The sequence below is a fragment of the Myotis nattereri genome, assembly GCF_964212035.1.
Source record: "Myotis nattereri genome assembly, chromosome: 1".
Taxonomy (NCBI): domain Eukaryota; kingdom Metazoa; phylum Chordata; class Mammalia; order Chiroptera; family Vespertilionidae; genus Myotis; species Myotis nattereri.
The window spans coordinates 223,388,089-223,676,446 of record NC_138075.1 but is presented as its reverse complement, the minus strand read 5'-3'; the positions used below and the strand labels follow the sequence as shown (position 1 = coordinate 223,676,446).

The 288,358-nt window shown below is 42.1% G+C and overlaps 5 protein-coding genes and 2 pseudogenes across 8 annotated transcripts in view; 6 read left to right on the top strand and 1 right to left on the bottom strand.

Annotated features, from left to right (window-relative positions):
- Positions 1-9,630: 9,630 nt before the first annotated feature.
- LOC308535490 (large ribosomal subunit protein eL21-like) lies at positions 9,631-10,100 on the top strand (annotated as a pseudogene). The gene has a single exon. The product of its transcript is annotated as a large ribosomal subunit protein eL21-like (transcript).
- A 23,017-nt stretch (positions 10,101-33,117) lies between these two features.
- On the top strand, positions 33,118-55,473 carry C1QTNF7 (C1q and TNF related 7). Its single transcript, XM_081082645.1, has 3 exons — positions 33,118-34,116; positions 43,074-43,319; positions 54,217-55,473. Exons 2-3 carry the CDS (start codon positions 43,082-43,084, stop codon positions 54,846-54,848), a joined length of 870 nt encoding a protein of 289 aa, XP_080938771.1. The 5' UTR covers positions 33,118-34,116; positions 43,074-43,081; the 3' UTR covers positions 54,849-55,473.
- A 21,244-nt stretch (positions 55,474-76,717) lies between these two features.
- CC2D2A (coiled-coil and C2 domain containing 2A) lies at positions 76,718-155,396 on the top strand. The gene is made up of 38 exons (XM_081101255.1): positions 76,718-76,805; positions 82,416-82,474; positions 84,756-84,839; positions 86,672-86,801; positions 90,384-90,472; positions 90,804-90,905; positions 93,851-93,952; positions 94,677-94,850; positions 96,655-96,817; positions 98,246-98,382; positions 98,993-99,124; positions 102,208-102,417; positions 103,436-103,542; positions 105,308-105,448; positions 108,851-109,007; positions 110,288-110,526; positions 111,727-111,904; positions 113,381-113,537; positions 115,894-116,041; positions 116,985-117,123; positions 119,851-120,054; positions 122,001-122,093; positions 123,242-123,333; positions 126,778-126,945; positions 128,160-128,265; positions 128,462-128,571; positions 129,725-129,821; positions 130,274-130,372; positions 133,462-133,638; positions 136,050-136,070; positions 139,211-139,414; positions 145,065-145,154; positions 146,933-147,046; positions 148,492-148,626; positions 149,390-149,512; positions 150,708-150,766; positions 152,975-153,152; positions 154,701-155,396. The coding sequence occupies exons 2-38, from the start codon at positions 82,436-82,438 to the stop codon at positions 154,887-154,889; spliced, it is 4,887 nt and encodes a 1,628-aa protein (XP_080957381.1). The 5' UTR covers positions 76,718-76,805; positions 82,416-82,435; the 3' UTR covers positions 154,890-155,396.
- A 2,462-nt stretch (positions 155,397-157,858) lies between these two features.
- FBXL5 (F-box and leucine rich repeat protein 5) lies at positions 157,859-190,970 on the bottom strand. Of its 2 annotated transcripts, none has more exons than XM_081101230.1 (11): positions 190,798-190,970; positions 182,160-182,375; positions 180,587-180,682; positions 177,065-177,251; positions 175,091-175,273; positions 172,780-172,905; positions 169,711-169,859; positions 168,712-168,794; positions 166,833-167,552; positions 164,923-165,071; positions 157,859-158,650 (listed from the first exon to the last, which is right to left on the bottom strand). In XM_081101230.1, exons 1-11 carry the CDS (start codon positions 190,879-190,881, stop codon positions 158,574-158,576), a joined length of 2,070 nt encoding a protein of 689 aa, XP_080957356.1. In that variant the 5' UTR covers positions 190,882-190,970; the 3' UTR covers positions 157,859-158,573. The 2 variants fall into 2 exon arrangements, with proteins under 2 accessions (XP_080957356.1, XP_080957357.1); XM_081101231.1 differs by having other exon boundaries at positions 182,160-182,324; positions 190,798-190,957.
- Positions 190,971-229,945: 38,975 nt separating this feature from the next.
- On the top strand, positions 229,946-249,227 carry BST1 (bone marrow stromal cell antigen 1). Its single transcript, XM_081107686.1, has 9 exons — positions 229,946-230,217; positions 230,553-230,679; positions 235,388-235,523; positions 240,246-240,328; positions 241,784-241,860; positions 242,189-242,281; positions 243,598-243,684; positions 246,424-246,483; positions 248,846-249,227. Exons 1-9 carry the CDS (start codon positions 229,955-229,957, stop codon positions 248,859-248,861), a joined length of 942 nt encoding a protein of 313 aa, XP_080963812.1. The 5' UTR covers positions 229,946-229,954; the 3' UTR covers positions 248,862-249,227.
- An 8,482-nt stretch (positions 249,228-257,709) lies between these two features.
- Positions 257,710-258,272, top strand: LOC308530712 (large ribosomal subunit protein bL33m-like; annotated as a pseudogene). The gene has a single exon. The product of its transcript is annotated as a large ribosomal subunit protein bL33m-like (transcript).
- Positions 258,273-279,731: 21,459 nt separating this feature from the next.
- Positions 279,732-288,358, top strand: part of CD38 (CD38 molecule) — a 28,340-nt gene continuing 19,713 nt past the window's right edge. Inside the window, exon 1 of the mRNA XM_081102003.1 lies at positions 279,732-280,087. Coding sequence (XP_080958129.1) covers positions 279,831-280,087 — 257 coding nt within the window. The 5' untranslated portion in view covers positions 279,732-279,830. The remainder of the gene's footprint in view (positions 280,088-288,358) is intronic.

Genomic DNA, 288,358 nt, shown 5'->3' with positions numbered 1-288,358 from the left:
ACAGCCTTATTTGGAGCACCCAGAAAGCTCTGTTTTCATGCACTATCTTGAGAGACCCAGGTGCACTGATAATCCTGGCTGATAAAATGTGAGGAGGATGAGGAGGATGAGGTGGTCAGCGGGGGCAGGTTATGGAGAACTGTATTGAAGATGTCAGTCTTCACCCAACAGACCAGAGTTTTCAGTCTTTGGGCTATGACAGTGAACTAGAGAACCATGAAGATTGTGTTCTATTTCAACTCCCACATAACCCTACATATCCATTGTGTCTACAATTCAAGAAGTTTAGAAGTTGTCAGTTTAGATGTCAGTGTTCAACCCAGGAAACAGAACCAGTGGGAAGTAATACACATTAAGAGATGTACTATAGGTGGAGGAGTGGTGGGGGAGAGGTCCATGGGAGTAAAAAGAAGACTCATGTAATACTTTAAACAATAAAGAATTTAAAAAAAAAGAGAGATGTACTGTAAGGAATTGGACTGTGCAATTGTAAGGATTCTCTAGAGCAGTGGTCGCCAACCTTTCGGACCTCACAGACCACCAGTCGTCCGCAGACCACCAGTTGGCAAGCGCTGTTCTAGAGAGTCTGAAATCTATAGGGGAGAACTCCAGGAAGGATATACTGGAATGCTTAGGCATGGGCTAATGCCAAAGTGCATAGGTGGACTTTCTTCTATTTTAGGGAAGACTTAGCTACTACCTAAGACCTTTAAACTGATGAAATCATGCCCACTCCAAATATCTAGAAAAACCTCCTTACTTACAGTCTATAGTCAACTGGTTATAGACTGTAATCACAGCTAAAAAAATACCTTCTAGGCAAAACCTAGATGAGTGCTTGGTGAAAAACTGGGGATTGATAGATAAAAGTTAAGTTGATATATAAAAGTTAAGTTGATATATAAAACTGAACATGTCAGCATGTTCCCTAAAACCTAGTGATCCATTGCTGGCAAGAAGGAGTCGTGATGCTTTATAGGGAAAGGAGGAAGATTGACCACCTTGGGTTTCTGAAAGATCAGCTCATGCTTAAGTGGTAAAAAAAATTCACAGAAAATTCCAGTGAACAGTACTAAAAATAAAATATGACTTTTTCCAGTGCAAATCCATGTGAATTACAGTTGGTCTCAGTGGGAAGTAAAGCAAGTTGGAAATAACTGCAAAGAAAAGTTATTCCATACTTCCCTGCCTGTTTCAAGAAAGAAAATATTTGTCCAGTGTACAAGGATGGTTAAGTAATAGTTCAAAATTCCCAGTAACTCTCCCATCTTCCACTGAATTTGTGATTAATGAATTGGCAAATATTTACGGGCACCTAATTAGCACCCAGTATTCTCATAAAAATAGAAAAAAATAACTAGCCATAGTTCCTGCTCCTCCCCGGAAGCACTCAGGAGTCCATCTTTTCCATTCTTTTCATTGAAAGTGACAGAACACCCAACTCAAGATGCTTCAAAGAAAAACAAAACAAAAAAGGGGGGTGTGGGGGGAAGGGACCTATTAATGCATAGAACTAAAGTTGGGGTAGTTTGGCTTCAGTTTCTGTTGCATCTAGGGACTCTAAGAGTATAGTCAGGACTCTCGTCTCCCTACATCTTTCGGTTCTGCTTTTCTCTGAGTTGGCTTTGCTATGGGTCTGGTATCTCCTTGCATTGGCAAAGAAGGTCACCAACCTAATCAATGCAGGTGATCCTTCCTTTATTCAGAATTCTCATCTGTTAAGGATGAATTGAGCTCTGGCCGCTGTGGTTCTATTGGCTGAGTGTTGCCCTGTGCACTAAAGAGTTGCCGGTTTGATTCCTGGTCAGGTTACATGCCTAGCTTGTGTGTTTGGTCCCCAGTATGGGAGGTGGCTGATGTTTATTTCTCACATTGATATTTATCTCTCTCCCTCCATTTCCCTCCTCTCTTTTTAAAATCAAATTTTAAAAAATTTTTGAAGAATGAATTGAAATAAGAGTAGTGAGAGTTATAGATGTGTTCCTTACTAGCTGTGTAACTTTGGGCAAGTTCCTTAACCTCTCACTGTGCCAGTTTCCTCAACTGTAAAGGGGGATAATAATATGGTGCTTACCTCATAGGATTAAATGTCTTAATATAGATGAAGTGTTAGGCATACACTAAGTGTTCTATAAATAATGACTATTGTATTGGACTTCAAAATCATCTGGATTTGAAGGTATTCTTATCACCATGTTTTTTTTCTGGATTAAAAAACTGATGAATAAAGGAATTACATAGGTAAGAGAAGGTCTGATGGACTCCAAATCTCAGGTTCTTTGTTGCAGCACAGTGGGCAGGGAGGGAGGTCAGGAGACAGAGAAGGAAGGAGGCAGGAAAAAAGCATTCCTGAGTATTCAGGTCCTTAACCTGGATTTACTTTACACAGGAATCAATCATGTATTCTAAAATAGTCCTTTAGCATCGGATTCAGTGATAGTGATTTGAATGGATTTGTTAGAGGGGGTTTTAGCCAGCACTAAAAGAACTGAATATTTTTAAAATGTGCCATAGACACCATGCAGATTGTAAGTGCTCTTCCATCAGAATCCCTGAACTCTCCACCCCTCCAGACATCCAGAAACTTGACTCCAGTTTTTTTCCAGAAGAATGAGATAGCACATTCATCCCATCGTGGTCCATACCTGTGTACATCTAAAGGCCCTTACTTTAGGCTTAGATCATCTCATTTGCTCCTCACTGTGCCCGAGAGTGGAAAGGATCTTTCGCTCACCTCACAGCACAGACAAGATGGAATGGCAGAACCTGTATGTCAACCAAACCTTCTCACTCCAAACCCAGTGCACCATCCACTCCATCACAGGCCTTTGTTCAGCAAAGCAGAACCTGTTCAAGGGCATTAGCTCTACTTTACACACTCCCTAGCCCTGAGAAACAATCATGTTCATCTGGCCCCAGCTTGGCCTCTTCAGGGATGCTTCCCTACATCCTTCCTTCTCAGGGCTAGACTGATGCCAGGAGGCTCAAGGAGAGTGGAGTGTGTAACAGGCCAGGGCATTGAGCCAGGAATTCCCTGGGAATCCTCTTTGCCTCTCTGTAGGCTTATTTCCTTTATCTATCTTCAACAATAAACAGCAATAATTACCATAGAAGGAAGGAAGGAAGGAAGGAAGGAAGGAAGGAAGGAAGGAAGGAAGGAAGGAAGGAAGGAAGGAAGATCTCTCAAGAAATAGCAGTTGAATTGGCACAAAACTAAAGATCACTTACGGTAAATGCCCATTATTGGGAGAATGCCAAAAAACCTCATATCCACTCAACTACAGAAAACCCTGGGCAGAGACAGATATTCCCAAATATTGTTGAATGAAAAAAAGTATGCTGCAGAAAATAGTTATGTTTGGATCCCATTTTTAAAAGAAATTTATTTCCATATGTGTTTATACACGTTGTGTAAAGTAAAAAAGTATGAAAGAGTGTGCACACAGGATGGTGAGTGGAAATCTTTGAGGATTAGCATTCAAAGGAGGATATTTTCAGAGAGAGACTCATTTTACTTAATGCACGTCTATATCATTTTAATTTTTACAGCAAATACAAGGTGTCCCAAAAAATTTATACATATACATTTTTCATAGCTCAATTGATGTTCTTTCTTTTCAGATTTAACCCATGGGAATTAATAATTATTCAAAGTGAGTATACATTTTTGGAATACCCTAAATATATATTTTATAAATTTCAAAAAACACAAAATATGTGTTGATCCAAACTGAATTGTAATCTACTTTTCACAGTTCAGGGATGACAGGTGAGATCATGGGAAGGCTCATGGAACATGAGCCATAAAACATGGCTCTGGCATCTTTTTTTACCAAGGTGTCTTAGCTAAGAAATCTGCACCCAATCATATTAGACTCATGCTTAACATCAATCACTGTTCCAAGCTCCTTTATTTGACATCTAAGCCTCTTGATCAGACTCAGGTTTTGCCTCCAATGTTGCCCCTCACCGATGCTTGCAGTACTGTCTGGGCCAGGGGTGGGCAAACTTTTTGACTCGAGGGCCACAATGGGTTCTTAAACTGGACCGGAACTGGAACAAAAGCATGGATGGAGTGTTTGTGTGAACTAATATAAATTCAAAGTAAACATCATTACATAAAAGGGTACGGTCTTTTTTTTTTTTTTTTTAGTTTTATTCATTTCAAATGGGCCAGATCCGGCCCACAGGCCGTAGTTTGCCCACGGCTGGTCTGGGCCAATTGGTGTTCCTGTTCAGGTCTCCTCTGAGTGGGACCCCTATTCAGATGTCAGGGCTGAACTCAAACATTCTTTTTTCCAAATGGCCTTTTCAACCCTCCACCCTGAGGCAGCAGTCCACTCCTGGCCCCTGTGGCTACCTCTACAGGTGCTTTACCTAGGTGTTGTTCACATGCCTCTGATTCACACTGCCTGAAGTCCCAGTTTCAACTCTGCTCTGAGACCTGAGGCAGGTCACTCACAGCTTGAAGCCTGCTTCCTTGCAGGGGTAATGTTATAATATATGTAGAGTTGTTGTACGAAGTCAATGAGATGGCTCATGTCAACACTTAGCCCAGTGCTTGAGCATATAGTAGCTAACTCAAATGTTAGCTACTGTCATCTCGAAAGATGGATGACACTTCGTTACAGCTGTTGCCTTCATTTCACTGTCACCTCCTTATAGGGAGTGGGGAAGGAAGGAAGTTTTGACATGGGTTATCTCATTGAATTCATACAACTCTACATATATTATAGCATTATCCCCATAAGGAAATGGGCTTTCATAACTGTAGTAACTACATGGGTGTTGAGTACATAGATAAATGAAGTGATATGTCACTTGCAAGATTCACAAGGTGCTTGTGTATAACGTGTACTGAGCACTCTCATGGGACCAGGCACCACTCTGGAGGCTTTCCCATGTATTACCTCATCAGCTGGTCCCAATAGTTCTGTGAGATTAAAATGTCTACTGCTATTATCACATTTTCACAGATGAGAAAATGAGTTCCGAAAGTTTGTGCAATTTTTTCCGAGGCCATTGCCATTGAAGACTGGCAAGGCGGAGATTTGAGGCTGGGTTGTTAGGTTCTGGGAAAGAAACATCACTGGTGCTAACATGCATGCTGGATTTTAGGGAAACCAGACTAGAGTGATGATATTTTCAGTTGTAGCTAGGTAAATGGCAATTCAAAGATGCAAGATTTGATTTTGAGACAATGTCTAGGATTGTACACACATTTTTTTCCTAATTATAGAGAAGAGAAATAACAAACAAACAACCAAAAAGAAAAAACATTTCCAGGCTATAAACCACAAGAAGATCTGAAGGCAGCAGCTCCCATGGCTCTTTGAGGGAAGATGATCAGTGAAACTCATCAGAACTCCACCAAACTTGTTCAGAGGTAGTAAATAATGCTGTTGATAGCACTGAGTTCCATACAAAGGAAGAAATATGAAAGGAAGCAGAGAGAGGCAGAAAGGGATTAAGTTCTATTGTTTTGTTTCCTGGTGAACACAAGAAATCTGAAATCCTCTGCAACAAGACACCTTAACTTTGCAGATTCTATAAGATTTCCCCTACAACATTCAGGGAAGCCATTGAAGTTAGTCCGTTTCCTGGACAGGTGATGCATGATCTGCTCTGAGGCACATCTTCCAGCCAGCCCTCACCTGTTCACCTTAATGTCCATGCTTCCTTATCTTTGATGCAGATATAGGTGGCTTTTCTTGCCTTGTATTAGCCAAAGAAGCAAGGCTAGACAGGAGTAACAAGCAAATCTTGACTCTCAATGGCTTAAAACAGCAAATTTATGCATTTTTTAAAAAATTTATCTTTATTGTTGAAAATGTTACAGATGTGCCTTTTTTTTCCCTATTGACCCCCTCCACCTTGTACCCACCCCTCCCAGCCTTCACCATACTATTGTCTGTGTCCATTGGTTATGCATATATGCATATAAATTCTTCCATTAATCTCTTCCCACCCACCACCCAACCCCACCTTCCCTCAGATTTGTCAGTCTGTTCCATGTTTCTCTGTCATTGGACCTATTTTGTTCATCAGTTTATTGTTCATTAGAATCCACATATGAGTGAGATCTTATGATACTTGTCTTTCTCTGACTTACTTATTTACTTAACATGATACTCTCCAAGTCCCTCCATGCTGTCTCAAAGGGTAAGAGATCCTTCTTTTTTACAGCTGCATATTATTCCATGGTGTAAATTATGTTGCTATGAACATTGGGGTGCATATATTCTTTCTGATTGGTGTTTTGGGTTTCTTAGAATTTATTCTTAGAAGTGGGGTTACTGAGACAAATGGTAGTCCCATTTTTTTATTTTTTGAGGAAACTCCAACTGTTTTCCACAGTGGCTGCCCCAGTCTGTACTACCACCAGCAGTGTACTAGGATTCCCTTTTCTCTACATCCTTGCCAGCACTTGTCATTTGTTGATTTGTTGACGGTAGCCATTCTGACAGGTGTGAGGTGATACCTCATTGTCATTTATCATTATTACTGCTACATATTGTTGTTGCTACAATATTGTTATTACAACATGCTCAATGTGGCCAACTTTGCCAGCTTCCTATGCCACCATCATTACATGAGGCTTCCTTGTTCATCATGGAAAGGGAAGAGAGCATGTAGGTAACTCAGGTTACTTCCACTCACATTTGTTGTGGAAGGTGGGCAGGTTTCAGAAGAGGACAGAACCAGAAACACTGGTGTATATCAGGGCTGTGTACCTCACATAGGATGTCAGAATGTTTCCACATTGCAGATAGGTCGGGGGGAGAGGGGGGACCATGAATGACAAATAAATGAAGAGGAACCAGGAAGACACGCCATGTTTGCTGTTGAGGAAGAGTCTCTGGTTGGGAGAGCCTAACTGGTGGGAAAAGGGATGTATAGGGCTTGGGAGGGGCAACCCATAACTTCATGGATTGGAGCCAAGCTGACCTCCTGGAGACCAAATTCTGAGGGAGACATTTCATGGTTGATAGGATGGCAGAGACCACAACCTACTTTGGAGCCCAATTAAGCAAGCCTCTCTGCCTCCTCTGCACAGTTCTTGGTCAAGCAGCTGGATGCACCTGTTCATATTGAAATAATACCACGAAAGGAATCAGGCTGTGAGGGCCCCAGCATATTGCAAGAGGGGGGGAAATAGGAAGATAAACAAGTGCCTATGGCAGATTAAAAAAATATAGATCATAAATAATCCATTCCTGAGAACAAAGAGATTAGGCTCTTCAATCTTAAATGAATCAACAACATGGTTTTGCAGAAAAGTTCAAAGAAGAAATATGGGATCAAAAAAGAAATAAGAAGAAAACTCGTTAAAAAGTAAACTGGCAGAGCTCAGAAAATAAATAAAAGATAAAAAATAAAGCAATTATAGAGATGAAAGTCAACTCAGAAGCAACAGAAAATAGGTAAGTACTGTTGAAAGCACAAGCCAAGCTTAAGAAATCATACAAAATAGAAAGGAACAATGAGCTAAAAGTGATTACAGACAAGACAAAAATGAACTGAAGCAAAGGAAGCTGATATGCACAAATTCGTATCCTGAACAGAGGAACAAAAGGGAAAAGGAAAAAACTTAAGCAAATTCAGAAAAGTTTCTTGAAGTAAAGGAAGCTAGGTAACTCTAGATTGAAAGGGCACACCATATGCCAGGAAAAATAAGCAAAATTGGCAACATCAGTAAACGTACTGTGAAGAGACTGAAATTCAATGGCAATTGTCCAGTTTGTTTTGTGAGGGAGCACAGATTATATAATCCCTCTCTCTTAATACAATCCTCAGCACTACAACAACAGAATAACATTGACCAAGTTCCAAGGGAAAAAAATGGTGGCTGAAGAGTTTCCTACGCAGCCAAATTATACTGTGACTATGAAAGAAAGAGACAAACGTTCTTAAACACACAAAAAGTCAAGGACTATAATAACAAAGCTCTTCTTGAAAAATGTTTGATGATAAAATCCATCATAACAAGACATGAATCAAAATTAAACACCCAGCACTAGGGACATCACCATAAAGGACAATAGTCAGAATTGGAGCCATTTAAACATAGAACCAAGACTAAGTAACAGTGGAAATGAGTTGACAGAACAGAATATAAATATTACAGTTCCAGGCAATCCAAAAATAATAATGTAACTAAACAAAAATTGGGAGGCTGAGGGTGGAAGGGAAAAAGGAAGTGCATAAAATCTTCTTTCATGACAGAAAGTAAATGCATATCATATTAAGCAAAAGCATGCAGAGTTTTTAAAAAATGAAATACTGCCAAACTCTTAATATTTTTTTATAATTACCTTTTAACCTCAAATACATCTCTTCTGAACTAATATCTCTCATTCTGAACAAATATTTATCTGATGTTTAACAACTCTTTCAGTTTGATTCTCATTTATTTCAATTCTGGTAAACTCAAGTAGACTTATGTTTAATAGTTCTTATAAAAATAGCATGCATAATCTGAATCTATTTTTGTAAAATTATATCTACCAAGGCTTCTGGCTAAATATGTGCCTCGAGGGAAGTCTGGGGTAATGTTCATCAATGTTGGCAAAATCATTTCTGAGAGATGGAGGTTATGGTTTGCTTTGTTTTTCCTTTGCTCTTTTCTGAAATTCTTTGAAATTTTTATAACAAGCAGACACATTTTCACACAGATTACCCCAGTCTCAAACAAGTCAGCAGTCATCTACTTACCTACCTCCAGGAGTCCCCCAAACCCTATACAAGACTAGAAGTCCACTCAGCTCAGGGAGAATGCCTCGCCAGCATAGCTCTTCCTTACTGTAGTCAGCAACAACTTAGCTCTGTGGTCCTTATTTCAGACACTGAGTCTTGGTCTCATTCTGTCTCATCCTCTTATATTAGTAATGAGTAATGTGATATTTGTTTCCTATGGCTGCCATAACAAATGACCACATCCTTGGTGTTCAAAACAACACAAATTTATTCTATCACAGTTCTGTAGACCAGAAGTCTAAAACCAAGGTTTTGGCTTGATTTGGATCTTCCTTGAGCCTCTGAGGAAGAATCCATTCTATGCCTCTCTCCTAGCCTCTGGGAGCCACCACCAGTCTCTGGCCTACAAACACATCCCTCCAATCTCTACCTCCATCTTCAGGTTATCATCTACCCTTCTCTTCTAAGCACACATTGGGTTTTAGGGACACCCTAAACCAGGAAAATCTCATCTGAAGATTCTTAACTTAATTCTATTTGCAAAATCCCTTTTCCACACTCACAGACTTTGGGTGGATATGCCTTTTGGGAGCCACCATTCAACCCTCTACCAATGCTTTCTGAATGATGTGAAAACCAAGCTGTGTGCTGCTGCCTCTGTGGTTCATGGAAGCCACGAGCAATCCCCTAGATGAGAGTTTCACACAATGCACAAGGCCCAATGATCTCTAACAAGCACAAACATTGGTACCTGGTCTGAGTACAAGCTCCTTTTGTCCACTTAATTAGCTGTATGAGTTTGGGAAAAGTAACAACTTTTTTGAGTCTTGATTTTTACCAGGAAAATCATCTCTAGTCTACAAATTATGGTGAAGATTAAATGAGGGTTAGAGTCTTTCACCCAGAACCATCATCTTCCAGTAATTTGCCAAAATGACTAACACAAAGGGAAAAAGGAGAGGCACCCACTATATGTTCTCTAGGCCTTTAGAAAACATGGAGTTGTTTCTTTGGCCACATACATGCAAATGTAAAAGGAAGGTGACATTGTGGACATCAAGGGAATGGACACTGTTCAAACAGGAATGCCCCACAAATGTTAGCATGGCAAAACTGGAAGAGTCCACAATACCGTGGGCATTGTTATGAACAAGCAAGTTAAGGGCAAGATTCTTGCCAAGAGAATTAACATACATATTGAGCATATTAAGCACTCTAAGAGCCAAGATAGCTTCCTAAAACATCTGAAGGGAAATAATCAGAAAAAGAAGGAAGCCAGAGAGAAAGGTACTTGGGTTCAACTGAAGCGTCAGCCTGCTCTACCCAGAGAAGCACACTTTGTGAGAACCAATGGAAAGGATCCTGAGCTGCTGGAACCCATTACCTATGAATTCATGGCATGATAAGTGAATTTTTTTTTTTTAAAAAAAGAGCTCTGTGCTGATAAAAATGTTTCTCTTAATTGAGTGGATGTGTGGCGTTCCTTCCCCCCAAAAAAATAATTAAAGAAAATTTTGTGTCCTAAAAAAAAATGAGGTTTAGAAATGATGTTTATAAAATGCTTCATGAAGTGCCTAGAAGACAGTAGGTACTTCTGATGCTCATGTTGTAAATTCTACTTTAGAGGGATTACCCAGGGAGACCCACTTCAGTAATTGTACCAATGAAAAGGGGATGGCTCTGACTCAAAGGCATTGGAATGAATCAGCTCTGCGATCAGGATCAGTTAAAAGTGTGTTCTCTGGATCTGTTTTTGTTCATCAGTTTAGGTTGTTCATTATATTCCATAATGAGTGAGATCATGTGGTATTTATCTTTCTCTGACTGGCTTATTTCACTTAACATAATGCTCTCCAGTTCCATCCATGCTGTTGCAAATGGTAAGAACTCCTTCTTTTTTACCGCAGCGTAGTATTCCATTGTGTAGATGTACCACAGTTTTTTAATCCACTCATCTACTGATGGGCATTTAGGCTGTTTCCAGAGAAGCATCAATCAGACCATCAAACTTCAGAGGGAAGGTAGAGGAGGGTGGGGGTAAGGGGGAAAGGTCAACCAAAGACTTATATGCAAGCATATAGGCCTAACCAATGGACACAGACAACTGGGAGGTGAGGGCATGAGTGGCAGGGGGGGAAATAGGGGGTAACGTGGGGATAAGGACACATGTGTAATAACTTAATAAAAAAAATTAAAAATAATATAAAAAACAACAAAAAAGTGTGTTCTCTGATCTGAGATACACACTTGGGACTTTAAATGGCATAGTCAGGTCAGGCCTGCCTGGGGCAAGGGTGTTGTTTCATCTTTCATAAGAACTGAGATAATGGGAACCAAACAATCTGAGAGAGAAAGAAATCCCAACCATCTTTGCAGCAAAACCTTTGGCAGGAGTCACCTCTTAGGTAAAGGATGTGTACAGAGCATTACAGAAATCTTTCTTATATTGCATGACCATTGACTAGCACATTCCCATATCATCGAGATCATGAGCCCTAATCCACAACACCCAAGCTTCCCATGCCAGGTTCAGTAATCATTTCAATTTAAATATACACTGGGATTTTCAGAATTTTTATGATTTGCCTAATATTCTGTGGAATTACTAATGGAATCAGTTCCCACTTTCCCTCAACGATAAGCATTAGTTGGGAATGCTTTGGCTGCAATCAACAGAATGCCTGAGTAATAGCAGCTTGAACTAGTAGGGTTTCTTTATTTCTTCACAACAAAAGTCAGGGGGGTGCTGGCATTGGTTCAGCTGCTCACTAAAGCCATAGAGACCCAAGCTGCTTCTCTCTTCCCACTCTTTCATTCTTACTATGGTATCTTTCATCCTCACGCTTTTCATTGAAGGATAGCCAGATGGCTCTGTGCTTTGAGATATCACCTCTGTGTTAGTCAGTTGTGTCTGTGTCCTTCCATCAGGAAAGTAAGAACCTTTCCAGGATTCTTCACACCATATTTTCTTATACCTGATTGGCTATAATTATGTCACAGGCCTCCCAAGGCCACCCACAAAGGAGTCTGGAAAGTGGGCATATATTGCCACCTGACAAAACCAGAACTCTGGTAGCAAAGGTAAAGGGGGAATGGGAATCAATTTAATAACAGCATCTGCTGAATTGAGAAACCTGAAAATCTCAGGAAGCTAAAATTCCAAAACCCATGTTCCGTCTTCCTAGTCAGTATCTCTTGAGAAGCTATCGCTTTGAGTAGAGTGATTTTTTAAAAAATGAAAACCAGATCAAGTTCCTCTCTTGCTTCCTTCAGAGCTTCCTGCTGAACTTCAAATAACATCTAAACTCCTCCCCACAGCTCTTGAGATCCAGCATGATCTAGCCCCTCTCCAGCCCCTCAGGGCTCATCCTAACACCCTTGCTCCCTCCTGACCGACTCATCTCCTTCTTGCTGCTTTGGGAACAGCCTGGATTGTTCCTGCTGTAGGGTCCTCTGTGGAGACCTCTTGTCCCTCCATAGCCACACCTTCTTTGAGAAACCTCCTCTGATCTCCTCCCCAAGATTCACCATCTGCTAACTGTATTCCAGTCTTCTAGGCACTTACCTTTATTGGAAATGATCACTGCATTTGTCCCCTTGGTTGACGTCTGCCCATCACTCTACACTCCCAGGGGCAGGACTGCTTTCTGTCTTACTTGTTTTCTGTTTCCCCAGTGCCTGTATCTGGGCTTTGCACATCATAGGTACTGGATAGACCTCTGTTGAATGATTGAGAAATGGACCAGAGTTAGGAAATCAGACATCAAATATCCGAGAAGAACCATAAACAGGGATGCAAGTTCAGGGTTACAGGCTGAGAGTAGAAACACACAGAGGGCCCTCTACATATTGGAGAGGAGATGAAGGTAAATACTTCCCTCTAAGGAGCCCACAGTCCACCTAGGAACTAGTGCAAGCACAAATAATACAGGTTTTCTATAAGAAGGAAGAGGAAGAGAGGGTGTGGGCGGACTATGACAGCTGCCAGCTTCAAACTTCCAAACTGGAGAATGGTGCACAAAGATTTCAGCAGAGGGATGTGCATTGCAATGTTACTGGCAAAAGCAAAAATTAAAAGCAGCCCAACATCCTACAATAGGGAATTAGTTAAGATAACTTCAATACATCCATATAACTCAATTTAAAAGTTACATCACATAATTGTATTTTATTACATGGAAATATGATCCTATACATAGTAATGACAATAAGATTCAAAAAAGTAATGATAGAATAGTGCAATGGCAAAAAGGAGGAAGAGGGAGGATATGCATCTTTCCAATGTAGATCCCAAATGATAACAGGGTTATTTCTGGGTGGTCTGATTACAGCTGGTTTTTATTTTCTTTCTCTTGTCACCCATATAGTCTAATTTTTCTATGAATAGCATGCATTAATAGTGTAATTTTTTTTCAATTTGGAACAACTGAACTATGATGCATGTTTATAAATTCCATCTCAACATTATGATCAAGACGCTACATATCAGATGGTCTTTCCTTGGAGCAGAAGATCAGGCTGCTGTTAAATACCTCTTCAGGCACATGCAAATGCTTAAAAGGTTCAACGGGGCGTGGAACAAGAGTATTGGGAGACCAGTACCATTGATACAGTCATGGCATGGCCTACGAAGCTCTTTGCTTGAGGGCCAGTGACACCATATGGACCTGGGAAACAGCCACTATAGAACTCTCCTTCTGTCAAACATACTACATATTCAGAACATGCAAATTACATAGCCCTCTCCCATATTACAAATGAGAATCCTGAAGTTCAGGGAACCTCAGGTAATTTGTCTGATAACCTCCAGAAAGTAAAAGTTAGACCAGCCCTGCCTGAATCTGAAGACCTTGCTTATTCCCCTGCACCCCAGTTAATCCTCAAACATCATATCAGCCTCAAGCCCAAACAAGTGGAAGACATCTAGAAAGCAGTTAATCCAGAGGATATCAAACATATATTCTTGTTATTGTTCTGGAATCATTGTTTAGAACCAAATTTTAATCAGAGGCAAAATCAAGTAAGACACTAAATGCAATATGGTATACTGGATTGAGTTCTGGGACAGAGAAAGAGCATTAGTGGAAAAGCTGGTAAATCTGAACAGCCTGGAGTTAAATACTCAAAAGATGATGATAGATATATAAGTAGGTAGATAATTAGGTAGGTAGATAGATACATGATAAGTAGGTAGATAGGTAAATAGAGAGATAGATATATGATTGATTGATAGATAGATAGATGATAGATAGATAGATAGATAGATAGATAGATAGATAGATAGATAGATAAATTATGGATGGATGGATAGATAGATGATTTATAGATACATGATAGATAGATAGATAGATAGATAGATAGATAGATAGATAGATAGATGATAGATGATAGATAGATGATAGATAGATAGACAGATAGATAGATGATATATATATAGAGAGAGAGATGATAGATAGATAGATAGATAGATAGATAGATAGATAGATAGATAATGTATAGATAGGTAGATAGATAGATGATAGATAGATAGATAGATAGATAGATAGATAGATAGATAGATAATAGATAGATAGATAGAAGATTCTTGCAGAATTATGATGGTGAGGGGTGAGCTGATAACCTCCATAAAGTAAAGGTTAGACCAGCCCTATCTGAATCTGAAGGTAGAAACCTGCTAGCTCAGTCACCAACACTTCATTCCATCTCAGCCCCACAGAGACCTCTAGGTCCTCCTGGGGAACACTTTGGATACTTTAGAGTTGATCCAACCAGCTTCCTTTTAGATGGAGAAATTAAAGCCCAACAATTGGAGTAACTTACCCAAGAGCACCCAGCTGGACATTGGCAGAGTGGGCAAGAAGCCTAGCATTATGGATGGAATGTGTTCCCCCAAATTCATGTGTTGAAACTCTAAATTCCAACGTGATCGTATTTGAAGGTGGGGCCTTTAGGAGGTAATTAGGTTTAGATGACTCAAGAGGGTGGAGCCCCCACGATGGAATTAGTGGCTGTATCTCACCAGAGCTGTGTCTCTCCACCTGGGACAATATAACAAGAAGGCAGCCATCTGGGAGCCAGGAGGAGCACTCTCACTCACAACCCAGTTGTCTGCCACCATGATCTTAGACTTCCCAGCCTCCACACTGTGAGGAATAACTGTGTGTTGTTTACACCACCCAGTCTGTGGTGTTCTGTTATAGCAGCCCAAGCTGAGATACCTAGTCTCTCCAGGCCAGCGCTCTTTCCAGTCCACCAATTGAGGCCCAAGGACACATGACATTTTGAGATTGATTTTCAATTCCACTTAAGCTTACAAACATTTTCAACCAAAACATAACACTTTCCAAAATTGTCTGATTTTTCAAAACCAAAAAAATATAAACTTATTTTAATAAATGTTTCTATTCCAGAAAAGCTGCATGCATCAATATTTTGCTCACATCGATATTTCACTCTGTCTTTCCCTCTCCCACTCTCTCTAAAAATCAATGGAAAAATATCCTCCAAGTGAGAATTTTTTTTTAAAAAAAGAGTCCAGGTTCCTGGGAAAACCTTGGAGATTCTAAGTCATTAAAACTTGAGAATGGATCCCCATGTGCAGTGTTTTTCTCGGGGAAGACCAACTGGGGAATGAAGGATGGATGTGGAAGAAAGATTTAGATAGTATTATGCTTTTTATTATATGATGTTTTCAAACAACATTGTGTACTGCCTATTTAAAACTAAATTAAATTTAAAAATCCCCATGCACAGCCACAGTAGGGAGCTACATATATAGTGACACATTGTTGGATATCTTAAAAGGAGAATTGGCTGAGGGTCTCAGGGCAGCCTGGTGAGCTAGAGTTCCAGTTGAGGTAATGAGCAGTGGAGTCCGACAGCCCAGGGTCTGAGCTGCCTCTGCCCCAGTGACTTATGTTCACTTTTCTGAGCATCTCTCATATGTAACATTCTCACAATAGGACCTGCCTAACAGACCTGCTAGGACAATAAATGTAAAGCACTTAGCACAGATCTTGGCACCGAGCGAGCCCTCAATAAATAATAAATATTCTGCTGTTTTTTCCTCCATAGCCCCTGTGCTGGAAGGGAGGTTACTGATACAATCAGAACTGAATTATTTTGGAAAGCAAAACTCTTTTTTGTTTCATGAAGCCAAGAAAGTGTATGTGCTAAAAAGGTCTCCACATGTCCTGCTAAGTGCTATTGGCCAGGATTTCCCACTCTGTTTTTTTTGGCTTCAGCACGGATCTAGGAAATTAGAATTCCTTAGGCAGTTTCATTAAGTTGTAACTGTGTACATTCATAATTTTCTTGGACCTTTTCCACACTATTTGGAAACTTTGGCTTATTGCTTTATGTTTTTTAAACTATTTTTCCTTAGATATATAAATAACAATAGTATATCACAAAATATTTGGAGAATAAAGAGGAAAAAATTTCATAATTCCACCACCTTAACACAATGGATGTCAGTATTTTGGTATATTTTCTTCTGGGCTGTTAACATGTGAATGATAATCATTATAAACATTATGCTTACACCAAACACAATTTTGTCTCTCAGTTTTTCTCTTAAAAGTGTATTGCAAATATTTCCCTTATTATAGTAAAATAATTATAACCATTGAGTGACAGTTCCGTAATATATTTAACAATTCCTCTATTGTCTAACTTTTTGGTTTATTCCATTTTTTAAACATCTTTGAATGTAAATATTTTTATTAAATTAAAAACTATTTTATTAGGCAAAATTCATACAATTGCAAGCCTTCTGGTTTTCAAATGTAAAATTATATTAGAGAACAGAATTGCCCTAACCAGATAGACGGAGACGAGTCACAACAATTTCATGTGAACATGGCTTTTCCCGGGTTTTCAGAATTTATCAGAGGAATAACTCTTAGCAAAGCAGAAACAAGTTAGCTTGTGGTCTACCAGGGACAGAGTTGCAAAAAGTTCAGAGGATGCCATCTATTCGCCTGCTACAGCTTCAACGCCAATTATGAATTATAACCAAGAGACAAAGCAGAGTTTTGAGAAATATCCATGCCTGTCACCCAATTTGCATCTCTTTTCCCACATGTGAACAGGAAGGGAAAGAAACTGCCATGGGCCCCTATGGAAGGAAAGTCTCTGTGGAAATGAATATGTATACTAACTAAACTAATCCTTTGATATCCCTCCACCACTACCTGGTAAATTTCTACCAGTACATTGATGGCAACAATTCACTCATCTTGCATTATTCCAGGGAGACAGTAATTCATTTCAGCAAGAACTCATTTTTATTAATGACAATTTGCATTTCTTGATCACTTACCACATGTCAATTTTCTAATATATAGGGTGTCCCCAAAATATTTATATACCCACTTTGAATCATTATAAAAGCAGTGTTTATTGAAATACATTTCATTTTCAAACTTGAGCTATCAACTGTTACAGTATGTATACTTTTGGGGGGAACACCCTGTATATCCTAAATGTATGCTAACTTTCATCCCATTTTATAGAAGACACACACTGAGGCAAAGAGAGATTGTCATTTTCTCAAAATCAACAATTAGTAGGTGGGAGAGTGGAGCTGCAAACTCAGAAATCATTGAGGGTTTTGTTTGTTTGTTTGACTTTTTAATTTTTAAATCTTTCCTGTCTAAAGAATTACATATGTTCCCCCTACTTCCCCCATAAGAAATCACTGTTAATCAGCCCCAGAGATCCCCCTACCCTCATTCTTACTGTCACCTAGGGCTCAGGCAGGGTCTCCTGGTTTCACCTGTATTACTTTCTTATCACTGCTGTAACAAATAACCACAAATAACACAACACAGTTTTTATCCTACAGTTCTGGAGGTCCAAAGCATAAAATGGGTGCACAGGGCTGGGTTCCCTTGGGGAAGACGTTTCCTTGCCTTTTCTATCTTGTAGAGGCTGCCTACATTTCTTGCCTCATGGACCTCCATACAAAGTCATCAGATAGCATATTCTCTCTCTGGTTCTGTTTCCCTCTGCTTCTACCCTCACATCTGCTTTCTCCCTATAATCCTGACCCTCCTGTCTCCCTCTTATAAGATCAGTGTGCCACCTGGATAAGCCAGGACAGTCTCCCTGTCTCAAGATCTTTACCTTCATCACATTTGCAAAGCCCTATTGCCATGTAAGGTAACATATTCACAGATCCTGGCGGTTAGGTCGTGGACATTATTCAGCTTACTATGTCTCGGAAGTAAATAAAGCTAAAAGACAACTTGAAAAGACATAGTATACCTGCACAGCTACTTTTCCGGAGATAATTCAGGAGGAGGAGGAGACTATTATATTTAGAATCCCAGCAATCCCCACAGAGCCAACAATAGGAATCAGAGATAGCATTAAAAAAAAAAAATCATGCACCAACCCTCAGTTTTGAGTACCTAAAATGTTCCTCATACTTCACCCACCTGAACTCATTTCATCTTCACAACAAATCTGGCAGAGGGCATGCTTACCTGCAAAACAGAGATGAGAAAGCGGAGGTTCAGATTAGTGATGTGACTCTCTTGAGGTCACATAGCAGTGCTGGGGGGCACCAGGCCTGTGATAGGACCCAGGTAGCTCTGACTCCAAAGCCCAGGTGTCCACCCGACCCAGACAAACCAAAAAAAGGATCAAATGAACAGCAGCAGTGCTGGGCATTTACAATAAGAGGAGGCAGCCCAATGCATACTACCCCTCCATCACCATCGCTTTCACAGCATTTTAGCACTGATTTCCTTAGTTATTTATTTGTCTACATGTTTATTATCAATCTCTCCATGAAGGTAGAATCTTGCCTGCTGCTGACTGTTACCCCTCCAGCTCTGAGAACAGGCCAGGCACATAGTAGATACTAAATAAATGTTTGTGTAAGAAATGAAGAACACACCTTTAACCCGCAGATAACCCATGTGAGCAAACTCAACCACTTACAACATGGATGGAACACTGAAAATGAACAAACACCTCCAAAAGACATCTCAACAGCCAACATAAACAACTTTAAGTCCAAGCGAATGCACTATCTCTTTGAAAAACCCCTGGAGACCTAGTCTCTTTTCTCTTTTCTAACCAATTTGTTGAGCTCTTTATCACTCAACTTCCTGCTAAAATGGATACCTGACATCTATAGTTAAAATTATTGAGGAAGATTACCTAAAACACATGATCTGAGGCAGCGAGGTAATAACACATAAATATTATAGAACTCAAGGAATGTGTTGGTAAAGTTAGAGCTGCCATAAAGGGAGACAGGATTCAGAGAGACTGATTGGTTACCTTTCTAAAACTGACAAGTTGCAAAGCCCTAACTCCTGTGCTTCTCACTCAGCCCCTACAAAATGGGTCATCTTCAGTCTTAGGCCCCATCCTCGAATGAAATGAAACAGAACAACCTAGACTCTAAGAGATGATATTCTTTCAGGCACACAGGACCTTGGTATTGAGGTCATGTGTGCTTAATTATTTTTAAATTTTGACTCTGCACATAAAAATAATAGCCACTGCTTTTTTGATTCACACTCTGACCTCAAATGTACTTCCCCCATGGCAACCATTCACTTTCAACTATTTGTCACTCTCCCCAAGAATGCTAAAGGTTTTTTCATGGCAGATAAGTGGGTACATCATCTTTGAATCTTTAACCTTACTGATTGGCATCTGCATGTTGGATGAATGAATAAGTCTTTTATTATAAAACAAGTGCATGATTATTAAAATTTCATAAAATAGAGAAAGATAGAGAACAACAAATATTTTTATGACCATAAAAAAACATCCTATCTAATAAAAGAGTAATATGCAAATTGACCATCACTCCAACACACAAGATGGCCGCCCCCATGTGGACGCAAGATGGCCACCACAAGATGACTGGCAGGGGAGGGCAGTTGGGAGGGACCAGGCCTGCAGGGGAGGGCAGTTGTGGGGGACCAGGCCTGCAGGGAAGGGCAGTTGGGGGCAACCAGGCCTGCAGGGGAGGGCAGTTGGGCGTGACCAGGCCTGCAGGGGAGGGCAGTTGTGGGGGACCAGGCCTGCAGGGGAGGGAAGTTGGGGGGGACCAGGCCTGCAAGGGAGGGTAGTTGGGGTGGACCAGGCCTGTAGGGGAGGGTAGTTGGGGGGGGACCAGGCCTGCAGTGGAGGGCAGTTAGGGGAAATCAGGCTAGCAGGAGAGCAGTTAGGCATCGATCAGGCTGACAGGGGAGTGGTTCAGGGGTGATCAGGCTGGCAGGCAGAAGCGGTTAGGGGCAATCAGGCAGGCAAGTGACCAGTTGGGAGCCAGCAGTCCTGGATTGTGAGAGGGATGTCTGACTGCCTGTCTAGGATTAGAGACGGTGCAGGCTGGGCTGAGGAACACACACACACACACACACACACACACACACACACACAAACCATGCGTGAATTTTGTGCACCGGGCCTCTAGTTTAATTATATTTCTCTCTGTTCTTTTTTTTAAAATGTAGAATTTTCTTTTTCTTTTCTCCTTACAAAATCTTATGCCACATTTGTGTGTTGGGACATTTTCACTCAACATTATAACTTAGCTTTGCCCCATCTCCTAATTTTGAAGCTAATTGAAGATGAAGAAGTTTCTAACATGATTCTTGGAAGTACAAACAAATTTTATGCCCTTATGTGCATTATTAATCTCAACTTTGCTATAACCTGAAGAGAATTCCACCTGCATCTCAGCTATTATAAATCAGGCTTCAGTTCCCTGACACTACTAGAAAATCCCTTTGTTTTCCCTCCTTTACCTTTTAGAATCTGAGACCTCAGTGCGATAAACAGCAACAGGCATCCAAATCTATCCCTAACACCCTCCAGTGGGAGTCTTTTGGCAAAACATGATGTTGGACATTCTGGTTGTAGTGCTGTTCTATTGGGGATTTTGATTAAAATAAATGTTTTTATGAACTCACAAAATGTGTGAGTCATAACCATCACAGAGTTCCAGTTGGTGATTCAAAACCAAACCAGGTTTGGGGAAAAACAAGATGCCATCCATACTCCAAATTTGTTCCCCGTCAACAGAGAACAGGGGCCAATGCCTTGAAACCAAACATATTTGTATGAAATCAAACATCATAAAACATGAGCGAGCATACCCTGACTTCACTCAGACCACTAAGATTAATAGACACGCTGAAAGCATCTGTTTCACACTTGCTCAATTGACCAAATACATCTTTTCACAAAACAAATCCAAAGACTTGGCCATTCCCAGATGTCTAATATCCAAGACTGTTTGCTTTCAAATCCCTTAATGACAAGGTGGCGGAGAAGAAAATTTGGGACAGTAACCAAATGTTTAAATCTGGCACCAAGAATAGGAGCTAAAACTATACATTGACGAGCAAAAAAAAAAAAAGAAAAAGAAAAAAAAAGAAAGAGAGCAAAGCAAAAAAAACGAAAAAAGAAAGAAAGAAAGAAAGAAAGAAAGAAAGAAAGAAAGAAAGAAAGAAGAAAGAGGACATACACTGAGATAAATATCCACATACACTGAGATAAATATCCACAAATAATCTTTTATATTACCAATGTTTTATTCTTTGAATAAAAGTATTATTTTTTTCATTTACACAAGATATTTTTCATCGGGTGGGTAGAGTGACATTTTTGTTTGTTTGCTTTTATGTAGCATTTATTGATTTTTCCAAACCAAAAGAAATATGCTTATAGTCCCTTGCAGAAAATTAAAAAACAGTAGAAATGAAAATAGAAAATATAAATGATCCATCACCCTTCATATAGTGAAAGAGCCACATTAATATCTTGGTATTAAGGCTTCTCATCATTTTTTTAAAAAAATATATTTTTATTGAATTTTTACAGAGAGGAAAGGAGAGGGATAGAGAGTTAGAAACATCAATGGGAGAGAAACATCGATCAGCTGCCTCCTGCACGCTCCCTACTGAGGATGTGCCGCAACCAAGGTACATGCCCTTGACCGGAATCGAACCTGGGACCCTTGAGTCTGCAGGCTGACACTCTATCCACCAAGCCAAACCGGCTAGGGCAAGGCATCTCATCTTTTTGATACATATTATATTTAAGCCAGAATGAATGTTGCAACACTAGAAACCTTGTTTGATAGCCTACTTTTTTCTTTAATATATTGTAGACATTTGCCTTTGTCATTAAATATTCTTACAGAATATAAATTGTAATGGCTGCAAAGTAATCCTTTTGTTGATGTGCCATTGACTTAACCAATCTATAATTATAGAACAAATCATTTATAATGTCAAAAATGGTAGGTTATGCTGTGATCATCATCATTGTGCATATGGCTTTGCCTACATTTTTTTTTTTTTTTACTTCAAATTAAATTTTAAGAGTGGAATTGTTGAGACAAAGGGTAGTGCAATTTTCAGACTCTTCATACATATTTGTCAATATAAATTTTGCACTCCTAAAAGATCATGTCACTTTGTGTTTGCATAAATAGCCTGTGAACATGCCTGTCTCCTACCCAGTTTGAAATCTGTGCGTCTTTATCCAACTACTAAGCCATTAAAAAATATTTTTTATTTTGCTACATTCATTTATTCACTGAGCAAGTGCTTCCCCAGCACATTCTATGTGCCAGGTCCATTCTTGGGCTGGAGGCACTGCAGTGAACACAGGCTCTGGCACCAGGCAGACCAGGTTGGAATCCAAACTCTGTCTTAGTCCCTCTGTCATCTTGGGCATGTTCCTCACCTGAGCCTATATCTTCTCAGCTACAAAACATCCACCAGAAAGGTGATTCTGAGAGTTAGCCATGTTGATATGCACAGTGGTGGGACCCAGGGAGGGTTCAGGGCCTCTCAGTAAGTGCTGATACCTGAGCTCCACTTCCCTGTAAGCCTGAGCAATGACTCCATCAAGGCACCAGCTCGTTCCACGACATTAAATTCAACCTCAACTGAGAAGACTCAGCCCTCCACCCTGATGGGCCCTGGTGTCTCAGATGACTCCTTTTCCATCTGAGGGAAGAGAGACTAATTATGGAAAGCTGGTATCTGCAGCTTGTTAGAGGTCACATTGGCATGGCCTTATTCTAAGATAGGAAGTGTGGCCACAACACAACACACCTGGTCTCATGACTTTGATGTCCCTCCTTTTAATGCCACAGGCTTTACTGGAAACAGAATTTGGCTGAAATATGACCAACTTGGCCTTCACAGTCACTGATTACACCCTGTTCCTTTTTAGCTAGTTTTTTCTATACAAAAAATTTCTAGCGATAATCCAAGTAATGGTAGGTTTGGATATTTTTTCTTCCAATCTTTCATACATTTTTTAAATAGTTACTTTTATTTCTTTATTTATTTAGAAATAAAAAATATATATAGGTTTCCTTTCCTTTCTCCTCAGCCACTACTATGAACCTAGTGCATTTGATTTCAATGCTTTATTTTTTTATTCAGGTGAAACATAACAGAAAACTCACCACCTTAAAGTGAATACTCCAGAGGCATTTAGTACATTAACAATTTTGAACAACCACCACCTCCATCAAGTTCCAAAACATTTTCATCACCCCCAAAAGAAAATCCCATACCCATTAAGCAGTCACTCCCATTCCTTACGCCCACTGCCAAGCCTTGGCAACTACCAACCTGCTTTCTGTCGCTATAAATTTACCCGATGTGGATCTTTCACACACATGGACTCATTCAATATGTGGCCTTTTGTGTCTGGCTTCCTTTATACAGAACGATGTTTTCGAGGTTCATGCGTGCTGTAATTTGTATCAGTATCCTGTTTGTTTGTATGGCAGAACAGTATTCCATTGTATGTCTCTGCTGTCTGATACAGTTTGGTGGTGTTCCCTGAACACCTACTTACTGGCTGCCTGCATTGTGCCAGGATTTTAAATTCAGTGATAATCTACACCAATGCCCTTGTGCAAGCTGTTGGGAGGTGCAGACAGAACACTCAAGGTCTTTTGTCACCATCGGCAAGCAGGTTGCTGGTTGCCAAGGTTTGGCGGTCGGAGTGAGGAATGGGGAGTGACTGATTCATGGGTACAGGGTTTTCTTTGGGGATGATGAAAATGTTTGGAACTGGATTCAAGCCATGCCTTTCGCACTTTATAGTTACATGAGTGAGACAAAGGCAACTGGCCCTTCATGCCTTTGTTTCTTCATCTGTGAAATGAGGATCAAACCTCATATGAGGTTGCTGAGTGCAGTACACAAGAGGATGCACATAATACTTTGCACAGTGACTGGCACAATGACCAACTCAATAAAATTTAAAAACATCTATCAAGCACCTATCAAGGGGCAGATACTGTTCTAGTGATAGAGTACATCAGCAAGCAAAACAATGAACAACAGATAGCTCACAGTCCAGGAAGTTAGCAAATGAAATAAATGGAGATCGTCACCCATGAGATAATAGGGTGGGGGGCCACGGGAACAGAGAAAAGGTGCTATGGACCTGGCTGGTGTTGATGAGTGCAGAAGCAGCTTCCCGTAGGAAACTATGTCTGATCCATCAGAACTTAAACAAAAATATGTTCAGAATCTCTAGATGTCTCCTTTATCTCCTGACACCACAGTGGCCATGGCCAGCCATGATCATCTCTTGTCTGCTTGGCTGCCTCAGCCTCCCCAGCCCTCTCTAATCCACTCTCTGCACAGCAGCCAGAACACCATTTTAATCATAAGGAAAATGATGGTTTCCCTTCCCATTGCTCTTAAGATAAAAATCTACACTCTTCAAAGCCCTGAAATGACCCCACCTTGCCTATTTCTCTGACCACCTCTGCTATGTAGGTCACCTTGTCATATACACTGAATGGCCAGATTATTATGACCACCTGATTTTTGTAGGCAAATTAGCTATAATTTTGCGCTGAAGTTGCTAGAGGACCAGACCATTATAAATAGGGAAGCAGGTTGTTTACCATGACAGTAGAAGTGATTTTATTCTGAAGATATGGGTAAACAATGTGATTTAACAGCCTTTGAATGTAGATGATTGTTGGCCCTCGGAGCCATGGAGCGAGTATCAGCAAAACAGCCAAAGGCCTATTCGAACACCTTTGTTGTCTGCAGTAACCAAGATAAAACGTCTCCAATTTGCACAGGAACACGAGGACTGGACAATCGAGCATTGGAAAAAAGTCATGTGGTCTGATGAATTACATTTCCAGTTGCATCATGTAGATGGAGTGAGAATTTGGCAGAAACAGCATGAAAGCATGCACCCCACATGCATGAGTACAATCCTTCAAGCTGGTGGGGGCAGTGTTATGGTTTGGGGCATGTTTTCCTGGCATGATTTGGGTCCTTTAATTCATGTGGAACAACATCTGAATAGCACAACTTACCTAACTATCGTTGCTGATCAAGTTCATCCTATAATGTAGATGGCATATCCCAATGGAGATGGCTTCTTCCAACAAGACAATGCGCCATGCCATGGTGCTCGTATTGGGCAGGAGTGGTTTCAAGAACATGAGGGAGACTTTACCTTGCTTAGGTGGCCCCCACAATCACCAGATCTCTATCCAATTGAGCATTTGTGGGACAACATTACAAGAGCCATCAGGCAGCTGGTTCCACAACCATCAAATCTCACAGAACTGGACAGTGCTATCCATCAGGCATGGTGTCAGATCCCTCCCATCACCTTTCAACATCTCGTGGAGTCAATGCCAAGAAGAATCACCACAGTATTGAAGGCAAAAGGTGGCCCAACGAAGTACGATGGGGTGGTCATAATAATCTGGCCACTCAGTGTAAATGCCAACCCACCTTGCTTTCATTTTCTAGAATTCCCAAAGCCCTCTCCTGCCCCAGAACTTTACATGTCTCTTCTTCTGTCTTCACCTGGCTAAGTCATCCTCAGGAATCCTCTTAAATGCTCCTTCCTTTGAATGGCCTTCCCTAGTCCCTTGAATTAAATTAGGTCCCCTTTTTAGTCTGTCTCCAACCCCTCTTCTTTCTCACTGTAGCACTTGCTGTCCTTAATGTGTATAAAGTTACTGAAAAGAGGTCATAACATGTAGTGGTTAAGAGTCTAAGACTGTGTGGTCTCAGACAAGATACTACTTGTGCCTCAATTTTTTCCATGTATAAAACTAAACCAGTAATAGTGAAAATCCTGACTGTTGTGTAGCTCTCTAGCCCTTTCTAACTCTGAGGCCTCATCGAGTCTGCTCAAAGGTGTTGACCAATGCCTGTTGAAGATTAATGGTGATTTTTAAAATGAGTGTGGGATTGAACCAAGTGAAGAAACAGGAAGAAAGATCATGCAGGTTGAAAGAGAGCAACACCACCTAAAATCAGAGTGCTCCTAGTAAATGAAGTGTGTATGAGGACCAGAATGGTCTTGTTTAATGGATAGCCAGTGCCTGGGACAGGGGGATGCTGGATAAACCTGCGTGGGGTGAATAAACCACCTTGAGTTAACAGAGCTGGTGTTCAGCTGGACCTGGAAAGGTGGGAGGTTTTAGACAGCCTAAGAAGCAAAGGAAGTTCAGACTGCAGCAAATGACCAGGGCAAAGGTCACCAGTAGGTCTGGGCCAGTGCAGAGCCTTGAGGGGAGGACTAGCAGGGCTGACAGCTTGGGTGTGGAAGAGATATAAATGGATTCTCTACCTCCTCCCTGATCATGTGACTCTTTGATCCTTGAGCGAGGACTCTTAGAAAGCTTTATAAGGAAGTCCCACTCTTCAAAGACTCCTTAGAAGAAGAGCCTGGTGACTAAAGGCCTCTGATGTCCTTGAGCCCCAGCCACACCAGGGGGGGTGATAGTTCTGTTCCAACACAAAGCTGCCTCTCGTGTCCTCCTGAGCTATCTACCCAGGGAAATAATGAGATAACTTCAACCTAGGCAGTGTGTCTCACCACCTATACCCAATCTGACAAGGGGTTTGAGCATCTTAATGTTCCCAGCACAAAACTAGTTCTGTGAAATTACTAGTGAACAGGGCTTAACCCCTGGCTGAGGGTGCGTAGGGAATTTGGAACCATCCAACCCAGAGACAGTGCAATTGGCAATACTGCTGGGAACAAGCTTTGATGTTCTCTCCACAAAACACACATATATGGTCAAGCATCAGTGGAGGTCAGCTCTGCCAACCTCTGAAGTTACTTCCAAATCAGACATTCCATGGCAGTCTGTGTTCCAGAGACTAAAGGTGCCTGACCATTGTAGAGCTTACTTTCCCCTGGATTTTGTTGTCATACAATAGTGGGCATTGTAAATGCAACCCAAGAGGTTGTACACCTGAAACTAATGTAATATTATGTCAATTATATCTCAATTTAAAACACATACACACACACACACACACACACACACACACACACACACACAAAATAAAGCTATCTCTCAATGCCAAACATTTCTCAGGAAAATGTTGCTGTTAGCTTTCCAATTCCAAGACTCCAGGATTACCTAACATTTTAAAGACAGCCCCACTTCTCTAGTGTTTCCTAAAGAATCTTGATGGTATGGCAGATTTTGTCAGTGAGAGCCAGCAACTGGAACACCTGGTCCCAGCCCCACCCATCTCCATGCATGGCAACATTAAAGACCTCTCTGTAATCTTCTTTCCCAGAATCCAAGTCTTCTTGGAATTTCTGTAACAAGCCATTGGAGAACTCCCCCTGCTCTCTGAAAACTTCACTGAAAAATCTTGACAACTACATAAAATTACATTTAAAACATTTAGTTTAAAATATAGCAGTTTGTGTGCTAAAGTGCTTTTAAGACATCTTTTACTGATCTAAAGTATGCTCATTTTTGGTTAAAAGGCCTCAAGGGCTGATGGAGATGCATGGTGTCAATCTGTTATATTACCCAAGATGATAAAAATGTCTAGGTTTTCCCAAAATAGTTATGGAATAAATGATGCCATGTATGGGATTTGGGGGCAAAGTGAGGACAAGTGAACGGGTGTGTTCATGAAATAGGATTCCCCGTGGGTGATTGTTAAGCTGGGTGGTGGGTTCATGAGACCAAGGCATCCATTTGACCTCTATTTTCATATATGTTTGTAATTTTTTAAAATATATTTTATTGGTCTTTTACAGAGAGGAAGGGGGCGGGATAGAGAGTTAGAAATATCGACAAGAGAGAAACATCGATCAGCTGCCTCCTGCACACCCCCCACTGGGGATGTGCCCACAACCAAGGTACATGCCCTTGACCAGAATCGAACCTGGGACCCTTCAGTCTGCAGGCCGACGCTCTATCCACTCAGTCAAACCAGTTAGGGCTGTATGTTTGTAATTTTTAAAAATTTTCTTATGAGTTACAAGATTAGAAGTGATGTTTTGGGCACAAAGATGAGGATCAAGTATCATGATCTGTTATAATACTATACTGTTAATTCCCAATTATCCACAATAATGGATATTTTTGTCTTTAAAAAAATAGTGTATGTGTCTTCTCCATGTGAAGTTAGGAATCAGGTCTTGTGAGAGGCTCTGCTATACAGAAGAATACTACCTAATAAAGAAGAAATATGCAAATTAACCATCATGCTGTCACAAAGATGGTGGTGCCCATAGCCACAAGATGGTGGCACACAGTCCCCTTAGCCCTGCCAGAGTCCCCCAGTTCTATCAGCCCAGCCAGGGGGGTGGCAAGCACAAGGTGCAGCCGGACCCACCCTCAGCCCCCCAGATACCAGGGCCGGCCCAAGGTGCAGGTAAGCCTTGGATGTCGACTGCTCGACTGATGCCCAGGCACAGGCAAGCTCAAATGTCAGCTGCCCAGCTGCCTAGGGCTGACCTGAGGCACAGGCAAGCCTTGGATGTCTGCTGCCCAGACGCTCAGGGCAGGCCCAAGGTGCAGGCAAGCCTCAGATGTCAGATGCCCAGCTGCCCAGGGCCGCCCAAGGCTCAGGTAACCCAGGCCAGCCAAGGCTTGTGCTGCTGGCAGTGGCAGCAGCAGAGGTGTGATGGGGGCGTTGCCTTCCACTGATCGCCTGGTTGCCTCCTGCCCCTGAAGGCTCCCAGACTGTGAGAGAGGGCCAGGCCGGGCTGAGAAACGCCCCCTGAAGTGCATGAATTTTCATGCACTGGGCCTCTAGTCTTGGAAATAATAGAAGAGACCCAAGATCTAATTATGGTGTTGTTTATAAAAGTGGCCTTTAGGCAAATAGTTCTCACTGGAATCTGTTTTCCCATCTACAGAATGGAAAATCAGGCTGATGACTCTGAGATTTCCTCTTTCCCTAAGGATGTAAAATCCCCCTGGCATGGGAGCCCCAGGTGCCTGGGGAGACTGTCTTCCTCTTTGAACTCTTTATCTCCAGGGCCTAGGCAGGATCTGGCATATAGTAGGGAAATATGACATTTGTTCATGTGATGAATGGGTGAATTTTCTTTTTTAAAAAATACACCAACTACTTTTCTCATAAGGACTCACATCTTGCCCTAGGATGAAAGCAGATTCTGTTCAGAAACCAAATTGAGTCTTTATATCTTATTGAACTCACCTTGAAAAGCCAGGAAAGTGTAAACATGTATCACCTCTACTTATATCATCTTCATTATTGTAAGCGAACTAGGGTTGAGGGGGAGATGACAATATGACCCATAACGTCCCACTCACAGCCTTTCAGGGGGTCCTTCTGTTATTGAAGAATTGCACAGGTGGAATCTCTCTGTTGTTAGTGGGAATGGAGTTCTTACAATTACTTGAGGAAAATAATTTTCTTAGACTGGCATGGGAGACTAAGTGATTTTTATTTGTGTAGTTATGTTCCACCATTTATAAAGGCCCATTTCACTTAAGCCAGTCCTGGAAAAGGTGCAGCTGGGATACAGCATAGCTGAAAGTGAAGCCAGTGTCCAGAATTTCCATTCCATGGTGAAGCTGAGTCCAGCAGAGCACCAGGCTGTTTGTAATCCATTAGTACACCTCCTGCAACAAATGTCCCAAGAGATCAAGAAGGCCAAGAAAGGGAACTCCGTTTGTTTAGAAACTTATGTGTCTCCGATTTCACACCCTTGCAGTGGCTATGCCTATTCTGACCAATGACCTATTCCCAGGTATGACTGACAGACAAGCACCCTCTTTATGTCATTTAGACTTTTCTGGGCATGTGTCTGTTCTTTCTTTGTCCCGTCTCTTCCCCCAAGATCTTCAAGGGACAGACCTGAGGAGTGTTAAACTACAGCTTTCTGCCTATATTATTTGGGCTTTCCTTTGCTTCTTTCCTTTTAATTAATTAATAAGTTAATTAATTACAGTGGTATCACTACTACCCACAGGATCAAAATCAGAACCTCCCATGGCCAGAAGAGTCTTGCCAGCCTGGTTCAGGACATCTCCCTTCCAGGCATATGTTCTCTTTTGCTCCTTTCAATGAAAGACCTTCTTTCAAAATCATTCTACCAAAGGGCCTTTGCATATGGCGTTTCCTCAGCCTGAAGGTGTTTCCCACCCCTCTTCCTGGTTAATGCCTATTCCTGTTTTCCTATTTCAGGTCAGATGTCCTTTCTTTAGGCAAACTCGAATCATAGTCTCAACCAAGTCTCTCCACTAAACACTCTCATAACACCCTTTATTTTACACGAGAGGCCCGGTGCACAAAAATTTGTGTACTCGGAGGGGAGGGGAATCCCTCAGCCCGGCCTGTGCCCTCTCGCGCGCTCAGGGGATGACCACCTGCTGGCTTAGGCCCGCTCCCCGGGGGATTGGGCCTAAGATGGCAATCAGACATCCCTCTGGCAGCCCGGCAGCCCTCGGGGGATGTCCACTTGCCAGTGGGGACCAGGCCTAAACTGCAGTCGGACATCCTTAGCGCTGCTGAGGAGGCAGGAGAGGCTCCCACCACCACCGCTGCACTGGCAGCCATCAGCCTGGCTTCTGGCTGAGCAGAGCTCCTCCCATGTGAGAGCGCCCTGACCACCAGAGGGCAGCTCCTGCATTTAGCGTCTGCCCCCTGGTGGTCAGTGTGTGTCATAGTGACCAGTCATTCCCAGTCCTTCTGCTGTTAGGGTCAGTTTGCATATTACCCTTTTACTATATAGGATAGAGGCCTGGTGCATGGGTGGGGGCCTGCTGGTTTGCCCTGAAGAGTGTCCCAGATCAGGGTGGGGGTCCCACTTGGGTGCCTGGCCAGCCTGGATGAGGGGATGATGGCTGTTTTCAGCTGGTCACATCCCCTTCAGGGTGGGGGTCCCCACTGGGGTGCCTGGCCAGTCTGGGTGAGGGGCTGAGGGCTGTTTTCAGGCTGGCGGGTGACTGAAGGTCCCAACCTCTCCTTTTTTTCTTTTTTTTTTTATTCTGGGATTTATTTACCTTCTATGGCTGTCAATGGAGCTGAGAGCCGGCTTTAGCTCTGAGGCTCGGCTCCAGCTCTGAGACCTTGGCTGCTGAAAGCAGGTATCTGGGCTTTGTTTAGCTTCTATAATTGAAACACTGTTGCAACTCCAGCTCTGAGGCCCAGCTGGCTGAAAGCAGGTTTCTGGGGATTGTTTAGCTTCTATAATCGGAACATAGTTGCTTAGAGTGCAGCTCAGAGCTGGGCGGTGGCAGGTGGGGAACCTTGGCTTCCTCCTTCACTGAAGCAAGCAAGCCTCCGGTTCCCTTCAGCTGCCTGGCTGCTGGCCGCCATCTTGGTTGGCAGTTAATTTGCATATCGCCCTGATTAGCCAATGGGAAGTGTGTTGGAGGTATGGTTAATTACCATGTTTGTCTATTATTAGATAGGATTAGAACACTCTCCAGAGTTTACTGAATTTACCAAATGGTGTCTCATCTGTCCTTAATAGGATATAAATAAGAAACAACCTCATTTTTCTTCTATCAATTCTTCTAGTCAAATTCTGTTGGGTCTTCCTTGCCTGCCCTTTCATGACATCTCGGGCAAATTTCTTACCTTTCTGGTCATTTTCAGTTACATGAACCATCTTACTAGTCAATTGTGACTTATTTTCACATATTAAAAAAATTAAATATAAGTCAAAACTTCAATTTTACATCCAATATAAAGCATGTTTCCTTTGTACTTCTTTAGCTCAGGATATGCTATGCTTTTTCAATCTTCCCCCAATCCTACCCATCCTTCCACTTTAGGCATGTGTATAGTCAGATCAAGGAGTAGGAGAATTAGAAAAACATGACCAAAGTACTTTTACTTAATAGGTGCTCTTTTCATGGTTCTCTCCTGGTTGCCATGCCTGCTGTGTGCCCCAGATCTTTAAATGCTGGCTCTCTCTGGTTGAACATACTTCAGGGGTCAATAGAGGCTCTTCAGGTAGAAAGTGGAAAGCAAAACCTTTCATTGCCTACTCTCCCTGTTGCTTTAGCTGCCACCAAATGGTGGCACTACTCATGCACAACCCAGTAGATGCTTGTCCATTGCTAGGGGATGCTCTCAATGACCCCAGGATTAATCCCTTATTATCCCACTACTAATGTAATGACTTTCAATTCACTATCATGTGTTCAACCATCCTGCAAAGGATAGCTGCTATGATAGAAGATCTGAAAGCAGTTAGTTTCAGCCTCATTCATATATGTACCCAAGCTGGCCGTTCCAGATTCCTTTAGGTCTCTTTACCTCCTGGTCAGTTCCATCCTGTGCTCTATAGTGTTTTACTTCACAGTAGGCTTTGAAACAGGCCAATCCTACTGTCTATTACTAATTTCCCTACATTTACATCATGGAGAGAAAAAGTTGTACCCTGCTTTCTTTCTTTCCAAAGGTCCTAGATGCTTTAAGCAAATAATCTTAACCCCTCTCTAGCCGAGGGTACCTGAGAGGAAGAACCTTCACGGAGCCACTCCCAAGTTCCTCCTTTGATGTACAGCATGAAAAGCCATTGGTGTGACTTCTCTCAATAACAAAAATCTCCTTCCAGAAGACTTCTGTGACTATATGCATAGGAGTGGCTGAAACCATTTTCTTAAATTCTATCCCATCTGGCACAAGCACTTTGTTAGAGACTATTAAGAATTGTGAAGAAACCTAGAAGTAATAAAAAAAAAAAGCCAGTTTTATTTTGAGAATGAGGGGGAAAAAAGCAGAGATTAAGGTCCTACTCTGTAGCTTACCATGGGATGAGGACACAAGGATAAGGTGGATGGTGTTTAAGGGTACTAACTTGTAATGAGTAGTGATTAGCCACAGGGACCTAATGCACAGTATAATGAATATAGATAATAATATTATACTCTAATTGTGAAATGTGGTAAAAATGCTACAATGGCAATCATATTACAATATCTAAATTTTTTTCAAGGTGGTACTCTGTACAGCTTCAACTTATACGATGTTACAATGTCAATTTTACTTAATTAAGAAATAAAAAAGGTCTTACGTTAATTTAGTGAAAATCTGTGCCCCACTTCTTTGTTTATGCTTTTACCACCCTATGATGGCACTCAAATTTTGAACGGCCAACAAATTCAAAAGACAGTTTCCTCAGGATGGGAGGGTGGATAGCAAAGGCAAAATGAAGCTTATGGGAATGCAAAGTCCACTGAGCTTCTTGGTCAAATTCGTGGTCAGAGTGCACTTCCCTAACTATTAGAGTTTGCAGTTACTTGAGAAGAATGATGGAGAAAGTAAGATGAAAACAAGATTTTTCAGTCACTTCATTTCCATAAATGACATCATGGATTACATAGTGCTGTTGCTAAGGAGATATAAGTACCTATCAGAAGGAAACAAAGAAATTGATTGCATCAAAGACAAGTGGTCATAGGATCTGAAGAACCATTCTGCCCATTGAGTTGTTACTGTCAGTTCTCTACAAGAACAAAGACATATTAGTCTGCTAAGAATACCCAATTATTTGTCCATTTATCAGAAAACAAAGAAAACATCAGTGCCCTACTCATAACTCTGTTGCATTTTGCAGCATGTAGAATGAGGGGCCATTTTTCTGCCATGTTTATCAGAACGGGGACAAATCTCCTTGTTGTTCCCTGAGACACCACCCCATGTCCAGAATCTGAATGCTCTACCTTAAAAATTCTCAAATAGAAAGTGACTCTTTTTTCTAAGTTAACAACTAATTTCCAGTCAGTGAGTAATTTTTTTTCCCCTGAAACATCCCGTCAGTAGAAAACAAATGAAGAGGGGAAAAAATAAGTAAACAAATCTGGAAAAGAGGCCATTCCACACAGAGATGGAGGCGCCTGTAAACTTTGTCAACAAAAGCAGGCTCATAAGGTTTATGTCAAAACAAAACCATAGTTTTAACCAACCCCTGCTTGTGCCTCACTTGATGAATGACTTCCAGGGCCTCCGACTCTTTGGGACTAAAGGAGAACATTATTTTTAGCACAACTATTTGGAAATTTCTGAGAACTTGGATCTGTTTTTCTTTCTGGTACCAAAGCAAGTTTCTCACTGAGCTCTCATGAAAGATCCTCGGTCTCTTGTGGATTTAGAATCCTGGAGCAACCCACTATCCCAGAGCAAGGTATGGTGTTTACTCTTTCTTTGAGAATTTTTGCAAATGTTGGTATGATGCCCATATCATTATGGTAGCTTTTGAGTGTATTAAGCAGATAGCTCTCTAAGAGGATTCCATGAAACTGAAGACTTGGGTTCAAATCTCTGTTCTGACACTGGTGTGGTTGCCATGAAGAAGTTACCTGACTTCTCTGGACATCCGCTCCCTGTCCAACCTACCACAATAAGGGTCTTTGGGAAGACGATATGGACTTAACATTACAATATGTTTGACAGACGTCAATATTTATCACTGTTGTGCCATCATAGCACTTTACATAAGGCACCCAAAGCTGTAGATAAAAATAAATATTGATGAATGAATATTTTTCTTCTTCAATCTTAGTTGAGCCTCTATTATAGACCAGTCTTTGTCTTAAATGTTGGTGATACAGAGTTTATGTGTTGGTGGAGAAAAAACAAGTAAATAGCCATAACAACCGTACCCAGTTTTCTCAGTGGTTAGAGCATTGGCCATGAGGACTGAAGGGTCTCAGGTTTGATTCCCAGTCAAGGGTACATACCTCCCTGGCCCTGGTTGAGGTGCATGCGAGAGGCAACCAATCAATGTGTCTTTCTCACATAGATGTTTCTCTCTCTGTGCCTCTCCCCCTCCTTTCCACCCTCTCTAAAAATTAATGGAAAAAATAACCTTGGGGGAAGATTAACAACAACAACAAAAGTATCCATAACAGTGTGGTGTGTGGTCTTATAGGAGACTTGGTGATAGGACAAGGGAAGGTGATGCATGGCCAATAAAAGGAGCAGTTCTGGGAGGAAAACTGGAGTCTCACAGTAAGAGATGAGGAACCATAGAGCAGAAGTCACGAACACCTAAGGTCCCATCCTGTCTCACTCACAGGGCCACTCCTCGTGCAGCTAGAGAAGGAAAAGCCTGCTGTTGTGAAATCTCCCCTGTAGGCCAAGGATATGTCTCATTCTGGCAGCCCTGGTTACCTATCCTCTTCCTAATGATTTCCAGGCAAAACACATTTTCAACTTGACTTAATAATCAAGTCCAGCCCTTTGTCATGAAGCAATGTTACAGTTCACCTCACAGGATACAGGGGAGAACTCAAGTGTTTGGAAGCAAAAAGAGCTCGGTTCGAGTCTTGTCTGAGCCATTTTTATGGCTGTGTGGGCCTGAGCCCTCAGTCTCAATGTTCTTGTTTGTAAAATAAAAATTGTGTGGGGTTATGAATATGTTGTCTCTAAAACACCTAGCAGAGTAATAAGAAAACCACTATGTTTTCTCCATTTCAATATTTTTTATTATTTTTTATTATGGTAAAGTCTACATAACATAAAATTTACCATTTTAAGCATGCAGGTCTGTGGCATTAAGTACATCACAGTACTGTGCAACTATCACACCACCATCCATCTCCAGAACTTTCCATCTTCCCCAACTAACACTCTGTGCTCGTTAAACACTAACTCCTCTCTTCCTCCTCCCCTCAGCACTTGGCAATTGTTATTCCACTGTCTGTCTCTACAGTTTTGACTGTTCTAGTTACATCATGTAGGTAGGAACATACAACATTTGTCTTAGCATAAGGTCTTCAAGATTCTTTTGCAAAATAGAGACAGACTCATAGATAGAGCAGGCTGACAGCTGTCGTGGGGTGAATGGTGGGGGGAAGCTGAGAGTGGCTGAAGGGATTGAGCCAAAAGGAGAAAAGAAGAAAAAGAGCTAATGGACAGGGACAACAGTGTGGTGATTGCTGGGCGGAGAAGGGAGGTAGGAGCCAGTGGAAGAGGATATAAGGGGGATAAATGGTGATGGACAGAGACTTGTCTTGGGGTGGCAAACACGCAACATAGTGTACAGATGATGTGTTGTAGAACTGTACACCTGAAACCTGTATAATTTTGTTAACTGGTGTCACCTCAATAAATTCAATTTAAAAAAGATTCTTCAGTGTTGTAGTTTGTGTGAAAATTTTGTTCCTTTTGAAGGTGGAGTAATATCCCATTGCATGCATGTACCATGTTTTGTTTGTCCATTCATTTGTTGATAGACACTTGGGTTGCTTCAGCTTTTGGCTGTTGTGAATAACACTGCTGTGAACATGGGTGTTCAAATATCTTTTTTGAGTCCCAGTTTTCACTTCTTTTGGGTAAACACCCAGAAGTGGAATTTCTGGATGTTACGGTAATTCTGTGTGAAATTTTTGGAGGAATTGTCATACTGTTTTGCATAGCAGCTGCACCACTGTACATTTCTCACAACTACAGGTTTTTTCCCCAGTTTTAATGAGATATAATTGACATATAACATTGTGTAAGTGTAAGGGGTACAATGTGAAGATTTGATACACAGTCACATGTGGATTTATGATCCTGGTTCTTGTGAAATGATTACCACAATCAAATTAACACTTTCATCCACCCCCCTAATTATCATTTTGTGTATATAGTGACAACATTTAAGCTTTACTCTTAGTAATTTTCAAATATATACTACAGTATTGTTAATTATAGAGACCATGATGTACGTTAGATCCCCAAAACAGATTCATTTTATAACTGGAAGTTTGACCATTTGACCACTATCTCCCCCTTCCTCCCACTCTCCAGCCCCTGAAAACCACCATTTCACTCTCTGTGTTTATGAGTTCAACTTTTTAGATTCCACATATAAGTGATATCATACAGTATTTGTCTTTTTGTCTGATTCATTTCACTTAGTATAATGCTTTCAAGGTACATCTTGTCACAGATGACAGGATTTCCTTCTTTTTATGGCTGACTAGTATTCCTCTGTATGTATACACCACATTTTCTTTATCCATTCATCTGTCAATGGACACTTAGGTTGTTTCCACATCTGGGCTATTGTGAATAATGCTGCTATGAACATGGAAGTACAGATATCTCTTCAATATTTTGTTTTCATTTCCTTTGGACATATAACCAGAAGTGGAATGGCTGGATCATGTGGTGGTTCTATTTTTAATGTTTTGAGTTGTTTTTGAGTTGTTGTACTGTTTTCCATAGTGGCCGCACAAGTGCACAAGCTTTCCCGTGCCTCCACAGCCTCACCAGCACTCCTTACCTCTTTTTGATAATACCCATTCTGACAGGTGTGAGGATCTATCACACTGTGTTTTTTATCTGCATTTCCCTGATAATCAGTGATGCTGAGCATCTTTTCATGTGCTTGTTGGCAGTTTGTATATCTAATTTGGGACGATGTCTATTCAGATCTTTTGCCCACTTTCCATCAGATTATTTGTTGTTGTTTTTTGCTATCGAGTTATATGAGTTCCTTATATAGTTTGGATATTAATGCCCTGCCCGGTACATGGTTTGCAAATATTTTCTCCCATTATGTATGTTCCCTTTTCATTTTGTTGATTGTGCCTTTTGCTGTGCAGGAACCTTTTAGTATGCTGTAGTCCCACTTGTTTGTTTTTGCTTTGGTGGCTGTTTTTCATGCCATATTAAAAAGAAATTGTTGCCGAAACCGGTTTGGCTCAGTGGATAGAGCGACGGCCTGCGGACTGAGAGGTCCCAGGTTCGATTCCTGTCGAGGGCATGTACCTGGGTTGCGGGCATATCCCCAGTAGGAGATGTGCAGGAGGCAGCTGATCGATGATTCTCTCTCATCGATGTTTCTAACTCTCTGTCTCTCGCCCTTCCTCTCTGTAAAAAATCAATAAAATATATTTTTAAAAAAATAAAAATAAAATAAAAAAATAAATAGCCAAAACCTATTTCAATGATTTTTTTTTTCTGTTTTCATCTATAGGTTTTACAGTTTTGGGTCTTACATTTAAGTTTTTAATCCCTTTCTAGTTAATCTTTTAGTGGTGGTCCAATTTCATTCTTCTGCATGTGAATATTGCTTGCCCACCACTATTTACTGAAGAGACTACTCTTTTCCCATGGAGTATTCTTGGCTCCCTTGTCAAATATGGGTTGACTGTAGCTGCATGGATTTGTTTTATTTTTTAAATAAAGGGAAAAATACTATTTACAAAGGGGTCTCAATATGTGCATACATTTTCTAGAAGTTCAATTTTTACACTGAATTATTCAGTATTTCTTCAAGTGTTTTCCATGGCTAGTTTAGCAAGAATAAAGGATTCCATCACTAAAAATATACTTACAAAATACTGTATACTACATTTCTGCCTTACAGATTCAAAACACACATCAACATGAAGTTTCTTAAATCTACAGTTCCACAAAGTAATTTTTTTCAGTATGTGTTTGAAATCTAAAAACTTGTTATTTTGTAATCCCTACAGAAATATAGAATAGATGGTCATTTACAATTCACATCAAGGACAGATCTGCTCAAGAATACCAATATCTCCAGAGCTTTAATTCTAACTCCAAAGAAGCATAATGGTGGGGAAAATACATGTTAGCACATATTCTATAAATTTGCATAATTCAGTACAATGCTTCAAAGCATTTTGTATGAGAAGTGGCTGCTAATGTGTATAAGGATTCTTTTTGAGGTCTTGAAAATGTTCAAAAATTAGGCTGCGATGTACATTGAGCTGTATACTTTAAGTTGGTTAATTTTATGCTGTGTACATTAAATCTCAATAAAGCTTTTTAAAAATATTGTAATTTTTATAAAGCCATGACACACATAGGTCATTCCCAGCCAAAATAACCAATTCATTACAAACCAGTGGGGCTTTGGGTGAAGGATAATTATTTAATATAGAGTATCCCCCAAAAAAGTATACATGCACTTTGAATAATTATAAAGGCAGTGTTTATTAAAATACATTTCATTTTCAAGTTGTTAAAATATAAAATTGGATCCCTATCTTACACATTTTGTCAGAAAAATTCTGATGGGTCAAATGTTAAATGTGAACAAATGGAACAATATAAGAACTGAGAGAAAAGGGGAGGATTCTCTTTGTTATCTTGAAATAAAAACAGTCTTTTAAACACAATAAATTGAACCTCAAAAATGTGTTTTCATGGGAAAAAAAGTATTTTTAAAAATACATAAACAAAATAAAAAGGCAAACTGGGAAAAGCTTTTAACTGCCCCTGTCAAAAACCATGTACAAAAAATGTAAATATACAGAGATATTCTTTGCACTATCCTAATATGCAAATTGACCAAATGGCAGATGGACCAGTCTCTATGATGCGCACTGATGCTCAACACAAGAGCGGCCCCCTGGTAGTCAGTGCTCTCCCACAGGGGGAACGCCACTCAGCCAGAAGCCGGGCTCACGGCAGTGCTAAGGATGTCCGACTACCACCTTAGGCCTGTTCTTCACAGGCCTAAGCCATCAGTTGGACATCCCCTGAGGGTTCTTGGACTGTGAGAGTTTGCAGGCTGGGCTGAGGGAACTCCCCCCACCCCCAGAGTGCACAAATTTAGTGCACTGGGCCTCTAGTCTTCTCCTCTGCCCCCAGCCTGAGCTGAGATTTATGCCAAACACAGTTCTAAATGGTTGGAGACATCAATGACTCAAAGATCCTGCCCTCACAAAGCTTGCATTCTAGAAGAAAACAGATATCTACACTAATAAAAGAGTAATATGCTAATTAGACCAGATAGACCAAACGTCTTCTGGATGTCCTTCTGGACAAAGCTGCATTGGCTGCAAGGGTCAAGGAGGGCAGGTAGCTGACGCCTTCCCCGATCAGCCTGGTCGCATCCCACAGAGGGAGGCCAGAGGCAGCAGCTGCAGCGGGGTGATGGGGGCGGCGCCTTCCCCTAATCGGCTGGTTGCCTCCGCTGAGGGCTCCCAGACTGTGAAAGGGAGCAGGCCGGACTGAAGGACACCCCCCGCCCCCATGCATGAATTTTCATGCACCGGGCCTCTAGTATAATATAAAAGAGAACAATAGAGATAAGAATAATCTAGGGAGTTAGAGGGTAATAAATATCATACAAAAAAATCAGCAAAATGAGGGAAGATCAGGGAGTATCATGTTTCAATGTTCAATAAGGTGGTAAGAGTTGGCTTTCATGAGAGGGTGGTGTTTCAGCAAAAAACTGGAAGAAGGATATGAGAGAGTGAGACATGCCTGAACAGAGTTCTGGACAGAGAGAAAGGATAGTGTATAGACCCTAAGTCAGAACATCCCTAGTGTCTTTGAGGAACACCAAGATATTCAATGTGACTAGAGCTGAGAAAGTGGGAAGAAGAATAATAAAAGGTGAATCCAGGGAAGAAGGAGGCTTTGTGCCCAGCCAAGGAGGGCATTGTAGATCATCTTCCATGAGACTTTTGACTTTTAAGTGAAGTAAAGAACCATTACAGGGTGATGCCACTGTCATTTCCCATTATAATCCACACCCCTTTATCATCCTGAGGCACTGAGTTCCAAGACTTGACTGGCCACTCAAAACCAGACCATCATCACATATCAGGCACCACAACCCATTGTTCCTCAATTTTCTTGAGGACTGTTGGTGGATAATCATTTTGAGTGCCTTTCAAAACATCTAGCTGAGGATGCTTCCAGCATTTAGACTACTGTCCAGAAAATATTCCAGTGACTTGTCAGTGAAAGCAAACCATTTGTTCTATAAATGCATTTGTTTCCATTATTTTAATTCACTCCTCCTTTGAGCACCTTGTGGCCTGGCTGTTGGAAATAGTACATCTTTCAAGTACATCTAAAATGTCTGCTTTCTCTATCCACCATAACTGAGACCTTTACCACACATGTCTTCACTGACTGGCCCCTAACTTGTGTTTTCAGCCTCTTCATCAGAGTGTCTGAGATGCCATTGCCCAGAGCAACTTTCTCCAGATAATGTCAAGTTCCTCTTAGAAGCAGCTCCTGGCCTGAACTACAGAATCCCCCCATCGGATGTCTAATGGAGAGCCTTTTTATGACTATATTGTATAAGCATCTTTTCAAATCCCTTCCCAAAGCCTCCTCTGATCAGTTTTTTAGAAGAAAGAAGAACTAGCAATGTAATTATTGCATCTTGTTTTAATTGTGTCAGGGAGTGTGGTTAGAAGGCCCTTTTCATTTCCTTCATCTGAGGCACATTTGAAATGGCTGTATTTTTATCAGATCTACTAGGCTTTTCAGAAAATGCCTTAATCCCAGCTTAGCCACAGGATCACTAATTTTGAGTTTGTGCCATGTGACCAGTCAAGCAGACAGAACATGGCAAAGATGTTCTCCTTGAGTCTGGGAGGGTGGGCCCACTGGTAACATGGAGATTTGGTGAAGGATACAGAGCCTATATTTGGACACGTTGCTTCAGTTTTTCACTAATAAGATTTCTAAGAATCAGATCTGTTCCAAACCATATGTGCACACTGTTTTTCTCCATTTGTCATTCCTATGCTCTGGCAAATTTCTGGGTCTGATTCCAAGATGTTGCAATTTCCTCATGGGTACCATAAAAATGGTATAGTGTGCCTGGTTAATTTTCCGATGCCACGATCAAAAAAAACACAAACAAAGGAACTTTATCTGATTACTTTTCTCACATTGTATAATGTTTTACTTTGTGTAAGTATATATTAGGCATCCAAGACACTGCTGATGCTAAAGGCCATTTAGCCTAGCAAATCAGGTGTCCCCAGCCTACACCACCCACCCTTCAGCCCATATACCAAATGTCATGATCATAAATGATCCATCATTCTCAGCTGCCAGGCTTATGGAGGGCAAAACCAAGTTCTATCTGATCATAGCTACTGACCTATTGCCTGTTCCACTCTGAGCATGTGGCACTAGGCATGCTTTGGTTTCACTTGGCTCTTTAATTGTGTCTTTAATTGTGCTTGCTGCCAGCTTAAATGGGACACCATGGCATCATATCCTGCAGATTTTAAATTAAAGCTTGAGACCTCCTCTGAACAGGCAGAGTATCCAAATTAACACTAATTGGCATTACACATGATTATTTGGTGAAAAACATGGTTTTCCTGAAAAGAACACTTTCTTTCTCTTGCTTTACAAAGCCCAGAAATATTAAGAAAACAACTAGGGATGCATGCAAAGATTCTATATAAGGATCCTAGCATTGTGTTTACATTGGCAGAAACCTGGAAACAAACATTTTTAATGGGGAATTCTGTACATAAAGGGTAATAGAGACCAATCCAACAATTTATTTAATGTTATAAATAATTTTTCACATGGGAAGATGCTTGTGATAAATTGTTAAGTGGAAAAAGTTGAAGAATTGCAGGAATGATATAATATCACTTTTCTCTATGGCTTAGAAAAAAAGACTGGAAGGTTACCAATATCAAAATGTAAATAATTACCTTTGGGTGGTGAGAATAACATTCATGTTTATATTATTCATTTGTATCTCTAATTTTCAAAAAAATGCATTACTTTGGCAAAAAAAAAAAATCATTATTTAGCAAAGTCTATCATTGATCCCTGCAGAAAATATGCAACAAAGGGATTTATTTTGAAATTTTTATTTTTTATATATTTTTTTAATTTTTTAAGCAAATTTTCCCTTTCCTTTATGGAGGGTAGCTTATTTTATTTTTATGTTAATCCTCACCTGAGGATATTTTTCCATTGATTTTCAGAGAGAGTGGAAGGGAGGGGGAGAGACCGAGAGAAACATCCATCTGAGAGAGACACATCATTTGGTTGCCTCCCTCATGTGCCCTGACCCAAGATACGTGTCCTTGATCAGAATCAAATGTGGGAACCTTCAGTCTTTAGGCCAAGGCTCTATCCACTGAGCCAAACAAGCTAGGGCTATTTTGAAATTTTTAAATCAGTCCTTTATCTCCACCAACCCTGTGTGGTACACTGAGAATTCTCTATTAGTAATGAGTTGATAGTTTCTAATGGAATTATGAGGATGAACAGTGTGTTTTTATAGTCATGAGAAGTTGAGCACTGAAGTGACATATTGCAAATGCTCATTCTCATGTTCCATTACATCCAAAGTCCCACCTGAGAGGGTGCCTTTATATCTGTGTGTTTTTCTTGCAGAGTCAAAGATGTTTGTCTTGCTCTATGTTACAAGTTTTGCCATTTGTGTAAGTGGACAACCTCGAGGTAATCAGTTCAAAGGAGAGAGCTACGCCCCAAGATATATCTGCAGCATCCCTGGCTTACCTGGCCCTCCTGGCCCTCCTGGAGCAAGTGGCTCCCCTGGACCCCACGGTCGGATCGGCCTTCCAGGACGAGATGGGAGAGACGGCAGGAAAGGAGAGAAAGGCGAAAAGGGGGCTGCAGGTAATGAACGATGAGGCTCGAAAAGCCCCCCTCCTTCACCCTCCCTGGAAACTATTCCCTTTCTTTGTTGCTTTCTCTAAATCCCTCTTCTGCTTCACTTTCATCAAACATAACAATTTATTGCGTGTTGACTATGCTTCAGACACTGCTCTAGACTCTACATGCATTCTCGTTTTATTGTAATGACGACTCTTTCAGGGGGACGTCATCACATTTTATAGGTGGAACGGTGAGCAATGCCACAATCAAATGAGTTACTAGCGAAGGAAGAGCAGAGCTGGATTCCAACATCAGATGCCTATGACCACTGGGGCTGGTACATCCAGCAGGTAATGCCTGCATGCAAGAGGGCGTGATGGATGGACAGAGAGATGAACAGGAGGGGAGGTAAAGCAGAGGCAGAATTAGGAGCCAAAAGCCTGATTCTCCCTGCTCTGCACTAATATCCTGAACATAAAGGGGTTCCAGAGGGTTTTTTCCAAAGATGAAATGACAGTAGTAACGTGTAGCCTACATTTCCTGGTTCATCTCTCTGTCCTGTAAAAGCGAGAAAAGATAGGTTTCTTATAGCTCTTTCCAGCAACACAATGTCCCCTAGTCTTTCAGTAATTTTCACTTTTCCCCCCACAAATAAGTTTTCCCAGGAAGCTTACCAGATTTGCCAGCCCTTCAGAGTAAAATGGATTAAAATTCTAGAGAGACCGTGTTCACCCAAAAGTTGGGACAAAAGATGGGCACAAAATGTCAATAGATCTAAGAAGTGTGTCTCTAGTCATTGCACTTCACTTAGTGCTGTTATATGAAACAATATAATATATATGCAAATTACTGGCTACTTATTCATTTCTGAATTTGTCATGTAGAAAATATTTGGCAAATCAGTAGCTACCAAATGCATGAATATTGTCCAATATTAGATAAAGGATTTTAGGTGAACATTCAACATCAGATAAAGAACTGTTAATTGGGAGCTTCAATCTTATCTTTCAAACGTTTTCGTACAACAGCATAACACAACTTACTGTGTCATGATCAAGAATGTCCTTAGTAACACAAAGATCATAGTTGAGTATTACCAACACTTTTAGTTTGCTATGCCTGGAAGCAGTACTGTAGTGATTACACAAACATCCATTGGAGTCAGAAAAACTTACTAGGTATACCAGTTAATAATGCGGATTTTTTTCAATAGATGGAGTTACACATGTTGATATATACGCGATTTGATATGTATGCTATTTTGTTGTATTGACAAGCTTCAAAACTTCATATGTCAAATTTTCTGAAGGTGTTAACATCATAGATATTTTTACGCTTAAAAATGTTAAATTTATTATCCATAAATGAGTGAGATCATGTATTTTTCTTTCATTGACTGGCTTATTTCACTTAGCATAATGCTCTCCAGTTCCATCCATGCTGTTGAAATTGGTAAGAATTCCTTCTTTTAACTGATGAACAAAAATAGATACAGAGGCAAAGCAGCATTGAACAGACTGTCAAACTACAGTGGGAACCCCAGGGAGGGTTGCGGGGGTGGGTAAGAGATCAACCGGAGGACTTGTATGCATGCATATAAGCATAACCAATGGACACAAGACACTGGTGGGGTAGGGGAGGCCAGGGAAATGTCAAGGGGGTGGGGAAGGAGACATATGTAATACTCTTTGTAATACTTTAAGAAATAAAACAAAATTAAAAATTAAAAACCAAAACAAAACAAAACAAAAAATGTTGAATTTTGTGCCAAAAAGAAGAGCATTTGCAGAAAGTTTTAATTCATTACTTTATTGTGAAGAAAAAGTTATTGTATACTTCGGGAAGCTTGTGGTGAACATGTTCCATCTCAAGATACTTGTGAACGCTTGTTTAAATGCTTTAAAAGTGATGATTTTGATGTGAAAGACAAAGAACATCCATGTCAACCAGAAAAGTTTGAAGACCAACAATTACAAGCATGATTGGGTGAAGATGCGTGTCAAACTCAAAAACAACTTGCAGAAAGATTAAACGTTGCTCAGCAAACAATTTTCTACTATTTACAATCCATGGGAAAGATTTTAAAGGAAGGAAAATGGGTGCCACATCAACTGAACAAAAGACAAATGGAAAACTGAAAAGTCACCAGTAAAATGTTGCTTCAACAGCACGAAAGAAAGTCTTTTGTGCCTCGAATTGTGACTGGCGATGAAAAGTGGATTTATTTTGAGAATCCCAAACGCACAGAATCCAGGTCAACCACCAACATTGACTGTATGTAAGGCCAAATTGCTTCGGAAAGAAGACAATGCTCTGCATTTTGTGGGATCAGGAAAGTGTGGTGCATTATGAGCTTCTTAAACCAGATGAAACCGTTAATACTGGTCGCTACTGACAACAAATAATCAATTTGAACCGCACTTTGGTCGTGAAACAACCAGAATGGGCCAGAAGACACTGCAAAGTAACTTTGCTTCATGATAATGCACGATCACATACTTCAAAACCAGTTAAGGACACATTAAAAGATCTTGCCTGGGAAGTATCAACCCACCACCGTATTCACCAGACCTTGCTCCTTCAGATGACCACTTGTTCCAATCGATGGCACACGCACTTTCTGAGCAGCACTTCAAAATGTACGAAGAAGTGGAAAATTGGGTCTCTGAATGGTTTGCCTCAAAACAAAAAAAAGTTCTATTGAAACGGTATCCACAAATTACCTGAAAGAAGAGAGAAATGTGTAGCTAGCGATGGATATTACTTTGAATAAAGCACTTTTGATGTTTCTCTTGAAATTATTTTGTTTTCTTTGATTACAAAATCCGCATTATTAACTGGTACACCTAGTAGGCTGAAATCTTGGCTCCTTCGGTTACTGCCTAGTAACCATTGGGCAAATAGCCTCTTTGAGCCTCAATGTTCTCATGTGTAAATAGGGGGTAGTAAGGGTGATTGTGAAGATTAAGGACAATAATACATGTAAAACATTCAATAGAATAAGTGTCATGTGGAAAGCACTCAGGAAATGTTAGCTGCTATTACATGTGACATCGTGATCTGCAAATATGAGTCATAGCTAAGTTTATGATTATCCAAAGCTACATAATTAATTAGAAATGAGTGATCTGTCTTATAAGCTAGTTCTATTGTTATTTAAAGATGTTTATGAATATGCATTCAGATTAAATCAAATGCTCATGATTGCTCCAATTTTAAACATGCATGTGGCCAACTACACCCCCATATTCATCAATCCATTTATTCATCCATCCACTCATGCGTTATTCACTCCACAAGCTTTTTGCACATCTATTGCTACTCAGGATTGTTCTAGACCAGTGTTTCATAACTTCCACCCTAATGACATTTTGGGCTGAATAATTATTTACTGTGGATGACTATCCTGTGCACTGTATGACCTTCAGCAGGTTCCCACTGCATACGAGGGTCACCCCCACAATTGTGATAACCAAAAATGTCTCCAGACATTCCCAATGCTCCTTTGGTAGGTGATGTGAAATTGATCCTCATTGAAAACATGGTTCCAGACCCAGAGAACACAAACCTGAATATGACGTTGTCCTTGCCTCAATAAGCAAACATTTGTATATGGGAGTCTAATATGGAAAAACACAATCACAATACCAGGTGGGGCAAAAGTAGGTTTACAGTTGTTTGTATAGAAAATAATGCAATAATTTAAAAATAATAATACAAGAATAAGCCATGTTTTGCATACTCACAACTGTAAACCTACTTTTACCCCAACCTGTATGTAATCATCATCATCATTATCATCATAACCATTTACTATACCTATGTATCAGAAATTTTACATTTAATACTTACTATCCACCATAACCCTTTTAGCAATTATTGTAATCAGCAATAACAATAATGTTACAAATGGGAAAAATGGAGATTTAAAAATAAAAGTACTTTCCCAAACTGAGATTATTTCAATCCAATATCCACATGCCCATGCATAAGGATATATGACAGCTAAGACAGGAAAAGTAAGAACACCTTTGTGATCAATGAAGAGGAGCACACCACAATGACAAATAGCAGGAACAGAGCCCTGGGGCTTTGGGGACATGTTTTCAATGTGGCTGAACAGGTCACAGCTCAGCTGGAAGCTTCTCTTCCCTCTTCCCACTTAGTGACACTATGAAGGCCTTCTCATTTATGTGCTCTTGGTGATCATCCCCACAGCATTTACCCCAACCAAGTGCATGCAGAATCAAGCATAGTTTGGGTCCAATTTCCCCATCCTAAATTACAAGCACAGAGCTTATTATACTTAACTAGAGGCCCGTTGCACAAAAATTTGTGCACTGGCGGGGGAGTGTCCCTCAGCCCCACTTGTGCCCTCTCACAGTCTGGGACCCCTTGGGAGACAATGACCTGCTGGCTTAGGCCTGCCCCTGGGTGGCAGAGGGCAGGCCCAATCCTTAGGTGCAGCCCCTGGTCGGGCTCAGAGCAGGGCTGATTGGGGAGTTGGGGCGCTGCCCCTTATCATGCACAGAGCAGGGTGGATTGGGAGGTTGCAATGCCACCCCCAGTCACGCTCAGGGTAGGGCCGATTGGGGGGTTGGGGCGCCACCCCCTGTCACACTCAAGGCAGGGTCGATGGGGAGGTTGCAGCACCACCTGCTGTCATGCACAGAGCAGAGCTGATCAGGGGGTTAGGGCGCTGCCCCCTGTCATGCACAGAGCAGGGCCCATCAGGGGGGTTGGGGCTCTGTACCCTGTCATGCACAGAGCAGGGCCGATCTGGGAGTTGGGGAGCTCCCCCCTGTCACACTCAGGGCAGGGCCGATGGGGAGGTTGTGGCTCCACCTCGTCACACACAGAGCAGGGCCCATGGGGGGATTGGGGAGCTGCCCCCTGTCACACACAGAGCAGGGCCGATCAGGGGGTTGGGGCGCCTTCCCCTGTCAGGAACAGAGCAGGGCAGATAGGGAGGTTGTGGCCCCGCCCCCTGTCACACACAGAGCCACAGGGCGATTCGGGACTTTGGGTTCTGCCCCCTGTCACGCTGCTCCAGGGGCCAGGAAGCCTCGTGGCTCCGCTGATCCCGGTGCTGGGAGGCATATTACCCTTTTACTATATAGGATAGAGGCCTGGTGCATGGGTGGGGGCCGGCTGGTTTGCCCTGAAGGGTGTCCCGGATCAGGGTGGTGGTCCGGCTTGGGTGCCTGGTTAGTCTGGATGAGGGGATGATGGCTGTTTTCAGCTGGTCACACCCCTTTCAGGGTGGGGGTCCCCACTGGGGTGCCTGGCCAGTCTGGGTGAGGGGCTGAGGGCCGTTTTCAGGCTGGTGGGTGACTGAAGCTCCCAACCTCTCCTTTTTTTCTTTTTTTTAATTCTGGGATTTATTTACCTTCTATGGCTGTCACTGGAACTGAGAGCCAGCTTTAGCTCTGAGGCTCGGTTCCAGCTCTGAGACCTCAGCTGCTGCAAACAGGGATCTGGGTTTGTTTGGCTTCTATAATTGAAACACTGTTGCAACTCCAGCTTGGCCGGCTGGCTGAAAGCATGGGGTTTGTTTAGCTTCTATAATTGCAACATTGTTTCTTAGAGTGCAAGCTCAGAGCCCAGCAGCGGCAGGCGGGGAACTTTGTCTTCCTCCTTCACTGGAGCAAGCAAGCCTCCTGTTTGCTTCAACTGCCTGGTTGCTGGCCTCCATCTTGGTTGGCAGTTAATTTGCATATCGCCCTGATTAGCCAATGGGAAGCGTGTCAGAGGTATGGTTAATTGCCATGTTTGTCTATTATTAGATAGGATTATACATTTTCTGCTGAAATATTTTTCTCCTTCACTGGTCGATAGCAATTACTGTTGTCTCATATTATTAACATTTAATGTAATTTGAATGCACATCCACATAAATATCTTCAAATAACACTAGACACCCCTCATGAAATAGATAATTCTGGATTATTATATGGTTTTGGATATTTATGGACTTAGCTAAGACCCATATTTGCAGATCACAATATAATCTACTTATATAAAAAACATGGGTGCTATTCCTCACATACAGATGAACAGCGACCGAGCGGAAGGAAGTCAGTCCTAAAGGGGTTGTCTTGGCAAGAGCTGCGCCCTCCCCCAAGCTGTTTCCCGGAGCTGTTTCCTGTAAGGGCAGAGTTTGAGGCAGGAACCTGCCCTGGGATGGTGGAGGCAGATCTTTCTAAAGTGTGCCGCACCAGCACGGGGTTAACCTGAGTGGGGCGGCTGAAAGGCTTAGAAAAGACAGACAAGAGAATGAAAGCCAGGTCTTGGTGGGACACTGCTTCTCTGAGAGACAGCGACCACTCCCACAGCCATGCCTTTATTTTATAGCAGATGCTACGAGGCAAAGTAAGGGCGTGACCAAGATGTTTACAAACATTCTCCTGGGTTTCAATCCTGCTCAACTACGTGCACCTGAACTCTATCAAGCCCACATCACTCAGGCACATGGGGCCACGTGTTTGGACCATAGGTTCAAGCTTACAATTACAGCTGTTGGCTATCATTGTGCTGTGAGGGTCCTGCCCTCCAAGCTGGAACTTGCACGTGGCAATGAAAGGACTGTGCCCTCTCATCAGTCCAAGGCTTGAACCTGTCCAAAACACTGTAGCGGCTCCCCACAATAAAGTTTTAATTCTGTTTCTTTGTTACTAATGTTGTGGCCCCACCCCATAACAAAGAAACAAAGGGAAATTTCCCCATGGAATTTCTGAATAGTATTACTCCTTCGGGAATGCTGTGTCATAAATTAAAATTTAAAGTGGGTGCAATCATCATGCTATTGAGAAATCTCAATAGTAAATGGGTTCTTTGTAATGGTGCCAGATTTATTAGCAAAAGATTATGACCTAACATTATCGAAGCTAAAGTATTAACAGGATCTGCAGAGGGAGAGGCTGTTCTGATTCCAAGAATTAATTTGTCCCCCTCTGATGCTGGCCTCCCATTTAAATTGATTCGACGACGGTTTCCCGTGATGCCAGCATTTGTGATGACTATTAATAAATCACAAGGACAAACTCTAGACAAAGTAGGCATGTTCCTACCTGAACCTGTTTTTGCACATGGTCAGTTATATGTTGCTTTCTCTTGAGTTTGAAGACCATGTGATGTTACAGTTAAAATTCTAAGTACTTCATCACAAGGGAAATTAGTCAAGCACTCTGAAAGTGTTTTCACTCTTAATGTGGTGTACAGGGAGATATTAGAATAAGTTTAATCACTTTATCAGTCATTATTTGCATCATTGTCGTTTTTACATCATGCCTCTGTTGTTGTTATATCCTTTTGTTACTGTTTATTTATTAATAAATTTATATATGATTTTCATATGCATTTTACTAATTTCCTCTTATCTCTCACACTTCTATTTATAGAGAAAGGGCAAATAGCAATATTAAAATACCTCTGCTAATTAATTCCCTTTTTAAAAAATTATTTTTTTATTGATTTTTTACAGAGAGGAAGGGAGAGGAATAGAGAGTTAGAAACATTGATGAGAGAGAAACATCGATCAGCTGCCTCCTGCACACTCCCCACTGGGGATGTGTCCGCAACCAAGGTACATGCCCTTGACCAGAATCGAACCTGGGACCCTTGAGTCCGCAGGCTGATGCTCTATTCACTGAGCCAAATCAGTTAGGGCAATCAATTCCCTTTTAATGTGCACGAATTTCATGCACCAGGCTACTAGTATGTAATAATAGCTACCTTGAAGGTAGAGCAGGTGTCGTTCATGTCAAGGTCTCACTTAGCCCTAATACAGTGCCTGGCATGCAGTGATGGTCAATAAACATTAGATGGTTCAGGTGGATGCATGCATGCATAAATCCATGGATGGGTGGGTGGGTGGGTGGGTGGATGGATGGATGGATGGATGGATGGATGAAAGAAAGAAAGAAATGGAACTGACAAAAATATTTGTAAGCCCATATCATGGAGAGTTGAGAAGAAATCCTTTCTCTCCAAGCTTTAGTACTTAAGCATAGATAATAATTTCTCCATAATTCTCTTCTCTATACAGTCATAAATCTGCCTGAATAGGGAGATGGAGAATGATCTATCCCTTCTTTCTATTCTTCATTCATTGGTCCTTAGCACAGGGGCAAATCTGTGATGTGAACAGGAAGAATTACTATAAATTATTACAGCTAGTCCCTGATTATCTAACTTCCAGCAGTTGAAAATAGTAAACAACTACAGAAAATCCAAAAATTGAAATTGTGACAACCTTTTCATTGTAAAATTGCATCTTAGTATTTATGGTTTGATCTCAAAGAATTTTCAGTGGGATGAGACCTCAAGTGATCTAGTCCAACACCTTCATTTCAAGGTCTGGGAAACTAAAGTCAGAGAGATGAAGCCCCTTTGTCAAATTCACCTAATTCCTGGCTGAACTAGGGTTTTATCCCTGGTCTGCTTAGACACTGTTTACTGCTTTTCCCACCAGATTTGTAGTGGATTTGGATCTAGTTTCTTCGTAGTACAAATGGAGTATTTGGAACTCAGACAAGAATTGACTTGTTCAAAGGCAAAAGAGTCAAAAGGATTTGAGTACATAATGAAATTTAATGGTCACATAGTTACTGATGCCAAAATGTGTGGAGGGTTTTTTAATTAATGCACCAAAAGTCACTGATGAAGACAACAAAAGTTGAGCTTCTATTGAAGATAAAATAACAACTTAGAAGTTGTTGTCTTTGATTCCAAAGTTAATTTATTAACCAAATAATATTTATATTATACGTCTATCAAAAACAAGTAATCATTGAGAGGTCAAACTATTGTAGCCTTACTCAAGAAATAAATACCAGATTGTGTTCTGGCTGGAGTCAGTGGAATTTCAATTTAAAAACAAATGTCACCCTGGCCAGTGTGGCTCAATTGGTTGGAGCATCGCCTATACTGAAAGGTCACTGGTTTGATTCCTGGTCTGGCCACATGCCCAGGTTTCAGGTTTGATCCCTGGTTGGGGTGCAAACAATGACAACAAATTGATGTTTCTCTCTCTCTCTCCCTCCTTCCCTCCCTCTCCCTCTCCTCCTCCCTCTTCCTTCCTCTCTAAAATCAATAAAAACATATCCTTGGGTATGAATTTAAAAAGAAAGAAAGAAAGAAAGAAAGAAAGAAAGAAAGAAAGAAAGAAAGAAAGAAAGACAAGAAAGACAAGAAAAGAAAAGAAAAAAGAGAACACATGTCATCTATAGCTAGAGAACACTTCTATGATCAGTAATAATGCTGGTCTCAGACACCAAAAAAATGCATTCATTTTTAGCATCTTTTGTGCACCATAAATTGTCAAACAGTGTCTTTACAAAATTATAGAAACAAAACATTTGATGTTTTAAGAGTAAAGCTTTAATTCTTTTCAAATTCACATTATCCAGAACACTTTATTGCTAAATTGCCAAATAACTGAAAATGATCTAACTCGTACACCAGTGCATATGTAATATATTGAAAAAAAATGCTATCAAAGCACTATCTAGATAAAAAGGCTTAGCTTAATATAAGTTCCTGAAAATAAACTACACAGTATATCAACAATATATTTTCCCTGACTACAAAGTACATTACAAATATCCAAATAATTTGGATATTTTTGAGAATGTACCATTACATAAGCACTTTTTATGGAATGGATTTGGCTATAAAATTGAATGACCTTTTTTATGCTATTAAGTCATTGTTATTACACATACAATTTAAAAATTAAATAGATGCTGTTTATCACTTTCAAGCCATGATCACTATTTCTCTGCATTTAGCCGATGGTTGATCTGTAGACATAAAACATTGGGCAAACAGAAAATATTTCTCTATGGTGATTTTCAATTTGTTGAAATCTTTTCACAGCTGCTATGTCTTTTCTATATGTAAGGAGACCAGAGAAATTAAGGGACTTGCCTAAAATGATACAGCCCTTAGCTGTAGAGCCAAATCGAATTTAGGATTCTTGATTCCAGCCCCAAAGGTAAGAGGCATTTTGATGAAGGGGAAGCATCAGTAGACGGAGACTAGGATTCCAGTCCTGTCCTTGCTTCATCTCTCTTGGGTTCAGTTTTCTCCTCCATAAAAGGCTGGCTGCACAGTGTGGCAGTCACTGTTGTTGGGTTATTGTAGCATAGTGAGCCCTCACTATGCCTGGAGCCCTTTACAATTCACACTCTAGCCACAGAAATGCTCAGGCTTCCGAGTCAGGCAGGCATGAGTTCAGGTCATAGCTCCGTCATTCACTAGTTCTATCTCCTTGAGCAAATGAACTTCTCCATGGCTGGGTTTCTTCATCTACAATGGGAGTAATAATAATAATGCCTAGCTCATAAAACTGTTGCAAATCTTGAAGAAGATAATACATGTAAATAAAATGCTGTTCCTGATGTATAGCAAATGTTCAATAAATATGAGCTAATCTCATTCGATTAATTTTTTTTCATTTATTTTTTCTGATTAATTCTTTTATTATTAATACTAATAGTAGGATGAGGCATGAGAGAGAACTGCCTCTCAAGATCCACCTGGTTCTGTCTGCCCCCAAGACTTCACTATGAAGAATGATATCAACATCATTCTCCTTAAATTCCTTCTGTAGTAATGAGTACCTGTAGCGTAACTAATTTAGTGACAGGTAATCCATCATCAGAATGATAGTTAAATATTTTTAATTAGTCAGAATGAAATGATTTCCCACATAGAAAATTTACTTGAAATTATGATGAAATTTTTCTATTTCCATTGTAGTGATTCAGATTTTTTAAAAAATCATTGTTTAGTAGTACACAGTTGAAAGTTGTCTGAAAAGATTAATGTATGGTACGCTGGGACTATGTGAGCATGCTTTTTGTCACTCTGTATTTAGAGGAACCATTAATTAAAGTTTAAACTCTTTTTAAAGGTTTGAGAGGTAAGACTGGACCGCTGGGCCTTGCTGGAGAGAAAGGGGACCAAGGAGAAGTGGGGAAGAAGGGACCCATGGGACCAGAGGGTGAGAAAGGAGAAGTCGGTCCAGCTGGGCCTGCTGGACCAAAGGGAGACAGAGGAGAGCAAGGGGACCCAGGGCTGCCTGGAGTTTGTAGATGTGGAAGCATCGTGCTCAAATCTGCCTTTTCTGTTGGCATCACCACCAGCTACCCAGAAGAGAGGCTCCCGATCATATTTAACAAGGTCCTCTTCAATGAGGGAGAACACTACAACCCCGCCACAGGGAAGTTCATCTGTGCTTTCCCGGGAATCTACTACTTTTCTTACGATATCACATTGGCAAATAAGCATCTGGCAATCGGGCTGGTGCACAACGGGCAGTACCGGATAAAGACCTTCGACGCCAACACAGGGAACCATGATGTGGCTTCAGGGTCCACAGTCATCTATCTGCAGCCGGAAGATGAAGTCTGGCTGGAGATCTTCTTCAATGACCAGAATGGCCTCTTCTCAGACCCAGGTTGGGCAGACAGCTTGTTCTCTGGATTTCTCCTGTACGTTGACACAGATTACCTAGATTCCATATCAGAAGACGACGAGCTGTGACCAGGACTGCTGACCAGCAGATTCCAGATCCTTGTGGGAGACACTTTGATTTCATCGAGGGGCCCTGGAAGGTGGAACACACAGCAATGAGATCCAAAGACTCCCGCTCCGATTCCAGAGTATTTACAGACAGCTCTAGCGACATTTATTATTAAAACAAGATGATCCACCAAACTATTGAAACCATACCAAGATGAATGATATAAAACAATAACCCCAGATATGAATTCTCTTGAAAGTAGTGTTCATAAATATTTAAACAAATCCAAGACAATGTTAACAATTTTTTTTTATTAAATTCTTGAGTGATCAGACCAGACGGCAATGATAATGTCTCATTAAATCTTTATAAAATCACATTTTGGCCTGTTATTTAAGAGAATTATAACATCCCAGACAAAAATCTTTGATAATTCTCCAAACGCTATAGTTAGTCAGAAACCAAAGGTAAGTGATGCTGAGGAATGTCAAGCAATTTAAAGTGAAGTCATAATTTTCTTTTTTATTATTTCTTCCTTCGTGCTTGTACGTGAAACACAAAGTTTATTCTTGTATTATTATGTATTTATTAAGTATTGTATTCAAAAGTGGATACAACTATAAACCTACTTTTGCCCCACCCTGTATATTTACTCAACAACTCTTTTATTTTTATCTTTATTGTTGAGAGTATTACAGATGTCACCCTCTTCTCCCCCTGCCCCCGCCTCCCCCCTCCCCCCGCCAATACCTCCCTCCACTCAGTTCCCACCCCACCCCAGGCATTTACCACCCTATTGTCTATGTCCATAGGTAAAGCATATCTATCTATTTAAAGGCTAATATGTTAAGTGTCTTTCCCTCCATCCAGGTAATGACATCACGTAGCTACCTCCAGCTTCTTCTCCCTAGCAATGACTAGCCTCCTTGCAGTTTCTTCAGCCCAGGAACACTTTAGCCAGGTGGAAACACTTTTCACTGTAACCAAATGTCTGTGAAGCATTTTCCCTTCCTTCATCTCATTTGATCCTCACAGAAGTCCTGGAGTAGGTAGATAGGAGACTTGGTGGAATCCTATTTTCTTTTCATTAGCCAGAAAACAGAGATTTAGAAAGTTTAGAAACAAACTTACTGAAACGAAGTAAGAAATGGTGGACCTTGAAAATGACTTCAGGTTTTCTCACTGTGCAGAATACTAGTATAGTCAAACACTGCTGCAGTTACTAGTTAATATTTTGCCCTTTGTTCTCCCTGTGTGATCTACAATAATAATCTGCATTGGTTGATATTTACTGCTGTGTTGCTAACAATTACCTGAAAGAGAAGTTGGAGTGCTTCACTGGGCTGTAAAAAGTTTAGCTACATCAGAAAGCAGGTCTCATGAAGCAAGTTGGTTCTATATCCATAAAGGTAAGTTGACTCAAACATGCATGATACATATAAAGCTCTTGCTGGAGCCAATCACACACATGTGTTTCCATCTGTCATTGTTGATCATGACTTTGGCTGACACTTCTATTATAGAGAAAGGGCAAATAGTGATATTAAAATATTTCTTCTAATTAATTTTCTTTCAATGTGCATGAATTCGTGCACTGAGCCACTAGTATGAATATAAGATCTTTGGTTAATCTCTTCCCATACCCTCTTACCCCTTCCCTCTGAGATTAATCAGTCTGTTTCATGTTTCCATGGGTCTGATTTTATTTTATTCATCACTTTATTTTGTTCATTAGATTTCTTATTCATTTATTTTGATCTTTAGATTCAATTGTTGATAGATATGTATTTATTGCCATTTTATTGTTCATAATTTTTAGCTTTCTTCTTCTTCTTCCCCTTCTTCAATAACTCTTTAACTAAGCCTGTATAAACCAGACACTATGATGCTGGGTCAGATGTAATAACAAGTTCAGACAAAGTCCCTATCTTCATACAGGCTAGTGTGTGATGAATATACTGTCACAATTCAGTGTGATGAGCACTAATGCAAACAGACTGGTTCAATGGAAACCAGAAAACATAGAGAAACATTATGCATGTTAAGGTGTGTGTGTCTTTAAGTAGATGGGAGGTATGCAAAGAAAACAAGGACTTCAGTGGTGGCATTCTCCCCATTCCATCCTCAAAACACCATTGGTTTTTGCAATCAGGAAGGGGTGAAAAACCCGGAGACAGAGGAGGTCTGGGAGGCGTACTGGCAAAAAAGAGAAGCAAGTTACTGAGACCAGCCAGTAGGTCATTCTCCTAAATCTGTTAACTTGATAGTTTCCCAAGACAAATATTTGTCTTCCTAGCTTTCACAGATAGGGAAGCTACTTTACACAGTGGTGACAACATTGTGTCTCATGGATTTTCTAGGTACTGAATTCAGATAAAGCACAGGAAATGTCCACTTATTTATGAGTGAGTTGATGGGAGGAGGCAGCAAGAAGAGGGAGAGAGACCAGACATCTGAACAAACAGCTTTCCTTCTAAAGTCTCACACCTCCCTATCCCACACTTTCTTAGGGTCAACCCCTTGTTCTCCACTGAGCTGCAATCCCTCAGCTAATTTCACCCATAATTCTGCCATCTTCCACTCTCTCGACTAGTAGTAATAGCCCTCCCTTATTCTCTCCCTTTTGATATTCTCTAATCCTCCTTCCATGCATTCCTCTCTCTGATTATTCATTTAATAAAAAATTTTAATGCTTTCTATGTGTGAATCACCATGGTGGGCTCTTTGAAGATGAAAGAACACGAAGGTGAATGTGGCACAGCCCCAAGAAAGGAAGTGGCATACACAAACACACACACACACACACACAAACACACACACACACACACACACATATACATACACACACACACAATACCTAGAATTCTGAAAGCAAAGGTGCTAAAATATGGTAAGTGCTAAACTGGAGATAGAAACAAAATGCTGTGGAAGGAATTAATTCAGGGGGAGATGTTTACTTCCAAATTCAGAGATGAGAGAGGAGAGCTAAGGAAATCTCTGTTTCCTGAGCCTGAAGTGATGGATGGGACTTGGAGTAGCCAAATTGAGGGAAAGAGCACTTTAGACAGAGGTAATAATGGAACAAATAATAAAAGTGAGAATCCATGGGCCATATTTGCAAGATGGCCAACCTGTGGGTGGGGGACTTTATTCATGAGAAGATGTGGAGCCCCTGTGTGTTCCCAAGCTGGGCGCAATCATTATCCGAGGTGAAATACCTAATTACCAAGCAGCTGTGTGTGAGGGCAATGGTCCCATCTTCCAGATCTATCTTGATTTCATTTTCTTCTTCTGCCTCCCATCCTTTGTTCCCTGGTTCTTCTCTTTCTGAGTCAAGACATGGGTCAAGACAAAGTCAATAACCCTTAGACAAAGAAGACTGAGCAAAGGTGATCTGAGATAGTCACCTGCCTCTAGATAATACCTGAACCTGGGATTCCAGGCTAGAAAATGTTTAAGAAAACAGCCAATAGAAGAAGCTAATCTGGGGAACATGAAAACATGGGCCCTTTGAAGACTGAAATTTTCTGGAGAAACTGGAAATGGAGAAGTTATTGTTGATTGTCATGACCCACATGATTATTATGTAATTTAAATATTTTTAGCATGACCCATTAATGCATTCATTTTTTGGACATTGTTTAATTGTTTATCTTTTAAATGTTTCTTTCATTGTAAAGCCTATTTTGAGTAGCTTTTTAAACCAAAAATTCTTTAGCTGGTTCTAGGCCCAGAGATAAATTTAATTTTGAAATACCTGGTAGGATGGTAATGGGGATCAGAGAGCTACCATGGATAACGAAAGGTTATTTTAGTGTTGAACTGATAAACTTTTAAACAAATGCAGGTGTCTTTTACTCCTTAAAAAAAGACAAATGCAATGTATCCACATTTATGGATATTTATGAAAAGGAAGTACAAGAACAATTTTGGTTTAAAATATTCCAAGCCTCATTCCAATCATTCTTTGTAAGGGCTGACTTGGAATGAATATACATTAAGAATTATTTATTTACTAGATACCATCTCATTCCAGAATGATCTAAAGCCACTTACAAAGATAGACCGAAGACAAAAAGAGCATGTAGTCAGAACAAGTGAGAATAAAAGAGCAAAACAAACAAAAAAAAAGGAAAGAGTGAGGCTAATACAAACCTGCATGCACAAGAACATGTGTAACTGTCTTATACATTCATAGGACATGTGTATTTCTGTGTCTCTGTACATGCCAAGGACATATCCAGATAATTTATCATTATGAATAATGTTGTTTGTGGTGAAAAAAAATCCATAAGCTCTGAATATACTTTTTCTCTGCCACTCTGTGAAAGTTATCCTAGCCATAAATTCATTTTAGATGTCAGCTATTACCATGGTAGTTGTTTTATACCTTCCTCTCACCTTCTGTAGCTCCACTTTCCATAAAGGGTATCCCTATCCATATTGGCTCCAAAGCCAAAACCTAAAGCACATTCTGGAAGTCTCCCTTCCCTTCGCCACTGAATTCACTCAGCATAAAATTCTTATGGTTCTAGAGCTTACCTGTACATTTCTGAGTCATTGCACCTTTTCATTTCTAGTCCTGAGGTTTCACTCATACTCATCATCACTTCCCTGGACTAGTAAAAGCCTTTTTAGCTGGCCCTTTGCCTTCAGCCACAGACCTCTGATCCATATTCCACATTAGGTTGGTTCTCTTCTTAAATACTAATCTGGTCGTGTCACTCCATGGCTTAAAAGCCATTGGTGGCCCTCCAATCCCTACACTATAAAAGGTGTCTTGAACTTCTCTGGGTTTTTCTATCTGGTATGTATTCCATATCTTTCTTTTGGTATTCATACCCAACTCCCTTCTGAGGAACCACCCTCCTTCACATGCTAGGTCTTTGAGCTTCTAAGTGGAATTGACACTTGCAGTATATAAATCTCAAGCCCGATCTATCAGAGTATTCCACAAAATAACTGGTTCAGATGACTTGATCAGAGCCAGTGAAACTTTGCTGGGACTTCTATAGAAGAGAACCTCACTCTTTTGACTAGACTTGAGCCTGTGACCTTGGTCAGACATCCTACCATCACAAAGCATAATATCATTTGAGGATGGAGCCATGGACAGGTGAAGCAAAGAAACAGAGATAAAGGACTTGGAGTCATCATTTCAACCCTCATCTAGACATGTATGTGGCCATCTCTTCATTTAAATTTTTCAGTTATTGTAGCCATTAAGGGCCATTTTTACATTTTTTTACATAAGCTTTTTGGAGGTAGGTATTAGGTCACTTCCAAAGGATGTTATCCTACCTAATATTAACACAAGCACCCTTTGGGATCTAGCCTCTGCTTACTTTTATAGTCACATCTCCAAAAGTCACCCACATGCAACCTATAGTCCAAGCAAATTCAGATAACTACAGTTCTAGAACTAGAAATGGAATCATTCCTCTAAATCACATGGGCTGGGGGTGAGGAAGAGATTGTTCCCCAAAGGAAAATGCAGGTTTCAGGTCTAGAAAAAGATTGGTTGATGGGCTGTGAAAAGCAACAGGTGACCTCTGGTGATTGTTTCCATGTAACATCAAAACCACATTTAATTTTGTCTGCATGACACAAAATAAATGTGTTGCTAGGGTAACTTTTCTCTGAAACACCCTACTTCTTACAGTATTTGCTCAGAATTGATTGAATATTTTGTGCTACATGAACCTAGCATCTGTGAGAATCTCATGCTATAGTCTGTCATATGATAGCTCCCAATTGACACTTCTCATGCAAGAGCGTATGATTCTCAACTTAAAGGCTTCCTCTCCTCCAACTTTTTGATTTTTTACATCAGTACCCTAGAACATGCAACAACTCATGCAGCTGTATTTGATAATCACATAAAGGAGCATTCTTGGAGATTAGTCTCTTTGCAGAATCTATAAAGGGCCAGTAAATGCAATTCATTCCTTGGCCAACATAGTCACAGGTCTAAAAGGGGGGATTAGAAAACCATCTAGGCTATTGACTACACTGATGTCATGTTTTACTTCTGGTTTCCTGAGAGACCATCAGTCAGTGCCTAGGGATACCAGCAGCGACCATTTACACTGTGCCTTCTTAGTAATTGGCACCATGTTGAGCCCTTTTAGCATGGTGCCTTATCTCAGCCTCAGAAAAAGCAGTATCTCCTCCACCTCTCTGCCCTCTAGAAGGAGAAACATTCCTGTGGACCTGTCAGCTGCCCCAGGATATCAAGCATGACAAGAAGATCAAAGTAAAAGCCACATACCAAGGTCTGTCTCTATGTATTCTTCTCTTGGGAATGTGTCACTCAGCATCGAACCTCAAGGCACAATCAAAAGGAGAGTTGAATGGAAGAACTTGACATTCTGGTCATGGTGACAGAGTATGCTCAGTGCCCACAATCTACCTGTTGGTCAACAACCATTTTCCCATCTGATTTTTTCCCCCAGACATAACCACATGGCTGGTCATCATTTCACGCAGAATATCCATTCCCTTCTAAGAACCCCTAGTTGTACAGCACCCTTCTTTGGTAATGCACTCATCCAAACTCTCTCTTCCTAGAGCAAAAATGTTTCTAATGTGTTTTGTCAAAGATATGAAATCACGTCTTCAATTTCTAAGAATATATTCCAAGAAAATAATTAATAATGTGTGCAGAGGTTTAATTACAGAAAGAGCCTTGCAGCAAAGTTGTAAGATGGAAAATTGGGAAATAGCCTAGGTGTCTGATAATAGAATATTGGGTAAATGAGCTGTGACACATTCATCCAATGGTCATTAAAAGTGATGAGAATGAAAATGCATTGGCACTAGAAGATGTTCATGGCATAGTAGCAGAACAAAATCGATTACTGAAAAACACTTTCCGTAATTATCCCATATTTAAAGTGTGTTTGCATATGTGCATAAAAAATGTCTGGATAAAATTAATTTAGTAATTGGAATTTAAAAATTTCTACTCTTTGATCTTTGTTTTCACTTTTTAGAGTGAACATATTTTACATAAGCTCTTAGTCAGGGCAGTTGCACATCACTATGCTCCCAAAGGCTTGCAGAGAAAAAGTCTAAGAGGGGGGCTGGAAAAAACCCTATAAGTATAGGTTGAAGTGAGAAAAGACATCATCCTTAAAGTTGAAAGATATCTTTCTGGATGTCTCTTCCAGAGGATTCTTTAAGAGATCAACCGAAGGACTTGTATGCATGCATATAAGCATAACCAATGGACACAAGACACTGGGGGGTAGGGGAGGCCAGGGGAATGTCAAGGGGGGGGGGGAGGAGACATATGTAATATTCTTTGTAATACTTTAAGCAATAAATAAATAAAGTATTAAGAAAACCAAATACCATATATATATATATATATATATATATATATATATATATATATATATAATAAAAGCCTAATATGCTAAGTGTTCACTTGTCCTGGTCAGCCATTCAACCAATCAAAGTGTAATATGCTAATGATATCCGCTCAACCACTCGCTATGACATGCACTGACCACTAGGGGGTAGATGCTCCAACTGATAGGTTAGCTTGCTGCTAGGGTCCAGCCGATTAGGACTGAGCAAGATAAGCCAGACATGCCCTGGAGCCCTCTCGTGGTCCCTTCCTGGCTGGCCAACCTCCTGCATCCTTCTGTGACCTGGATTGTGCACCAGTGGGGTCCCTCGGCCTGGCCTGCATCTTCTCGGAATCCAGGACCCCTCAGGGGATGTCAGAGAGCCTGTTTCAGCCCAATCCCACAGGCCAGGCAGAGGGACCCCACTGGTGTATGAATTCGTGCACTAGGCCTCTAATACATATATACACTAGTATATATATATATACATATATACACTAGTATACATATACGTATATATACATACATATAATTATCCCACCCTCACTTACTAGTAAATAGGGAAAGAAATGAGTCTTGAATTTATATCATTTTATTGAGTTTTTATTAGTCCAGAACTCTGAACCCAATGGGTTCACCACAGGATGAAGTCATTCAGAACCAATGCATTTGTGGGATGGCAAAGGCGTTTATGAGCAGCGTGATGTTGAAGATTGAATCAGGGCTTCGCTCCAGTGCCATTGTGGAGGTGGCAGAATTTATTCAAGTTAAGGCTTGCCCAATCAGGTCAGAATTCCAGGAAATGGCCTGAAAGGAGGAAAATCATAACTGCTGAGACATTGCATAGATGCTTTTATATCACAACAGTGTCCTCTGTAACAAGAGGCCTATGAGATACTGCCTGGACTGAAATAAACAGGGAGGAGAGGTCTCTGTCATGTATCCCTTCTCAGCTTCAGATAACATGCTGGGCACTGCAGTGGATCCCTACTGTTACTGAAATTACTCTGGAACAAGGCTAGGGGGCTGCAAGGATTTTCTACAGAAAATACCCTGGTCTTACCACATCAGAATTCAAACTAAAGCCAAGCTACCAAGGTGTTCCAGATGGTCGGACCATTGGCAAAAAATAATTTGATGGTTGGTAGATGAGATGGTCAGGATTCAGTATGCCCATTGATATATCAAAATATTCACACAGCCCTCGTCATTTTGGCTCAGTGGATAGAGTGTCAGCCTGCACTGAAAGGTCCAGTGCCGGGGTCCAACCTCAGCGGGTCCAGGGGTCCCCAAAGGTGTGGACGGAGTCGGCGAAGAAGGAAGGACACGGAGACAGCGTTCAGTTGATCAGCAGCCTAGCCAGGATCTCTAGCCAAGTTCTGGTCTGGATCTCCAGAGAGGTTCTGCTTAGGATCTCCAGCCAGGTTCTTTGTCCATGTTCTCTTGCTAGGTTCTCCAGCCGGGTTCTGTAGCCATGTTCCCTCACTAGGTTCTCCAGCCAGGTTCTCCATGTTCTCCAGCCAGGTTCTGTAGCCATGTTCCCTCGCTAGGTTCTCCAGCCAGGTTCTGTCGAGGTTCTCCAGCCAGGTTCAGTCACCAGGTTCTAGCCAGGTTCTCTTGCCAATTTCTGTAGTCAGGTTCAGTCCAGGATCTTTTGCCATGTTCTCTCGCTAGGTTCTGTCTCTAGGTTCTGAGGCCAGTTTCTGTCCAGGATCTTTTGCCATGTTCTCTCCAGTGAAGTTCTTCTGTCTCTAGAGAACGTTCTGTGTAGGTTCTGTGCCTAGGTTCTCTCTCCTCTCTCTCTCTCTCTCTCTCTCTCTCTCTCTCTCTCTCTCTCTCTCTCTCTTGCTGTCTTGTTACATCTGTATTTATACTAGTTGATTCAATCCTATCAATCTCTATTACAAAGGTTAGGGCGTTTCTTATCTCCATTCCAGGGAGTAAAGATTATGTAGCTTAAGCATGATTGTTCATAGTTAAAGTGATTAATTACCCGCCTGGCACTTAGTTAAGAGGTTTTATTCCCTCCCTAACTTCAGGGGAAAATCCCTACCTGGGGAAACAACCTTTCTCAGAGACCTTGGTTAAAACATATAGTGCCAAGAAGGTGAGCAAACATATTAAGAACAGTATACCATATATGCCAGGTCCTTTGAAACAGCAAGGATGGACCGGCTCCCGGCAAATTCCCCCTTTTTTATTTTTTAAAAGCAGGCATTGAAAAGAAAAACCCGAAATGCTCTCTCGTATCCATTTTAAGAGTAGGATTGACGCTTTCCGCTATTACCTGAGTCCTGATCTATCACCCCAGGGAGAGCTTGCCAATCCTGCACTTTCCCAGGGTGGAAAGGCTGCAGTGGGGTTAAGGATAAGGCTCCTTGGGCCTACCTTCTCCCATGCCATTACATTTACCTTTCCTTCCTCAGAAAAGCATGGACATATTTCTTGTATAAAACGTTCTGTCTGACTGGGAGTAACCTTAATTCCTCTGCTAGCAAGCATATGTGTTAAAAGATCAATACAGAGTCTTTTTTCTTTAGACTCAGTATGGCACATCTTCTTAATCTAAAGATCAATACAGAGTCTTCTTTCTTTGGACTCAGTATGGCACATCTTCTCAACCTAAGTTCTGTACTATCCACCTTCTTACCCTACTTATCCTCTGTAGGGAGGTTTGCAGCACCCTGGTGGAGTCCTATCCGTCCCGAGTGTGGGGGTTTTCAAGGGGGGAGGCTTACCTAGGGGAATCCTGTTCCAGGAGTTCCCAAAGGTGAGGACGGAGTCGGCGAAGACTATCCACCCTCTTCCTATGGTGGAGTCCGATCCGTCCCGAGTGCGGGGCGCTTACCTAGGGGTCCCTGTTCGGGCGCCAGATGGCAGGGTCCCACCCCAGCAGGTCCAGGGGTCCCCAAAGGTGTGGACGGAGTCGGCGAAGAAGGAATGACATGGAGGCAGCATTCAGTTGATCAGCATGGTTGGGTTCTCTTGCCTGGTTCTATTGCCAGGTTCTGTAGGTTCTCCAGCCAGGTTCGGTTCTCCATTCCAGGTTCAGTCACCAGGTTCTAGTCAGGTTCTCTTGCCAATTTCTATAGTCAGGTTCAGTCCAGGATCTTTTGCCATGTTCTCTCGCTAGGTTCTGAGGCCAGTTTCTGTCCAGGATCTTTTGCCATGTTCTCTCCAGCGAAGTTCTTCTGTCTCTAGAGAACGTTCTGTGTAGGTTCTGTGCCAATTTCTGTCTCTCTCTCTGTCTCTTGCTGTCTTGTTACATCTGTATTTATACTAGTTGATTCAATCCTATCAATCTCTATTACAAAGGTTAGGGTGTTTCTTATCTCCATTCCAGGGAGTAAAGATTATGTAGCTTAAGCATGATTGTTCATAGTTAAAGTGATTAATTACCCACCTGGCACTTAGTTAAGAGGTTTTATTCCCTCCCTAACTTCAGGGGAAAATCCCTACCTGGGGAAACAACCTTTCTCAGAGACCTTGGTTAAAACACATAGTGCCAAGAAGGTGAGCAAACATATTAAGAACAGTATGCCATATATGCCAGGTCCCTTGAAACAGCAAGGATGGACCGGCTCCCGGCAGTCCAGGGTTCGATTCTGGTCAAGGGCACATGCCTGGGTTGCGGGCTCGATCCCCGGTGAGAGGTGTGCAGGAGGCACCCAATCAATGATTCTCTCTCATCATTGATGTTTCCCTCTCTCTCTCTCTCTCTCTCTCTCTCTCTCTCTCTCTCTCTCAATAAAAATCTTTTTAAAAAATGCACACATGAACTGGCCCATGTTGTTCAGTGGTTAAAGGTCCACCCATGTACCAAAGGGTCTCGGGTTCAATTCCTGGACAAGGGAATTAACTGGGTTGCAGGTTCACTCCCCACCTCCAGTCAATGTGTCTCTCTCACACTGATATTTCTCTCTCACACTCTTTCTCTTTTTCCCCATTCCTCCCTCCCTTTCCTTCCACTCCTGCTGAAAAGCAATGGAAAAAATATCTTCACGTGAAGATTAACAACAACAAAAAAGATATGCACAACAAAAAAGTCCTTACTCACTTGAGTCCTCCTAGGCATAAAATTCAGATTAAATTCAGGACATTTAATCAAATGTGAATTTCAGATAGCACAAGCAATCATTGTTTAGTATAAGGATATCCCAAATATTTAACTGAGTGCCTTGTGTTCTTATTTGCTAAATATGGCAACTCTACTCCCCTAGAATTCACCAGCGAAGACATAACGTGAATTCAGATGACCTTCCAAAGGGCTGTGCGTGTAATGTCTCATGTGAGAAGAAGCCATCTTTAATAGGACAATGCATTCTTAGCTTCCCAAAACAGCTTCAAAGAGTCCAATTTCACTGAATCAGAAAGACAAAAGAAAAGCTGAGTGGGAAGTTAGAAAACTTAAGGTCTAATCCCAGCAATTCCAGTAACCAGCCTTGTGTGGCTCTGGGACGAGTCACCCTATCCTGCACATCTGTGTCCACATTAGGTTTGTGGTGGGATATACCTGGTTGGAACTCACTGCAGACACTGCTAATGGGTCTCAGCATGTCCTCCCCCACTCTGCCCAGGGACAGCCTCAGGATTCTTTTCAACTAAAACTCCAGACAACTGACAATGAGATGAAATCTACGCACTTATCTTCCCTGAATTAAATGAGCCTTACGTTTCCCTTCCGACTCGACTCGAATGAAAGTTTGAAATCCTTTGGATTTCAATTCAACTCTAACAAGTAAGATCTTACCTAGCTTCACACCCTCTGTTAAATGCCTTCCCCGTCCCATGTTTACGAGAGGAGAGCTGCTCCGAAAACCTTTCCCCTGGAATCCTCGGGAACTGTGTGGGAGCAAGCCCACCACCCCATCTGCCACATCCCTTGCAGTTTCTCCTTCGTCCTGACACACAAGCATCGATGAGATGGGCCTGTCCGATGCTTCACTCGCTGGGGCTGTCTCTTCTGTTCATTCCATCTCTCCCACTAGGGTTGCTAGTAATCTCTGCAGGGAGTGTTTAGCAAAAGGAGTTTGGGGATGTCAAGACCGAGGCTCTAATATGTCAAAAGGAAAACTGTTTCCCTGGGAACGTTTCTTCCTTCTCAGAACCAAGCGAGAATATGGTCATTTTGCTTTTGCTTCAAGGCTCACTTTGTTAGCCCAATGGAAGGTGGCCAGCTTCCTTTTTAAGGTGCTGACCTCTAGTGGCCAGCAGCAGTAACTACTCTACTAGAGAACAAAGTTGGAGTGTGAGCTTGGGGAGGCTTTAGAGATCACCTTTCTGGACTCACTCAGGTCCCAAAAGAGGAAAGAGATCCATGCAAAACGAGGAACTTCTCAATGGTCACGAAGATGGGACTGGAGCCTGGAACTGGTTTGTTCTTTCAATCATTTAACACAAATGTACTGAGTGTTACCACGTGCCGATAATTTTTTTATTGGGGGGTGATGTCCTGTGCATTGTAGGAGGTTAGCAGCATCCTTCGTCTCTAACTACTAGGTGCCAGTAGCATGTCCTTCCACGTTGTGACAGCCAATAATGTCACCAATCTTTGCTAAATATCTCCCGGGAAGGCAAAATACACACTGGTTGAGAAGCACTGAAATAAACTGAAGAGTGTAACCTTAGAATCCCAAATAGGAGGGATCTGGGGTGAGCACGGGGACTCCTGGGCCCATCGAGGCGCCGTTTCCTCAGTAACCAGCCGGACGCCTGTCTCTCGCCATTGGCATTGGGACGCAGGATCACCGTGTGATCTGAGTAAGCCTCTCAAGACTTATGAACAACTCCAAGTGAAAATGAGCCCTCAAGGGGGAAACACCGGGTGCCCTGCTAATAAAAGCAAGCACGTTTTCAAGCAAGTAATTAGAAAATGAACGCATTGTGATGACATTTGTACTCTATGCTGCTGAAGCAGATCACCCAGTGAGAGACACTGACGGGAAGCAGCTGGAGAGAAGAGAATGAAAAGCTTGTAGAAGAAGAACCTTTTCAGCAAGAAAAATATGAGAATCCTCTCCTCAAACTAGAACAGCAGTTTCCTCTGCACAAGAGTGTCTCCAGATATTTCTAATGATGACACGAGTCTCTAAAGAAAATGAATCTTACAGCATGTTATTCTCAATAGCTCAGACAGCTCTCAGAAGGCGAAAACGCTGTGAAATGAAGCAAATGAGCACCGTTGTTGCAAATGCAAACAGGTTGAAAGTCATAGGCCTGGAGCAAGAAAACTAAATGCCTTAATATGTATCAGATAAAAATAGGCTACACAGCCAATATATCTGAGTCAGTAAGTGTTTCTCTCCATTTGCTATAGAAACAAGAGGTTCAAATTGGCTGGAGTTCGAGTTCCACTTCAGGGGAAGATGTATATAATTCAGTAAACTAGGAAGATATAAGTCAAGTATTGAAGAGCATGGTTTTATAAAATTTATGATTCAAAAGTGATTCCTCCGCTTCCAAGTTGAGCCTTATTTTAATGATGTGCTTTTCTTTGTGATATGTTTGTTTGTTTTTTATGGAGAATGAATCAGCTACAACAAAAAATATTACAAAATCCCAAGAACCGAGTAAGAAGAACACATTTATCTAAAGCTGCAATTGTGTTTCAAATGATCAGGTGTGAAAAGCATATTTAACATTTACTGCCCTAAATAACATACTATTGCAGCTTTCCTCTGAAGAGAATATAGCACGGAAGTCTCATTTCAGGTCATATGGTTGTTCCATGTTTATTCCAGAGTCTAAATCTCCCAACGAGGCTTCAAATACATAATGTTTTTGGAACATTGCCATTGAAGGCATTAAATGCATTTGCCTATTTTTTTTTTTTAGCAATACATGTAAAAATTAATACGCCTCAGAGTCCCATGTAAAAAAATAATGACTATATTTTATTCATTCACATATTTATTAATTTATTTAAAATGTGACTATTACAGTTATTATTGCTGCATAACAAATGACCCCAAAGTGCAGTGGCTTAACACAATCATTTTATTATTCACACGGATTATGTGAGTCAGGAATTTGAACAGAGCACAACTGGTTGACTGGTCTCTATTCTACTAGTACAATACCTGGGGCCTCAGCTGAGAAAACATGAACCCTGGGAGGTTCAATGCCTAGGGGCTGGAAGCATCCAAAGGTTTATTCCACACCTGTCTGGAGCCTTGGTTAGGACAACTCAAAGACAAGGACTGTGGAACAGAGCGTGTCCACCTAGCCTTTCTGAGTGGCCTGCCTCCCTCACAGTATGGCGTCCTTCAATAGGTAAGTGGATACACAAAGGTGGTATATCCATACAAGGAAATGATGTACCAGCACAGGCTGCAAAATGCATAAACCACAAAAACATGCTGAGTGAATTAAGTCAAATACAAAAGGAAAAATATTGTTTGAGTCCAGTTACATGAAATAAATAGAATAAACAAATTTATAGAGACAGAAAGTGGATTAGAGGTTGCCAGGAGCTGACCTGGGTTACCCGAGGGAAGAATGTAGAGTTACTGTTTAATGGATACAGAGTTTCTATCTGGAGTGATGAAAAAGTTATGGAAATAGGTAGTAGTATGGGTTGTACAACATCGTGAATGTTCTCAGCACAAAATAAATAATTTGTAACTATGTGAGGCGACAGAGGTACTAGTAACTAAACATATTGTGGTAATAATTTTGCAATATGTAGATACATTAATAACTAAATATCAAATCTTTGTTGTACACCTAAAACTAATACAATGTTATATATCAATTATATCTGAAAAATTACTAAAATAGAAAATTTTATATGTATACATATTTCATCACAATAAAAAAACTCATCAAATCCACAGTTTTATAGACAAGTTCACAGTACAGATAATGTGTGTGTGTGTGTGAGAGAGAGAGAGAGAGAGAGAGAGAGAGAGAGAGAGAGAAACAGAATGACAGAGAGACAGAGGGACAGAGACATAGAGAAGGATAGAGAGAGATTAGTCTGCTTTTTGAGACTGGAAATATCCTTTATGCAGTACTAAAATAAAATAAGAGCAATACAAGACAGGAAAAAACAATAGTACAATCTCAGTTACAAGCATAAAGGCAAAAAAAATCTAAATATTAATAACTAAATCCAACAATTATTTTTTAATATTTTGATCAAGTTTGGTATATTCCAGAAATGCTAGAAAAGTTTGGCATCAAGAAGCCTAATGTAATTCACCACATTAAAAGATGGAAAAAAGAAAAATCATATTTAATTCTCTCAAAGCTGCAGGGAAAAAACTTGCAGTATGTGATTCAACACTTGTTCTTCATTTAAAATTCTTTCACCAGCTAGACACACATACTATAAGAATGAGAATTTTGCATTTTGATTTAAAACAAACCTGCTAGATTTCATTTATTTTGCTAGCATAAGAATTTTCACAAGAAATGATGTTTTTGAATTACGCTTTTTAATAACTTCAGAACATTATGAGGCAATGTATAATTCTTATGAGCTGGTCTAGCAAAATGTTGAAAGATAAAGGAGGTTATAATCAGAAGGTTAATTAGCACAAGAGTGGTGAACAAATTCCACCTCTTAGGACAGTTGATCACTTCAAGTGACTGATCTCTTACAATAAACATCTACTATACACCGAACTGTGCCCCTGCCCCCTAAATATCACAGGTTGCTACTCTAACCCTCAATGTAACTATATTTTGAAGTAGGCATTTTTATGAGGTAATTAAGGTTAATGAGGTCATAAGAGTTGAGTCCTAATCCAATTGAGGATGCCCAATAGGAAGAGTGATCTCTCTCTCTCCATCTGAATGCATCAAGCAAAGGCCATGTGAGGACACAGCAAGACAGGAAGAAAGCCCTCACCAAAAACTGAATCAACTGGCACCTTGACCTTGGATTTCCAGCCCTGCAGAAATGTGAGAAAATCATTTTATATTGTTTAAGCCAGCCAGTCTATGGTATTTTATTAAAGGTGTCTGAGGTAAGACAACATTCACTTTTTTTTTTTTTTTTGTAAAACCTGCATTTGTTGTCTGCCAGGGCCTGATAAACATTAACTTAATAAATCAGCCTCTGTAGTAATTAGTATTTTGTTGTTGTTGTTGTTACTCTTCACCCAAGGATATTTTTTCCATTGTTTTTTGTTTTTAGAGAGAACGGAAAAGGGTAGAGGGAGAGAGAGCTAGAGAGAGTGAGAAACACCTATGTGAGAGAGACACATTGATTGGTTGCCTCCCACTGGGGCCAGGGATAGAACCTGCAACCCAGATACTACTACTAGTTCATGCTCTTGACCAGGAATAGAACAAGGGCAGTAATTACTATTATTAATCTCATTTTATAGGTGAGAAAATTGAGACCTAGGGGAGTTAAGGAAGTTGACAAAGATCCCTCCATTTTAAGATCCAGCATTTATCTTCTTTCACTCTTCTCTCCTCCTGAGACTCATAGATCTCCTGGATTTCTCCCCCAAGACCTTCATCCACTCTTTCCCATTTTCCATATCTGTGCCACATTTTAATTCTTTTTTTAAATATTTATTATTGAAAGTATTACATGTTCCCCTTTTCCCCCCATTGACCATCTCCAGCCCACCCCCATCCCCGCCCCAGCCCCAGGCCCTCGATGCCCCATTGTTTGTGTCCATGGGCCATGCCATGCATATATGCATGCAAGGTTCTTGGCTGATTACTTCCCTCCCACCCACCCACCCTCCCCTGCCTTCCCTCTGAGATTCCACACTCTTTTTTTTTTTTTTTATTAGTTAAGGTATTACAAATGTGTCCTCATCCCCCCCATTAACCCCCAACCTCCCCCTCCACACACACACACAAACTCATGCTCCTATCCCCCCATTGTCCATGTCCATTGGTTTGGCTTATATACATGTATACAAGTCCTTCGGTTGATCTCTTCCCCTTACCCCCGCCCTCCCCTACTTTCCTTCTGGGGATTGATAGCCTGATCGCTGTTTCTCAGTCTTTGGGTCTGTCCCTTTTCATCAGTCTATGTTGTTCTCTATAATCCACAAATGAGTGAGATTATGTGGTATTTATCTTTCTCTGACTGGCTTATTTCACTTAGCATAATGCTCTCCAGTTCCATCCATGCTGTTGCAAAAGGCAAGAGTTCCTTTTTTTTTTACCGCAGCACAGTATTCCATTGTGTATATGTACCACAGTTTTCTAATCCACTCATCTGCTGATGGGCACTTAGGCTGTTTCCAAATCTTAGCTATGGTGAATTGTGCTGCTATGAACATAGGGGTGCATATATCCTTTCTAATTGGCGTTTCTGGTTTCTTGGGATATATTCCTAGTAGTGGGATCACTGGGTCAAATGGGAGTTCCATTTTTAGTCTTCTGAGGTAGCTCCATACTGTTCTCCACAGTGGCTGCACCAGTCTGCATTCCCACCAGCAGTGCAGAAGGGTTCCTTTTTTTCCACATCCTCTCCAACACTTGTTGTTTGTTGATTTGTTGATGATAGCCATTCTGACAGGTGTGAGATGATAACGCATTGTCGTTTTGATTTGCATCTCTCGTATAATTAGTGACTTTGAGCAGGTTTTCATATGTCTTTCTGCCTTCTGTATGTCCTCTTTCAAAAAGTGTCTAAGAGGAATCCACAGGCAGCGAAATCGCAAACATATGCCGAAGAAATTTCTTCTCTGATAATGTTCCTAGGGCAATGGAAACTAAAGAGAAAATAAACAAATGGGACTACATCAAAATAAAAAGCTTTTGCACAGCAAAGGAAACCATCAAAAAAACAACAAGAAGACCCACTACATGGGAGAACATATTTACCAATGATATCACCGATAAGGGTTTAATTTCCAACATTTACAGGGATCTCATGAAACTTAACAAAAGGAAGATAAACAATCCAATAAAAAAATGGGCAACGGACCTAGATAGATTCCACACTCTTTTCCATGATTCCTTGTCTCTGGATCCACTCTTTTCAACAGTTTATTTTGTTACTTAGATTCCACATAAGAATAAGATCAGGAGATACTTGTCTTTCTCTGACTGACTTATTTCACTTAGCATGATACTCTCCAGGTCCCTCCATGCTGTATCAAAGGGTAAGAGATTCTTCTTTTTTACTGCAGCATAGTATTTCATGGTAAAATTTACCACAGCTTTTTTATCCACTCATATACAGATCTTAGCTATTGTAAATTATGCTGCTATTAACACAGGAGTGCATACATTCTTTCTGATTGGTGTTTTGGTTTTCTTAGGATATATTCCTAGAAGTGGGGTCACTGGGTCAAATGGCAGTTCCATATTTAATTTTTTGAGGAAACTCCATACTGTTTTCTATAATGGCTGCACCAGTCTGCATTCCCACCAGCAGTGTACTAAGGTTCCCCTTTCTCCACATCCTCCCCAGCACTTATCATTTGATTATTCGTTGATGGTTGCCATTCTGACAGTTGTGAGGTGATACCTCATTGTCATTTTAATTTGCATCTCTCTGATGATCAGTGACTTTGAGCATTTTTCATATATCTCTTGGCCATCTTTATGTCCACTTTGGAGAAGTGTCTGTGTAGGTCCTTTGCCCATATTTTAATTGGGTTGTTTGTCTTCCTTTTGTTAAGTTGTATGATTTCCTTATATATTTTGGATATTAACCCTTCATCAGATGTATCATTGCCAAATATATTCTCCCACACAGTGGGCTCCCTTTTCATTTTGTTGATAGTTTCTTTTGCTGTGCACATTTTAATTCTTTAAATCTCTTCTTTACATCATTAATTCTCTTTCTAGCTCTACCTTCAGAAATTTAACCTATGCTTTCCTTCAAAAAAAAAATCATAACTGTATTATTCATTTCTGAAAGCTTTAGCTGGTTCTTTCACATTTGCCTGCTCTCGCTGATGGTACCTCACTCTTCTTTCATATTTTCAAACCCTCCTTTTAAGTTCTTTTGTGTTCGTCAGTTTTGTTACATTCTCTCTCTGATCATTGTGTTATCAGAAGTTCTTGGGTATCTAGCAGTGCCCTCCTGTGGCCTGCAGATCTGATTGTTTCCTCCTGTGCTGTCTAATTTTGGATTGTGAGCTCATCTTCAGCAAGATTTATCTTCACCCTTCCTGAGCTGACTACTTGAATGTGTATCTCTCCGAAAATGTTTTGTGTCTACTCTTCCCCGGCACCCCATAGGGATACAATAACCTGAGTCCACTTTTTAAAATGTGTCACATAGGGTGTTCCTAAAAGATATAACATAAATAAGACAGTTAGACAGCGTAGTGCAAGCCATAGTTATGAATTCCCTGGAGAATATTTTTTCTCACCACATGCGGAGCACAAACTGAGACAGACAGAGATGTGTTTGTTGTCGCCTAGTGCCAGCTTTCAATCTAAAGACTTATTCTTTCACTTTTGAGACTTTTTCTTATCTTACCTCTTTTATAAATTCTACCTTTTCATTTTTTGGCTCTTTCTATACCTACAAGTATGGAATTTCTTCACCCGAAATCCCCTCGTTTTCTCTGGGATGTTCTTTTGCAAGGGTGATGCACTAGTTTCTTTCAGTGGAGGATCCAGAAATGTCAGTATCTGGAATCTGTTCTTTGTGAACATTTAGTTTCTCCAGAAAATAATTTCCCATGTGTTCTAATTTGACGCTGGTGGAGGTGGGACAAGGGAGCCAACGGGACATTTTTGGTTGTCTTAGTCCTGTGAGGAGAGCACCCTATCCACCTCTCCACTTAGTCTTCAGTTTTCAACCCTGAAACACACCCACCCTCTGCCATTCCTGGGGCCTGGAGACCAGAGTGTCTGTGGTTCACCTTCCCGAGAAGCCTTGACTCTCCTAGGTGCCAGAAGAAGAGGGGGTGGGAGGAGACTTACCGCAGGAGTGAGGGAGGGTCCTGAGGATCTAGCCCCTCAGTAAGTAGACTTTCAACTCTCCTTGCATTTCAGCCCCATTTCTCTCCACACTCCCCTTGGTATCTGACTGTATTCGTTTCCTGAGGCTGCTGTAACAAAGTACCACACACTGAGTGGCTTAAAGCAGCAGAAATGTAATGTCCCATGATTTAGGAGGCTAGAAGAAAACGGGCATTGGCTGGGTGGTTCCTTCTGAGGGCAGAGAGGGACACTCGGTTCCCTGCCTCTCTCCAGTTTCTGGTGGTCTCAGGTGCTCTCGACCTGTAGATGCTGCTCCCACCCCGTGTCTTCTCACGGTCCTCCCTCTGCATGTGTCTGTCTCTGTGCACTGACTCCCCTTTGCCATAAGAACACAGTCATATTGGATTTGGTCTAATGACCTCGTTTTAAATTGACTCCCTCTGTCAAGTCCCACCTCTAAGTAAGGTCACATTTTGAGGGACTGGGGTTAGGATGCCTGCATATCTTTTTAGAGGGACACATTCAGCCCATCACACGACTGAGGCCAATCCTGAACTTCTGGAGTTCTGCAGTGACCAACTCATTTCCTCATTCTTATGCCTACCTGTCCCCCACACAGAGGCACATGTATGTACACAAACACACACACAAAAATAAACACACATGCAGAGATATACACTCAGATACACAGAAACACCTAGAGAGACACGCATAGACAGAGACACACACAGACACAGCTACACATACAGAGATACACTCAAACACACGCGCACACACATGTATATACATGTACACATGTGGAGATATATACAGATACACAGAGAGACACGCATAGACACAGGCACACAGATACACACATAAATACAAAGAGACCCACAGACACAGGTACAGACACAGAGACACATTCATATACATGTACACATGCAGAGATACACACAGATACACAGAAACACAGAGAGATACATGTAGACACAGACACACAGAGACACACAGACATAGATACACACATGCACACACACTCACACACACACACGCACACACACACACACGAAGATGTATACTTGGCATGTGGCTTTCTTTGGTCTGTCCCCTCCATACTCTTGCATCTGCTTTGCCTCTGCTCTCATTCTCTCTGCTTTTTTGAGACATAACAGTTAAATCCTCGTTCAGTGATTTCAGTGGGATTCGGAGAATACAGGGAGATTAATTTTGTACATTCACTCCCCCACATTTAACTGAAACCCCCCCGAGCAACATTCCCTGGGGCCCGGAGCACCTCTAGGGACCTTTGGTACAAAGAAGACACCCTCACCTTGAAATCATGGCCTCTCAGGATCCTAGCCAGCTGCTCTGAGCATGGCCTGTCTTTGACCAGAAACACCTGTGACCCCAGGACACGAGGCCCTGCGGCCTGACCTAATTTCTGCCAGCTCCTCCCCCAGCTGACTTCTCTTTGTCCTTGTCCCACGGGTTGTGCCTGCTGCTCAGTGTGCTTGTGTTCCACTACGAGAGGATTAACCTGTCGCTTTAAAAGAAAAAAAAAAAGAAAGCCACCGAGTGACCTTCCTTAGGAACGGGTTGCTAAGTGGGTGTTTTTGCTGGAGACTGGCTGCAGCTTCCCAGGGAGCCGCCCCGGACCGCCCCTACGTCCAGCCTCTTCCTTCGGACCCTTAGAAGATCCACAGTAAGAAGGGCCTCCTCCACTTCCCTCCATCCCAGAGAGCAAGCGGAACCTGCCAAGTGCTCATAAAGTTTCTTCAGGTAAATCTGTTCTCTGGGAGCAGGGCTGCAGCAGAGGGTCCTGCTCCCAGTCCCCCCCACCCCCACCCCTCCACCCCCGTGGAGTTCAGCCTCCCCGCTGGGACTGAGCAGATTTAAGGAAGAGCCAAGTTAGGGGTTGTTCACATTCTACTTTCTGGAATGGAGAGCAGTGCTCTGCTGCTTTGATTAGAGCTGCTGCCTGGAGTCTGTTTGCAGAAACACTTGGTCAGCTCATCACAGCCCGGGTTACACTCCTCCCTAGGACATCCAGGTCAGCCTGCTGCTTTCCAGTCCCCAGAAACATTTGCTGCACGTTGCATTTCTGGGCCTTTTTGCTCAAATTGGTTCAAAGGGCTAAATAGTTATTACTTCAAGCTTCCCTTTTCTTGGCATTAGACAGAGAAGGGCCCATAGCAGACAGAGGGCTGAGGATCGCTGCTCCTCCCTCACCCTCCCCCCGCCAAAAAAAAAAAAAAACACACACACAAGAAAATCTGCGAGCTGCGATGTAGACGGATTGTTTCCATCCACTGCAAAGCGGTGCTGTGAAAAGCTAATAAAGCCTAATGGGAAATACATGCAGGATGTTACATTTTCGGATAACTTCTGCACAGAAACTGCACCAGAAGGAAGTGTCTCTGTATGTCTCCTGGAGCTCATTAGCAGAATCATCATTCAAACATTTATTGAGCGTGCACTCTGCACCAGGCAAGGTGCTGAAGCTTAAAGCGCACCAAAAGTGATTCAGATCAGGTCAGAAGCCCGGTTTAATAGTGCAACGAGCTAGGTGCCATGAGAGATTTGTAAAAGGGACTTCCGTGCTTAAAGCCTGGCAGGGCCCCTCCAGGCGGGCCTGGGGGCACTCAGTTCATCAAGCCAGTGCACTGGGTATATATCACATAGAACAACTCAAATATGTATATGCACTCCTTGAAGGTAATATATGTTATATCGAGCTGATTAAATGATTCTCTGAAGCTATTTGTCACTAACCTTATACCCCGGGAAGCTACGGCTGGAATAACTCATAGAATTAGGTAATGAATTCAAACAGGGTGCATGTGGCACCTACCTGCCCAGGGCTCCAGGCCACAGCTCTGACAGGATGGGACAGAAAAGGACAGCGCTGTCCTCCGGGAGAAAATGCTCAGGCGTGTGAGGGCGGGGAAGGCTTCAGTCGTGCCGCCCATGGGAACAGCAAGGAAGCTGCCTGTGTCGCCGAGGCATCTTACTGCACATGCTTTACCATTTAGCCCTTATGAAATAATTTCCCATCGAGGTAGGAGTTATGGCCACATGTTCACAGACATAGAAATGCATCTCGGAGAGGCGAAGGCATTGCTCCGAGGGCACACAGCTGAGGAGTGGGGCTGGACTGTGAACCAAGGCCCATGTGATGGTTTATAGAGCCCTCACTCTTCCCGTGAGCCCACGTGTTTCTGTTCTGGAGCAGGATGCATATATCAGATCATATTTTAAGCAGCCGAGGTGGAGATGCAGACAGTTCTGCCCTTTCCTTACACCTTCATCCCTTTCTCCTGCAGCTGAATGTCATGGGTCCTCTTATGACTGACCCCCTGAGGACCCTCAGAGACGGTCCATTTGTCTAGATCAGTGGTTCTCAACCTTCCAAATGCTGCTACCCTTTAAAACAGTTCCTCATGTTGAGGTGACCCCCAACCATAAAATTATTTTCATTGCTACTTCATAACTGTAATTTTGCTACTGTTATGAATCGTAATGTAAATATCTGATATGCAGGATGTGTTTTCATTGTTACAAATTGAACATAATTAAAGCATAGTGATTAATCACAAAAACAATATGTAATAATATATGTGTTTTCCGATGGTCTTAGGCGACCCCTGTGAAAGGGTCGTTCGACCCCAAAGGAGTCATGACCCACAGGTTGGCGACCCACAGGTTGAGAACCGCTGGTCTAGATGAAGTGTCAATACTTTCCTTCAAAAATGTGTTCAGTTTTCTGCACTGAGTTAAAAATCTTTCACCTAACATAGCCACAGCCCTTCCTCACTGGGGCAGTGCTCCCAGTTTTCAGTTGTAAATACTTCCAGAATCTGGACTGGCAGAACAGTTACTGATATTGTTGAAAAAGTAAGAATTGCCCGACCAGTGTGGCTTAGGGTTGAGTATCGACCTAAGTTTGATTCCCAGTCAGGGCACGTGCCTGGATTTGGGGCTCAATCCCCAGTAGGGGGAGCGTGTAGGAGGCAGCCAATCAATGACTCTCTCTCTCTCATTGATGTTTCCATCTCTCAATCCCTCTCCCTTCTTCTCGTTCTAAAATCAATAAAAACATATTTAAAAATAAATAAGTAAAAATAAAACAAGAATAAATGGTGAGGCAGACAGAGACCTAGAGTAGCTGGGGGCGGGGGGGAATGGAGAGGGGGTGGCTCTGGAGTAGCCTTGAGGTCAAATTCTGAATGTGACACTTAATACCTCTAATCTTGGGCAAACCAAGTAACCTGTCAGAGGTTGAGCTCAGAGGAAACCTCGGTTTCCTGACATGTAAACTGAGCCAGGTACTACTAAGCAGGGAGTGTAGTGAGGCCTAGCGATAACATGTATCCAGAGAGAGCACCCAGTAAGTCTGCAGTAAGTCATGGCTCTTGTTTTGCTATTGCCAATAGAAATGTATTAATAAACACTCAGTACGTATGCTGACAAGCTGTATATTAAAGCTGGGCAGTATTGATTTATCGTTTCTTAGCAGGAAAAGAAAAAATAAATTTTGTTGTCATCCGATTTCCTTCGAAACTCATTCAAAGGTAATGATCAGGAAAGAATGAGAAGAAAAGATCAACCCCGTTACATTTTTCATTTTCTATTCCTTTTTCACAGCTAATACTTTTTAATTTATTGAGAACCTTTTCTTCGTTACCAAAATATTTCACAGTCCTTTCTTTTTTTTTCTTTTTCTTTTTCCTGGTTCATAATGGCCAGCGTGTTTATTAGAGCACATTTGTGTCCTTCAGAATTTTATTTTTATCATCTGCCCCCTTGTGCTCTCTCGATGACCTCCCCACCCTTTTATTTTCTTAACTGCTGTCATCATTCCCCTTCCTCTATTTGTTTTGGCCTGTGAGGAGGTCTGGGTGGGAGACAATCGAATTTCGGGCGCTTTATTTCCCTTTAGCATGCTCATTCCCCATTAGGGTCAGTGAAACCTTGAACATCCAGATGAGCTGCTTAAATGACCGAGTCTCAGTTAGTATGTCAGGGAGGGCTTACAATTTGTCAGCCTTGCTATTTCTCCCCCTGTGCTCATCTAATCTTCACAGCAGCCCAAAGAGGACAATGTGTTGATGGGCTCCAGAATGTGGCCTTGGACACGCAGCCAATGGTGATGTAGTCATTCATTTGAAAAATATTTATGAAGAGTCTGCTGTGTCCCATAGTCCTAGGCTCTTGGGGTAAACAAAGAACAAATGTTCCTGTGAAAATCAAGTTTTGTACTCAGACGAAAGGTAAAGAAGGAAAATTCAGCCAGCTGATTTTGTTTTTAGCTTACTGCTGTCCTGGTCAGAAGAAATTATTGGTCTGTTGTTTAAATTACTAAAGACAGCAAGATATTTGTGAATTATCTTATAATAAACAACTTACAATAAAGAAAAAAAGAACAAATGTTCCTGTCCTCTTGTGGCTGTATTCTAATGAGGAATGGGCAGACCATCACGAGTAAATATGAATGAATGTGTATGTTGACTGGTGGTAAGTCCCATGGGAAAATAAATCACTGTAAGGTAGTTAGCAAGTTCCAGAAGGTGAGGGTAGAAGGTTATCACTGAACTCTGAGTGTTCAGGGGCAATCTCTCTGATAAAATGAAATTTGAACAGAGCCCTGAAGTAACTGAAAGAGAGAGAGCCACACAGATGCCTTGGGAAAGAGTATTCTATGCAGAGAGAATAGCATGGGCCAAGGCCCTGAGGCCAGAGGACCCTAGCACAGAGGAGACAGGGCCTTGTTGTAGGCCACTGGAAGAATTTTGGATTTTACCCTGTTGAGAAAGGGGAGTCTTTGGAGGATTTTGTGTGGAGGAATGACATGCTCTCAGCTAAATTTTACACAATTCGGTCCGGTTTCGTTGTAGAGACTAGACTGTAGGTAAGTAAGGTGGGAATCAGAGAGGTTAGGAGTTTCTTGCACGAGACCACATGAGAGACAGCAGTGCTCAACCAGAGTGACGTCGTGGAGGTGCACAGAGGTGGCTGAATTCTCAGTATAACGTGAAGGCAGAGCCGGCCGGATGTCTGATGGGTTGGATGTGGGGTGTCATGTGAGAGTCAGAGTGGAATCCAGAGTGACTCCAAGGTTTCAGGCTGAGCAAATCGCGTTCTGGTTATTAACAAGGTTTTTAACGAGGAAGGTTGCAGGATAGGCAGGTTGGAGGTCAGGACAGGGAGCTTCATCTGGAGCACATTAACTGAATATCCATCTAGCACTTGGACATCTGAGTCTAAAGTTCTAGGGAGATGTGCGGGCCCAGGATGTAAATGGAGAATCTGAGTAGATAGATGGTATTTAAAGGGAAACCACAGGGTGAGACCGCCAGGGTACTTGGCAGAGGCAAGGCTGAGCCCGGGCACCCACATGGAGTGGTTGGACGATGAGGAGACACCAGCCCAGGAGTTTGAGCAGCAGTAGCAGCCGGGGGAGGCGGGGGGCGGGGGGGGGGGGGGGGGGGCGGGAGGAAACAGAGAAGAAACATGTCCCAGAAGCCGCATGAAGAAAATATTCAAGAGAAAGAAAGCAATGGGTCACTGTCATTGCTACCTGGCTCTGTCGGGTCATATAAGATGAGGACTGAGGGCAGATGGTGAGAGGTGGCAGCACAAGGTCATTGGAGACCCTGCAGGCGCAGTTTCAGGAAGGCTGGGCTCCAAGAACTGGTTGGAAAGAGAGGGTTTGAGGAGTGTTCCTAGAGGGTGGAAAAGTTGAGTGGTGGCTAGAAAGAAACATAAGGTCCAGAGAGCTTCTTTTTAAGGAAGGGGGTGTACACTGATAGCAATGAGACGATAGAGCAGAAAGAAGTGACTGTCCTGGTGAAAGGGAGAAATTGTCCTGATCACGGTCCTGGAGGTGGGTGGGCAATGCAGGGCAGAGGCCCTGGCTCAGATGCCAGCAGGGACAGGCCACAGTAGCAAGTGGGAGCAGAGGAGGTGACAGGATTCAGTGGGGAGGGGAAGTGAGGTGGAAACCCTCTCTCAGTGAAATGAGGACCAAGGTCAAGGGTAGAGGCTGAGTGGGAAGGGGGAGGTTTGAAGGGAGAGAAGAAGCTGTGGCGTAGCCTCCCAGAGCAGGATTCTAACCCGGGTCTTCTGGCTCCCAGAGCAGAACTCCCACCTGCTGCCCAGTAAAGCGGGCTCATGGCCAGGTTAATGGGGACAAAGGTCTGACATCCCTCCTGTTCCTCAAGGGCTCATTCCCACCAGTCCTGGGTCTGCAGGAACCGATTCCTTGTGAACAGGACACCTACTCAGTTCAAGCATTTCTCTAACCACGGGGGTCAGCTTCCTACTTACCAATAGCAAGAAAGCTGTTGCACTGATGTCCAGAAGCCTGACTCTTTGTTCTTTGCCTGGCAGGCAGGAGCCATTACAGCAGAATGGATCCCAAGGAAGAAAAAGTGAAAATAATTACAGAGGTGAGCGGTGGCTGAGATACCCCCGAGTCTGTGCTTGTGTGGGCCGTGCACTCACATCACCCATGTTTGGGAGCGAGGGAACTAGGCCCGCAACAAGCATGAATTGCTGGGCTACTGCACACAGAGGGGGCCATGTCAGGTGCATGATGGGGAGGGGGATGGTGAAGAAAACGCAGCTCTGAGGGCATCTACTTGTCATCTTGCCCTGAATTCTGACACAGCAGTTCTAAGGTACCACCTGCAGCTGCGTCCAGCTCGGCTGAAGCACATAGAATTCTAAAGAATTTCAGAATGAAGGTGGCAATCGTAGATTATAACCACGAATCAAATCCTCCGTCTCATGGAGTTCTGCAATTTCTAACTCATTGTGTACAAAATATCATTAACACTGGCTAGCACACAGAAGGAAAGCTGTCTCCACCTGGGAGGCTGGAGCCCTCCAACCAGAGGAGACCTCCCTTATTCCTCCCAAACCTTGCTTCTCTCTTGGCTCCAGGACTCACTCGCTGGAGACCACAGAGGCAGAAGGAGATAGTAAGCTGTTTCCAAGAGCAATTCAAGAAGCCTGAAGGAACACCAGATAAAACCACATCCAAACACCAGATAAAACCACATCAAAACTCCAGATAAAACCACATCATGCTACATTTGCTTATTGCTTATTCACTCATGCAGCAAATATGTACTGTTCCTCTGGTCCCTGGGGATGCAGCGGTGAATAAAACCCTGTGCCCTCATGGAGTTTACATTCTGTCTAACTTGAAGTCCTTCTGGGCTGCTCTTCATTGATGAAGGATCAAATCATGATTGAGAAGCCAAAAAGAACCTAGACTTCCCATAAGTCCATTGTAAGCCAATAAGAACTTAGACTTGTCTTACCCTGGCCGGTGCTGCTCAGAGGTAAGAGCATCGGCCTGCACACTGAAGGGTTGCAGTTCGCTCCCCACGTGTAGGGGCTGGAGGCAACCAGTCAATCTGTTTTTTTACATCAATGTTTCTCTCTCTTTCTCTCTCTCTCTCTCTCTCTCTCTCTCTCTCTCTCTCTCTCTCTCTCTCTCTTTCTCTCTCTCTCTCTCCCATTTCCTCCCTCACTTCCACTCTCTAATAAAGCAATGGGAAAATATAGCCTCAGGTGACAATTAACAAAAAAACTTAGACTTATCTTAAGGACCATGCTTGCACACCTCAATGATATCAGCATTGTGTATCTAAGTTGGTGACTTTTTGAGCTAAGAGCACTACCTACCTGGTGGGCACCTGGAGCACAAGGTCTAAGTGCACCCAGAGTATGAGTCAGAGAAGAGAGATCCGTTGTGTGGACTAAGGAAAAGCCGGCACCACACCCATTCCCTGGTTGGGACCTCTGACCTCTTCTAGAATCAAGTTCCAGTCTTCTCTACCCCAAACAGCCAAGGGCACTGATGTGTAACTGGAACCCAGCCCAGCAACCTCATGGCATTCCTTTGAACTCTTCTATCATTAAAATCCATGCTTTGAGTTCCAGGTTTGTTTCTGTATAAGCATTTTTAAATTCCCAATTTTAGAGGAAAATTCTAATAAATTTGGTATACCAGGGAGAGGTTCTGACTTTATCTTGCAATTAGTTTTACACCCAGAGGTGTTTGCTCCCCAGGTTGAAAAATTTTAGGACTAGAAAAGTTGAAAGCTTGACATTTGAGAGCATTCAGCTCTCACAATTTATGACTAAAACTTTAGAAAATGTAATATGGAAGAAAAAAAACAAAGTTTGCCATGTTAACAGATATGTCACTTTTCAAAATGATCTGCTGAATTTTTCTTTAAGTCAAAACTTTCATGATGATTTAACATGTATCTTTGTTATTCTCTGCTTGATGGTAAGACTGGGAGCAAAGAAGCCCAACCCTCAAAACCCTCGGTATGGTCCTGAGGTCATCCTGTGCTGGGGTCCTGCCTCTGGGCCAGACCGCCTGTCCTGGCAGATTCGCTCCTTAGCTGCTTTCTTTAGATTGCAACAGGGAGTATCCTTGTGCCTCCAGGGCCTGGAACACAGTAAGTGCTCAATAAATGTCCTAGGCATGAAGGAGCACTCGGGACAATGGAAGCGCCATCATCTCATTTACAATGTTTCCCTATGGTACAACTTTTGAAGGACATACCTAGTTTGAGAAGGGTGGATGAAGATGGTTACTTTGATTCTGTCCACTCACACTCAAAATCAGGACAAGATGGTGATTTTAACAACTAAAAATCACAGCCCTATTTCTTTTAATGACAACTCTTCCATTGCATTTTAATAAAGGAGTTCATTGAAAATTATGAGGATGCAGATGTAGGAAGAAAGAAGAAAACTTCCAAGACTCAAAGACAAAAAGGAAAGAAACAGGTAGGGAGTGACAAGAAGCACAACACGGGTCTGTCTACAACCACCAGCACCCACAGGGACCACACATCCTCCGGGAGAGGCAGGGATGGGGTGGGTGGTCCTGGTGTAGCACCTTGTGTGGGACAGATGCCCTTCGCAATGAGACCCTGGTTGGATGGGAACATTTTCCTGTAAGGTTTCTCCTGTCCCCTGGGAGAGGAGTCTAGAAATGATGGAAAGAGCCCCTCTAGTGTTGTCATCCAAGGTCATAAGCTAAGACCGGCGATAGATGGCAGTGCAGGATTACAAATTGTAGGGAACCCCCCTTCTTTCTCCAGTTCCCAGCCCCAATCCTGCTTCAGCCCAAGCAGCAGGCAGACTCCTGTCTCTCCGGCTGCTCGCAGTCCCTCCCGCTCTCCTCTCCCTGGAGTGGCTCTGCTTCGCTGGGAGCCTTCCCGAAAGGTCAGCTGCTCAAGGTAAATAGACTCCCTGGGTAAGAGTCCTTGCCCGTGGAGGGAGGATTTGTTTGGAAGACTCAGATGTCAGCTGGGAGGGAGGGGCAGGAGCGCCATTTTGAGCCAGCAGCCACGTGAAGGGGCCCTGCAGGAGGGTGGCAGGGGAGGTGGGGAGATGGGAGGGTTTTCCTCCCCTTCCACCCCCCCCCCCCCCGCCCCCAGAGCCCAAGGCTGGAAGAAACCCCCCTCTCAGTTCCCCCCTCCCCAGCACACTCCAGTTGGGGTGAGCTGGGCCCAGGAGCAGCCTTCCGGCTTCTGCAGTTGAGATGGAGCCGCCCAGGGGAGGGCCCAGGGGATGGGAGGTGCTGCCCAGCCACGTGGCTGGGCCCTCTGGCCACTCGGGAGTTTTAACCCCTTCCTGCAGGGTGAGCGATGGCTCTGAGACCTGGGCAGGGGAACCCATGGAGGCAGCAAAGGCTGGAGCAGATAGAAAAAGTGCAGGTCTTTAGATCATTGGCCACCTAAAGTGGTGAGCAAGGCTAGGGGGTTGTGAGATGGAGAATAGAATCCAGTGTCAGGCATCACACTTCCTAGGCATCATCTCATTAATTTAACGGGTACCAGGGCTCTGATCACCTGATCACAGATGGCACAGCAGTCTTGGGGTGTTGCAGAAACCGAGCGTAACATTTGCTAACCCCATGACACTTCAGGATGGCTGGGGATTTATTTTTAAGTTGATGCCTCAGATATCCCCAGGCCATGCATTTAAGCCAGAATCTGTACTTTGCGTAGTGATTGATACAGATCGGCATCCCAGTGAATTTTAATTTCCTTTCCTTCAGAGATGAGGAGGGACGGAAGTTAGGAAGTCCCATAGCCCTCCCACGTCTCACGGTAAATCTGAGTTCCGAGGCCAGCCTTTGTCTGACCTTATAGGCTGTCACTGGACCATGGCTGCCCCTGCCACTCTGCTCACCTCCCTCCCCTGAGAGTTTGGGGAAGAAACCCGAGGCTGTTCTTTGCCCTGGATTATCCAGGGACATGGAACAGCTGTTTCCAAGAGTTGGAGTTGGGCTCAAATAGTTAGGTTGTGACTTTCCTGTTTCCCTTTCTCTGCACATCTCTGCAGAGTTCTGTACATTATACCTAGAAGAGGTGAAAATATTCACCTTGTTTTGGGGTCACTTAGTAATTTCCCGAGACACCGCAGAGAAACTCAGGGTTGGCACTGCTTCCCTGGGGGGTGGCCTCAGTGGCATAGATAGTGGGGTCCCAGGTTATCTAGATCTGAATACTTTAGGGTCTAGTCTCTGTTTAAGTGACACTCCTCATCCTGAGATAGGATCTGAGTCAAATGAAGCCCTGAGAATCACAACCTCCCACCCTCACCTGCAGCTCCGCACTGCTGGCCCCAAGGAAATGGTGTCCGGAAAGCCCCACAGTGGCAGCCAGCAAGAGCCTGCGCAGGAGGATCAGGACCCTGACACCCACCTTCTGAGCATGCCCACCCAACGAGGCCCGCGGAGTAAGTGTCTCTGGGTTCCATTCTCTAAAGATTAGTGATGCTCGGCATTTTGCCCTATGCTTGTTGACCATTCATATATAATGTTTGGAGAAATGTGTATCCTTTGTCCAGTTTCTAATCCAGTTACTTGTTTTGTTGCTGTTGTTGTTGAGTTGTAGAAGTTCTTTATATATTCTGGACCATGACCGCTCGTCAGATGTGTGATTTGCGTTATTTTCTCCTATTTCGTGGTTTGCCTTTTCCCGCTACTGATGTTGTCCTTGGATGCACCGAGGTTTTTACATTGGAGGTGGTCCCTTTTGTCTCTTTTTGCTTTTGCTGCCTGTGCTTTTGGTGTCGTGTTCAAGAAACCACTGCCAAACTCAGTGTCATGAAGATTTCCTCGAAGCTTTCTTCTAGGAGTTTTCTGATTTTAGGTCTTACAATTAGGTCTGTAATCCATTTTGAGTTGATGTTTCTACATGGTGTAAGGTAAGGGACCAACTTTATGCTATTGCATGTGGATGGCCAGTTTCCCAGCACCATGTGTTGAAGAGACTGTCCTTTTCCCACTGAGTGGTCTTGGCATCCTTGTTGAAGATCATTTGACCAAACACGCTAGTATTTCAGGACTCCTGGCCATGGGGCCTTGGGCAACTACCAAATCCACCTGCCCCACAAGAGCCACCTTTATAAAATGGGGATGATGAACACCTTGCTGTGTGCAGCTGTTGCGACAATGAAATCAGGTGAGATGCCGAAAGCTTCCCTCTGAAAGTCTGGCGCATACCTGGTAGCCTCCTCCAGGTGAAAGAGAAACTTGATGCTAAATAACTAACAAAAATAATTACCTTCCCCTTACCGGTTTGGCTCAGTGGATAGAGCGTCGGCTTGTGGACTCAAGGGTCCTAGGTTCGATTCCGGCCAAGGGCATGTAACTTGGTTGCAGGCACATCCCAGTGGGGAGTGTGCAGGAGGCAGCTGATCGATGTTTCTCTCTCATCGATGTTTCTAACTCTCTATTCCTCTCCCTTCCTCTCTGTAAAATATCAATAAAATATATATTTAAAAAATAAATAAATAATTACCTTTTCCGCGGCTAGGACACCGCAGGCACCATGCTAAGGTTTCTACATGCACTACATTTCTCACTTCCCAGAACAGTCCTATCATCCAGCATTACTCTAGATTAGGAAACAATGGTTCCGAGAGAACCAACAGCTAGTGGTGGGGCCTGAGCACAGACTCCGGTCTGCAGGCTCCAATGCTACAACCAGCCCTGTCCACAGTGGCTCCCACGGACACAAGGACTCTTCAGACAAGGCACAGAGCCAGCTCAGAGTCTTCACAAGGTTGACAGCCTGCTGTGACACTCTCTTTTACCCAAAGTCTATCACTCAGGTAAATCACACACCTTCCTCTCCCAACCTAGACTACCCCTTCTCTATTTGGGGTTTTTGTGTGTCATTCTAGCTCCTTACCTTTCAAAAATTAGGACACAGCACAGCTGGTATGGCTCAGTGGCTAAGCATTCACCCATGAACCAAGAGGTCGCTGCTTCAATTCCAGGTCAGGGCACATGCCCGGGTTATGAGCTCCATCCCCAGTAGCGGGTGTGCAGAAAGGAGCTGATTGGTGTTTCTCTCACATGGATGTTTCTATTTCTCTATACCAACCTCTTCCTATCGTTCTAAAAATCAATAAAAAAATATTTTTTAAAAAATCAGGATACATATCATCCCCTTTGGGAAGGCTCTCCCTCTCCTTCTGTGTGGCCCCTGTGCCCATGTGTCTGATGTCTCTTTTTATTGGTATGCAGCTCCCCTGTCCACTGAACTATGGATCTCTGAGGGCAGAGGCTGACTTCTAGCTGTGGGTAGCACATGCTGGTATACAGGTGGCACTCAGCAGTGCTCACTGACTGAATGAGCAGCTGTCTCAGGCTGGCCTTTCTGCCTTGGACTGGAGGCTGTGCTCTGGCTGAGGTGTGCTCACTCACCACACCCACCTCCATGCCCACCATGCCCTTCCCCACAAGTCTGCCTACCTGGGTGCAAAACTGACTTCCCAAGCCTCTCGGGGATCTGGCCTCCCCACGGAGCTACCACACCAGCTCCTCACCTTGAACCTGCAACCTACTCGGTGGCATTCCTATATGGCTCCAAAAGTTGTCAAGGTCAGGTGAGGTTCAGACACTCAGATACCAGCACCCTGATTCCATGGCCGCCCCTACTGCACCAGGCACATGTCCGGAGGTGCTACGTCCCTGATTTACAGCAGCACAAATCTATGCAGTGAATGCTTTGGCTTCTAATTTGCTGTTCAAACATATACATAGTCAGGACATTCTGAACAAAGAAAGTGCTCCACTGAGCAGGCACTCGTTCCAAATCAAATAAACATAGAACAAAAGTACACTCATTCCCCCAGGATTCCAACTCGCATCCCCTATTCAGGGAGTGACTATCACATGTTCCTATGAACATAAGTTTCTTCATTGCTGGCATCTGTTTTCCATTCATTCATGTTAATTTCTCTGATTAAAGCATCATTTCAGAGCCAACTTCTCGGTATTGACTGAAAAGGAAGTTTGGAATCTGATGAAATTCGATGCAAGTGAAAGGAAACATCATTTAAGTCAGGCTCGCTTTTTTAAAGCCATCACGGCCCAGAGAGACTGACCCAGGAAACAGATGTTAAAGGGACAGTACGAGAAAGAAGGGAGAACTGCCCAAAGGAGCTGGGTGTTGGGAGTTACATCTGAGCCCAGCAGCTGGAAAAGGGAAAGAACATTCTAGTCAGAGGATGCATACTGGGGATGCAGGCTTGCCAAACAGTCCTGGAGACTCTACCTCACATGGTGCTGAAGAGACAAGTATAAGTAAATAGTACACTGTATTCTAAAATATTTTTTATTTTCTGAATATTATGATGGAATGACTTGAATATCTCATCCATACGTTCTTGCATAGCCTCAAATCAAATCTTTAATAATTTTAAAAATTGCTCAGCCAGTGTGGCGCAGTGATTGAGCATCGACCTATGCACTGGGAGGTCCCCGGTTGATTCCTTGTCAGGGCACAGGCCCAGGTTGCAGGCTTGATCCCCAGCAGGGGGTGTGCAGGAGGCAGCTGGTCTATGTTTTCTTTTTATTGTTTATTTTAATATATTTTTATTGATTTCAGAAAGGAAGCAAAGGGAGAGAGAGATAGAAACATCAATGATGAGAGAGAATCATTGATCAGCTGCCTCCTGCACGCCCCCCACTGGGGATCAAGCCTGCAACCTGGGCATGTGCCCTTGCCTAGAACCGAACCCAGGATTCTTCAGTCCTCAGCCTGACACTATCCACTGAGCCAAACCAGCCAGGGTTTTCATTTTATTCTTAGTTACCCAATGTGAAGCTCCTGGCAGGACCAAGGCTTTCGCTGTTGATCTCAAAGAAGCCCAGACAAATGGAGGGCTGTCAGCAGCCTTTCCTGTTTGTTTATGCAAAGTTCCAAATCTGCAAAATAAAACTGCATTCTCTTGTTATTTTAATCTAATCTTTCCTTTGGAGGTTGGGGAGTATTGTTTTAAAGTAAATGTCTTATATTTTTTTAGGCTTACCTCCACTTCCTTCAGCTTCTAGAACAGGCTTTGCAGAATTTTCCATGAGGGAGCGCATGAGGGAGAAATTAAAAGCTGCGAGGGTAAGAGGACCGCGTGAATGCTTTGTTCATTCCTCAGGGCAGCTCTCTGGGTCTTGTCTCTAACTTGCTTTGTTTGTTCAAAACTGTGGGATCTGAATAGCGGTAAATGTTTTTCACATGTTGAATGCTAATGTAGTATTTAACATTGGCGCAGACAGAAATTAGCCTTGAGAAGCGTTCATTGTTGTTCTTCTAAACCACCTTGCTTGCTCTCATCGCTTACGGAGGTAAAGCGTGTATCTTTCACTGATTGTGCTCCCCGAGAGGATGACTGCGGTTTTCATAGCGTCACTGAGCCCATGTAGCAGTAATTTTCTGTTTGACTTTTTAGTCCAAAGCAGAAAGTGCGTTGCTCCAGGAAATTCCCACCCCTCGGCCCAGGCGCTTACGAAGCCCCAGTGAGAAACAACTGGAGACAGGATTTGGTGCGGAGGTGAGAAACAGGCCATCTCTGCTTTATGATCAAAGACAGTGAAACAGAACGTAAAAGTTCCAGCAGAAGTTCTAGAACAGAGCTCTGCACAGAGGAGGTGTTAAGTGCTTATTAGTAATTGTAATAGCTACTACTTATAGAGTGCTACTCGGTGCCAGGCATTGTGCCAAGTCTTGAACCCGTGTTATCCCATGTCATTACCCAACACCCCTAGGGGGTGGGTGCTCTTTTTTTCACTCACATTTGACAGATGAAGAAACTGAGGTTCAAAACGGCTGCAAAGCCCTCCCCAGGTCATAGAGCATGTAGGTGGAAGAGCCAGCATCTGATCCCAGCTCTGTCTCATCCCCAATCTGTTTTATGGGTCAGAGTTGCTGGATCCATGGATCTTGCTGGGAAACAGAGAGAGATAAGAGCAGATTCAGATGGTGGGAGGCCTTGAACATCACACTGAGGAGCCTCGGTGGTTCTCTACAAGCCACGGGAATCTGTTGATGATAGGATGGGGCATGGTGTGAATGCACTGGGGTGATTTTGTTCCACTCTGAGGAGCATCTCCATGGGTGCTCTTCTAGAGAGGTCTGTAGGGGAGGGACCAGGCCTGGAGAAACACATTTAGGAAGTATTGCTACTGAGTTTTGAAGGTTTGAGATGCCTTTGCTTGCTGGAGGAAAGAAGCCTGGGAGAAGAGGGTCTTGCCACTTGGAGAAAAACTTACAGTAAAGGCCTACGAGGCAGAGAGAAAGCCAGTAAAAGATAGAAATACTTGGCAAGGATCTGGATGGAGGACAAGCTGTCAGAGGGTAGAAGAAGGAATGGACAAAACAACAGAGCAAATGGTTCAATGAAGTGGGTTTGCAAGTCTGATCTAACCATTTGTTGTTGGTGATGATGATGTTTTGGTTGTTCTTCACCATGGAGACGAAGAAGCACAGGCTTTGGGAATATTTCCGTAGCATAACCACTGATTTCTTATATGTTCCTTTCCTTTTTCTGTGATGAAAGGTTATAAACATTTTAATCTTCATTCATCCCAAGCAAACCAAAGGTTCCATGATCATCAGGAAAGTTTCAACCCTGCTCATGTGCTGTGGTCCCGGGTTCTTTAGTAGGAATACTCAGTGGGCCTATGAAGTGACTTTTTGACACTTTTCTACTGCATTCTACTGAGCAGACGTTTCTTTTTCATTCATTCTAATTTATTTTTTTCCTTGTAAGAGCCACCATTTTTTTAAATATTAGAAAAGTCAGAAAAACTACCTAAATTCCCATCAGCTTGGGACAAACACTTCAATTATTTTAGTAGGTGTGTGTGTGTCTCCACATTTGGGCAAGTGGGTTAAGTGATAGGAGGATCTGATCTCTATCTGGTCTTGTCTATACCTTCTGATTAATGCTCAGCTTTCACTTGTCCATGGGCCATGACTATGATATCCCAAAAAAGCTGGAGGTTCTGGAAGTACAAATATATTCCCTTGGTGTATGAGGTACTTATTTCTCCTTGTGAATAGATCCCGACTCACATGTCTATTATATTCCCCATCCCCTAAAAACCACTCCATAGAGTTCAGACAAACATCAACTACCTTGTCCTTAGACCAGATCTCAGATTCCTAATGGAACATCTCGCCCATGAACATATCTCTTCATATATACCTCAACCCAGAAGGAATATTTAAAAAGTGGTCCATTTCCATCCTATGGAGCAAAGGGTATAGCACACAAAGAACCCAGCTGCCCAGTGCTAAATACTGACAGGCTCACTCATCAGCTGTATGAGCTTGGACAAGTAACTTTCCACCTCTGTAAAATGGGGATATACCAGAACCTAATTCTTGGCATTGTATTGAGTATTCGAAGTGTTCACACATGTTAAGTGTTCCTAACAGTCCTGGCACACAGTAAGCCCTCTCTAAGTATGAGCTCGTGTTAGAGGCTGTAGAGTCGGAGAGAAGAGCAGAAACCAGTTGGGAATACTTCGGTCAGTACCTAAATTCACCAACACAGACCTGTGCTTACTCTCATCTGCATTTCATTTCACTTTATTCTCAGTGACTTTTGGTAAAACAAAGCTAAACACAAATCTCCAAGAACCCTTTAACACTGAGGTGGAAATAACACAGAACATTTGAATACTTGGGCTCCACTAAACAGGACCAAAATTTCTCTATTTGGGGACCTGGGTCAGTGTTCCAGGTTACCCAGGATCTGATCTTTTGACACACTCTCTCTGGTGTCCAGCCAGCATTTATGGAGACTCATTCCTGCCAGATGTCCAATGGGCTCTGAACTCACAGTGGTGACAACAGCCCGCCCTTGAGGAGCCCTGGGGATTCAGACATGTTCACGGACAGTGGAGGTATAGGGTGGTTAAGCTCGGCGATGGCTGCTAGGTGGAGTAGCAGGGCTCTAGAAGGGGTGGGTTTGAAGAGAGAGGAAGATAAAGTGGGAACAACACCTGGTCGATTGGCTAGCAGAGGGAAGAAAGAACACCCATGATGAGTGTTAGCACAGTATAGATAGAAGGCTCCACTTCCAGCAGACAGGGTCCCAAGGCTCACGAGAAGGCCAGGCCCTGTGCCCTGAAGGGTATATGCCAGACTTATTTACATTCAGACATTACTGATACTTTTCTTCATAGACTGTTTGGAAATGATCTCTTGGAAGGATATCTATTGATCTGAGAAGTGACTCTTTTTAGTTTAAGATTTATGGAATATAAAATTTTAGATTTGTTTGGTCCTGAGAGAGACAGAGCCGAGTAAGACAATATTCAGCAACCTTAGCCTTCAAATATATTTGACATTTACCAGCATTTCATTCCTCATGAATGGTGATCTGCATTAATGGTCACAAGATATGCCTTGGGAGGGTTAATGCTTGTTTTACAACATTCTTGTGTTATTTTATTTAAATGGTGTATCTATCATTTTCGACTCATCCAGCCAGGGAGAGAGACCCAAAGGACTGCACAAGATGATGACTCCCAAAGTTATTCAAGAGTCAAGTTCCGTGACTGTGTCCGAAAAATCAAGTCTAAACCCCTGGTGAGAAATCCTGTCTTTAAATCGTGCTTGTTTTCAATCACACATATTTTAAATCATGTGGGGTTTTTTTTGTTAATTTCTATTTTCCAAAAATATCCAATGCGAGTTGGCAATATACATGACCTGCCTCCTATTGCTGTGGAGAATGCAATAAAAAGTATGAGAAACAATTCGTACTTTCAAAATCCTAGAAGCTAGCTCGATTTGGGGCAGGGAAATGCATTAAGGGCAGGAATGACTATTTGTTCAGCTCTGACGTTGCACCCGCTTTCAATATGGGGAAAAGGGGACACTAACTCAAGATGAACCAGAGCCTTACCCCCCCTCCCCCCCAAAAAACGGTCTTTAAAAAAAAGGCTAACAAATCTTGTATTGCTCGTGACTAAATAAAACCATCTCAGCATTGGCCTATAAAACAATGAATCCACTTTTTGGCATTTTAATCATCCTTCCTAAAGCTTTTACTGCTATTGATAATATATGTATGTGCTTGTGGGAGTGTAAATAAGAGCCCGGTTACACAAAATAACTCATTAAAGGTACCTATTAAAGGAGGCTACCAACTGCCTATTGCCCTTGTTTCAGCTCATTACCAGTAGTCTCGGACCTTCAACAGAGGTAATATGCCTGATGCCATTAGCATGGAGCCCACTCCCAGCGAACAGTGCACAGCTCACTCCAGCTTATAAACCCTGACCTTCTGTTGCTCTCTGCTTCTCCTCAGCTTCCGCCTGGCTTCCCTTCTGCCGAAGAAGCCTATAACTTCTTCACCTTCACCTTTGATCCCGAACCAGAGGAACTGGAGGAAAAACCAAAAGCGAAACGTAGAGAGGGAGCCAATCAAGAGGAGGCGGAAGGAGAGGAAGAAGGGCCACCTGTTCAAGGAGTAAACAAAACGGTATTTAATATTTTGATGGTGATGAGGATGATGGTAATGACAATGAGGACCACAATGATGATGAGAATGATGAGGATGAGGATGATGAGGATGAGGATGATGATGCTAATAAGGAGGAAGAGGAGGAAGTGGATGACGATGATACTCTAGCCAGGAAGAAAGTGGCTGAAGGCAAAACTGCCACCACCACACAGAACAGCTCATCCATGTCTTGGGTGAAAGAAAAAGGGTATTAGCTTCACATAACCCCGCAATTTGGGTAGTCAGGGCCTTGAATTAAATCTGTCCATCTTCTGTGGAGAAAGAAAAAAAAGCAGAACAATGTGGCTTGCAGATTTTTCTTGCCCCCACAACCTTACAGGCAAGCAGCTTTTTGTGCCCCGTGCCACACCCAAGCTCCAACTCAGATTCCCTAATTGTGAGTGGTATGTGTTCGATAAAAGAGAGCATGCCTGTAAAAGTGTGTAAAGGACTTCCCCGGCTGGTGTGGCTCAGTGGTTGAGCGTCAACCTGTGAACCAGGAGGTCACAGTTCAATTCCCCAACAGGGCACACGCCCGGGTTGTGGGCTCGAGGTCCCCAGTGTGGGGCATGACCTCCTGGTTCACAGGTCAATGCTCAACCACTGAGCTACACCGGCCGGGCAAAACATGCCCTTTGAAGTCATCTGTACGTGAAGCCCGCTCCTGTAGTCCACGCTCTGGCCTGCCCAGACCCTGGTTCATATTTTCATACTGAAAGTGGACTTCGTCTTCCTGGCGGGAGCTTTAGATCATCTAGAGGCCCTTTCACTCACTTCCTTTTTCTGCCTTGGCTGCAGTTTTTCCCAGTCTTTGGTCTTTGCTCGTCACAAGCGGAGGTAGAGCAGAAGCAAGAAACGTCCTTCCGTTTTTGAGGTGTTCGGCATTCTCTGCCGTCAGGTTATGCTGAGAGCTTAGTTTCCACGTAGATTTACTTTTCCTCTCTTACTGTTTTGTATGTTTGGGGAGGAAGTGTTAGCAGGCTGGTAGCTGGGCAGCAGCAGTGTCTTCAGCTCCCGGCACGTCTCCACAGGATTTTAAGAGGTGTTGCTGTTTTGTTTTGTTTTAAAGCCTTGATTTTTATAAAGGAGAAAGTAAGGGGAAAAGGAGAAGAGGAAGAAAGAGAACGAAAAGAACACGTGTGAAAAATCCTCAATTATGCAAAATTAACATGCTTCCACTAATATTTATAATTGCAGGTCCTGTGCTTAAGATTTTTTAAATGGGTCATTTAATTCTATCCTCACAAAACCCGAAGAAGTCATCTCTGTTAATGCACCCATTTTACAACTGAGAAAACCGCGGGTCAGTAAAGTAGACAAGATCCCTGTGGCTGGGACACCAGGCAGTCTGAGCAGAGTGTGTGGACCCTACCCTTGTGCATTTGCCTGGGGTGGGTGCCAGGTGGAAGCTTAAAATGCTACATAACTTGTGAGCACATGTTCTTTAAATAAGTGTCAACCTTCCAAGGAGGCCAGAGTTGTTGAGGTTTCATAGATTCCCTTAGCACGTCTCTTCTGACTTCAGCCGGATCTGATTTTGACATTTGCCAAGTATAGGAAATAGTGAGAAACAAAGAAAATCTGCTTGGTAAATATGAATGGCCATGTAGCTTTATGCTTTTGTTTAAATAAATAAGCAAACAAACAAACAAGCAAATAAATAAGTAGGTAATACTATTGTAGGTTGTGTTGTTTGGTGAGTTGAATGTCATAGATTATTGTTTTCTATGTAAACTGATCATCTTAGCATGATTTTTGTTGTCATTTTCTTAACGCCATGCAGGATGAGGAAGAGCTGCTTAATGGCAGAGGTGCTGAGGATTTCCTATTGGGCTTACATCACAGGGCTGAAGATTTCATGGTGGTGAGACCTGCCTATTATGAAAGTGTCCACATTCGGCTGGAGAAGGAGAAAGAAGTCCTATTCATACCCAGTAGGCTGACAGGTACTGGCTCTTTCTGTCTTCCCACTCACCTTCCTTTTCCTTCAGTGACAAAAGGATGATGGTGTCTAAGGACACCAGATCTCCATCACTGATCCCAGGTTCTAATCTGATTTCATAATCAAGAAATAGCTCCACACAAACACACCAAAAAAAAAAAGTAGAACATGGAAAAATATCCACTGAACAAGCCATTATGGACAGAATCACAGGAGAAATCCCAGAATGCCATGGGAGCTCCTTCATCATATCAGTGACTATCCCTGGGAGCTCTGAGAGTCAGGCTGTGAAAAGGAACAACTGTGTTTCACCCTCTACTCACACTCAGTGCTTCTAGAACAGTCCTGTGACCAGATGTGTAGGTTTTTACTTACACCAACCAATCCTCCCAATCCTAGGTGTCCTACGATTCAATCCTGCTCTGCCTACCAGTGGTGAGTGCAGACCCCACACAGTAAGGGCTCAGTCCCACAGGACTACCTACTACTTCAGACAGCAATTGCCAAATAGCATGTCCCCAGGCTACACACACTTTTACTCGACTTTGCTGAAATTCAGGAGTTCCCCTGACTCCCTCTTCAGGTTTGATAACTAGAAATAACAGCACATAGAACTCAGGGAAGCACTTCTATTTATTGGTTTATCTATAATAATAAAAGCATAATATGCTAATTAGACAGGACAGCCAAAAGACCTTCCAGACGACCTTCTGGACGAAGCTGGGGCTGCGAGGGCCGAGGCAAGCCATTGCGGCTGTGAGGGCCGAGCCCCTTGCACAGATTTCATGCGTCAGGTCTCTAGTTATAAAGAACATAGAGCTCACAGGTGAAGAGATGCAGGGAGCAAAGGGTGTGTGTCACCAACCAGGAAGCTCTCCAAAACCGATTAATTACATCACTGCCATCAGTGATTAATTCTATCTTTGGTCCCTCTGTCCCTTTTTTCTCCCAGAGGTGGGAGTGGAGGGAGTGGGTGATGAAAACCCCAACTGTCTTCTCACATGATTGGTTCCCTGGACACTGCACTAATCCTGAGACCATTCAGGAGTCTTCTCATTAGCATACAAAAGGGTGGATAGTTAGCACTTTGGAGATTCCAAGAGTTTGAGCAGCTGTGTGTTTGGAAGCAGACTGGGGGAGTTCCTTGAGGTGGGGAGTGGCCAGGGTACTGGAGCAGACCCTCTGATTAATCCCTCGTTACTGCTCCTTTCACATACTAGTAGGTATTGAATGTTTTCATCTCTACAACATGGTATTGCAAGGAAACACATTCGTCTTCTCCTTTGTTCTGCTTTGAGAAATTAATTTGGAAAACAGGCCTTTTTCCAAGAACAGAAAGGAAATCTTTGTTGGGGAGGTTTGCTTTCTCACAAGGCATTTGGAAACGTTAGGTGGGCACTAAAGTGGCTGCATTTCTCTATGGACTGTCTAGTGCCCACATATAAGAAGCTTCCTGAGAACGTGCAGCCCAGGTTCCTGGAGGACGAAGGACTATACATTGGAACCAGGCCCGAGGTGCCGCGGGCCACGCAGAATATCATGGAGAACAGGCTGCTGGTGCAGGAGTCCGTAAGCACACCCCCTCCCAGCGTCGCCCTGAGTGACCCAGGGGATCCCTTTTTCCACAGGGCAGTCACTGCACCACCCAACTCATTTCCCCTTGCAGGTGTCCGTACACAGCCGTTTAGTTTTTTGTAACTTGTCTCAGAATGTTTCATGATCTCAAGCGGCACACACTCACTGCTGAAAAATATCTTCTGCCAGCTGCATTCCGGCTTCTGTAAATCAGATGTTGGCAACAATTTCCCAATTTATAGAAATAAATGTTCAAAGATCCAGGATAGAATGTTCTCTATTGCTTTTCTCCTTTTTTTTAATTTTTAATGAATAGGATACAAAATTTTCCATAGCAATTATTACAGCTTTTTCTTTAGGTTTTTTTTATTTTTATTTTTTGCAGGTGGGGTGGTGGTGAGGACTATATCTTAAATTAATTGTAGGGGGCATTAGTGAAGACTCAATTTCTAATGGAAACAGAGACTGTAGAAGATCTATTGGGGAAGAGGGAAGGTACATAGATGTGTATGTGGACCCGGAATTTCCCTGCAAACATTATTTATTTTGTAAACCATTTCTGTCCAATGAGAAGAAAATGTTCTTCCCTCTGCCTGCTCCCCAGGACAGAAGGTGGTTCGGAGATGATGGCAGAATCCTAGCCCTGCCAAACCCCATCAGGCCTTCCCCTTCCCGGCCACCAGCCTTGACCCAGGAGCAAGACATTCATGCAGAGCTCGAAACGCTATATAAGAAGGTAAACCTTCCTCGTATTTTTAATAGGTGCCTTTGCTTAAAAGTGCTTTGCTGCTTGAATCACTTGGAGTACTGAATTCGTGGTGTTCTACTTTGATTTATTTTTTAAATAATTTACATCTTACACATAAAGAACAGACAGCAGGCCTATTTACAAGGGAGTCCACTGTGCTCACCTAATCCCTTCTTTAACCAGGAGCGAGCTTACCAGGTGGGGTAGCTGAGTCAGTGTCTTATTTGCATATCCAGGTTAGTTGCTCTTATTTTTCTTCTTTCCTTTCTGTCATCTTACTTCAGTTGCTACTATTTTTCCAGGACAAATATGGACACTTGGATTTTAATCCCACCAATGATTATTCTTTTTCTGTACAACTTTGTTTTTTTCTCCATGGGCATGCATCTCTACTCGTGCTGAGACTGTCAGCAGATGGTCCATATGTACCATCGTTGATAGTTCTGGTTTTCAGTTTTCAATTCAAGACTGAAAGGATTAAATCAATTTCAAAATTAAAAGAATAGGCCCTATCAATGTTATTTATTCTTGGGAGAAATTGTAGCAAACAAAAAGAAAGACAACAAACCAGAGGGTCTTGCTCCCCAATAGGAAGAGAGTTGGGGTCTTTTGAGTGGTCTTGCCCAATGACTACCAAGAGTCCTGGGAGCTATTTTTATTTAGTTGAGCTCAGCTTACAGCAAAGGCCACCAATAATCACTTGAACATGAGCTAATGCAGATCTGGGGAAGGAGACACAAAGTACAGGAGCCCCAGGTAATATTTTAAGTAATTGAAACTATGCTGCCAACGTTTCTTATTCATCAAGAAGAGTACAAGATGGAACCTGAGAGCCACACCTGAGTGATCTCATACCCCATGTAAAAGGAAAGGCAAGGCAAGACCCAGCCAGAGCCAAGCAATTAGGAAGGAATGTTCTTTTAAGTCTGTGGAACGATGTTCAGTTGTCCTAGTACACGTCTTTGTGAGGTGGGAATGTTCTAAGTCACTCAGGTAGTCTGGGTGCTCACAAGACAAATCGTGACCACTCAGAGTAAAAACTTCTAACGTGAATGCAGGTGCTAACTGAACACTTTTACTGAAATAAAAGAGGAAAGAAATGGGTCTCCACTGTTGCCATTTAAAGTGTAAGGATCTTAATGACCAGAACTAGGGCTTTCATAACATACAAATTATTGGTGGAGTAAGACCCATGCAGGATGGGCTTTCTGCCCTATAATCCGAAGGGAGATGCAGTTTAGCCTGTTTTGGAAGGGACTGAGACATGGTCAATCCTTCCCTATTTATAAACACATCCTGGTTTACAAGGACTTTTTTTAAAACAAAATATCTACCAGTCTTCTCATTAAAGACATTTTTAATACTTTTCCAACATGGTATTTTTAAATGCTATTTTTTGGAGAAAATGTGTTGTTTTATTAAAATAAAAGTAGGATACACTCTATTGAACTCTTGCAGAAAATCATATGTCCTAAATATACATTAATAGTCTACCAATCTGGCAGAGGACAAAGTATGAGATTAAATGGCTAAAAAGAAATAAACTCATATATTCTTACCAGTGCAAAGCAGACAGCAACACCAAACCAGGACAAATTTATTGGTAAATGAAGGCTCATATGTACATGCTTTGTTATAAGTGTGAATACCAGTACTATTTTGATGACTAATAGTAACTGAAAAGCAGATCACACTATATAACCTGTGGGAGTATATTTCTGTACATACTTACATGTACACACACACACACACACACACACACACACACACACACAATCTGGACCTCCCTTTCCTGTTCTTAGTCTGAGACGGGAGAAAGTTAGAATCTTATAATCATAGGAGTCCCCTCTACTGGGCTTTCCAGCCTCCCTGTGCACACCCCAGGCCTTATCTTCCCCACCTCCTGTAATAAAGGTCAGCTCCCAGTCCTCCTCCTAATGCAGTGGCTGCTTGGAGACAGGCCCAGCACATCGCAAACATCCACTCATCTTTGTGGAAGAAATGAGGTGGTCTATGTGAAGTGATTGATATGCTGCCTAGTGATCTACAAAATGCTAATCTTTTCTCAGCCTCCCATTCCTACAGATGAAGAAATAGGCTCAGGGATGTGTAGTAACCTCGCCAAGGTTCCAGAGCAAATCAGAGTTAGAACCAGAGCTGGAATCCAAGGCTTCCCCCAGCCCAGCCTCTTTAGATAGTGCCATGAAGAGGAATTAAGTGAAGAGATTATTGAACATTACCCACAACTGATGAAAGATAGATGCTTCAGTTCTCACTACAGTTTCTACAAATTCCATTTAACTTCATAACTAATAAATAATACATTTATGTCACATAAGCTTATCATTTTCCAGATAACATAAGTAGGTTCCAAAAGTTCCATTCTGCAAAAACAGAGAATCGAGAGATGTGTCTAAATGCCCACTTCCCGATCACAGTAGTGTCTACCTAAATGAAGACGCAGAATCAGAAAGGTCTCTCCACCTTGGACCTTCCAACCTTAAAAGCAGTGGTGATCTGTGGGGCATATTTAAAGATTTTATGGGATAAACACAGAGGGATTTATTGGGCTCCCTATGCATGAAGCGATCCATGGATGTCCCAGTGGAAATTTCCATTCCTGTTTCCACATCCTCAGCTGCTCCATCTCCCTCTTCCACTGTTACTTTGTACATGGAGAATATATCTATGATCCCAATAATGATCAGTTTGGACCAGAATCTATGCATCTCTGGTCAAAAGAATTTCAAGGTCACCAGAGACAAAACCAAAGAAACAAGATAGTCTGCGGGACAAAGATTAGGACTGACTTGGGAGAGAGAAAAATCTAAAAAACCTTGGAGACAAGATTAAAATGGTTTCCTTTCTCGCTCTTGTCTTTCATTTTTACCTTTCGACTATTCAGAAAAGAGCAGGCCCCTAAAACCACCAGGAAAGGGGATGGAGCATCAATCTGGCTTGACCAGGGTAGGAGGTATTTTGCATCTGAATATCTTTCCATTGCTTATTAGGTCATTATCTAGTAAGTGCCTTAACTGTGTTTCCTCTCAACACTCTGCTCTTTTTGGCAGGCGGTCAGATATGTGCAGAAAACTCAACATATGATTGGATCTGGAGACCTTCCTGAAAATTTCCAATTGGACATTGATATTTCAGGGTTAATCTTTACCCATCATCCCTGTTTTAGCCGAGAGCATGTTTTGGCAGCCAAGCTGGCCCAGTTATATGACCAGTACCTTGCAAGACGCCAGAGAAACAAGGCACAATTTCTTACTGATAAGGTACACTCTTCCACACTTATTGTTGGAGGGGTGGGTTCTTCTGATGAGCCCAAGCAACAGAAACATGTCCAGCAGCAAATGTCCATGTGGCTCCTCTTTCTAGGATGTGTGACATGTTGTTATACTGGAAACAAAAGGAAGGATATGACTATGTACTTGAACGTGTGCAAATTCAGTGGCACACACTTGGCTAAAAGAGAAAGATTTGTGCAAACAGTGCAAGCGATCTCACCTACCAGGGGTGGGTATTAGATGAAAGATGCTTGGCTGTGTCTTGCTTATGTGACCTCAGATGCTGAGGCTGTTCAAGGCTAGAGAATCTCTCTGTTCTTAGAAACATTCTCATTTTACATATAATTTCCCATAACCTGGTACCTGAACACAAGTCAGTTGTTTCAACTGATGCTCAAAGACATGGCCATCCATTTCAGAATGGTTTCCAATGTAATCCCATCCTGTGGAATTTTCATGGATAATTTTGACTATGGGGAATTTTAGTCTTCTACCCTGATGTTAAAACATACTACCTCCAAAAAGAGATAACTCCATGGTACCTTCTCTTATAAATCTATTATTTTATGTTCTCTTCACATCACAAAAATATCAGTGTAAGACCAAGATCCAGAAGGACCCACTTTTAGCCTTGAAAAAAACCTTGTGTCTGAGACATGCACATAAAAGCAGCATCTCTCATGAGCCTCTTGATTATCTGGGCCACAGAACAAGGACAGACATGCAGTGTTCTTTAGTATTCCTTTTTTTTTTTTCAAGAATAGAAGAAGGAGTCCATCCCTTTGATAACTCAGCTGGTAGAGCAGAAGACTATGGTTGATTCCCAAGAATAGAAGAAACAGCTCTTTGTAAAAGTTCATTTTGGCAAAAGCCTGGAGACAGCTAGATGCTTGGACATCCATTTATGTGATGGGTCCTTGGGTCATTTTGTGGGTAGGTCCAGGCAAGTAGCCTGCAGTAGGGAGGACAATGTCTAACTCAAAACATGTATCCATGTCTTTTTAAGCTCCAAGCTTTAAGAAATGCTGTTCAGATGGGCCTTGATCCAGCAAAATCTCATAAGTCTGTTGATATAACCCCAAAAGCCATCAATGAGTATAAATCTGAAATTCGGTGAGTTAAAGTCTATAATTTAACTTCTTTTTTTCCCCAGTTTGCTGTGCAGTTGTTGAGAGCTCAGTTTTTTTCAGTTTTTCTGAATGCACTGAATACGTGTGAAATTAAGCCAAAAGAAGCAATGAGATATAGCCATCGTTTTAACACCAAACTGGAAGCCCAATAAAGAGATGAAGATGTAGGATGTTGTGACTCGCACACTCTACTGGTGGAAACAAATACTGCTGCAGTCACCCCTTCAGGGAACAGCCTGGCCAGAGACAAGCAAAGTGAGGAAATACCCTTCAGCTAAGACCCAGAAATTCTGCTTCAGACGTGTGCCCTCCAAGGAGCCATGCACACAGGCACCTGGAGGTGCCTGCAAGGATTTCACAGCATCATTTACAAAGTCAGAAACTAGAAATGACCCCATGGCACTGAACATATCTGCTAGAGTCACATGAACTGTCTCTACCATGGTCAAAATGACTGAATTAGCTCTGCATGTATCGATATGGGTAAAATAATGTTGAATTTAAAAATCCAGGTGTAAGAGGCTGCTTGCGATGTGATACCATTTACTAACCCTACAGAACACCTGACACAGTACTCATTTGTCCTAGGTACACACGTGTGGGACACATGGACAGAAAACACACATGCCAGCTAGTAAACGATAGAAGCAGGATTTACATCTGGGGAGTGAGGCCCACATTTGTGTCCTTAACCATAATGCCTTGCTGCTCCTCAAGAAGAATGCTTCTTCTTCTAGTTCACTGCATTCTTGCTTTTCCACCACTTGCAGAGTGTCCGGACTCATGGCCACCCAACCACTAGTTGGCTGTCATCTTCCTTTTCCACGGATACCAGTTGAATGATTAGAAAACCAGCCCTCTGTGCTTCTCTGTATCTTCTCCTGAGGCTTGACTAACACAAGGAAAACTCCAGGCTAAGGCCTGCCTTCTGGGGGGTCAAGCTATCTTAGGCCAAGCTCACATTGTATGTTACAGTCATTTATCTATGTGCCTATCTCATGAGCTAAACTTTCTGACCACAGGGACACCTCCTATCTTCTAGACACTTCTGAATCCCCTGACATGTCACATGTACTTGCTCAAGGAAAAAATCCTGCCTAATTAATTAATTAATGGCATAATAGAGTGCATTTGGGTTCTGGATTAGGCTATCAGTCCTAGAAAGCTTAAAGTAGGGCACTAGGTAATTGGCAAACACTTTAAATAATGGAAATGAAAACAGAAGCATTTTTCAAGGATACCTCTTCATATCAGGCCAAAATTATCGTTCCTCTAGATAGCACTGAAAACTCACCAAGGCACCCACTAACATCACTTTGTCTCCTAAAGGGAGAACTGTGATTTGTGCTAACACAGACTTGAAAATATTTGTTGATCACTGGGACAGCAATAAACCCCCCTATGTTAACAATACTTTAGTCCATGAGAACTGCATATATTTGGCTGTTTATTTTTATAGTGTCTATGGTGGTGATTTGTTGAAGATACATTGTATTAATAATAATTTTAAAAGTTAATTTAGTTAAGTTGAAGTCAGATTCATCTAGCAAAAAGAAAAGAAAATAACCTCTCAAAATATATCAACATCCTATTGTATTCAAATTTTCATTCATAGTTTTGGCTTTCTATATTATAGCTCTTAAATATGCAATCACTATAGCATTAGTAGTTCTTTGTAATTTGCAAACACAGCTAAATAACTTTGTGTGTGTGTGTGTGTGTGTGTGTGTGTGTATTATATCTTGTAGGCAAACAAGAAAACTTCGTGATGCTGAACAAGAAACAGATCGAACATTGCTTAAGACCATCATAAAAGTCTGGAAAGAAATGAAGTCCCTGCGAGAGTTCCAGAGGTTTACAAACACGCCCTTGAAACTTGTTTTGAGAAAGTAGGCTTTTTTCAAAAATTGTTTTATTGGGTTATATCATAGAGAAAAATGTATAAAACATAGGTACAGTTTTAAAAATAATCACAAAAAATACTTACAAATGAATAACCATGTAACCACTCCCCAGGTTCAGAAATAGAACATAACCTGGCAGCCCCATGTTCCTAACCCCAACTCGACCCCCCTCGTCCCAGAAGTAATCATTTTCTGGACTTTTATGATCAGTGTTTCCTTGATTTTATAGATTTGCCATTGATGTATAATCCCTGGGAACATATAGTTTTTGACTTTTCCATAAATAAAAGTATTTTGTGTGTATTCTTTAGTGAATACACACTTGTTTCTTTTCTTTAATACTTTATGAGAACCATCTACCTTATGGCACATAGCTGCAGTTTCCTTGCTTTATAATTCTTCATTATATGAATATCACAGGATTTCTCCATTTTATTGTTGGTGGACATTGAGTTGATCCCATTTTTCAATTGTTATAAACAGCACTCCTGTGGACATGTCTTTTAGGGTTTGTGTGCTACACCTTCCAGAAATATACCTGGAAGTGAAATTGTTGAGTCTTAAGGGAGGCATTTTGCCAAGAATTTACATTTTCGTGCTGAATACAGACATTTTTGCAGAGTGACTGAGCTGATTTGTACTCTGACCAGTGTCCCCGTAGGTCCAGATCACCCATATCCATCTCGCCTGATGTTGCCCAACATGAACATTGTACTAATCTAATGATGGCCTGTTTTAATTTTTATTTCCCAGACATGAGTTGGTCACCTTGGTTTCCTCTTCTCTGAGGTGTCTGTTCAAGGCTTTTGTTGATTTTTGACCTGGATTGATTTTCCTTTTACTGTTTTCATAATTCGTAGGCATTCAGCATACACCCCGCTCACGAGACCTTTGTGGATGGTGCCTGCCGCAGTGGCCTCTCCCATCTGAACCTGTCTTTATACTCTCTTTCTGCTGCTTTTTGATGAATAGTTCTTAACTTTAAAAAGAATATTTTAGACTTTTCTTTTGTGATCGGTGCTTTTCATATCTGCTGAAGAAAACCTCTGAGTCATGTAGATAGTCCATGTGGTCTGTATATTGTCTCCTGCAGTCTTTACAGCTTTATCTTTCACATCAGGCTCCAACCCACTTGGAGCTGACCAGGGCCTGGTGTGGGAAGGTATGCTTTTTGATAGCACTTATGCTAAGGAGGCCTCATTCACTAGGCTTTGATCCATGAGCAAGAGCACAGTTAACAAGCAGAGCCTTGTTCTGTGTATTGATTCAAGAGTGTCTCTGCTGGTGTTGGTCCTCTCCGGATGGTTTCTTCTGAATGAGTGTTGTGTCCGTATACCAACACGAAAGTGACAAGTGTGGGCAATGAGCTGGTGCTTGGCTTTGAAATCAGCCATGTTTTAGCCAAAGAGAGCTGTGGCTGGTGATTTGGGGGCGTTGTAATCATCAGAGGCTGAGACGACATCCTCCCAATGTAAACTGTGCTCTGTGAGGTCAGGAACCTTGTTGCCACTGGGACTCTGGTCCCCAACAGAGCACCTGCCACTGGGTGTGTGCTCATTGAATGTTAGTTCATGAAAAACAAATTTAAAGAGTTTCTCCCACAGAAACCATGGATGTTTCCCAGAAATTCCGGTGTTTCTACTTCTAAATTCTGTCTCCCAGGCTACCCTTCTAACCTCAATAGAGAATGTAAATATTTATAAGATTGTTTTCTCCTTCCTTCCTTCTTTCCTTCCTTCCTTCCTTCCTCCTTCCTAAGTTTAGGATTGCGAGAATCCACGGCCAGCATGGCTTTCGCAGGTTCAAAGACTTGGAGGGAGGGCTGACGCACAAATGATACACAAGATGGAATATTAATTTTTAATTACTGGGGGAACCAGAGGACAGCCTAACCATAGCGGTCAAGCTCTCTCCAGTTGCTCCATTCCCAACTGCTTTTATTAGCTAGAATACACAATGGCCTTTAGGAATACAAACAGACATATCAATGGTAATGTTTAGCAAATAAGATTGTCAGGTCTTGGGGGAGTTTGCTTTAGGCCATTGAGTCAGCAGCAGGTAATAAAATGTAGATATTCACCCTGTGAATATCAGAAGGAGTCCTGGTCAGCCTTCTGCCAGACTCCTCACATTTATATCAATTACTGTTGATCTTGGTCACCAGCATAGGATAAACTGAATTTTATAGGAGATTTACCCTTCAGGTCACCTCTAGGTTGTCACTTTCATAAAACTTAGGCCCTGTTTTTCCCTAAGTGCTTCTTCCTAACTTCTTCTGGAATGCCCTTCGTTTACATTCGTGGTTCCTCAAGCCACCTTATGATATAGCATAATTTTTTTTCCTGCACAAGTTCCCCAATTTCCACCAGCTCATTTGTGTTTCTAAATAACAAGGAGGAAGTGAATGCTTCCTTATATATCAGAGATGGAACTAAATTTTTGAGCCAGACTTCCCCAATGTTTATAAATGTGAGGTGTCACTGCTTCCAAAGGGGTTTCTTAGGTAAAATCCTAGAAATCTGTAAATGTCTGTGCCTTGGGGGACTGCTAATTGCCTAAGCACCAGGCTACACATGTACATAGCAAACATTTGTCAGCTCTGGGCACCTGACTAAGTTTATCTAAAGGGATGAGGCGCTTTAAGAGGACAGATGGCATTGACCTGACCAGACCACATTAGGAGATAAGCACAGGTGATGAGTGGCAACAGCTCTAAGTGCTGGGTGGGACATACTGGGTAGGCATGTTGGCCATCTCCCTCCTAAAGAGTCACACTGCCCACTAACAGATAAAGGGCCCTGCAAAGATGAGCAAGAGGCCGCTCCCATTTGTTGAACCTCAGGTTGACTTGGGCATTCGCAGAACTAGTGTTCTACAGAACATACCTTGGGAAGCACTGCCTTGGGTTGAGCCGAACTCCTGATGGAGTGTCCGCAGAATCATCCAAGAAAAACTCAAATTGTCAATCCCAAGTCAAAAAGTGGCTTTAGGGACTGGGTAGCAAATGATGAAGTGAGTTGTCAGAGACTTGAAGGATTAATAAGATAACTATAGGGACCTTCTACCGCTACAGGTGGAGAGTTTACTGGCACCATGTCAGTATGCCATCTGGGTCACTTAGAGTGGCATTGTTGTTTAGCAGTAAATATTCCAGCTTCTCCACCACCAGCTGGTGTTCTTGGGCAAGTGACTTACCCTCTCTGTGCCTGTCTTCTCATGTATAAAACGTGATGATCAGTCTCTGCATCGCGAGAATGTGAGCTGACATGTGCAGGACTTTTAGAGGAGTTCCTGCCACAAATCAAGCCTGGTGCAGGTGGTTGCTGTTATTATTAGTCTATTACTTCATTTCAGGAAATAACCAAGGTACTATGAATTATTTTAAAGGGAAAAAGTGGACCAGAAAGCAGACGAAGAAGCATATGAAGCAGAAATTCAAGCTGAAATAAGCGAATTGTTGGAAGAACACTCGGAAGAGTACGAGCAGAAGATGGAAGAATACAGAACTGAGTATCAGCAGTGGAAAGCCTGGAGGAAAGCCCAGGTTCGCACAGGAGCCTCAGCCTTGAACTGGGCTGACCTGGGGGAACGGGAGGGAGGGTCTAGAGGGCACCCCGTGAGACAGAAGGAGGGAAACTGCTGGCTCTGCTCTGTCTCTCTCCTTGCCCCCTCGCCAGGGAACAAAAGAATGAGTGAATGAACTGGCTAATGAATGCACTTGTTTAAAAAGCTGCAGAGCTAGCTGAAACCAGAGCCAGGGTTCTCCAACTGTGTGTTCTTGGGCAAGTTATTCTTGCTATCACTGTTAGCTCTGTTATCACTCTGTGGCTATCTGAGTGAACCAACAAGTCATAACAGTACTTGTTCATGTCTGTGTCAGGCATGTTGCATGCATCGTCCTGTTGAATGGAGGGCATTGATTCTCCTGGTTCTCCCTCCGAAAACTACATAACTTTGTACACATGATCTGCAAAATTGAATTCAAGGGCAATAAGTAATAGATGAGGGGAACCTGCAGTGCCAGTCCTGCTCACAGCCTTACTGTATATATATTTTTTTATTTTATAGGAAAACATTGTTATTGTTATTTTAGCAGGTGATTTAAGGTATACTATTCCTTGTTTCTGAAATTCAAGTCTTATTACTCCGTTCATTGAGCCTAGCAAAAAATGTTACAGGTCTCATTGTCACCACTGTAATAAGATTACTGTGATGGAAGCGTAACCTGTGTCTCAAGTAGCCACATTTGTTTATTTATTTTTATTGATTTAAGAGAGGGAGAGGGAGAGGGAGAGAGAGACAGAAACATCAATGATGAGAGAGAATCACTGATAGGCTGCCTCCTGCACACCCTACACCAGGGATCGAGCCTGAAACCCAGGCATATGCCCCCACTGGGAATGGAGCTATGACCTCTTAGTTCATAGGTTCATGCTCAGCCACTGAGCCACGCCGGCCCGACCACAGCCTCACTTTAATTTCAAGATGTGTCCTTGGCCTTGAGAATATATATTAATAATCATATAAATAGCTAACGTTTTTTTTTTAAGCTCTTTCTAAGGGCCAGGCACTGTGATGAGTGCTTTACAGGCATTAACTACCCCATTTCACCAGCCCTGAAGGAGTTTCCCATGATTGTCCCCATTTTGAAGAAGAGAAAATGGAGGCATGGAGAGGCCAGGTAGCTGTGTAACCTGCCTGCGTGCACACAGTTATCTGAGGGGTCGCTGGGTTTGCATCCAGGTCTGTCTGATTCTGAAGGCTGTGCTCTTCAATGAAATCCTAACATTTCCATCTGACATAAGGTTGCCTCTCACCCAACAGAGGGCCAAGAAAAAGAAAAAGAAACAAGCAGCTGAAGAACACCCTGATGAGGAGGTGGAGGAGCCATCTCCTGGGGAGGGACCCGTGAAACCCATCCCCCCGGAGCCCACCCGGCAGGCAGTGCTAGAGCAGCAGGTGCGGGAGAGAGCAGCCCGGAGCAGGAGGAGACCCGGGGAGCCCACGCTGGTCCCAGACCTGAGCCTGGCCGGGAGTGTGACACCCAACGACCAGTGTCCCAGGTGAGATTGACAGGTGATGCACAGACATACCCACGCACATGCACACACATACACCCGGTGTGGAATGTGCAGCTCCTATACACCCCCTGACCAACACCATGCAGTCAGGAGAATCATTAACTTTCTACAGACATATATTTGATTGAACCACATAAAATTGCCAATATTTGTCCATAATTTGGTGACTCCCTGTGGTTCACCTCCCTAGTTAATGCATCCCCGCTGGCTTCCCTTTTGTTTGGGGTTCTCCCCGGAGTGGCTTTTGACCTGGAGCCTTTACCTGTAACTTCACTATGTGTTTTCTGTCCACCAGTAGTACCCGCCTCCTGGGCACAGACACCCAGGTCTCCCCTCAGCCCTTGATTTCAGTGCTCCAGAGGCCAGCTTCGCCTTTTGCTGGTCTTGCAGAGCCTCCCAAGGGAGTCGTGGATACTAAGTCAGGCATCTGAAGCCTACCCTTTCCTTAACAAGCGTGAGTTGCCATTGACTTAACCAACAACCAGAGTTTTGGGTGGGCATCTTTGCACATATACATAGTAAAATTAATGGCCACTCTTGTTGGTTTTGATTTTTTTTTAACTTCCTGGCTTTAAGAATAATATACTTCTAAAGAATACATTTTTGGTGGATTCAAATGACCTTTAAAAATAAGGGACATTTCTCAATTCCCTGCATGCAGTGAGCCGTCACTCACTATTGGAAAGTGTTAAGAAACCCAGCAAACTAAGCAAAAGAAACAAGCAAACAAAACCAGCTTGAATCTCAGAGAAGCCAACGCGGCCTAACTGCTATGATATGCTGTTATATTTTTAGGATAAAATGTCCCCCCCAAATATAAATCACTACTGCCCTTATGGTTTGACTTCTCTCCATTTAAGAGTTGATGTTTCTGTTTGCTTAAAGCTTTGGGACACAAATGTAAGGCTTGTTTAAAAAACTTTAAGGAAACTTGTACAGCGATGCTTGGACCCGGTTCTTAAATCCCAATGGCCTTTCTGGCCTCCTCCTCCCTATCACAATCACAATGCTTTATTACAGAAGCTCAGCGAGACCTGGAGTCCTTTGGGTTCAGTGAGGGCTAATGCGACTGGCAGCGTCGCCTCCAGCATATCTTGTCCTGTTCGGTGTCCATCCGCCAAGCCCTCCCGTTATCGTCAGTCCATGAACACCAGCCTCACCTGCCAACGTCTCCCTTTGCAGGGCGGAGGTCTTACGAAGGGAAGATGTCAAGAGGCGCTCGGTGTATTTAAAGGTGATCTTCAACGGCAAGGAGGTGTCCAGGACCGAAGGGCGGCCACTCGGGGCAGACTTCCGAGTTCACTTTGGACAGATTTTCAGTTTGCAAATAGTCAACTGGCCGGAGAGTTTAACGCTGCAGGTACGTATTGCAATGATAGTCACCATCCTAGGAATATCTTGGTCATCGCAGGAGCAGGGCGGTTGGAAGTCACCCATTGGCTATGGCAGCCTCCTGGTACGTTCTCAAGGGTCAGCCTCCTCCTGGACACGTCTGTGCGTAAGGTTTGGCAGAAGGAGGAGTGTTACCCCAAGTCACCTCCTCAAAATGTGGACAGAGTAATGCTAGCCACAGTGCTCAAGGGTGCACCTCGAGAAAAGGGAGGCGTTGAGGGAGGGTGGAGGTGGGGAGAACCTCTGGCTCATTCATCAGAGGCGTGCCTCAGTCTCCCCTTCTACCAGGACCCTGGCATAATGTACCAGAGAAATCAATTATGCTATAGTCACAGGTGGTTAGGAGGGGAGTTGATAGAGGAGTTACAGGTGTTAGGACCCCCACAGCCCCCCCCCCCCAAAGAAATCTCCAACTAATTTAAATCTTACCATTAGCAATATGTTTCTGTTTGTTTTAGTTTCCTAGGGCTCCCATACTAAGCAATGCAGATGTGGTGGCTTAGAACGGCAGATGTCTAGTCTCTCAATCCTGGAAGCCCTGAAGTCTGACACCCAGGGTCAGCAAGGCCACACTCCCTCCGGGAGCTCCGAAGGGGGGGTCCTTCCTGTCCCCTTCCAGCTTCTGGTGGCTCTGGGAGTTCCTTGGCTTATGATGGCCTAACTCTGGTCTCAGCCTCCGTCTCCACATGACCTTCTCTGTAGCTTAATGTGTGCTTTTGTCTCTTACAGCGATACTCGTGTTGGACTTAGGGTGCACCCTGATCTCAGCTGCATTTTTTAAAATATATTTTTATTGATTTCAGAGAGAAAGGGAGAGGAAGAGAGAGATAGAAACATCAATGATGAAAGAGAACCATTGATTGGCTGCCTCCTGCACAACCCACACTGGGGATGGAGCCCACAATGGGGGCATATGCCCTGACCAGGAATCGAACCATGACCTCCTGGTTCATAGGTTGATGCTCAACCACTGAGCCATGCCAGCTGGGCTCAGCTGTATTTTTAATTTTTTGAGGAATTGCCATACTGCTTTCCATAGAGGCTGTACTAATTTACATTCCCTGCAACAGTGCACGAGGGTTCCCTTTTCTCCACATGCCCATCATCACTTACTTGTCGATTTATTGAGGACGGCCATTCTGATAGGTGTGAGGTGATATTTCATTGTGGTTTTTACTTGCATTTCTCTGATGATTAGTGGCATGGAGCATCTTTTCATGTCTGTTGGCTGTCTGTATGTCCTCTTTGAAAACACTGTCTACCCAGGCCCATTTTTTAATTGGATTGTTTGCGGGGGGGGAGGGTGGTTAATGTTAAATTGTATGAATTTCTTACATATTTTGGATATCAACCCCTTAAAAGATATAACATTTGTGAATATCGTCCCATGCAGCAGGTGACCTATTGCCGCTTTTATGTGGCTGTTTCTCTTCCTCGATTTCAGGTCTATGAAACAGTGGGGCACAGTGGCACCACCTTGCTAGCAGAAGTGTTTCTGCCTATTCCTGAAACCACCGTTGTCACCGGGAGGGCTCCCATCGAAGAAGTGGAGTTCAGCAGTAACCAGCATGTGGCCCTGGACCATGAGGGAGTTGGAAGTGGTATGGACAGTGGATTGTCCTCAGGGGCTCACAGTCCTACTGTCAGATGTGAACGTATCTTTCTTTTATTTTTCATTTCCCAGTCAACCCAATAATTGTAAAATTGTAATCAAAAATTCAAATTGAAACAATAATTACATACAACTTTTTGCAAAGTTGTTTTTGATATGCTCCTGGTGGCCAGTAAATTCACAGAGTTCTGCAAGTATAAAGCAGTTTGGCAGTGGGAATTAAGGGCGGTTAGAATGCCTTTGATACCTTAATTCTACTTCTAGGAATCTTTTTGAAGAAAATAATTTGAAATGAGGACAAAGTTTTGTGCATTAAAAAAAAAATGTACATTGTGGTATTATTTTAAAGCTGTGAAGTTTGAAATAACTTGCATGCCTATAATAGAGAGATTATTAATTAATATTCTCTCTCATCTTTTCCTGCACTTCTGGTTAGATAAATGATGGACCAATTCACTCTTTCCACTATGTTTCTTACCCTTGATATTTTTTTTTTCTTTCACTGGTGCAGTCTGTGTAATTTCTTTATATCTGTCTTCTGACTACTGAATTCACACTTTAGCTGTGCCTAATCAATGCAACTCATTGCATTTCTCATTTCAATTTTTGTAGTATTTTTTCACCTCCAGATATTCTATCTAGTTTTTTTTCCAATAAGTCTGGTTACGTGTGATAATTTTTTGTCCTTTTTGTAAGACTCAGTCATTTTTTTATTCATTAATTGCTTTATTTTTTAAACATATTAAAATATTTTTAATATTCTATATCTACCAATTCTAATTGTTGGTCTCATTCTGTTGCCATTTGTTAAAGGTGTTTTTTTTTTTAAATATATTTTTATTAATTTCAGAGAGGGAGAGAGAAACATCAGTGATGAGAGAGAATCATTGATTGGCTGCCTCCTGCACGCCCCCCACTGGGGTTCTAGCCTGCAACCCAGGCATGTGCCCCTGACCGGAATCGAACCTGGGACCCTTCAGTCCACAGGCCGACACTCCATCCACTAAGCCAAAGCAGCTAGGGCTCAAGGTGTTTTTTTATTGTGAGGTCACAGCTGGAGATCTGCAAGAACTCCAAGGCCCAAACTCACTCACTGTCTAAAAGCCTGAAGATGGAGGTTTTAGTCCTGGCTCTGATACTGAGAAGCCCTGTGACCCTAGCAGTCACATAACCTCTTTGAATATCATCTTTCTCGTTCATAAAATAGATCTAATACTACCTCCTTTATAGGCTGATAGGGTTCTTTTAAAGATCAAGATGGGATGTTTCATATGTAGCAGAAGTCTTGGAAAAACACAGAGACGCTTTTAGAGTTTCGTGTTAATAACATCAATTGGAAATCCCGCATGCGAAGTTGCTCTATTTAGTGCTTGAAAATCTTTTCTTCCTCTGGTTGATTGAACTTACTGCCCAGACACTTCCTACCATTCATTTCCATTCAATGGGGGCCAAATCAGGGAGGCCTTACTGGGACCACAGGGCTTAGTAAGAGCGAACATTTGCTGAGTGGTCACCGTTTCCCAGGCACTAGCGCTTTGCCAGGTATTAACCCGCTATTCTTCACCCCCCGCCTCTTACACTCCCACCTCAGGGTTCTTACACTTGGTCCTTCTGCCAAGAAATGCTCTTTCCCAAGATTTCTACGTCTCACCAACTCAGCTTCTTCAGGCCTTTACTCCAAAGTCGCTTCTCCTGGAGCCTCCCCTGGCCAATCATCTGAAAGCTCAACCCCTGCCCACCCCCAAACACATACTTTCTCTATACCTTCCCTAATATATGCTTCACTTTTGCACTTATCACTCTGTAACATACTGTGCATTGCATTTAACTTATTGCCCATCTTTCCTACTCAATTATAAACGGCCTGATATCAGGAATCCTCATCAGTTTGGTTTCTTTACTGTTATCTTCAGTGCCTAGAGTAGCGCCTGGCCCGAGGTAGGAGCTCAAATAAGTGTCTTCGGAGAGAATGAGTAAATGAATGTCTTCGGAATAACCCTTGGGAGGAGATGCCGTTCCTGTTCTTATTTTAGACATGAAGAGGTTAAGTCATTTGTCTACGGTCACACAGCTGCTGAGTGTCAGAACCAGAATGTGCACACAGATGGCCCCACTGCGGGTGCATCATTCATTACAACGTCTGCACTCTGTTGTCAGAGACACAGCCACACGGTGATTCTGAGCATCGTCGCCTGTCACCTGAAGAAGTTCAGTGATATTGAATTACATGTTCCACCCCCACCGCCCTCACCCTCTCCTTCCACTGTCTACTGCCTGCTTTCTCACCAGGACTGGCTCGCGCCCTCGTTCTAAAAAACATCTTGTCTGATGTGGTGTTTCCCTAGGCGTGCCCTTGTCATTTGAAGCTGACGGCAGTAATCAGCTGATCCTGATGACCTCGGGGAAAGTGTCCCACAGTGTGGCCTGGGCTGTTGGAGAGAATGGGACACCTTTAATCCCTCCACTGTCACAGCAGAACACTGGATTCAGGAGGTAACGTGTGGCTGGTTTATCCATCCGTCTGTCACTGGACATTTAGATTGTTTCCATACTTAGCCTAATATGCAAAGTGTCCCCTCAGGAGTTCAAACAACCGGGAGTTCGATCATTCACTATGATGTGTGCTGACCACCAGGGGCCAGTGCAGAATGAAGGGAGACCCCGGCTGGCAGCTGGCAGCTGGGGGAAGGGAGGCCCCAGCCAGTGGCTGGCAGCTGCTAGGGACCCTACCAGAGCACTAATTTCATGCACTGGGCCTCTAGTTATAAATAATACTGCAGTGACAATGGGGGGGCGAAGGGGGTGCAGGTACTTCTTAGGGATAGTGATTTCATTTTTTTCAGCTATATACCCAGAAGTGGGATTGCTGGATCACATGGTAGTTCTACTTTTAATTTCCTGAGGACTTTCCACACTATTTCCCACGATGGCTGCACCAGTTTACATTCCTATCAATGTTTCTTCCCTTATTGATAACAGTCATCCTAATAGATGTGAGGTGATATCCTACTGTGGTTTTGATTTGCATCTCCCTGATAATTAGTGATGGTGAGCACTCTTTCACGTACCTGCCAGCCATTGAATATCTTCTTTTGAGAAAATATCTATTTGGTTCCTTTGTCCATTTTTTAATTATTTGGATTTTTTTTACTACTGAGTTGTATGAGTTTCTTATATATTTTGGATACTAACCCCTTATCAGGTGTGTGGTTTGCAAATATTTCCTCCCACCATTCATACTTATTTACTGCCTTATAACATATTTAATGGCAATCTTCAAGTAAAGAAAAGTGGCAGCAGTCTGTCCTAATTATCAGACTTCCTGTGGTGCAGAATAGCAGCGTCCTAAGCCATGCGTCCTGGGATTTGGTGGTCCTGAGGCAAACTGCTCTGTGGTCAAGTTAAGTCCACCTCACGGAATGAACTTTTTTTCCAGCGCTTTGAAAAGAGCAGATGCCATCTCATCCATTGGCACCTCAGGACTGACGGACATGAAAAAGTTGGCCAAGTGGGCAGCAGAGTCCAAGCTGGATCCGAATGACCCCAGCAACGCCCCTCTGATGCAGCTGATCTCGGTAAAGTGGCAGGAGAGCCGTGCACCACGCTGTGTCTGGATTTGGTGTGAGAGGAATAGAAAGGGCTTGGCCCTTCTCACACACTGGCTCTCATACCGTGTTCTCTGCGGTGGTGCTTAAGAGCGCAAATGCTGAGAGAATGGCAAGTTTAAATTCTAGCTCTGGCCTGGCTGGTGTAGCTCAGTGGTTGAGCATCAACCTGTAAAGGAGGAGGTCACAGTTCGATTCCAGGTCAGGGCACATGCCCAGTTTGCGGTATCAATCCCCAGGAGGGAGTGTGCAGGAAGCAGTCAATCCATGATTCTCTCTCATCATTGATGTTTCTCTCTCTCTCCCTCTCCTTTCCTCTCTGAAATCAATAAAAATAAATAAATTCCAGCTCTGCACCCACTTGGCTATGCGATCCAGGCTGCACCCATGTGTCTGAGCCCTGAGATGCCCTCACGGTGCTATTCTGTCGGGATCAATCAGCTACCAGGTATCCATACTTTGCTAGGCACACAGTGGGTGTGCAGTAAATATTAGCTGCTATTGATACTCCGACCTCAAACCTCTGTAAAACCCCTAAAGAAAGTTTTGATTTCCCCCTTAGTTCCTTGCTCAAGGTCACACAGCTAGTGAGGAATCAGATCCAAGTTCATCTGGTTTCAGAGCTCGTGCCCTTCCCATCCCACCTTGATGGACTGATGGGCCATTTTAAGAAGCAGTGGTTTTGTTTGTATTCTTGTGTTAAGATTAATTTGATTATTATTTAGGTTTCATTTTAAGTATTTATGGGATAAACTGCTTGTATCTATCATAACATTCAGAATTCTTCTTCAGTGAATTTATAAATAAAATGGGTCATTAGTCAGTAAATGATTTTTCTTGGTATCAGATATAAATGTTTTTACTTGCAAGATCATAATTCTCACAAAAACATCATAAGTGAGTAGATGATCCAGAAAGTGACGATAGCAACACATTCTATGATCATGTTTATGAGTATAAGTGGATCAGTAGCGTAACTATAACTAAGATGAAAATTTTCATTTCTCTCCTGATATTTCTAAATCCCAAAGCAAGCTTGTGACTTTTGTCTTTATAAACTGTCCTTGCAACATGATACTTTTAGTGTGGCTATGAGAAGTGTTAGAAAGAACAGATCATATCACCTAAAGCAGTGATGGCGAACCTTTTGAGCTCGGTCGGTCATCATTTTGAAAAACCCTAACTTAACTCTGGTGCCATGTCACATATAGAAATTTTTTGATATTTGCAACCATAGTAAAACAAAGATTTATATTTTTGATATTTATTTTATATATTTAAATGCCATTTAACAAAGAAAAATCAATGAAAAAATGAGTTCGCGTGTCACCTCTGACACGGGTGTCATAGGTTCGCCATCACTGACCTAAAGGATAGTCTATTCCATGTAAACTTTTCAAATCACGACTTGATTACAATCTTTAAATCAGAAGTAACATAAGACACCTGTCACCTTCATTTTCCCTTTATAACTATTTGCCTTCAGAAGCACAAACACAGGGATGCCTTCCTGACTGGTCTCTTCAAGAACCAGTATTTGCACGGCAGGGTCACCTCCCATCACAAAGCCCAGCACACCCTGCGCCTGGCTCTTCTTCTGCCCCAGAGGAGGTCACAGCTGGCAAAGGCCCCCAGCAGAGGGGCTCGGGACACCTGGGCAGCATCAGCCCACACCTGCTCAGCCTGCAGACGTACTGAAGCCAGCTTTCTTTGCCACTGTCCAGACACATAGGAGGTCCGCGCCCAGATCCCTCCCTGATTCACTCCCCCCAATGATCAAGGCTCAGGGACAGGAGGGCCTGGCCCTGGAGCTAAGCAAAGGTGATCGACTGACTCTATGCTTGTATCTACATATGGGCATAAGACTAGTAAAAAGTTGGAAAATAAATTTAAAACATGAGGAGGCTAAAGGGGGTCAAATATATGGTGATGCAGGAAGACTAGACTGTGGGTGGTGAACACACAGTGCAGTATAGTACAAATAATGAATTATAGAATTGTATACTTGAAACCTACACAATGATATTAACTAATGTCACCCCCATAAATTTAATTAAAAATATGTAGATATTTAAAACACATATATATTATTTTAAATACACTATGCATATGAGTAACATTATTTGCAGTTGGCACTTAGTAATACAATTATTTAAAATCTCTCATGTTCAGTCTGTATATTTTCATAACACCTATTTGGGGAACGTACATACCCAAAACGAACCTTATAATTTCTATTTCTTTGGGAAAGTATTTGTGGTATTTTTTATAGCTACTAAGTGATTTAATAGCATCTTCCTTATTACCATCACGTTGTTTTAATATATATTTTTTATTGAATTCAGAGAGGAAGGGAGAGGGAGAGACAGAAACATCAATGATGAGAGAAAATCATTGATGGGCTGCCTCCCGCATGCCCCTCACTGGGGACCGAGCCCAGAACCCAGAAATGTGCCCTTGAATGGAATCGAACCCGGGACCCTCCAGTCCGCAGGCCGATGGTCTATCCACGGAGCTACACCAGCCAGGGCTGCCATCACATTTTAATGTACTTTGTCTTTAAGTGAAAGGCAGGACATATCCAGTCTCGCTGTCTACGTAAACCAGTTAAGCTTCCATTCCCAAACGCTCAGTGCCGGCTTTCCTTGGCTGAAACTCGACCGTTGTCTGGAATTGTGCATTCTCTGTTCTTCACAGGTTGCTACCAGTGGCGAATCCTACGTCCCCGATTTCTTTCGCCTGGAACAGCTGCAGCGGGAATTTAACTTCGTTTCAGATGAGGAACTGAATAGAGCCAAACGATTCAGGCTCCTGTGTCTCAGAAGCCAAGAGGTGCCAGAGTTCCGAAATTATAAGCCAATCCCAGCATATGACCGAGAAATCATGGAAAAGGTATTCCAGGTAAGAAATGGCTGTAATAAAATATTGCTGTGCTACTTGGTAAACCTTTCTCCATGAATCTTGCTGTTAATATGTTCTCAGTAGCAAAGCCGGTTTCTCTTTGCAGCACTTTATATAATCTTTCTTGAATCCAATGTTTAAATTAACTCTTCTCTCAATACAGTGAATGACATAAACTAAGAAAAATTAGAATTGTAGAGTTGAGAAACATTTAAATATCTTCTATGTTAATGTGGCAAATTATCTTGCGTTAGTCAGGAGTTCAAGGCCATTGTAATCCAACCGGTTAAGCACAAGGCCCAGTGGTGAGCACTGTGGGGAAACAGGTAGTTAGGATTAGAGCAGCCTTGGGGTGGGAGGGGCACAAAGGAAGTGGGAAGCAGGGCTGGCATCCTAGGCAAGGGTGGCAGGATGCACAGAGTGCGGGGGGTAGCAGAAGCCATCTGAGAGCCATGGGGCGGGACCTTTGAGGGCTCACAGGTTGTAATCCTGTGTAAGTGGGGCAGGCCTGTATAGATGGGGCAGACAGGGGAGGTTGTATTTGATGAGGTAAATGGAGAGCCATTAGAAACTGGTACCAGTAGGACTTTTCATGCAGAAGCTGTTCTGGGAGAATATTTTCAGTTATTTGGTTCTTGTCTGCAGTGTCTGGACTTATAATTGTGATAAAAACCCAACTTGAACCTGGCCAGCTCAGTGGTTGAGCATTGACCTCTGAACCTGGAGGTCACGGTTTGATTCCTGGTCAGGGCACAGTGTGGGGCATGCAGGAGGGCAGCCAATCCATGATTCTCTCTCATCATTGATGTTTCTATCTCTCTCTCCCTCTCCCTTCCTCTCTGGAATCAATAAAAATATATTTTTAAAAAACCAACTTAAGCTAGCTCAGGCTTCAAGGGGAGTTTACTAAAAGATGAAATCCCAAATGGGGCTAAATATCTTAAGCTATGTGAATGGCAGGAGTTTATCTGTGCCTTGGTGACGCCTGGATACAGGGCCTGAATGCCACCAGGGCCCCTCCCCATCCTGCCTAGGCTTCCCTTGCTGTGGTGGCTTCACTTCTTCCCATTGTGGATGGACTCCCTCTGCTTGGACACATGGTCCCCTTCATTCAAGTTCACATCTACCAATTTCAGCCAGGAGGGGAGGTGTGTCCTCTTGCCCCAAGTCTAAAAATCCTGGACCAGCTTGAGTTACCCAGTGCGGGGTCGAGGCCCCCGAGCGTACAGTGGGACCGGGAGAGGACTGAAGGACCATGGCGGCTCCATGGGCCCACGTGGAATTTTATTGGTGGAAGAGAAAATGCAGCGGCCAAGGCAGAAGTACCCACTCCCAGTTGGTGACCAAGTCGGCTGCACGCAGATGCTATTTGCTGCTTTGTAATTGCTTTACTTAAGTTAGAAAAAGACAAAAATTAGCAGAGGGGCCCTGTTTGGTGTTTCTAAATGGTTAGAGCATTGGCCTTTTCCCCTAAGGGTTTGATTCCCAGGGCCTGGGTGGCAGGTTCAATCCCCAGCAACCACTCAATGTGTCTCTCATATTGATGTTCCTTTCTTTTTCTCTCTATCCCCCTGACCCCTTCTACTCTCTCTAAGAAAAAAAAAAAAAAAAAAAAAAGGAAAAAATATCTTCAGGTGAGGATTAACAGCAACAACAACAAAATACTAAGCAGAGGCTTTGGCAAAGTTGCTGGGTGAGCTTAGTGTCTTGAACCACAGCCCGTTACTGTGTGGCTTCTACTTCTAAGGCATCAACCAACTGTCTCCGAATTCTGGCTCCCACATCAAAGGCTAATTCTGAACCAAACGTTCAGAGGAAGGCAGAAGAAACAATTAGAACCATCATTTATGAACTTGAACCACACGTGATAAATTCTCTAATCTCAGGAGGGCATGAGAAAGGACTCGTAGTTTAAAATCATAAAATTGTTCCTTTTTAACCTTTAGGACTATGAGAAGCGGTTACGGGACAGGAATGTCGTTGAGACCAAGGGCCACATAGATAGCCACCGGGCCATAGTAGCCAAGTACCTCCAGCAGGTAAGGAAACCATTATGAACGGCCCTGACAGGGAAATGGCCAGCACCCTGAGATGGGAGGGAGGAGGTCCCCTTCTTTTCAATATCTATGTGGTGCTTAACCCCTGAAGGCTGATTATCTCATAGTCACAGATATGAAATTGATTAACAGCTCTCTTCATCTTGTGAACATATGAAAACATTAGGCTGTATCTCAGCTTGTTGTCAATGATTCTCTTACGTGGGGTAGGATGACAAAGGACAGTATTTGACAGTATTTGAATGTTTGCATCATACTATCTTTGCAATAAAATAGAAGGTTTATAAATGACATACTTCTGCCCTAGCTGGTTTGGCTCAGTGGATAGAGAGTCGGCCTGCAGACTGAAGGGTCCCAGGTTCAGTTCCAGTCAAGGGCACATGCTGGGTTGTGGGCTCAAATCCCCAACGGGGGACGTGCAGGAGGCAGCCAATCAATGATTCTCTCTCATCACTGATGTTTCTTTCTCTCTCTCTCCCGCTCTCTTCCTCTCTGAAATCAAAAATATATTTAAAATAAATAAATGAATAAATGAATGAATGACATACTTTCTGCCCTAGGCACTAGAAACTTGAAGTGTCATTTTGTCCTCCCTCTTTCTCTCTCGTGCTTCCTTCCTTTCTTTAATAAATTTAACTTATAAGAAAGGCTACTGTGACTACAGCACATTTTTCCCTTCCAGTTGATCTGCCTTATAGCTCATGTATAAAAAAACAACAACAGTTTACAACATTTAAGAGGTCTTTTATTTAAAGGAGTATTAGGAAGTAAACCAGTCTGAATAAGGGAGGACCTCAAGAATCACGTCGGAATTGCATGTGCTCCGAGACGGGGCCTGGTTTTTGTTCGTTCCTCCATTCAGCACACTTCCACTCCCTGTGTGTCAGATTTTTCCAGGTCCTGGGAATTGGGCGGTGAGCAGAGCAGAGGCCCTCTGCCTTAGGAACTTGTACTAGTGAGCAAAGCCGGGCGGTTTACAGTAAGAAGAAGTCATGCTGCGGAGAAAGTGAGGGTGCCGGGTGGGGGCTGCACTAAAGTGACATTGGGGTGAAGACTCAGAGAAGTCTCAGAGGGACCTATGAAGGTCCCAGAATGAGAACATTTTAAATAAAACCTCTTTCTTTCTCCAGGTGAGGGAATCTGTGTTAAATCGTTTCCTAATTGCAAAACACCATTTTCTTCTCACGGATTTGATAGTTGAAGAAGAGGTTCCCAATATCAGGTAAAAGCAAACTTTTGCTCCTTCTAAAAATTATTTTATTGCATTATGTTAAAATTTTCATGTAAATCTAAGATGCTTATCATTGTTTAGTGTGCATTTGGGCCACAAATAACACTGGAAATGGATTAATTAACACTTGATTAATGCCTTACAATTGCATTAAGTGAGGGGTCTTTATTAGTCACATGAGATCCTCTCCATCATGGGCCCAGGAATCCTGTCTCCCCACTACTGCCATGTCAGCTTTGCCAGCCTTTGCCATTATTTTTTAACATGTTTTTATTGATTTTTAGATATTGAGGGAGGGAGAGGGAGAGGGGGAGAGAGAGAGAGAGAGAGAGAGAGAGAGAGAGAGAGAGAGAGAGAGAGACCTAGATCGGTTGCCTCCCTTAAGCACCCCCACCGGGGATCAAGCCTAGAACCTGGGCATGTGCCCTGACCGGGAATTGAACCGGTGACATTTCAGTGCATGGAACGATGGTTGAGCCTTTGCCACTTGCTCATTTCAATCCCAGTCTGACAGCATTTCCCTCCTGCACACACTACTCCCAATGACAACTTCCCTTACTCTCCCATCACAGTGGGGTAGCTGGAAACCAGCCACGGAGGTCTGGGAGGCCAGGAGATCTGGGAGTCTGTGAGGTCTGGTTCCAGCACTGCAGCTGGGAGGAGAGAGCTGCTGTGTTTGGTGAGGCCCAAGGGCAGCGGGGGAAAATGGGTGTTTACATAGAAGCTGGAAATTGACTGTGTATATGCATGATTGTCTTACTATCACTTAGAAAAAAATTTCAAATTGTCTCAACTTGGGGTGGATGCACAAAAGATGGAAGATACCTTTCTCCACTGGTGGTCTTGGGCAGTCCATTAATCCCATGACCCTTCCTGGGACTGAATCTGTTGGCCTCCTAAAAGGGTTATTTCTTATGCGTGTATTTCCTCTCCACCGTCAAGGTGGAAAGGAGACAAAACCTTGTGCTGTCCAGGGCCGCCCCTGACGTTGACCTTTCCTCCCTCCACACACAGTAGAGAGGCTGTGCCCACATCGATTCACACAAACCCCTTCTCTCTGCTCCAGGCCCACAGCCTAGTCATCGAATGTTTTATTCAGTCATGAAAATTACACTTAGACTAGATGGTGATTTTTTTTTCATGCTGTTTTTCCATTTCTTTTTCTTTTTATCTGCTTTACTTTCTGCATTAAGTTCTGAAGGCTCAGGGTATGTTCTTTCTTCTTTTAATTTTGATTTGTTCTTGGCTTTAAACTAATGTTTCTGTAATTCATGGTGCCAGCCACCAAGATGCGCCCTTGCTGACTGCCATCGAGACTTTGGGAGGCGCCCTCTCAGGGGAGGGAGGCAGTATTAACAGAGGAGGGGATGTGTCATGTTAGGGCCCCTGGCACAGGTATCCCTCTGAGGTCCCAGGTTTGGGTTAGGTAGGTCCTGGGAGAGCGAGCACTGAAGAAGATGGTCTGTAATGTGTGTCAACAGGGGTGGGCCTAGAGGGCACTGTGCAAAGAGAACTAAGCCAGACAGAAAGAGAAGTACCATATGATTTCACTTACATGTGGAATTGAAAAAAGGGCTGAGGTGTAGGGGAATTGGGGGGATGTTATTTCAGGGGACACATTTATAACTAGTAGATAAGTAAGTCCTGGCCATCTAATGCCCAGCATAATGATTATAGCTAGCAGTGCTGTGTTATAAACCTCAAAGTTGCTAAGAGACTAGATCTTAATTGTTCCCACCACAAAAAAACAAAAAAACAACCATGACAATTATGTGACGTGATAGAGATGTCAGCTGATGTTATGGTGGGAATCAGACTTAAATATATGAACCCCTAAACCCAACAGGTTGTACACCTTACACTTATACAACATTATATCCAATTGCATCTCAATAAAAATAAATTTAGAATAATAAAATGTAGGTAATCACACACACACACACACACACACACACACACACACACACAAAGAGATTGTTTGGAGAGGAGAGTGAGCCTTCATAGTGGTACATCATGTTAACATGGAATGAATGGGCTTGTTCTTGTTTTACGTGAGTTAATAAATAATAGATGTAAATGTTTAAAAGGAAGAAGGTGGGCTGTGAGCCAGAGTGACCCCAGGCTGAACCCCAGCTCCCTGCCCCTAGTTAGGAGCTTTGGCAAATCCTGTCACCACTCAGAGCCTCAGGTTTCTTCATATGAAAAACGGGGTAAATGTTATGCCTGTGAGGACGAGAAATATCCTATGTAAGGCGCCTAGCACTGTGCCTGACTCACAAAGCTGCTGATGAATGGTTGCTGTTCCGTGGGGCAGAGACCCTGGAAAGGACGGAACAGCAGCTCCGGGAGCCCTTGGGAGCCGCTCCTCCCCAGCTGGCTCAGGCCTCCTGGGCCGAGGGCTCCAGCCCTGCTCAGAGGGAAGCAGAAGAGCATGTGTTGCAGCCTGAGGCCAGCTCCCCACGGCCTTTGTTCTGTGCCATCTGGTGTCATCAGTCATGTCAGCTCCCAGATTCAGAGCCACATCTGGGCTTCTGTTTAGTCTCTGGGCCCCAACTTAATTACTGGCGCCAAGGCCCTTTCTCCCATAAGTCAGTGAGCATGTTGCTTTCATCTTCCAGGAAGTGTTTATGTGACATCATCTCAGTGAGAGGTAGGGAGATGTGAGATCCTTAAGCCCCCCCTGCCATCTCCCTTCCTCCTCCAGCATAGTCGCTGATGTCATAACTACGGTCATCACCCCACACCTAGCACTTCACCTCTGCTTGTACTAGACCAGACCCCCGGTGCTCTGCAGGCACCTCCTTACCTAATCCTCTCAACAACCCGGGAGATAGCATGGAACCCCATTTTACAGATGATAAAACAGAGGCTTAAAGGGGTCAAAGAGCAAGTGGAGCCAGGATTCATACCCAGTCTTGTCTAACGCCAGAGAGTGAGGTATCCCAGGAAGTGCCTGGAAGGGCAGTAAAGTCAGCTGCCAGGAAGATGGGGCATCAAGAAAGTACTCAAGGGGCCCAGGAGCGGGAGCCCCTTCTAGCTGATGTGCCTGGGGCTCCTAAAGGGGAGATCCTGCTCTGAGGAGGAAGGCGGAGGGAGGTGCCCCTGTGCAGGGACCAGGGACAGGCAAAGGCAGAGAGTAGGAGAGAAGGGGGTAGTTTGAGGGGCTGCAGGGTAAGCAGGAAGGAAAGCAAGGCAGGAAACTCAGGGAGGGCCCAGAATACCCTTTTCTCTCTCTGATCAGTAGCAGCTACAATAAATATTCATAATCCATACAGTGAGATCGCTCCCATCTTAGGAGAATTTCTTGATGATTTCCACGCTCTTTAGAAAGTTTTCAGGGGCCTGTAGGGGACTTTGGGGCAGAGCTTGAGTTGTCTGGTCACTTTCCAGATCTTTCTTTTCCTTAGATTCCTAATTATGTTCTGTAATCATTAGCATTTTGGGCCTAAGCCTTTTCAAGCTGGCAGAACAAAAGCGACCCCTGAGGCCCAGGAGAAAAGGTCGGAAGAAGGTGACAGCCCAAAACCTGTCCGATGGAGACATAAAGCTGCTGGTGAACATCATCCGGGCCTATGACATTCCTGTGAGGAGACCAACCACAAGGTGAGAGCCCTCAGGCAGCCCTGGGATGGACCGTGTGGGGTCCTGGCCATGCCCATCACTTCTCTATAGCACACGTGCTCCTGTTTTTAACATAATGTTATTCTGTGGGGGCCAAAGTCAGACTCCCATTAGTTGCAAGTAATAGAACCAAGTTGGTCAGTTTAGGCTAAAGAAGGGATTATTGGGACTGTCTCACGAACGTAAGGACAAGAGGTGCAGCTGAACTAAGGGTAGATTGTAAAGACTAAGATGGTTCTTCTGAGGCCCCATCGTCTCCCTTGCTTGGTCCCCTCTTTAGGTCTGCTTCCTTCTTCTCCGTGTGATGGAAATGGTCCATCCAGCCAGGGTACCACCCACCAAGCATCAGCCTCTCAGGGGAGAGGAAGGGAAAGGTACCTAGGTGTGGCTTTCTGGAGATGAGTTTCATTTCTTTAAGAATATCAGCTCTTGCCCAGCTGGCCTGGCTCAGTGGTTGAACATCAACCTTTGAACCAGGAGGTCATGGTTTGATTCCCAGTCAGGGCACATGCCCCTGCTACAGGCTCGATCCCCAGTGGGGCATGTGCAGGAGACAGCCAGTCAGTAATTCTCTCACATCATTGATGCTTATGTGTGTCTCTCTCTCTCCCTCTCCCTTCCTCTCTGAAATCAATAAAAACATATTTTTTTAAAAAGAATAGCAGCTCTTTAAAAGAGAAAGATGACAAGATCCCTGGTTCCTAACTCGAGCTAGGAATCCCTGACCCCTCCCCTTTCCCAGTGAGGCTTGGGAGGTCCAGAGAAGTGTTTACTTAGAATTTGTAGCTCAAGGTTCCTGGAGAAGGCAGGTTTAAAGAAAATACAGTAGGAGAGGAATTAGATCGAGGCAAAGAAGGCTGGTCAGGAAGTTTAGTATTATGCTACCTGGGGGGGATTGAGGTTCATTTATGGGGGAAGGGCAAGTTCTCAGGTACCCCCTGGCAGAGGAGAGAGAAGAGGACTCTGTCCTCTGTTCTTAGCTATACAGGTGGGTCAGGGATAGAAGTTGGGGAGTCTATAGTGATCACTGGGTGAATGGGGGTGATCAGAGCATACGAAAAGCCTTCCAAAAGGGTCAGCAAGCTTAGAGAGAATGTCTGTCACCAGAGCCATGCATCTTTGGAATAACCATCTGCTCAATATATATAGTTAGTCTTTCTCTGTCATTTATTTTCTTCATATATTTTCCCTCCTAGCAAATCTCAGCAGCCATCAAGGTCTTCAAGAACTTTCAGGGAAAGGCACGCTGCTTCCCCAACCACACACAGCCCAACCCACAGTGCCGACTACCCCCTCGGCCAGGTGAGATGCCCCAGAGCCGGGTCTCTGCTTAGAATCTCACCCCTTATGTTTTTAAGAATTGCCTGGGAACTTCCTGGCCTGTTTTCTGCTTCATTTTTTTGGACATATACTATTTAGCAAACATATTCCACCTCCGCAAAGAGCAAAGTCATTCAACTAACTGTATGGACTCTTACAATTTGCTTTTGCTTTTAAGGTTTTAGTACGTCCTTTTGTAGAAGTCTCTTTTCAACGAACAATTTGCCATACCACGACGGCCGAAGGACCCAACCCCAGCTGGAACGAAGAACTTGAACTTCCGTTTAGGTAAGCACTTGGTCCTCTTTAAAGCACTAGAGGATACTTTGAAGAGACGGGAAGGAAATAGAGGCTCAGTGGGAAATGGCTGAGGTGAAAGTCTGTGTAGCTAATGAGCCAAAACAAGAACCGGGAGTCCTGATACCAAGTCCCTTGGTTTCCCTCATGTGCCACAACTGACTCCAATCAAGAATAAAGTGGGGCCCTAGCCAGTTTGCTAAGTGGTTAGAGAGTCAGCCTGTAAACCGAAGGGTCAGGGATTCAATTACCAGTCAAGGTCACATACCTTGGTTGCAGGTTCCCCAGCCCTAGTAGGGGTACCTATAGGAGGCAACCAATCAACGTGTCTCTCTCTATTTCTCCTCCCTCCTCCCTCCCTTCCACTCTCTCTAGAAATCAATGGGACAAATATCCTTGGGTGAGGATTTTAAAAAATAATAAAGTGAGAAAATGTCCAACCTGTGAAACTCAGGTTCACTGCGGGACACCACCCTCCTCTCCAGCCTCTGCCTACTTATCGCCCAAGCTTCCCCTCCCCTTCACCCGCAGCCCCTCCGCTGCTTCTCCTTTCTTCATTTTTTCCCCAACTCTGGAAGCTTTAAGTAAATTTGAGACTCTCTCGTTTTCAGAAATTATGTTTTTCTCTTACCAGAAATTCATAGGCATTTACGAAGAAGGAAATCTTACCTTTTGCAACACCATGGATGGACCTGGAGAGCATTATGCTAAGAGAAATACGCCAGGCAGAGAAAGACAAATACCATTTGATTTCACTCCAATGTGGAATCTAATAAACAAAATAAACTAACAAAGAAAATAGAAACATACTCATAGATACAGAGAGAGCTATCAAAGGGAAGGGGGTGAGGTTGGGGGGCTGGGTGAAAAAGGTGAAGAAATTAAGCAAAAAACAAAAACATATACAGACAACAGTATGGCGATGGAAAGCAGACAGAGGGTTTAGTCCCTTTCTGTTTGGCTTTATACAGGCATTATGTTATGGTGTCCACCCTGTGCAGACAGATGCTTTAACTGAAAGCACAGCTTCCAGTCTTCACATCTGTGCTCGTGTTTGAGCACTTTTTAAATGCTGACGTTTGCGTGCTCATTATTTCTATTTTTCCCATTCCCCTGTCCCCTGGTCATGTTTTCCCATCTGCAGGGCCCCCAATGGGGACTACAGCATGACCAGCTTGCAGTCAGTGAAAGACGACGTGTTCATTAACATTTTTGATGAAGTGCTGTTCGATGTCTTAGAGGTGAGTTCACCGTTCCAGGAAGATGTCTGCACTCATTCTCACATCCTCCGTCCACCATATAAGACCCGAACTCGTTGTCCATCTTTCTTTTATTTTGAATGTCTGAAACTTGACATTATAAATGGGGAAAGAGAGAAAGGGCAACTAGCTTTTCTATTGTCGATTGAGTGTCCATTGTGTTTCAGGAATTGTACCAGGCGCTCTTCATACATCTTTCTTATTTAACTCTAAAATAATGCTGTGACGTAGACTGTTAAACCTCCAACTTATTAGTGAGGAAACCGAGGTTCAGACTTTATTTGGGTCATTAAACCATTAAACATCTGAGCCAGAATGTGACTTAGGTCAGCCTAACCTAAGCCCACGTACTTCCAGTCCAAATCCTGCTGCGAAATTCACCAAATGAGCGTCTGGAGTTCTTAACCAATTATTACTATCCACCCCTCCTTTAGGATGACCGGGAAAGAGGGAGTGGAATCCACACTCGTATTGAGAGACACTGGCTGGGATGTGTGAAAATTCCATTTAGCACAATATATTGCCAAGCAAGGGTAAGCATCTGGCGTTGGAATGCCGTGGGAATGGGGAACCGCTCTATCCATTTCCTGTTAAGCTTTCTCTGTGGGTATGTACCGCCAACCCTGAGAGAGCCTGTGTGCAAAGCCCCCTGGGAAACATAAAAACCACTATATGAAGGCATTGATTTACTGTCATATTTGTGTCACTTATTAAATATCCATCTTCGTTAGAGTTAGTTGTTAATATATGACTGTTCCAATCTGAGATTTTTAAAAACATTTAAATAGAAGTGAAGGAGAAGGTGGAACAAGGTGGAAACTTGTAAAAGCGACCAAGTGTAATGGACAGATGCCGGGAAGTGACTTGAAGGAATCAGTCAGGACACTGGACGGCCCATTGAGTCAAGTGCATTTCATGAATGATTCTAGAGTCCTCACCATTTCAAAAAAGGAGAACAGTTAGTAGAGATTCGCTCAACTAAGACATCCTTTTTCACAGTTTAGCAATTTTTCTAAAGGGCTCCGTTAGGTTAACAACTCTTCAATGACCTGTTGCCTCCAATCTGGGACAGTTAAAGATTCTGAAGTGGCAGTAATGTCCCAGCACTGAGTCCATGGCAACAAGAGGCTTTGAGCCATGAGACTGTGGCTAATCTCGCACAGCTAAGGAAGGAGGATTTAATTCCCCAGGCGACGTGGTCGCAGAGCAATACTGCCTGGGCCACAGAGTCCAGCAAGGCCAAGACCAAGCCTCAACCCTGGGAGGCCCGGGTAGGTTGCAGTCTCACAGATCATTTGGAATTACAGTCCTCCCCCAAAATCAGGGACAGTCTACAGGTGACGCTGCCGTGACATGCTGACCAAAAGAATTCACATTTTTCTTCTTCGAATATATTTTAAATTACAAAAAAAAAACATTTAAAGCCCATCATTTTGCAACCGAAATTGCCCAAGTGATTGGCCACTGCCGAATTTCACATTCGGAAGAGTACTCAGAAGAGATTATGCTAACCCCTTCCTGATGGATGAATCTCCTTGACTATATCCAGGTAATGTCCCTTCCTCCCTGGAAGGCATGTCCACTTCTAGGTTAAGCCCTTTCCCTGCCGGGAGCCGGTCCATGCTTGCTGTTTCAAGGGACCTGGCATATATGGCATACTGTTCTTAATATGTTTGCTCACCTTCTTGGCACTATGTGTTTTAACCAAGGTCTCTGAGAAAGGTTGTTTCCCCAGGTAGGGATTTTCCCCTGAAGTTAGGGAGGGGATAAAACCTCTTAACTAAGTGCCAGGTGGGTAATTAATCACTTTAACTATGAACAATCATGCTTAAGCTACATAATCTTTACTCCCTGGAATGGAGATAAGAAACGCCCTAACCTTTGTAATAGAAATTGATAGGATTGAATCAACTGGTATAAATACAGATGTAACAAGACAGCAAGAGACAGAAAGAGAGAAAGAACCAGGCAGCACAGAACCTACACAGAACGTTCTCTAGAGACAGAAGAACTTCGCTGGAGAAAACATGGCAGAAGATCCTGGACAGAGACTGGCGACGGAACCTGGAGACAGAACCTAGCGGGAGAGCGTGGCAAAAGATCCTGGACTGAACCTGACTACAGAAATTGGCAAGAGAACCTGACTAGAACCTGGTGACTGAACCTGGCTGGAGAACCTAGCAAGGGAACCTGGCTGCAGAACCTGGCTGGAGAACCTAGACAGAACCTGGCTGGAGAACCTAGCGAGGGAACATGGCTACAGAACCTGGCTGGAGAACCTGGAGAACCTAGCAAGAGAACATGGACACAGAACCTCTCTGGAGATCCAGACCAGAACTTGGCTGGAGAACTTGGCTGGAGATCCTGGCTAGGCTGCTGATCAACTGAACTCCGTCTCCATGTCATTCCTTCTTCGCCGACTCCGTCCACACCTTTGGGAACCCCTGGACCTGCTGGGGTTGGACCCCGGCATTTCCCTATTTCTCCTGAGACACAAATGCCATTGAAGAGTGAAACAAAAATGTGAATTCTATACCTTCACATTCCAGCCCTGAACTGGCTTTAGCACTAGATAGTCTAACAAACATACTGTCGCTTGGACAATGCAAGAGGTAAAAGTCCTGCCCCTCTGAACCTCTGCACAGTTAGATCATGTTATAAAAGTGGCTTATAATCCATTCAGCCCACATTTACTGGGTATCCGCTGTGTACACAAAACACTGCTGTATATTGGAGAAGGGTGATACACAGGGGGTGGATTACGGATTCTGTTCACCAGAGCAATCATCTGGAGGAGCATCGTAAACATGCTCGCAACTATAAAGTCTGACAGAATGTGCCCGTGTAACAAATGAAGAAAACAAACTACGTGTGAGGCTGGTGGAGATGACAAAATAATTCATGAAGGCGATAACATAACATCGTTACAATTTTCCAAGGTGGAGATGGGAGGCTGGGGCATCCGGAAAAAGGGGGTGGCTGCTCGCCAACACCTCCTGAGCAGTTCACCACCGGCCAGGCATTCTTGTCAGTGCTGTACGTCTATGAAAGCATCCGGCACACGCACCTGCCCTGCAGACTAGTTACTGTTATCATCGCCCTTTTACAAACGCATACACTGAGACACGGAGTTTAATTCGGGTTGTGAACCCAGGACGCCCAGTGTTAGTATCAACATGCATAACTCGTCCACACTCTGCTGAACCAAGAAAAGGTGAAGAAAAAGGCAGTGCTTTCTGTGAACGCTTAGGGAGACCGGCTGCTAGAGCGTCGCCCTGTGTACCGAAGGGTCCGGGGTTTGGTTCCGGTCAAGGGCACATACCTCGGTTGCAGGCCCTCCCCGATCTGGGCCCTGGTGGTGCAACAAATCAATGTGTTTCTCTCACGTCGATGTTTCTCTCTGTCGTTCTCTCTCTCCTCCACTCTCCCTGAAAATCAATGGAAAAATATCCTCAGGTGAGGATTTAAAAAAAGATAGAGAGAGATTGGCTGGAATGCTGGGCGACCCTGAATGCCAGTCTGAGCATCCTTAGTGAATTCATCAGGCAGTGAATCGACACATGCTTTTGAGCGTCCATTGGCAAATGACCGGGATGTTTACCACGTCGTGTTTTCTGCACAGATCGATGGAACATTTAAAATAGACATCCCCCCTGTTCTCCTGGGCTACAGTAAGGAGCGGAGCGTGATCGCCGAGCGGGGCTTTGACTCTCTCCGCAGCCTCAGCGAAGGCTCCTACATCGCCCTGTTCATCACCATCGAGCCTCAGCTGGTTCCCGGGGAGCCGGTGCGAGAAAAGGTAAGTCTGGCTACAGGTCAGTCGTGTCTGACGTTGGCAACACGAGAAATGCTCGCTGGGCCGTGCCGGGGTGAACTGGGACCGCGGGGCACAAGCAGAGGTTTCCTTTCTCCAAATCCACGCGGTGCTCCCTCTGCTTGGGCAGAATGAAGGGAGAGAGCCCCCGTGTGGGTCTGCATTTCCACCCAGCCAACAATTGGGTCAGTCAGCAACGTCAGCTTTTAGGCCAGTGGTTCTCGACCTTGGCTGCACATTAGAACCACCTGGGAAATTTTTTTTAAAATCCTGATTTCTGGGCCTCATCCTCCGGAAATTCTGTTTCTTTGTTACTAATGTTGGGGCCCCACCCCATAACACAGAAACAGAATTTCCGGAGGATGAGGCCCAGAAATCAGGATTTTAAAAAGATTCCCAGGTGATTCTAATGTGCAGCCAAGATTGAGAACCACTGTTTTAGGCAAAGCAAGACGAATATAAACATGCTCCCCTTTCAGAATTTTCTCAGTGGGAGGGAGATGAAATAGGACTCTTCGTCTGGACATGTTTTGGCAAGCACGCTGACATACATCTGCGTGACCTCACATCCCTGGCTGTGCTGTGTACTGAATCGATTCATAGGATTCTCAGGCTAGGTGACCTTCAGGGGTGACCTCCATTCATTCCAGTGCCTCCGGATAGAAATAGATATGTGCACAGGCACTCTAATTTTGTACAGCTCTAGAAAAAGAAAAGAGCTTCCAGAACTTTCATTTGTTAGCAGCTGTTTCCCACCCTTCCTAGCGGGGAGGGGGGGCGGGGTACTGTGTTCATATAGCATGCCCGTGCGGCCTTGAGGTGTGCCACCCTCATTGGACTGGGGAGAAAATATCGACCATAGCCTCTTATCATTGTGAACTATCACAGTAATAACAACCACCACAAACAGGGCCTGAGTTCTTCCTCTGTCCAGAGCACCAAGTCAGGCATTTGACTTATGTTCTCCCCTTTAATAGTCCCGCTGTCATGTGAGGTGGGCCTCCAATCAGAGATGAGGGACTAAAGCTCCGCTTATCCTGGTTCACCCAGGGAGTAAGGCCACAACTGACAACAAAACGTCTGTCCCGCTTGAAATCTGATCTACTCGATATTTGCAGAGAATCTTCTGTGTAGCAGGTGCTTTTTAGGCACCAGAGGTACAACAAACAGCCTAGAAAAGCAATTAAGATCCCTTGGAGCTTACAAGCCCAAGTTGTTAGCGGCTAAGCTCTACCGCATCGATCACTATGCCGACTCTTTATCCACTGTCATTAGACTCAGATGGAGGTTTTCTTAAATGAGCACATTCCTCTCTTTCCTTTTCAGGATCACAATTTGGTTCACAGAGGAATATACTCTTATTATTTCCCATTCATAAGGCATTTACAGAAGACATAAAGGATGATTGGGAAAAAAATCTACCGAAATTCAAATTCCTCTTATACGCTGGCCTTTATCACCAAAGTTGTAACAAGGATGTTGTCTAGAAAGCATGTTAGCATGCATGCATTTCAAAATAGTTTAGGAAAGGAAGCATATTCAGAATGTGTCACCTGGAGAGAACGCCAGCAGGCATATTTATGCCGTAGGATGCTCCCATTCAGGATGGTTGCACAGTATCTGTGTATTCTATCAGGAGAGAACACAGTCAGCTAGTCCCGCCCTACTCCCCTCCCCTCCCCCCCCCCCCCCCCCCCCGCCATAGGTGAGCTCTGAACCGTGTGGCCACTGTCCATCTGTGACTGTGGCTAGAAGGAGGACATCAGAGACCCCCTGGCACGTGGCGCATTCAAGGGCACTGGCCTCCTATCACAGAATGTTCCAGGCCTCCGGGGCTCTGAGACCCAGTTCCCAAGCCTGCAGCCTTCCTTCCTCAAAGCAGATAACCAGGCTGTCCTCCTGCCTTTGGTAGCATTTCACTGCCCCGCTGTGGCTGCAGGCAGCATTTCTCTGAGACCTCTAAAAATGAGGCCACGAGGAACCCCTGGGAGCCCAGAGTCTGATGCTTTTGGATAAGGAGGTACCTGGGCTGACAGCACCCTCACGGTCCTAAACGCACAGGCAGACAACGTCCCTCAGGGCTTCCCTGTCCATTATTCAGGAAAGAGCAGCTCTCCCTAAAATAATAGGGACCCACACCTGGGATCGTTTTCCCACTGACTGCAACTTCCTGGATTCGGGGATTAGTCTTCCTTCCACCATCATCCCATACGGAGCCTTTCTATAGGATTTTTTTTAAGTTATTTACTCATGGAATTTTCAAAAAAATCAATAGCAAATCCTGAAACTCTTATTCCAACATTGTCTTGGTAAAAACAAGTTTTTGAAAATAGATTGTTTCTGTTAATGAAGTCTTTCTGTTGTTTCTTTCCCTCTTTCTTTCTTGCCTCTGAGAGATGAGTGAGATGCTGAAAAAGGTACCAAGCCTTTTGTGTTTACCCTTCAACAGGTCCTAGGCTTTCACTTTCATTCTCTGCTTTGGTCCCTGTCCACCTTATGGAGTCTACTGGGTCCTGACGTGTGTGTGGGGGTGGGGATGGGGTGTCCCCTTAGCAATGACCTTCAGATGCCTGCAGCTCCATGGTGAATGTGCAGCTTTGTCTTTTGGCCCATTTCATTTTGTCAGGATTCTTATTTAGCTCTGAATCCAGGAAGTCGTGGGTCTGAATGTCACCTGAATGCTGGGAGCTACCTACCTCCACTGTTTCCATGGCTCTAAAACCCCAGAGCTGCTTCTTACAGAGACAGTGGGTCTGTGACAGTTATTTCTTTTTTTTTTTTTTAATATATTTTATTGATTTTTGGCAGAGAGGAAGGGAGAGAGATAGAGAGTTAGAAACATCGATGAGAGAGAAACATCGATCAGCTGCCTCCTGCACATCTCCTACTGGGGATGTGCCCGCAACCCAAGTACATGCCCTTGACCGGAATCGAACCTGGGACCTTTCAGTCCCCAGGCCGACGCTCTATCCACTGAGCCAAACCGGTTTCGGCGACAGTTATTTCTGATCAGTGGAGCTGTCAAACTGTAGGTATTCAAAGTGGGGGGTGGGGGGGGCGGGGGGAATAAGCCCATTCAGCTTCCTGTAAGTATGTATATGAACCTCCAGGTTAAAGAATTGAGCCACTTAAGAACCTTCCAAGTTTCATGTTGAATCAAATGGTGAAGTTGTCAGCTCCACCTTAATTAGTTTCACGACAAATGACCCGAATTCTTTCAGCATAGAGCTTTTGCTTGGCACTTCTTAGGTTACCAACATAGCATCCGACTCACTCCTTAAATTACTGTTTCACACCATGAAATGGCATCCCAGTGGCCTAAATAAGTATTAATGACCATTGATACTTATTAAGTGTTTACCTTGTACATGCTCAGTGCAGAAATGAACAAAGAATGATTCAAACATGGGCCCCACCATCAGGAAGCACTAGTTACAGAACCAAAATATAACACGGAACATCCAGGTCCAAGTGGCAGAAAATGTTTGAAATACTTTTTTCAAATTGGAAGCCCACAGTCCTGATTCAAGATTATTACCTTCCTTTCTGGACAGTGCCTGTGTCTGCTTCTTCAGCGCTCCCGCAGTGCATTGTTTATCCCCATAGAAGTTCTGGTCAAGTCCCCTAAGCACCTGATTGCTCACCTATGTTCTCCCCTGGACAAGAAGCTCCTTGAGGGGACTGTTTCAAACTCATTCACCCAGAGTGCCTGGATCCTTGCAGACTCTCAGCAACGTGTTTCAAATAACCAGATGGATGAATAAATAAGTGAATGAGTCTGAAGGAAACAGGGATGAAATTTTATAGGTGCTTTTTAAAATTTTTTTTTAATTATTTCAGAGGGGAAGGAAGGGAGAGAGAGAAACAATAATGAGAGAATCAGCAATCAGTTGCCTCCTGCATGCCATCCACTGGGGATCAAGCCTACAACCTGGGCATGTGCCCTGACCAGGAATCGAACTGCAACCTCCTGGTTCATAGGTCGACGCTCAACCACTGAGCAACACTGGCCAGGCAAACTGTGTTTTTATCCACACCATCCTTGTTTCATAATTCTCCATCTTTCTAAAATTGTAATTCTTTCTGGCCTGGCAGCTCTACCGTAGGAGTCCATGACACACCTATATAAAAGCCTTAGGAGCTCACCTTTTCCATTTATTTATATATTCACCACAGCACCTATTAGATAGCTGCCATGCCTTGCCACTGTGCAGAGTTGTAGGTGGTTATGATGATGATGATGATGTTGTCAAGATTCCGATAGGAGGGGGATATCCTGTGGGAATATATAGGAGGCCTTTGGAGATGTCGCTATCCTATGGGACCCCCACAACCGCTACCCCAATTTCTCAGGGTACAAAGACTAAATTAGAAACAGAAGCCATGGCCCAGCTCCCATATAAGAGAGTCAAGAATAATCAGAATACTTGATTCTAGTTGAAGTCATAAACAGTAATGTGAGAGTTTTCATTCATTCACTGAACAATATTTGTTAAGCACTTACTATGTGCTGGGTAGCATTCAGTCCTGGAGATAAAAACCAAGATCAAAACAAAATCCCTGACTTCAGAAAACTTAAACTGTAGAGGAGACAGAGTAAATAAACAGATCCTATAACTGTGATTTTTAAATGCTAAAAAAATAATATAAAGAGAGATGAGGGGAATAGCAGCAAATGAGGGGGAAAGCTGGATGCATTTTCATCCTCAAAAAAGAAAACCATAAAAACAAAATAAAAAGCTTCAAACACTGCCTAGAATCTAAATTGAACTTAAAAATTAATTTCCCTAGTAAAACTGTATTTGAGTTTGACTCGAAATTCTTTGAACTGTAAGTAACAATGCATGTATTTTTAGACTGAGCAACACATTTTTTATGAAAACATTTAAAGAGCTGCTTTTTATGCTATATTTTTAGCAATGGCTTGAGGGGAAAAGACAATTGAAATTTGTTCTGTTTCATTTGCTTTGAGTTATTCTCAAGTCTTGGAAATGGTAACTCATCTTGGATCAGAGAACCACTAAAATAACTACTATACATGTGATGTTTCCAGTTCTGCTCCCTTTTCCTTGAGAACATACTGTTATTATATTGGTTATGGATTTGAAACTTTTTAGTACATCCATATACATCTGTAAATTTGTTGTCCATTTAATATAAGTTGCTTAAGCTTTACATTTGAGATTTTAGACTTCTGAGCCTTTCTTGCCTCTAAAACCGACATCAAAATACACACCAAACTATTGCTTGGTCTCATCAATCATAATTAGTAACTCATCGTTTACATTGTTGAAGTTGTTTTATTAATCGCATAGGGCTGCTTGTCTGTGAACTACTTCCTTTCAATCCTGTTAAGTATGTTTTAAGTATTTAATGAATCCTTCTAATTTGAAGATTATGAAGCGTCAGGGACACAGGGCATGGTGGTGTTGGAAGGGATCACTGAATCGTAATTCCTGGAGCTCACATTTAGTTTGGGCTGACTGTGAGATCTGAGCAAGTTCTACTGCGTCTCCTGTAATCATATGCAAACTCCATGGAGTCTTTCTCTTTGAAGTTTGATTCTCAGGAAGATGAGAAATTGCTCCAAGCAACAGAGAAGTTTCACGCTGAATGCGCCTTAAAGTTCCCAAATCGGCAGTGCCTGACCACAGTGATTGACATCAGTGGGAAGACGGTTTTTGTTACTCGTTATCTCAGGCCTTTAAACCCTCCTCAGGAGCTTCTTGATGCTTATCCCAACGACCCACAGGCCACCGCAGTAAGTATGTCATGACCAATCAAACCGGGGCTAAAAGTGGGCTAAAGTTTCAATATATTACCATCTTAACTATCATATTTCATAGTAGTTAAGAAAGTAACGATAGCCCTGGCTGGTGTGGCTCCTTAGTTGGGCATTGTCCTGTGCACTGAAAGGTCACAGGTTTGATTCCCAGTCAGGGCACATGCCCAGGTTGTGGGCGTGATCCTAGGTGTCAGTATGTGTGGGAGGCAGACCGTCAATGCTTCTCTCTCCCATTGATGTTTTTCTCTCTCCCTCTCCCTTCCTCTCTAAAAAAAATCAATAAAAAAAATTTTTTAAAGAAAGTAACTAAATTAAGATCATTAGTGATTAAAACATTTCTATGACCATGAGGCTTGTGTTCTTTAGAAAAGTTTGAAGGTTCCAGAGAGGATAATAACTTTTGGTTCTTTCTTTCAACACATATTAAGTGCTTACTGTATCCCTGACACGATACTGGTGCTGGGAAATGGATATTTGGGAGATGCTCTACACTTTTAGTGTCTTCCATAAATGTCTGCATCATGTATTCTTGGTGCTTTCATAGCATCTGAACCCAGGCCCTGACTTCAGAACCCTGGCACTTCCCACTGTACCAAGACAGTGTTATACCTAACGTTACAAGCATCCCTGAATTCCAATTAAGCAAAAATGCCTTCCAGTATTTGAGTACATACAGCACATGTGCCATCAACACCAAGCACGTCCAGAGTGGCCCGCTGAAAATGCACCTGCCTTCCTCCGCTCACGGCCACTCAGCACAGCTCCCAGGGACAGAGCCCGGGTGGTCAGCAGGCTCTTCAGTGACCCCTGGAACCCTGACTGTCTTTAGGGAGGGGATAGTGTTGGGACTAATTTCTGCTAATAAGTATTAATTAGTAATTTAGTAATATAGTCATTTAGGAACAGGATAATGAGATATCTATTTGCAGATATAAATAGACAAAAAAACCTTTGTATTCCACATTTCATTGACTTTTTTTATTAATCGACTTTTATTGAAAACTATAAAGGGATTTCTGTTGTCTCTAGTATAGTAGAGTAGGAAGAAAACTTCTCCCAGCATAGAACATTTAAGAGTGAGGAATTAAATATTGAAAACGTTTTTAAAATCATAGCTGAAATAGGAAGAGACAGGAAACAGCAGGAGAGCAAGATTCCACAAGGGTGAGGGCTTGAAATAGTGTTTGCCCTGAGGGCATCAAATAATTCCCGGTGCCTAGAGCTGGGTTTTCATGGGCCACAAGGCTGTTGGGGGGAGAGGGGAGGGGTGAGCAGGCCTAAGGCTGAAGGAGAGGCTCCCTACAATTAGAACCCTTGATAGGTGACACCAATGTGAACTAGGAGCGACCCTGCCCTGCAGGAGGAAGCCTGTCTGACTCAGCCTTGACTCTGGACAGAAGAGAAAACAAGGAACGTCTCCCCCTAGGAATTCCTAATCACAAAGCTGTATTTATTCACATTCAGTGCTGGAATTTACACAACCAGTAAGACCCAGAAAAACCCCAACTGAAAATTTAAAGGAAAGTACACCCTGTTGGTAGTACCCCTAGATCTGTCAGAAGCAACACAAATCCTTCTAGAAAAACACCCTTTAAGCTCAGCCTCAAAAAAATTCCACAGAAAAAGTTCCAAGCAACATGAACATATAAAAGAGCCTCAGTGGAGAAATAAGTCACCATGAGGAAGGGAAGAGTTAACAGAAACAGACTGTAGAATCGGGCCATAAGCACTGAAGAGATTGTAATGATCAGATTCAGAATATAAAATGGGTATGTTTAATAAGTTTCAGAAGTCTAGGGGATTGAATACATAACAAAAGAACTATAGACTATTGCCCTGGCAGGTGTGGCTCAATTGGTTGGGTGGCATCCTGTGCACTGAAAGGTTGCCAGTTCGATTCCCAGTTGGGACACATGCCCCTCTTGTGGGCTCGATCCCCAGTAGGGGACATGAAGGAGGCAGCCAATCAATGTTACATTCTCACATTGATGATTTGGGGTTTTTTTTCCCTCTCTCTCTCCCTCTCTCTTCCTCTTTCTCTAAAAATCAACACAAATATTTTTGTAGCCCTAACTGATTGGCTCAGTGGATAGAGCGTTGGCCTGCAGAGTGAAGGGTCCCAGGTTCGATTCCAGTCAAAGCCATGTACCTTGGTTGTGGGCACATCCCCAGTAGGGGGTATGCAGGAGGTAGCTGATTAGCTGATTGATGTTTCTTGCTCACTGATGTTTCTAACTCTCTATCCCTCTTCCTTCCTCTCTGTAAAAAAAAAAATCAATAAAATATATTAAAAAAATATTTTTGTAAAGAACAATAGACTATCAAAATTGGCAGTCAGATGTTAAAAGTACACTTGTAGAAATAAGACTGTATAGTAAACATTAGAAATTAAACAGGTTAAATACAACAGTAAGTGGAGTTAAATATAGAGTTAAGAAACATACAACTAAATACAGAGAGAATTAGTGAATTAGAGTACACATGCAAAGAAATTATTTGGTATATAGCACAGAGATTTTTTAAAATGGAAAATATAAAGGTTAGGAGACATAGATGGCAGAGGAAGGAGAACCAAATTATGTATAAAAGGAAAAAAGCAATATTCAAAGAAAAAGAGCTGAAAATTTTTAAGATTTGATGAAAGACAACAATCTAATTCAGGAAGCCCAATGAATCCTGAGTAAGATAAGTAAAAAGAGATGAAAATCTAGTCATATCAGAGGGAACTACACAGACAAGGAAGACCTTAAAAGCAGCTCAAGAGAAAAGATAATCTACAAAAGAAAGTGGTTAGACCAATAGACTTCTGAGAGGCACAAATGAAAACCAGAACAGGAATAATATCTTCAAAACAACTGAAAAAATAGCCATCAAACTAATCTTATATAATAAAAGGCTAATATGCAAATTGACTGAATGGCAGAACGACCGATCGCTATGATGTGCACTGACCACCAGGGGGGCAGACGCTCAACCCAGGAGCTGCCCCCTGGTGGTCAGTGCACCTCTCAGCCAGAAGCCCTGAGCCAGGCTCATGGCTGGCAAGCACAGTGGTGGTGGCAGGAGCCTCTCCTGCCTCCGCGGCAGTGCTAAGGATGCCCTGCAGGGAGCAGGCCTAAGCTGTCAGTCGGATATCCCCTGAGGGCACCCAGACTATGAGAGGGTGCAGGCCGGGCTGAGGGACCCCCTTCTCCCAGTGCACAAATTTCGTGCACCGCACCTCTAGTAATTTATAGCCAGTGAAACTATCTTTCACACAAACATTGGGAGAATTTACAGCCAAAAAACCCTCACTTAGGGAATTCCTTAAAATATATACTTCAAAGAGAACAAAGGTTCTCAGAAATTCTAGATGAACCATATAATGCTGGGTAAGAAAAAAAAAGGAAAATTTTTAAAAAGACATTGTTTTCATAGCAATCATAATAGCAATGTGGGTGAAATATCAGGATAGAACAAAAGTCCTGAAAATAATGCATATATGTCAGGACAGGATTGATAAAAATATTTTATTTTTTTAATTTATCCCCCCTTTACCCTCTTCTACCTCTCTTTCCCTCTAGCCATCATGTTACTGTTTGTTGTCTATTTTTTGTTTTTTGTTTTCTTAATGCTTTGAGCTTTTTCACACAGCCCCCCAATGCCCCTCCCCTCTCACAGCTGCTATCAGTCTGTTTCATGTATTCATGCCTCTGGTTCTATTTTGTTCGTCAGTGTATTTTGTTCATTAGATTCAACATATAAGTGAGATCATATTGTGCTTGTCTTTCTCTGACTGGTTTATTTCACTTAGCATAATACTCTCCAGGACCATCCAAGCTATCACAAAAGTAACACCCTTATATATTCCAAGATGAGGACAAATATGTTTATTAATTTTTGAATTCAAGTGAAACTTTCATGTTGATATTTCCATGTTAACCACTTAAAAGAATAAGAAAAGTGAATACTATAACTTCCAAAATAGCAGCAGGAAAAAAAAATAATGAAATAGGGTAAAGAGAGTGGGGAGAGGAAATATATAGAAAAAGTGTAAGAAATAAAAAGCACAGAATAAGGTAGTAAAAAAAATAGTCTAAATATTTGCCAATAATCACAATCAAAGCTAAGGGATTAACTTTCCAGTTAAAAGACATAAACTGTTAAAATAGATTTCCAGTTTTTAGTGGGACTTGATATGCTGATTCTAATATTTCTACGGAGTGCAAAGTGTCAAAATAGCCAAGACAACCCTGCAGAGTAAGAACTCAGTGGGAAGATTTGCAACTTCATTTAAATGAATGTAATGACAAAATAAACTTATGTTTTTAAGAGGAAAAAGACAAGAAAGATTTGTGATCCCGCACATCTAGACTGCTGATGAGACCAGAGTGATTGAGGGGAAATGGTATTGACACACCTAGAACAAAGAGAAAATTAAGAGAGAATAAAAACTCCAGACTAGATCCACTCAAATATGACCCACTCACACCAGATACGTGACCAAGCTTTCCATTGGAGAGGAATAAAGAAAAAAACGGACTGTTACATCGATTGTACCAGGATCACTGATTTTTCATATGAAAAAATAAAAACAGATTCCTGCTTCACGTCATTCAGTTGCAGATAGATTGAGGACTCAAATATGAGGAGCATTTTCATCTTTCTGATCTGAGATAGTAAGTTTTTCTTCAACAAGACAGAAAAGTACAAACTATAAAAAGAATGATGAATTTGACCACATTAAAACTGAGAACTTGAGTTTATGAAAAGGCACCATAAAAAACTGAAAGGACAAGTCACAGATCAGGAGGGGATATTTGCAACATGTATAACAGACAAATGAATAGTAGATAGAATATGTTAAAAACAAACAAACCTACAAATCAATTAAAAATATGCAGAAGTGACCCTAGCTGGTTTGGCTCAGTGGATAGAGTGTCAGCCTGTGGACTGAAGGGTCCCGGGTTCGATTCCAGTCAAAGACACCTACCAGTTGGGGCTTGATCCCCAGCCCTGGTCAGGGTGCATGTGGGAGGCAACCAATTGATGTGTGTCTCTCTCACATCAATATTTCTCTCTGTCTCTCTCCTTTTCCGCTCTCTCTAAAAATCAATGGACAAATATCCCGGGTGAGGATTAACAAAACAACAACAGAAATATGCAGAAGTGAAAACATGAGAGGCCATATGAAAAGATGCTCAACCTTCTTAGAAATTACATGAATCTGAGTTACAACAAAGGTGCTCTGACCTTGGTTTCTAAATGCTATTGCCCTTTTAAAGGAGAAATGGCTGCTTTCAGGACTGAGCTAGAAAAATACAAGATGATCTCGGAAAGCCTCTTTTTAGCAGAGAGTAAGGAAGAATGTGGTGGGGGGAGCAGGGGGGAGGGCGAGGGGGGGATGACAACGACATTTCAAAGAGACAGAGGGGCCAGTTTCTTCATCTGTAACAAATGGATAATAGCAAGGACCTTCTTCATAGGATGTCTGGAGAGGGGAAGCCCTCGGCGAGCATGAGCATTCATTGCGCTTTGTACACACAAGCGTTTGTGATATATGAAACTTTCTTGCAGGCAATGAGGCACAGGATCCGGCCTTTTATTTGATAGAAATAATTTTTTAAAGCCAGTTTTGTTTAAACAGGAACTGGTGGCTCGGTACGTGTCACTGATTCCCTTCCTGCCAGACGCTGTTTCGTTCGCGGGCATCTGTGACCTGTGGAGCACGTCTGATGTAAGTCCTTCTTCCTCACAGCTTACGGTTGGAGCTGACTTCTCCGAGTATTGGCTAAATGCCTTGCATGTCTTTCCATTGCCACACTCATTAGTCATTGTCAAAATCGACTGTCGCCTGTTTCCAGGATGGGCTGAATTCTGAAGTAGTTTTTCTTTCTGGATTAATCTGCCCAAAGATCAAAAATTCACTTTTTTTTTATTTGAACAAAGAAATTTTAAAAAAAAACAAACACTTCAGATGCCTTAACTCTGATTTATCCTCCAAGTATTGCCTTATCAACATCCCAGTTTTATTCATTAAAAATAACAGCTACAGCCTCTGTTACATTTGGAATTGTATATTCCTTCACTTGTGGGCTTCTTAAGGCATGCCATGTCATTCTTCGTTCAGCATGCATTTCTGGGCCACCTACCAGGTATCAGACACTGTACTAAGCTCTGGCTACAAGCAAAAGAAGCGTGGCGTCTGCTCTCAGAAGCTTACAGTCTGTGTGCCACTAACTTCCAACGGGATCTTCTGGAGGGTAAACAAACATGTACCGCTGGTATTCATTCTGTTTCTACATTTAGGGTTGTATTTGCATAAAAGTAAACTATATTATGCAACGCCCTTTGAAGGATAGCTCTAAGCCAAAGAAATTGAAGTGCACTTAAAATTTTTTGTTCCCCAATACATTTTGGCAACATAATGCTGACAACTTGAGAGAAAAAAATTTCCACAATCTGGAGGCGTCTATACGAAGATATGCAGAAACTAGTCCATGTGCCCCAGAGCCAGACTGCTTTCCCACCTCCTAGGTATTACCTCACCTCTCTCTGTCTCCACTTCCCCTCAAAGGTTTGCTCTGGGATTAAATACAATGTGTTTAAAACTCTCTGGGGGCAGATGGGGAGACACATATGAGTTAGTGGAGCACAGAGGATTTATAGGGAGCGAAAATGCTCTGTGCGGCATTATAGTGCGGATGCATGTCATTATACATTTGTCCAAACCCACAGACTGTACAACACCAAGCGTGAACCCTCAAGTAAACGATGGACTCTGGGTGATTATGATGTTTCAATGCAGGATCATCAGTTGTAACAAATGTACCTCTCCGCTGGGGGGATGATGATGGGGAGACTGTGCATGTGGGGGGTCAGGGGTCATATGGGGAATTTCTGTATCTTCCTTCTGACTTCGCTGTGAACCTAGAACTGCTCTAAAAAACAGGCTTTAAAAAAGAGTGTTTGGGCCCTAGCTGGTTTGGCTCAGTGGATAGAGTGTCGGCCTGCGGACTGAGGGGTCCCAGGTTCGATTCCGGTCAAGGGCACATGCCCAGCTTGCGGGCTCGATCCCCAAGTGGGGGGTGTGCAGGAGGCAGCCAATGATGAGGAGTGATTCTCTCTCATCATTGATGTTTCTATCTCTCTCTCCCTTCCTCTCTGAAGTCAATAAAAATGTATATATTTTTAAAAAGTGTTTGGTACACAGTGAGTTGTCACATATGAATTCAAAATGAAATGGAAAACCTTGAGATTTGTCTCCCTCGCCCCATAATGCTAATTGGTTCTAGAAATTCATGTCATCAATGTCTGAGAAAGCACCCTGCCTGCGAAAAGTGCTTTTTTCAAAAAAATGAATTTAAACATGATACCAAAATTTGAGAATAGATTTTAAAAAACAGGTCATATACTGCAAAGCACTCATTTTAACAATGATGTTTTAAAACCCTGCACAGCCGATCCAGAATAAAGCAGTCAAGGCAACATGATTTTTTTTTTTCTTTTTGTCAGCAATTCCTGGATCTCCTGGCAGGAGATGAAGAAGAACATGCAGTATTACTATGCAACTATTTTCTCTCCCTGGGGAAAAAGGCCTGGCTCATGATGGGCAATGCCATTCCCGAGGTAAGACCGGTGGGCTGGCTCTAACAGAGGCGTGGCGTTGTCTAACAGGGTTGCTATGTTCCAGATCATAAACAGGGCTGATTCTCATCACTGTCTTTTGAGTTGTAAGGAAAGTGGCCCAGAAATTCCCTAATAGGCAGAGAGGACCCGTGATAAGACACAAAATGGTTTTCAGCCGTACCGAGTACCAGGCCCTACACAAGACTTCAGATTTTTTTGGCAAATCTGCATCCTTTCCCACGCAAAGCCCCACCAAGCTCTGCCCTTTGAGTATGAGCCTCTCCTGCCCTTGTTACTAAGAATTCTGACTCCCCTGGTGACCCGGTGTTACCCATGCTGAGAGGAAAGGGGATCAGCGTGTGGCCAGGTTAGAGACCTCTCCTTCCACTCTTGCTGCTTCTACAGGCATCTGCTACTACCCACAGGCAAAGGGAGCAAGGCAGGGACCACAGGAGCAAAGAACGTGAGCAGCTATATTTTGATGTTGTTGTTGTTTTTATTAGACTGGAGACTTCGTGATTACAATTTGTTTCCCCGGCCCAATGCAAATATCCCTACCCTCAGAGCACATTGGGGTAATTCTGGGTACGAGTTTAGGAAATTCACAGGGACTAAAGCAGTTTATCCAAAACATGTTTCAAAAAGAAGCTCTGAGGTCTTGGGGGTCCTTTAGGAATTCGGTAGCACAGGTTGCTGCTGGGCAGGTAGCATCCTGTCTGAATCCTAATCATTCATTCCCCGTCAGTATCTTCCAGATAAGATAGCCTGGCCCCGGGCTGGGAAGTCGCAGGGCCTGGCTTCGAGGCTTTGCACTCCTCCTGGCTGTGTGGCTCTCAGCAAGTCACTTCACAACTCTGAGCTGTATAAGGAAACTGTGAGCGTGAAAGGAAACCATACATGAGCTAAAAATGAATAGATGCTCATTGTAAAACAAAATTCAGTAATAGAGATGTATTCCAGGCTCCAACCCCAACCCCACACCTTCTTCAGTGTAGTCACTGTTAAAAGTTTCATACTTGTCAAATTACCTTTTTGTATTTATATAATTATAAATGTGTATCTAATGTTACTTAATGTATTAGAAAGAGAAGTAGTATTCAGAATGATCAGCCTTCTAAATACTTGAAAGGCAATCTTACTGACTAAAAGGAAAAATGCCGTGAGTGCTTATTTCCACGAATACTGGTTATTCAGCCAATCTGAAGCTATACTGGTTGAGCAACACAACTAATACTCTATTTGTTCACAACATTGCACTAGTAACAGGTGCAAGAATTCTGCAAAAATATGCATCCATCTTATTTCTTAAATCCAGTGAAACCTAGAACTTCAAACTAATTTTTACCATTAGCCATGGATTTTAGATATAATAAATTATTTGTAGGAAGTACTCTCGACCTTAATTGCATAATTAGTGCACTCTTTTAACAGCTGTTTTCCTTTAGGGCCCAACTGCCTATGTGCTAACTCGGGAGCAAAGCCACTACTTAATATGGAACCCCTGCAGTGGACATTTTTATGGACAATTTGATACATTCTGTCCCCTAAAAAGTGTGGGCTGTTTAATAGGTCCTGATAATGTAAGTATTAACATCTCTTCTTAAACACATTTGGCTGACTGTTGCTTTATTTTTTTAATTGACCTACTTATTAAATATTATGTATCTAAATTTATATAAACATACACATTTACCTTTTTTTAATCCTCACCTGAGGATGTTTATTGATTTTAGAGAGAGAGGGAGTGGGAGAGAGAGAGAGAGAGAGAGAGAGAGAGAGAGAGAGAAAGAGAGAGAGAGAGAGAGAAACATCGACCAGTTGCCTCCCATAAGCACTCCAATTGGAAATCGAACCCATAACCTTTCAGTGTACAGGATGTTGCTACAACTAATTGAACCACCCAGCCAGGACTACATATATACCATTTAAAGAAATGCAGTGTCAAGCACAGTTACACAACTGTCTTAAATAAAAGCTTTGGTTGAATTAGTCACCTGACCTGCAAAGAAGCAGAATGTTAAAGGAGTAATATAGGATTCGATTCAGAAGAGCCAAGTTTGTGTCCCAGCTCTTTTCTGTTTATTCTTCCAAAACAGAATTCACAATGCCTAACTCTTAGTGCTTTGGTTTATCATCTGAGAAAATTGAGTTTCTTTCTTTTTTTAAGAGAGATTTTCAGGTACTATCAGGTGATTCTGGCTGCGCCCAGTTTGAGAGCCATTTAATTTTGGAGGGTACTGTATAAAGCAGGAATCTACCTCTCTGTACATACATGCACACATACATTGTGTGTGTGTGCGTGTGCGTGTGTGCATGTATTAATGGTGATCTTGCCTTTTTCAGATTTGGTTTAATATTCAACGATATGATTCCCCACTAAGGGTAAATTTTGATGTCACCAAGCCCAAGCTATGGAAATCTTTCTTTTCAAGAAGTCTTCCATACCCTGGCCTTTCCAGTGTTCAGGTATAATTCTTTTAATAACAATCAAATGTAGACAAAGAAAGTGAAAAATTTGAAGTCACTATACTGGGTAGCCAGATACTTTTTGACCCTTAATTCGACTCCTAGATATTTTTTTCTAAAATATTTGTTTTACAAACTTAGTTGAGCCCAACTCAAAATAAGATATATACCATCATGTCATGAACCAGTATACACTTATGTGAAAGAAAACATTTTGATGTAAGGAGGCTTGTGACATAAGAGAGTATCACAAAAGTTATTCTATGTAATTTTTAATATTCTTTTGTCAATGCACTAAATTAATTTCATAGCATGATCCACTCACAAAGTTAATGAAGAACGGTCCTGGTAATAGATTGCAAGTAGTAAGCATGAGAATTGTTTACCACCACTTTTGTTTGAGAGCTAGGTATGTATGTGTATACTGAGTATATAACATCAAATGTATTTTTACTGTGATCAAACCTTTTAAAAAAAGGATTTAATAAACCCTGCCTTGAGAAATTCTCCCATGTGTACCAAGTGACATACACAAGACTTTTCATAGAAGCAATGTTTGCAATAGCCTAAGAATTGGAACAGCATAAGGATAAATTATGGTACACAATGGAATAGTTTATCATTGTTACACAAATGAATCAATATTAATTTTAGTAAGCATTCTAAAAATGTGTGTTTGCTATTATTACTAAATATTATGTTAAGAGAGAAGAAGCAAGTTGCATACTCACAGCATAAAATTATCACATAGTTTAAAAGCCATGCAAAACAATACAATATATAATTTAGGGATCTGTATGTCTGTAGTAAAATCATGCACACATTTTATTAACTTGCCTATCTCTACTATATAAATATCGTGGGGACAGAAATGTTTATTCATAGCTATATGCCCATCACCTACAAAAGTGCCTGACACACAGTAGGTACTTTAAGTATGTGGAATGAAAGTGTTGGAAGACAAATTTCAAGTCATGGTTACTTCTGTGATGAGAGAGAAAAGAAACTGAGGATGAACGATCATTTATTGGTGATGCTTTACTTAAGATGGGCCATGCATACATTGGCATCGGTTATGCTCTATCTGATTGTCTAAGATTTCATAATTTTTTAAAAAAAGGAGTTAGAAAAGGATATGGAGTATTCAAATTAGGTGTACAAGATTTCTAGAATTTCTGAACTTCATCTTTTACAGCCGGAAGAGCTTGTTTACCAGCGCACAGACAAGGCGGCCGCAGCTGAGCTACAGGACAGGTCACGTGGTGCCGTACATGCACATGCACATGCACTCTGTCCCTGGGCGTGTAATCCCAAACTAGACGATTCTCAGCCTGGGGCCATGTGAAATAATTTGGGCAATTACATTGTAATCCCTGTTTATAGACCCCAAGTACAGATGTGATCTCTAAATCCCCTGGCTCAAAGGAGGCTTTAGCATCAACATGGTGTGGGACAAATAGAAGTAAACTCCGGGACGCTAGGCAGTCCTCCAAAATTCAGCCTCAGATTAGAGTTCAACATCATGTCGTTATGGGTCTTGTTCAGACAGATCATAATCCCCAGCTTACATGCCTCTTTTATCCAATTAGTGGCTTACTGAACTTCAACCAGTTTATAAACCTAAATCATGGCCTGTAAGAACCTATTTGAGTCCCTGTAATCCTTATAATCATGCAAAATAGAACATACTCTCTCAGTTTCACAAATGTGGAAACTGAGGCTCAGAGAGGTCCACATGCTGTTAAGTGTTCAGGGGGCTAGAGATCTGCCAGATGTTCTGACTTCAAAGCCTGTGTGCCCTTTCTATGTATCAAGCTCTGAGCAGCAGCATGTCAAATCACACAAGACTAAACGTGGCCTGGTTTCAGGTATTACTACTAGAAAACACCAATTCACTCTCAAGTTCAAATTTAGATGAAGTCTTGTTTGGGATCCCCACATAGAACAGCTAAGTGCCAAGAAGTTCCTTATCTCTTCTAATAGCTTCAGGGTACTGCAGATTAGCCTCCCACCATCTGTTTCTGCAGGACTGATGAGAAGTACAAGGCAGTTCTTGCTCAGACCATCTTGAAACCCAACCCAGAGGTCGTGTTTTGTGCCAAAATAGAAAGGGATCCCAGAGTTCTGAGCAGCAGGAAGCCGGCGGGGTCCTCACACCTGTGTCTGGTTAGGGGAGCACAAGGGACTTTAGAACTGGCGAGGCCTCAACTCAAATCCCAGCTTCCCTGCCATCATCCTCCTTTATCCTATCTCACTGATCCCTCATAGGTAAAATTGTGACAGTATTGCCCTCCCTCATAGGGTTATTGTTAGGAGTACATAAAAATGTATAAAATGCACTAGCACAGTATCTAGTGAATAAGGGATTAACAAGTGGTAGCTATTTTCTTTCATTCTGTGTTTAAGCTTCACATCCTTTGAACCCAATATCCATCACATCTATACTAATAAAAGGGTAATATACTAATTAGATCAGACATCCATCTGGACATCCTTCCGGACAAAGCCATGGTGGCGGGGGCCGAGGCAGAGGTGGTTAGGGGCGATCAGGGCAGCAGGGGAGGGCAGTTAGGGGCAGCCAGGCTGGCAGGCAGAGGCGGTTAGGTGTGGTCAGGCAGTCAGGCAGAGAGGTTAGGGGCGATCAGGCAAGCAGGCAGAGTGGTTAGGGGTTATCAGGCAGGCAGGCAGAGTGGTTAGGGGTTATCAGGCAGGCAGGTGAGCAGTTAGGGGCCAGTGATCCCAGATTGCAAGAGGGATGTCCAACTGCCAGTCATCCGGACATCCCCCGAGGGGTCCCGGATTGGAGAGGGTGCAGGTCGGGCTGAAGGGACCCCACCCCATGCACGAATTTCATGCACCGGGCCTCTAGTAAACTATAAAAAGGGTATCAAAACTTAAGTTGCAATGATGATGGGTATTTTAAAGGCAGTTTTAAGGCAATTTAGAAAAATAAACCTCATGACTTGAAGGCACTGGGAAGCAATCAATATGGGGCATACACAGCCTACTTGAAGCTCTCAGCATAAACCCCACCCCTTATGCCTAGGTCTAAGTTGTTTGTACATACGTTACCAATGAACGAAGTGATAGAACACTGCATGAAAAATCTTTCGCTGACTGTACTGAATTTAGCTGTCCCCTTTATTCAGTGCTCCCTTTTTTGCATTCCAGTTCAAGCATCTGTTATGGCCCTTAAGAATATCATCCCAAAGTCTACTCCCCATCCCAACCATATACAATCCGTAAGGTCAAGGATCACTGGTTTTAATTTCTGAATCCTCAGGGATTAGCCCCTATTAGGCACCAACTACTCCTAGCGAACAACTCCACCTACAAAAATGTGATTATGTAATCCACCTGAATCCCCACTGCGTGCAAACTGGATTTTTGTCTAAAATGGAAAAGTCAAATCAGCAAAAAAAAAAAAAAAAAAAAAAAATGAAGTTTATGTTTTATAAACAGGATTGAAAAAATACTAAAAGAAAAAGTCATGGACTGGAGGCCACGGCACCTGACACGGTGGAACAGGTACTGCACCTCCACGCTGCGCCACTTCCTGCCTCTGTTGGAAAGCAGCCGAGGGGAGGAAGTAGAAGAGGACCACAGAGCAGAGCTGCTGAGACAGCTGGGGGACTACAGGGTAAGCACACAGTTCTCAACTGAGCCTGTGGATTCCCCGGTTTCAAATGGGAAATTGCTCCTTAACAGGTTTTTGTCATCAAAATTCCTACAATGGCCCATCAGATGAGTGGACAAACAGCTGTGGGACATTTTTTTTTTTTTTTAATTTCAGGGAGAAAGGGAGAGGGAGAGAGAGATACAAACATTAATGATGAGAATCATTGATGGCTGCCTCCAGCATGCCCCCTACTGGGACCACAACTGCAACCAGGGCATGTGCCCTGGCCTGGAATCAAACAGTGACCTCCTGGTTCATAGGTAGAGATAAATGGGCATGGGGCCAGGTGGGTGCTTGGGGGAGTGGGGGGACCACTGTGGGGTGCATTTTCTGACCACTTTACTGTGCATCTGGAGCTGGTACAGAATGGTATTAAATGTAGACTAGAATTGAAAAGTAAAAAGAAAAAAATCCTACATTGCTCTACAAAGCACAGACTAAAAAATATCATTAATAGTTCAAATCTCAGTAATCTATCATTAAGTAGCAGAATACTTTTCAAATAAAAAATACCATTTTATAAGATGATCCTATAAAAATAACATAAAATACATTGCCAGCAAAATAAAATGAAATCATCTAGCTAGTTCATGTTAGACTCAACTATGCATTAAAGGTGAAACCAACCACTCTCAATCAGGTTTCTTAAAACGGTATGATTTTATCCTAATTGTTTTTCATTGCTAATGAAAGTCCTCATTAATAGACAATATATCTTCTCTACTGCCTGTTGGTAGTGCTGAGTAAGAAAAACTAGCAAGCAGTCTCAAATGGAGGCAGTATGCCTTGCTGGACACACAGGGTGAAGCTGAACGTTTAATTTTAGTCACTGACTTTAACATATCCTTTAACTTTTAAGGCCAGGTTTTCAGCCAGATGTTCTCAAGTAACAGAAAACTTATTTCAAGCATCATTTGGCAATAAAAATAAGTTATTGGCTTATTTAAGTAGAAGAGTCCTCCTCCCTGTGATGGCATCATCCTCAAGCTGGCTTTTCTCATGGGAGCACTTGGTTGGAAAGTTCCAGGCAGGGCTCACACCTATTGACAACATGCACACATATTGACAAAGCAGGATAGTGCGTATGAGGGCCAGTATTCCTGGCAAGTTTCCTGAAACTCACGTGGAGAGTCACTGATTGACCCCTCAGAGAATCACTGTGGCCAGGGGGATGGAATGCAACGATTAGCTTAACCTGGGCTCTGGAATTGCATGGGTTACTGGGCAAACCAGGGGATATCAGGAAGAGGGAAGGGAACAGCAGAGGGTGACCAATAGGTGTCTTATATACCAAGTCAACATGCTAGCAACTCACAACAAAAAATACATTTAGCCCCACTCCGTTTTCTCTGGTGCTAATATATAGCTGAACAGAAAGACAGAAATAAATGACTTTGTGATCCAGAGGAAGACTTATTAAGAATATTAAGAATTGCATATTAAGAGGGAAAAAAATAAAATCTTTAAACTTCACTAATGTGTACAAACCTTGTTGTTTTTTCCCTTCAGTTCTCCGGATTTCCTCTTCACATGCCCTATTCTGAACTGAAGCCTTTAATTGAAGCTGTGTATAGCACTGGAGTGCATAATATTGATGTTCCTAATGTTGAATTTGCTTTAGCTGTATATATCCACCCATATCCCAAAAATGTTTTGTCTGTTTGGATCTATGTTGCCTCCCTTATACGTAACAGGTAATTTTTTAATTGTATACTTTTTATATCATGTAAAACTGTAATTAGGATATGAGGATATTTTTAACTGATATTGTTCAATCACCTCAGAAGAAAATATAATTTGCAAATGAAATAAAAATTTTAAACTGTACCCCCCAAAAAGTGTTATTCATTAGTCAGCCTTGTCTCTGCCACTTTGACTCTAAATTCGGTAACTATCACTGTAGGGAGTGGCTATAGAGTTAAGCCTCGGATTGACCTGTGGCAGAGCCACAAACAAGTCCCAGCTTAGAAGGAAGAGCTCTCCTAGCATAATTAAGCTTGACCTTATAGCGCTCCCTAGATCCTTCCTAGGTAGCTAATGGGCTGTGGGAAATACGGCAAGTACTGCCAAAATAAGTGAAACTCACAAGAACATTGTAACTATGTTGACCTTGTTTATCTCTGACTATAAAATAAAGCCTCAGCTCGCCAGCTGGATCTTTTCTGTGTCCCCATCCAGGCATGGGAGATCTGCCAAGCCCCAGCTATATTCTCTTTGTCTGTCTTCTTTAATCCTTCACCACCCCTCCTCAAGTTCACCCTTGGCCATGCTGGCATGGCACATATCACAGTTCCCCCCTTACACTGTGAGCTTCAGACCACCATGCTTTTGTGCTTGCTCACCTCCTACTTGCCCTTCTTTGCCTGTCCAACAGACTATCAATCATACTTTTAAGACCCAGTAAAACAACACAACTTTTCTGATGGAAGGAGGAACAACATTGCAATATATTATTTTTTAACGCTGAATACGTTGTAAGACCATACCCTACAGAAATACTGAGCAACTAGACACATGCACATACACACACACACATACACCCAGTGGATAAAGTAATATAGTATCTTATGGGAGAAAGAGGAATATTTTTAAATATTTAACAAAAGGGAAGTAGTTTTAAAAATTAAGACTTGCAATGATTTCTTAAAAGGGTATGATTTTATCCTAATTGTTTTTCATTGTTAAGAAAAGTCCTCATTAATAGACAATATATCTTCTCTTACTGCCTGTTGGTAGTGCTGAGTGTTCACAGCTGAGTAAGAAAACCCTTGACTTCCAAAAACCTTAGTTGTTTCTCGGTATTCCTGGGGGATTGGTTTGAGGACTACCCCACAAATACGTAAGTCCAAATGCTCAAGTCCCCTATACAAAATGGGGTACATCAATGAACAATTGGAATCCACAGACCTCCAAATGGGGATCAAACATAGTAGAGGAATTTATTGAAAACAATCCATGTATAAGTAGACCCCTGCAGTTGAAACCCAAGATGCTCAAGGGTCAATTGTCCTTAGGGCACTGCCCAGCACTGAGCCTGATGTTTGTCAGAAACCACAAGGTACTTTACATTGTATTCTAAGAATGAAGTTTCAATAGTTCATGAAATCATTCATAAAACCCAAGATAAATTTAAACCAAGTGTATATAGTGTATCATTATTAACCATCCCCTTAAGTTAATTATGCAACAGTGACAATGTATAAAAATTAAATGCAGACTGCTATCTCCCCATGCAATTGGAGGGAAGGTGGATAGTAGAAAAACAGTTCCCACATGACCAGTGCTGACTTGAAGTCAGTTTGGTTCAAGCTTGCCAAGTCCTACTGAATGGTTTGCTAACATCAAGCAGCATAGGCCAAAGCAAAAGGGAGGCACCTCAATTACCTGGAACCCCTGGGGAAATTAGCTGCTAAAATTAATTAATTTAAAAGGATAACAATTAGAGCCAAGGCCTGCAACACCATTTAATCATGATTTTAACTATTTCTCATAATTCTCTCCCCCCCACCCCCCACCCCCCAAAAAAACAGTATACTGTCTTCTGCTTATACGGGAGAGAAACTTTAGTGCTATCTTGGTGACCCAGAGCATGGTTATAGATGAGTAATTTTACCATGCAGTTCACATAACTACAGATAAGTCCAAGTACAGGGTTGGATGGCACTTACTGAAGAAAAATTCTTGTAGTCTGTTTTCTTGAAATAGTCCCTGATGTCAACTATTCAAATAAATTTTATTAAACATTTAGAGAAATAAAAATATAGTAACTATAAAAGTCAACCTTACAAAATAAAACTTCGGTCCCTGTAACTGTTCAATAAGCTCAGATTTCAAGTCCTCTAAGGGAATCAAGAAGTAGCTTAGGCCAGACTAAAGGACAAAGCAAGGCATAAGCAGTACTACATAACTACTTAAGTTTAAGAGCTACAAACTCAAAAAGATGGTCACCTTACACTAAGCTGCCCAGCAAGTAACTAGAGGTGGGCCCATCATTTATTTTGCAATTGTTAGCAGGAACAGAATCAAAATGAGAAACCTCTTAAAGAAAGAAAGGTAAAATTAGATTAGATATCCACCCTTTAGAGCTGATCTTCCCTCAGGTATTTAATTCAAATGTTAGTGAAATTTACAAGCATGTGTGAATTCTCCTTATTTATATGCCCATCAAATGATTCTTCTTTCATCTTTAGAAAACATTATCTAAGATAAAGTTTTCTCTTAGCCTGAACTGAAACTGTCTTCCTACAGTTTGTTTCTCTCCTACACCTCCTATCCCCCAATAAAACAATACCTGGGACCACAAACAGGACTGCAAAACTATTTCCTCTTTCATAGCTTTGCACATATTTTGATGGCATGCCGCCTACTCCTCTCTTCTTGACGTAGAATTTCATACAGCATTAGATATATAAAATGGACTCCGCATGCACCTTTCTGAATTGCAGGTCTCCACTCCCGTTACCTTTTCACATAGCAATTCAAATTTTGACTACTGCATAATTAATTAAAAATAAAAACACCGATTCAGCTCAACAAAATTAGGTATCTGTCTAAAACTGCTTATCAAGGTCAGGATTTCATGAGAGCTAAAATACTTAGTCCTATTTTACCTTCAAGTAAACCTGCACTGAGGTTTATAATGAAATCAAAACACAAAAGACACTTGGTAAAGTCCTCAAAGTAGATTTTATTTATACATTTCTTCAAATGATTGTAGAATTTTTAAAAATCCCTCCCAAATTTGACAATTTAGGAACAGTGGTGGAAACTGGGGTTCTTTGAAGAAAGCAAATACAAATAAACTGGTGCTTTGCTAGCTCACTGAGCAACTGCCAAGAAGCCAATTTATTCCATAAACTTAAGAAACTTATATGTGGGTATGTCTGAATTGGCCTTCTAAGAATTGTTCAAATAAAGGAAACATTATGGAAAACAGGTTGGTTTCCAAAAAGTGCTGTCTTTGAAAATAAAACTTCAGAAGTGTATGTCTGAAAGATCGGCAAAGCTTGGTACAGTGTTTATATAGAAAGAGAACCAATAACCCCCACTGACTTTGAAACTCAAAATAATCTAAAAAATACTTTGAATGGCAAGGCATTAGTGACATTATTTTCCAAGCATTCAATTTAAAAGAAATCTGATAAAACTGTTCTCATCCTCATGAAAAGACCTAATCCCTTTCTAAAACAAAAATATGATTTGCAAGAGAAACAACACTGTACAATTCACTGGTAAATTTTAAGATTTCTGAGGCTGTAAGGATGAGGCCAAAACAAGTCACACTCAAAAAGGATGGTTAACACAAGAAATGTGCTACAAGTAAAGTGCATGAAAGGAAGCCTGCTCAGCTAAATGAAGTAGACAAAGGTCAGAAGTCAAGGGTCATTCGCCAGAGCGGCAGCAGGCTCGAAAACCACACTGCAAATTCTGGCATCCGCTGGCGGTATCAGCATGAGGACCTGTATAAAAACAGAAAAGTGTGAAAGGAGGAATTTCTTAGGGATCACATAAAAATAATCTAGCTTTTATGAGAAAGCTTAAAACATTGATTTTTTTTTTACCAGCAAGCAATGCATTTATAACAAGTAAAATCTCACAATAGGTGTATAAAAATTTATTCTGACATAAACATTGCCAATAGTTTGACTTTAATTAATGTATCCTTCATGGTCCAAAAGCTAAAGGAAAGAAGAAAAATAATATTTTGTCAATATTCTTACAAAATAAAAATCTAAGAAGAAAAAGAGTAACCCACAGACAAGGCTGACAGGCTAGCTTAACAGCTTTCTTATACTCTGAACATCCTTCCAGGAAATATAATAAAGGCAAACACAGCCTTATCTGTAACAGATCAGCTAGAGAATCTAATATTAAGCAATTATAATAAACACTAGAGGCTCAATGTACAAAATTTGTGCAAGGGGCTCGCCCTCGCAGCCGTGGCTACCTGGGCCAGAAGGTCATCCAGATAATCGTTCTGCTGTTTGGTCTAATTAGCATATTAGCTCTTTATTATATAAGATTATATTCAAAAATTTTAAAAACTGTGTAAACATAGGCTTAACATATTTGTCATATTTTTATCTAACATCTGCAGCCAAAATAAATCATATGATTGGGTTAAGTGAAATTATCTTCCAGAATTAAGTACATAAAGAGTGGTTAACTAAATAAACATATTAACACATAAAAAATGTGACTCAATTACAAAGAACAGTGAAACACTTGTGGTATAGCTGACATTTTATCACAGTCACATTATGCTATCCAGACACTAGATAAAAAGACCATTAGGAAACATAGCTGTGAATTAGGAAATATCAAAAAGAGGTATCATGGCACATATTCAAATGTTAATTACTTTGAATGAATCAGTTTCATAAAGGCAGAAAAATGTGGAAAAGCATGTCTTAATTATATTGAAGCCTTTCAGTATATCTGCACTATGAACAAATAAAGAGTAGTTAACAGTTCTTTAATCATCAATCAGAACCAAAAATATTTGCAATTGTGCTATTTAAGGATCATAGGAAAAGTACATGAAATGTAATTTTATTATAGACTTTGTCAAAGGGTTATAATTGAAATATTTCAGTACTCTGGATTGACAACTAGCTTAACCAGAAACATATTTTAAATTAGTTTTGTTTTTTAAAACAACAACCTATTGTGAATGGCCAGTATGCTAATACCAACCTAAGAAAATAACTACTTGCAACTGGACAAGCAGCACACACTTATTTCCCAGAATTTAACTTTTCCCTGTATCCCTGAAATGGCATACACAAAATACAAAGGGCAAATTTCTTAGGATATACAATCAATGAAGCATACCAGTAATGTTCATATATTTCACTATTGAAATGATAATGTACTAGTATCTTTAAGTAAAAAAAAACAAGTAATGAACTTTACAAACATGTGGAACTGCAACGGTTTATCATTTCATTTACTTTCACTTATGTTTAACTTTAGAATGGATGTAGTGCCTGGGGCATGGGGAGCAGGTATAAAAATATACCATTGTATATGAAAGATATTGGGCACAGTTTTATAATTGTTGAAGTCAGTGATACACAAATGCTCATTATATTAGTCCATATTCATAGGTTTAAATTTTTCTAAATCTAAAATTTCTTAAAATCTAAAATTATTTCAAATATAAAACTGAGTTACCACAAGCCCATTTTCATTTAACCAAAATTAAAATCTGTTCTATTTTTAAAATGAGAAGCTGAATGTGTCAAATATTTACAATTCACAAAGTAGCATTTTTGTTAGGATTAGTTTCCCTTAAAATAAGACATAAGGTTAGTCATCTTAACCAAAATCAAATTTCTTAGTACATATTACCAGGTATTAGAAATGCCCAGATAAGGAATCCTATAGTTTGAAATCCTTCTCCCACTGTCAATCTTTGACCTGGTTTTCCAGAAGCTGATACGTTTTCAGCTTCTCTATTTTCAACAACACCCAACCCTCCATGCCACCACCCCTTCTTGCCTTGCTTCACTACCCTCACCCTCGTCTGGTTACTTCCCTGCCTACCAATCACCCAGTGCCTTTCTTCAAGACCCAATCCCTGGTTAGGGCACATGCCTGGGTTGCAGGCTGGATACCTGCAAGGGGGGTGGAGACAACCAATTGAAGTTTCTCTCTCATTGATGTTTCTCTCTCTCCCCCCTCTCTGAAATCAATAAAAACATATTAAAAAAAAAAAATTCAATCCATCGTCCTGCTCTGACACTTAGTACCTGTGATGAAATGCTTGAACTGATGAGTTTTGCAAAAACATATCTGATTATCATTTTCTCAGTATGTAATTCTATTCCAAATTTCTAAAAAAGGAGAAATAAGAGGAAAGAAACATGGAAACTTCATATAATTCTCCAAACTAAAATTCTTCCTAAAATACTTCACCACGATGCCTTTATAGTGAATTCAACAGTGGCCTAGAAAAAACATCATAAACAATGCCTGAAAGCAATGAAAAGTGAGGTCTGCTACCTGTTTTCAAGGGAGAAATAAAGGGGAGCCTTCAAAGGAGCTAATTGGACTGAGGAAGCTATTCTAAAGATCCCTATCTTTCCAAAAACCACACAGGTTTTTACCATCCACCCCAAAAGACAGAGGGGCCCAGCATCCTGTCTCCACGCTGGGTCACTCTTTGCTCTCAAAGGCTACGGGATTGGTAATAGGGATAGTAGTGAAAGAAAAAATTAGCTAGACAGTAATCCAATCCTATTGTCAACTTCTCCTTATTCATCACAAAACAAACTTCTCACTCACACTGGTGTAAAATGTGCCCCTCCCTCAAATACTTTCACTAGAATATAGGGGTTTCAATGGGATTCTAAGTGAATACTAGAGTAAATAGAGGGAAGTAATATGTCAGTGTTTTCAATGTGAAGGTAGGAAGCATATGGGTATGTAAACAATAACTGTAACAGTAACAGCAATCCCATCATAAGGTCAATGACAGAGCAGGTGTCTGGTCCTAACAATCCATCAAAGCGATGCCATCCATGAAGAGACTGTACACTGTTGATGGCCTAGGGCAAAAATAAGTGAAGACAACCACCATCTTTAACTTGGATTAGTCTCATATTGTAGGAAAATGGGAGAGTAACAATTTCCAAAGCCTGGAAATAGTAAGCAATGTTAACAGTAAGACCTTTAAACATCACAGAAGGACTGTTCAGAAAGGGAATAAATGGACAACAGAAAAAGTGCAGCAGCATTGGAAAAAAAATATGACTAAGATATGTTATCTGTAGTTATTTACCCAAACTTTTTATTGAATGATTTGTTTTTCCTTGATATTAAATATCTTACTTATACTGTATATCTGCACTTACCTTCACTTACCTTTAATTCCTCTTTAACTTAAATTAGAAACGTAAGAGCAAATCATCTGAGACTGTCATCTCCAAAACTATAATCTAATCTATCTTAATTCATAAATTACACATATATTGAAATGCAAATCAGTATAAAAAGTTTATTTACTGTCATTGTTCAGAGTTCTAAAACTATGCAATTCCATTTAACACTTCTTAAATGACATCTTTTAAATATTATGGCTAAGAAGTCTTCTTTTATATTTAAATCTTAACTTCATCAATCAAATAAATTTAAATGTTATGAAGAATCATTCAGAAGAATAAAAAATGGCATTTTATAGCAATGTTTAGTACAGTGTCTGTCTCCCAGTAGGTATTGTTTAAATATTTTATTACTAGCCCTGACTGGTTTGGCTCAGTGGATAGAGTGTTGGCCTGCAGACTGAAGGGTTCCAGGTTCCATTCCGGTCAAGGGCATGTACCTTGGTTGCGGGCACATCCTCAGTGGGGAGTGTATGGGAGGCAGCTGATCAATGTTTCTCTCTCATCAATGTTTCTAACTCTCTACCCCCTCCCTCTCTGTAAAAAAATCAATAAAATGTATTTAAAAAAAATAAATATTTGATTACTAAATTACCTTCTGCAAAATCTCTGCCTGTGTTTCTGAAACAGATCGTTCTGTCTTATGCATCACTTATTATTTAGATAATGAATATCATTTATTAGTATTTACTTCTTTTACTTAGTAACCTGGTATTTATGTAAACTTTCTTTTGACAAAAAACATAATTAAATGTGGCTCTCAAATATTTAAAACATTTGTCATCTAAGTATGCTCCTTATTGTTCTAAGATCATGTATAAGCATATTAGCTACTTTGAAAAATTATAAAAATAATAATAAAAAGGGGCCCCCTAAGCAGTTACTAACTATTTACTGTACAAGTTGGGCTATAGTGAAAGATACTGGACCATCGTGTCATCCTGCAATACTGGATGCAATGTAACTTTATTCTAACACTTTCTAGGCTGTCCATGTCTAATTTTTAAGAAAAAGATTACATCAGAGCAGCTGGCTGGAATTCTGGAATACAAGTTAACATGACAAGTCACCCTATTATCTTTAAAAGGTTTCAATTTCCCCACATCATGCTCCTTTTAAGAAGCTGTAAAAAGATACTTAATATTAGATTATATAAGCACTGTTAATTTCCTTCCACATCTTTCAAAGTCAGATGTCTTCATTAAATTTCATTTATTGAAAATTACCATTCACTTATCAAAAAAAAAAAAAGAAAATCTAAAATTCAACAAAGAAATGTAGCAGCTCCTTCAGAACACTTTAAAATGTATATATTCAAACCCAGTTGAGATTAAAAGAATTTTAACATCCTAACAAAGTGCAAAAGATTTTAAATATTTTATCCCATCATGTAAATTATTTCAAAAAGTTTATAAAATTACACACAAGAAACAAGTAGGCAGATCATAAAAATGAACCAAGACCAATCTACCCCACCCCATAACTTCTACATACCCAAAAATAAATATAATAAATTAGGTTGTGATTATTCCCACAAGCATAACCTATGCTGAAATCATTATGGACAATTCAAGTGCAACATACATTGTTTTTCTTATAAAAATAATTGTTTTTATTATATTTCACAGTATACTATGTACTTTAGGAAGTATAATACTGTACCTACAATAACATAACTGTACATTTAAAAAATATCTCCCTTCTCAAACTCACTGCATCCATACAAGAGGCAAGTCTTTCACTTTAGCAATCATGCTTTGTTTTTGTACACTTGGCAGGTTGCAACTAAAATTTTCACCATTCCTTGATTATACACCAATGGCAACAAAGAGTCAAGAAATGCTCCAACTTAGTGTTGCTATTTCAAGACATGAAAGGTCATCTCCTGCATCACCAATGTGATTCCAGAAATAAGAGAGCTGCTATCTCCTGTCTCTTCATATATATTTTAAGGAAAATAGCAGATTTACTAACTACCTACTGGTATGTAATTAAAGAAGAGACCACTCCTCTAGCCTTCCTAGCTCCTGTCCATCGTTCTGCCTGAAAGAAACTCAGTTGATGTTCCCATCATCTTAAGACGAATCAGGCTCAAACAACAGTATATGGTGTAAAAGACAGGTGCATAGGAGATTTGAATCATCTAAATTTGTTCCAGTTATAAATACAGAAAGCTGAAATGTTTACTAATACCTGAAGAGCAGCTTTGTATGCTTTTGGGAATTTTAGTCTCTACGAGTGAATATCATCAAATGCTCAAAAGGGCACTGACTATATTTTGCAAAAGCATAGGGAACAAGCCCACTGCAGGGTAGGAATAGGCTTAAAAATCAAAACAAAAATTAAGAAGTGTTTACCTGATGATTGTTAAAAGTAGATTTAGGAATCAATCTTAAAAATACTATGAGAATGGATCCCTGAGGAATTCACTTTACCAATGTCCTTTTCCTACTGCATTTTATAAACTTGTCCCACTAGAAAACTGTCTATCATGCCTAAGAAATCAATATATCTAGACCATCAATACATCCAAATTGTTAATGAGTGCTATATCATTCTAGAAGAAGTGCCTAAAACTTTATATGACTAAACTACTACATATCTCAAAAATATGCCAGAATGGATATTTGAAATATCTGTAAAAACAAATTACTTTTAGAGGACCTAATTAAGGAAAACATGTGATTTTTAAAATTTTATCAAATATAAAGGACTAAATCTGAAAAATAAAACAGTCTGGGAATTAGAATCTAGAAAACTAAACAGAAACCCTAAGAAAGATCCACATTATTAAAAATTTTTAAATCAATTCCTTCAAAATTATCTCATTGATAAAAAAGCATTACCGTTAATGTTGTCACAGTAGTAAAAGTATTCATCATTTAGAGAAGGACATGCTGAAACCAAATCCTGCAGGCCTGCACCAGTTACAGTAAGACAACCAGAGAGATTTAGGTGCTCCAAATAAGGCAGCCCTCCTCCCAGAGTCAAAACCCTGCAAGAGAATCAATCCAGCAATTACAATATGTTAATCTATGTAAACTAAATATTCCATTCCAATGGCACACTAGGCCTCTATCAATAGACCATTTCATTTGGTAATGAGAAAAATTAAAAATTTCCATAAAGCATAACTAACCTCATTCCTTAGACAGGGATACATTGAACTGTGTAAATGTTTGTTTATAATTGAAATTAAGTTGGTTGTCAAAGTAGGCTGTTTTAAGTTCTGTTAACTACATTCCCAAGGTAACAACTAAGAAAATAACTATAAAAAAAACACAGAGAAGGGGAAAAACGGGAATCAAATGGTACATTATATACATAATTTTAAATGTAAACCAAACACTTCTATTAAGATGCAGAGATTAGCAGACTGGATTAAAAAAATATGATGCATCTATATGCTCTCTCTAAGAGACCTCACTTTAAATGCAAAAACACAAAAAGAGGTTAAATGTAAAAGCATGAGAAAAAACATAATCCATACAAAAAGTAACCAAAAGAGAGCCAGGTGGCTATCCTATTGTCAAACAAGAGACCTTAAATTTTTAAAAAAGGTTACGAGAGACAAAGAAAAATATTATATATTGATATAAGGTTCACTAAACCAAGAAGATATAACAATTATAAACCACACACACACACACACACACAAAACTGAGATGAATAAAAACAAAAACACAACAAACCAAAGCTGCTGGGATGCACCAAAAAGAGGGCCAAGAGCAAAATTTACGGCTGTAAACACCAACATTAACTATGAAGATCTTAAACCTAACTAAACACCTTAACGAATTAGAAAAAGACCAAGCATAAGCTAGTAAAGGAAAGAAATAATAAAGACTACAGGAAAAAATTTCTTAAATAGAGAATTTATATATATATATAAAAGCCTAAGCAACTGAATGAACGACCAGTTGCTATGACGCGCACTGACCACCAGGGAGCAGATGCTCAATGCAGCAATTCTGCTGGTAGTAAGTGTGCTCCCACAGCCAACCTCCCGCGTCCCTCCCCCTGGCCGGCCCCAATCGGCCCCTATTATCGGCCAGGCTAAGGGACCCCACTTGTGCACGAACTTATGCACCAGGCCTCGAGTACAAAAATAATAACAAAAAATCAATGAGACAAAAAATTGGTTCTTTGAAAAGGTCAATAAAATTGACAAAAATTTTGCTAGACTGCCTAAGAAAAAAAGAAAGAGGGCTCAAATTATCAGTCAGAAATGAGAATTGGGACATTACTACCAATTTTACAGAAATAGAAAAGATTATGAATGGCACCATAAAAAATTATATGCCAACAAATTGTATAACCTGAATGAAATAGACAAATTCCCTAAAAACACAAAAAGCAAACTGAGTTAAAAAAAGAAAATCAGAATAGACCTATATAACAAGGAGATTGAATATGGTAGATATATTTTCTTCTCTGTTACAAGTAAAAATTCTTATCGTATTCATGTTTATATCCACTAAAACATCACAGAAAATGTGTTGTAGGCATTTGCTAAGTATTTATAAAACATTTTAATTTATGTGCTTCCAATATATCACAAAGTATTTGAAGTGACTGACATGAAACTTCATGCTGAAGTTACAATGTTCCAACACTTTAAAGTAAGACAAATCTTGGTTAACTTTTTTGGATAAATAAATCAGCGAAAAGGCATGACACTTAAGATTCAAAATTTCTATTTCATTTGAGAATGAGAACATGTCCATTTCCTAATACTTTGCAATTGATTACTTACCTGAGACCATGGTCTGTGATCTGATAACACCCAGACAGACTGAGAAACAGAAGTACACGTCCAGTCTCTTGATCAGATTTTTCACTCCCAGAGTAGATTAAGTCCTTTTCCCTAAGCAAGCTAGTCCTTGATGCCTTTCCACACAATGCAGAAGACTCCGGGAGTGCTGACATAGTTCTTAGAGCTGTTCCTGTACAACAAAATGAATGACCACAATATGCAAAGGCTGGAGAAGCACAATGCTGCTGCCAACAGACACTAGTCCTTAGTCCAACAATATCTTTACTGTAACAGCCAGAGGAGGAACAACTCAAGTTGGATGCTGTCTCCATTACACAAAGACTTTCCACATTTCTATGTCTCCATTCAACAGCATCTTCAATATCGGCCAGGTCTTCAGCATCCAACATCCACACATAAGGAGAAGTGAAATTCTCAGAAGAAACAGGCTTAGTCCAGGGGTTTTCATTATCTATTTCTTCTCCAATAGCCTTGTTAGTTAAATCTTGCAAACAAGCATACTGTTTGGTGGACTGCATGTTAATGTCTTTATTTTTCCATGTAGTCGAAGTAACTTTGCTTGTAGACAAAAGGCCATTCTGATGAGATGTCAGAATTCCAAGAGCTCTAGAAATCTTCTCTAAAGCCACATCTGTGATTTTTTCACATCCAGACAGATCAAGATGCCGAAGACTCTGGCAGCATCCAAGCCAAGACCAACTATAATTAAGAGGTTACAAGACTATTAGTGGATATTGTTAAATTCTTCAAAAGCATTTGACTATTACGTAAGTATATAAAAAACAAAAGAATATGTAATAACTTAATCAATAAAAAAACTTAAAAAAATACGAAAAAAAAGAGAAAGACTAATATAATCAAACATTTACTGAATGTATACTGTCAGGCACTATTTTAGATGCTAGAGATACAAAAACACAATAAGAGAAATTAGGAAATAAGAATATTTAACCTAAGAGAAGGTTAGGAGAGGAGAAGACCTAGTTTATTTTACTGAAAAGTAACCAGTAAAGGAGAGCCTGTATACACATTAAAAAAAAAAAAGAGAGAGAGAGAGAGTAACTAATGATTAATGCAGGAAGATCCAGAAGAAACAAGCTCTAGGAAATGGTAGAGCATTAGCTTTAGCCAGAGAAGAATACACATCTCCCTCTGCAATGGAGAGAGAGGTGCTGATATAAATGCGAGGATAAAAAAAAAGGAAAGTGAGATAGAGGGAGAAGGAAATTGGAAGCATCCAAAGAAGTAAAATCTGTGAAAGTGTACCTTGAAGGAAGTGTTACAATTTCAGAATAAATATGAAGAATTGTATGAGGGAGCCTTGCCAAATGTTACTAGGAACCAACCAAAATAGAAAACATCTTAAAAACAATAGTGCATGGCAAGGCTCAGAAGCCTAGACAAAGCGCAGGTTTATAAAAATGACAGGATGATGCAGATTGGAGTTTTGGATCAACTGGGACCTGACAAGAGGCAAAGAACTGGAGGTGCTATCAAATTACAACCACTCATGACTCAGAGTTGACAATAAAAAATAATAGTATGGCCAAAACCGGTTTGGCTCAGTGGATAGAGCGTCGGCCTGCAGACTGAAAGGTCCCAGGTTCGATTCCAGTCAAGGGCATATACCTGAGTTGCGGGCACATCCCCAGTGGGGGATGTGCAGGAGGCAGCTGATCTATGTTTCTCTCTCATCGATGTTTCTGACTATCTCTCTCCCTTCCTCCCTGTAAAAAATCAATAAAATATATTTTAAAAAATAGTATGATTAAACTATAATTATGCAAATAAGGAACTACAGAACAATTCTACAAATTCATAGTTATAAATCATATTTAAATATTTAAAAACAACTAACCTGTCAAATGCAGAATCTGAAATGTCAGTTTGGGTGAGATCAAGATGCTCCAGATTAGGACAGAGCTCTAAAATCTGCCTCACCTAAAGGGGGGAAAAAGTCACTATGAAGATCTACACACTTTTCATTAGACAAGAGGCAGGTGACTTTTAGTGACATAATCCAAAGGTTCTCAAACATTTGTGCATGGAAAAATCACTTCAAATCTGCATTGCCTGTTCATGGTGACCAGTGTCACCCCAATCAACTTAATAATTTTTTTTTAAAAATCTGCATTGCCAATATATATGTTGGCTCAAACCCCAGAAAATCTATTTTAGTAGCGTGAGTTTAGACCCAGGAAATTTACATTTTTAAGGAATATCCAAGGAGATTTTGATGTAGGATGTCACAAAAAACATTTTTATAAAACAGAGATTTAATATCCTTTGCCCACCTGACCATGCCTCACATACTATCTATATATATAAAAGGCTAACATGCAAAGTGTCCCCTCGGGAGTTTGACCGGGAGACTGGGAGTTCGATTGCTCGCTAAGATGTGTGCTGACCACCAGGGGGCGGCATGAAATGAAGATAGGCCCTGGCTGGTAGCCAGGGAAGAAAGGCCCTGGCCAGCAGCCAAAAGGCCCCAATCAGCCCTGATCGCCAGCCAGGCCTAGGGGCCCTACCCGTGCCATGAATTTCGTGCACCAGACCTCTAGTAATCACATAAAATTGGACTTCATCACTTAACATTTGTAAAACTAAATAAACTGTTTAACCTCTCCTAGTCTCTGCATCCTTTTGTAGAATGTGTAGACAATGATATCTATATACAAAGATTAATGTGAGAACTGAAATGAAATCATGTAAACATCAGCAGTATATGCCTACTCATGGGAAGGAACTCTCATGGGTAAAGTGCATTTTTTCCTTAATTAAACTCAGGAATAAGCAAACCAAATTTCGATCATTGCTAGTTTTTATTAATACCCAATTAGTGCTAATTTATACATACCATTTTGCTGGAAACTGCAGAGCTGTATGCTAATACTAGAGTTTTTACAGAAGTACCAACATATGGCAGAACATTATGAATTAAGCCATGGAGTAAACGTTTTTCCGTTTGTGCAATGCTGATAGCAATCGATTCCTCTGCAGACTCTTCTGTAAAATAAATTCAAAAATCTAAGAACTTGATATACTAATTATAATTAGGCTACTCATGGAATCACCAACATTAAATATTAAATACTCTTTGCTATCCTTAAACTCCCCTATGTATGCAAAGCAAGTTAAATGGACAAAGTCTCACTCCCCAGGACTTAAATGTTTAACTGGTCCGGCTTCAATTAAAAATAGGTGAAAGAAGAAAAATAAAGGTTTACAATGAGAATAAAGGGAAGGTGTGTTTTTTTCATATATGGTATTTCAAGATTGAAGGTAATTTTGATATCAAGATAGGCAGCAAAGGAAACAAAAAAATAACTCCAGTTTCAGGCACTGAAAACAGCTTTAGGAAAAAAACTTTGAATACTTGAAGAATATTAGGAGTTCTTTAAGAGAATATAGGACACCAAAAGAAAAACGAACCATAATAAAAGTAACATTAGTTATTTTACCCAAATAAAAGGGACATAGAGCTGGAAGAGATTTGAAACAATTAAGTTAGCCTTGTCATAATAAATCAAGCAAAGTAAAGTACCTTAGGGTTTTTAAGAAGTTAAAAATGAGCATGGCTTTTGATTTTTGCTTAATAATTTCTGCAGAACTTGGATGATTACAACAGGATGCACTACTGTAACAACAAACACAACAAAAAAAACTGCAAACTTCAATTTGATATAAGAAAAAAAACACTACAATAAAAAGAATGAACTAATAATTTTATCACCTTTCTCAGGATCCTATTGTTATTATGCTTACCTGAAGACCTAACTTAAATGCCTCTAAATATAAACCAATTTATACACACACACACACACACACACACACACACACACACACACACACACACATATATATATTAAGGAAGTATCATTAAAACAAACAAACAAAATCATTGTAGCTGACAAAAGGAATATAAGCAGAAAGAATAAATCTGAATTTGTAACTAATGGTTCCATGTTTACAGATATTATCTTAACTCTTCCTTTAGCCAGACATAATATATATGGATAAAAATGACTTTTAATTAAACCTATTTATTCTGCTATACTTTTATTCACAAATGAGTCTTCTTTCTGTTGCCCTCTCCATCTAAATGTGTTGTACTGTTTACTATGAAATCTTAAAAAAAATAAAATAAACATCCTACAAGAACATTAACTTCTATACAGCTAAGCTGAAAAAGTACTAACATAAATGGTAGTTTAGTCTTAGATCCACTAAATAACTGGACATATTATCTTAAAAAGGGCTTGACCTTATAGTCTTAACTGTTCCCTTTCAATACATAGGAAAACAACAGCCTTCACTTTAGCTATCTTCAAATGTTGAAGAGCAAACAGTTTGGTAAAGCCTTTAAAACTAAACATAGATATTATGAATTAATTTTCTAGGACAGATAAATCAAGTTTTCCCTAATGTGACATCTGCGTAAAGACCTTACCTGCTTGAGGTCTTTGCTCAAATTTCTCAGGGGACCGGACCTTAATTAATCACTTTATTTAAAATCATAATTTCTTTTCTCTCTTCCTGGCATTCTTGCCTTTTTATTTTTCTCCACAGCATTCAACACTATCTAATATAGAATATATTTTTGCCTGCATTTATTATCTGCCTACCCTCTCCAAATTTTATCCTAAACAAGGCCAGAGAGTCCACCCTCCTCCATTTTGTTCACTATTAACCCCGGGCTCAGACAGTACCTGCAACGGGATAAGCACATCACCAAATCTAACTGGAACAGACCTCTTTCTCCCTTGTTCCTTATGTCGTATCTTGCAAATGCTCAAAACTATACCAAAAAGGGGCACCTTCATTTCATAAAAATAAACTTGCTGCTGAAAGAATAACCTTTAACTTTATAGTCCTTACTTTCCACATTTAGTTCTTTTGCCAGACCAGCTTACTACTTTTTAAGTGGACAACTTATAAATAAAAATTTCCTACAGGTCCAGTTTTACCAAGTAGAACAGTATCTTATCTGTTATTTTTTTACTATTTCATCATCTTTTAGTAATTATTATCTGAATAATATCTAAGACAAACTTTGTTTTTCTCCTTTCCCAAATAGCATATTTCTGCACCTCTATTAAAATGCATTTTTCATTATTTACAGTGAATTAAGAATCATGTATTCTAAGTTCTCACCTGTGAGTACTTTAAGGGTAGAAAATAAAGTCTTATTCACCCATGAATTCTTTCACAGTGCTTAATGAATGGCTACACTAGTTAGTCCCTTACAATTTGCAAAGAATTTTTACAGATTACTTCACAATTCTACAACCATGTGAGGCAAGCAGCATAACTATTTACAAATGAAAAAACAGGTTCATATAGGCTGGATAAACAGTGATGGAAGGAGACTTGACTTGGGGTGGTAAACATACAATATACAGATGATGTATTATAGAACTAATAATATAGTTATGTTAACCAATGTCACCCCAATAAAGTAAAAAAAAGAAAAAACAGATTCGACAGCTTCATGCTCCTTCCTCTGGGCCACAGATGACTCAATAAATACTACGGAATGACCAAATGAGCACATTTAAAAACACACATTGTAAACTTCAAAGCATTATCATGAATGTACATTATTTAAATAAGAAGAATAACCAGCATTTTCTGATTAAGGTATTTAAATATAAAAACATATGTAACACAATCTTATACACACTAAAAAAATTACTTCAAACAGAATACATTTTAAATTTGCTGATTATTCCTTCAAATTTTAAAAAGTAGTAGGCTTAAAAATATGTTTCTTTAGAAAACATTAAATACGTAAATATTATCATGGAAATTTACATTTGAATATAATATTTAATAGACTGATTTAATATAATATTAATTTACTCATTTAACATAATATGAATTATTAAAGCACCATGTAATAATTTTATTTCCAAACAGAGCTTACCAGATTCATCTATATCGGCATCTTCGTCCCATTCCTGAAAAGCACGACTTTCATCCTTTCTACTTTTCACCCATTCCTCATCAGGTTCAGTATCAAGTTCAGTTGCAGGGCCACTATACCAGTCACCTATTCAACAAATAAACAAGAAAAAAATAAGATTAGATTGACTACCATTACAAAAAAAGTAACCTATTTATAATAAAAATCTCTACACACACATGAGCCCCAGGCAATGGGCCAGCTATTGTTAGAAATATTCAGTTATGGTTAAAAAAATTACACTTTAATAAGCAAAGGATTCAATTTCAGACATGCTAAAAAGAACAATGAAAAATAATTATCAATAATCTTACTGGCAATTTTAGAAATCACTGAAAACCACCTAACTTTTTCCCCTACAGAGGCTTCACACTGGCTCTGGCAATATCTCCATTATAACGACAGCTAATAAACAAAAGGAAGCAAGACTTTCTGCTGAGTAGTGGATTAGTCAGCAACTCAGAAGGAGGTAGGAACAGAAGTAAACAGGTCAGATTAAGGTAAAGTAAGCCATAAATTTAAAGATCCTGGAGGATATACTGCATTTAAACCACACGATTGTGAAGTGAGAGACAGACACTGAACTCCCAACATTACATCTAAATTAGGGTTTCTCCACCTCGACACTACTGATATCCTGGCCTAGGGAATTCTTGGCTGTGGGGGTCAGTTCTACGCATTGTAGGGTGTTTAAGAGCAACCCTGGCCTCCATCCACTGAAGACCAGTACGTAAATTCCCCCAGACTGAACAAAAATGTCTCTACAGACATACCAAAATGTCCCTCAAGGTGGGTAAAATCAGTTCTGAGTGAGAACTACTGGAAACAAATACTATAAACACATAAAAACCATTTCTATTGGAACTTTTTACGCATACTGAAACAGGAAAAAAAAAAGAAACATTAATATCCACTTAACTTCACAGAAGTCTAGCATATCATCATCACATTTGATCTTTTATTAAACAGTACCTACATTATATATCAATTCCTAATAATTATTCATAATTAAAAACATAGCTAAGCAAAAACAGCATTTAAAACATCCATATTTGTCTTGCTTGACTTTCATTATACTACAACTAATAGAAAACATTATTCCATATAAAAATAGCAATTCTAGATCATTTGGATCATACAAGCCCACCCACTACTCAAAAAACGGTAAATATAGCCCTAACCGGTTTGGCTCAGTGGATAGAGCATCGGCCTGCGGACTCAAGGGTCCCAGGTTCGATTCCGGTCAAGGGCATGTACCTTGGTTGCAGGCACATCCCCAGTGGGGAGTGTGCAGGAGGCAGCTGATAGATGTTCTCTCTCATCGATGTTTCTAACTCTATGTTCCTCTCCCTTCCTCTCTGTAAAAAATCAATAAAATATATTTTTTTAAAATGGTAAATATAAAACTTTTTACAATCATGTTCATAATTTAATTATGTGAGAAATATATATTTCCATGTCAAAGTGACAAATTATAAGAAACTCAGAATAACTTAATGTGAATTTTAAGGTTAATATTCATCTAGAAATTATTTTAATTCAGTGACAAAAAAAATTACATGCAATAGAGCTGCATTTACCCCATGACTACATTATATGCTCATGAAAAGAAATTTTCTTTAATTGTTCACATGTAAAAAAGTATCTTAACACATGAATTAATATAAATTTTTGATTTACTGAGTGAGGCATTACTAATCACACAAAAAAATCAAAAAATATGCTGGAGACAAAAATAGATTCAGTTATTTTGAGCAACTACCAAAAGGCAACCATAATAGCACCTCATCTTTATATTTAATTAAATTTATTCTGTATTTCTTAAATATGTAAATAATCTAATTATTTAAAGCAGTTCTGACATCCTATTAATTTGATTTCTAACTTTTTGTTATTGAAAATTCCAAAAATAATTTTAAAATAGGAAGAAATTGCATTAAAAGAGTAGCACAATGAATACCCATGTACTCATCACCTATCTTCAACAATGATCAACATTTTGCCAATTATTTTGCATTCTCTCCCCAATAATTTTCTCCTGATTATTTTAAAGGAAATGGCACACATCACATAACTCACTCTAAAATGCATACAAAGAACACTAACTATGACATCTACTTTTTACTTAACCTCTCAGTTTCCCAATGATTTCTAAATGAGTGCTAAACTCACTGGCCTTACTTATTAATGTCTATGAGTATTTCTTTTAAAAAACAAACAAAAAAACCAGACTGAAATATTTGTAAACAAACTAAAAGTCCCATTTACCTACCTCTGGCCCAGTGAACAGGGTAAAGATGCTTCCAAAGCGATCCAGTCTTCGCCAGCTGAGACCATTTGGTGCTTACTTGACTGCAGCGACATAACTCTTGAGGATTAAGATAACTGAAAATTGACAGCATTACCTCAGGAGGAAGATGGGTTATACCTGTGGATCGGTCTGACACCTCTGCTTCTGAAATAAAAAAAGAAAGTTTTACCATTAGATGATATAAGAGCAAAAGCACTAAGAAATGACAATCAAATTCTATAAATAAAATCAAGTGCCTAAAGTCCACTCCTTCCTGCTTGCAAGATGTGAAAAGGAAGTAACATGGATTAGAGGTAACATAAGGATGTTAAACGTGTTAAGAATCCGTAGGGTTAAACTATCATGGCTCAAATCATACTTCATCAGTGGGAGCTACAATAGCAAACACAGAATCGACTTCCTCTTACAAACGCGTCACAGAAAAAACAATACTCACTTTGTAGCATAAGCAGCATCATTTGAAAAAGAAATCCAACAGGTTATACAGCTTTAAATCAACAAGTGTGGAGTCGACTAGATTATGAGATCTCCTAGGCATTTTTAATGACACACACAAATCTCTCAACAGTTTCCATTCATGCATTATGACTCCTGTGAGTATCTTCCGAGTTTCCCCTCTTTTCACATTTCATATAAGAGTCTGTGAAATCTGAATTCTTTAACCTATAAATAATACCCTAACCTACTTATATGTCTATATTTATGAGCCAGTTGAGACAATATAATAAATATTTCTAATGCTGGCATACATTTATCAGGAATCTTTGGTCAGCAACTATTGTAGAAATTAGTCATTGGATGTCTAATTTCCTATAACATTAATTCAGTAGCAATTTTCTGGGGGGAGAGCAAATTAGGTATACAATAAGGAATATAAAATATAAAAGATTCATTGTTGAAGTACTAGGAAGAATTTGAGGACTTTGTATGATTTGTCTTCACAAAAATATTGTAATGCTATGAACAAATTACTTACTCCAACCCTTTTTAAGTAACAAATATTTTTAAAATAAAGCAGCTATAATTTGCTTTGAAGGAGTGGGAAAATTAAATGTAATAAGTGTGATGCTTTTAAATCCCATGTTATATACTACAATTAAACCAGACACAACAGGCCTTGGCTTGGTGTTAAAGGCCCAAGTTGAATTTCAGAGTGAAGCACACAAGTTTTATAAGTTTAATTATAGCTTAACCTACAAAAACATTTTTGTTTCAACATGCATCTCACCTACTTTGTTAAATAAAAATAACAGAAAAGGACAAATTTCAAAAAACTTTTTGCTATTTTAACATAAGTGTCACTGCTACTGCCCACCTAGAAGAATCAAAGAAATTTTTACTAACCTAAGGATGCCAATATTTTAAAACGATGTTTTAAATGACAAAGCTATCAAAGACAAATAAAAAGAAAAAGGAGGAAGTAGTCTAAGAAAAAAGTAGGCATATTTTGCCCTGGCTGGTGTGGCTTAGTTGGGTGTTGTCCTGTGCATTGAAAGGTTGCCTTAACCCAGTCAGGACACATGCCCAGGTTGCAGGCTCGATCCTCGGTGTGGGGCACAAGACAGCCAATCAATGATTCTCTCTTATTATTGATGTTTCTATCTCTCTCTCCCTCTCCCTTTCTCTCTGAAATCAATACAAATATATATATATGAAAGTTGGATACTGCAAACGTGCTCTGTATATGAGTTTTCAGCAATTTTGATAGGCCAATTATTAGTTTGTGTATATATCAATCCCTTTAAGAAATACAACATTCATGTGGCCCAAGTATGAGATGCTAAATTATCAAACACTAAGTTCTAAGATAGAAACTAATGTCAATTAAATTTATACTTGAAATTAAATGACTTAAATTATTCCTCAAACAAAATCTAAAGTTCATATCAACAAAAGCAAATAGCCTTGAAACTAATAAATCACTTGCTATCTCACCTTTATCTGACTTTTCATCCACAGAATATTTAAAAAACTTCTGTCGCTCTTCAGCTTGATTCCACAAGCTAAGACCTCTAAGGAGTTCTGCGGTATCCTTTTGAGAGCAATGCTGTGCAATCACTTTCTTTTTAATATCCTTAAGCTCTTCATAGGTAAAATATTCCATTAACATGGGCTGAAAAACCTAAATTAAACAAAATAGTCATAAGGAAATATGCTTAATTATTTTATTTTACTCTACACCCTTTAAATTATTAATGGCTATAGTATTATGATCACCTATTTCAAAGAGATAAAAATTTTAGTTGTTACCACCAAGTTAGTATATCCAAAAATTATAGAGAAGAATATCACCAAAAAGACCCTTCTCTCTATGAATTCTCTGGCTAAGTCAATCCCTAAACAATTTCAAAGCATCAGAACGAGGTCTTCCTGTACAGAGCTTGTCCAACACTCTTCACTCTTCTCTAGAGTTAGACAGTTAGGTCAGTTAACTGCCTTCTGCTAACACAGTAACTGGCCTCTACCCACCCAAACAAGGCTCTAAATCAGGGGTGGGCAAACTTTTTGACTCGAGGGCCACAATGGGTTCTTAAACTGGACCGGAGGGCCGGAACAAAAGCATAGATGGAGTGTTTGTGTAAACTAATATAAATTCAAAGTAAACATCATTACATAAAAGGGTCTTTTTTTTTTTTTTTAGTTTTATTCATTTCAAACGGGCCGGATCCGACCAGCGGGCCGTAGTTTGCCCACGGCTGCTCTAAATCCTAGGAGAATGGGGCCCAGCTCTACTGAGACTTTCAACCATTCAACATTACCTAGATTTCTTCTTCAAAATAGATGCTTAGTCTCAACTGCTCATTTATACAATTAGAACCTTTAGAGATGGCAGGTTTTTTTATGGTGCTACAGATAATTTTGATGTGCATCACAGGTTAAAAAACACTGCTCTAGTAACTCTGTGGTTTCAGTGCCTGTTGCTTATGATGATAACTTGGGGAATCTTTTAAATATACCCATACCGACATCCCACCTGATTTAACTGGTCTAAAAAGGGTTTTCAAGTATTTTGGTTTTGTTTTTAAATATCAATTCAATCTAATAAAAGACAAAAAGGGTAATTAACTGTACCTTCACTATGCTTCCCATTGGCTAATCAGGGTGATATGCAAATTAACTGCCAACAAAGATGGCAGCCAGCAGCCACACAGCTGAAGTGAGCATGAGGCTTGCTTGCTCCAGTGATGGAGGAAGCCAAGTTTCCCCGCCTGCCGCGGCCCGGCTCTGAGCCCAAAAGCAACAATGTTTCAATTGTAAAAGCTAAACAAACTATAAAAGCCAGATACCTGCTTTCAGCCGGCTGGCCGCGGCCTCAGAGCTGGAAGCGCCAGTGACAGCAACAATGTTTCAATTATAGAAGGTAAATAAATCTCAGAATAAAAAAAGGAGAGGCTGGGAGCTTCAGTCGCTGGCCAGCCTGAAAATGGCCCTCAGCCACTCACCCAGACTGGCCAGGCACCCGAGTGGGGACCCTCACCCTAAAGGGGGTGTGGCCAGCCTGAAAACAGCCATCAGCTCCTCATCCAGGCTGGCCAGGCACCCCAGTGGGGACCCCCAACCTGAAGGGGGTGTGACCAGCTGCAAACACCCATCAGCCCCTCACCCAGGCTGGCCAGGCACCCCAGCGGGACTCCCACCCTGATCCGGGACACCCTTCAAGGCAAACCAGCCAGCCTCCACCCGTGCACCAGGCTTCTATCCTATATAGTAAAAGGGTAATATGCAAACTGACCCTAACAGCAGAAAGACTGGGAGTGACTGGTCACATGACACACACTGACCACCAGGGGGCAGACGCTCAATGCAGGAGCTGCCCTCTGGTGGTCAGTGCACTCCCACATGGGGGAACTCTGCTCAGCCACAAGGCAGGCTGATGGCTGCCAGTACAGCAGTGGTGGTGGGAGCCTCTCCTGCCTCCTCAGCAGCACTAAGGATGTCCGACTGCAGCTTAGGTCTGCTCCCCACTGGCAAGTGGACATCCCCCGAGGGCTGCCAGGCTGCCAGAGGGATGTCTGATTGCCATCTTCGGCCCAATCTCCCAGGGAGCAGGCCTAAGCCAGCAGGTGGTCATCCCCCAAGGGGTCCCAGACTGCGAGAGGGCACAGGCCGGGCTGAGGGACCCCCCCCACCCCCAAGTGCACAAATTTTTGTGCACCGGACCTCTAGTCTGATTATAAGGTGAAGCTATAGTTAAGAATCACCATAATAACTAATTTACAGATGAGTAAGAAGCCAGTTCTTTATCAAATATTTTCTCTATTCCTTACCCTGATATTCATTCCACTTTGGTTGTTTTTTGTTTTTGTTTTTAAGTAAGAGTAAGTTTATCAAAGCTTGAAACAGTGAGGCAAAGGAAGGGCCCCTGGAGACAGGATCGGAGGGTAAGCCCAAAACCAGCTGCCACCGCCCAGTGCTTCCCTGGGTGCAGGCTCGTCAGGATCCTTACAGCTTAGGCTAGAAAAAGCAAAGCGCACGCCTAAGGAAAGGGGGGCGAGGGTGTGCTCAAAGAAGAGTGTGCCCATCTCACTTCAGAGAAAGAAGAGAATGAGAAAATATTTTGCTCTTCCATTCAGTGATATCCTAATACATGTACACGAGGCATAAAAGATTGTTAAGTTGCCGAAACCGGTTTGGCTCAGTGGATAGAGCATCGGCCTGCGGACTGAAAGGTCCCAGGTTCGATTCCGGTCAAGGGCATGTACCTGGGTTGCGGGCACATCCCCAGTGGGGGATGTGCAGGAGGCGGCTGGTCGATGTTTCTCTCTCATCGATGTTTCTGACTCTCTATCTCTCTCCCTTCCTCTCTGTGAAAATTCAATAAAATATATATATATAAAAAAAAAAGATTGATAAGTTTAACACCATCTTTTAATTACTAAAATCCACTACTAAAAAAAAAACCCTAAAAATTCTTTATTAGCCTGGAAATACAGGAAGAGTTTAAAGAATCCTCTAAAGGTTCTGAAAATACATTAGGGTGACAAAAAAAAGTTATGAACATTCAATATAGTGCCATCTGCATAAGAAAATATTGAATAAATGAATTAAATAATTCATTTAATGAAAACAACAACCTTTCTGAGGTTTAAAAAAAAGACTGCCTTTTTCTCTAGTGTTCTAATGTATTATTTTGAAGAATCAAAGGCAAAATAACATTTATTTATTTATTTATTTATTTTTCTATCTATCTATCTTTCAAAATATAAGAGAAAGTTTATTTGGAAAATCACAGAAATAATAGAAGTGAACCAGCAGGAATGCGTAGGCTCAGGAAACAAGTTACAGAGACAGAATAAGAGTCCTAGGAGCTTAGGAGAGGGAAAGGCAAAGGTTCACCCCTGAAAGAAGAAAAGGTGGAAGAAAAGGCATACGCGTGCTCTGAGAGGTAGAACAAGCCCAAAATAACATTTTAAAAATTTATAAATCAAAATCACAAGGAGGAAAAATTATGTTTACCTCCTCTTCTTCTTTCATATGAGGAAGAAAATCTCTTGTAAATGCCTCCAATCTCTCTTTCAGCTGTTTCTCATAATTCAACTGCTCATATTCATTCTAGAAACAAACAAAATAAGTAATCTGCAAAAATTCTGCTTCATTATTTCCACTGTACCTGGTCCTAAGAAGTCAGTTTAAAATGCAATATAAAACCTTTAAAAAAAGTTTTAAAAAGCACAAACAAATAGCAAAGTGGTCTCTGTACTTTCTTAGTATAAAAGATGTCTTAAGGCCATCCTGAACCTTGAATTCCTTTAGTAATGGGATCTCATATTTCTTCTTTTAAATGCCATAAAAGGTCTAAAAATAGCAAGTATTTGCTCAAAACTTCTATTGATTTCTAATGTATATATTTATATAATTTCTGTGTCAGTTTTCTTAATATATCTCCAAGTAGTCCATAGGAGCCTACGGGACTCTTGCCATTACAGAATTCCTTTAAGACAGTAATTTTCAACTGGTATGCCCCAACAATTTTTAAACCATGCAATACCTGACTATTTAGTCAGAGGCACTGACCTCTTTTCCCTTAGATCATTGGTTCTCAACCTTCTGGCCCTTTAAATATAGTTCCTCATGTTGTGACCCAACCATAAAATTATTTTTGTTGCTACTTCATAACTGTAATGTTGCTACTGTTATGAATTGTAATGTAAATATTCTGAAATGTAGGATTGTCTTAGGCAACCCCTGTGAAAGGGTCGTTCGACAGCCAAAGGGGTCGTGACCCACAGGTTGAGAACCGCTGCCTTAGATTGTTAAATAAAAAATAACAATAGCCAACACAAATAAGAGCCATCCAGTATGAATGAATCAAACTTATACCTATTTTATATTTTTTGGTGTGCCACAGAATTTTAGTAATTAGTTTATGTGTGCCAGGAGATGAAAAAGGTTGAATAAGGTCATCTAGTGTATCTTCCACTAAGCAATTCAAAATACATGCTACATTATCCTACAGAAGACCATATATACTTCCAAAGACAGGTATCAACTTCTAAAGGCAAGGAGAGTTCACTATATCTTTCACTACAGTAAATCATTGTAAGTCCAGACAACTGCTAAAAAGTTCCTCCTCATATGAATTAAGATCACATCCCCCTGTAACTTATCTATCACTTCTATATCAGCCCTCTAAACTTAAAATGTGAAAAATTTATAAAATAATGAACTTTCAAAATGTGGGCATATTTTATCCCTTTGGTGTTCTCTTATTCTCTTTTTTTTTTTCAACTAATTTATTCAATTGCTTCCTAATATTCTACCCAATGTATTATTCTCTTAAAACTTTATACATTTTCCTGCCTCCACCCTGCTTTTAGCTATAAAGGTCCACTTGTTCATGTTATATTCAGAGTTGAAACCCACTACAATAACCCCGAGTAAAGTCTTCCTTACAGTTATTAACAAGTGTCAAAATTTTTATTTTCTGTAACAAAACATCATTTACTATAAAATGCTAACAATTTTTACCAATGACATACCAGAAGATGACACAAGTTGTGATAGTAAAATATCCATTTTTACAACTCACCTTAACATTCTTCAGTCCCTTTTCAAAGAGGCTAAGCATCTCAGAGAGTTTGTTGTCAGAATGTACATTATAAATGGTCTGGCTGCGTTGTTGAAGCAAACCAATAATGTATTCATTTTCAATCTGCTCATGCATTTTGAACTCCTTAAAAGTAGCATACAGAGACTGCAGAAGAGCACGGAAATCATTGTTGTTGGAAAAGTTGGTTTTAGAAAGCTGAATAAAATTTAAAAAGAAAGGCATAATAAATACATGTAAATATGCACCAATAGGAAATATTGAAATGCATTCTTATGTAGTTTGTACATAGCAAAATAGCTCTCTTATACTTGGTTAACTTGATTAAATTTAGTTTCTTTAAATAAAAGGGATTAGACTAGATTCCCGCCAAACCCAAAATTCCATCAGTCTATACATATGCTAAATACAAACACTCCTATACACAAGAGAATTAATTTAGCTTCTGTAAAAGGAATTATGGGTTAGGTATTAAGAGTAATTTATAGAAAACCAGACCTATGGTCAGTCTAAGATCGGATCCCAGTTCTACCATTTATTTAGCTGGGTAACTGTAAGTTAATTTTCTCCCTCCATGTTTTAGTGTCTTTTGGGTGTTAAATGATAATAATAATGACACGTATACTTCACAAGTGAAACTAAAATGAATTAGTGCTTAGTAAATGTTAGCTATCATTATTTTGAAAATTAATCATTCAACTTTATAAATTCATGCATTTTTCACTCTATTCAGACATTTAATGAGTAGCTACCATGAGCCAGCTATTATTTCTGATACTTGGGATACATCAGTTAACACAAAACGACATCTCTGCCTTAATAGGGCTTACATTCTATAATGTATGTGAAGGGAAATAAAACAATGAATAGTAACCACAATAAGTAAGTAAATTATCTAGAAAAGGGGTTGGCAACTTTTTTTGTGAAGGGCCAAGCAGTAAATATTTTAAGTTTTGCAAAGCAATTCAGCTGTTGTAATACAAAAATAGTCATACAAATGAATGTGGCTGTACTCCAAAAGAACTTTATTTATGGACTTAATTTTCATATAATTTTCACATCCTAAAATATTATTTTAATTTTTTCAAACAATACCTTCTGAGCCACACAAAAACAACTGCAGACTTTTATCCCAAGAAATGTCGCATAAGATGACTACAAAATTCACTAGTGTCTAATTTCAGCAAATACTATCATGTGTCACTTTATTTTTTAAAAATTTAAAATAAGTTAGTAGAAATAAGAGATAAATCAAAAGAAAACATTAATAATGGCTATAAAAGTTTTAAAAATAAGAAAAGCATGGCAAAAAAAAAAGTAAAAAATGCCCCACCGGTGTGGCTCAGTGGTTGAGCGTCGACCTATGAACCAGGAGGTCACAGTTTAATTCTTGGGCAGGGCACATGCCTGGGTTGCCCTCTTGACCCCCAGTGGGGGGCATGCAGAAGGAAGCCAATCAATGATTCTCATTGTTGAGTTCCTCTCTCTCCCTTTCTCTTCCTCTCTAAAATCAATAAAAATTTTTTTTTTTTAAAAAAAAGGTAAAAAATGTCCTAGGCCCTGGCCACGTAGGTCTGTTGGTTAGAGTGTCATCCTGATATGCAAGGTTGCGGGTTCAATCCCAGGGCAGGGCACATACAAGAATCAACCAATGAAAGCATAAATAAGTGGAACAACAAATCCATGTTTCTCTTTCACTCCCCTAGCCCCATAGCATTCCCCTCTCTCTCAACTCAATTAAGGAAAAAAAATGTCCTCATGTGAGTTAAGAAAAGTAATATCTTAAAAAAACATGCAGGAATTCTGCATATATTCTCAGTGACCTATTAGAAAATCTTTCAGATTTAAACACCAACTAAGGTAAAGCCAAGGTGCAGGATCCAGACTGAAACCAAGTCACATATATAAAAGTACTTTATTTTATATGTAGAGTCAATCCAGCATAGTGGTTAAAGTGCTGACTCTGGAGCAGCGATTCTCAACCTGTGGGTCGAGAACAATGAAAATACATCTTGCATATCAGATATTCACATTATGATTCATAACAGTAGCAAAATTACAGTTATGAAATAGCAACAAAAATAATTTTATGGTTGGGGGTCACCACAACATGAGGAACTATATTAAAGGGTCGCGGCATTAGGAAGGTTGAGAACCACTGCTGGAGCCAGATTGCTTAAGTATGAATCCATCTCTGTCAGCAAAAGCCATCAAATTGCTCTGTGCCTCGGTTTCTTCATCTGTAAAATAAGGCTAATAATATTAACTACCACATAGGGTTCTTATGAAATTTAATAATATATTTAAAGAACACAGACTGTAATATATGTAAGCCTTACTTGGGCTCTTCTGTTATTTCTATAGTTAGTTCAAAACTATTATTGAAACTACCCAAGTTAGTTTTTCTCCACTTGAAAATAACTTTTAAAACTGATACTAAAGTCAGTAAATTTAGCACTTAAAAAAATAACCAGTACATAAACGATTTAACTTTTATAAAATTGTTTATGAGTTGTTGTTTTTTTAAATTTTGTTTGCCTCTGTAAAGTTATTCAAGCATATAGGCTTGATTGAGAAAAAAAATAACCCATACACTAATAACATCTGGGACATATTGAGGCCTATGCTGTGCTAAATATTATACAAAGTACTTTTAGGTATTATCTTAAAACAATCATAGAAAGTTATATTTCCCATTGTATAAGTGAAAAACCTGAGGCTCGCAGAAAATAACTTAACCCAAACCAGACAGGTAGTAGACAACAAAACAGAGATAAATCTCTATTACTCTAAAATCTATGTTCTTTCCACAAGATACAATGTTAGTCCCAATCATAAAACTATCTTTTCAGATCCAATAGTTAAAAAGAATGCCAGCTCGAAAGCAAAAGTTCTCCCTAGGGAATTGACTTTGCCTCCCAGGAGCTACCAAGCAAAGTCCAGAGACATTTCTGGATTGTCACCACTGCAGAAGTGATACTGACCTCTAGTGGGTAAAAGTCTGGGATAGGGCTAAACATCCTATAGGACAGCCCCCCCAACAAAGAATCATCTGGCCCAAAACGTCAATAATGCTACATTTGAGAAATGCTGCTTTAAAGTAGTGTTTTTTAAATGTTTATTATCCTTAGTATGAAATACACTGCAATCTATGCACACACACATCACAAACATTTCAAAAAATTTCAGCAAACAATATTTCCCTAACCTGTGATGTACTCTAATATTTACTTTTCCATTTCATGTTTTAATGCTGTTTCTGACCCACAAAATTGACTTAATGACCCACAAACGGGTCATAGGATACACTTTGAAAAACAATGTTCTATAGTAGGCTATAAAAGTTCCTAAGTGATCTATAAACTTGTATACTCTGATGCCTAGCAAATTCAACAAAGAACCCATGTAGAACACAATACACATAAATAAACAAATAGTAACAACAAGTAACATGGTATCTCCCTTATTTTAAAAATTGAGAACTGCCGAGACCGGTTTGGCTCAGTGGATAGAGCGTCGGCCTGCGGACTGAAAGGTCCCGGGTTCGATTCCGGTCGGGGGCATGTGCCTGGGTTGCGGGCATATCCCCAGTGGGGGATTTGCAGGAGGCATCTGGTCGATGTTTCTCTCTCATCGATGTTTCTAACTCTCTCCCTTCCTCTCTGTAAAAAATCAATAAAATATATTAAAAAAAAAAATTGAGAACTGACTCTGTCTCAGGCACTCTACAACCTAAAAATCTTAGAGCCTGGCTTCAAATTGATTTGAAAAGTGTGTCACTTAAATACTAGATAATAAGTTCAAAAATAGATATGAAAATAACAACAAAACCCAAACACTATTATTACCCCAAATTAGGTTTTACTTTTTGTCTACTCAGCCATACAATGCTTACTTTTAGTCAAGGGAGATTTACATGTAATGAAGAAACCCAACTATCTCTGGTCAAACTAACTCTACAAATAGAAAAAAAAACTGGTTCACCAGGAAAATGTTTTGCATAAAACCATACAGGTCATAATAAACAGCAGAATCAGTAAGGTAATGCAAAAAGACATGGGCTTCAGAAGGGAGAAAAATCCTAAGATTAAAATCCAGGCTCCCCTAATTACTAGTTGAGTGAGTTGGGCAAGTTACCTAACCACTAAGTCCATTTCTTCATCTTTACATGAGGGATAATACTTGTCTCACAGAGCTCTTGTGAGGATTTAAAGAAATAACATAAGCATGTAGTAAGAACTCCCTGAATACCCTTTTCCTTCCTCTCCTAGCTCTTAATTCAACATTCTCTCAAATAAACCCATCTTCTCAATGCCAGTCAATAAGTTTTTATAAGTATGCAAAGAAATAGAAAAACAAGGAAAACTAAAGGAATTCTTCATAAAGCTATACTAGTATTCGTTTAATTTTAAAAAATAATCTGTTCAAATTATTCTGAGCTTACTTCCTCCTTAGTTGCTTTGGTCATAAACTGTCCTTTCTTTATAAAATGATAAAGTAAATGACACTTTTAATATTCATACCTGAAAAACTTGGGCACTCCATAAAGCCTCCACTTGAATTTTTTATAACTGGCTTATGTGTAAGCCTGGGAATCTCTGTTCCATGCATATCCTAAAACACCACCTACTTTGTTCTCAGAAACCAGTCTGAAGAGACTCTAAGACCAGTCCCAACACTTTAATGTACAGCTGACCATATACCTCTTGGCTCCCTCTATTCTGCATTTGGATTTCCATCCTACCATAAAGGTTTGAGTGTAAATTCCTTAAGAATTAGGACCTCATCTCACATCGCCAACACAAGTTACTATACAGCCAACTGACAGAAGAAACTCAACGCTCACTGGTAGAATTAATGTTGTTAAATTCTGAGGATTAGAGGAAAGACTAAAGAATTGGAATAAACTGGAAAAAGAATGTCAGTCGATGCAAATGTTCACTAAAATTATCCCAATTGGGAAGGTCAGTAAATTTGCAAAAAGATTTCATAAAAAAACTGTTGCCAAAAATATTTTCCAGGAACTACTCTGATTTCACACACAGAAAATTAAACTAGGACTTGTGATCCTGACTTGGGTTCTCATTTGGATCTATCACTAGATGCTTATGTACGCTTGGTCTAGCTAACCTAGGCCTACAAGTCCAACCTAGCTGCTTCTTTATAATTACTGGGCAGAGTCAACATTAAGAATACAGTGAATGCCCAAGCTGGTTTGGCTCAATGGATAGAGCATCAACCTGTGGTCTGAAGGGTCCCAGGTTCGATTCCGATCAGGGGCACATGCCCGGGTTGCAGGCTCAGTCCTCAGTAGGGGATGTGCGAGAGGCAGCCGATCGATGATTCTCTCTCATCATTGATGTTTCAATCTCTCTCTCCCTCTCCCTCTCTCTCTGAAATCAATAAAAATATACTAAAAAAAAAAAAAAGAATACAGTGAAATAACATGCTTTGTATCTTTTTAGTTTGAGTATAAAAACTAGTTCTCATTTTGTAAAGTTTTAAAGTAGGCTGTTTGGGTTGGATATCCCTGGTCTATGAAACCAAAAGACGGTGAAGGCAAAACTTGGGTTTGCAAATGAGTAAAAACAAATAGTCTATTCAGCCATTATAAAAAACTTATTTTTTTCCAAGATAGTTCCCAAAAAACGTCCTAGGAGAGTTCCATTAACTATTAGCATCAAGAAGAAATCCGGATGTAGAATTCTTATGTAGCCACCCCTCCTCTCTCCCCAAATCACCTTGGTCTCTGATCCATAGGTCAGAAAATTGTACTATTAATCTTCTTGATGACTATATACAGCAATCTCATTAACTACCTGTAATTAGTTTGGAATTGGTGATGATTTTCACTTATGCTATATCAAATTGAAAATGCTTCCACCCTAGCCAGTTTGGCTCAGTAGATAGAGCACTGGCCTGCAGACTGAAGGGTCGCAGGTTTGATTCCAGTAAAGAGCACATACCTATGTGTCGCAGGCTTGATCCCTGGCCCCTGGCGTGTGCAGGAGGCAACCAATCTATGTGTCTCTCTCACATCGATGTCTCTCTCTGGGTCTCCCTCTCCCTTCCACTCTCTCTAAAAATCAATGGAAATAATATGCTTGGGTCAGGATTAACAAAAAAGAAAATGCTTTTTAGTTATTGCAAGAGGAACATTTAATTAAAAAGAATCTTATTTGACTCAAATACTGTTTTTAGAAATGGCTCTAAAATTTCAAATTTGTTCTAGTGTTCTCAATCACCAGGTAATGACATACAAAACTAGTGATTAACTTTTTAAAATTTTAAAATAAGGCTGGTTAGTCTAGTATATAATTAAATAAATTTGGGATTCCTAATTATTTTAGTAGAGTAGCAAGCATTTAGAAATCCAATGAAGGCCACAAACCTCCGAGGGAAATGTACACATGCACAAAAATTTTCATCACCATTTCTGGTGATCCCTGGACTACATCTCCCCAAATCTAAAACGGAGAAGACTTCAGAATCCACTAGTCCTCACTAACTTTTCCTTTTTGTTTTTGAGAAAGTAAAAACCTCCCCATTTTTTTTCTTTGTTGCAATTAAAGGATACTGTCAGAGAAGCTAAAAACACTAAGTAAGCTAACTCAAAAAAATCAGGGGTTTGTTACTCAGCTTACCTACCGACTGGCTAACCCATTCTTGATGCTTCTCCTGGATAAGCAGCAGTTCTCACCCTTGGCTGCACACTGGGCTCACCTAGCTTAACATTATACAATCACGTGCCCCTTGACGACTGGGCTACATTCTGAGAACTTCGTCGTTAAGCGGTTTCATTGTTGTGGGAACACCAAGCTAGATACCATGTAAGTATAGCCTACTAGACACCGAGGCTACATGGTATGTAGCCTATTATTGCTCCCGGGCTACAAACCTGTACAGCATGTTACTGTACAAAACCGAAGATTAAATCAAGCACAAGAGAAAATAATGCAGTCAAGAGCTGTGCCATGACATGACATACAGCAAACTTTCTTTACAAGCAGAAAATGTACACTCGAGGAAAAAAAAACAAAAAAAAAAAACAAAACAAAAAGTACAGTATAATAAATACAGAAACCAGCAACGGAGCCGCCTGTTATCATCAAGTACTATGTACTGCGCGGAATTCCACGCGCCATACTTTCACTCAACTGGCCGGGCTTCACCATCAACGCGAGAGTCATGCGCTGGGACACAGGCTGCACCGTCACTGGGCCACAGGAGTCTCTCCGTTACATTATCATCTTACGGGACCCAGGTGGCATATGCGGTTCCCCTGCTAGAACACGGAAGTCATTCCGTGCACATGACTGGATCCTGATTTTCCTGGTTTAGGCATCAGAATTTTTTAGCAGCTTTTGGGGTGGTCCTCACAAGCAACCAAGGTTGACAAGCACTGTCCCAGAATACCTTGGTGTTCATACCTATATCCGAATCAGGTGGTTTTTGGTTTGTTTTTTTTTAATTTTCAAAATGAAGGGAAGGGAAGGATGGTTGCGGGCGCCCTTGAAGTGGCTGGTTTGAGCGTGGCCTAGCCAGGAACACGCCGGCATCCTCCCACCGCTTCACGGGGCTGCGAGAACTCCCCTCGTAACGGGCTTCTGCTTCATGCTACAACTTCTGAACATTCGAAAGAGTTGATTTCTGTGCTTAAACAATCGTTGAAATCGTTTGTTTTTTAATTTGGTTCATTTCTAGGCGAAACGTAACTGCCCCCACGTTTTCAGGATATCCACATGGACTTTGCCCAATGTAAATTGACAAAAACAAAAACCGAGGACTCTTACTATTGTTTTAAAATCATTAGCAAAAGGCCCTGAACCACCTCCACAAAAGTGCTTGCTCAGCTTGTGCTCACCCCATTAAGAGTCCAAAAACCAACTTTTTCCGAGGCCCCTTACACCCGAGCCCACGTCAAGAATGCCAACACCTACAAGGCGTAAGACCTCGGGGCAATAAAAAGTTGCAACGAAAAAATAACCGCCGACCAAGAGGGGAAGGCTCGCTCGTTCCTAAGCCGGGAAACCTGGGTTTTCTCCCCCATCCAACCAGTGAGAAGCTGGGGCTTAGCTGACCCGGGGTGCTTGGAGAAGCGTCCCCCAGAGCCAGGAAGCAAGCGTGAGGTTCGGGAGATGGATGGGTGGGTGGGTGGGTGTTTGCAAAGGGACCGGGGAGCCCCCAAACCGGCCGCGGGCATTGCGGGGCAGTGGTGATGGGGGGCGGGACAGCGGCGGAAGCGGCCTGCCCCCCGGGCTGCTGGGAAGCCCACCGCAGGCGGCCGCCCCGGAGTCCCCGGAGATCGGTGCCCCGCGCTCTCCGGGCGCAGGAGCCGGAGGCAGGCGCGGCCGCGGGAAGCCGCCCCCGGCCGGGAGGACCCTGCCGCCAGCCCCGAGGGCACGTCCCAGGCGGCGGGGAGGGCGGGGGCGCGGGCCCCCGGGGAAGGTGCGGGGCGGCGAGCGCGGCGCTGACAGCTACGCAGGCGGCGAGCGGCGATCGGGGCGGCGCGGCCCGGGGGGGCGGCGGGCGCGACGCAGGCCAGGCCGCCAGGGACCGGCCCGCTCCTCCCCGCCGCCCACGCCGCCCGGAGCCAGAGGCCCCGCACGCACGCCGTTACCTTGTCGCAGTACAGCCCCACCAGCTGCTTCATCCGCCAGTGCGGGGCGGTGAACACGTCCACCTCTTCGGGGAAGGGCGCCATCGCCGCTGCCTCAGCCTCCGCCTCAGCAGCCGCGGCCGCCGCCTCTCCATAGACTCCCTCGCCGCGGGGCAGAGGCGGCGCGCCCCCCTGCGCATGCGCCCGCCCCGTCGGCGCGCGCACCCGGGCTGCCCGGCCGGTGGCGCGCGGGCCGCCGCCATGCGGTGCCCCCCCCCCCGCCCACGTGACCCGGCGCCTGGCGCAGGCTGAGCTCCCACCTCCCTCCTTCACTCTGTGCGTTCCTTACCCTCTTCGCGTGTCGGCGTGTCGCGCAGAGAAACTCAGGCTTATTCTTGTTTGTTATGCAACGTAAAACGCGTTATCTGTGGAGTCGGGGTGTCGTTCCAGGGGCGCTCTCGGCGCATCTCTGACCCATACGCCCACCAGACCTTGAGGCCAAGGCAGCCATGCACAATGGTCGCCGCAGGACAGGGAGCGCTGCCTGCCCGCCTGGGCCCTGATGCCCGTGTGCCAGGGCGACTGTGCTGTGCGTGGCCCAGCCCTCCTGTGTGCCAGGGCGACTGTGCTGTGCGTGGCCCTGCCCTCCTGAGCCGCCCTTTGCCTCCTGCCATTCCCCTTTGTGCGTCTCCACCAGCCAGGGCTGACCTCCCGGCGGCTGGTCACAGACCCCAGGGACCCCAGCAGGCAGCCCTGGGCAGGCGCCTGGGTCTGGGGGCTGGGCAGGGATCAAGATGCTCGCTGGGCATCTCCTACCATCTCCTCTGGGGCAGGAGGGAGGGACGGGCCTTGGAATTCTGGAGGCTCCAAGAAGGGGGAAATTTCAGGGCATCGAGGAGCTGGGAAGGCGCCTAGAGCACTGGAATGGCAGGTCAGGGATGTCAGAGAGGCCTGGGCGGTGGGGGACCGGTGAGGAGTCACAGAAGAGTAGTGCGGTTGAGAACCTTGAGGCATGTCCACTTTAAACAGCAGCCCAGAAAGAAAGGAGCCTTAAGGAGATCACTGTTGTCAACCTAAGAAACATTCAGATCTGTGAAGAAGTTCTGTGAGTTTATTTGAGTCAAACTGTGGACAAATGCTGGAAAGCAGAGTATCAACAGATTGGGTAATGCTGGAGGGTGGCAGGTTTGCACCTGTTTTATGCAGTGCGATCAAAAGAGGAGATGGAAGTGGGTTACAGGAAACCCACTGGCCATAGATTAGGGAGGTGGAAGAAAGCAAAGCCGGGAAACCTCTGGATTGGATAAAAAGTGAAATGATAGGCACATACTTCTTTTACTTAGATGGGTGCAGGGTACTTAACAGTCAACAATTAACAATGAGGGGATTTGTGGTCTCTGCAAGAGTAGTGCCTGTGCTTTGAGGGGTCCGGAGAAAAGGGAAATTACTTTCACATTCCAAAAATACGCAAGTGTGGATGCAAAATGACAATAGACAGGCTCAGTTAAGGTAAAGATTGACCTTTGTCAGAGAAGATACCGGCCTAGAACATAACTACCCACTATAAACTGCTTTTAGATTTAAAAAGTTTTCATTTCAGACCATCCTTTGGGTTTACTTTAGGTCTCTGAGTTTGCAAGCCTGCCATGCAGCCTTCCCTGAGCTAGTCAGGTTAGCATATGGCCCATTCTCACCCACATTGCCAAAAGAAACATTTATGTCTGTCTCCCACAGGTCACCTGGTCCCTACCCCAGCCCTCCAGACCAGGGAGCCCAGTGTATGGGGACCACTTCTTACCTGAAAGGGGACCTGGCCCAGACAAGGTCTGCCCAGTGCTGCTGGTAGTGTGTGGGTTCTTGACTTCCTGCAGGAAAATTTCACAACACAAGTCCTGGTGATGTTGAGAGGAAGTTTGTTAAAGCTGGGACAGTGAAACAAGGAAGGGTGTAGGATAGAAGAAGCCACAGGAGAGCGACTAGTGAGCCTGCTTTGTCTAGAAATGTTACAGCAAAGAAATGAGCAGAGGAGGGGCTGCTTTAGCTCCCTGGGAAGTCAGAGAAAAGGAACTTTGGGGGCAGGTTTAGGGGGTTAGCTAGGGACCAGCTGCCACTGCCCATTGCTCTCCTAGTTGCAAGTCTCATGGGGTCCCTTAAAGTTTAAGAGATGCCGCTTGGGGTGGGGGGAGGAAAGGGGAAGCATAAGGACACATATGTAATACCTTAATCAATAAAGAAAATTTAAAAAAAGAGAGATGCATGCTTGTGGGAGAAGATGAGGGGGGAAGGGAAAGGTTCGAGCCCTTTGTCTTGAGGGCTTTTATCTCTCTTTTGCAGGGGAGTGGGAATCCTAGGGGAGGTCTCAAGAGGGTTTCAGCAGAATATTCATCAGTTTTCCTGATGTGCCTTTAAGGGTTGTGGTCTCCACTGATTGGTCAGCGTCATTGCAGCTAGTCCTGGCATGGTCCACCTGGTTTTGCTGCTTTTCTGGGCCTGGAGCTGAAATATAACTGAGGCCTAGATGTTATCTCTAGGGACGTGACCTTCTGTATCTGGCTGTAAATTGTTCGGACAGTGTGTTCAGCTGTCTGTTTCCCCATTTTACTTGCCAAGGAATTTTTCTAGCTTCTTACTATCCTGCCTCACATTTACCCTGATCAACTCTCCACTGGTTGGCTGGAGGACCAATGTACACACATACGCACACACACAAGGTGTGGGGGGGCGGGGGGGACAGGAAAGGCTGAGAACCTGGGAAGGGTTATGTTACTTGCTTAATGGTGAGTAAAGAGTGAAAAAATAAAATGGAGTCACTATATTCAAGTGTGACTCTATGTGTTCGGTTGACAATGACCATAAACTTGAGGAGAGCAAGAACCAGACATGTTCTGTTCACCTCTTACATGCCTATTACCCATCACAGTTCCATGACACCACTGGCAGGAGTTCTCAACCTTCTGGCCCTTTAAATACAGTTCCTCATGTTGTGACCCAACCATAAAATTATTTTCATTGCTACTTCATAACTGTAATGTTGCTACTGTTATGAATAGTCATGTAAATATCTGATATGCAGGATGGTCTTAGGCGACCCCTGTGAAAGGGTCATTCGACCGCCAAAGGGGTCGCGACCCACAGGTTGAGAATCGCTGCCATAGGGGTTTGATAAATATTCTGGTTTTGCCAGATACTACTTGTATGACCTTCGGTAAGCTACATGACTTCTCTGGGCCTCAGGTTCTTCATGCATAAAATAATTGCTATGGACTAACTCTAAAGAGGGCCCTCACCATGCTGGCATCCTGATCTTGGACTTTAAACATCCAGAACTATAAGAAATAAATTTCAGTTGTTTATGAGCTCCCCAGTCTATAATATTTTTATATAGCAGTCTGAGCTGACTAAGACAAATTCTTACCTTATAGGATTGTTGTGAGGATGAAGAGAGTGCATATATTTGAACTGCTTATACTAGTACCTGGGACATAGTAAGTACTGTCTGTCAGCTCTCATTATTTATTTTTACTTTATTTTATTGATTTTTAGAGAAAGAGGAAGGGAGAGAGAGATGTCAATTTCAGAGCAAGACATCGTCAGCTGCCTCTGTACTCTCCCTACCTGAGATTGAGCCTGCAACCCAGGCATGTGCCCTGACCAGGAATCAAACCAGCAACCTTTCAGTACATGGGATGATGCCCAACCAACTGAGCCACACTGGCCAGGGCCAACTAACTTTTAATACACCATGTTTTATTTCCCAATGCCTGTCTGTGTCTGTGCTGTTTGTCTGTGTATCCCCTAGAACCAGGCACATGAAATAGGCATTGAACAACCAAAAAATCCATGAACACAGTTTCATTGTAACCCAGAATTTGAAGTTGTGTAGTCAGCTAAACAATAAAAACAGCCACTTTGGACTCTGGCCATTTCAGGGAATTAGTATAAGATGACAAAATGAAAAAATAATACTGAAGTAATTAATGATAAGTCCTGTGGGTCATTCTTCCCTTTGAAAGAAGCTGTTAACATCACTTCCATATGCTGAGTAATGTAGCAATTAATAACCTGATATATCCAGACAAATGATTGATTTACATTAAACTTTAGCCCCAGAAAGAAGACAGTGATCAATTTAGCATTGTTATTGTAGGTTATTGCAACTACAGCAGATCAGGAACTCCTACTGAGGCCAAGGTTGTTGGTTTAATCACCTCCCTAGGATTCCTTCTGGTATAGGACAGCAAAGAAATTCTAACTGACCACCTAGCTCCTGGCCAAGGACACTGGACAAAGCATATAAACGGGGCAGTGAAAATCTGCACTGTATAGTGAGTGCTTGGAGGACATGTGGCTTCTTCTTTCTCATTCTCTCTGAAAAACTGCATGCTACCAGGAAAACAAAAGATGCCAAATCATTCCCTTGTGACCTAAAAATATGACACTGGTTCACTTCTTTAGTGTTTTTGAATCCTAGCTTGAGGGCAGTGGAAAGGGTACTGGCCAGGGAAAGTCAACTCCAAGACATTTAACTCTTGTTTATTTGAGTGTGTGACTCAGCACTTTCCCCAACAGGGGGTTAGTTGTGAAAACAAGCAATGAAAGAATGTTGCTATTATAAAACAGCTGGATTCCATTCCTAACTCCTACCAGAGTTAATCCTCCCAGTCAGTCAAAAGAGCCAATCAACAACTGTTACAGCATTAACAAGAAAGCTTTGAGTAGGGATGATGGCATTATTAAAATAAAATATAGGCACTGAGTTAAAATGAAATGCCAGATGCTACTTTTTTTTTCCATTTCCCTTTAAGTTACTTTATATGCAGATGAACCTAGAATCTGAAATATGTAGTTTGCAGTTTGCCCCAAATCCTTACCCCTTTTTTTCACTGAAATAGTGAAAATATAATAAAACCTTTCACAACATGAACAAAAATATTGGAAACAACTTTTTGTGAACAAATCAAGAGGATACCAGATATTAGATAAATAAATTATAGCAATTGTAGCACATTCATTCAATGACAAATAGGATTGTTAAAAAGCCTAAGATAAATCTATGATCCCTGTGAAACCAATATTCACTAAGTTAAAAAAAAACACAACAATTTAGAGAATATTAATATTCTTTCATTTCTGTTTTTTAAAAATAGATACATTTCTAGAATAACAGCAGAAACTTGTGAGCAAGGTTCTAGGATGTAAAGCAGTTAAATGTCTTTTAAATATGTGCCCTTTGGTACAGTTTTAGTATTTTGCTATGTTCACTTCATGCTCTTATAGTTATAAAAATTGATAAGAAGAATGCATTTTTTAAAAAATGTGTTCAATAATTTCTAAATCTTTAGAAATGCTATTAAAGAAAAACGTTTAATTATATATAATCAGTAGGAACAGTGTTAATTGCAGGTAGAACCATTTTATATTTATCCCCAAATTTTATTCTCACCTGTATTGTGCATCTGCTTTCCTCTGGCTTTTCTGTTTACAGTGCCGTTTGGTCCACATCCACCTCCTCCTTGGGCCCTGGAGCATCTTGAGGGTAGGTACAGTGTTTTTAATCACATCGGGGAAATGGGTATGATAGAATGTAAACTGAAAAAAGTGGGATCAAAATTGTTCCTACAGTATAATCCACGTTTACGAAAATGCATAAGACTGGAAATGAAGTCTTAACGAGTCTCCTTTGGGTGATATTTTTCTCTTCTTTCCAATGTTTTAAATGAGCATATTTTACTTTTAATGTCAGAAATGCAGAAATGAATACATTACAAACAACCTCATGACAACCATATTCGATAAATACATCTAAAAGAGGTTAAAAGGAAGTATATCAAAATGTTGACAATGGCTATCCTTGGTGGTGAGACTGTGGCTGATTTGGGGACAGGGAGAGCTACGTTTTTCTCAAATTTTTAACAAAAATTTTCCCAAAATTCTGTAGTTGAAAAACAAAAGAATTTTTTTAAGATTTCAGTGTTATGCCCAGCCAGTGTAGCTCAGTGGTTGAGCGTTGACCTATGACCAGGAGGTTACGGTTCAATTCCCAATCAAGGCTGGATCCCTGGTAGAGGGTGGTGCAGGAGGCAGCCCATCAATGTTTCTCTCTCGCCATTAATGTTTCTATCTCTCCCCCTCTCTATTCCTCTTTGAAATCAATAAAAATATATTATTTTTTTAAAAAGAAAGATTCTAGCCCTAGCTAGTTTGGCTCAGTGGATAGAGCATTGGCCTGTGGACCAAAGGGTCCTGGGTTTGATTCAGGTCAAAAGCTTGTATTTTGGTCACAGGCTCCTCCCAGGCCCAGGCCCTGGTCAGGGCTCGTGAGGGAGGCAACCAATCAATGTGTTTCTCTCACATTGATATTTCTCTCTGTCTTTCCCCCTCTCTTCCACTCTCTCTAAAAATCAATGGAAAAAAATATCCTCAGGTGAGGATTTAAAAAAAGAAAACAGAAAAAAGAAAGGTTCTAATTAAAAAAAAAAATTCAGTTTTATTGACATTAACCACCATAAGATCTAAAACACAGGTACTCTCTCCAGTCCTGTGGAGGCCATTCTACCTCACAGGCATCTAAAGAGAGTCCTAGGATGCTTCTTGTACCTGTGCCTAGAGGCCTTTGCCTTCGTCTCCTGCCACATGGCCCCATGGCATGGCACTTTCTCAGCTTGTCACTAGGAGGCCATTCCAGCAAGTTCTAGCTGAGTTCTGTTCCTGAGACCACCAAGCTCCTGGGGCACTTCCTACGTGACACAGACAGGACCCTTCATCGTGGCTGGGCCTCCCTCGCCTGCCAAGGTTGCCACCAGCTCTTTTAAAAGTCCACATAGTGGCTAGAAAGTTGGGGGCGGGGTATCTATCACATTGGGCATTTCCCGGCTCAGTGTCCCCCGGTATTCACAGTGAGTCTCAGTGCCCCTTCCTAGAATTCAAGGTTGCATTTTTGGAGCACATGCTTCCCATGTGTGACTAACAGGATAGGTCATCAGATTGGAGTGCAGGTGCTACTTACTGTGCCTGTTTGCAAGGTGTGAAGCTCTTGCCCCTACAGGTGGCTCATTGATGCCTCACACAGGAAAAGAAGAAATGCTTGGACATATGCAAAGGCAGAGGATAACGGAAGAGCCAAGGCAAGGAAGAGGCATAAAAGAAAAAGGAACAGATAGGACAGAAATAAAAAGATGAGGAAAAACAGAGTGGGGAGAGGAAAAAAGGAAAGAAAAAGGATACAGGTAGAAGTAGAGAGAAGAACATAATAATTATAATGTATTAAAGGTCTTGCCATGCACCAAGCACTATAAATGCTTTCCATGGAGTATCGTGTGTAAGCCTCACAATTACTGTATGTGGAAGGTTCTACTTTTCTCACTTGGCAAAAAGGGAAATGATGTTTGGACAGAGTTATTGATTTGTCCAAGGTCTAGAGCTAGTTAATGGAAAATCAGGGAGATAAAATCTGTCTTTCTCAGCCTAGAACAGGTACTTAACCCTACACTGAAAGACAATTCTGTGTCATTAATTTTTATCCAGGAACTATATACCTAATATGTGCTACTAACTGTTGAGCTGCAGTCAAAGGTGACTGGGAAGAATATAGGTCACACCACAAGCTACATTAGTGTCCAAATACATAGTCCCATTCCTTAGATTACCTTTTGAAGAGAAGTAGTTTAGATAATGCTAAGACCATAGTTTGCTTCATTACAAATATGGAGTTATAATGTGCCAAGTGCTTCATAATGTTTCTGTGCAAAAATTCCAAACAGAAGAGAGCCTTTTACTTCCTAAACATCCAGTGTGTTGATTATCTTATTTTTAATGAATATTGCCAAGTCCGTACCAACTTCTGACTTCCCATCAAAGGCTCTATTATGGGCTGACTTGCATGGAACAAGATGGTACAATGTCAGTGTATGTGGCCTGAGGGGAAGGTGGCTATTCCCAAGGCAACTTGCCTGAGCTGTTCACACCATATATCAAGGAAAACTATCACAAGTTGGAACAGAAATAAGCGATAAACTTCCTGTAAAGTGTCGGCTTGCATTCACTGCAGTGATGAAATCTGGCAGGTGGTTGCTTAATTCCTGCCTACAGAAAGGGAAAAGCAGTGTTCAGGGAAGTATCAGCTCTGTTTCCTTCCTCCCAACCCCTGACATTAAACAAACAAAACAAAAAAAGCACTCTCAGAAACTCAAAACACAGTACAAAACACATCCCTGGTTCCGTAAGGTTACTCCCAGAAAATTTTAAAATTCTGAGAGCTTCGTAGGCAGAAAGAAATAGGAGTGTCTTGCACACCTTTTTGATTCCCATTAATTGACCAATAGCATTTTTGGGAGGGAACAGGAACGGGGAACAGCCTGGTTACAGAAAACACTGACCTGAGTTCTAATTCTACCTCCGCCACTACCACCTACCCCAGGGGCCATGGGCAACTCTCTTGCACATTCTGGAGTTTGTTTCCTCACTTGTGCACTAGGTGAGGGCAGGGGGCCTTTCAGAGTGATAATACATGTTAATTAATCTACAACACATGTAAACAGGACGGTCCCAGGCAAGAGCTTAGCTATTATGGGACATCAGTCACCAACCATCTAGATAAGGCCATCAAGGGCTACTTGCCCTTCAACCAACCGTTATTTTCTTTGTGTAACTATTTAACTGTGATTTGATCCACTCACTCTTCCTCAAATGTCTCTACCATGGTGATTATTTGGATACTACAGGTCGTTTCCTTCATGTGCAAGATTGTATTAAAACATTGACATATGCTTCTCATGGAACTACTTGGAAAGTATTCTGTAACAGTAGAGAGACAGTAAAGGAAAGTGGTTGAAGTGTTGACCTGGCTTACTCATCTATAAAATGAGTCAGTGAGTGTCGACCTCACAGGACGTCCTGAGAATTACATGTTTAGTGGAACACAGTAGAGCCTGGCATAGGAAGCTCTTAAGTATTAGCTTTCACATTTTCACTGTGAAATGAGGAGATTGGGCAAGATTCTCTCTCTGGTCTCCTCTGGTTCTCAGTTTCTGGAACCTACACACAGCTCCTTAAAAACTGGCTTGTTGGTTGTTTTTTTGTTTGTTTGTTTGTTGTGTGTGTGTGTGTGTGTGTGTGTGTGTGTGTGTGTGTTAGGTTAATTCTACAACTTAACTGGAGAAGGGAGGGTCTCAGAGTTAGATTTGGCTGTTATGTAACAGAAAACACAAAATGTCACTGGCTAAAAGAAGAAGGTTGTTGTTTTTTCCTTCTTCTTCTCATGACATTATGTATCTAGTGTTGCATAACAAATTACCCCAAAACGTAGTGTCTTAAAGCGTTCACTGTTTCACAGTTCCTGGGGACCAGGAATTCTGGAGTGTCTTAGCTGAGTCTGTCTAGCTCAGGTTCTTTCCTGAGGGTACAGCTTGACTGTCAAGCTGTACCCTCAGGTACAGCCCATTGAGGGGAAAAGTTAGCCGTCTAGCCCATTGAGGGGAAAAGTTAGTCATGTTGATCTAGTCTGCAGGATGAGCAGTGAATGAGATGGTTGTGAAATATGTACCGAATGGAAACATCCAATTGGAGTTTAGGGTCGGTTGAAAAAAAAGAAGTGTTATTATTCATAGGGAATTACATACTTGCACATGTTTAATCTTGCCAGTCTCTAACAGAACATTCCTAAGAAATGCTATGCCTCCTTTTACATGCAGCAAAATACTTCTGTGATCTTCCTCTGAATTGAAGGGTGGATTATGCATTGATGATAGCCTTCAATGACTGCAGCTCGAAGACTAACTACATGCATTACCTCACAACATTGTGAAGCAGGTGCTGTCAACCCGGTTTCACAGATGAATGAACCAAAGCTCCAAGAAGCTCAAGCAGGATTTGAAGTCAGATATCTTGTTTTCACTGCCCTGCAATGCTCTCTCCCTCCTGTATGTCTATCTCACTTGACTTTCCACTAAACACCTGTCCTACCAGATAGCCTTGCTAGGAGCTCCATCAATGCAAAGGGCTGCAGAGTGGGAAACAGGATGCGGGCAAACAGGAGGCAGGGGATACACTACTTCAAGGGTCTTAGCTAAGTGCTTCTCTCAGCTACATTAATGATAGGTCAGAAATAATCATCAAGAAGCAATAAACTATGGCCTGACAATGGAAATGCAGAGACTTCAACCAGAGAGTGCAGAGGCCCAGGGTACCTGAACTAGCCCCATCCCTTACAGTGTTCTTCAAAAATGGTCCTCAGGGAAGCCGAGAAATGTCACATCAGGTCCTTTTGAAGATAAGCTGCTTTCTGAGACTCACCCTTGGAAATTTCATTACTCACCCTTCACTTGGGGCAAGTTCTCATGATTCATATGTAACTAATATTTGACAAATACTATTCTGGCTACTAACTTGGTAAGTTGATTGTAGAATTCATGAAACTCATCATTTATAAAACACAATGATGCAATACACTAAATGTAATACAGCTAAATTTGGAAGCTAGATTACTGTAGAAAGCGTATAGACTTTGGAAATAAACAGACCTATACTAAAATCTCTCTCTGCTGCTTAGTAATTATGCTACTATGGGGAAGTTTTTGAACATCTCTGAGCCTTGGTTTCCACTGCTGTAAAATATTGATTATGATACCTTGATGGGTTTTTGTGAAGACTGAAGATAAAATATGTATAATGTCTGGCACACAGTAGCCATTCAATAAGTGATAGTATTGTTATTACTAAATATCAAGCACTATAAAATAGGGTACCATATCTTACAGATATGGTATTAAGAGATATTAGGGGACAGAGGTTTCAAAGCACTTCATTATCTGAGTTCAAATTCCAGCTGGCCTACTTTCTCACTTTCCACCAGCAGAGTAAATCAGAACTTTGTTCACCTTCTAGGTAGGAATGAAGCCTTTGTCAGTATTGTTAGACCACAAACCTGTTCACTATTAGGCTAAAGAAACTGTGAAATGGAAGTAGTACTACCTATCTGGCAGTGTTATATGAAGGTTAAATGAGATGATACAGGGAAGGAGTTTATGACAGTGCCTGGAAGGTGATCAAAGTGCTTTTAAAAAGAATCTGCCCGTTTCTATTATTATTTAGCAAACTCTGTGTGACTACCATGTATCAGAAATTCCAGATTCAGTGTTTCTAAAAGTCAATTCACTATTTTCTCAGCCCACTGAGTTTGCCAAGGCTGTATCCTCACCTGATTTTTATCACTGTCCATCGAGTTACCCTCGACGGAACAATGATAGCAAACAAACTTGAGTACAAGACACTTCTAAGCACTTTTTGGTACTAAGTTATATCTATTCACAGAAAAACTGTATGAAGTGTAGATATGATCATCATCCCTACTTTACAGATGAAAAAAATACTGAGAAGGAGAAGATAGGCTATCCCATGAATAACAGAGCCAAGATTCCAATGTAGGCAGTCCACCCCCAGAGTCTATATCTTCTAGTGGACACGATATTGCCTCTAGAGATTTTGGAGTTATTTTAAAAGCTTTTGCTCTCCATCACTTCAATATTTAATAAGATACACAGTCCTCTTAAGTATTTCTAGTCCAACCCCTCTTCGCTGCTCATGCCGTTGTCGACCCAGTTTAGGCCCTACTTGACTCCTGCTTGGTCTCCCTGATTTTAACTTCTCCTTCAATCCTCTACCAGACTAACTAGTCAGACATGTTCCTAAAACATAGATCTGATAAATGACTCTCCTTTAGTTACAAACATTGAATGGGCCCTGGTCAGTTTGGCTCAGTGGATAGAGCATCGGCCTGTGCACTGAAGGGTCTCAGGTTTGATTCCAGGTCAAGGGCATGTATCTCAATTGCAGGCAAAATCCCTGGCCCTGGTTGTGGCATGTGCAGAAGGCAACCAATTTATGTGTCTCTCTCACATTGATGTTTCTCTCTCTCTGTCTCTTCCCCTCCCTTCCACTCTCTAAAAATCAATGGGAAAAAATATCCTCAGGTGAGGGTCAACAAACAAAAAAAACACATTTAATGGTGCCCCGATTCCTCAAGAATGGAACCCAAACACTCTTATGTGTCATTCAATGAGGCAGCCAGTGCAGTACCTCAGCTCACAATGAGTGTGTTGCATTTTCTTTTCATTGATATGAACATGTCCTTTTCCTCACTAACATGGACCCTTTTGGAAAGTAGGGACACTGTTTGGTTAATCTTTATAGAACCCATATTTCTCCAGGTCCCACCAGCCCCCAGATACAAATGAGGTCACAATAGCATTAATGTGTGAACCTTAATGATTGGTCCACCAGCAAGCGCAGAACCTGAGGCATCAGCACATCTTCCCAAGCATTTCTATGAAGCGCTTGGGAGTCCCCAGGGGGTGTTTCTCACATGCTCAGTTACAAATTCATTATAACTATGCTGCTACTCCAGGTGACAAGTGAGCCACTGGTTCTCTTCCATTCCTCCTCTGGGTCCTGTATATTCAGATCATGAGCTTAGGTGCAAAGGTAGTGAAGAACGGCTTTCTTCTTTGTGACATGTTAAGGAGTCTCAAAGGAGAGTAGTTTCAGCCTCATGTGCCCTAGGAAGTAGCTTCCAAACGTATTCACTTAAGTCCTTTAGCAGCGGATATGCTCTCAGGGGTGTGAGGCAGGGCAAAGGTGAGGTACAGCCATACCATCATATTCAGAATCCCGCCTTCCTTCCAACCATGGTTTTTGTGCTGGTCTAGCTCATTCCTCTTCCCCTCAGGATGACCTGTCTTTGTAAGCTACCTCAGTAAATCAGGTAAAACTTTTATGGCCCACGCTACAAGGTTATCAGATGCATCTAAAATGATCTGACCTCCAGAGTGCCCGTAGGTAGTACCCAGGTATACACTCCAGCTATTTGTCTCCTCCTGCTGCTCCCCTCACCAACTCCACTGCCTACTTGGAGCTTTGTGTACACTGGAGCCTTAATAAATGGTTTTAAACATGTACTAAAAAAATAACACTTTATGCCACTTGAGCAGAGCTAAAGTTTACCCGAGGAAAGGAAGACAAAATTAGAATGAGACTACCTGGCCCTCAGTTCAAAACTATACAGAAATCCTGACATTTGAAGAAGAAAAAATAAATAAAACCACCCCACACCCATGGGCTCTCAGTTGAGATGGATTTAGATGTTCCTAGGACCCTGAAGACTACACACCTGTGTTCTCTAAAGGAGCCCTCCAATAAATCTGGGTCACAGGGAACTGTTCAAGGCCATATGTCACACCCTTGGAATGAAGCAAGAGGAAGTTGAGTCACTTTCCTTACGGTCAATGCAGGCAGATTGCCTCAAGCTCTATTGACACATTTGTTGTTGTTTTTTTAAGTGCAATTTCTTTTTTTCTTTTTTTTTCTGGAGAACTTTTCTCAGTCCTTAAGGACTTAGCTCCTGACATGGGCTCTGGTGGAGGTCATGGGGCAGCCCCTGAAGGTCTAAATCAGGGTGAGGGTGTTCAGTCCTTCCTGCTTCCCAAGAACGATTCCTGACCACCTTGCTGTGAATGGCACAATTCACACAGCAGTGGAGTTTCACATACAGCTTGGGAAGCACATAGGCGTAGAAGACACTTGGGAAATATCTCTAAGGGCTACAGTCTCTCCTATGTTTCGAATGACCAGCTTCTTAATGGCCTTGTCCTTGGGTGCACATCGGGCACAGCTGCTGCAGTGAACAGGCTGTACTGGCCACAGCCCTTTTGGGGGGGGGGCACAACCATTGTTCTGTCTTTTCTTAATCATCTTGGAAGAGAGAACCGAGAACCCAAGATAGGATCTGGTATGGAATCTGGCCTGTCTCTCTTATATATTATTGACACATTCTTTAACACACACACACACACACACACACACACACACACACACACACACCACACCATTTAGTTATCTTTTTTAAGTAATGCAAACCTTTTAGGCTGATTTGACTTTTCAAATTTATAATACATGTTTGTTGCTGTTTTGATGAAACTCAGCCTATAGGTTAACGTGGTATTCATGGAGAGAATTCATCCAATTGCTAAGTAAATTAATGTTTTAAACATTGGTATTGTATCAGTTCACTGGTAGTAAATAAGCTTCATTTCAGAAGAAATTACTAGAGCCCTCGCTGATGTGGCTCAGTTGGTTGAGCCTTGTCCCATGCACTGGGAGGTTGCCAATTCGATTCCCAGTCAGAGCACATGCCTGGGTTGCGGGCTCGATCCCCAGTAGGAGGCAGCTGATCAATGTTTCTCTCTCTCCCTCTCCCTTCCTCTCTCTCTAAAAATAAATAATATGTTTAAAAAAATAAATTAATAGATGTTGAATACTTTCTAGTTTAATGTGAACCTTATAAACCATACTAGTACTATTATAAATCGCAACTCTTAATCATAAAAATTTCACCCCATGCTTCTTTTTTAATATGTTCTTATTGATTTCAGAAAGAGGAAGAGAGGATAGAGAGAAACATCAATGACCAAGAAACATCAATCCTATTGGGGATCCAGCCCACAAGCCGGCATGTGCCCTCCCTGGGAATCTTACCTGCAACCTCTTGGTGCAGGGACGACGCTCAACCAGCTGAGCCACACTGGCCAGGCACATCCCACTCTTAATGATCTGAATCATGGCATAGTGCAAAGGCACTTTTTGTTACTGTACGTAGGTTCCATTCTTTGATTCCTTCCCTAAAAATCTCCATGATCATGGGCAAGCTCTTTCACCTTTATGGCAATCTATAAGAAAACTTACGCAAAAGTCCTTAGCACAACAGTTGGCATATTTGTATAAGTATTCAATATTGATTAAAATGGAAGTCCTAACACATATTAAACAACATATGTCTTTATGAGTTACATGCTAAGTAGTAGTACACTCCTATTTGACATGTAGATCTAGAAAGACTCATCATGACATTCAAATGAGACTAAATAAAATCTCACGTTGCCTCTAAACACAAATCAAATGGCATAGTGTAGTGCTGTTGTAAACAGCAGGTCACAAGCTAATCCTGGATGGAAACCGGCAAATTTTTTAATAGAAAACGCCGGAGTAGCTTACTCTGAGCAAGCACTGTGCCTGCTGCCACAACTGTGGCCACTGTTAATTCCTGATAAATAAAACAGAAATTGGCTAGGAAATTCTGATTTCTCTCTTTTCATTTGGCATATTGTGAGACAGAAGAGAAAACCACTCACATATTTTTCTTCCAGCATGTTTAGATATGGTGTGTATAAATTTAAGTCTCAGCGAATTAATTAGAAGCTGTACCGAGTGACAGCACAGTACCTTGTTTGTTCACTATTGCAAAACATTTAGAAGCAATACTTAGCACAAATCTATAGATATATCAAAAGCCAATCTGATGAGAACAAGCTGCATAACACTTTCAGTTTGTTGGGTATGTGTAGCAAGATCAGGTAGTGTATGTTATGTTATGTTGTTTAAATATAACTTCACACAAAACTGAATTAGATATACTATTTACAGTAGATTCTATATTGCTGGGTGATATTAATTGTAAAAATGCTTTATGATGGAAAATTTCAAACAAACACAAGACTAGAGACAATGGTATATTGAATACTACCATGTACCTGAATCTAATAATTATCAACTAACATAAAATATAACAAGTCTGCCAAACACATTTCACTGCTTTCACTGAGGTATTGAAAAACACAGTGAAAAGTTATTTTTAATAAATATTTAACAATGCTTGCCCAGCCGGTCGGTGTAACTCAGTGGTTGAGCATCAACCCATGAACCAGGAGATCACGGTTCAATTCCCGGTCAAGGCATATGATCCAGTTGTGGGCTCCATCCCCAATATGGGATGTGCAGGAGGCAGCCAATCAATGATTCTCTGTCATCATTGATTATATATATATACACTAGAGGCCCAGTGCACAAAAATTTGTGCACTCGGGGGGTAAGGGGGGGGGTCCCTCAGCCCGGCCTGTGCCCTCTTGCAGTCTGGGACCCCTCGGGAGATAACTACCTGCTGGCTTAGGCCTGCTCCTGGGTGGCAGAGGGCAGGCCCAATCCCTAGGTGCAGCCCCTGGTCGGGCTCAGAGCAGGGTCGATTGGGGTGTTGGGGCACCGCCCCCTGTCATGCACAGAGCAGGGCGGATCGGGAGGTTGCGATGCCACCCCCAGTCATGCTCAGGGTAGGGCCGATTGGAGGGTTGGGGCACCGACCCTGTCACACTCAAGGCAGGGTCGATGGGGAGGTTGTGGCGCCGCCCCCTGTCACGCACAGAGCAGGGCCAATCCGGGGGTTGGGGCGCTGCCCCCTGTCACGCACAGAGCAGGGCCCATCAGGGGGGTTGGGGCTCCTTACCCTGTCACGCACGGAGCAGGGTCGATCAGGGGGTTGGGACGCCGGCCCGCCACTATCACACTCAGGGCAGGGCCGATGGGGAGGTTATGGCCCTACCCCATCACACACAGAGCAGGGCCCGTGGGGGGGAGGGGCGGGTTGGGGCGCCGCACCCTGTCACACACAGAGCAGGGCCGATCAGGGGGTTGGGGCGCCGCACCCTGTCACACACAGAGCCGCAGGGCGATCAGAGGTTGGGGAGCTCCCCTGTATCAGGCACAGAGCGGGGCTGATCAGGAGGTTGGGGCGCCTTCCCCTGTCACAAACAGAGCAGGGTGGATAGGGAGGTTGTGGCCCCGCCCCCTGTCACACACAGAGCTGCAGGGCGATCAGGGGGTTTGGGCGCTGCCCCCTGTCACGCTGATCCCGGTGCTGGGAGACATATTACCCTTTTACTATATAGGGTAGAGGCCTGGTGCATGGGTGGGGCTGGCTGGTTTGCCCTGAAGGGTGTCCTGGATCAGGGTGGGGGTCCCCACTGGGGTGCCTGGCCAGCCTGGGTGAGGGGCTGAGGGCTGTTTGCAGCTGGTCACACACCCTTCAGGGTGGGGGTCCCCACTGGGGTGCCTGGCCAGTCTGGGTGAGGGGCTGAGGGCTGTTTTCAGGCTGGCGAGTGGCGGAAGCTCCCAACCGCTCCTTTTTTTCTTTTTTCTTTTTTTAATTCTGGGCCAGCTTTAGCTCTGAGGCTCCAGCTCTTAGGCCTCTGCTGCTGAAAGTAGGTATCTGGTTTGTTTCGGTTCGAAACAATGTATAACTCCAGCTCTGACTCCAGCTCTGAGATCCCAGCTCTCTGAAAGCTGGTTTCTGGGTATTTTTTTAGCTTCTATATTTGTTAAAATGTTTCAAACTGCAGGCTCAGAGGCCTGCAAGGCAGGCGGGGAACGTTGGTTTCCTCTGTCACTGAAGCAAGCAAGCCTCATGTTAGTTTCAAGCTGCCTGGCTGCCGGCCGCCATCTTGGCAGACAATTAATTTGCCTATCACCCTGATTAGCCAATGGGAAGGGTAGCGGTCGTACGCCAATTACCATGTTTCTCTTTTATTAGATAGGATATATATATATATATACATATATACATATATATGTATATATGTATATATATACATATATATGTATATATGTATATATATATATACTTTCCCTCTCCCTTCTTCTCTCTGAACTCAATAAAAATAGATTTTTAAAAAATTTAAAAGAAAAACAAAAACTAATACTTTTAACTATATTTTTTCTAGTTGAAAAGCAATTATTATTTGGGCAAACATTTCCAAAGACAATATCTAATTAATAACATCACATATTTAATTAATATCTTCAGCATTCCTGATGAACCACTTTTACAACTACAGGGATTTACTTCAACATCAAACATATCCAGAACTTCCAAAAGGCATTACTGTCATGGCAATAATCACCCTAGCTATTACATGCTCTCTGAATGGTCGCAACATATGGAAGAGAACATTAAGACATTTTGAAAGAAATAAAATGAAAGGTTGTTACATCTCACTTTTTTATATAAACTTTTATAAAAGCTTTATGGAATAGAAATGACATACAATGAACTACACATATTTGAAATGTAGGATTTGATGTTTGACAAAGGCAAACACAAGAAACTCATCTGAATCAAGATAGTGCCACTATCCCTAAGCCTTACGATACCCTTGACGAGCCCTCCCTCCTGCAATGTCAAACTTGTCATTAATCCCATGGCATTCTATATTTCACACATTATAGTTTTCATCCCTAGAGTTTGTTGTCTGTCTTCTATGTTCTACTTAACTTTTTAAACATATGGAATAGTTATAATATGTGCCTATTCTAGTTTCAGTTGTCTCCTCATAATGAGTCCTTTTCCTACTTATTTGCATTTTTGGTAAACTTTGGATGCCAGACATTGAGAATTTTACTCTTCTGGGTACTAGCTATTTTTGTTTTCCTATAAATCTCTGTTCTGGGCTAGTTACTTGGAAACAATTTTATGCTTTCAGGTTTTGCTTTAAACACAGGTAAGATAGAACAGTGCTCAGCCTAGGTCTAATTATTCCCAACAACTGAGGAAAGATCCTCCTATGTACTCTACCTAATGTTGTAAATAATGTTTTCCAGTCTGTCTGTGGGAACAGCCATTATCCCCAGCCCTCTCTGAGCTGGACTCTATTACTTCTAATACTTTTGACCTCAGATAATTTCCTCACCTGCACTCATTAATCAGTACTCACCTGAAAACTCAAGGAAAAATTAAGGGAGATTCTTTCCAGATTTTTAGAGTCCTCTGTTCAGCTCTCTCCTCTGTAGTGCTCTTGCTGCCAATGCTAGCCCACCATGGTTTCACCAGACTGTCATCATCAAATCAGGGATCCCACCAGACTCACCAGTGTTCCTGCTCCTTGTGGTATGACCTGGAAACACTCTCTAGGCAGTAAGTTGGAACAATCAGAAGTCACAAACATCATGGATCAGCTGCCTCCTGCACACCCCATGCTGGAGATTGCGCCTGCAATCCAAGTATGGGCCTTGACCTGGAATCAAAGCATGACCTCCTGGTTAAGAGGTCTACAATCAATACTGTGTGGCTAGGGTTCACATTTTTAATTTCAGTGTCCTTAAAAACATTGTTTTATATATTTTGTCTATTTTTTAATTGTTTCTGGGCTGTCTCAAATGTTTAACCATTATGTCCCAGAAAAATTAATTGATGCATTCAAAGAAAAATAGCAGGAGGTTCATTTGCTTTCTAAAACTCTGAATCCAAAGTTGAGTTACACTTGGTAATTAGGAATATAAATTATAGCTTACTTTCCGTAAACAATAAGGAATGACCATGAGACATTAAAGTTATGATTCTTTTTTTTCTTTTTTTTAAATTAAATCTTTATGGTTCAGATTATTACAGTTGTTCCTCTTTTTTCCTCCCCCATGGCTCTCCTCCACCCAGTTCCCACCCCACCCTCTGCCCTTACCCCTCTCACTGTCCTCATCCATAGGTGTACAATTTTTGTCCAGTCTCTTCCTGCACCCCCACACCCCTTTCCCCCCAAGAATTGTCAGTCAACTCCCTTTCCATGCCCCTGGTTCTATTATATTCACCAGTTTACTCTGTTCATCATTTTTTTATTCACTTGATTTTTAGATTCACTTGTTTATAGATATGTATTTGCTGTTCATAATTTTTATCTTTACCTTTTTCTTCTTCCTCTTCTTAAAGAATACCTGCCGGGAGCCGGTCCATGCTTGCTGTTTCAAGGGACCTGGCATATATGGCATACTGTTCTTAATATGTTTGCTCACCTTCTTGGCACTATGTGTTTTAACCAAGGTCTCTGAGAAAGGTTGTTTCCCCAGGTAGGGATTTTCCCCTGAAGTTAGGGAGGGGATAAAACCTCTTAACTAAGTGCCAGGTGGGTAATTAATCACTTTAACTACGAAGAATCATGCTTAAGCTACATAATCTTTACTCCCTGGAATGGAGATAAGAAACGCCCTAACCTTTGTAATAGAGATTGATAGGATTGAATCAACTGGTATAAATACAGATGTAACAAGACAGCAGAAGACAGAACCAGGAGGCACAGAACCTACACAGAACGTTCTCTAGAGACAGAAGAACTTCGCTGGAGAGAACATGGCAAAAGATCCTGGACAGAAACTGGCCTCAGAACCTAGAGACAGAACCTAGCGAGAGAACATGGCAAAAGATCCTGGACTGAACCTGACTACAGAAATTGGCAAGAGAACCTGACTAGAACCTGGTGACTGAACCGGGATGGAGAACCTGGACAGAACCTGGCTGGAGAACCTAGCGAGGGAACATGGCTACAGAACCTGCCTGGAGAACCTGGAAAACCTAGCAAGAGAACATGGACACAGAACCTGGCTGGAGATCCTAACCAGAACTTCGCTGGAGATCCAGAGCAGAACCTCTCTGGAGATCGAGACCAGAACTTGGCTGGAGATCCTGGCTAGGCTGCTAATCAACTGAACGCTGTCTCCATGTCATTCCTTCTTCGCCGACTCCGTCTAACCTTTGGGGACCCCTGGACCCGCTGGGGTTGGACCCCAGCAAATACCTTTCAGCATTTCATATAATACTGGTTTGGTGGTGATGAATTCCTTTAGCTTTTTCTTATCTGTGAAGCTCTTTATCTGACCTTCAATTCTGAATGATAGCTTTGCTGGATAAAGTAATCTTGGTTGTAGGTTCTTGCTATTCATCACTTTGAATATTTCTTGCCACTCTCTTCTGGCCTGCATAGTTTCTGTTGAGAAATCAGCTGACAGTCATATGGGTACTCCCTTGTAGGTAACTGACTTTCTTTCTCTTGCTGCTTTTAAGATTCTCTCTTTGTCTTTTGCCCTTGGCATTTTAATTATGATGTGTCTTGGTGTGGTCCTCTTTGGATTTCTTTTGTTTGGGGTTCTCTGCGCTTCCTGGAGTTGTAAGTCTATTTCTTTCACCAGGTAGGGGAAGTTTTCTGTCATTATTTCTTCAAATAGGTTTTCAATATCTTGCTCTCTCTCTTCTTCTGGCACCCCCATAATTTGGATGTTGGTCCGCTTGAAGTTGTCCCAGGGGCTCCTTACACTACCTTCATATTTTTGGATTCTTTTTTCTTTTTGCTTTTCCAGTTGGGTATTTTTTGTTTCTTCATATTTCAAATCTTTGACTTGATTCTTGGGATCCTCTTGTCTGCTGTTGGATCTCTGTAGATTGTTCTTTATTTCAGTCAGTGTATGCTTAATTTCTAGTTGGTCTTTTTTCATATCCTCCAGGGTCTCACTAAATTTATCGGTGGTTTCTAGAAAATTCTTGAAAAACCTTATAACTGTGGTTTTGAACTCTATATCCAGTCATTTGCTTTCCTCAATTTCTGTCCTTTGTGACCTGTTTCTTTGTCTCCGCATTTTTTATGCTTCCCTGTGTTGGTAGAGTGGCTTTGTATGCTAGGTGCCCTATAGGGCCCAGTGGCTCAGCCTCCCAAATTACCTGAGGTGGACACTCTTGGTGCACCCCCTTGTGGGCTTTGTGCACAGTCTTTTTGTAGCTAAGCCTTGACTGTTGTAGGATCACTGGGAGGAGTTGACCTCCAGGCCAATTGGCTGTGAGAATCAGCTGTGTCTGAAGTGGGAGAACTTCTGTGCTGAAGACACCCTTCTGGGGCAAGACTTGCTTCAGTGGGGCTTTGGTGCTCACTGAGTCTTCCCCCTGAGTGTGTCCCTTATGGATCTGAGGAGTTGTAATCTGGATGGTCCCACTCTGACCACTGGGTACACTGGCTCTTGGGTTTAAGGAGGTGCTAATTTAGCCTCTGCCTGAGGCTACCCAACAGGAGCTACAAAGAGATCTGCAGATTCCCTTTCCTTTTTTGGGGTTTGCAGGGGCCCAGATGAGGCCTAGCTGTGAAGCAATGCAAGCTGCTGTGGAGCCTTGGGCCTTCTCTTGGAAGTTCTGGGTCTGTCTGGCCCAGCTGCAGTTTGTTAGGTACTTTTCAGATTGCAAAGGGCCAGGGCATTCATATGCAAAAGCCTCTGCCACAGCCTGGGTGGGGCAGGGTCTCAGGGAATCAACAGGGTGGAGCAAGCAGCTATGGCTGATCCTCAGCCCTGCCCTAAGGGGCCGCGCATCTCAGTGTCCCGGTAATTGCTGCAAGCACCTCTGAGAGAAAGCCCCCCGCAAGTTCCGAGTTCTGCCCACTGCCAGACAGTCCAGTTTCTCCCCATATGAGTCCTGGGTCCCCAGAGACCTCCCAGAACTGGAGTTCAGAGCAGTCTGGAGCTTGTGACTCCCTCCCAATTCAAAAAGACAGCCGTGTCCTTAGGTGCCAGCCCCTTGCTGCGTGTGCTGGAGCCTCCGTACCTCTGCATTTCCGCAGCTCCTCTGAGTCTCAGTGTGCTTTTCTCTTTCCTTCTAGTTGTAGAATTTCCACTCAGCCAGCCTTCCTGTAGTTCTGGATGATATCCGTTTTGTCTTTTAGTTGTATTTTTGAAGTTGTTGTGGGAGGCAGCAATTTCCAGTGTTTCCCTATGCCGCCACCTTGGTCTCTTATGATTCTTTTGGATGAAATAAAACTTCCCATTACAAAGAAGCATGCAGCACTAATTACTAGTACTTGTAATATTTAATCCAATTAAAAACAAAGGAAACAGGGTTACTATTGTATCAAATACGTGAGAATTGCCCTAGACTGGAATAAACTTATGAACAGAAAGCACACTAATTACATTAAATATTCCTCAATTGTTATTTATATTGTGTTTAGTTGGGATTATTTCTCCATGTTGCATTTAAGTATTAGTAAAATTGTATGTGATCACTTTCTTCTTCTTTCAAAGGTAAAGTTCCATGAAACTTTTACTTCATCCATAAATCTTTCCCTTCTCCCATTGGCCAACTCATTTCTATTGTTAGAAAATGATCAAGATAAAGGCTTTTAAAATAATTTGTCATAGCCTGGCTGTCATGACTCAGAGGTTGAGTGTCAACCTATGAACCAGGAGGTCACCACTGGATTCCAGGTGAGGGCACATGCAGGCTCCATCCCCAGTAGGGGGCATGCAGGAGGCAACTGATCAATGATTCTCTCTCATCATTGATGTTTCTATCTCTCTCCCTCTCCTCTTTAAAATCAATAAAAAGTATATTTTTAAAAAAGGTTTTTTTTAAAGATAATTTGTCATATGCCGACAATCATTGTTTTTGCAAATTCCTATCAGTGCAGTGGGAGTCACTGAAAAAGAAAGCAGTGAACCTACCACTAAAGACTACATTTATACATCAGATAAAACAACTCCGAGATATTTCAGTGAAGTGTAACCAGGCTGTAGATGACTTTTTCGCATCACTGATTTTACAGCATCTGCTCAGTTATGTAATCAGTAGAGGAATGTAACTTCCCTCTAGTGTTCACTATCTATATTTTGTTACATAATTTATTTTATTCAAATTAACATTAACTCGGTTATTTATAAGACAAGCAGGGACTAAAATGGGAAAAAGCATACCAGTATAAAAATAAATGAGGTGAACAAATACCACAAATAAAAATTATTTATGACTAAATAACTGACTACTATTGTAGCCTATAAAGATTTCTTTGCATTCTTCCATTCCTGGATTTACCAGGCTTCAGGCTTAGTCCTACCTAAGGCCTCTCTCTCTGACTTCCAAACTCAAGTCTTAGCTATCACACTGGCAATGCAAAACACAGGACTACTCAAAGGGTGTTGAAAGTTTACAATGTATAATGTTTTACCTTTTCAGTCACAAAAGCTAGCTGGACAGGCAGAAATGCCATCCTGACTGCCTCTTCTTTTTGGATGCACAAATACCTTCAGATTATGGCATATGCAAGTGAGGCAAATTTTTAAAAGTAGTTTAAGGTGAAGAAGAGCCATACCTTCCATTAAATTAGCTGCTTTGGCCTTTGGCAGATATTTAACTCTCTGGGCCTTATTTTCCACATCTGTAAAAACAGGGAGGTTGGAGGTGATAAGACTACAGAGGAATATAGCTTACGGGAGTCATATTATTGCTTCATAATTCTTAATTCATATGTATCAGGACACCATTTCAAAATACTATTGAAGCCTTTCACCTCCTGATATGTATCTAGTAGTGTTTATAAACTACCACATAAGAACTATTTTTTGTCTCCCCCACAAAAAAGTCAAACTTTAACTTAGTCATCTACTCTTAAAGGGAGAGCTTGTTATATATTAAAAGAGATACCAAAAAAAAATCAACCAAATGAAATGTATAGACACAGTATAGATCTTAATTCAAAGAACCAAGTGTGAAAAATCATTTTTTGAAAAAAATTTAAAAATCCAAATACTAGTTATTAGATGAAATGTTATGATGATCAAGATTCTTTAAAACAATTCTGGTTGGGAGTAGGGTGTGTGTTTGATGGGGGGTGGGGGCGGTGTGCTTGAAATGTTTTTGTGGTGAGAAGGGAGAGGATAAAGGAATAGGAAATTTGGCCAAATATTATTAAAGCTTAAAGCTAGGTGTTAGGTTGTTGGGTTCATTTTACTATTCTCTATGTTGAAATTCTTTCCCTGTGATTTTAGAGAGAGAAACATTAATTTGTTGTTCTACTTATTTATGCATTTGTTGGTTGATCGTTGTATGTGCAGTGACTGGGGCTTTAACCCTGAAACCTTGTTGTATCAGGATGACACTCTAACCAACTGAGCTACCCAGGCAGTGCAAAAATTTTCATAATAGTAAATTTAAAAAGTTTGACTTTCCAGTCTATTAATTTTTTGTACGTTACCTGATATATCACCACTCCTGTTGAACAAATGGAATTCTAAGTACAAAATCTTAACACACACACACACACACACACAAAAGTAATCACTATAGGCCCAATTATCTAAATGATGTAATCTGCATGTATTAACAAAATAACCCAAAACCTGTAAAATTAATATACCCAATCAGATTCAACAATTGCCAACTCACAGTACAGCTTTTTTCCAAGATATCCCAAACCCCTATTCCAAATTATAAATGACTTCTTAAAAAGCTCATTAGTTTGGTTTTTATTGAATTGCTTTGAAAGGAATTTTTTTTAGTGTTTGGGGCAAAAACCATTTCCTGTGCTTAACTACACTTTATTTTCACATCTGACAGGTTCAGGATCATGCACATATTTATCATTAAATAAAGTAAAACATTCATTAAAAATATGAGAATATATTTTTTACTCTGAAAACTGGGAAGAATTTCTTAAATGAGATATAAAAGAGGACAGTCCATTAACAGATACATCTTACTTTCATTTAATTCTTATCCATCTGTAAGAAAAAAACAACAACAAATAGCACAACAGAAAAGTGCACAAAGATATAGAAGGCATTTTATTGATGTAGGAACAAGAAACATGAAGATATTCAACTCTTAGTTATCAAGAAAATACAATTAACATGAGAAAAATATTCCATTCTTTTTCCACCAGACTGGAACAAGTAGAGTCTGATAATTAGATATTAGGTATGTGTGCTAATTTTATTACTTTTGTGGTATAATAAAAATATATTTAATCATTGTCTGTTTCCTGTTACATAACTCCTGAACCCTTGGAATTTCCTGATAGCAGTGTCTTCTATTATTCATGAGTTCCTTTCCACTAGGGCTGAGTCTTGGCATGGTTGGGAGATCCTATATAGCCTCCAGAAATAGGGTGGTCACCAGAAACACCAGCGAGTGATTATAGGCAGGGATTTTCAGGCCCATCCACTGATTCCCAGAAAGGGGAGAGGGACTAGAGATTTGAGTTCAAATAGCCGGTGATATAATCAATCATGCCAGCTCAATGACATCTCATAAAAAACCCTAAACAATCAGGCTCAAGAGGCTTCCAAGATGGTGAATACACCAAGGTGCTGAGAGGGTGGCACACCCAGATCTGCACTCCTTGTCCCCTATACTTGCTTTATGTATCTCTTCCATTTGACTGTTTCTCAGTTGTACTCTTTATAATAAAACTAGAGGCCCAGTGCACGAAATTCTTCCCGGGGGGAGGGGGTCCCCCTTAGCCCGGCCTGCATCCTCTCGCAATCTGGGACCCTTTGGGGATGTCTGACTGCCAGAATTGGGCCTAAACTGGCAGTTGGACATCCCTCTCACAATCCGGGACTGCTGGCTCCTAACCGCTCGCCTGCCTGCCTGCTTGATTGCCCCTAACCACTCGCTTGCCTGCCTGATCGCCCCTAACTGCCTCTGCATCGGCCCCCACTGCCACAGCTTCATCCAAAATGACATCCGGAAGGTCATTTGGCTGTCCAGTCTAGTTGGCATATTATGCTTTTATTATTATAGATTATAATAGTAAGTATAGCACTTTCTTGAATAGTCTGTCATTCTAAAGATTTATCACTCCTGTCATCCAGCCAGTGTGGTTCAGTGGTTGAGTGTCAACCTATGAACCATGATGAACCAGGAGGTCATGGTTCAATACCCAGTCAGGGCACGTGCCTGGGTTGCAGGCTCAATCCCCGGTAGGGGGTGTGCAGGAGGCAACTGATCAATGATTCTCTCTCATCATTGCTGTTTCAATCTCTCTCCCTCTTTTCCTCTCTTCAATTAATTAAAAAAGAAAAAGAATGATCATCCCTGTGGAAGAGGGTGGATAGTTGTGGAAATCCCTGAACTTGTAGTCAGCTGGGTAGCGTGGGGATGGAATATGTGTAAATGAAGAAATAACAGGTATAAATGTAGAGAATAGTGAAGGTGGGATGGAGGAAAATAAGTACATGTATTCGCATTTGCTTATATTTACAGAAGGACTGGAAGGATAAGCAGGAAACTAGTTAAAGGTGGTTATCGATAGGAGACCACGAGGACCTGCACTGGATGGGGACTAGGGACCCAGCGAGTTTCTCAGTGTATGGCTTTTCATGTACTTTGTATGTGGTTCTTTTTATGTAGCTTCATGTAGCTCAAGTCTGTGTGTTGGACTGAGCCATATAAAAAAGTATTTGCTAATCAAATGTTTTGTAAAAACCTCTTTGTGTAATCTTGTTAGTAAAAGAAGGGGTAACTTGAAGTAAAATGCTGACAAAGTCATGTGAAGTCTTAGAGTTGAAAAGTTCTGTATCTAACTTTGTTCTCTTTCTTAAACTATACTTTATTATAATTTATTTCAAAAGAGTTGGCTTGTAACCAGGGTCACTTGTTTGCACAGACTTAATTTTGTTAATAATTAAGAACTGAGTTGTTAAAATCATTACAGGGCAGAAACAGAAATATACATATATATGTAATATTACATTTAAAAAATACTTAGTGAAAAGCAGATGCATGTTAAAAAATCAGTCACTGATTTTTAATATTTAAGACTGACAAAGATAGAGATAAAACTATATTACATGTGTATGTGATTATTAAATACAACATGGCTCTCTAAATAAGGAAACAGGTAAAATGATATTAAAATGATGAATTCTTTAAAATTCTCTTACAAAGACTGTCAAATTACTTCCGAGTGCGCTCGCAGTTGCACTAGCTGGACCTGGAGGCGCGGGGAGGCAGAATGGGCGGTGCCCCGCGCGGGGGCTGCCTTAGGTGCGGCTCAGCGCCACCGCCAGCCTCGCCGGTTCCGGTGCGGCTGCTGCGCCAGCTCGAAGGCCTTCCGAACGGGCCGCAGCCTCTTCTCCGTCCCCGTGGTGGCGCCACCCGCGGGGACGAGGCCCGTCTGCGCGCGGCTGCAGCCGGACGCACTGACCACACAATGAGTCCCCAACACTTCGACTCGGGGCGGCCAGCTGTGGTTCCCGCCAGAGCGTTCACAGACCTCACGCGAGAGTAGGAAATGTCGCCGGGGACAGAGAGTGTCGGGAAGGCGAGAAAGCGGCCCCGGCCCCGGGTTCCGCGCCTGCGCAGAAACCGAGACAGCCCTCTTCCGGCTCCAAGTGGGATATCTGTGGATGCGGAGGTGAGGCCGGAAGTGGAGTTGCCCCCTAGGCCCTAGGGCATGTGGGGCGAGCAGAATCGCGGATCCAAGGGCTAGACGCCAGGTCCGCGGAGCTGGGCTGGAAGTGAGGAGGAAGAAAGGCAACCTCTGATGGGCATGGACCGGAGTCCGCCAATGGGAGACATTCTAGGGTTCGTTGGGGGGAGACACATCTTCTAGGTTTTGCTCAAAGGATGAATTGACATCTGCCGGGGGGGGGGGGGGGGGGGCAGCATTACAGGATCTGAAGGGAGACATTCTAGGGTCGGCCGGAAGGGTCAGGCTGAAGGTCTTCAAAGGCATTGTGGCTCCCCAGAGGATTGGAGGGAACAGTCGGGGATCTCCCAGGGAGAGGGCTGCATTCTCATCTATTACAGCTCATACCAGGGAGCTCCCACTCAGCAGGCTTGTGTACTGATGTGTGCGCGATGACAAGGTGGGAAATAAAGGGGAGAACAAGGATGGAAATAATTTTCAGTGATTGGTTATGAGAAAGGTTTGCAGTGCCTTCCGGAGGGAATCAAGCCTTATACATACTTTTTAAAAAAAAAAATAGAATATTTTAGATTGACACAGGTAGAAATAAAACTATACTACATGTGTACTTACCACTCAACTGGAGAAATCAATTATCATATTAAGTAATTGAAGTCCTTTGTCTGCTCCACCAATTACATTCCATTCCCTCTTGCCCAAGATGACCACTTTCCCAAGCGACTGTATGTTTTAATTTTTAATTACACATGCAGTGTTGTTTTGCATATTTTTAGCAGTCAGTAATGTATATATCCTTTTACAGCTTTCTTTTACTTAATGCTTTTTAAGATTTGTCAGTGTTATGTAACTTTCCTTCATCCATTGCTACAGCTGGACACAGGTATTCTCTTATATGAATAGATCAGTATTTGTTTTCTTGCTTTGCATCCCCAGTACCTGACACATTGTAAGTGCTTAACTGTTGGTTGAATAGATGAATGCTGTAGCATTTGAGCTAAATCCTAAATAATTAATAGGATTCCAAATGACCTAAGGCAAGAAAAACATTCCAGGCAAAGGGAACATTAACCTGAACAGAAGCAAAAATGTGAAAGTGCATGAGGTATTTCAAGAATTTCCATAGTCTTAGAACTTAAAATGTAGAATTGTATGGAGTTATGTGATGAAAGAAACTTAGAAAGATAAGATGAAGCTTAGATTTAAAGAATATTATCTGAGGAGATTACACTAGCTCAGCCATTTTTGAATTATGAGGAAACTGATCAGAGCTGTATTTTTAGAGGATAATATAGCAACATGAAGATATGTCTAAGAGGTAAAAATTAGTGGCAGGTAATTAAAGACCTCATAACAATAATGATCATTGCTTTAAACATGTGAGTCAATCATGCAGACTCACTTAAAATTCTGAAACAATTTCCTAGTTCATGGTATCCCTTCCCTAGACAACTATTTCATACCTTCTATCAAACTTGCAACATTTTCTGATTCCTTACATCCTGTTCCAGAAAAGGACTTTCCCGTGCTTTCATCCTCACATCTACAAAGTCTATACCGTAATACACTACCTGTGCTATTACTGTAAGTAAGTTGTTTGAGGAGAGAAAACCCTTTAAGAATACTTTTTAATACTACATTCTGAAGCATAGCCAATTATAAACTCACATGACTGGATTGAAATGGGAATAGTAAAATATAAAAGAACAGAATGATTAGAAGACAATTGTTTTGTCTAAAAAATGTAAAGAACCCATACCTATCTACACTAATAAAAGAGAAAAATGGTAATTGGCGTACAGCGATACCTTTTTCATTGGCTAATCAGGGCTATATGCAAATTAACTGCCAACTAAGATTGGCAGTTAACTGCCAACTAAGATTGGCAGTTAACTGCCAACAAGATGGCGGCTAATTTGCATATGTAGGCACAATGCAGGGAGGCGAAAGGGAAAGCAGGAAGAAGCCCCCTGCCACTGACAGTGATCGGAAACCCAGGGGGGAGCTAAGAGCTGGGGGGCAGGATAAGGCGGCCCTGGGGCCGCCTTTGCCCTGCCCCCCAGCCATGATCGGAGAATCAGGCGCCTTTGCCGCCCTGGCCAGTGATAGCAGGAAGTAGGGGTGGAGCCAGCGATGGGAGCTGGGCACGGTCGAAGCTGGCAGTCCCAGGAGCTAGGGGTACCTTGCCTGGGCCTAAAGCGAAGCCCACGATTGCGGCGCCCCCTGCTGCCACTGCGGGTCCCCGCTGCCCGGGCCAGACGCCTAGGCCAGAGGTGTTAGGCCTGGGCAGGGGTGGAGCCTGCAACCGCGGGGAGCTGGGGGTCCCCTGCCCAGGCCTGACACCTCTGCCAGAGGCCTCAGGCCTGGTCAAGGGGCCGATCCAGTGATTGGTGATCGGAGGGTGATGAGGGTCAACTCCTCTGGCCGAGGCATCAGGCCTGGGTGGGGGGCGGAGCCGGGGATTGGGGGGATATGATGGTCCCCTTGCCCAGGCCTGAAGCCTGGGTCAGAGGCGTCAGGCTTGGGCGGTGGGGGGCGTGGAGCAAGCGATCAGAGGGAGATGGGGGTCCCCTGCCCAGGCATGATTCCTGGGCCAGAGGCCTCAGGCCTGGGCGGGGGCCAGAGCCAGTGATCGGGGGGAGATGGGGGTCCCCTGTCCAAGCCTGACACCTCTGGCGGAGGCGTCAGGCCTGGGCAAGGGGCTGATCAGGCGATCGGAGGGTGATGGGCATCAACGCCTGAGGGCTCCCAGTATGTGAGAGGGGGCAGGCTGGGCTGAAGGACACTCTCCCCCCCCCCCCCCCCACCCAGTGCACGAATTTCGTGCACCGAGCCCCTAGTAGTGATATAAATGAGATGTTAGTTTTTTTATGTGAGTTTCTTATTTTCAGGTAGATTAGGTATTGAGCTTTATATGCTAAGTCTAAATATAATTAATATTTATGTTTTTATAAGATCATTGTTTCTACTATGTAACACTATAAGTAGTTTATTTTGAAATAGATGTTTGATGTTCCTATTTTAAATGATATATCAGCCTTTGTCTTACATGTTACCAAATTGTATGTTCAGTAACATGATTTTCACTTACTGATAAAAATAGAATGCACAGCCCTAACTGGTTTGGCTCAGTGGATAGAGCATTGGTCTGCGGACTAAAGGGTCCCAGGTTCGATTCCAGTCAAGGGCATGTACCTTGGTTGCGGGCACATCCCCAGTAGCGGGTGTGCAGGAGGCAGCTGCTTGATGTTTCTTTCTCATCGATGCTTCTACTCTCTATCCCTCTCCCTTCCTCTCTGTAAAAAAATCAATAAAATATATTTTTTAAAAAATAGAATGCACATTGTATGACTTAGTACAGGTGTTAATTTATTCTCTCATTCTTTCAAATATATTTATTGAGTAATAAGAAATTTTCAACTGCAGGCATTCGGTCACCTTAATTAGAGTTATTTCCTAAAGGATGCCTAAGCTAGATGCACAGCATCATAGCTCTGAAGTATGGTTATATATCCACACAACCTCAATGTACACATCTTAAGCATTAGTGCATTACATTCAATTTATGTGAATGACGTGATGTATAGGCACATCCTGCTGTAGCCTATAATGCAAATGTAGGTTATATGCAAATACTATGCCATTTTATTTAAGGGACTTGAGCATCCATAGATTTTGGTGTCTGGGGGGGACCTAGAACCAATCCCACATGAATACTGCAGGACAACTTTATGTAGTGAATGAGTTCTACTCCATCATGGCTTCCTGTATTCAGCTCTATCAGTGTACTTTGCAATTCCCGATGCCAACTTGCAGGTTTTACTGACATAGTTTTTCTTTTTAAATTTGTTTTTATTGATTTCAGGTAGAGGAAGGGAGAGGGAAAGAGAGATAGCAGCATCAATGATGAGAGAGAATCATTGATCAGCTGCCTCCTGCACGCTCCCTGCTGGGGATCAAGCCTGCAACCCAGGCATGTGCCCCAACTAGGAATTGAACCTTGACCTCCTGGTTCATAGGTTGATGCTCAACCACTGAGCCACACCAGCCAGGCTGACATAATTTTTCTATTTACTAATCTGTGCTGAGGAGGTTTGCCTTACAGAAATAGGCTTAAGCCTATATAACAGAGTGATGAGGAGCTTCAGCACCCACGAGCTTGGATTTTGTAAAGGTCCCCAGAGCTGACAATAATATTGCTCTGTATTGTAACGCTCTAATGTCATGTCTCTGTTCTTATTCCTAGGTCAAGGATGCATTCCAAGAAAGTACTGAAAAATATATCACCTGCTCCCACCTGATAGTTGACCTAGCCATAGAAAACCTCATTGGAGCCTCACTAAATCAGACCATAACTGGCACTCTTAAAAACTCTCCCATCAAAAAGTATCAGGCGCCGAAACCGGTTTGGCTCAGTGGATAGAGCGTCGGCTTGCGGACTGAAAGGTCCCAGGTTCGATTCCGGTCAAGGGCATGTACCTGGGTTGCGGGCACATCCCCAGTAGGAGATGTGCAGGAGGCAGCTGATCGATGTTTCTCTCTCATCAATGTTTCTAACTCTCTATCTCTCTCCCTTCCTCTCTGTAAAAAATCAATAAAATATATTTTTAAAAAAAAAAGTATCAGGAATGACAATCTAAGATATAGATCTACCACTTCAAGAAAGCTCCTGTACCAGTCAGCAGTCTAACAGATCAGCTAGTTTCGTTGGTCATCAAGCAGATATGCTCAAGCTACCAACACAACAGTGGAAAATGTCTCTATATGAATGTTTTGCACATTCTGTGTGTGACCCATTAGATTCACAGTGGTTCTCAACCTGTGGGTTGCGACCCCTTTGGGGGTCGAACGACCCTTTCACAGGAGTCGCCTAAGACCATCCTGCATATCAGATATTTACATTACGATTCATAACAGTAGCAAAATTACAGTTATGAAGTAGGAACGAAAATAATTTTATGTTTGGGGGTCACAACATGAGGAACTGTATTTAAAGGGCCAGAAGGTTGAGAACCACTGCATTAGAAGGTCATGAAATCAATTCTGTGAGTCATGATGAATATTTCTTAAAGACAAAAAAAATTATAAATTGTCAGAGTACTTTCCATAAATCCTTTGTGAGAATTGTGCATATTGCAAGAAATACTAAGGTCAATTTCAATATGTGAAAAGATTTTTGATGGAGGGGATATGATGAATAGAATGTATATTGGCTAAAAAATGGTTTTGTCAGTCATTTGTCCACTGGTGTCTTGTTTGGTTTTCATAATAAGGTTGATGTGCAGTCTAGCTTTATATTACCATGACTTCTAACTAGATGGGAAGCCATTGAGATTCAGTTGAAAACTGCATTGTTACAGGTGTTATCTAGGCTACAGATGTATACATATATATCTTTGAGTTTGTGACAATTACAATGTTTTAATCAAAATTGCTTTTTAAAATGAATCATTTCTTTTTTAAAAGAAAGAGGAATAATGAAGCAAAATATGCAGAAGCATGTTCAGGTTCAAATGTTGGATCTGGAAGTGTGAATAACGATAATATTGAGAAAAATATTGATTCTAATCTGAAAACTTCAATTTCATTTGAGCCACATTTCAAAAAGAAAAAAGTAAGTGCAAGACAATATAATGAAGATGATTTAAAATATGGTTTTATCAAATGTGAAAAACCCTTTGAAAATGACATACCTCAGTGTGTTATTTGTAACAATAGTCTTGCAAATGAAAGCTTAAAACCTCCCAAATTAAAAAGGCACTTAGAAACTCAGCAATGCTGAACTTACTGATAAACCTCTTGAATATTTTCAAAGAAAGAAAAAAGATGTAAAGTTATCGACACAATTTCTCAGTTGTTCTACTTCTGTCAGTGAGAAAGCCCTATTGTTATCATACTTGGTTGCATATCGTGTGGCAAATGAGAAAATGGTTCACACAGCTGCTGAAAAGATTATCCTTCCAGCATGTTTGGATATGGTACGTACAATTTTTGATGATAAATCAGCTGATAAATTGAAAACTATTCTTAGTGATAACACAATATTTCTTCGAATTTGTGCTATTGCGGAACATTTAGAAACAATCTTATGTCTCGGTTGCAGTCTGGTGTAGATTTTGCCATCCAGCTTGATGAGAGCACTGACGTTGGGAGTTGTATAACACTTTTAGTTTATGCCAGATATGAGTGTCAAGGTGATTTCATGGAGGATTTTTTGTGTTGTTTACGTTTTACCTCAGACCTAAGTGGATTAGACATTTTTAAAGAGTTAGCAAAGTGCATTGTTGGCCAATATAAATTAAACTGGAAAAACTGCAGAGGAATTATAAGTGACGAACAGCAAACATAATTGGAAAACAGAGTCATTAAAAAATTGCTAGAAGTTACTGATAATGGTGCTGTGTTGAATCATTGTTTTATACACCGTGAAGCTTTGGCATCCAGAGAAATCCCACAGAATCTCATGGAAGTATTGAAAGTGCAGTGAAAGTTGTTAATTTCATTAAAGGAAGCTCACTAAATAGCCAACTTCTTGAAACATTTTGTTCAGAGATTGAACTAATCCTACCCACTCACTGTATCACACCGAAGTTCGGTGGTTGTCTCAAGGGGAAATACTAAGCAGGGTTTACGAACTCAGGAATGAGATTCTCATTTTTCTCATTGGAAAAAAAAAATCTTATTTGGCAAGTATTTTTGAAGATGCCATTTGGGTAACGAAATTGGCAAATTTTTACTGATATTCTTGGCATTCTTAATGAACTAAGTTTAAAACTACAGGGAAAAACAGTGATATATCCCAACATGTTGAAGGTATCCAAGGATTCCAAAAGACATTATTGTTATGGCAAGCAAGGCTTAAAAGCAACCGGCCCAGCTACTACATGTTTCCAAGATTTTTGCAACATATTGAAAAGAATATTATTAATGAAACCAACTTTAAAGAAATAAAATTAGAAATATTGTTACATCTCGCCTCTTTATCTCAAACTTTTAATCGTTTATTTCCTGAAGAGAAACTTGAAACATTAAAAGAGAAAACTGTTGGTTAAAAGATCCATTTGCTTTTCGAAACCCAGAATCAATAGTTGAGTTAAACTTACTGCCTGATGAAGAGAGTGAATTAATGCAGCTCAGCTCCTCATATACATTGAAGAATGACTATGAAACATTAAGTTTATCAGTATTTTGGATTAAAATAAAGGAAGACTTCCCTGTGCTCAGTAGACAGAGTACCCTACTATTATTACCATTCACAACAACTAGTTTATGTGAACTAGGGTTTTCAGTCTTAACCCAGTTAAAAATGAAGGAAAGAAATGGATTGAATGGTGCAGCAGATATGCAGGTAGCATTGTCCTCCTGTGTTCCAGACTGGAATGAACAAGCAAGCACACCCATCACATTGAATTAATCTCACCTGGTTTTGTGTTTCCCATTTTGTATTCTTCCATGTTGTATTTAAATGCTAATATATAATTTTATGTGATAACTTTGTTATGTTTCTATTTTTGTTATGCTTAAATATTAATAAAATAATGTAATTTTATATTCATTGAACAAACATTTAATGAACTTCTATTAGAGGCCAGGAACTATTCTAGAGACATTTGGGATACAGTAGAGCTAATGTTCTGGCAAGGAGAGAGACAATAGATATAAATGGGCTTTATAATATTTAGAAGATACAAGTGCTATGGGAAGAATAATAAGAAAAGGGGGTCAGGGAACTATTTGGGGACCAAATCATAAAGGGCTCTGCCATTATAGGGCCTCTGGGATTTTTTTAAGTGGAATGGAGAGCAATTGAAGGATTACCTAGAGGAGGGACATGGTCTGAATTAGGTTTTAGAAGACTCTGCTGTTTTGAGAGTGAATGAAATGTTCCTTCCCTCAAGAGGGCTTTCCTAACCACCTTAGTTTGGGTAAATTGTCCATATTCTCCCTTTTATTTCTCTGTAGTATATAATTTGTGATATTTTTCCTTACTTGATTACTAACTAGTTCTGTCAGTCTACCACCCTGGAATGAATACTCCTTATGAAAAGAGATCCTATCCATCTTGTATGATGCAGAGTGAGTATTCAGTACACATTTGAGGAGCAAATGAATTGATATCTAACATCTGTAACTTGAGGTCATATTCCCAGAAATAAACATTAAATCAGTAATCTGTACTTAATTATTATGACTTGTGAATATTACTCATGGCTGAGTTTACAGAAAATTTCTCAAACTCCTTGCTTACCTTAGAGATAATAATTCTCCCTTTTCTTTTCTCGGAAACATCCTTTCTAGAGCTGTCAGCACAATGAATGGAAATACTCACCCCCAACTCCATCTCTGAAATTTAATGCTCTTGAAGATAAAAAGAAATCCTAAAAACTTCCTGAGGTGGGGGAGACATCAAATAAGCAGGATTAGGAAAATGGCTTCAGTTTTTTCAACAATAACACAGACAGCAGAAAAACAATGGAGCACTGCCTTCAAAATTACCTGGGAAAATGATTTCCAACATAAAATTCTCCCCAACCAAACTTTTAATCAAGTATGAGGGTAGAATAATAGCAGTTTGCATTATTATGCAAAAGTCTAAAAAAAAATTAACCCCTATGGCATCTCAAGGAGCTATTGCAAAGTATACTCCATAAAACAAGAAGGAAGAAGAAATAGGATCTAGGAAACAGGGAATCAACCCAGGAGTGATGGGAAGTGGGGTACCAGGATGACAACTATGCAGCAAGTCAAGAGAGGAACCAGCTCCGATTGAGATAGTAAACTGGACAGCTCTAGCAAGATAGATGATAGATAGATAGATAAGTAGATAGATACACACTACCTGAAATACTGACTGATGCTTTTGAATGCACTGAAAGGTTTACATGTCTTACAGGAAATTTGACTATAGTCATTACAGAGAACACCAAAGCAAGCAAACAAACAAGCCAGAGGTAGGGAAAGGGAGATAATTACTATCCTTAGGATAAGCATGACGTTTACAAGAAATAAAACAAAATCATAGAATAACATAAGCTCAGCCATGAATAATATATATAAGATAATAATTGTGTAAATGCTGATTATTGATTTAAAGCTTGTGATATGGGGACAACTATAATAGTATCAACAAAAATAAAGAAAAAACAGAAAGCAAGAGATTCAAATAAAATGTTACAGAACCCTCCAGACCTACCCTGCAGCCACCTCCCATGTTAATCAAATAACTGTGTTGTGATATAACTGTGTTGAGAGGATGAAGGGTACAGAAGGATGCTTTTTGAGAATGTGTGGGGTTAAAGGTAAAATTTCCTTTTCCATACTAGAATAGCATCCAAGGTGGAAACATCAAGAAACAGTGTATGGGCATGCTATTTAGAAATGTGGGAGTATGCCCAGCTGGTATTGCTCAGTGGCTGACCCAGGAATCAGGAGGTCACAGTTCAATTCCTGGTCAGGGCACATGCCAGGTTTTGGCTTGATCCCCAGTATGGGGCATGCAGGAGGTAACCGATCAATGATTCTCTCTCATCATTGATGTTTTTTTTTAAAAAAAAAATATATTTTATTGATTTTTTTACAGAGAGGAAGGGAGAGGGATAGAGAGTCAGAAACATCGATGAGAGAGAAACATCGATCAGCTGCCTCCTGCACACTCCCTACTGGGTATTTGCCCGCAAAGAAGGTACATGCCCTTGACCGGAATCGAACCTGGAACCCTTGAGTCTGTAGGCCAACGCTCTATCTGTCCACTGAGCCAAACCGGTTAGGGCTCATCATTGATGTTTTTATCTCTCTTCCTCTTCCTTCTTCTCTGAAATAAAAATATATATATATATTTAAAAAAAGAAAAAGAAAAATGTGGAAGTAAATACCAGGAAAAAACTGTTGAAAGAATTAAAAATGCATATTCCTGGAATGTGGACTTGAGGAGGGGCTGGACAGAATGTGGGGATACGTGGAACAGACTGACAGCTGTCAGAGGGGAGGTGGGTTCTGGATGAAAGACGATGAAGGGATTACCCAAGGAGCATATATGCATAACCCATAGACACAGACAACAGTGTGGTGATGGCCAGAGGGAAGAGGAGAGGGGAGGGGCTGGGTAGAGGAGGGCAAAGGAGGTGGTAATGGGGACATCTATAATTGTGTCAACAATAAAAATAAAGAAAACCGAAAACAAGAGATTCCAATAAAATGTTGTAGAACCCTAGACCTACCCTGCAGCCACCTCCCCTGTAATCAAATGCCTGCCAGACAGTCAGAGTTCATAGCTATCATCGCTGGGAAAATTGAGAGGTTGGCCCTCCACGTGGAATTCTGTTAATCCTGGCATCCTAGCTCTCTACACTGATTGTCTCCAGGATTGCACATAAGTCAGGGAGGGAGATGGTGACCTCAACAAGTCCCTTAACTTCCCTGGGTTTCTTCATCTGTTAAATGGGGATGATAAACCTGGCTCAGAGGATGTTGTGAAAAATAATGAAAACGATGCAGAGTTCTGGGCACACAGAATAGCTCAATAACATTAGTTTGGGTAATTATTATTTCCTGAAAACAAACAACCCACTCATCACTAACAGGTGGAAAAGAGGGTGTCTGCCAAAGTGGGCATCATTTGGGGCCAGAAAAGTCTTCCTTGGGCTGACTGCGCCCTCCTCTCCTGTTCTCCAGCCGCCCTGCTTCGGGGCTCCCTCCTCCTTGGCTCAGGCCAAGATTCGCCAAGAGCTGTGTCCCTTCCTGGGTGATGTCCCAACTCAGCTCTGGAACTGACGCAGGAAGTGGGGCGGGCAAGGAGCTAGGTGTTACGCTGAGGCTAGCAGGTGGTGTATTGAGCTCAGATGTTGCAGATTATGACCTGCTGAAGGAGGAGGCACTACCTACTTACGGGATCAACGTGACCCAGGGGTAGATCTCAGCATCTAGCTGCCACTTGATTGAAGTTGCTGTTTCACACACCCACACAAACACAAAGGAAGGCTTTTGCTTACAGATGCTAATGTGGGTGTGGGCTGAGTCTTCCCGGGGCAATGCCTAGGGAAGGAGTCCTCTCCCCGCCAACAGCCAGCTGGAAGTGGAGAAGAACAGGGTAGCAAACACCTCCTCTATACTTGGGGCGGAGATCACTAACTTTCCCAGGGCTGAACTCTTGGTGGTTATTTTTAAACAGTGTCCCAGAAAAGCAAAGCGGGAACTTAGGGCGGTAATCCTCAACTCAAGTCCTTATCTAGATGTCCAGACTCTGGGTGTGAAAAGGGCGACAAACTGTGAAATGCCTAGGCAGCAACGCAGACAAAACCACTAGTGGTTTAACGCATTCCAGTCCTGCCCAGGTCAGCTGGGGTGGGGTGGGGCAGCTTATGGTAAAAAGGGGAAGCCAGTCCAGCAGGCTCTCCAAAGTCCCCGCGATGGCTGCCCAGGGCTGCGCACTGTCCTGGACGTCGCTCAGGCTCCCGGCGCCGCTGCTGCTGCTGCTTCTGCTGCTGCTGGCGCCCGGCTCTGCGGGGGCCTCAGGCAGAGCCTCAGGCGCGCGGTGGAGCGGGGAGGGTACCACCCCGCACCTGCAAAGCATCTTCCTGGGCCGCTGCACCGAGTACCTCGCGCTGCTGAGCCCCCAGCTGCGGTGAGCTTGGCAGGCAGGCAGCAGGCAGCAGCGGGCGGACCTGGGGGTGCAGAAAGGGAGCGGACTGGGTGGGCGGAAGGGGCAGAAGTGTGCGGGGGGAGGAGGAGGAAGCGGGCTCTCTGGAGGCCAGGAGGTTGTGGGGAGGGAGGACTGCGCTCTAAAGACCAGGGGCGTGCGGGAGGTAAGGGGTCCGGACGGGAGGGTGGTTGTGTGGGGAGGGTCGGGCTTCTGAAGATCAGGGGAGCCACGGTTAGGAGAGTCTGGGGGTGACAGAAGTGGAGAGCTGTCACATTGCGATGTGGCTTTTTCTTTTATAAACGTGTGCTCCTGCGCAGGGACAAGAACTGCACAGACATCTGGGAGGCCTTTCAGGCGGTGCTGGCCAAGGACCCCTGCTCCGTGCTGCCCTCCGACTACGACCTTTTCATAAACCTCTCCAGGCACTCCATTCCCAGAGACAAGGTAACTCAGGCGCTCACGCTGGCTCTGTCTTTACAGAGGCCAGAGGCGTGAGATTCCCGGTCTCCAGTGTGGCTGAAACATCAGCCACAACCTCCCAGAGCGCTTGCCCTGTGGGGCTCTGGGTGGGAAGGTGGCTTTATCTTCTCCAGTGATCCCGGCCTCCTGCCTGCCTGGGCAGAAGGAGATTTCCTAAGCCAACAAGTCAGTGCAGGAGTCACAAGGACATCTGGATGTTGCCACACTCCCGTCCTGGGCTTCCTGTTTTTGTTTTTTGTTAATCCTCACCCGAGGATATTTTTCCATTGATTTTTTTAGGGAGAGTGGAAGAGAGAGGGAAAGACAGAGAGAAACATTAATGTGAGAGAAATACATTGATAGGTTGCCTCCTGCACAAGCCCCAACCAGGGTCTGGGCTGGGGAGGAGCTTGCCACCAAAGTACATGCCCTTGACCAGAATCAAACCCAGGACCCTCTGGTCCACAGTCCAACGCTCTATCCACTGACCCAAACCGGCTAGGGCCAGGGCGGATTCTGGGTGACCTCTGTCCTCACTGACCCTAAGGGCCTGACCTTGAGTAATTCAGAAAGTGCTCAACATCAAGTAGCCTCCCAGAAAACCCATTTCTCCTTTTAATGGGCCTTAAGGTTATAGCTCTTCAGTTCCAGTTTAAGAAAACCACATATCTGTACATTCTAATATAATAAATGAATGAAGTTATGCATTTATTTATTTTGGTTAATCCCACCTGAGGATATTTTTCCATTGATTTTTAGAGAGAGTGGGAGAGGGAGAGACAGAAAGAAACATTGATGTGAGAGAGACACATTAATTGGTTGCCTCCTGCATGCACCCCGACCAGGGCCGGGAACCTGCAACCAAGGTATGTGCCTTGACCGGAATTGGACCCAGGACCCTTCAGTCTGCAGGCTGATGCTCTATCCACTGAACCATACTGGCTATGGCGGGAGTTACTTTTGAAATCAGTGGCGGGGAGCCCCTGCAGTCAGCGAGTGTGGTAGCCATGGTGTATGGTGGGTGCTCTGAGCTGTGGGTGGGCCAGGCTGTGGGCCTGGCCATGGTACGGCAGCTCTCTCTGGAGCGGGACATCACCCTTCACAGGGCCTGAAATCGTTTTTTTCACTTGGCATCAACATCACTTTATATCAGGGTGACATTTATCCAGCTGAAACCTTTACTTGAGCTCAGAAATAGGGACTCATCCTTGTTTGTACCACTGATACTGAGTCCATGAAATACCTACATCATATGATGGAATAATTAAAAGACCTGTTAGGCAAGTGCTCAGTTCAGAAACGTGTGGTAGTCATCTCAAATATTTAAGTAGTGAAGTCCTTGAAAGATGGCAGTTTGATACTGAGGGTACAAGACTGCCAAAGATGACAGTACACCCAGAGACAAGCTCTCCAAGGTGAAGTCTGCTTGGCACTCACACAGAACACAACTTCAGTGGCATGTCTGCCACTGCTGGGAGCTTCCTGATCTCCGCAGGCAAAGTCTTGGCTGTACCTGCAAAGTGGGAAGGGTTGGGACCACAGTTTATAACCAATTCTGAGCAAGTCCCTCTGCCTTCCTTCTGTTCTATAACCCATAAAGTAAGCAGCTCGGCGCCTGACAAAAAATCCTGTCCATGACTGGAGATGGGACAAGAACAGTAATGGAATTCAAGAACAATGATGGAATTCTCAAATGTGTGTTTCCTGAAACCAAGCCAACTATCGTTCATGTTTTATTTCATTGATTAACTTTGAGATGGGGAAAACTACATTATATTTTACTGAACTGTGCATAATTGTGCCTTTTTTTGGTACCTATTTGACTTTCCATCAGGTTGAAATAATATTTTTGGCCACTGTTCTAAAGGGAATCAGCAGGTTACATCAGCGCTATCACGTCAATTTCTTTGAAGATGGTAACTGTAGATAGAAAACTTGCTATAAAGCTAAATGCCTGCTTAAGTTAGATCTTTTGGTCATGTAGCTTGACTCAGAATATAGGTAAATATGAAACACAGCAAAAGAAGTCTGAATATTCAGAATCTTTACTTAGGTCCTAAAGTAATTGATAATCCACAATCACAAAACATTCCTACTAGGTCCTTTTTGCCATTTGTTTCATTTGAATAGTTTCCATATTGAAAAAAATCACCAATTATTTGATTTTAGTGTATATAATTTATACTTACAAAGCTATCGCTATTTCTACTCTTTAAATTCCCGTAGTACAAAACTCTTAAAAATGCCTTTTTTGTGATTTATAAAATCAGGCTTTAAATGACAATGATAAAGTTAAATGTGTATATTTAAAAAAATAATAATTAAGAAAAGTGGCCTAAAATGTTTTCTTTGAACAGTGCCTTGAGTTTAAGGACTGTTAGAGAGCATTTTTATTTCTCTGACATAATAATAATTCTTTCTAAAAATATATATTTTATTGATTTTTTACAGAGTGGAAGGGAGAGGGATAGAGAGTTAGAAACATTGATGAGAGAGAAACATCGATCAGCTGCCTCCTGCACACTCCCTACTGGGTATGTGCCCGCAACCAAGGTACATGCCCTTGACTGGAATCGAACCCGGGACCCTTGAGTCCGCAGGCCGACGCTCTATCCATTGAGCCAAACTGGTTAGGGCCGACATAATAATTCTTAACTTGATTTTTAATTGTAAGTCAGGTAACATTGATGGTTACAAATGAAAAAAATCTTAACACTAATTTTTCCCTCTGTAAAAGAGGTAAATGGAGCCAGGCAGTTCAGAGATATAATAGACCAAAACCATGATTTTTAAGTATATGTTGAACCTTGCTGCTTCCCTGACAGTAAGGAGAGGAGCCATAAATTTTGTTCTCCTCTCTTGTCGATTTTGGTTCTAGTTGATGAACTCAGTAAGTATTTACTGAGCTACTTCCATGTGCTGGGCATTGTGCTAAGGGTTGAGGATGCATCAGAGAACAAAACAGCCCTGCCCTCAGGGAGCTTCCTGTCTAGGCAGAGACCAGTTGGACTACTGAGGATCTGATGAGATAATGAGTGAGCAGGGTGTTGCCTTTTATCTTATTTTTATGTGAAAACAGTATAACTTTGTTTTCTTTTTTAAATTTTATTTTTCAATTACAGTTGACATAATATTTTATATTAGTTTCAGGTGTACAGCATAGTGGTTAGACAATCATGTATTTTATAAAGTGATCCCTCAAGTACCCACATAGATATTGTACCATACATAGATATTACAATATTATTGACTATATTTCTTTTGCTATACTTTACAGCCCTGTGACTATTTGTAACCACCAATTTGTACTTCTTAATCCGTTTATCTTTTTCGCCTAGTTCCCCAGCACCCCTCCCATCTGTCTGTTCTCTGTATCTATGAGTCTGCTTCTGTTTTGTTTGCTCATTTGTATTATTCTTTAGATTCCACATATAAGTAAAATCATATGGTATTATCTTTCTCTGTCTGGCTTATTTCACTTAGCATAACACCCTCTAGGTCAATCCATGTTGTCGCAAATATTTTATAAATTGTTATAGGTACCACCTCTTCTTTATCCACTTATCTACTGATGGGCACTTGGGCTGCTTCCAAATCTTCACAGTTGTGAAATAACATTGCAGTGAACATAAGAGTGCATATATCTTTTTGAATTAGTGTTTTGTGTTTCTTCAGATACTTTTCCAGAAGTGGAATTGCTGGGTAAAAATACTATAACTTTATAGTGAGAATATTGCAAAATCATCTTCCAAAATTCAGGTTTTATACCCGCTGCTCTAGTAACACAAACATTGAAACACTGGTGCATGGAGACAGAGAAAGGTTTATTCGATTTTTCCAGGCTGTCCAAGAGAGCAAGATCTCGCAAACCCATCTCTCCCCAAAAGCACAGCATGAAGTTTAATGCAGCTCGGGAGTAGGGGATGGGTAGTTCCGGGGAACTGAGAGAGAAGTCTGTTTCTTTAGTCAAAGATAACATTTTGTGCAGCCAGACTCCTGGGTGGCAGCAACTCATCATCACTGCTTTGGAGGCATTCTTTCCTTCTGCAAGGCAAACTCATAAATTTCCCTCAGGACCCTGAAGTCATCATCTCCTGCTTGACAAGGAAACCCCACCCCAGCAACTTAGGACACATTCGTAAGAAGAGAAGAGCAGTTAATGTGAACAAAGGCCTAACCAGGAATTAAATTAATTAATTCTAACTGCCCCCGAAATGAGGGGCACTAAAATCACCTGGGGTTCAGCTACAGGAACTATAAAGTATACTATAAAAGGAATATATTGCATAGCATCCTAAACACAGCTGTGGAAGAAGAGGCGGGGCTCACGCTCTCCATTTTCCAGATGTGGAAGCTGAGGCACAGGGAGAGAATATGCCTTGGTCAAAACCACATATCTAATTTATCACAAACCCAGGCCCCTTGATCTTCTTTTAAATCCAGGGGTCTTCATACACACATGGGCACACACACACTGTATTGTACTACTGGGAAAATATTTCACTAACATTTGCAGGATACCCTTGGACTAACAGGAAGAAATTAAGACCAAGAAAGGAAAGTGCATTTGCTGTGAGGCAGGTCAGAGTTGAATAAGAAATGGGTTGCCTGACTGAGCTTGATGGCATTGTGCCTGGAAAAAGTTTGTTTAGATTTCATTTTATATTTGAATGTTGCATTTGTTTTTTCATAGTCCCTGTTCTGGGAAAATAACCAGCTCCTTGTAGCCAGCTACTCGGAGAAGACCCGTCGCTTCATGCCTTTGGGCGATGTTCTGTACGGCAGGATTGTGGATTTTCTGATCTGGTGTCGGCAGGAAAATGCCTCTGGTAAGACTCCTGCACAACACACAAGACAAATAAGAGTTCTTGCCTAGCCAGCGTGGCTCACTGGTTGGGGGTCAACCTATGAACCAGGAGGTCACTGTTGGATTCCTGGTCGGGGCCCATAACTGGGTTGTGGGCTCAATCCCTAGTGTGGGGCGTGCAATAGGCAGCAGATCAATGATTCTCTCTCATCATTGATATTTCTATCTCTCTCCCCCTCTCCCTTCCTCTCTGAAATAATAAAATGGAATAGTTGTTTCTTTCTTAAAAAAAAGAAAAAGAAAAAGAAAAAGAAGAGTTCTTGCTTACTAGGCACTTGCCATTTGTGCTAAATGCTTTCATATGCATTTACCTCATTTCCTTCCCCACCACCACCACCAATCCTCTGAAGTAGGTGGCAATAATAACAATCACCATAGCAGATAGCATCTATCTTTTGATGGGTATGTCCTAAGCACTTTATGTATATTAACTGCCGTAGACCAATTCCAGCATGTCATACAAGAATTTCATCAAAAGGTTGATGAAACTTGGGGACTCAACAGGGTTGAGTCACAGATGTAGTCATCTGTTGGGAATGGCTAAAGACATTTCCCCAAAACAGCCGTAGGCTATTCCCCAAACTGACAATGCCTCTGTACCCTTTGAAACCTTACCCTTTGAAGTGTATTATCTCCACCTTGCCTTAGGACAAATTGTGTTAATAAAAGCAAGGGTCCTAGACAAGGAGGCTCTCTTCAGTTCCTTTAGCTGAAGGTCCTCTGACCCCCAATGCCTTTCAAAATTATAACTCGTCTCCGGACTCTTTATTAGTCTCTGGATTTCTATGTCATCTACGTGCAGCCCCCTTTCCAGATTCCTGAACCCTTCTTGATGCTGGGACATGAACCCCAGCAATTAACTAGTTTAATCCCCATGGGACAGGACCAATCCTAATTCATATTTTGACAAATAAGGAAATTGAGGCACAGCAAGGTTAAGGAACTTGCTCAGGGGTGCGCAGCTAGGAAGCAGCAGAGTCGGACAGCCTGACTCCAGAGCACGTGCTCCCCACCCTGCACAACTGAGCCTCACTCTCCTCATTTTCCAGGGGGGGAGGCTGAGACTTAGGGAGGTTAAATCACTCGAAGAGGGAGAGGTCAGGATTCAACCCTTTCTGAAAGATCTGAGGCCTGGGCTCTGAAATGCCTCTCCAGGCCTCCAGCAGGTATTTCCAGATTAAAATCACAGTGAAAGTTAAGGTCAGGCGGACTGACCTGCGAGTAGGGACAGCTCTCCTCCTCCATCCAGCTCCCCTGCTAGGAGCTGGCAGCATAAAGCCTCCCGGCCCTCAGGGAGCTTATAGCCTTGAGAGGGAACTTTACTCATTATCGAGTGCTAGGACACAGGCAGGGCTGGGCTCCAGGGAGGAGCAGAGTGAGACACCAGCCAGACCAGGGTGTCCAGGAAGCTTCCAGGAGGCTCTTGGCTCTGGGTGAGTCTCAAAGGACAAGCAGGAGCAAGGCCAGCAGGGAAAGGAGGTGGGGGAAGGTGTTTCCTCCCCGAAGGCTAGAGATTCTTCCTCCCTGGGTATTAGAGATGTTTTAAATGTTAACCTAAGCACAGTTCTGCTTATTTTTCTCCATTCATTCTTTCACTCATCCATCCAACTAGAAGCCATAGAGTGCCTACTCTGTGCCAGGCCCTGGGGATATAGCAGAGAATCAAACATAAAAATAATACCTCCCACTTTTTTTTTATTTTTTACAGAGAGGAAGGGAGAGTGATAGAGAGTTAGAAACATCAATGAGAGAAACAGTGATCAGCTGCCTCCTGCATTCCCCCTGCTGGAGATGTGCCTGCAACCAAGGTACATGCCCTTGACCAGAATCAAACCTGGGACCCTTTACTCCGCAGGCCGATGCTCTATCCACTGAAGGAGAGGGAGAGAGAGATAGAACATCAATCATGAGAATCATTGATCGGCTGCCTCCTGCATGCCCTACACTAGGGATCAAGCCCACAACCCAGGCATATTCCCTGATCAGGAATCAAACTGTGACCTCCTAGTTCAGTGATGGCCAACCTTTTGAGCTTGGCATGTCAGCATTTTGAAAAACCCTAACTTAACGCTGGTGCCGGTCACTTACATAAATTTTTGATATTTTCAACCATAGTAAAACAAAGACTTATATTTTTGATATTTATTTTATATATTCAAATGCCATTTAACAAAGAAAAATCAACCAAAAAAATGAGTTCGCGTATCACCTCTGACACGCGTGTCATAGGTTCGCCGTCACTGTCCTAGTTCATAGGTCGACACTCAACCACTGAGCCATGCCAGCTGGGCTAAAACCCATTCTTAAATTATAGAGGGGCAATAAGACAATAGACAGGCAAGTAAAATATATATCCTTGCATAAGATTATAAGGACTACAGAGAAAAACAAAACAAGGGAAGAGGATGGAAGTGCTGGGCAGGGGGATAAGGGGAGAGGAAAGTGTCTCAGTGTCACATAGGCCCAGGGAAAGCCTCACCCCTCATGAGAAGCCGATATCTGAGCAAAGCCTTTAATAAAGGAGATGAGGAAGAGCATTCATGACAGAGTGAACAGCAGGTGCAAAGGCCCTGAGTTGGGGTGTGTCTGGCATATTTAAGCATAGCAAGGAGGACAGTAAGTAAAGAGTGAAGTGGGGCAGTCTTGTGGGACCGAGCCCTTAACCCGTGGTGTCTATGCTAACTCTGCATGGTTAGTGTCTGAACTAAATTGAATTGTGGGAACCCCAGCCTGGAGAGTTTGGAGAAGTGATTGTTGTCAGAAGTGTTGAGAGGAAAGCAGCTCAGAGAAAGTGTCCCAGAAAAATCACAGGTTATTCCCCACCTCTCTGATTCGATCGATGCCATCTTCTAAGGGGTCTTTGTTTAAAAAGGAAGTGAAGCCCAGAGTTTAGGTTCAGAAAAATAATGCTACGTTCATGTCATGGTTTCTTGTGGAGCTATGAACAATGATGGTCTTGGCTTTGTGTCTGTTGATCTGGTGAGGTGTTTGTGATATATTTTTAATTGAAAAAAATCAAGTGAATTCAAATAAAAAATATACACACAAATACATATGAAATTATACACATGAAAAAACTCAAGAAGATATCAAACCCGAACTGTTCTTGCTAGGAATTTGAAATCATACATTTTTTATTTTTTAGTATTTATTTTTATTGATTTCAGGGAGGAAGGGAGAGGGAGAGAGAGAAACATCAATAATGAGAGAGAATCATTGATCAGCTGCCTCTTGCATGTCACCTACTAGGGATTGACCGTGCAACTGGGCATGTGCCCCAACCAGGAATCGAACTGTAACCTTCTAGTTCATAGGTCAATGCTCAACCCACTGAGCCACGCTGGTCGGGCTGAAGTCATACATTTTTTTCTTATCCATATTTAGTTCAGTTTTTGTTTTTTTAGTTTAGGTAATAAACTATTTTTTAAAATATGTTTTTATTGATTTTTAGAGAGAGAGGAAGGGAGAGGAGTAGAGAGTTAGAAACATCAATGAGAGAGAAACATCATTGATCAGCTGCCTCCTGCTTGTACCCCTACTGGGGACTGAGCCTGCAACCTGGGCATATGCCCTGACCGGGAATCGAATCGCCAACCTCTTGGTTCCTGGGTCAGTGCCCAACCACTAAGTCATATTGGCCAGGCTAGAATAAACTATTTTTAATGAAGAGAATTCTTCAACTAGATAAATGATCATTAATAATACTCACCAGTTGTCCATAGTTTAAGAGCAAGAAAGTATAAAACAGGAAAATACAGAAATTACTTTTGGGACAAATACCACCTAAAGCTGTGGCTGTCAGAAATGGTGGGAGGAGTAGTGTCAAGCCAGAGAGTTTGATTCCGATCCTTCGTGCCATGTACCATCCCTGGGACCTCTCTGAGGCTCAGAGATCTCTGAGAAATTTGGTCTCTGACCCGCCCCCATGATAACCAGAACTATGTTCAAGACTAGAGTGTGTAATTTACATAAGTAATTACCACTTTCTTATACTGATCCTCTCTTGAGTTAAGCAATGGGCCTTGCACCTTAACAACATTACAGGTGATCACGTTTGCACCTCCCTGAACACATCGCCTGTTCATATTGTGTCCTGCTTGGCTCTCCCTGGAACAACTTGTCAATTAGCATGTTCCTTTTTTTTATTTGTTTTTTAATAGAGTATATAGTGAACAAATATCATATATATATATATCTACTGAATTATGTCCTTAAAGTTAATACAATTTAATATATTTGAACATGTTATGAAATGTCTATTTTCTGGCTAAGACTATCACTTTCTGTTTTTCTTGTATTTACTTCCAAACAAGGGCTAATTGGAGAAGGTACTTCTTCCAGTGAAGCAAAGTTGTATGTGGGTTTTTTAAAATCCCTTTATTAGCATTCCAGTAGAGAATAACCCAGCTCACATGCTGGTGGCTGGTCAGGCTCACTCATTAGCCAACTGCTCAGTTCTTCACCTTCCTCGCGTCTGCGCCGAGCAAGATGATATGTCTCCGTATCACGGATTGGGAGGACACTCACCAGGCTCCTGTGGATTGGGAGGGCAGAACTGTGACTGCTCAGCTCAAGCACATTGTGCAGAACACAGGATAAATATATTTTTCAGAGCCAGAAAATACCTTTTGTTAATTCTTCCCAATATCCTCTTTGAAATGAAATGTGTTTGTTTTCCTCCTAGGACTCAATTACCAATCATGCCCTGACTCAGAGGGTTGTGAAGACAATGCTGTGGATTCTTTCTGGAAAAGGGCATCCATGCAGGTAATCCTGGGGTGCACGGCTAGGGGCTGGGCACAGCAGGGACCCCCGAGCATGGGACAGAGGGGGTCAGAGACGTTCCGAGACTGGGCCATCGGGTCAGCACGTACCTTCTTAGAGCCTCACTTTCCACCTTTTCAGGACTCTGATTTAGTCTCTTTTCTCCAAAAAGTTGTGTGGACTTGAGCTTAACATGGCACAGAGATGTTCAATTAGTGTTCATCAGAGATGAGGATTTTTTTTTAATTTTTATTGCTTAAAGTATTACAAAGAGTATTACATATGTCTCCTTTTTTTCCCCCCACCCTTGACAATCAAATAGTCGTTATTGCTATCAGATGGTGGTGGTTGTTAGGATTTCAAATCAATGTGATTAATATATATATTTCAGGGAGGAAGAGAGAGGGAGCGAGAGATAGAAACATCAATAATGAGAGAGAATTATTGATTGGCTGCCTCCTGCATGCCTCCTATTGGGGATTGAGCCCTCAACCTGGTCATGTACCCTGACCGGGAATCAAATTGTGACCTCCTGGTTCCTAGGTTGATGCTCAACCACTGAGCCACTCCAGCTGGGCTTGAATAATTGTGATTTTGATTGATATATAAAATAGAGTGGCCCCTACTTTCTGGGAGGCCCTGGGACACCTGATATCTAGATGTGGGAGTCAGAAATGTCTCTAAGACTGATGCCCATTGGGAGAGGAGGTGAGAGAGGACTGAGGACAAACTGGGGATCCAGAAATGGTCTCCTTGAGGGAAGTCTGTTCCTCAGAGAATGTTGTCGCCAGGGGTGATGGTCGTCATCAGTAGCTACTAAATGCCAGTGAGTACAGTTCACATTTTCTCCCACCAGGTTGGAACAAATATTAGAAAGTAATGAGGGTTAAGTCTTTAACTCTGTGCGTGGCAAAGAGCCGTCTAATATTAAATGTTCCCTGTATTGACTAGGTGGCCCACGGACTTCAGGGTCCCCTGACCCATCGCTGCCAACCAACCCCCTTTCAGGGCTATCTGTGTCTCTTTGGGTCCCATTTCCTGCTCTGCATTCCCAGGTGTCCACCGGGTCCATTGTTAATCCGGGTAAGAGGGACTTTGGTCAAATCCTCCACCACAGGTGCCATTGGGAGCTAAGCAGAGGGCCTGCTCTGGACAAATGCATTATATATTCATCCAGTGCTCTCCAGGCCGCTCCGATGGGAGCCCTGTGTTTGAAATGAAATGTGTTGAAATAGCTACTCCCCATAAGCTCTGCTTTGAGTGCAGGCTCCAGGCAGTTGGCTATGGATGCGTTGTCACCTGGACGTGGATCATAAGGGCAACTCAGGGCACATGCAAGAATCAACCAGGAAATGCATGTATAAGTAGAACAGCATATCGATGTCTCTCTCTTTCTCTAAAAACATATATATAATCTGTCCATTTCATAGCTGAAAAAAGACTCATTTCTTCTTGCAGTATGCACAGGACAGTTCTGGGGTGATCCACGTCATGCTGAATGGTTCAGAGCCAACAGGAGCCTACCCCGTAGAAGGGTAAGAACGCCAGCACCAACCAATACAGCAGAGATGCCAAAATGTTTATCCAGTTGTTTTGGAAGGAGGCTTATGAGAATGGTCCTAATCCCCAACCTAAGCAAAACCATAGAAACACCTGGAGATCAGATATACTAGTATGTTTATCCAGTTACACCATTAACAGATGATGAATGCATGAATGAAATAAGTAACCTAAAAAGTTAAAGCTAAAAAATAGCCCCCAAAGACTTGAAAAAAAAAAGTATTGTGTAACTCAGCTAACATTGAAATGGCAAAAGTATCATATTGCTTTAGGACTTTGAGAAATGTCTTTCCTGTTTTTCAGGTTTTTTGCAGATTTTGAAATTCCCTACCTCCAGAAGGATAAAATCACACGAATTGAGATCTGGGTTATGCATGAAATCGGGGGACCCAACCTGTAAGCTATGGTGCTCTTGGGGAGGGTAATCCTGCAAACCTGCTTTTCCCGGAGGGGATATTCTTGTCTGTTTTGCATTTTCATTTTTGGGAAAACAATAGTCTCATTTAGAGAGAAGAGGAAAGAGAGAGAGAGAGAGAGAGAGAGAGAGAGAGAGAGAGAGAGAGAGAGAGAAAGAGACCTGTTGCACTTAGGCATTCATCGATTAATTCTTATATGTGCCCTGACCAGGGATCAAACCTGCAGCCTTGGTGTATCAGGATGATGCTCTAAGCAACTGAGCTACTGTGCTCCCAGTAAAGTGAGGCAGGGCCCTGCCTTTGATATGAATATGAATACCATGCCTGTTGACCACACCTGTTTGCCTTTATACACCCCACCCCCTGCTTAATCACAAAGCAGGGCAGCAAGAACCCCTGTTGATAAAAAGTGGGGAAGTGGACACCTCATACTCTGCTGGGGTGATTAGCTTGGGGTTCACTGTGGTGGTGCCTATCAAGAGCCTTAAAATGCATTCAAAAGCTTGGAACAGAAAACCTACTTTTAGCACTTTATGCTTAGGAAACAAATAATGAAGGATGTGTATAAAAATGAAGCTTTATCAAGGTTTGTTGTAGTGTGCATGAGAATGAAATATATGAATGAACTTGATCTTTAAGAGGTGTCTGGTTTTAGGGATTATGTTCCAATTATGGAAAGGAGAGTACATAGGAATTAAAAACAAGGGCAGGCATGTATGTCCACAGACAAGGGCAAATGCAGAAAACAAAATGCACGGACAGCAGAACTCCACTGTTATATTTCAAATCTCATGGGAATAAGTATATTTAAAAGGTCTAGAATGACATTCATCAAAATATTAGCAGCAGTTACCTCTGGTGATGTAAGATTTTTTTTTTCTTCCCTTTTGCTTATTTGCACTTTCTAATGTTTTTTGAATTGCATGTTTTGTTGCCATATAAAGCTTAGCTTAATACACTGTAGGTAGGACAATTGGCAGTTGGCACTGGTCAGGGGCACTTCACAGAGGACTGTTGGTGGGTGGGGCCAAGAAACCCTGGACGCACCTGGCACCCGCGCATGAGCCTGCAAGGCCCTCCTGGGGCACTTGACGTGCAACCTTTGGACTGGGTGTTGGGTGCTCAGAGCAGCTCCTTTGGGGGTACTGAGGGGTTACTGCAAGCAGCACTTTTGGGTCCAAATATTCCTCCAGAAGAGGAGACTATCCCAGAAGCACATGGCCAAAATACATTTTAATTAACCTAGAAAAGACTCCTTCCGTCCTCTTATTTTGTATTTCTGTGTTTGTGTTTTAGGGAATCCTGTGGAGAAGGCAGTGTGAAAATCCTGGAAGACAGACTGAAGGGGATGGGTTTTCAGTACAGCTGTACTAATAATCACCTGTACGTGTCATATTATCATCAGTGCAGATAATCGGTGGTTTTGGAGGGTAGGGGGTTGTTGAAAGGCATCAGCTCTGAAGACCAAGGGACCGTGCCTTCTGGGTTGTCACTGGGTGGGGGGAAGGTAGGTGCCTTCTGGCCAGGGTTCTGCCTGGCTCCACCCACTTCGGTCCAGAGCCCTTTTTAATTATGGAAGGACAGAGGGAACAGCCCTTTCTCATTTGGGCATATCCAGTTTGCCCTTCACCTGTGAAGGCACAGTGAGTAACCTGTGAACAGGAAGCATGGTGCCTATACCTCTGAGTGCCACACGCCTGTGGGGTCCTTCCCCATGAGAGGTGCTAAGGTGGAGTTTGTCTGAGATACTTGCAGGCAGGTACATCTTGACTATAGGCCAATAGGAAAATAGTACTAGCTACCGTTGAGTGAGCGCATTGTGGGCCAGAAACTTTATGTACTTAAAATCAGATATTGTTTGCGGGCATTCCTGATTCTTGGAAATGTAGATGAGTTTGGCTCAAAGCCTGGGAGAGTGGGAAGCCCTGCCTTCAGCTGGGAATTCCTCAGCTATGTCTGCTCCCTGCTTGGTTCCTGGAGACTGGAGTCCAGCACTTCAAGGCTTAGCGGCTCTCCCCAACGTCTGAGGGTGTGGCAGGTTGCCAGTTACCTCTGCGTCTCCTCCAGCGCCCACAGCCGTCCAGCTGGCTCTGCCACCCTCTGCCTTCTCAAGGGCGCCAGGGGCTGGGTAATCGTCCCATTCGAGTGAAGCCCCTGGAAGTGTGGATCTCCCCCAACCCCTGCCTCCCCAGGAAAATGAGTCCCCCAAAGCTGTTCTCTTAAACCCATAGCTCGAAGTTGTCCATTTTATTCATCTATTGTTGTTAATGCTTTCAGTAAGCTCAACAGTCAGCTGTTGTTACCACCCAAAGGCATGTGAAAGCTAATAATCTTTTTTTAAAGAAATGTAACATATATACAGAAAAATACACAAACCATAGACATCCAGTTGAATGAATTTTCACAAGTTCAACATACACGTGTAACCAGCACTCAGACCAAGAAACAGAATGAAACTGGGACCCCAGTGCCTTCCCTGGCTTCCCTTTCAGTATCTCTCTAAACGAGCAAGGTCATGGGTTGGTTTTGTCTGTTTTAAAGCTTTATACAAATAGCCCCATTTTATGGATGTGCAGAGTAAGGATCAGAGAGGTTAAGTAAGTTTCCCAAGGTCACCGTTCAGTGGCAGACAGACCTGAGTTTTGAACCCAGCATTGTGTGGCCTTGAAGCGTGCTCTTCCTTTCTTCCTACTGTAGGACTCTTCTTTCTTCATGCACCAAATTTTAGTAAATTTTGTACAAGTTATGTCTTACTTTAAAACAGCTCAAGGGTGGAGAAAATTGTGGCTAAAAATTTCACATTCATGGCCACTTTGCTTTGGTTCAGGAACGTCAGAGGAGGCTGTCTTATTTTAAGTCATTGATCCAGGTGGGAGGCCCAGCCAGAGTTCAAGTTCTCCTTCCTGGCTCACAACTGCCCTCAGGGTCTCAGCCTGTTTTTATTTCCCCTTTTAGGTCCCCACCTAAGCTGGCCTCAGGGCTGTAGCCTTGAAGCCTGGCCCAGCTCCCATTTCTTTACTGCCCATGAGCTCTGTCAGTGTTCAGGTGGTCTTTGTGTTGCTCCTGGGAGCATAGAGGAGTTAACAGAAAATTTAAATGACAGAGATTAACGAATCAAACTCTAAGCTTCTTGTAAGTGAGAACTCCTGCCCCTCAAAATGTGGGTGACGTAGCCTCTTGCAAATTTTGGCGAGGTCCTATCTTTGCATACCCCGTCTTGCCTCCTGGTTGGTTTCTGCTTAGCACTGTACTGAACCAGACTTAGTACAACTCCATGAGTTTTGGAGGGCACAACACAATAACTACTTTATAAAAAATAGCTGTGTTGTATAGACTGTACTGAAAAGTGGGCATGTCCTCCGGAGGCGTCGTGTAGCATGTCATAGAGTGAACAATGTATTTCCTGTTCACCCGAAGTCCCCTCCAGTCACCCTGCCATGAGAGAGCCTCACTTGAGGCTGCCTCCTACCTAACGTCCAGTGTGCCACCTCTGCCTTGCTCCTCTGTTGTCTGCTGTTTCCCTCCCCTCCCAGCTGCCCGGGGACCCCACATCTTCCCCTTCCATGGTACAGAGTAGTTTAGCTTGCTTTGCTGAAGCCTGGACAACAGCCATCATCCATGTGCTTCAAGTCCAACCTTCTGCCCTCATTGACGGTTTTCCCCCAGTAAAATAGCACATCCATGCAGAAGTGAATCCATGCTTGGGCCCCAGAGTGAGCCTGCAAGGTTCAAGTTCAGCTCCCCAGCTTGCTACTGTGAGCATGTGGGCAAGGCCTGTGGATAGCTTTCTCCACTGTAAACTGGAGATGATTATAGTACCAGTTCTATGTCACTGTTGTGAGGATTCAATGATATAATTGATGTAATTAATATATGTCATTCTCAGTACATAATGCTGGCTAATATTTTTTAAGAGAAACTGTGTTCTTCACAGGTCAGAGACTTTATGTCCCTACGATTTTGCAGGAACACCACAAACATTTGATGATTGAAAGCCATTTAAACAATCCCTTGCCAGGGAGAGGTCAATGGGGGGAAAAGGAGACTCATGTAATACTTCAAACAATAAAAGAAATTAAACAAATAAACAGAAACGAATCCTTAAATCTTTTCATTCTATAGGCCGGTGAAGCTCTTAATGTGTGTGGACCACAGCACGCATCCTGACTGTGCCTTAACTTCGTAAGTAAATGTCCTAACCCGACCTCATTGCTTCCCCAGGGATACCCAGTCCTTACTTGCCGGGAGCCGGTCCATCCTTGCTGTTTCAAGGGACCTGGCATATATGGCATACTGTTCTTAATATGTTTGCTCACCTTCTTGGCACTATGTGTTTTAACCAAGGTCACCTCTCTGAGAAAGGTTGTTTCCCCAGGTAGGGATTTTCCCCTGAAGTTAGGGAGGGAATAAAACCCCTTAACTAAGTGCCAGGCGGGTAATTAATCACTTTAACTATGAACAATCATGCTTAAGCTACATAATCTTTACTCCCTGGAATGGAGATAAGAAACGCCCTAACCTTTGGAATAGAGATTGATAGGATTGGAATCAACTGGTATAAATACAGATGTAACAAGACAACAGGACACAGAATCTAGACACAGAACCTAGACAGAATCTACACAGAACCTAGAGACAGAAGAACTTCGCTGGAGAGAACATGGCAAAAGATCCTGGACAGAAACTGGAGACAGAACCTAGACACAGAACCTAGCGAGAGAACCTGGATGAAGAACCTAGAGACAGAACCTGGCTACAGAACCTGGATAGAACATGGCAAGAGAACCTGACTGGAACCTGGTGACTGAACCTGGCTGAAGAACCTAGAGACAGAACCTGGCTACAGAACCTGGATAGAACATGGCAAGAGAACCTGACTGGAACCTGGTGACTGAACCTGGCTGGAGAACCTGAACAGAACCTGGCTGGAGAACCTAGCGAGGGAACATGGCTACAGAACCTGGCTGGAGAACCTGGAGAACCTGGCTGGAGAACCTAGCAAGAGAACATGGACACAGAACCTGGCTGGAGATCCTAACCAGAACTTCGCTGGAGATCCAGACCAGAACTTGGCTGGAGATCCTGGCTAGAGATCCTGGCTAGGCTGCTGATCAACTGAACGCTGTCTCCGTGTCATTCCTTCTTCGCCGACTCCGTCCACACCTTTGGGGACCCCTGGACCTGTTGGGGTTGGACCCCAGCACTTACTCTGTAGAACACGGATGAATTGCAATATGAGTTGCTAAATGCCGACTGCAGAGTCAGGTTTGCACTTCTTTGGCCTGGTGCAGGTATGACCCGGCTGAGCCTAACTCCCACCATGCACTGCTGAGCTGAGCCTGCCCCGGTGCAGCAGAAATTCTAGGAGGACCTTTTAAAATGATTTCTTATTCCTAATATGTTATAAAATTACATACATTTTTTTTGGGAAAGGTAACGCATATGCATGGGATGAAATTCATAGTATAAAAAAGTTGAGAAAGAGAACAATTTTCCTTCCTCTATTCCTAGCCATCCAATTCCCTTACCCAGAGGCAGCCACTACTTCTTTTTTTATTTTTTTCAATTAAAGTTCACATTCAAGACTATTTTGCCACTAGTTCTAATTTCTTGTGTATCCTAAAATATTCTGTGCTTGTAACAACACACACACACACACACACACACACACACACACACGCATATTTCTCTTATACTGTGCATATAAATGATAGTACACATGGGATTCTACAACTTTCCTTTTCCACATAATAGTGTATCTGGTGCTGCTTTCATATCTATGGATGAAGCTGCCCCACCCTTTTGAACAGGTCTGTGGTGTTTTGTGGTACGTATGTATCACGACTTACTTAACCCCTTACCCATAGGTGAGCATTTAGATTGTTCCCCATATTTAGTTGTCACCAACCATGAAGAAGAGGATATCTTTTCCCTCTGCTCCATTTCCTCAGAGTAATTTCCTTTAGCATTTTTGATTCATCTCTTGCCGTATGTCCTCAATGCTCAGGCTTACACATATGTTACAGATGCAGATGTAAGTTTGCTTCTTTGGTTTTGGTTTGGTCTTATTTCCTTTTTTTGCCTTTGTTTCTGTACAAAAAGCAATCATTCCAGACATACTATTCTGTGGGCTTTTTTCACTCAGCAGTGGAAGGGGGTCGTTCCACGTCTGGTCACGCTCTCTGACTCGGTTTTTCAGTGGCTACAGAGTGGTCTGTAGGAGGGCCACTCCGCCATTAATCACTGTCTAGTCATAGGCGGACTCATTTATAGGTTGTAGTTCTTTTGTTGCTATAAACAATGCTGAGGTACAACCCTTGAGTGTACGCTTTGAGCTCTTGTGAAAGCATTTGTGTAGGACAGATCACCTGCAATGGACGTGTGTGCAGTTTGAATGTTGATGTTTCTGAGAGGATGCACATGCATACACACCCACCAAAGTATAAGGTGGGTGCCCCTTCCCCCCGCCCCCCACCCCAGTTGCCACCATTGGGTAGTAGTGTGAATCCTGACAGTTTTTTTTTCTTTTTTCTTTTTTTTGTAGCTCAGTGCCTGATTAAGCTTTGATTGTGGAAACATCCACTTCCACAATGGCTATTTCCAGTGAACAAGCCACCAACCACAGGACTGAAGAGCCAGCGCCCAGCCCCCTTTGAGTTTCCTGAGTTTTAGAGATCTTGGCTGATTCAATAACTGCTCATTCAGGCCACTGTTTTTTCTACTTGCTCTCACTTTAAATCCCCTCTCTTAAGTTTTAAATTCACCAGTAAAGACTGAGTCCCCAAAACCCTAGGCCTTCACCCATGACCCGAGTAAAAGCAGAACCCCAGACCTGTGTGTGTTCTCGCTCTACCCACAACTTCACTGTGTGTCCCAGGTACACTGGGTAATTTCCAGGTCCTATAAGTAATAAACTTTCCCCCCTCAAAGTTCTGTGATGGTTATTGCTAAAAGGGAATTTTGCAACCATGAGAAGAACCACAAGAGCTGGCACAGCCACAGTGCTGGATATTGGGAAGCTGAGGCTGGCACAAAACATGGGGATTATCTATGTCTGAATCTGTACCTGTACCTAATTCTAGGTAGACTTACAGGTAAAGCATAGTGCTTTATTGTCATTTTCATTTGTGTTGGCAGGAAGATTTCCCTTTCATTTCTTTCCATCTGCTAAAATCATACTTACCTTTGAGGACCCAACTCCAAATGCCGCTCTCTACAGGGCTTTCCTGAGTCTACAGGTGGATGGAAGAGCTCCCTTCTCTGTACTCCAAGGACTCTGTACTTAGCTTGAAGACAGTACCTCCGCTTTCTAGCCCCGTTACATGACACTCCACACCACCTGTCTGCTTCTCTTGACTTGGATATCGCATCAACGTCCTCTCTGTGTGTCTCATAACAGTTGCACATAGTAGGCGCTCCATGAATGTCTGCTGGATCCATTTGTCCATCCACAAGGGGAAGAGAAGTAATCAGGGCTGGGCATCAGCGGTGTGCCAGGCATTGTGCTATGTGCCTTGCATAGAATGTTTCCTTCATCCTTTTAACTGGCCCATCAGACAGAAAGATAGAAACTGCTCATCAGCCCCATATAGCTCTTCTCCCCTTCATTTTGTAGCAGAACTTTTGCATTTTTGATCAGGTTCATGGCTGCCAAGAAAAACGAGTGTCCTTCCTAGCCTCCCTTTCACTGTGGCTGCGTGATGTGTGCAGCTCCTGGGTGAAGCACTGGAAAGGAAGGGAAAGGGAGCCCTTTCCTCTTGGTAGGCGTATGGACCCAGAAGATGTGGTGCTGAGCCATCTCCAAAGGGGCGTGTGCCTGGATGGGGCTGGAGCCACCTGGACAGTTACTGAGAGAGAAATGAACATCTGTCTTGTCTAAGCCATGGAGATTTGGGGTCATTTCCACAGTAACCAAACCTGAATATGAACCAGTGAGGGTAGGTTCTGATATGCTTATGTCAGAAATGGAGAACCTCTGATTCAGAGAAACTACTGAAGAACTCACTCAAGACCACCCAGCAGCGAGTGGGTCTGAAGCAGTGGTCACTAACTTTTTGGACCTCACGGACCACGGATTGGTGACCGCTGGTCTGTAGTGAGTCTGAGGTTTCTGGAGTCCACTCTGGCATATGTACCAGGAATGACTGGTGAGCTGAAGTCCTATGAATTTGACATGCATAATTTTGGAGTCTACTCATAGGAGATGGACCTGACTTTCTTCACCTGATAAAGAAACCCACCGTCTCATTTCCGCTGCCCCAAGACCATCAAAGTCCCCTACCAGCAAGTCCAAACTGCTAGCCTGGCCTTCCAGGTACTCCATTGCAGGATAGCTTTGATCCACTTCCCTAAAGACATATTTCTGCCCATCTGGGCACACTGACCCTTCAGATAGAGTAAAAGCACTGCAGTAGGAATCCGATGACCTCACCCACAAAACTAAAACTAGTGGAAAACGTCTCTGAGTTATTGTGAAGATTGAATAAATCAATGGGTATAGAAGCTCTCAATGTCCTTTCTAGACAGGACACTAGGAAGACTCCCAGAGCCTGGGATGGGTGCAGCATTCTAGTTCTTAAAGTTCAAGTAGGGAGCTCATTGGTCGAAATTCTGAATTGCAGGTATCACACATCAGCCCAGGTAGTTCAGGGGAGATGGGATATATATAGTAAAGGGTTTTAGGTCACTCACAGAATCTTTCTGAGAGAGCCAGAGAGGCAGGACTGGAGGTCAACCAAAGTTTCACCCAGAACTGCCCCAGGGAAGACCTCACTGCAGCCTGTGTGAGTTCTCAGAGTACTTGTGTTGCTCACACCTGGGTGCTTCTTCTAGAATTTCTGCCTTGGAAAGCTGTTGCCTTGGGTACTGCTGAGGCTAGAATGGACCCCGAGTGGCACCTGTTGTTTTAATTCACTGTGTTCACATATATACAGATGTACCCAGATGTGGGTATATCTGGTCGGTAGAGTTTTGGTCACATGTTTTGGCTCTTACCTGCAAAGGAGTTTGGGAAATTGAGTATCTGTGTTAAATTCATTCTCATGGCTTTCAATTTCATCAATATGCTGGTGACTCCAAAATGAATACATGTAGTTCAGGCCTTCCACTGAACTCCACACTTGTATATTCAACAGTCTACTCAATAGTCCCCCTTGGATGCTGCATAGATACTTCAAACTCAACACACCCCAAACTGAACTCCTGAATATACCCATGGTGATAGGCTGAGCCATGACATCCAAAGATATCAGTGCTCAATTCCTGAAACCAGTGAATTTTACCTTCTATTTATAGATGAGGCTTTGCCGATGGGATTAAGTGTCTTGAGATCAGGGCTTATCCTGAATTACCCAGGTGAGCCCTAAATGTAATTATAAGTTTCCTTTTAAGATGGAGGCAGAGGGACATTGACATGGAAGAGGAGAAAGCTGGGTGATAGTGGAAGAGAGATTAAGTGATGCACTTTGAAGATAAAAATCAAGGACTCAGATTCTTCCCTCAGGAGGTCCCTGGGAAGGAGCCAGCCCCACTGACACCGGGTGAAACTGGTTCCTGACTTCTGGCCTCCAGAGCTATAGGAGAGGAAATTTGTGTTGTTTTGAGCCACTAAATTTATTAGGGCAACAATAGGAAACTAAGACCCCTAAACCTGGTCTACCCATAGTCTTTCTGTCTCAATTGATAATAATGCCCACCCTTCCAAAAACCTCCAAATGCCCCTTCCAAAAACCTTGAACCACCCTTCACTCCTTTTCTTCTCTCACCCTTCTCCAGAAAATCCTGCAGGTCCAATTTACGAAATTGCTGAAGTATGCAGTCATCTACTGTGACCAGCCTGTTTTGAGTGGCTGTCATCTGTCACCTGGATTATGGCCATGAACACTGGCCTCTTTGAAACCTAGATACTAGAATTAACTTTTTAGTTTTCAATAGGGAAATTTTCAAACATACATGAAACATAGAGAATAGTCCTTTAAAAAGTCAGTCTTCTCATGCATGTGCTCACAATCCTGCCGTGGCTCTCAGGTTGCTCAGAGTGAGACCCAAACAGCCCTTCTCCACTCCTTCTCTGATTTCTCTCCTTACTCCCCCTGCTCTCACTGAGCCCCAGCCACAGTGGACTCCTGGAACATGCCAGGCACATCCCCACCTCAGGGCTTAGCCCTCGCTGTGTCCTCTCCCTAGAAGTCCTTCCCAAGCTCTCCATGTGGCTGCCTCACTTCTGTATTCGTTCATGCCTCTCCTCTATGAGATTACCTTGACTTCAGTATCTAAAATTACAACCTGCACACTGTGGACTTTATATGGATACAGATCATGCAAAACTCCTCTTTGCAACACCCATTGCACTGTACACTGCTGCTCCTGAAATAGGCAACTGGTGCCACTCTGGCAGAAGTGCTGCAGGATATGTAAGGTGAATGAGGGTGGCTTTTCTCACTGCCCTCAGGGCTTTCCGAGTGCTTTGGACATGTCAAGCTTCCAGCCCAGCACTCAGGAGTCTTCACCTGTTTCATTTCTACCACAAGTTCTTGCCAGGTGGGCAATTTGACCCCCAATGATGCTGAGGCTCAGAGAACATGGACCCAGGCATATAAAACAAACAAAGACAAAACCATGTTTCTATCTGTGCATAATAATGGGTGTAAATGATAGAAAAAGGTCAGAGAAGATAAACTCCAAATTGCTAACTTCTAGGGAAGGGAGAACTGGAAAAGGTAAAAGGAGACTCTCATTACTACTGTGTTTAGTTTGGTATTACTCATTTTCTTAAAAAATTAAATTTATCCTTTTATATATTAGTTAATTGCCTAAAAGCAAAAATAATGTAATCAATATTGAATGAATCAAGTTTGCGACATTAACTGAATCAGAAGTGCAATTGTAGAAAATGTCCAGCAGGTGGAGCCCTGGTACAAGTTTGTGGGCTGCTGGGGATTCCTTTAGCACAGCGGTTCTCAACCTGTGAGTCGCAACCCCTTTGGGGGGTCGAACGACCCTTTCACAGGGGTTGCCTAAGACCATCAGAAAACACATATTGAATATATAATTACATATTGTTTTTGTGATTAATCACTATGCTTTAATTATGTTCAATTTGTAACAATGAAAATACATCCTGCATATCAGATATTTACATTACAATTCAAAACAGTAGCAAAATTACAGTTATGAAGTAGCAACGAAAATAATTTTATGGTTGGGGGTCACCACAACATGAGGAACTGTATTAAAGGGTCGTGGCATTAGGAAGGTTGAGAACAAGAAAAATTGGTTTATTTGCCTTATGCTTATTAATTTGTGCAGTTATTTCAGTGTCTGGTAAGTCAAAGTTCAATAAAAATATTAACTGTTATTAAAATGTTCTATTATTTTATGTTAGCAATTACTCTTTTATTTCAGTCCTTTGTTATTAAGTACTTCTCTCTTCTACCGCGACCAGCGTGGCTAGAGACCGGACAGGAGTCCTGAGTAGGGGCAGCTGGGGATTGAGAAAATGAAAGAAAGAGACAGACACAGAGACAGAGGGGAAAAGCTGGGACCGGGTGGGACAGCTGGCCCTCGGATGGAGAGACAGTGACCCAGAGCTGGTGCAGCGCATTTATTATATACACTATAATTCCAGGAAGTTTTACTAGAGTTTAAAACCAAGGAAATTATGTGAAACCATGGTTAAAGATCAAGCTATAATCATGGTTAAAGATCAAGCTATAATTTTTCATTCGTGGTGGCCTCTTTGTAATGTCACTCCTGGCTAAGCGCGGATAATTGCGTCTGTTCCTTGCGCCTGGCTGAACTTAGATAATGAAACCCACCCCCTGGCACCTGAGCCAAGGGTCAGGCTGATGACATACCTGCCTCTGGCACGGTATGTCTCTAGGACGTGGCTCTGCCAATGCCACTGGACTCAGCTGAGAATAATTAAAGAAATGCTCATGTGCCTTTCCAGGAGCTCTCTACACTTCATATTCAGCATGTCTCTATCAGAATAAATCTACACATCTACAAAAACTGAAGCTTTTGTTTTTGTGGCCCACATAAACTTACACCTTGTTTATTTGGCCCGTGTTAGCCTTTGAGTTTGACATGTTTGCTGTAAAGGAACAAAATCTAAGAGGATCTGGCATATTGCAGGGTGTTCACTGGTGTGACTACTGATGTTAATTGTAAGAGTGGGATCAATTTCTCAGAGAAACTCTGCCCAGCTGGGCGCCATCAAATCATGTAGCTTGCCGTCACCCACGGGCGCCCAACTTTCTCACTCTTTGGGGTCTTGAACATGCTGGTCTCTCTGGATTGTTTTCTCTTCCTGTTCTGCAATCCATTTGGCAGACTCTATGGCCCACCTTCAGCATCACCTCCTCCCTGAGTCCTATGGCTCCCATCCCCACTAGCACCTTGGCCGTCCTTTGCTCCTTTGCTTCCCCAGCTGTCTGTGAATTCCCCTAACATGGTCCATCTCCCATCTCTGGTCATGGTTTGGGACTATGGCTTCTTTGAAGACTTACCCATCTTTGCACCCTTGGCCTGGCCATGCCTGGAGAAAGTGGACATCCCACATGTGGTTTTAATGAGAGAAAGGATATGTGAATGAACTTCAGAGAAGAAAGCACAGGGTGGGTAATATTTTAATGTTCTTTAATGTAAGTTGTGTTAGAGGAGGTCGGGGATGGTACGAGAGAAGATTAAAAGCATCCAGTGTCATACTTTTCTGCATTTATGCTATTTTTTCAATCAAACATGAGAAATGGGTGACATATTACTTGTGTGGGTGAGGAGAGAGGGTAACAAGTGGCATGAGACCTTGGGATACCCCGAAAGGAAGAGGAAAGGTCCCAACTGATTTCCAATGCGCAGTTTGTCTCGGGGCAGCCAGCCTCTTGGGCGGGCCCCACGGAAGCCCTGGCCAAGGGTGTCTCTCGGGCCAGGCTTGGAGAATACTGTCCACCACCTTTGGGTTGCCGGGTTACCATCCACTTCAGCACTCACAGCACTGGCCTGTGAATTAACTAGATGCTGCCATTTTAAGTTCCATGGAAAACAAAATACTTTATTTTTTAATGAATAAAATAGTTTACTTTTATCTGAACATAAAAGTAATAACACTGGCTCCCTTGAAAGAGTTTTAACAATACAAAAAAAAAAAAAATTCCTGTCGTACTACGTGCAAAACAGATTTTTCTCCATGTCTATTCACACACACACAGACACACACACACACACACACACACCAATTTTTTAAAATTAATGTTTAGAGAGAGAGGAACATTAATCGGCCGCTTCCTGCACACCCCCTACCGGGATCAAACCCCCAACTGGGGCATGTACCCTGACAGGGAATCAAACCAGCAACTTTGGTGCACAGGATGCACCCAACCAACTGAGCCATGCCAGCTAGGGCCACATTTATAATTTTAAACACATGAGGCTATGCTCGACATCAAGAATGCAATGAGAACAGAATCATTGAAGAGAAGGTTCTAGGCTTTTTTACATGTTAAAAATGCTGATTTCAAACATAAGGTTGCCTCGTAACTGGTCTCCTGCTTCTGATCCATTTCCCCTCCAGCCTAACATCTAGGACACTATCCCTTCAATCATCCTAAGCTAGGATCCTGATTACAACAAACTTCTCCACCCCCCAGATCAAAATCATCAGTGCAAAATACAATCTAGCATCCAGGACCTCTCCACTGGCCCCCAACTGGCTTCCTAGTCTCAGGTCCCCAGGGACCCTCATGCTCTCCAGGTGCTTCTCTCAGTTCCCCATTCTCCGCAGAAGCCTCTGCATTCGGTACCTTTGCTCACTTCCTCCTGGAAAACCCACGTTGTCCTAGTTTCAGGTGCATCTGTTTTTAGGTCTCTCTTGAGGACAGTGTCCTTATGTTTGTCACAGTGCTTCACCCTGACCAACCGTGACCCAGTAAACATTTGATACATGAAGGAACCAACACTGAATTGGCATCTAAGGAAGTGAGTTCATGGCCATGAAGAACCCAGAACAGTGTCAGGCTCGTTGCCAGGGAGCCCTGTGTAGGTGTTACTTCCTAGCCTTGTTATTGCTACTGGGGTTGTTTGATAATCATCAAAGCACTGTCTACCAGTACAGTACTTCTAACACAGATCCAGAGACTACCGTGCAGTAGGCACTATGCTTAGGACTTTCTTTCATTCTTTTAAAATATTTTTATTGATTTTTAGAGAGAGAGGAAGAGAAGGGAAAGAGAGAAACCTCGGTGTGAGAGAGAAACACTGATCAGCTGCCTCCCACATGCCTCCTATGGGAGATCAAGCCCACAACCCAGGTATGTGCCCTGACTGGGAATGGAACCAACTGGCAACCTTTCGGTGCCTGGGATGATGCCCAACCAACTGAGCCACACTGGCCAGGGCTGTGCTTAGTACTTTCACACAGGCCCTTTTTAATCTTCACCCAACTTCTGTTTCAGAGGAAAATGTCAGCGTAGAGAGCTTTCCTTACTTGGCCAAGAGCATGCGACTTTGGTGTCCCTGATAGTTTCCTGGTCAGGGCAGTGAGGGTGGCAGAGGGCCTTAGCAGAAGCAGTGACACACCAGCTCCGTTTCTTCATCAGTTGACATGTTCAGTGCTAACATCGTGCCTGGGACACAGGGGATTCCTCCTAACTGGTCTCCTGCTTCTGATCCATTTTTCCTCCAACCTAACATCTATGACACTGTCCCAGCAATCATCCAAAGCTAGGATCCTGATTGCCACAACCCTCCCTACCACCCAGGACAAAATCGTCAGTGCAAAATAGCTGCATAGCTGCTGAACAAGCGACTCAATGTCAGGCATGTGACCACAAAAGAAATGCTCAGGGAAGGTCCCAGAGCACAAGAGAGAGAGCTGGGTAGGCATGTGGGCACGTGAGTTCTCATCTTCCCTGTTCTGTTCCGGGTCTCAGCAGCAGCCACCTGAGGAGTTGATCATTTTCCCTCTAGCACCACAGACTTGGGGCCAGGGGACTTTCAGCCCTGAAGAGGAAGTGGACACCATGATGGTAAAGATACTGACAGCTCAGCAAGTTGAAAGACATGAGTGTCCCTGATTCCCACGGAGAGAAGGCCGAAATCCCCGTGGCTCTGGCATGATCTCAGGCCCGCCTGGCTCCGTTTAACCTTGTCAATATCCCCCATAGCTTCAGTGGAATAGGGTAAAACAGAAACTCCATTGGAGAAGGAATTTCAGACCCTTGAGAAAAAGCCTAATAATGTCTGTGAGACCTTTCTTGCAGAGATATCTGATGTGCCTGGTGCGTATGTGACGGAGGCAAGACACACACAAAGATCAGAGTATGAGGAAATGTGAGGGTCTGGATTCTGAGGCATCTGAAAACGCTGGTAAATAAAAAAGGAGAGAGTTTGCTGAGGGACCTTGGACCACGGAAGGAGGCTGTGGTGGTGCCGTCACCATGTTTCCGTCGGCTGTCTCCTTTGCCAAGAGCAAACCAAAGAACATTCTGGTGAGAATGGTAAGCCAAGCTGGGACAGGTTTCTCCTTCAACACTAAGAGAAGCCACCTACGGGAGAAACCGACTACTCCATTATGATCCATTTGTGAGAGCAAGAGTCCTCTTTGTGGAACAGAAAAAAGATGCGCTCCCTCTGAACAATGGATTGAAAATGCATTTGATTTATAAATGAGAAGACTGAGGGCGGGGTACTGATTCAGAAATTCTGCAGCATGTAATAAAAGAAGAGGAAATGACACGGCATCTCTGCCTCCTGTGATTTGAAGGCCATTGTGAAGAAAACAATGCAGTGAAAGGAAGTTCTTCATATTAGGACATAAATCATTGCATCCCATTTCTTTATCTTTCTGGATATTTTTATAGCCCGTAATAAAATATATTAAAATAAAAAAAAATAAATAAAAAAGGAGAACAAAAGAATGAGAGAAAAAAAAATCCTGAAAATATTCCTGATTATTGGTTGATTGAAAGTATATATTGGGCCCGGCCTATGTGGTTCAGTGGTTGAGCATCAACCTATGAACCAGGAAGTCATCACCAGTTCAATTCCTGGTAGGGGCACATGCTGGGTTGCAGGCACGATCCCCAATGTGGGGAGTACAGAAGGCAGCTGATCAATGATTCTCTCTTATCATTGATGTTTCTATCTCTCTCTTCCTCTTCCTTCCTCTCTGAAATCAATAAAAAAATAATTAAAAAAATATATTTTGGAAGGCCCAGGACTTTGCTAAAAAAAACCATGGAGACTTTCTTCTGTTGGTGGAAGGACATGAGGTAAGGACCACATCCTGGCTGCCTGGTAGATCACATCTGAAACACACCTCGAAAACAGTTGTTATGGACTGAATCATGTCCCTTCTCCCCAAAGTTTACATCTTGTTAGGGCAGCCCTAGCAAACCAATGAATATTTCAAAGGTAAGGTACAGAAGCAGACATGTGGAAGTGGAAAACAGCTTTCTATTTTATTTTATTTTATATTTTTATTTTCTTTATTTTTTAAATATATACATTTTATTGATTTTTTACAGAGAGGAAGGGAGAGGGATAGAGAGTTAGAAACATCGATGAGAGAGAAGCATCAATCAACTGCCTCCTGCACACCCCCTACTGGGGATGTGCCTGCAACCAAGGTACATGCCCTTGACTGGAGTCGAACCTGGGACCCTTCAGTCCCCAGGATGACACTCTATTCAGTGAGCCAAACCAGCTAGGGCTATTTTCTTTATTGATTAAGGTATTACATATGTGTCCTTATCCTCCCTTACCCCCTTCCCCCGCTCATGCCCTCACCCCCCTGGTGTCTGTGTCCATTGGTTATGCTTATATGCATGAACTCTCCCTCTTACCCCTACCCTTCCCTTCCTTCCCTCAGAGGTTTGACGTCTGATCGATGCTTCTCTGTCTCTGGATCTGTTTTTGTTCATAGGTTTATGTTGTTCATTATATTCCACAAATGAGTGAGATCATGTGATATTTATTTTTCTCCAACTGACTTATTTCACTTAGTATAATGCTCTCTAGATCCATCCATGCTGTTGCAAATGGTAGGAGTTCCTTCCTTTTTACAGCAGCATAGTATTCCATTGTGTAGATGTACCACAGTTTTTTAATCCGCTCATCTGCTGATGGGCATTTAGGCTGTTTCCAAATGTTAGCTATTGTAAATTGTGCTGCTGTGAACATAGGGGTGCATATATCCTTTCTAATTGGTGTTTCTAATTTCTTGGGATATATTCCTATAAGTGGGATCACTGGGTCAAATGGGAGTTCCATTTTTAATATTTTGAGGAAACTGCATACTGTTCTTCACAGTGGCTGCACCAGTCTGCATTCCCACCAGCAGTGCAGGAGGGTTCCTTTTCCTCCACATCGTTGCCAGCACTTGTTGTTTGTTGATTTGTTGATGATAGCCATTCTGACAGGTGTGAGTTGGTACCTCATTATCATTTTGATATGCATCTCTCAGATGATTAGTGACTTTGAGCATGCTTTCTTATGTCTCTTGGCCTTCCTTATGTCCCCTTTCAAAAAGCAGGAAAGCAGTTTTCTTGATTTCTTCTTCCATGAGACAATAAAACTGGTATTTACCCAGGGTGCTGAGTAGATGTGAGTGACTGATCAGCATCACAGTGAGGAGTACCCAAACCCACTCCACAGTCCAAGCAGTGCTGATTCCGCTCCTGGTTCCTATTCCTCCAATTACTGAGTCTTTCAGAAATTCCTCAGTGCAGGAGAGTGGAACTCATGAAAATGATTCCTCATGGAAGACTTTGCAGTTGCTGGAACTTAACAGGCTTTTGAGACACAGTGCTCAGCTTTGTACTTCACTGGAGACCTTTGTCACCAAGGAAGAGGGCAAACTGGAACACAGTAGCGGCCAGCAGGGCACGAGTATCTCTGAGAAGTGGAAGCTGCTATTTTAAGACCTGGAGAGGGTTCTGAATGTCCACATTAGCAACCAGCGACGCAGGCTGTAGAATCTGAACTATGCTAATACCAATACCGTTGTTCAGTACTTACAGCCTTACCTAGTTTGTTTTTGTGTCGTCTTGGTAGAGACTATTTAAGATATGTACCGAAAATAAGAAATGTCTATGTATTAAATGACTTTACTTAGCATTTTAGGAATTAGTTGTGTTTCTCTCCCCACCCTCAAAAAGGTGTGGCTTGCACTAGGTTCTCCAAAGCATATTTATTTGTTGTTATGCTGTTTGGGTCCTTTGAAAGTCCTATTGTTATGTAGCTATTAAGGATTGCAGTGCTGTGGAAATTACCCAAACTGTTCCCTGAAATTTCAATTTGAAGAAAAGGCATGTTGACAAGCCAGTGTAAGTGTGTGTGTTTCCATGCTGTGCAGAAGCAGCAGGGGTTAGTTTGGCTTGAACCAGCTGCACCTGCAGGATTTTGATATAGAACTGTGACATAACTCTAAGACGGTTCTTGTAAGATTTTACCATTTGGGAATAGCAAGCACATGGTTAAAAGCTTTCAGAAGAACACATTAAATGTATCTGGATTCTGTGTGACACAGAGATGTGCACAGAATTATAATCAGAATGAAGGTTTTGTTTTCACTGGCTGTTGTTAAGAGAATGTAAAGGAGGGAGGGAAAGAGTCACTTCTGACCCTCATTGACTGGTACTTAAACCAGTAATGGTCCTCTGCTTGTGTGTGATGCAGACACAGGGTGCTTTGGGATTACAGAGCGGGGAGTCTAATGCAGTCTAGCCTCAGGGTACCAAAAAGTGGAGACCAAACAGATAAGGGCTATTTAGCCAGAGGAGAGGCAGGAACAGGAGGGGGTGGGTTGAAAGTATTTCCAGGCAAGGAGACCAGCCAGTATGTACAATGTTTATGTTCTCAGCTACCAAGGTTGTCTTAAATGCTTGCACTTTGCTTATTTAACACATTTATATAGTCATTGATTATCTTGCTCAGGAGTTCTAGGAGAGGTGGTGACTGTTCAATGAATTACACCTAAGGACACAAGACTGAACTTGGCCCTACGGCTGTGCCCTTCTCCAAGGTAGTTGACGAACAAGCTGCTCTAGATAAGCATGGCACAGATTGGAAATCACCATCATTATTTAACTTTTAGGTTGTCCGGCTTCCCACTCAAGGCCTACCCTGTCCAAGTCGAGGTGAATGGGTCCCTGAGGCCATCACATCCAGATGCATAAGTACAGCAACCGTATCAGGAGCCCTGCCTTCCAGACAGGGGGTGATGGGGCACTGGGAGATGGAAAGAGAAACATCTAGGCAGAGAGACTGGGAATTCAAAGTTCAGTGTCTATAATTAGAGCTTTATGGAAACTTAGCCAGGCTCATTGATTTATCTGAGGCTGCTTTTGAGCTACTAGGGCACAGGTGGCCAGCTGTGGCAGAGACTGTATGTCGGGCAAAGCTGGAAGTGTTTATGACCTGGCCCTGTACAGAAAGTGTCTTCTGAGCTCTGACTAAAAGTCCATAGTCAGTGGCTACACTGGGAGAATAATGGACAATCTGCTGGGTGCCTCATGATGCAGTGCAAGGAAATCATATCACATTTTCTCCCAACATCCTCAGCTCTGCGGTCCCAGCCTTGAAAAGCATGTGAGAAGCAGTTTCTCGGAGAAGGAGGAGGCAGTATTTCCCTCAGGTTTTTATTGAGCTCTTTTCCCTTGGGAAGTTGAGAGTCAAGGAACTGCATTTCTTTTGTACAACAAACTGTTGTACACAATGGTCAGATTACATTGCTGATTGACTTAACAAGTTAGAAGTTGTTCTGACTGTGCCCCAACATAGAGAATAAATCCAGGCAGTGGATTTAGGAGGTAATCCCAGGAAACACTTGTGAGGAAGTGGGAAATGAGACCCATAGAGTAGCAAGCCAATCTAGGGCTATTACATGAAGACAACCACTACTTAATCCTGTAGACAGTAGAGAACATCCTTCAGAGTTGTTGCACCTGAGGTGGGAGGAGGTTGATGTATTTATCTACCCATTAGTCATGGATTGAGGACTGCTCCCCTAAGGACATCTGGTCTACACTGTAGTGGCTACGGACAGCAGCAGTAGAGATGGGATGATGATGGCAGCAATGTGACATCACTTATCCTATTATCCCCAAGCCTGTGCCAATGACATCTGAATAAATATGAACTCTGGTCTGAGATCTGTGCCAGAAATTGCCAGCACTCAGGTAGTCAATTTTGTCAGTAAATTATTACAGAACCAAAACATACACATAGACATTGCAACAAAGTATGTCGGGGGTGGGGGGAGAGGTTACTGAAAATTTTCAGAGTTCAGAATCTCTCTGTGTGTGTTTAAAATATGTTTTTATTGATATTTAGAGAGAGAGGAAGGGAGAGGGAGAAAGAAAAACATTGATGGAAACATCATGAATTGGCTGTCTCCTGCATGCTCCCTACTGGGAATCAAGGTGCAACCCGGGCATGTGCCCTGGCTTGGAATTGAACTAGTGACTTCTTGGTTCATGGGTTGAAGCTCAACCATGGTACCATACCAGGCAGCCAGAGACTCTGGTTTTTGAAAAATGCTGCCACATTGAAAAGAAAATATCCCCAGGATTAGAACTAAAACTAAATTTAAAGATTGGTACAATGGACAGAAAATAAATATTTTTATATGAAGTTTTGGATGATCCAATTATTAACAAGGAAGGCAACTGTAACATTAACTTCCCTTGAAATAGTTGGCACCTTGAAAGAATGTTTAAAGAAACATTTTGAATTATATAGAAATCATGAAGCCACTTCTGGTTTGTTGCATGACATACACACGTTACAGATAATGTCAGAGGCAGCATCAAAATGCCATGTACAACTTTACATTTAAAACCAAATTCAGACTTGACCTGCATGAATAGTTAAGTCTTTTTAGAAAAATTGTTCTGGTAGTCATCAGTTCTATATATATTATGATTTATATTAGGAAATCATTTATCATATTTATTTCATTGCTGTCAATGTCTACAAAATGTATTTCATAGCTCTAGTAACAGTTACACCAGTAGAAAATCCTTCTCAAAACATAAATTATCAAACATTATTTGCAATCTTGAGCTTGCCAAGAGTGATTGGCAAACTTCCACTATGTTGACTGAAAATGAAGTTGTCACAAGTGTGTATTTTGATGACCTAGCAAATGAATTTCCAGGAAAGTGAACAGCTAAATCTTATGATCAGTCTAGATAGCATATTGATAAACTATTATTTATTGTATCATATAAATTATGTATTTTAGCCTTAACTGGTTTGGCTCAGTGGATAGAGCATCAGCCTGTGAACTGAAGGGTCCTAGGTTTGATTCCAGTCAAGAGCATGTACGTTAGTTGCAGCCTCTTGTCTCTGGTCAGGAGCACACGGGAGGCAACAAATTGATGTGTCTCTCTCACATTGGTGTTTCTCTCTGTCTCTCCCTCTCTCTTCACTCTCTCTAAAAATCAATGGAAAAAATATCCTCGGGTGAGGATTTTTTTTAAAAAAAGTATTATATACTAGAGGTCCAATGCACGAAATTCATGCACTTGGGAGGAGGGCCTCAGCCCAGCCTGCACCCTCTCCCAATCCAGGAGCCCTTGGGGGATGTCTGAATGATGGCTTAGGTCTGCTCCCCAGAGTCAGACATCCTTAGCGCTGCCAGTGCTGCTCTCTCGCCAGCCATGAGCCCAGCTTCTGCCTGAGCAGTGCTCTCCCTGTGGAAGCACACTGACACCATGGGTGCAGCTCCTGCCTTGAGTGTCTGCCCCGTGGTCGTCACTGTGCATCATAGCGACCCATCGTTCCACCATTCGGTCAATTTGCGTATTGGCCTTTTATTATATAGAATAGTATTAAAGAAAATATATAGAAATATATCAAACTATTATATTCTTGCAATTTGTAAGTTTTGTGTTGTTACTTATTGTCACAATTCTTAGTAATAGAATATTTTTAAAGGAAAAATCTTTATAACTTAGTAACTTTAGGTGCACTTTTGCCCCTGCTATTTGTACATTTTGCATTTGCACAAATTAGGTAGGTGGCCTTTCTGCCAGAACCATGGTTTCTTCTGGGTCCTATGGCTGAAATGTCAATGAGCTCAGAGCCTTAAAGGCACTTGAGAAAGAACTCTCAACCTCCTTGTCCACCACTGAGCCAAGTGATACAAGTTATAAGAAAAATATAGCAGGGAAGGGATATAGAATACTGGGCTGGGGGCTATGGTTTAAATAGGGACACCTGGAATGGATTCACTATAAGGGAAGGGAAGAGGCCAGATCAGGTTGGGTCTTGCAAGCCATTTCACAGACTTTTCTCTTAATGAGATGAAAATCCATTAGAGGCCCATTGGAAAGAGCTTTCTGGCCACAGCATCTAGATGCCCCCAAACTCTGGTTGAGGATATAAAACAAATATAAATCACTAAGAAGGCAATGTGCTAACCTGCTAGAGTTTCCTTCCATCAATGTGTTAACTTCCACCTCTATTTCTTTAATATGATGTCATATCCAAAATAAATCACACTGTACTCCTCTAAAATGTCAGGTTACATATGTCCAGCTTTCATCAAAGCTGTATCTGTCTCTAGGGTTCAGATAAGTCTGGGGCTTGCAGAATTCCATTTGTAGAAGAAATTGGTAGATAACAAAAGAATTCCAGAAAGTGGAGACAAATTTGATGGTCATTGTCATTTATGTAGTGGAGACTGGTCGTGGACATACACACATGTTCATGTGTAAAGACCTAACATCTTGGTTGGCACATGACAGTGCCAGTTGGTGTCCTTTGTCCCAGTGTAATTATTAGCAGCATCTTTGTCTGCTAGGGGAAGCTTTAGGGATAAGGAGCGCGGTGAGAAACAGAGCCATAAATAGCATTGTGGGGGTGCCCAGCAATCAAAGAGTGACCCAGCCACAGCACAACCAAAGAGTCCCAGCAAAGGTGATCACTGAAGGCAAGGATGAGATGGCAACCTTAAAAATGAAATAGCCAGTTATTTTGCCAGCAAAGTGAATTTATTCTGGAATAGCAGAAGAATTGAAAATCAGGTCATGCAAATGGTGAACCATAAGAAGTCTGGAGAACAAAGAAATGGAACATTCTTTTACAGAGGAGAGGAGGAAGTTGGGTTTTTTATTTTTCAATTACAGTTGACACTCAATATTATTTTGGGAGAGGCTGTCTTAAGTGAAAGTCCATTAGAAGCGAGTAGAGTTCAGAGTTGTGGTGACTTCTCACTGGCTGAGATGTAGCAGTTTCTCATTGGCTGGTTTGTTGCTGGGCAAGGAGAAAATCTTCCTCCTGCTAGGATATGTAAAGTAATCTTCTGGCCAGCCTTTGTAAAGTAAGTTGTGAGGAGAGGTGGTATGTAAGCGCTCCCCCTTCAGGGCATCCTGACTCCATTTAAATGAGATTCACCTTTATTTTCAGAGAAGAGAACAAAATCAAACAGCCTTGTAGGCAGGTCTAGTTGACACACTCAAATTAGGATCATTAGAGGAGGGTTTAACAAAGTGATAATGTGCTGGAATGTTCCAAGACCTGAAAAGTCAAACAGATGTGTGGTTACAGGACTCTGGAAGGAAAGAGTCTAATGGGAAGGCCACTTTGAGAGAAGCAGCGACCATCTGTCGATGAATCAATGAGCATGAGGCAACCCTGACAGGAGGGGGACAGCTGGGGAAAAGCTATTGTCTGAATGTTTGTGCACCTCCCTGAGTTCATAAGTTGAAATCCTAACTCCCAAAGATAATGGTATTTGGAGTTGGGGCCTTTGGGGGTGATTAGGTCATGAGGATGGAGCCCTCATGGATGGGATTAGTGCCCTTATAAAAGAGGTCTCACAGAGCTCCCTCATCCCTGTACCATGAACACACAGCAAGAAGGTGCCGGCTATAAACTGGGAAGAGGGCCCTCACCAAAACATGACCATGCTGGTGCCCTGATCAAGGACTTCCAGCCTCCAGAACTGTGAGAATTAAATTTCTGTTATTTGTAAGCTCCCCAGTCTGTGGTATTTTGTAATAGCAGCCCCAGTGGTTAAGACAGGAAATAAATAACCAAACTGAACTCTCCTCCCTCCCTCTGGGAGAGCCTGCTGGGGCAGGATCTGGGCAGAGAACCAAATGTCAAAGAGTGGAAAATCTGGAGGCCCATCTGGGAGATGTGCAGCCTGCAGCCTCATCAGTTATGTCACCCGTGGGGAGTGAGCAAGAAAGAAAAATCCCGGTAGAAGCCACAGGGCTCTGTGGCCAGAGATGACATACTCCCTGTGAGGACCCACAGCAAAATGGGAAGGCTTCAAAAGCCACCACATCGAGGTTGCTGGGGTTACTATGACCCCAATTGTGAACTCTGGCCTAAAAGGACCTAGGGATTCAAGTATGTTCATCTTGTAAATATTTCTGAGTTTCCAATGATCTTCTCTCAGGCATGCACATATCTACGGGTGCTCCTACGAAGGGTCATATGATAAATATTTGCACTTCCTGCCTGCTGGCTCTGTTCTCAGGACCCGGAGTGGCGACAGAAAGGCCAATCCCCAGAGGAAGGATGTTATCGTCGTTCTGGGTGGTTTTAAACCATGTGAAGAAACAACAAAGGATTGCAGCTGAACACGCACTTAATTTTGTTATTTCTCAACTGGAGGGTGATTTGATAAGTGTGCCTGATGCAATGCAAAACATGTGTTGTCCCCAACACATATGAGTACTTATTTTTGGTTTAGACTATATTTGATGATTTTTTATGTTATTTCTGAAAAGGCAATACATACACATGGGTCAAAAATAAAAACAATATGAAAAGTCACTCCAGCCCTGTCAACCTTCCTGTCCCCTACCCTTCACTCTTTTCTTTGTGGTAATACAAGCATTCATGAATAAATGTTATTATTCCCTACCTTTCCTTACACAAATGGGAACATAATACACAATACTGTTTATGTTGCCTTTTCCTTCTTACTAATATATCCTACAGAGATTCTTTACTTTTTCTTTTTTACAACATCATAATATTCCACAGAAAAGATGTTTCACAATTTATTTAACCCATCCCCTGTTGGGAACATCATTTGGTTGGTTTGAAATCATTTTTTCTCTTATAAATAATGTTGCAATGAGTAATCTGATACAGTGGGGCCTTGACTTACGAGTGTCCCGACTAGTGAGTTTTTTTGAGATACCAGCTGTCTCTCGGCGGATTTTTTGCTTTGAGTTGACAGAGTAATTTGAGTTAACGAGCTCCTTAAAGAGCTCCTTAACGAGCTCGGTCTTGGAACGAATTAAACTAATAAGTCAAGGCCCCACTGTATATCCATCATTTTTATATGGGAGGGGATTTATAGGATAAATTCCTAACAATGGAACCAGTGGGTCAAATAGCCAATGCATTTATAAGATTGATAGATTAATTCTTTGCTGGATCGCTATAGTCTAGTTATGAATTGAACAGTATATATTAATTCCAAGTAAAAAGCTCCAAAGAGGAAAATAAATGCTGAGTCCAGATAGAACCTTCAGTAACTTAGAGTGACAGTTCACACTAATGATGAATCTCTGAGTGTTTGTGTATGCCTTGAGCTACACTCTGAGAAGCAATTTGAAAAAATATAGCCATCTGTTTACCTACAGATATATACCCCACCCCACTTCCAAATAAACAAGTTTCTTAATTATTTCAAGGATTCCAGCTTTGAATTCTTCCACGAGGGCAAGTACTGTGCCAAATGATAGATGACTCCAGGGTTCCAAAGGCAGTGTCTAAAAAGTCCTTTCATTCCTTGCAAAAGAAGCATAAGCTTCAAAATTATACAATAAAATATATCTTTAAAAAATATTTTTATTGATTTCAGAGAGGGAGGGAGAGGGAGAGATAGGTAGAAACATCAATGATGAGAATCATTGATTGGCTCCCTCCTGCATGCCCCCTACTGGGGATCCAGCCCACAACCCAAGCATGTGCCCTTGACTGTAATTGAACCTAGGACCCTTCAGTCCACAGGCCAAAGCTATATCCACTGAACCAAACCAGCTAGGGCTAAAATATATCTTTGTTTTTAAAAATAACCACGGACTTGGGAAAAACCAAATGCACCAAACCAAACACACTAATAACAACAACAACAGTCAAACAAACATGAAAAAACCACTTTCCAGTGTTTTTGCTAATACACAGCAGGGTGGGTTGCTCATAAACAACACTGATGACCACACTAGAGGACGTGGCCTTGTACAGGGCTGTGCAAGCAGGCTGTGCAGTGAAACTTAGCGATTAAAGACCCTCAGAAGAATGGCCTCACTCTCAGAAACAGCTTGCTGAGGGCTCTTCTTTATTAATATCCAATTTTTTGGTTTTAGCCATTTTGGTCTGTGGCTAACAGTTTGCATCACAAAGCAGGGCTTGGGTTGGGATACATTCAACACAAGGTATCTATTTTATATTTTTAGTACAAGCCATACCCAGGAAGTGACACTCAACCATTTTCTTGAGCTGAGTTGGAGACATGGTGAGAATGTGTTGAATAGGTTAAGAAAAATGGAGAAACATTTTGAGCTATATCATGGCATGCATAACAATCAATTATCCTTAGTTAATAAGAATTCCTTCTCCAGAATAGACTCTAGGCCTGGACAGGGCAGACACCTTGCCTTAAAGGTCTTTTATGGTAATCTAGCCCATATCCAGTCATATAGCACAGGTTCAATGCACAGTTTTGAAATGTGTATATGAATGAATGAGTGAACTTTTGTGACATTATTTTGATGCTTATAGGCCATTTTCTTTTATGTGGATCATTTTTTAAGAACTTAAATCTAAACTGTGTATTAATATATGTAACTGTATATTGTATGTATATAGCTATGTGTATATATAACTTGTGATCAAAAGGATAAATATAAATACAAATTTATAAATTGTGTATATTTTCAAGTTATTTTGCAAAAGGCACATATTAAACTTTTTTATCTTTAAATTCTTTATTAGTTAAGAAATTACAAATGTGTCATCATCCCCCTTATTAACCCCCATCCTCTCCCTCCAACCCCCCCCCCCCCGACACACACACACACTCATGCTCTCATCCCCCTGTTGTCCATGTCTATTGGTTTGGCTTAACATATTACACTTTTGATCAGAAAAAATAATGCAATAAATATTTTTCTAAAAAGAAAAAGTAATAACTTATTTCTATATTCTTGATAATGTTGTCAGTAATTTATGTAACTTGGAGGGCTGAGCTACTTTTGTTCTGATTGAGTTTTATGATTATAGCTTTAGAATATGTTTTAATTTCCAGTTTCTTTTCTTCTTTTTCTTTTAACATCAATAATAACATTTTCATTCAAATTGCAGAAATTCATTGTAAGAATATCATAAGAAATGTGCCCAGCAGATTTTTTTAGGATGTTATAGGAAAAGATGGAAAATAAACTGTGGTATAATGATACACTAAAAGATTATGCATTATTAGAAATACTATATATGAAGAATATTTTCAAGGCAGGTAAAATATCTATCATGTAATGTGAAGTTGGAATACTAGGATATAAATTCTGGGAAAATTATATGTATAACTATATGTTATATATGTATATATATGATTATTTATATCTATGACATTTATTTCTGAGTGATGGAATTATGAGTAATTTTATTTTCTTCTTTGCACTCTTCTTAATTTTCAAAATTACATGTGAGCAAAAAATTGCTATTATAACTTGAAAAATTATTTGTAGAGCTGTTACTTTGAAAAAGGAATATCTTTTTCAATATAAGTTTGAACTTTGCTTTGATTACTAATTAATTAGCAAAATAAGTAGAATTTTGACATTTATTAGGTTGAAAGAAATTTAATCTCAGAAACAGAATAGTCAAAATGTCCTTCAGTAAGTGAGTGGATAAATAAAAGGTGGTACATTCAGACACGGGAATATTTTCAGTGCTAAAATGAGCTATCAAGCCATGAAAAGATATGGAGGAAACAAATGCGTATGACTAAGTGAAAGAAGCCAATCTGAGAAGGCTACATACTGTATGATTCTATATGACATTCTGGAAAAGCCAACCCAGGTAGGTAGTAAATAGATCAGTGGTTGCCAGGTGTTCAGGGGAAAGGAGTGATGAATAGGTAAAGCACAGAGGGTATTTAGAGCAGTGAAACTATTCTGTATAATACTACAATGGTGGATACATGTCATTATACATTTGTCATAGCCTATACAATGTACAACACCAAGGGTGAGTCTTAATGGAAACTCTGGACTTTGGTTGACTATGATGTGTCAATATAGGGTCATTGATCGCATTAAATGTACTGCTGTGTTTGGGATGGCAATAGTGAGGGAGGCAGTGCATGTGGCGCAGGGGACTGGGACAAGGAAACTCTCTACTTTGTGCTCAGTTTTGCTGTGAGCTTCAAACTGCCCTGAAAACTTAAGTTTATTTAAAACAAAAAATCAAAATAAAATCAGTGAATGATAGTCAGTATCCTTACCTTCAATGAATTCTTTGGGGCTTTCTTTTTTGAGTCTTGTGTTTGTTTTGTTGCTAGCCCGCTCTGAAGAATGCTAAGTTGGGAACACATTGAACAGCTGCCTCATAGATGCTCAAGTATGTGTTCCTCCCCGCAGCTGAAATATTGGGCCTTCAGCCTCTTCATGTTGGAATATAAGAACGGAAAGCACGAGGGTCCCGGGGAATCAAATAAACACCTCATAGGAAAAGCTGTTGAGAACATCTTGCATGAATTTTGGGGTGTTCTGGGTGGTTTGAAATGTATATATAAAATGACTAATATATAAACTTTGCCCAAGTTGCTAGGAGTGGGCTAAATTTGACATCAAGAGAGAGCTTTTCTGTTGTTTTTGAAAGTCAATATCTATTTACCCTTCTTTGGGTGACAATATCCTGATTTTTCTCCAGAAAACTTCCCCTGTATCACTCTAAGCCCACGTGGGTCTCCACCGCCCACTTCAGGAAGCAGGAGACTGAGGCCTAATCTAATCAGACCCAACCTCAGAGCTAATGGGAAAGATTTTCTTAAGTGACTATATTCAGTGGTGTGTGTGTGTGTGTGCGCTTGCGTGCGCGCGCGCTAATAAGGGGGCAGCGAGGTTTACAAAACCATGTATTCTGGAGCCCAATGCTTGGGTTTGAATCTCAGTTCCCCAGTTCCACCATGTGCTAGTTAATTGGACCTTGGACAAGTCACTCATCCTCCCTGGATCTCAATCTCCCCCTGTAAAATGGGGCAAGAATACTCCCTACCTCCTGGGGTTGTTGTGGGGATTGAAGGAGTTTATATTTGAGAAGACTGGTATGGTGTTTGTCTCCTTGGTGTTTTCATTATGGTATGTAATGAGTATCTCAAATTTACTGTACTTCAAATGAAGTCTCCTTTCATAGTCTTTGTCAGCTCAATCAATGACATCTCCATCTTTCCAGTTGCTCAAGCCCAAATCCTTAGGTTTGTCTTGGATGTTTCTCTTTGCCTCTTTACCTTATACACAAATTCTGTCAGTTCTACCTTCAGAATATGTCCAGAATTCAACCAACATCTGCTGATGCCAACCTGGTTCAAATACCATCCTCTCTTGCCTGGAATACGGCCCATATCCTCCTAAATGGTTTCCTTGCCCCTGTCCTCAAATCACTTCAGTTGATTCTCAACAAGCAGCCAGCGTAAGCCTGATGAAACAAAGCCAGAAAAGTTCACTCTTCTGCAATAGGACTTCAGTGATGGCTAAACTCAGCTGAACACATCTGTGCGTTAGTCTCTTCAATTTCTTTCCTCCTTGCTCCTTTTGCATCAGGCACCTCTGATTTGGCCTCTGCTCCTCTTTCAACACACCAAATGTTCAACACATGCTCTTTTCTTCCCTCTCCTGAAACCTGTCTTCCCAGATGTGGCTACCTTACCTTCCTCAGATTCTTAGTGAAATGCCACTTTCTCAGTGAGGCCTTCCTTGATCTCATTCCAACATTGTAACCCTCTCCCCAGCCTTTATCCCATTTTCTGCTTATTTTGTTTCTTAGATGTCACCACTGCCTCACACATGTTATGGTGTACTTGTCTTGGCTAGTGTATGTCTACCCCCATTAGAATATAAGCTCCATAAGTACTGATTTTTTTTAACAACTGTGTATCCAGTACCTAAAACAGTGCATGGAGCAGAGTAAGTGCTTAGTAAATATTTAATGCATGAATGGATGGATAAACAAATGAAAGGAAAAGATTTGCATTAAAGTATGATAGTCATCAACAAACAGTTTCCAGTGTCCATTTACAGTCTAGTGTGGCACAGGGGAATAAAGAAACTGCCCTTCCCCAAATCAAAAAGTAGAAGGTACACATGGGGTTCAATGTAGGTGCTTGTAACTGAGACATGAATGCAGAAAGCCACCCACTGTCTTCACTATCAGAGAAGTGTAAACAAGGATCCCGGAACGCTGGTGAACCTTGAACCCATGGCAAGGGCCAGAGTTTAGTCCAGACAATGGGTGCTCAAGCTATTTCCTGATCAAATAGTCTCAGAGTAAATCCTTCTAATATTTACTGACCTTTAAGATAGTCTGTCTGTTACCACAATTACCTGCCTAAGAGCTAGATGTGTATCCAAAATTGAATAAAAGGTTGGTGAGGCGTGGGCACCAGTGGAAGTCCTTTCTCTTTCAGTGGGCTTGTCCGCCTGGCCCCCAATATTTCCAAATTATTATTTCTTGTCTCTTCTCTTTCATTTGCGTGCAGCCCCTCTTCCAGATCCTGAACCCTGAACCAAGCGGGACGTGGGATCATTCACACATAAATGCTTATAAAAGAGGTCCCAAATTTAGGGTGTCTCCGATCTCACCTGAAAGTTGAGGAAAAGCAAGTAACTAGATCAGTGATGGCGAACCTATGACATGCATGTTAGAGGTGACACACGAACTCATTTTTTTGGTTGATTTTTTCTTTGTTAAATGGCACTTAAATATATAAAATAAATATCAAAAATATAAGTCTTTGTTTTACTATGGTTGCAAATATCAAAAAATTTCTATATGTGACACAGCACCAGAGTTAAGTTAGGGGTTTTCAAAATGCTGACACGCCAAGCTCAGAAGGTTCGCCATCACTGAACTAGATGAAGGGGGTGAAGAGTAGGAAGACCTAAGTAGTCACAAATGTGTTCGGTTGAGGTTAGCCATCAAGGAGGATGTGGTTGAGGAGTTGAGTTCTCACATCTCTCCTCAGACTGAATGAACAAGCAAACAGTGCACTCCAAGGAAGAGCAGGCAGCCCAAATGAATTAAAACACTTCAAGGCAAGTCCAATCAATCCTTGTTTCATTGAAAATCCTGCCAAGTCCCATCGATCCTTGTTTCATTGAAAATACAGACGAAAGAGTGAATGAACACAAGGTACAGCCTTGCACAGTTTCAGGATGTGGGAGGAGAAATCATGCCACTTTCATTTCCATAAGACTGCTAGGAGAAAACCAGATCACAGGCTGTATGTTTGACATCAGTGAGTACACTGTCTGTGGTTTTTATATTGAACATCTATTCACCCTTCTTCTGGCGATGGTGCTCTGATGTGAGCAGGTACAAAGCATGTTGAGGAGACAAACACATCCCTAGGGAAAAAAGGTCCACCCCAAGCTTCTCGGTGATGCTTGGGACCTCAAGGCTGCAATGGGCTCCTGCCAAAGAATACATTTCCACTTTGGACTATAAATCCTCTGCAAGAACAGGTTAAGTTGCTCACTTCTGGGCCAGCAGCTAGTGGGTGCCCATTAACTATCTGTTGCCTAATGGATTGAGGTAGATTTAGTTGCACAGGTTTGAAATAAGATTGTCTGGGTTTAAACCCCTCTTGATGAACTAACTTTAGCCAACCTAAGCCTCTGGTTCCTCATCTGTAATATGGGAGTAAGAAAGTGTTTACATGATGGCAATGTTGTAGGATATTGTAGCCTACAAAGTATTTGACACTCAATGATGCGAGCAACTATTGCAGAAGGAGGAAAAAGAAGAATCATGTAATTAATTGTACCCTCTCTCCTCTTCTCCCTTCAACACTGTGATTCACTACTCAGCAGATGATCAGCAGATGCTTGCTGATGGCTGCTGAAACTGATGAAGATCCTGGACCTATTAGTTTCTCCATCCCTGGTAGATGACCAGTCTATAGTCACTGGGGTTGAACTGTGGGAGAGGGAGTTGTTCACTCTGCGGGTGTTGCTTGAGCACTAACTGCATACCAAGGGCTCAATGGTGGACAAAGACAGGCAGCAGCCTTATTCTCATGAAGCTCACTTTCTAGTGGGAGATGTGAGGACAGGAGCAACCCCCACCTCCAGGGCTTTATCAGTGAAGTTGGTGGCTCTTTGTTTCATACATCCACTCACAGGTACTCACAGAAGACCTGAGACCCCGGGAGATCACAGGATAAGATGCTCAGGCTCAAAAGAGCTGGGTTGGGATCTGGGCCTGGGCTCAGGGTCTGAGAGAGGAGACATGGCCAGCCAGGGATCATGTATGCACAGTGAAGTGGAAACAGCATAATTTGCATATTTACATATACATATATATGTGAAATATGTACATGTTACCAAATAGTATATGTTGTAACTGCTTTTAAAGCTGTCAAAGATTAGCAAAAACTGTAGGGATAGATATCAAAATGTTAGTGGCAGTTGGGTTTGGGTTTTGGAACAGAGGGGACATTTTTCTTCTTTTCTCTACTTCCAGATTTTAAAATGTGATTATCTTACTTGAATGATTTGAAATGACTAATGAAGTTGACCAAAGAAAAGTCATTCTAGAACCAGAGCTTCTACTCACCAGCTGTGTGTCTGGGAGGAAGTCACATCTCTGGTGCCCCAGATGTCCCAACATCCACCCTGAAATTCTCCCTGCTGTTCAGTGTAAATGCCTTTCCCACTTTTTGCAATTCTTGCTTGCCCGTCAGCCTGACCTAATGTCTCCATCTTTCCCGAACTTCCTGAAACCCACTATGACGTATTCCATCGTTCCTGCCCAAATACAGCTGTCCCAATACTGGTGCGTAGTTGTTGGATTCTTGCCAGTGGTCAGACACTCAGCTGAATTCTCTCTATATTACCTAACTCAATCCTCAAAGTAATTCAGTGATGCCCACAAAAATGGTTAAGTCCACTCTACAGAAGAGACACTTGACCTTCAGAGAAGATTTGTTCCTTGCCCGAGTGACAGAGCCCACTCAGGTCCACCTGACCAGAAAGCCCGTGTACTTAACTTCTCTACACAGTCTCCCTCAAGGCCAGTTTACTTGTGTGTCCTCAGCAAGCTACCACAGTGCCTGGCATGTGGTGGGGCTTTAATTTGTGTTGAGTGAACGCGTACCAGAATTTACCATTTTTTTAGCATCTCAGTGTATTGTAACTATGTGCAAATAAGTTTATATTGACAAAATTACCATGTGCCCAGTGCCTAACCTTTCCTAGTGTGTATAGTATCCCAATCAATCCCCTGTTGAGGAAGCATTGTACTGTATCCATTAGATAAATGAGAAAATATTTAAAAATGTAACTTTCCCCAAATCATGCCACAACCAGAAGGAGTGCAGGGAGGTGGGTATTTCTTTGCACATATGCAATCTTCTTTGCCAAGAGCATACCAGGATGCTTGACATGATAGCTGAGTGCCTTACATGCAGGAGGATAGAACACAGTGAGAGGAGAGGGTTCACTGACAAAGTGACTTGGGCAAGCAAAGGATTACAGGGTCCTCAAGATTTTATTTTCTCAAGTGTCCATTACACTGAACAAAAGGAGAGACTAAAAGCTGAAGTGCTGATTCATAACCAGAAATGAAGGCAAAACAAATACCAAAGTGTAACCATGTGAGCTTGAGTGTCGATTGGTGCAACCTCTTTGGTTGTTCTTATCTTGCAAAATTTTAAATGTTTCTTCCTTTGACCCAGGAAGTCTACTTTGAGGAGTGTATGTTCTTGGACCTGTAGAAAAATACGTGGACACAACAATATTTATTCCAAAATTTAATGTAGTAACCAAGAAGTGGAAAACGTGGGTGTTGATTTATATGGTCTAGTTCAGCCGTGGGCAAACTATGGCCTGCGGGCCGGATCCGGCCCATTTGAAATGCATAAAACTAAAAAAAAAAAAAAAAAAAAAAGAGCGTACCCTTTTATGTAATGATGTTTACTTTGAATTTATATTAGTTCACACAAACACTCCATCCATGCTTTTGTTCCGGCACTCCGGTCCAGTTTAAGAACCCATTGTGGCCCTCGAGTCAAAAAGTTTGCCCACCCCTGGTCTAGTTAAATAAACCATGGTATATTGGAGTACCAGGGGTCATTAGAGGAATTAGGTAGAGCGATATATGCTGACGGGTCATGTCTTCCAAATATATCACTATGTGAATAAAGACAGGTGCACAACGGGGTGTGCAATATGCCATGGTTTTTATAAAACAATGAAGGCTTAGCTCTCTGTACATATGTACATGTATGAAGGCTGCCTGTTCATTAATATGGTAAGAGGGGAGTCAGGGGCAGGAGAAAGAATGATGCTCTACATATTCATTTAGTTGTATTTGACATTTACTCTTTTATTATCAAAAACAAATATCCTTTTTAAAGGAGTTGTTTTTGTGGCAGGTCTTAAATGCTTCATTCTACAAGCCAGAACACTATTGCTGTCAGATGGCTCAGTCCAGTTAGGAGCAGGTGACAAGCTTTGTTACACAGGAACTGGTTTGGGACCCTGCACGTTATTCAATAAGGAAGAAAGTTCAGACCCAGGTGAGCCCTGTCTAGGTGAGAAAGAGGCCAGCTTCCTCTTGGACTAGCTGGTGGCAGTGGAGGTGAGTAGAGTAGATATTTAAATGAATATTAAATATCATTAATTATAAGTTATATTAAATATCAACTATCATTAATATCAGGCAGAAGGAACCAACTTCTGAATAGATGTGTGGAAGGAGGGAGAAGAAAGGGTTCAAAGACTTGGAAGTTTCCAGCCTGAGCAACTGGGGGATGGGGGTCCTTTTACTGAAATTTGAAAGACCAGGAAAGATCTGGTTTGAAGGAGAAAGATCAATAGTTCAGTTTTGGATGGAGTGATCTGCAAGGGGATGTGTTCCCTCTTCTATCAATTCTTTGGCCCCGTAAGGCCCTCCCAGCCATGGGGTTGCTCATCTTCACTGTCTCTCACCTTCCTTCTGTCCTCACGTCAGTTTCTGTGGGACTTAGGTGCTATGTCCCATTATTAAAGTTCCACCTTTGCTGAAACTTTCAGCCTGCTTGCCTTTCTCTTACTGCATTGTTCTTACCTGGTGTGGTGGGCTGAATGGTATCCCCAGCCCAAATTCATATGTTGGAGTTCTAACCCCCAGGGCCTCAGAATGTGACAGGATTTGGAGACAGGACCTTTAAAGGGGTAACTGAGTTCAAATGAGGTCCATATAGGGTGGGTCCTAACCAATGTAACTGGCGTCCCTATAAGAAAAGGAAATTGAAACACAGATGTGTGGACACACTGGAAAAAGACTTGTAAAGACACAGCAAGAAGGCAGCCATCTCTAAGCCAAGGGGAGAGGCCCCAGAGGAAATCAACCCTGCTGACATCTTGAACTCAGATTTCTGGCCTCCAGGGCTGTGGGACAATACATTTCTGTTCTTTAAGCCACAACAGACTCTGTGGCTTTGTTATGACAGCCCCCAACTGTCTGCCTACTTTTGCCTTTTCTTCTAAGTAGAGGTGGGTGGCTGGATAAAATGTGCCTGCATGTGTGGTGTTTCTTTAATTTCCTGACCACTTCATGACACCCTGAGAACCTCTCTCATTTCCCGTTCCATCTGCTCTCCCAGGCTCCTGGAGCTTCCCCAGCACCCCGCCCACTCTCAGCAGGGACTTCTCATTTCACTGAGGAGCAACCGAAAGAGAATGTCCGAGGTCACTGCCAGCAAGTCCACTGACCTTCCAACCCCTAACGCCATGCTCTCTATCTTCCCTCTGAGGGGCGGCAGAACTCCCACCCACACCTCCCTGTGCCAAGGACCCTGAGAGAGGAGAGGCAGGGGATATCTGGGAAAAGCCACTTGGTTATTCATTGAACCACCACTTAGCGTGCTCGCTTCATGCCAGACATTTTCTAAGCACAACCCATGGAGGATAGAAAGGCACCCCCTTGCACATGCTCACAAAACAAGTAGGAATAGCGAACGCTGACGGCATGCTTCCCATGCAGCAGGCATTACACGGAACATGCTGTCAATATGAACTCACTCCTCATAAAAACACCATGCAGTGGGTACTGGTATTGCCCCACTTTACATCTGAAGCACAGAGAGGTCAAGTAACTTACCCCATCTCGCCCAGCCATTGGGTGATGGAGCTAAGTTTGAACCCAGACCTTTACCAGGATGCCACTTAGGAGAAAGGATAAGGCTTAAGTGGAACCTTTAACAGGGGGCTGAGCAGGCCTTTGTCAACGCTAAGTAAACGGAGAGCATTGCTTTGCTGGTGAACGGCATTGTTTGTACAAAGGTGCCAAGGCAGGCATCCAGGAAGCAGTGTGGCTAAAGTGTAAAGTTCAAGACTGCCAAAGGGAGCTGGCCGAAAGGGGCAAGAGCATACAGTGTGTTATGAAGGCATCTGCAGGGTAAGTTGACGGTGGCTGCCTCCCCCTCCCTTTTATTTTTTATTATGAGGGTACGTTTATTATTGAGGACAGTGAAACAAGGAAGAGCTTAGCATAGAGGAAGCAACAGGAGAGCCTACGCAGGGCTGCTTTGGCTCTCTAGAAACCTTACAGGAGAGAAATGAGCAGAGGTGGTGCTGCTGTCAGCCCCCTGGGAAGCCAGAGAAAAGGGGGCCTCCATGGTCTGGAAATTAGCCCTGGAGCAGCTGCTGCTGCCCATGGCTCCTCTGATTGCAAGCCTTGTGGGGTCCCTTAGCATTTAGAGGTGAGGGAAGGGAGGAGAGGCAGGGGATGTCTGGGAAAGGCGCAGGGGTGCTCCTGGGAGGGTCCTTTGTCTTGAGGGCTGCATCCCTCTCCTCAGGCAGGTCTCAGGGGAGGGTTTCAGCAGCATAGTCCTGTTTTCCAGGTGTGCTCTTTCAGACTCCTGGTTTCTTCTGATTGGTTCCAGTCAGGGCAGCAGGTCACTGGTCATCGCAGCTGGCCCTGGCACTACTCACCTGGTTTTGCTGCTTTTCTGAGCCTGGAGCCTAGATGTCATCTCTCGGGAGGTGACCTGTAACTGGCTGTAAATTGCTCAGTTAGCTGTCGCAGTTTCTCCATTCCCCTTGTCAAGGAATTTTCCTAGCTTAGCTGACTCTCCCCTTGCTCAAGTCTTTTAAAGTCCTTCAAGTCCTCATTGGTCTGGCAGGCCAGGGCACTTCGAGGGAGGGGCTGTGGTGGGAAAGGAAGCCCAGAAAAGGCAAGTGAGAAATAAAGGGGAAGGTGCAGTTTCCGAAGGGGCAGCTCTCTCCACCCTTCCTGCTCAGCCTGGCCGGGCCTCTCCTCCCACTCGACCGGCTGACCCTGTAGTGGCCCCCATGTCCGACCACAGATTCAGCCCCGTGCCCGGGGAGGAACCCGGCTGCCACCTCTCCAAGAAAGCCAAGGTCTGTCTCGGCATCCTCCTGTGTGTCCTGGTGGCGGGGACGATCGTCGCGGTGGTGGTCGGAGTCCTGAAGTGGCCCCGGGCGCCCCCGCACCGGGAGTGGAATGGGACGGGCACCACTCCCCATTTTTCGGAGATCGTCCTGGGCCGATGCTACACCTACACTCAGGTCCTGCGGCCAGAGCTGAGGTGAGCTGGCGTCTGGGGGGCACAGATGGGCGCGGCTGCGGCTGATGCGCGCGGCTGGGGCGCGGGGCGCTGTCTGGTGGCGGAAACAAAGCCTCTTCTGTTTCGGGTCCGCTGAGAGCCCGCTGGCTTGCCATTTCGCGCGCCCCTTGCAGGAGCGGGGAGCTGTGGCACGGAGCGTGCGCGCGGAGGCCAGCTCAGCTGTGAACACTTGGCAGAGATGACCGCCCTCTGGGCAAGGTGCCCGGAGCCCGGAGCCCGGAGCCCGGGCCGTCCTGACCCTCAGCCCCGCTCGGCGCCCACGGCTGCAGGGACAGAAAACCAGCGCAGACGCGCACGCGGGGGTGGGGGTGGGGAGTGGGGGTTGTTGGCATTTTCTACTTCTCATGGGTTTTCCGTTCGCGGTCTCTGACCTGAACATGCCCGGAAGGTTACAGGTGACACCTGCTTAAGTGGCTTGCAGAGCTTGACGTGACGGAATGGGGTCAGAAGGGCCAGACCTCTGAAATGAGCTTCATTCTTTAATAGAAAACAGCACCCCCAGCACCCCGAGTCCTCTTGCGCGCCTTGAAATGAATGTGACTAGAGAACTCATTTAACACGACAAAGCAAAACAGGAACAACTTTAACAATTGAGCTATAACTTAAAGGACAAGGTGAATCAGCTCAATGAATGGATGAATGGGTCCAAACCCTGGAAGCACCACCCACATCAGGCCAAGGGACCAAAGCCCGAAGGTTCCTCGTGCCCCCTCCCCGCTGGCTGCTCATCTCTCTCCTAAGAGAACCAGTTTCTTGACTGCTGTTCCCAGGGCTTGGCTCCCGCCAGAGAACACATTTGTGAAGTTCTACTAGGGTAGAACACGCTGGGAAGCTACTGTTCGGGCTGCCAAAAGCGAGTTTGAGATGGCATACTTCTGCCTCCAAAATGCCTGCAGCCTGGGCTGGGAGTGGTGAGAGCTCCCCACTACCCACCCCCTGTTCCCCTGCCTCCCGAGGTGCTCAAGGGTTCGGTTCTCATGCAATACCCTAGGTTTTCAGCACAATTGTCCAAGTTCAAAGAGGGCCAGGGTCCCTTAAGTTTTGCTTACAAATAATTAACTAGTTAATTGAAGGAGAAACTAGAAGTTGAGGCTTTCTTTCAGGTTGTGACATTTAGTACTAATTAAATCAAGCGATATCCAATCTTAATTGCTAATGATAAAAGTGATAGTTTTTAATTTTCACCTTAATTTGACATTTTTAAATGTTTGCTGTTGTTCATCTTTGGCTAGCACATCCACATGGTAAGCAGGATGCACCACAGACTTTTCATGTTTGTCAGGATGTTTGCTCACTATTAAACACACACACATGTACACATACCTAATCTAATAAAAGAGAAACATGCAAATTGATTGCACCTCTGCTATGCCCCCAAGCCACCCCCACCAGCCAATCAGAGAGACTATATGCAAATTAACCAACCAAAATGGCAGCCAGGGAGCTGGAGCAAGCAGGAGGCCAAGCTTCCCGCCTGCCCTGGCCGGCTGTGGCCTCCACTCAAGGAAACAAAGTTTCAATTATAGAAGACAAATAAATCCCAGATGCCTGCTTCCAGCCAGCCTCCACTGGGAGCTTGGGCGATGGGGGCCATGGCCAGCCTGCAAACAGCCATCAGCCCCTCACCCAGGATGGCCACACCCTCTTGGAGTGAGGGTCCCTGCTGGGGGGCTTGGCCAGCCTGCAAACAGCCATCAGCTCCTCACCCAGGCTGGCCAGGCACCCTAGTGGGGAACCCCACACTGAAGGGGCTGTGGCCAACCTGCAAACAGCCATCAGCCCTTCACCCAGGCTGTCCAGGTACCACAGCAGGGACCCTCACCCTGAAGGGGCTGTGGCAAGCCTGCAAACAGCCATCAGCCCTTCACCCAGGCTGTCCAGGTACCACAGCAGGGACCCCCACCCTGAAGGGGCTGTGGCAAGCCTGCAAACAGTGATCAGCCACTCACCCACACTGTCCAGGCACCCCAGCAATACCCCCTTCCCTGAAGGGGGTGTGGCCAGTCTGAAAACAGCCCTCAGCCCCTCACCCAGGCTGGCCAGGCACCCCAGTGGGACTCCCACCCTGATCCGGGACACCCTTCAAGGCAAACCAGCCAGCCCCCACCCATGCACCAGGCCTCTATCCTATATAGTAAAAGGGTAATATGCAAACTGACCCTAACAGCAGAACCACTGGGAATGACTGGTCACTATGACACACACTGACCACCAGGGGGCAAACGTTCAATGCAGGAGCTGCCCTCTAGTGGTCAGTGCACTCTCACATGGGGGAGCTCTGCTCAGCCACAAGCAAGGCTGATGGCTGCCAGTACAGCGGTGGTGGTGGGAGCCTCTCCTGCCTCCTCAGCAGCGCTAAGGATGTCTGACTGCAGCTTAGGTCTGCTCCCCGCTGGCAAGTGGACATCCCCCGAGGGCTGCCGGGCTGCCAGAGGGATGTCTGATTGCCATCTTAGGCCCAATCTCCCGGGGAGCAGGCCTAAGCCAGCAAGTGGTCATCTCCCAAGGGGTCCTAGACTGTGAGAGGGCACAGGCCGGGCTGAGGGAGCCGCCTCCCCTGCCCGATTTTTGTGAACTGGGCCTCTAGTATATTATAAAAGGGTAATATGCAAATTGACCCTAACAGCAGAACGACTGGGAATGACTGGTCACTATGACACACACTGACCACCAGGGGGCAAACGTTCAATGCAGGAGCTTCCCCCTGGTGGTCAGTGCGCTCCCACAGGGGGAGCTCTGCTCAGCCACAAGCCAGGCTGACGGCTGCCAGTACAGCGGTGGTGATGGGAGCCTCTACCGCCTCCTCAGCAGTGCTAAGGATGTCTGACTGCAGCTTAGGCCTGGTCCCCACTGGCAAGTGGACATCCCCCAAGGGCTCCTGGGCTGCCAGAGGAATGTCTGACTGCTAGCTTAGGTCCAATCCCCCAGAGAGCGGGCCTAAGCCAGCAGGTGGACAACTCCCAAAGGGTCCCAGACTGCGAGAGGGCACGGGCCGGGCTGAGGGGCCCTCCCCCGCCCCCCGCCACCACTGAGTGCACAAATTTTTGTGCACCAGGCCTCTAGTGTATACATATATATGTTCAACATATACCTGTGTATGCATGTACATATCTTCACAATATTGCCCTAACCGGTTTGGCTCTGTGGATAGAGCGTTGGCCTGCGGACTGAAAGGTCCCGGGTTCGATTCCGGTCAAGGGCATGTACCTTGGTTGTGGGCACATTCCCAGTGGGAGGTGTGCAGGAGGCAGCTGATTGATGTTTCTCTCCTATTGATGTTTCTAACTCTCTACCTCTCTCCCTTCCTCTCTGTAAAAAATCAATAAAATATATTTTAAAAAAAATTGGAAAGGAAGAAGTAAAGCAGTCATTATTTGCAGATGACATGATACTGTGTATAGAGAACCAAAATTCCACCAAAAAACTACTAGAATTGATAAATAAATTCAGTAAAGTTTGAGAATACAAAATAAATATGCAGAATTTAATTGCATTTTAATACACCAATAATGAACTATCAGAAAGGGAAATGAAGAAAACAACCTCATTTACAATTGCATAACAAAATACCTTGTAATAAACTTAACTAAGGATGTAAAAGACCTGTACTCAGAAAATTATAAGACAATGAAAAAAGAAATTAAAGAAGATAGAAATAAATGGAAGCATATACCATGTTCATGGATAGGAAGAACTAATATTATTAAAATGTTTATATAACTCAAAGCAATCTATAGAGTCAATGCAACTCCTGTCAAGATACCAATGGCATATTTCACAGAATTAGAAAAAATATTCCAGAAATTTATATGGAACCACAAAGAACCCAAATAGCCACAGAAATCTTGAGAAAGAAGAACAAATTTGGAGGAATCATGCTACCTGATATCAAACTATACTATATATAATGTCATAGTAATAAAAATAGCTTGTTACTGGCATAAAAGCAGGCATATAGATCAATGGATCAGAACAGAGTCTAGAAATAAACCCACACCTTTATAGTCAATTAATATTTGACAAAGGATGCATAAGATGCAATGGGGTAAAGATAGTCTATTTAATCAATGGTGTGGGGTAAGTTGGACATATATGTACAAAAGAATAAAACCATCTTCTTATACCATATACAAGAATAAACTCAAAATGGATTAAAGACTTAAATGTTAGACTCAAAACCATAAAAATCTTAGAAGAAAAAAGGCAGTAAAATCTCAGATATTTATCATGGCAATATTTTCTTCTGATATATCTCCTTGGGCAAAGGAAACAAAAGAAAAATATATACAAATGGGACTACATCAAACTAAATAAAGTTTTTGCACAGCAAAGGAAATGATCAACAAAATGAAGAAACAACCCACTTGAATGGGACAGCATATTCACTGATACATCTGAAAAGGAGTAAATATCCAAAATTTATAAAGAGAATTCAACACCAGGAGAATAAACAACCCAATTAAAAAATGAGCAAAGGACCTGAATAGACACTTCTCCAAAAAGGACATACAGATGGCCAAAAGACATGTGAAAAGATGCTCAATGTCACTAAGTAGCATAGAAATACAAATTAAAACCACAAGAAGTTATCACCTCACATGGGTCAGAATGGCTATCATCAATAAATCAACAAACAACAAATGTTGTCAAGGATGTGGAGAAAAGATAACCCTTGTGTATTATTGGTGGGAACTGACTTATGACCCAATGATTCCACTTCTGGGAATATATCCAAAGAAAACCAAAACACTTATTCAAAAGACTGCATGCACTTCTATGTTCATTGCAGCGTTATTTACAATAGCCAAGATTTGGAAACGGCCCAAGTGTCCGTCAGTAGATGAGTGGATATAAACAGCTGTGGTACATTTACAAGAGGAATACTACTTGGCTATAAAAAAAGAAGGAAATCTGAATAGACCTGGAGAGTGTTATGCTAAGTGAAATAAGCCACCCAGAGATGACAAATATCATATGATTTCACTTATATGTGGAATCTAATAAACAAAACAAACAAAATAGAAACAGACTCTCCAGGTTCACGTGGCTCAGTGGCTGAGTGTTGACCTATGAACCAGGAGGTCACAGTATGAGTCCTGGTCAGGGCACATGCCTGGGTTGCGAGCTCGATTCTCAGTGTGGGGCGTGCAGGAGGCAGCTGATCAATGATTCTCTCTCATCATTGATGTTTCTATCTCTCTATTCCTCTCCCTTCCTCTCTCTAAAATCAATAAAAAATATATTAAAAAATAAAAATAAAAGAGAAGATAGTCTTACACAGCTTCAGAGATGTCTCCTCTTAGCAGACAACCCAGGTTTATGCCTACCCTAACCTCAATATAACATGAGCCGGGGTCCAGTCTCACAATCCTCAATACAGCAGAACACATAGATGCTGCTAATTGGTTAGAGTTGTTCCAAGCGATGACACCTACTTCCAGTGCTGCTTCAGAATCCTGGTATTTGTCAGGAGCGAGGGGTGTCAGGATGAGAAGCTGGATAAAGAAGTTCAAGGGCCTGGGGCTGCTTGGCTTGGAGAAATCTGACAGGAGATATTCAGGGTGTGCAGGTTCAAGAACAGTCTTGTTGCAAGGGTCAGATGTATACTGTGTAGCTGTATAAGGCGGAATCAGAGCCCCAAATAGCAAAGAGTAGAGAATAGCAGCCACATTTGCACAGATCATCGCAATTCAAATTCATTTGTTGAAGCAGAAGGTTCAAAAGGTTAAGAGCATGACTTCATAACCTGGAGAATCAACATGTGTCAAAGATTTATGAGTCAGGAAATGATAAAGTCAGTTCAAAGAACATTTGTAGGCACTAAGTATTTATAAGTACTTAAAAGGTAGCATTATAATTATATTTATAGGTTAGATATTAAGCTGGTTAATGTTCTACAAGGTAGTAAATTGCCATAGGCTTTGGGGATATCTTTCTTTTAAAAAAAATATTTATTGTTCAGATTATTATAGATATTCCACTTCCCCCCTCCCCCCATAGTTCCCCTCCACCCGGTTCCCACCCCACTCCAGGCCTTCCCCTCAAACACTGACCTCGTCCACAGGTGTAAGCTCTTTGTCCAATTTCTTCCTGCAACCCCCACATCCCCTTCCCCCCGAGAATTGTCAGTCTGTTCCCTTTCCATGCCCCTGGTTCTATTACATGCACCAGTCTGTTCTGTTCATCAGGTTTTTTATTCATTTGATTTTTAGGTTCACTTGTTGATAGTTATGTATTTTTTGTCACTTTGTTGTTCATAATTTTTTATCTTTACCATATTCTTCTTCTTCCTCTTCTTAGAGAACACCCTTCAGCATTTCATATAAATCTAGTTTGGTGGTGATGAACTCCTTTAACTTTTTCTTGTCTGTGAAGCTCTTTATCTGACCTGCAATTCTAAATGATAGCTTTGCTGGGTAGAGTAATCTTGGTTGTAGGTTCTTGCTATTCATCACTTTGTATATTTCTTGCCACTCCCTTCTGGCCTGCATAGTTTCTGTTGAGAAATCAGCTGACAGTCGTATGGGTACTCCCTTGTAGGTAACTAACTGTTTTTCTCTTGCTGCCTTTAAGATTCTCTCTTTGTCTTTTGCCCTTGGCATTTTAATTATGGTGTGTCTTTAATTATGGTGTGGTCCTCTTTGGATTCCTCATGTTTGGGGTTCTTTGTGCTTCCTGGACTTGTAAGTCTATTTCTTTCACCAGTTAGGGGAAGTTTTCTGTCATTATTTCTTCAAATAGGCTTTCAATATCTTGCTCTCTCTCAGGGATATCTTTCTTTAGGTCAGAAATTATCCACATCTCTAACAGACAAGATCTTTAAGTTACCATCAAACTTCGGGAAGTTTGATAGTAAATAGCAAAGATATTCATTCTGCTAGATAATGATTTCTTAGATAAACCAGTAAAATACCTCTACTTCTCCCCCACCCCAAATTTCATTTTCTTCTTTCTTAGAGGCAAATAGTGCTACTTGTTTTTCCTTTATTTTTCCAGAAATGTTCTCTGAATATATAATTTTATATTCATTTCTCCCCACATATGCTCTCTTCTGTCTCACCACCCCCACACTTACCAATGTATCTTGATGATCAGTGTAGTCTCATTCTAAGTTACATAGAGTTCCATTCGATGGATTATTTTTGTTACCACAACCAGACTTGTATTGATGGACACTGGGGTGTTTTAAACCTTTGCAATATATTACAAAAATGCTGCATCAAAATCCTCGTGTGTACAAGATAGAATCCTAGAAGTAGAATAACTAACTTAAAGAATAAAATGCCATTTTAATTTTGAAAACATAGCCAGCTTTCTCCTTATGCGGCAATTCTCTTCTTGAGGCAATGAGAGTTTCTATTTCCCCATAACTTCACTACACAGATTGTTTTGAACTTTTTTATTATTTTCTGATTTTTATCAATGTTATAAGGGAAGATTTTATTGCAGTTTTATTTTAATTTGTCTTTATTTGGGGTTTTTTCCCTGTAGAATGAACTTTGCTTTTGCCAGCTAAATACCTAATACTCTGCCTGTCTCTCAGGAAGCACGCTGCATTTACTGAACAAGAGAATGGAAATCTAAAATAGATATAGTTGTATTTTATTAATATAAATATATGTTATAAGTTCATATTTATAACAATTGGATAGTATAATGGTGATAAATATATTTTAATAAGTATAAGAAATTGAAGTAAAGGGTTACAAGATTGTCACAGAATGATCAGACCCAGATGATATTTTGTAAAGTTGAATACCTGAAACCTGTATAATTTTATTAACCAATGTCACTACAATTTATTTTTATTTTCTCAATAAAAAATAAATAAATAAATAATTTGTTTTGCTTTGCAATTTTAGGATAATTTTCGTCCCAACAGATAAATACTAAGGAAATGGCTTAGTATTATAGGAGAAACATGCTCAGGCTTGGAATGGGGATAAAAGGTGAGAGTTTAAATGGATACATTTTAGGATATTGTTTTCTTTTCTTTTCTTTTTAATATATTTTTATTGATTTCAGAGAAGAAGGGAGAGGGAGAGAGAGAGAGAGAGATAGAAACATCAGTTGTGAGAGAGAATCATTGATTGGCTGCCTCCTGTACAACCCCTACTGAGGATCCAGCCAGCAACCCAGGCATGTGTCCTTGACTGGGATCGAACCCAGTGCCCTTCAATCCACAGACCGAGGCTCTATCCACTGAGCCAAACCAGCTAGGGCAGGATATTG

Bases quoted from the DNA above. Each gene is read 5' to 3' on its own strand.
- C1QTNF7 (XM_081082645.1), top strand. From the start codon at position 43,082: ATGTTTGTCTTGCTCTATGTTACAAGTTTTGCCATTTGTGTAAGTGGA. The intron at 43,320-54,216 runs GTAATGAACGAT...CTCTTTTTAAAG, and splicing joins AGGCGAAAAGGGGGCTGCAG to GTTTGAGAGGTAAGACTGGA.
- CC2D2A (XM_081101255.1), top strand. From the start codon at position 82,436: ATGGATCCCAAGGAAGAAAAAGTGAAAATAATTACAGAG. The intron at 116,042-116,984 runs GTAACGTGTGGC...CTTTTTTTCCAG, and splicing joins CAGAACACTGGATTCAGGAG to CGCTTTGAAAAGAGCAGATG. The intron at 147,047-148,491 runs GTAAGACCGGTG...GTTTTCCTTTAG, and splicing joins TGGGCAATGCCATTCCCGAG to GGCCCAACTGCCTATGTGCT.
- FBXL5 (XM_081101230.1), bottom strand. From the start codon at position 190,881: ATGGCGCCCTTCCCCGAAGAGGTGGACGTGTTCACCGCCCCGCACTGG. The intron at 175,274-177,064 runs GTGAGATAGCAA...TTTTTATTTCAG, and splicing joins GGATGAAAAGTCAGATAAAG to AAGCAGAGGTGTCAGACCGA. The intron at 168,795-169,710 runs GTATGTATAAAT...TCCCCCCTTTAG, and splicing joins CTGCAGTTTCCAGCAAAATG to GTGAGGCAGATTTTAGAGCT.
- BST1 (XM_081107686.1), top strand. From the start codon at position 229,955: ATGGTAAAAAGGGGAAGCCAGTCCAGCAGGCTCTCCAAAGTCCCCGCG. The intron at 240,329-241,783 runs GTAATCCTGGGG...TTCTTCTTGCAG, and splicing joins GGAAAAGGGCATCCATGCAG to TATGCACAGGACAGTTCTGG. The intron at 243,685-246,423 runs GTACGTGTCATA...TTCATTCTATAG, and splicing joins AGCTGTACTAATAATCACCT to GCCGGTGAAGCTCTTAATGT.